Source organism: Pleurodeles waltl, chromosome 1_1 (assembly GCF_031143425.1).
Source record: "Pleurodeles waltl isolate 20211129_DDA chromosome 1_1, aPleWal1.hap1.20221129, whole genome shotgun sequence".
NCBI classification, from domain to species: domain Eukaryota; kingdom Metazoa; phylum Chordata; class Amphibia; order Caudata; family Salamandridae; genus Pleurodeles; species Pleurodeles waltl.
The window spans coordinates 951,616,481-951,904,838 of NC_090436.1; the positions used below are offsets into that span (position 1 = coordinate 951,616,481).

The window sequence follows — 288,358 nt, forward strand, 5'->3', positions numbered from 1 at the left end:
ATGTTAGGCAGGTGTGCTCCTAACTGACTGTGACTTTAAAAAGGCTCCCTTGAGCCACTGGGCTGACGAGCTCTGGAGCATGCCAGTGAAGAGGTATTGAAACCGGATGATTAATGGCAGCATTTCCAGCACCCCGCAAACTTGTTCTCTGCTGAAGAAGGGATTAACCCAGAAACACATGTGTCCAGAGATGCACAGCAAAGGCTGCACCTATTTAGAGGTGAAATATTTAAAAGTAACTGAGTTCGTTTTTTGAGGAAACTACAATTATCATGATGCAATGGGGCAGATTATTTGCTGGGATGTTAGGCAGGTGTGCTCCTAACTGATTGTGACTCATTCCTGAGTTATGTCTTCCTTGACATTTCTATTTTTTGATATTCACCATCATTGGTGAGAGATAGTCAGCAGGATTCTGATCCTTTCCTGGATGATGCACAATTGTATAATATTTTTCTTGCAATCGTAGTCCCAATCGTTCAATGCGAGGAGGCATCTTGGCTTTTGAATTGCCAAAGATGGTCCATAAAGCTTGATGTTCAATAAGCAGGGTAAAAGGCTTTCCATACACGGAAATGTTCACAAGCCCATACCACGGCTAAACTTTCGTTCTCAGGCTGTGAGTAAGCACATTCTGTTTGGTACAATCTTCTACTAGCATAGGCCACAACATGACTTTGAGTATTTGGGTGTCCTCTGTGTTGTACAAGGATACTGCCTAACCCGATTGGGCTAGCATCAACAACAACCTCTGTATGAAGTTTTGGATTGAAGTATGCAACTTCAGAAGCATATTCAATGGTGTGTTTGATTCTCTTGAAACTTTTTTACATTTGTGTGACAAGTGAAATGACACATTTTTCTTTGTCAACTCTAGTAATGGAGCACTAACAGTGGCAAAGTCTTGCATGTACATTGAAAAGTAACTGGCCATGCCAAGAAATGTATGTACCATAGAAACATTTTGTAGGGGATCAGAATTTGACAGAGGGTGTACCTTAGCAGGATCGGGTGTCATAACCCCATCAGAAAAGATAGGGCCAAAGAAATTTAGGGCCAGATGTAGGAAGCAGTTTGCATGGTGCAAACTGCGAAAATCGCAGTTTGCGCCATGCAAACAACCTAACGCGATGTTCATTCACAAATTGCGAGTCGGTACCTACTCGCAATTTGTGAATGCGACTCACAAATAGGAAGGGGTGTTCCCTTCCTATTTGCGACTCGCATCGCAATTCGCAGTTACCACCAGTGTCACACTGGTGGTAACTCATTCGCAAAAGGGAAGGGGTCCCTATGGGACCCCTTCCCCTTTGTGAATATCGGCATAAAGGTGTTTTCAGACCAGGGAGTGGTCTAATGGACCACTGCCTACCCTGAAAAAACGAAACCAAATGGTTTTGGTATTTTTTTCATTTTGCAACTCGTTTTCCTTTAAGGAAAACGGGCTGCAAAATGAAAAAAAAAACTGCTTTATTTAAAAAGCAGTCACAGACATGGAGGTCTGCTGACTTCAGCAGGCCATCATCCCTGTGAGTGCAGGGACTCGCTATGGGGTCACAAAAAGCGACCCACCTCATTAATATTAATGAGGTGGGTCTTTGCGACCCCATAGCGAGTTGTCTCTCTGATTCGCAATTTGCGAGTTGCAATTCATGGATTTCGTACATCTGGCCCTTAGTTTTTTCTTTTTTAACTCACACTTGTCTGCATTCAAAGTCAAACCTGCATCACTGAGTAAATGACATACTTGGGTGAAAACTCTATTGTGCTCCTTCTGTGTAGCTGCAAAAACTAATATGTCATCGATATAATTGAACGCATTCACGACAGGCTGAATGATACGTCGAATTATGTCTTGGAAAAGGTCTGTAGCTGATGACACACCAAAACTCAGGCTCTTGTTATGACTTCCGCCGCCTGCCTGCCAAAGTTCCGCATGGTACCTATAACGAGTTTCCTTCTGGGCTGGCGGGCAGAAACAGTGTTTCTATGCACCTACTCAGCAGGAAACACACGACAACATAGACGCCAGCTCATAATAGAGCAGGTGGCATGTTGCTGTGCGTCGGGTGCAACAGCACCCGTTGCACTTTTTACTGCCCGTAATTTGTGCATGGTCAGTGCAGGGGCCCCCAAGGGGCCCTCCTCACCCCCTTTTGGCCAGCCATTGCATAGCATTGGGACCGCAATGCAAAGGCTAGGGGAAACGCGGGTCGTAATCTGGAGCGCTGCCCTGGCGGATTAAGACCACCAGTACGGCCGAGCCATCGGCTGGCAGCAACCTGGCAGTTCCAGCGTGCAGACCATGATGGCTCCGCCACGGTCATAATATGGCGGTTGGACCGCCCCTGTCGGTGGCGGTCCGAGCGCCACTGGGAGTCTGGCAGTCCATGGATGCCAGACTCATAATAAGGCCTTAAGGGCCAGATGTATGATCACGGGCCATTGCAATTCGGTAATAGCGATTTTTAAGAAATCGCTATTACCGACTCGCAAAGGGCCATGTATCACATTTGCGAATCGGTAATATCGATTTCTTAAAAATCGCAAATGCTATTACCGAATCGCAAATTGCGATACCGGCCCCATAGCTGCAAATTTTTTGCATTTCCAAAATTGCGATTTCTGAACCAGAAATCGCAATTTTGGAAATGCAAAAGGCCAGGGTGCTGGGGGCCTAAGGCCCCCTCTCCTACACCCCAATTTTTTTTTTTGAACATGTAAGGTACACACATGCCAAAAGGGAATGTGTGCTTTACATGTTAAATTTAAAAATGCAGTTTTACTGCATTTTTAAATTTTGCACCAGGTTACCAGCTGGTTGCAGATCATGGTATTTTGCATGTGCAAAATACCATTCTGCGAAAAATCGCAATTTGCAATTTTTTGCAGCATTGCCTTGCGACCTGGATTTTGTGAATCGCAAATTGCGATTCGCAAAATCCAGGTTGCAATGCAAAAAATCGCAATTTTTGCGATTTCTACTTTGTGGTCTGCGAATGCCTTTCATGCATTGCAGACCACTATTTTGCACTCGCAAACGGCCGATTTTACAGTTTGCGAGTGCAAAATATTTTCATACATCTGGCCCTAAGGGGGTTATTACAACTTTGGAGGAGGTTTTAATCCGTCCCAAAAGTGACGGTAAAGTGACGGATATACCACCAGCCGTATTACGAGTTCCATAGGATATAATGGACTCGTAATACCGCTGGTGGTATATCCGTCACTTTACTGTCACTTTTGGGACTGATTAACACCACCTCCAAAGTTGTAATAACCCCCTAAGTCTTTTGTATCGAACAGACCAACATGTGTAGAAAAGTTTGTGTGAGACCTGGTATCCTTGGCCTGGTTCCCCCTGTCTTTTTTCCTCTGCCTCCTGTATTTTTGACTGTGTGCTGGATTTCGTTTTTGCTGGTTTTGGTACTCTGGGGACTTTACCACTGCTGATCAGTGCTAAAGTGCAAGTGCTCCCTGTGATTATGATTGGTTATCCGTGATTGGCTTATTTGATTTACTAGTAAGTCCCTAGTGCAGTGCACAATGTGTACCCAGGGCCTGTAAATCAAATGCTACTAGTGGGCCTGCAGCACTGATTGTGCCACCCGCATGAGTAGCCCTGAAAACAAGTCTCAGACCTGCCATTGCAGTATCTGTGTGTACAGTTTTAAACTGCCATGTCGACCTGGCAAGTGTACCCACTTGCCAGGCCCAAACCTTCCCTTTTAGTATAATGTAGGCACCCTTAAATTAGGCCCACGGTTGCCCCATGGGCATGGCGCAGTGTATTTATAGGGTAGGACATATACTGGTATGTTTTACATGTCCTGATAGTGAAATAGTACCAAATTCAGTATTCATTATTGCAATGCGTATCTCCTCCATAGGCTAACATGGGGATTACCTTGAAATATCTCTGAAGTGTAATTTCTCATTAGGAGCAGATAGAGATATGGAGTTAAGGGTCTCTGAACTCACAGTTTAAAAATACATCTTTTAGTTAAGGTGGCTTTTAAATTGTGTGTTTAAAAATGCCTCTTTTAGAAAGTGGGCATTTTCTTATTTTACCATTCTGTGCCTCTGCCTGGTTGTGAAATACATGTCTGGGTCAGGATGAAAGTTGGGTTGGTTTTGAATCCACTCTGGACAGTCAAATAAAAGGAGCTGAGGAGTGCCCTACATATCCTGGTGGGTTTTCCTAGGCTAAAGTGGTGGGAGGAGCTGACACTTGCACCTGAATAGGACTGTGTCTGTCCTCACACAATGCAGTCTCCAACCCCCTACAGTGTGTCTGGGACCAGTGCAGAAAAGGCAGGGTCTTTCTGCACTACAAAGACTTTCCTTTGAATTCTGTCTACTTTAGAGGCATAACTAAGTATTGGACCCAAAACCTTAGACTTTTAGAACACTTTTGGGTGAAGAGGAGAGTCTGCCAAGGAGATGAGCGGAAGAGCTGTGAGGAGGAGTACTGTGCCTTTCCTGTGTGCTTTGCTGGGTTGGCCTGCAGTTGCTGCTTCTGCTTTGGAGAGGACAAAGACTGGACTTTGCTGTGTGTCCTGCTTGTGAAGTTTCTCCAAGGGCTCCTTTTAAGAAGTCTCATGGACATTAAAGACTTCACCTGCCAGCCTCTGGATTCTCTTGCTGAGGACCCTGACTTGCCAAGAGGTGCCCACTCCAGTTCCTGGGCCCTCGGGAGTGGAGCCTGGCAGAAGAACAAGAAGAACCAGGCACACTGACTCCGCAGGACTCCAGAACTGGTATCGCTGCCCGACTTGGCACCAGTGCCTGAACCTGAAGCCATGGTCCTTGCCGAAGTGCGATGACCGCAAGGATACCACAGGTCCGACACCACCGCAGTGCCTCTAAAGTCCCGCAACATTGCGAGTCCCGAGTCCTTTGTCACTGACGTCCATGACACCCAGCTCTGCTGCGGCGCCTGTGGCTCCGTGGTGTGACCGTGACACTGAGGAGTCGCCTCATTGCGTCTTGATCTGCTGGACTCATTAACCCCACCAGATGAAAAGGAACTGACACCTCGCCGCTGACTCACCTCTGCTGACTCCCTAAGGAACCGACTCCTCACCTCCCCTGCGTAGCAGTACAGGAACCGACACATCACCTCCTGTGTAGCAGTACAGAACTGACGCCGCACCAGCACCAGTGACGCCTCACCTCCCCGACTCTGTACCACATCTTTGACTCTGCCTCGTTTTTAAGATATTGTACCTGGGATCCGTGCAGCAATCCCTCGCAAGTGCCGTTGGACTGTTGGGAACAACTGTGTCACAACGCCGTGATAGGATCAGTTGGAGCTATTGTGCTTCTAAGTTTTTGTTATTGGGATTTAATCTTTGAAAATTCATATCTTTGCTTGTGTATGTTGGATTGTTGTCACTTTGGTCTTGTTTTGCCTAGATAAATATTGGCTATTTTTCTAAACTTGTGTAGTGTTTTCACTATGTTACTGTGCGTGGGTACAAATACTGAACACATTTCCTCTGCCATAAGCCTGAATGCTCGTGCCAAGCTACCAACAGGGTGAGCAGGGGTTATCTTGGGAGTGTAACTCCCTTACCCTGACTAGAGTGAGGGTCCCTACTTGGGCAGGGTGCAAACTGACTGCCAACTAGAGAGCCCATTTCTAACAGGTTGTGATATACCTGCAATTTTCTTCGAGTTCCAACTGGTGATAACCTTTATTTAAATCAAGGCTTGTTTGCCTGACACTTGTTAACGCACATGCGTACATCTCCTTAACTGTTCTTTTTGGCACTACCACTATCGGAGAAACCCATGGCATTGGACCAGTGGAACTCTCAATAATGTCATGCTTAAGTTACGATTTAAGTTCCTTTTCGACAGCTTCTTCTAAATGAAAAGCAATTTGTCTATGCCTCTGAGCAACAGGACCAATATCCCCATTAATGTTCAGATTTAATTTCATAGTCTTGAACTTTCCTAAACTAAGAAACAACAAAGGAAATCAACGTACTATTTTGTGATGAGCATTCCTGTTGTAACTCACAGAAAGCAGTCCTATAACAGCGTCTGTGTTGAAACTGAGTAGACAAGCACTTGAAACTGTACCCTGAGGCACATGGATAGGTGCTTGTATCTTTGTTTTCCTATGTTTCACTGTCACTACAAATGAACCTTGACTTTTCATAGGTGTTGATGCAGCCCACTTATACATTTTGTTTTGCAATGATGTAAGCTGTGGTAATGGAGACAGACCATTGCATTTCTCTTCAGTCATTACATTTATCGATACACCACTGTTGATAAGGGTATCGAACAACATAATATATATTTTCAACATAATAGTTGGACAGTGTTTGTATAATTTTGTTGCTTTGGCATGTCAACTTTTTTTGACTGACATTTTTCTTCATGTGCAGCCAGTCCAGGAATCACACTGTCTCTGAGGAAAACATCAACATGGCACAATCACCTTCTTCACTTTCACTTGATATTGAGGGGGAAGTACTGTTGATGATTTAGATAATTATCGACTTTGTTTAGTGTCAATTTGCCTCAACTGATGTCGCTGCTTGACCTTGTGGCATGCGTTGAGCGTTGCTTCTGGAACCTTCTGGTGCCCATTTTGTCTTTATGCCATGACACGCTTACTTTTTCCTTCACTTTACACAACATCACAAAATGGTTCTCTTTTCCACAGCCTTTACATATCTGTCGAATGGCAGAACACTTACCTTCATGTGAAAATGAAAATCCACATTTAAAACATAACTTTTTGCGTGTAAACATCACTTTGGATCCTTCAGCCTTATGCTTTGGCTTACTTTTCACACTCATTTGCTTTGGGCAACTATGGCCTCCATGTCAGCAGCTTGTCTTTCAGTATGCTCTTCAGCTCTGGCAGCCATTTACACTTGCTCCAAGCTGATACTTTCTCTCAGCATTTGTCCTCTGAATGAATCTGACAAAGTTCCATCAATAACTCTACGATGCATAGCTTCTTCATTAAATTCATTGAAGTTACATTGTTCGACGAGTGCATTGTGTCTCTCCACAAACTCATCAATAGTTTCAACAACTGTTTGGCATTCCTGACTGAAAATGTATCTTTTGTAACTGACATTTGGTACTGGATTGAAGCTGAGATTCAACGCTTCTTTAAACTGGCTTTATGTGACTTCTTCGTCAGTTCTCAGCATTTTCTTTATGACTTGTTTCACATCATCACCTGCACAATTTTTAAGGTACTTGATCATTTTTCTGTTTTTAGTTTCTTCAAGTGCATCAATAAAATCGTCAAATGTCTCTGTCCAAAGAGTCCATCTATCACCACCATTTTGCTTTTTTGGGCAGTATCAAAAGTTGTGGTGTCTTCAGGAAGGCAGCAGCATGGTAATTGGTCATGGGAGTGGCAGACATTGAGGGTGGAGCTCTTTCAGATGCTGTCTGTTGTCCACTAGGACCTGTATCATCACTGAGGTCCTGCGATGGATTGGCCTCGTGGTCATCCTGGATAGTCTTTAGGACTTTGACTGTCTTCTTGTTCTCTCTCAGAGCACTGTCACTTTTTGAGGCCTCTGGAGTTGTTATGAGCCACCACCTGGCAGCTTTGGTGGTATTGGACAGCTCAGTAAGTATAACTCATATACTTCTTCTTGGGTCTCCCCGACAGGTGCTGAGGTTGTAACGCTCCACTTATGAAAACTCTGGTAAGAGTAATGACAGTATGCGTCTCTTCATAGCATTCTTTGGCAAGTTATGAATGTCTTTAACTGAGCTTTGTAAACCTGGTCATACCCGCCGTCAGCAATAATGCTCCGTACAATGTATAATGTTATCTTGCACTTTACCTTTCTGTATGGCCTTTTTATTAATTTCTTGACCAATGATGCATAAACGTCTCAGTAAAGCTTTCCTTATCGTCAAATGATTTACATCAGCTGGAGTTGCACTGTGACTCCACATGCACTGACTGTCAGTCTGGCACTTCATCAAAAGCACACGTGGTACGCATGAGCAGTTTGCTTGGACCATGGTAAACTATCTGGGAGCATGATCGTTCTTCAGGTTACTTGTTCCCTATCTTGTTGCCAGTTGTAGCTTCCTCCCCAGCCTGGGTACCCGCCGATGACTATGCCACAAACAGAGCTGAATATTATACATCTTTATTCTTTTTCGTGTACCTGTGAACTCAACATTCTAAAAGAAGCTTTTGTTACATTTCACTCTAACCATTATGTCACACTGCTACAGAGTCCGTTCAGAGCCAAAAGGGTTCCATCATAAAACTCACAAGACACTTCAGAGAGCACTGTGGCTGATGAGCCACATCAATAGGAGGAAGAGAATGGTGTGCTTGAAAACAAAGTTACCTCTCAATTAACCCAATAGGGATTAAAGAAAGTCACACAGTGACATATTTTGCCAATGTTGGCTTCATTAAGGGAGGGAGAAGGGAATTTAAGCAGGGTCATGTGAATGTTTTTTGCTATGTAATATTTTAAAATCAATAAAAATATCCAGAAATCTAAATACCGTTGTGCAGTTTACAATGTTGCAGAGACGAAAGGTATAGAAAGGTAATCAATCATCTTTCATTGTTCACTTTGCTATCCAATTCCAGTCCCAACGCGCTCTTTCAAACTGAATTTGCACATTGCTATTTAGTATCAAATCCTTCCCAATGTCTTTCTCACCTCTCTTCCTCCATCAGTTAAAGGATGCTTGAAATGCAGCACACGTATACTGCTCTGGTCATACCTATGCTTATTCTGGTTAGTGTGACCACCCATCTGTAATTTTCAAGGACCCTATTTTAGCCCTAATGTCCATTGTCCGTGATCAATGTCTTATGGGACGGCATTTGTCTGTAATTTTAGCCTCACAGCTAAAGGACAAAAGTGAATTCCCTCAATTGAGATTCCCCAGCTGAAGTGCAAGAGAGGGTGTCTTCTGTGCTGCATTCCCGAGGGAGGGGCAGACAGCTAAAACAAAACAAAAAAGCCTTCTCTCAGGGTGTCTGCTTCCTCAAAGAAATGTAAATGTGTGCAATTGGTTAATGGCAAATGTAAAGGCTGCTTAGGAGGTGGTAGATGATGGGGTTACTTAAAGCTTCTTGATGCTGAGTTATTTTCTTTTCGAGAGGTTCTGTCAGGGTGTTCCGAGCTGACTGGTGGAGTGCCTGTTTTTAATGGGCAGTTATAAAACATATCTATACTTTAGAAGCACTTTCATCTTTAACCTAAATTTATATGTGCATTTAGTGGCAGCCTATGTTATACTCTGTATAGTGCATGTTTAAAATAATGACTTAAATATTCAGAGTGCTTTCAGGGACCTCTTAGCACTAAAAAGCACAAGTCACTTATTCCTGCTGCACCAAACATGATTCGATTCTGTGGGCCTCTGGTTGCATACATATACATCTGGGGTTGATGCATTAACCAGTGCAGGTTTCATAACTTAAAATAGTGCATCTCTCATAGATTAATTTAACTTTTTATTTATTTTTCAGCTAAGGTGTGTGTTATTTTATATATAGCTACTTGGCTTTAGAGATCAACAAAATAATTAAATAATATTTTCCTCTTTTTAGCCACGCTTTTGATTCCACCGCTCTGTGCTCACTGACCCCGTCCCTGTGGCAGTATCCATACTTTTTTTTAATGCACTTTAACCGCTGCATTCAATAGCTTTGAGTTGGGAGAGCCAACGAATTAACAAGGAGAGCCGGGCAAAGTATCTGGCTTAGATCTTAGAGCCCATGCACAAGCCAAGCCCTGATATGTTTGCTGTCTAAATCATAAAACAAACATCATGTAAAATATGATAACATTCAAGAAAATTGACGTTAATGCAGCACATTAAAGTCTAGTAAATCAAATACAATAGATTTTGTACAACTAGTATTTGGAACTCATGTATTTGAAAGTGCTTTCCTATGCATTAATGAAGTAAAAAGTGCTTTGGTGAAGTAAAGTATTTGCCTAAGATCACACAATTTAAGCAGAGAAGCCGCAATTTATCCCAGTTTTCTAATTTAACTTTGTACAAATCAGCCAGGAAATGGGTATTTGTCTTTCTTTATGTTCAGGATTTGTTTTGAATTCTTTATGTATTTTTCTGTAAGTGTTATATAGTGACAACTCGACCCAAAGGTGCTGGAGTCCTTTACTTAAACCCCACTTACATTACACAAGGTCACATTCATTATTTATAGCCAAGGGGATATAAAGTGGTTTGCCCAGAATCACAGGATACTGAGCCGATGCCGAGACTCAAACCTGGTTCCCCAATTCCAAAGTCAGCAGCCCTAACTCCAAATCATGGGTTGAGGGAAAGAGGCAGGCAGAAGCCACATGAAAGCTTGGTTTCTTATAGGTTTGCGGTTCCAACAGGGCTTCAAGCTGAGCCAGAGCAACGCTTCAGGCTCAAGCCTGGCTCATGCTTTCAGTGGCTTTCCCATCTCGACAACAGCTATATAATGTCTAAAAATTAAATGATATTAGCATATGATATCCTGCCTCCCTTACCTTCATGGTGGATCTTTTGTTTTTAGCTATTGTGTCTGATTAACCTGTGATCTGTATTTAACACCATATACTATTCATCTTACCAAACTATACAAAAAACACTGTCTTCCTTGAATAAATTAATCTAGTAAGTGGTGTAAATGCTCTGTATGTGACTGGGAAGCCTGGGTTCAAATCCCAGATTTCCTACATGGCTAAATTGTGTGATCTTAGTCAAATCAAATTAGCTCATGTGTCTAGTTTACTTGATAGGGACATTTGAGATACTTTCAAGGAATTTAGTTTAAGATGGACTTTGTGGAAAAGAAATCACTTGTTTTATTAGCCTGGAATGTTCCACCATCCATAAGAATAATATTGGCCATGATGTAAGGGACACCAGATAATTGGTTCACTTTATTCATTCCTGGTGTTGTCAAGAGGGAGGGTTTATGAATGTGTTAAAGTTCATGTTCAGAAACCTTCAATTCAAATAAATGTCAATGCAATGTTGTGATCTAATGCACTAAACTGATACACTCCCATGTTTTTTAAACATTTTACTGTTGTATGCCAAAAGATGTTACATAGCATGACAATAGCCAGGTATGCAGCAGTAGATTCCATCACACAATTGCAGAAGAACAGTGCTGGGCTATTTATGAAGAGATAGCATACAATTTAAAAGAATTCCATGTAACAAACTAATCCATAATAAATTGTCCCTCCCTACCACACGGTCCAGTTGTCGCTGCTTTACCTATCAGCATTGGGAAGCAGGGCAATGAACCCTGTCGTGCTAAGTAGAAAGTGTTCTACAGGGGAAATCATGACAGTTTGTCAAAAATAGGCATCCTTAAATCACTGCCTTGAGAAGTTGCCTAGATGTGACAAGAACAGCTAATACATAGAAGAAGGAAGAAACTCTTTCTAGAGCAGAGTAATACTGCATTTTGCTAGAAGAGCCATGCCAAGGAACTTGGTTGAGGGCCTCTCAAACTTAGGGAAGGGGAATACGCCCAATAGGACCACTTCTGATGTGGGACATGTTGAAGTGTCTGAAGAAGGAATGAGCAGTGAGCAGGTAAAGGTTTGCAAAATATTACAATAACTGCGGTAGCACCACCATCTTCACTAGTGTCACGTGGCCCATTACTGAAAGTGGAAGAGAAGACCAAAAAGCAAACTGGGCTTAGAGGAACAGCGTTGTTCTGTCCAGATTTCCATCCTGCAAATCAGTGGGGGAATTGTAGATATTATCCCCTAGGTCCCGGAAGGTAAATGATTGCCAGTTCAATCTGGGGTCTAATTATATATAGAGGGGAAAATACTACCATATGTTAAAGGAACACTTCTTACATTTTAAAATCGTTATCATGTTCACATCATTTCTATCTTGGGCAATTATGACAGTGTCACCCATGTTCTGTGAGAACCAACATAACTTTTCATCAACATGAAGGCACTGTTCCCATTCTCACTGTTCTCCACCTCCCATTAAACACCTCTTTGATACAAGGCCATGCGCCAATGGTTCCACTTTTCACTATTGTCCGAGACAACCAAAAAGTGAAGAGAGCTTGCCACCCTGAATGGCCCTTTGAACTATGACAAAACACCACCTTTCTGACCACTTGGAAGTTTCACCCAATCTCCTTCATAAATACTCTGGTTGTTTGTGCACTCCTCCACCTGATCATTGCCTGAACTGTCCCCTTGAGCACAAGTCACCATTTCCTTCTTCCATGGAGGGACTAACTTAGTTCCTATCATTTCTAATGGGAACTTACTGGTTACCCTGTGAGCAATTGTGCGAGATGCCTAGATCATTTCCATAACTATCCTACCAACTTCTAGTCCACTGGCAGCTGCAATCTGTATGGTTCCCTTTACTATCCTGTTAACCGTCTCCACTTTACCATTCCTCTGATCTTTACAGATGGAACACCTTCCTCACACATAACCTCCTTCAATAAGGAAACAGTAGCTCTGGTGGTGATCTCTTTCACAAGGGTAACCACAATCCACTAAGTACCATGTCCACCACCACAATAGCACACCTTAATTTCCCTCTCAATTCACTGATTGGACCAATAAAGTCTAAGCACATAGTATGCCATGCTTTTCCTGGATCCTTTATGTGTCCTAAATCTGCATGTCCCCAACCTTACGGCGTTTTTCACCTTGGTTACACACACAATAGTCCTCAACCCACCTTTCCCTTTGTTCATCCATACCTGGCCACCACCACACAGCTGTCAACATTTTTTGTTTTGTTTTGGATGGTCTAAGGTGCCCCTCATGCACTGTCTTTAAGTGCCCCCCCATTCATGATCACCAGTATCCTCACATACCAAAAAAGTATCCAGTATCCCAAGGTAAGGTCTGATAGAGAAGTATCTACCACCACATTCTGGTTAGGGGATCTGAGATCCACACACCTGTATTTGCCATCAGCTTTCTCAGTGATCACAACCAGAGATATCCACCTGGATGTCTCCACCGGTTCAATTACTCCTGTAGAAATCATCTCCTCCAACATTTCTTTCACTGCTACCTGTGCCACTAAAGGAATTTTACGTACTTTATGTTGGACAGGAACTGCATCAGACTTTAATACAGTCTTGTGGACATAACCCCTTAGATAGCCCAACTTCTCTTTGGGGACCTCCTGAGCTTCCTCCAATATGTCAGATAAAGCGATGTCATTAACTACCACCACTTGATTGGGTGCCCTAAGATTTCCAGCAATGTTGAGGTCATACTGGTGCAACCAGCCCAGAATCGGTGGTCCACCCTCTGCTACATAAACTTTGCCTTTATTCTCCCACCAAACTCCACTATTGTGTCTAGGTACTAGACACAATAATGGCACCCTGATATTCCACCGGGTTAATATCCTGCGGCAGGAGATTTATACATATTTTGCGGGAACTATAAATGGATACATTTTTCTGAACATATGAATGGATATTGTATGATACTGTAGAAATCCATATGGGCAGAGGGCCTGTTCATTTATTTCTCTATTTGTAATTTTGGACGATCTTGCAACAACTGGCAGGGGGTGGAGGGCTTTCTTTCTGTTCCTGTGGTAAAGGTTTATTTCCTATTTATGCACTTGGGTGACCTTGGTTGTATCAAATCTTAATATCATTTTCTTCTCATCCGAAACCAGTTTCCTCTTTTTGTTAACCATGTACCTGCATAGCTGTATAAATAACCTAAGTGTTTTGTGTATTTTCATTACCATTTAATGACTACCATGGAGGTATAGACCCTTTCTTCTTTCTAATTCTTGTTCCACTTTCATAATTCAGTGTTTTTTCACAGACATAGAATTTTTGGACCTTGGGTGATGGTCAGACTGGTAGTTTTTTAAAGTTGTTACAAATTTAGGCCCTCATAATGAACATGGCAGCAAACACCCCCGAGCGCCGTGGCAACAGTGAACAGAAGTCCGCCAGTGGCGGTGAACAGCACACCGCCATATAATGATGCCAAAAATTTAAACCTCCAAAAATCCAGCAACCTCCAGCCACCACCAGGGCCCATGATGGCAGAAAGGCTGAACACTCCACCCCGCCACAGCCATGCAGACAAATCCTCCGCCCACCAAATAACGATGCACAAATCACAGCGGCGGATAGTGGATGTCGAACGACCATTGGCGGAACGGACCGCCACGGCCAGCAATGGGACCCAACAACAAGAAATGCACACATTGGCAAGTTTGAAACCCACGCACCTCACACACATCCACAACACTATAAAACACACACATACACACCTAAACAATCCTTTGCCACGCCAATTGCACAAATTAGACTGACAATATAACACGCATTCACTGAACACAAAATAACAAAATTAACATGCACAAATACACAACAGTACGCTCATCAATACACCCATAACACCAGACCCATAACACACACCATGGCACCCCATAAGCACCCACGCTTCACAGAGAGGGAGCTAAGGACCATGGTGGACGAAATACTCACAATAGAGCTACAACTTTTCGGGGAACAGGTGCAGCAGACAACCATCGGCAGGAAGATGGAGTTATGGCAGACAATTGTCAACAAGGTCAACACAGTGGGAAACCATCCATGCACAAGGGACGACATCCACAAGTGATGGAACGACCTGCGCGAGAAGGTGAGGTCAATAGCATCCAGGCACAACATTGCGGTACAGAAGACTCGAGGAGGACACCCACCTACACTCCTGACTATACCGACTGGGAGGAGACGGTACTGGCTATCCTGCACCCATAGGGCCTCACTTGACTTACTGGAGGACTGGACTCAGGTAAGTCAACTACAATTACTACATATCCACTACACCTGTAATGCATCACCCCAACCCTCCCAACACCACCAGGACCACATCCCCACCCAGGCCATAACATCCACATCCAGTCACCCTGCATGCCCACAAACCCACTAACAGGGCCACATCCCTCCCCCTGTGCATAGTCACCTACCCCTGAAATTATTCACAATGGCACTACTGCACCCACAATGCACCTCCACCCCCCACACAAAATGCAAGGATAATTCCACAGAAGGACCCTGCATGTCCCGACAGGGGAATAAAAGCACAAAATAGGGCAGAGCTACACATACATTTCAGAATTAGTACATGTAACATACATTTCCACCCCCCCCCCCAGGCACCACCACCCATGTCACCCGGACGGAAAGGCCAAGGAGTGCCAGCGCCCCACATGGAGACAGATGCCCCACTCAGGAGACTGGAGGGGGATGTATGGACAGTGAAGAATACCCTGGCCCGTCACACAATCCTGGACTGTCTCCCTCCAGCAGCCCTTCCCAGCATACCACTGACAGCCCTACCACCCAGCCCACACCATCAGCTCAGGCCAAACGACCCAACACCAGTGTCTCCAGGTCACAGACTGGCGGACCATATACACAGAGGCCACAGTCCCCACCCTCCAACAGGTAGGAGGAGGATGGCCCCAGTGCAAGTGGAGGGGACACAGGCACAGGGGGCAAGGGCCAGTGGGAGGGGGAGGCCAAAGGATGGATGCTGCAGCCCAGAAGGTGATCTCTGAGGTCCTGGGAGCATACCACCATACCCAGGACAGGATGGGCCAGATCCTGGCCACCCTGGAGCAGAATCAAAGGCTGCAGATAGCACAACACCAAGAGGCCATGGAGCAATGAAAACAACTGATTGCCACCATTGCAGGGGTACTGCAGCACAACTACCCTAGCCAGCCTGAGACCCCCACCCACCTGCAAGCCCCTACCACTAGCCAGGACATTGCGCTGCCATCTATATCTGCAGCAGCTACTGGACTGGTGGCCCTGCCAGAGGACACACAGAAGGCCAGCACCCCTAGCCCTGCAGCCCAGCACCAGTCACTCAAATGTGCCCTCTGACCCAGATATGGCACCGGAACACCTGCCAAGACCTAGGCCCACGCTAAGACGTGACTCTGCCCTGAACTGTCTCCCAAGTGTGCTACTGTGCCACCATGTTGACCCACCAATACTAATACACCATCTACCAAAGGACCAATGGACCAATACCCACTGCCACCAACAGCTGAGCCCATGCACCAGAGTATGGATATGCACCAAGAGCCCACTCCATATCACTGTACAGCGAAATTACAAATTTGTGACACTTAAAAAACCCATCTACACCAAATCGTATGTCCTCTGTCATTCTGAGTATACAATTGTGAGTGTGTATGCTTTGGGCAGTCAATTTAATAATCATAACTTCATTGCAGGAAGGAAATCCCACGCACTGTAGTGTCTGAAGTAAGTTAGAATGTACACCATTTTGATTTCCCTGGCACATGCCACTTCAGTCTTCATTTAACATTGTCAATTACTACAGACACCACATCACCAATCACGAGTCAGACCTACACTATGCAGTGAAGACAACAGCATCAGTGAACAGTACCTCATAGTCACTGGAATTATAGGCAGATCATCTGGTTCCTGCAGTTTAAATCTTCCCCCTCTTCATCCTCACCATTATTCCCATTCCTTCTCAGAGGTTGCATGTCTGGTTGAACAGCACCCTCCCCCTCTAGAAGGGGGATACCTTCCTCACAGCTAAGCTGTGCAGCATGCAGCAGGCCACCACCATTCTACACACCTTCTCAGGGCCAAAGCACATGGATCCCCCAGAGAGATGGAGGCAACGAAATCTAGCTTTCAGGAGACCTACAGTGCACTCAATCACCCTCCTAGTACGTCCATGGGCCTTATTATAATTCCTCTCTGCATCTTTCCTGGGATTCTTCACTGGTGTCAGGAGCCATTGCAAGTTGGGGTAGCCAGAATCACCTGCAAAAGTGGGCAAAAAGGGACTTTACTTGCCTACAGCCTGGCTGTCAGCTATGCACTGATACAGTGTCATACAAAGGAATCATGGACTGATCCTGTAAACCTGGCATTTACATGTGATGTGTACTGGTCAGCAGTACACACCAATTGTATGTTCATGGTGTGGAAGTTGTTTTGGTTCATGTGCACCTGTTCATTCTCTCTTGGGGGGGATGAGCGCTATGTGGGTTCCATCAATGGCACCTATCACATGGGGGATGTTAGCAAAGGCATAAAATCCACACTTGATAGCAGGTAGTTCAGCCCTTTGGGGAAACTGGACATATGTCTGCAGGTGTTGGACGAATGCATTCAGGAATTTCGACAAGATGAGGCTGAACATTGGCTGTGAGAACCCTGCACCCATGCCCACCGTCACCTGAAATGAGCCTGTAGCCAAAAAATGGAGTACAGATAGCACTTGCACTGCAGTAGGGATGACATGCTGATTCTGATTAGACGGTCTAAGTACAGGATCCAGTAAGGCACATAGGTCATGAACTGTAACACGATTCATTCTGTAGGTGACAATGATGAGACAGACGTTCATCCATGGTTTCCAAATCAACAGGAGGTCTGAACACAGATGGGACCCCCCTCGCCACATGGGTCTGTACCTATGGGGGAGGAATGAACACATATGAGGGCCACACATACATGTCTCAAACAGGTTGTAAATGTATTGATGGATGTGCAATACGTAGGTTACACAGACAGACGCTATGGATTATGTACAACATTAGGCACGTGTGCAGGGTCAAGTCTGTTGTAATGGCATCCCAGTGTGGACACATTTCATAAAATGGGTGCATGTGAGTATCAGTCACTCATGTGAGCAAGCGACTAGGGCTGAGATTTGGATGCCCTGAATGGGGCCCCTGGTCAGGATATATGTACATTGTGCTAGCAAGATGGCAGCCTCCTGCCAACCAGGTCTGAGGGAGTGGAAGTGACATCATTCTGCTGGCTGTAGTCGTCATGGTGGAAGGCGGTGTTCACTGCCAAGCACCCATTCATTGGATTACATGGTTGTCAATGGGGAACCTGGCCTATCATGATCGCCGCCGGCGGTGACGGTGCACACCGCTGTGGAACGTACACCATGTCGTCACACCCATGACACTTGACGCCAGTCACAGGGGAACGGGCCCTGGCCTTCACCAAGGAGGAGCACGAGAAGCTGGTGGATGGGGTCCTGCCCCTGTATGCCAAGTTATATGGGCGACCAGAGGAGCAGGTGAGTTGGCGGATGTCTTGCTTGGATGTGTGTGATGGGGCGGATGACTGTATGCATGTGTGTTCGATTTGTAACTGCACAGCCGTAGATTGTGTCGCATGTACTGTTTGTGAGTTGGTTACATGTCTTTTAGAAATGTCCGTTCCATAGAGAACGATATGTCATCTGTATAAGCTGCCCACATCCTGATGTCTGTTTTTCTGCTCTGTGTGTCCCATACAGGTCAGCACCCATCAGAAGAGAGGACTGTGGCAAGCCATCGCCAAGGAGGTACGGACCCTGGGGGTCTACAACCGGCGGAGCACCCACTGCAGGAAGCGGTGGGAGGACCTGATGCCCTGAGCCAGGAAGACCTGCGATGCCCAGCTGGGGAAAGCCTCCCAACGAGGAAGGGGTGCCCATTGGATTCTGACCCCCCTATTGGCCCGCATTCTGGCGGTGGCCTATCCGGATTTGGATGGGCGCTTGAAGACAGCACAGCAGCCACAAGGGGGTGAGTACAACACTGTTTATTACTACTTTGATGGATGTGTTTGGGTGCTGTGGTATGTATGCTGTCTATTGCCAGGCACTCTGACAGGTGTGTTTTGCAGTCCTGTCACCCATAGACACTGAAATGGTGTGGGACAGGTGTGAACGGTCCAAAAAGGCCCATGGGGGTTCACCTTCCTGTACTTTTGGATGCTTTGTGGGCCCATGGACTAGTGGGTGCATTGTCAGGGCATGGTCCCCCATGTGTTTAGTCCACACAGTTTCTCAGGTCCGTTTTTCATGTGGGTAATGGGGTATTCTGGGGTAATGGCCACTAGTCAGGGGCACAGTCATGACTATTGTTGTAGGTGCTTTGTGTAAGTGTGTGAGCTGGATGGGAGTGTGTGGGAACCACAAATGAACATTCATTCGGGTATTTACAGATTCCTCCCATGGTTTGTCTCCCCACCCCTGTGCTCTTGTGTCCTTTGTGTACATCAGCATCATCTGGCGAGGGAGCAGTGGCACCAGCGAGTGGGGATGCAGCGGCCCACATTTCCAAGAAGGCAGAGTCGGCAGAAGCCAAGGGGACCAGTTGGTTGGAGGGTGAGGGGAGTACCACGGGGAGGCAACTACCACTGGCGGTAGTGACCCTGATACCTCCTCTGATGACAGCTCCCTGGTGGTGGCGGACCCTAGTGGGCCCACCCACTCTTTGTCCTCTTCTGCCACCCCCCATGCCATCTGTGTCCTCCCAGTTGCTCCCCACCCAATTGCCCGTTCACCCAGAAGGGTGGGCGACTCCTTCACCCCAGGCACCTTATCCCCTGCCCCAGTCAGCCCTGCTGCCCTCACGGAGGAGGCTATTGACCTCCTGAGAATCATCTCTGTAGGACAGACAACCATTGTGAATGCCATCCTTGGGCTAGCATCCCAGATGCAGCAATGCAATGCTTACCTGGAAGGCATTCATGGTGCCATTTCTGGCCTACGGAGATCTTTTCAGGCTCTGGCCTCCTCTTTGATGGTAGCCAGTGTCCCTGGTCTTTCCGTCCCCCCTCCAACCACCTCTACCCCTTCCAGCACTCCACTCCCTTCACCCATCCGAAGCACACATCCAGACAGCCATGCACACACATCAACACACAAGAAGCACACAGACAAACACAAGCACCACACTTCCCACCACAGGCATACACACACCCAACATACACAGGTACACACAACAACCTCCACTTCCCCCAGTGTGTCAACCTCTCCCGCCTTCCTGTCTATCAGCTCACCATGCACACCCACAAGCACTGCACCCTCAGTCACTGCTGCTGCCCCAGTTCTTGCAGTCACCACAACAGCTGACATCCCAAACACCACACCTGCACTCACCACAACTACATTAACTGACACATGCAGCACACTCATCAGACCTGCAGACACCCAGACAACAAGCATGTACACTGGCAGCCTGTCTTGTCCCACTGTGTCTACCCCCCTCCTCCCAAAACACTCAAACGTTTACAGACAGCCACACAACACACTTCCACCACACATAAGCATTCTGTTCAGGCACCTGAAGCCAAGTCCAGCACACCTACACCTGGTACAAGCACTCCCTCTACCTCCACTCCTACACCTTCCTCCAAATCCACCCCAACTGCCCCTAAGAAACTTTTCCTCTCCTGTGTTGACCTGTTTGAACCCACTGGCCCACCCCGTCTCGTCCCTAAACATGCCCATCTCCTTGCCCAGCCCACTCCTTCCACGCCCAAGTCAGCTCCAGTCTGCCCTTCCCATTCCTGTGTCCCTTCCCCAGGGAGGAAGAAGCCCCGTGTTGACCCAGGTCCCTCTGCCACCCCCAAGTCCAAGCCCACTCCCCCACCTTCCAAGGGCAAGCCCAAAACCTCTCCACCTCCCAAACGTAAGCCCAAGCCCCCCCTTCCAGATGTAAATTCCCACCCGCCACCCCCTGCCTCTGTTCACTGAGGTGCCTGGCTGCCCCATTGATGTACCTTTACAGTGGAGTACCTTGTGCACATGTGGGAGTCAGATCTGGCCTATTTGGGCCCTTCAGGGTATTAGTTTTGGACTGGCTAATAGCCCTATTCGTACATTACATTGTTCTACTTCTAGTAAAGTTTGAGTGCCCAGTGGTGCTTTGGCACACTATGGTGGCATTGTTCATCGTTTCATTGTGGGGGTGTGGTGTGCACATGTGTGTACTTTGGTGCCGGCCTTTGTTGCCTTATGTCGGGTAAGTACATCTTGTTCTGGTGTGTATGGTGTGGGATGGTGTGAGGGATTGGGAGTGCATTGCGGGGTGGGTGTGTAACTGTGCCGATTCTTCCCATGTGTACTAGGTTGCGGTACTTACCATCATCGTCTTCGTCGGTGGTCATGGTCATGAAGGTGTATAGCAAGAAGCAGCACTAGCATTATTTGCAACTCTCTCTCTCTGTCTAGTTCGGCTTGTTGTATGTACCTCCAGTGAGTGTTTCCTTTTATTTCATTTGTTCCAGCCCCGGAACTGACAGCAGGCTTGTGCTTCATTATTTGGTGGGCAGGTAGGACCTTTCTGCCAGCCTGTGGGAAGCCTCCTCATCGCCACTCCAATGCTGGCAGTGTGTGGGTTGACTGGTACTTGGTTCTCATGTGCTTCATTATTTAGCGGTCCGGACCGCCAGCCTGTTGTCAGTAGTTACCGCCACCGCCGGCGGTGCGGTGATTCCCGCCATGTTCATAATGACCACCCTAATTTCTATTTCTTGTACTTGCTGCCTTGAGAAAGCCCCAGGTACATTTATCGTTTAGCGGGCCCTAGCGCGCCCAGTCCTTAGTAAGTAAACTTACAAAGGCACGAGTATAGGTCGATGAACCTTTTGATTCGCATGGAGTATCTAGCTACGTAGTAATTGATGACCATCAATAACCAATACACAAACTGTTGGACTTTTTTGCTTATGCAGGTTCATCCCGAATTTTTTTGCCTCCTGCCTCCTATCTTTTCTGACCTGTTGTTGTTGGCTTTTGAACTCTGGGCACTTTACCACTGCTAACCAGTGCTAAAGTGCATATGCTCTCTGTGTAAATTGTATGGTTGATTGGTTTATCCATGATTGGCATATTTGATTTAATAGTAAATCCCTAGTAAAGTGCACTTGATGTGCCAGGGCCTGTAAATCAAATGCTACTAGTGGGCCTGCAGCACCCACATGAGTAGCTCTGTAATCATGTCTCAGACCTGTCACTGCAGTGTCTGTGTGTGCAGTTTTAACTGTAAATTCGACTTGGCAAGTGCACCCACTTGCCAGGCCCAAACCTTCCCTTTTCTTACATGTAAAGCACCCCTAAGGTAGGCCCTGGGTAGCCCCAAGGGCAGGGGGCAGTGTATGGTTAAGGTAGGACATATAGGGGGTGATTCTAACTTCGGCGGGCGGCGGAGGCCGCCCGCCAAAGTTCCCCCACCAAAATACCGCTCCGCGGTTGAAAGACCGCTGAGGGTATTTTGGGATTTGCCCTGGGCTGGCGGGCGGCCGCCAAAAGGCCGCCCGCCAGCCCAGGGCAAATCAACCTTCCCACGAGGACGCCGGCTCAGAATTGAGCCGGCGTAGTGGGAAGGTGCGACGGGTGCAGTGGCACCCGTCGCGTATTTCAGTGTCTGCATAGCAGACACTGAAATACTTTGTGGGGCCCCCAGGGGCCCCGCGGCACCCCCTACCCGCCAGGAACAGGATGGCGGTAGGGGGTGTCAGAATCACCATGGCGGCGGAGCGCGCTCCGCCGCCATGGAGGATTCTGCAGGGGAGTGGGAAACCGGTGGGAGACCGCCGGTTTCCCGCATCTGACCGCGGCCGAACCGCCGCGGTCAGAATGCCCTGCGGGGCACCGCCGGTCTGTCGGCGGTGCTCCCGCCGACCCTGGCCCCGGCGGTCTCAGACCGCCGGGGTCAGAATGACCCCCATAGTAATGTGTTTTATATGTCCTGACAGTGAAATATTGCTAAATTCGTTTTTCAATGTTGCAAGGCCTGTCCCTCTCATAGGTTAACATGGGGGCTACCTTTAAATCTGATTAAAGTGTAGATTCCCGTTGGGAGCGGATGGACATTTGGAGTTTGGTGTCTCTGAACTCACAATTTAAAAATACATATTTTAGTAAGGTTGATTTTAAGATTGTGTGTTTGAAAATGCCACTTTCAGAAAGTGAGCATTTTCTGGCTTATACAATTTTTGTGACTCTGCCTGTTTGTGGATTCCCTGTCCGGGTCAGTTTGACAGTTGGGCTGGTTGCACCTCACACTAGACAGTGACACAAAGGGAGCTTGGGTGTAGTCCGCATTTCCTGATGAGCCATCTGTGCTAGGAGGGAGGGTAGGAGTGGTCACTTACACCTGAAAGGGCTGTGCCTGTCCTCACACAATGCAGTCTCCGACCCCCTGGTGAGTGTCTGGGGCCTGGCCTGGGCAAGGCAGAATTTCACATTCAAAAGAGACTACTTTGAAGTAGGCCTACTTCAAAGGAGAAATTGGGTACAAGAAGGGCACCCAAAACCACAGACTTTAGATCACTTCTGGACATCAAGAGGAACCTCTGCCTGGAGAAGAGCTGAAGAGCTGAGGAGAAGTGCTGCCCTGCCTGTGACTGTGCTTTGTGGAGCTATCCTTCAGTTGCTGCTTCTTCCAGAGTAATAGGGCAAAGACTGGACTTTGTGTGTCTTCCATCTTGTGAAGACATCTCCAAGGGCTTGATTTAGAGCTTGCCTCCTGTTGTTTGAAGTCTCAGGGACAGCAAAGACTTCTATCTGCCAGCACCCGGAGTCTCTGGAGAGACTCCTGCTCTGACAAGTGGTGCCCTATCCAGTCCCTGGGCCCTTGAAAGGAAAGCTGGTGGAAATCCAAGGAAATCGACTTCGGACTGACCCCGCTGCTGAATCCAGTGACGCCGCCTGCAACCGACTCCGTGATCTTCGCTGGAACGCGATGAACTTCGCAGGCCCGCTACTTACAAGGGCACGAGTATAGGCCGATTAACCTTTTGATTCGCATGGAGTATCTAGCTATGTTGTAATCGATGACCATCAATAACCAATAAGCAAAACATTAGTCAACATTTAATGAATAACCACAACTCAATTATACCTTTTATCAATTTTATTTCCCTATTAGTTACAATACTAAGTCATAAGGTTAATTCAAACTTTATTCAATCCACTCAAGATAAATTTATTAGTGACCACCAATAACATAACCTAATCAGAATTTGAGAAAACATGCGTTCTAATGCCTCAACATAAGCCAATAAAGAAGAATAGATTAACATGAGTAGCAGAGTTCAGCAAATCAGTCCATCAATCATTTGTCACTGTATATGTCAACGTCTCAGAATCAGAACCCTATCTAACACAGATTAGCACTGGCATGTGGGACTCCATGCAAAAACAGTTTAGAACATGAATTTGGAAAAACGTCTAGCTAGGAGAAAAACTATAACACAGCGCAGCTGGTACCTAGAAAGTAAAGGCACAAAAAGTCAATCCGTCACATTGTCATAGCTACCTATCCACGGTATGGATCAGCAACAAAGTCAGTCTTCGTCTTCAGGTCATCAATCGATCAGCAACGCTTCAGTCTCTCAAGACCTTGAGCCCAATGACAGAATCTTGCATCAATTTCAGCAAAAGGTCTCTCCGCCTGATCATCTGTGTCTAACATCTCCTCATCAGTTCTGCAGTTTTCCCCCTTTGTCACATTATATTTAAGTTGCTCAGTCCATCCCCTAATTCCTAATTGGTTAGTTGATCACCAGTTATTCCCTTACCCAATACTTTTTATTTTACAAATCTATGAATTCTAATATTACGCCGTTCTCATGGTGTCGATTGGTTCACTGTACGATGTCCTCATCATCCGGCTCTTCAGGTGTCAAAAATGTTGCATCTTCTCCAGTCAGTGTCTCTGTTGTTCGAGTCCTGGGAAAGTACATCTTGTCTGCTTTACACTGAATTGGAAACATACTCTAGTCTTCATCTCCTGTCCATCGGTTCATGGCAGAAAATTCTAGCTAGGCAGATTTTCTGTTAACACGAGTAGTTCAGGGTCAGTTCAGCACGTTAGCTTCTCTACATTGCATGATTATTCAGCTTCTTCATAAGGCCTGGCAAAACTAGGCCACAACTTTGGCTAAGTTAACTCTACAATATAATGCAAAACATACGTTATATATCTCGATATGACATACCACTACATTATTATTACGTATTTTCAACATTTTCACATATTTTTTGTCATTTTTAGTATAATTTGTTAATCTTGGTAGCCACTCTCCGTGGGCACATTTTCAAACGTGCACACTATTTTTCTTCATTAATTTTCTCTACATTTTATTATTATTATAAATGCATAAACACTCATTAATAATTTTAATTAACATATCTGCTTCAGCAATCCCTCTTCTGATTACTAAATATGGCATCACACTACCTTTCCCATCATCATTTTCACAATTCAATCTCTTCAGTCTTTTGTCTCCTTCTCAAATCTTCTCTATAAATTATTTCGCTTTTTTGTTCTTCCCTCCTCTGATTATTTTTAGACCTTTTCAATGTAATCTTTTGACACAATTTACATGCACCCCATAATCCTAATATGCAAGCAATCACAATTAATATTCCCTGTATAATTTTTAATACCCCATTCCAAATGTTACTAAATCAATTTCCCACTGAAGCAAATCACTTTCCAACCTTTTCCCAAATACCTGGTTCCTTCAAATCCTTCAAATCCTTACTTGAGTAAGTCAGGTTAGTAAGTAAGTCTCTTATCTCCTTACTGTTATCAGGTATATAAGAGCAGCAATGCCTAGAGGCAATCATTTTATAGACTCTGCCGTACTTCGCTAGAAGGATGGTTAAAGCAAGGCGATTCTGAAGCGTCATAGCTCTATCCGCAGCTAATTCTGTATCTATCAGGAGTATTGCCCATGTTAAATTTGTCAGCATGTTATCCACATTAGTAGACAACTTTTGTATCTTGATCAAATTCAGGATGACTCCTAGTGAAGGAATCACTGCACCAAAGATATCTCCCACAACTGTAGAAGAGGTTTCCCTCCTCTGTCGCTTATGATGTAATTCAGTCAATTTCTGAAACTTTTTTAAGTCACCTATCGGATAAATCTTTGGGAAAACTATCTCCAAATAACATGTCCCATACCATCCTCTTGGAAGATGGTAATAAGCATTAAGTCCACAAATATGATAGATACCAGGATTCGCAGGGTCCTGACCATTCAACATAAAGGTCCGCTTCCTCTGAAAAAGAAACACCTGCCTATATTCACTTGTTCCCACAAATAAAGTGTCAGTGCGTGATTTTGGCCTGTATAAACAAAGCTTTGCTACGTGTAATGTTTCTAAAGCTAATTTCCCTTGCGTTTTAATTGCAGGGTGAGCATAATCATTCTTATAAGTTCTTTTCTCTAAGCCTTTTTCTAATTTTTCTTTTAATGCCTTTCTCCTGTCATCAGTATGCCCTATAAACTCTTTTCTAAAGGTGTAAGCAAGCATGTGAGATTCTTATGCGCATAAGCAGTTCCAAATGTTAGTGTAGGCTCAAAGAATCCAAACTAATACTATATCATGATCCTTAGCCACTCTACTTAGATTTCTAATAATAGGAACAAATTAAAACACCATGTCGTAATTGGAGTAAAAATACTGGATATACTCTTGATTATAGAACCTTGTTAGTAGCAAACTTCAGCTTATTCTGTAGGTTAATGGTAAGCTGTGGTACGTAAGCCCTTCCTCTACTGACGAAGGAGTTTGGGTACACATAAGACAATCCCTTGCATCCATCGTCTCAACATACTCAACAAGCGATAGAAAACATTAGAAGAAAGCTTTCCTTGAGCATTAGTATAGTCATGCAAATACTTCTCATCTAACTTAAATCTCTCTAAAGCCGTTAGTGTAGTAGTTTCAGGAACAGAAGCACGATTGGCTCCTTTCGTATCAAGAACAGACATTCACACAATCGCTACTATAAATAAAATCCCACACATAATCACCAATCCAATGCTCATATATTTACAGCGCCTAGCACTCCTAACTTCATCATTTAACTGAGCCATGATCTGTAAAGAATCAGAAAGCAGAAGAAACTCTTATATATATATATATATATATATATATAGTGCAGTAAAATAAAAAATAATGAAAAAATTATTCTCTCACAGTTTAGTTTCACATCCAGGAACCCTTCTTGTCAAAATCAATTAGCAGCTTGTCACATCCGGTTTTATGTCAAATCAGGTTATCAATGTCTCTTTCAGTTTATTTTCAACAGTCTCTTTAGAGTATATCAGATTGGTTCAACAATTCAGCTTCTTGTTCACCTTCAGGTTACATCAAAGTACTTACTCAGAACCTCTCTATCAAAACCATTCATTAGTAGTTGCATACTCCCATTCAGGACCTGCGTAACGCCGACTTGCTATTCTCTTTCTTTTCAACTTTCGATCACCACTTATTTCTCCTTTACTCAATTCTTCTTTTCTCGTACTATCTACCTCTTGCTCTATTGTTTCATTTATGACCAATTCCTTTCTTTTCCCTACTTGTGACTCAGGCCAATTATCTCCTTTTCTCGATCCTTCTGTCAGTATTCTTTTCAGGATTGGACTCTTCTCCTTCTCTTTCTCTATGGTGTTTTCTCTTGATGGACCTGCAACGGGCTCAGGAGGAGTTGGATCACTTTGACCTTGATCCTTCTCAACTCGTTCCCCCTCTTGGTCTGGCACTTGCTCTGTCTGCTTCTCAACACTGTCTGCTTCTGGGAGAACCCCTGCTGAACTAGGCTCTCCTGCTGTATCCGTTGAGATTGATTTTTCCACACCCTCCTGTAATTCTTCTCCTTCATCTCTTACAGGGGTAATAGAACAATCTTCCACAAGCTCTTGTTCAATCTCAGGCTCTCTTGGATCTTTTTCTAGTTCAGGTGCAAACAACCTGTTTCGCTGTTGTTGGTGCTTTCAACAACACTTCTTCATGATCCTGTGGACATGCCACTTTCTTCATATGACTCGCATGAATCCAGTTCGGAAGTCCTGCACACTTCACAGCTGTTGTTATTGTTAGGACCACCTGGTAAGGCCCTCTCCAGTGTGGCTCTAAACACATACTGCAAACATGTTTTCGGACAACGACCTAGTCACCAGCTCTCAGATTGTGCCCTGGATCGTGGATGGGTGGCAGGGTGGTGGCCTGCACCAGCTGAGAGAAAGAGCGAACCACATCAGCCAGACCCTTGCAGTAGTTCAACACCATATCATCTGGAACTGCTGGTAATCTCATTGCTCTGCCCATAAGGATCTCATGAGGCAACAGCCCTGTCTTCCTGTCAGGTGTATTTCACATCAACATCAACACCAAATGTAATACATCTGGCCATTTCAAATTCGTAGCTGCACACATCTTTGCAATTCTTGATTTCAAGATACCATTCATCTGTTCCACTAGGCCTAATGCTTCAGGGCGATAGCTACAATTAAACTTCTGCTTAATGTTTAGGGCTGCACATAAGAGTTTAATCACCTCCTTATTGAAGTGAGTTCCTGTATCTGATTCTAAAGAGATCGAAAACCTGACACGTGCTCAACTCCCTGAGCAACAACTTTGCTACTGTGAGACTGTCATTCCTTCTGGTGGGGTATGCTTCAATCCAGTGACTAAAAATGCACACAATCACGAACACGTACTTCAAACCTCCACACGCAGGCATCTCAATGAAATCCAATTGCATTCTGATGAACGGACCTCCTGCCCTTCCAATGTGGCTCAAATTCACCACTGTCCCTTTTCCCACATTTGGCTGCTGACAAATTATACAGCGATGACATACTGCCTCTGCTGCCTGCCTAAACTTGGGATTAAACCAGTCAATCTTGAACAACCGAACCATGGCTTCCCTCCCAATGTGTGCCTGGCCATGATAATACCTGTCCATTTGCGACTAAAAAACTATCTGGCAGAACCATCTGACCCTCTCCAGAATCCCAGATCTCATCAGGTCTTTGGACACCTTTTAGTTTGGACCAAAGTCGTTTCTCCTCTTTGTCAACATTATTTTGCAGTGTTTTCAACTCTTCCAAAGTCGGGTGTTGTCTTTCAAGTGTTCTGTAATAAATGGCTATGGGGTTCATTGATATGGCTTAGCGTATTGATTAAAAAACATAATTGAATGGGAAAAGTTGAACACTTACATTGGATTTATGGCGGGCCTATCAATCTTTTTTGCAGCTTTAAGGAACTTATCTGAGGAAAGTGGTCCACACCTCATAGATGGAAGTGCTGGACCTTTGGAGCTCAATATCTGTCTTATAACATACTGGTTTATGGTGAGGCATTTAAAGAGTGGTGTATGTATCACTGTACGTGTATGCCCACAGGTACGAGTTGCTTACCCAAAGAAAGATGACGGCCTTACATAGAGCGTACAGCCCCACGTCTTGGCGCAGCAACTTGACAGTGTGCCGAATGGCATTAATTTACTACTGAACAAGGGTATAATGCGCCACCTGAATGCAGCATACCTAGAGGCAATCACATAAAGACCATTGATAATAAATAATGCGATGTACAAACTAGTAAATAAATCCACTGATAAAGAAGTGAGATGTGGCCTCTCTATGGATGTGTGGGTAAAATTTACCTTTTGTCCTGTTGAATGTTGACCCTCTGTCTTGAATATTGTCCCTTTGTCCTGAATTGTTTACTATCCTGTCCAGAATTTGCCTCCGTGTTAGGTGGTTACCATAATTCAGGTGCATTGCGCGCTGAATAAAGCTAAAGGTATTTGGAGCCAGACCTAACCTCCAGAGCCAGCAGTATACCTGCCTGGCTGACATCACTGGCGGGGCGGTCCCGCGCTCTCCTTGGCAGGGAATGCCGTCGTGCAGTGTGCACGGTCGGAGGCTGGCGAGTGGAGGAGAGGGGGGAGTGCCTCGTTCCTCGGACGGTGGGAGGAGCCGGCTCTGCTTGCGGAAGGCGCTGACAGCTCCCGGCAGCGGCGGCGCAGAGCTCGGCAGAGAGGGAACGGCGGCTGGTGCGGGGCTGCGTGAGGTCATGTCGGTGGTGCGGATGCACCGGCGGGCGGGCTCCCGGCCGCAGTGACGAGGCGCTATCCTCTCTCCACGCTGCATGCGGCAAAGGCGCTGCCGGACCCTGCGTGCGGTCGGACGGGCCCCAGAGACGGAAGCGCGGGGGACGCCTCGCCGCCGGACAGTATGCGATGGGGATCTGCTGGACCCAGTGCTGCGGGCTCTTCCGGAAAGAGAGCAACCGCCTCCAGCGAGGAGGAGGAGGGTAAGGAGGGCGGGGATGAGGGAGTTAGAAGTGATGGGGTGGTATAGTAAGTACCCGGCGCTTTGCTGCTCTTATATCCCTGTGTGTCCGGGAGAAGGGCACAGCCATTGTTATCAAGTGCTGTTGCTGCAGGTGGCTCCCCCGCCCTGCCGGCTACCACCACACGTGGCCCCAGTGTGTCGTCTTGTCTGTTCCCGTGAGATCCTTATGTACAGCCTTACCTACAGTGCAGCCTGAGACACTCCACCTGGTTTAGCCTGATGTCGATGAGTGTCGTTCTGCTGTGAGGGAACCGCCGCTGGACGCCTGGCTGTGCGTGCTACTAAACATGACGAGCTGCTGGTGCTGTTTGCCTATAGGTGTTCTGTCGCTAAATATGATGTATTGCCATAGGTGTTGGGTTGGTGCAGCTTAGCCTGTAGGTGGTGTGATATAGGGTGAAAATGCTTGTCCAAGCTGGGTTCCATGGCGTCTGCGGGGATGCTCGCGCCCTCTCCTTCACTGAAGATATGGATTGTCCCCACAGACCGTCAACAGCATCCTTGTTTTACTTCTGGTCTCTTGTGAAATGTGATAACGCGCTCGTTAGATGAGATGCCCGGGCCAGCGGAGCATCCAACGTCTAGCAGTGATATGCAGTGGCATGAGCATGTGCCTTCTGCGCCAATGTGTCAGCATAGCCCAGGCATCATGGGTGGCAAAGCTCAAAGCGATCGAGAAACTGCTTTTTCTGGTATCTTGTACTTTCGAAGTACATTCTGAACAGTGTATTTTGAGTGCAACGCTTATACATATGTTTTTTTCTGGATACTGTATGTTAACCTAATGATGCAATATTGTTCCAGCTAAAAACCTTCTCGGTCACAAATTCTGAGATTTCTGACCACACCTTCTGACTTAATTGTCGTCATTCAGGATTTCTTTCTCCCCTCGAAGCCAACTTTTCTATCTGACACGCGCACTAACTTTAGTTGTATGTATCGAAGCAGGACTTTGGAGACACAAAACACCCTACTCGTCTCCATGTGATAATGTATATAGTACACGCAAAGTGGTTTATCCGTTGATATTAATCAATTCCGTTTACATTGTAATTCTGTGTAACATCTCTGTGTACTCCATGTGGTTATGTACCTCATTGAATCCCCAAACGTAAGTTGAAGTCTATCAAGCGAAACATTCTTTGAATGTTTTTACTCACATGTAATCCTCATTACTCTTATCCCTGCTTTTCCTCGTCATAGTCCTTACTTCGAGGTGAAACTGCTCCCCTGATGAGAACATCCTTGTTGGTCTAGCTTTCTCTGACCTCGGAGTCCGGATAAAATCACCTCCATCTACCCCAGAACTTACTGAACCTTTCAAAGCCTTCTTGGGCTTGAAGCAGGGCGGATGAAGGGCCATCTTTGAAGACCCCGACAGAGCAGAGTATGCTTAACAGTAAAAGCGATCCTAGTAACTGGCGTAAGGACAGCCACCCTGTCCCACTTTTCACAAGCCTGACTTATTATGAATAAATGACAATTGAAACCAATTTTTAGCCTAGGCTGTCGAGAAAAGACCACTTGTACACCTGGAATGCCCACAATTTTATGGAAAATAGACAAATAGAAATGACTTGAAAACTGGATGCGGAATTTCCACACCAACCTGGCCGCTGATTACATTTGCAACCCTAAAAGTACCCACAACTAGTACATCTGAAATTTTAGTCTAGGAATCCTAAGCCCTCTTTATGGACTTTGTGTTAATGTCATCTCATATCAGAACTTCATGAACTGGGTAGGCTAATGCAATAGTAGATGCATTCCTTCTGCTTAAGGATGCTGCTGATGGTTTTTGTACCTGACCTGTCATCCCAAAAGTTACCAGCAGACTATAGGATCTCATGAATGTAGCTGACTAATCTATTTAGTTGGAGCAGACCATCTGACTTCCAAACAATATATCTGTTCTTTAAGATAGAAAGAAACGCCATCACTGTCTTGAATATAAAATAAGGTTCAATTGGCAGCACCAGTACCCCATGGTTAATACTGTAAAGGATTCATTCTAGCTCCATCAATTCTGTGACTGCCTCCAAATAGACTGTTTTCATGATGGGACTCTTGATAATCCACTGTCTCTATAGGTAGAAATAGATGAAACTGCAAGATTGGAAATACCAGTCAATCCAGTGGTGAAATGACCAGGCGCACCAGTGATCTAAGAAAAAATCCTACTTGTTTTGATCGTTGGTGCTGCTCTTTCTGACTTGTTATGTCTTTTTTCGATTGTGAGTGTGCTGTGTGAGGGATAGCACTTCACAACATGTCTTTTTCATCATTAGATTGACTCACCAGTCTCGGTCTGTTTATACCCGAAGCTGCCTTGTCGGTTGAATAATGATGCATGGGCATAGAAAGGAGTAATTCTTTCTCTTATGTGGTAATGGGACTCTCAGTTTGCCATAGAGCAGTGGTTCCCAGCCTGTGGTCCGGGGGCTCCTGGGGGTCCACTAAACCTCCTCAGGGGGTCTGCGACTGCTTAGAAAATTAAATAATATTAACAGGTTAGGTCCACAGCCTTTAGTAATGATTCAGTGGGGGGGCGGTCCCCGGATTCCTATAATGATTCTGTGGGGGTTCCCAGGCTCCTGTAATGATAAAGTGGGGGTCCAGAGAAGTCAAAAGGTTGGGAACCACTGCCATAGAGTATCCATCATCATTCACTACGCTGCCTTGTGAGGGTAGGACCGGAAACCAAAGAAATCAAGACAAAAACTAAGAAGGTACCCAAACTGGCATTTTTGGGTGTGATGGCAGACATGGGAGGTCCTCTAGGGACAGAGCCTTAGTGGGCGTTGCAACCTTTGTAGCTGAAAAGTCTTTGCCCAAGCATGGAATGCTTCAGAGCTGCCGCGGATGGCCCATTTGCATGCTGGGATGAATTGGTGTGCCAGACAAGAAGAACCAATTTATAAAGCCTGTGGAGGCTCTAAGAAATTAACACAAATTTGGAGTAAATGGTGAGAATAGTTTGGATTAGCTGTCTAAATGTCTGATGCATAATGTATGGTGGACTGCAGTGTGGGGGCTGAAGAGTGGGAATAGTGTCTTCGAGACAGATTGTATGAGAAAGGTGGAAACACTGTTACTCCTAAATTTCTCCGATATATATATTACAATGCCTATAATGCACCTTCTGGTGGAAAGTTGATAAAAGTTGTTTATAAAAAAAAAAAAAAGGAAGGTAGCCAGGATCTGATGCCATGCAGCTGGCAATGAGTCCTGCTGCACACCTAGCTATGTACAAAAGGCCTTAGGAGTGCAGACTCGTCCTTCCACACTGAAGGGGTCATGTCTGATTTTTTGAGGATGTGCTTTGTGGGAGATATAGAGACCTTCCGCCTCACTTTATGCACTCATCTCGAAGAAGCTCTGCCTTCCTAGCACATGTTCCACGTAAGGAACATGAAAGTGTGTGCCTCAACGTTTTCCACAAGTTTCATCTTATGATCTAGCGTTGGCTCAATGTATAGAGATGGTGTGCTGGTCATGTGAGCATCTGTGCGCACTGCTGACGTTTCAGGGCCAACCTAATGTGTTTTTTTTTTTTTTTTTGCCTCAGCGATTATGGATGCATTTCCTGAGAGTCCATCTAATACAAGGGGTTCCACAATTTAACTGTCAGTTCATCTAGGCTAAAACTTTCATTGTGTCAAAGCTTTTGTTCTCTATTGCATTGTTCCTACTGTCCAAGTGAACATTACTTCCTCCATCCTCTTGCTTGGTTCCTTACCTAGTGAGGCCTCCCACGCCTCCCCTGACATTCCTTTTCCCACAATAAAAGCTCCCCCCCTTACCTATGGTTTCTTTTCGTCATCTCCAGAGGACGAGTGTGTTGCACCCGCTACAGCGAAATTGAAAGCAGGCTTCCCCTGTTGGTGGAGACTTGATGGGGGTGGGGCTCAGGGGTCTGCTAGATCTGGCAGGCAGATGCAGCAGCACAAACAGAGGTTTCTCATGTGATTTGCTGTGGCAACTGCACTCTGAAGCACTTCCTGACTTGGTGGACGGCGTCTCGCTGGGATGTTGGAGTGCAGAGACACTTCTTGGTTAGGGTGAGTGTTGCCTCTCTATGAAAGGAATGATGCAGCACAGCTGGGGGCAGCGTTGCTCTCCCATGCTAACAAAGTGGTTTTGCAAGTAAGGGGGGGCGACCTTATGGGATTATAACAATGCTGTGGCCCTTTAGGATTGACTTCCTGTTCCCTTTTGTGACTCAATTGGGGGTTTGTATATGTCTTCACTATTGGGCTTTGAGTAATGCCAGGTCTTATTTAAGGCCTGCCTCCTCACAGTTGGTTGTCTTACTATGGAGGAAAAGAGATGTGAGAAGCAGAAGTGTTCTCCTTTTCCTTTGTCGGAGGGTGAGGCAGGAGAGCTGTCTGTGCAGCGTATCAGTCGTAATCCTGAGAACAAGGTGATGGGTAAGCAAGTCCGTGCCATGACTGATGAGGCGTAAGCAAAGGCTTTAGCTGCCAAACCTGGATGACGTTTTTGGAGGTTGAAGGGAGCTGGATACATTTCAGATTCGTTGTTTTTTTTTGCAGAAATCCTATCAATAGGAGTAGGCAAAGCAGTACTGCCTCAGGCCATTAGAGTGGATTCTATTTTATCTCCCTCACTGGACAGGTCTGCTTTGAACCCTGATGACTGTTCGCCATCGGACCCTGTTAATAAGAAGGAGGACACTTGCCTTAAATGCCTTTTTGGGGATACCAATTTCACAAAACGGGCAGCCTCCTCTGCTGCTTTGACTTCACAGTCCTTGGTGGAGGACTTTGATTCTCTGGTGGAACTGATGCAAGAAGGGGAGCGGATTTATGAGAGATTTTGGTGCAAATGAAGCAGCAGTCAAAATTATTGACTGTCATCTCGGCTGATATCATCAAAGCGGCAACTGTTGCTTCTGGTTTGGTGGTGATGGCTCGACAACATGTTTGGCCCCGGTATTAAAGGCTGACTTTTCACAGAAAACATCCCTGATGAAGCTTCCATTTGAGGGCAAGACGCTTTTCGGCAACCAGCCGGATGAAATGATGAAAAAACTTTTACGGACATGAAACATTTGTTATCATGTAAGTCCTCTTCTGGGAGGCCCTTTAAGCCCTGGTCTAGGGTTTCTAAGGATGCTAGTAAGGGAGACTTCACAAAAACCAGCCCAGTAAACCAGGGAAGCCTCGGGAGGGGTCCATCAGAGCTTGCACCTCAATGCAGCAGTCCTGACTATTCCTGTCCTCCGGCCTTGGAGTGGGTGGGAGGAAGGCTCAAGGAATATTTCTGTCAGTGAAAGCATCTCTTTCGGATCATTGGTTTCTGACAATCATTTAGAACAGATACTTTATAGAGTTCAGCTCTCTGCCTCGAGAAATGAGCTATCCCTATTCCTGTCCCCAAAACTTTGGTTCGAAAGAAGACCTTGTTGCACAGGAATTTGGCATTGCTGCGGAAGAAGAACATCCTCCTAGTTCCCAAGGAGGAACGGGGTCAGGGTTTGTAGTCCATTCTGTTTTTGGTGCAAAAATATTTAGGATGTTTTCGTCCTGTCCTCATTGTAAAAAGACTCGACCATTTTAAAGACTGTGCATTTTCGTATGATAACGTTAAAGTCATCATTCCTCTGGTTTCATTGCAGGATTTTCTGGCTACCATCGATTTGCAGGATGCTTACTTGCACATTCCTATTCACCTCTCACATCAGCATTTTCTCTGTTTTAAAGTGGGTGGAAATTCATTTCCAGTTCTGTGTGCTCCCATTTGGGTTGAAATCTGCCCTATGGGTTTTCACAAAGGTTCTGGCTCCGTTAATGTCAGGCAACCGACCACTCCAATCAAGTAGTCCAGGTTCTGACATCTCATAGTTTCCTCATCAACAACCAGAAATCACAGTTGCTTCCAGCACAGGATCATGCCTTCATCGGATCCCGATTTCCCACAGACATTAGTGCGGTCACACTTCCAGACAGCAGGCTGCAGAAAACTCAGTCCCATATTCTGGGCCTTCTGATGTCTCCCTTTTCAAGGACACTGGACTGAATGAGAGTTCAGGGGATCTGATAGCTATTGTTTTTTTAATTCCTTGGTCACGATTCCACCTGAGCATCCCTGTTTGCTATCTTCTTCAATTCTAATATCTCGCAGGTTATGTCTCTCCATCCTCCTGTGTCGGTGGTCCTGAGTCAGGAACTGGCCTCGTGATTGGATCCGTTGAATCTTCTGAAGGGGGAGTCCTTATGTCCTCTCCCCTTTGTGATAATTAGCACAGATGTGAGGACGAAGGGATGGTGGAGCTTGAATGACTTCACATCAGCTGTAGCATGTGTGATCGGTCTCTCAAAGTATCAAGTCGGTAAACTGGAGGTAACTCAAGCCATTCATTTGGGCCTGCTGACCTTCTCCCCGTGAATTCTAAAGAAGGCTGTCCTAATAAGGATGGTCAATAACACAACAAAATCCTACATCAACAGGCAGGGAGGAACAAAGGCCTGTACCCTGTCTCTCACTTCAAATCACTTTATCTGCTGGAGACAGACTCATCTCCTGTCTCTGATGGTGATTTATAATCAGGGTCTTCAAAACTCCTGGACAGGTATTTCGAACAGGGCAATTTCCTCCTCCTCGTGACTTTTTTTTCTGTCCCCGCTTGTTCATTTGGATTTTTCAGAGGTGGGGTTGTTGGGTGGTGGATCTGTTTGCATCTGCTCACAATGCTGTACTTCCCCAATTTCCCTCCAGGATGAGGGAGGTGTCAGCCTTGATGATAGATGTGCTGTCCTATTTTTGGCCTTGGGATCTTCTGTTTGCTTTCCCTCTTTTTTCTTTGATTCATTGGTTTCTGTTCAGGGTGAGGAGTGGAGCTCAGGTAATTCTGATTGCTCCAGCATAGGATGCTCTTCCTGGTTTCCTCTTCTAGGAAGGATGAGGAGGGATAGGGAGTGGTAATTGCCTACGAGCCCTTCTCCTCTGGTCTTTCCTATCCTCCAGGAAGTCCCTGGTTCGTCTAATATTGACGGTTTGCAGGCTGGGTGGTTGAGATTGATGGCTCTAGGTTGTTCTGTTGCTGTTTTCCTCTGCTTTTCTGGCTGCCAGGAGACCCTCTGATAGGGCTTGCTATGCTCAGCACTGGATTTCCTTTGGAAAATGGTGGGGGAAGCAGCAAATTGGGCCAATGTCTGCTTCTCTTCCTCATATCCTTCAGTTTATAAAGGATGGGTTCAATTTGGTCTTTCTTCTCCCACTCTGAAGCTTCAGTGGGCGGTGATCAGGGATTTCCGGGCCCCTTGGGGTAATCTGGTGGATCTTCAGGGTCTGGCCCAGGAATTGTTTAATGGGTTTTCTAAAATTTGCCCTAAACTGTCGCCTGTATGTTCTTTCTGATATTTGCCTATGGTGCTGCAGGCTTTACGTTACCCACCTTTTGAGCCTCTTCTTTCCATTGATCTCCTATCTCTTATATCAAAGGTGCTTTTACTGGTGGCCATTACTTCTGTTTTAGTTTATCTGGAGAAGTTGGAGAGTTTCCATCAGGACTCCTCTTAGTGAATTTTGGACCATCCAGAAAAGGTTGCAAAACTACTGTGCAAACTTTGAGCAGGTGGATTTATTTTTTTGGTTGCCTTGGCTTCTTCTCAGTTTGGCATCCCAGCTTCATTAGGGGTTCAGGGCTGGGCCACTTCGGTGATTGTTAATTTCTCTGACCCTTTGTCAAGGGGCATCCTTGGATGAGATTTGTGGGGCGGCAACTTGGGCAATCCCATCTGCATTTATTAAGCACTACAGAGTCACTCAAGGTCCTGCAGCAGAGGACCTCTTTGGGTTTAAGGTCTTGTCTGAGGTGACAAAACTGTGGCTTTCCTCATTGTAATAAAGATTGTTTTCTGCATTTACTCAGTTGTCCTGGCTTTCTTAGCTTGGGTTTACCTCACTAGGTAAGGATGCCAAGCGGAGAGGGAGGAGGAGGTAAATGCTTTGATTACTTACCGATAATTGCATTACTCTAAGTCATTCTCTTGCTTGGCTTCCTTACACCCTCCTTCCCACCCTCTATGTCCAGGTCAACTGGTTTCGGTGGAGATTGTTGACATTACAGGAGGTAAGGGGTAGGCTTTTTATAATGGGAAAAGGGATGTCAGTGGAGGTGCAGGAGGCATTACTAGGTAAGGAAGCCAATCGAGAGAAGGTCTCTGAGTAATGAAATTACTGGTAAATAATCAGAGCATTCCAATTGATATTCTCATGCAGGAAAAATACTTGATTTTAAAATTTGTTCTTGCAGGCAGTGCAGGTCTGTATAGTAAAACTTGTTACGTTCCTCATTGTCATTTTATGAAGACATGTAGATGCTTAAAGGAGAGTGCTACAACCTCTGTAAATAATATAGCATCAGCGGCTGCTTTATGGACTGCTTCAGGGATCTTGAGGTTACTGATTGATAATGAAAGTATTCAAAGACAAGGTGGAGTTACTTTATTCCAGGACATGGTTGGAAAGACTAAGTTGGTAGCAAAGAATGATTGACATCATTTATCAGAAGGCCTGTCTGTAATCCTGCTGCCGGCACTATATTGGACTGTTTGTAATTCTGGAGAGGGATTTTTTTTTTTTCCTTTTTCACACAATCTTGACCCTAACCTATAGCTGATCTGTTATGTGATGTTATATAACATTTACATTGCACACTTCTGCTAAGGCCTAGCACTGCTTCCCACATGTTAGGTGAGTCGACAGCTGATGGTGATCCCTCCTATTTAGAATAAGCAGTGCTTTAAGTGGGATGAAAAAGGTGAGGGCCTCTAAAAGGGGGGCAGCTGAAGAAGTGTAATGACAGGCGTGGCCTCTGTAACTAAGAGTGCGATCTCATACATGCCTGAACTGGAACCCTTTGACAATTTCATAGATAGCATCTTACTGGCAAAGAGCAACCCGAATCAGCAGAAAGCAAGATATGTATTTAATAGTTTCCGTAGCACCATTATCCCGGGCCATAAATAATAAAACATTTAACAAAGTCAATTCTAAAGCGGAACCATGACTGCTTGATGTGGGTGGCTACCCTTGGGTCATCAAGTGCATACTGACAATGATATTAGGTGAAGAGGACATCGCACCAGATTCCAACTAGGCATCCTTTTATTGGTTGTCAGCTTGAAAAATGGATGGAGAAATGATAGGCATGTCCTCCTCAAATGTCCAGTAAGATACCATTTTATGGTCTGGCATGACATTTATGTGAGTATCACCAGGAGAATGGCGTTTGCTCCGCCCACATGTTGGGAGCCAGGAGTGCATGTTTTGATTGGGCAAAAGTTGTGGGCTTCCACAAAAAAGTATTTGCCCTCCACACAACCGTGATTAGGGGCAGACGCATGACATTGTAATGCTACTAAAGCATGTTAGATAACTAGATAATTTATGTTGTTTTTCTCTGGTAGCATTGCAGAAGGGAGAAGGGCAGTCATTAACCTATATAGATTTTAGGTCTGGCTTGACTGTGCAACTGTCAACTTTTTTTTTTTTTACCTACACCAATATTTTTTTACAGATCTTTGCTCCAAAACAAATAAATATACATTCCCATGTTATCTTCATTTAATGCTGCACATTATCATACAACATTCTTTTAGAGCCAAACATATTGGCATTTTTTGTACAAGAACTTTTGAGGGTTGCATCAGCAGCACGTGCTGATCACACTAGAGTTTAGGCAGCTGAAGATGATGCGCCCACAAGGAAGGGAGTTGGGCCTGTCTCCCACCTCCTCCTCACAGAGGTAGCTGCAGCAGCAGCTGCTGCAAATATCAAGGGGTGAGGCAGGGGGACGACGGGGGAATAAATAAAAAAAATAAAAAAGACGATACCGTTTGCCTCTGCTGCTGTCCTCTCCTGTCACCTTGCTCGTCCTCTTGCCTGTTCTGGTGTCCCAGCTTTTGCTAGCATGAAAGCATCGTCAGGATTGGTTTGAGTGGCTCAGGCTGCCACTCAGACACAACCCTGAGGCGTGTGCAGTTTCTCCAGTCCTGCTGTGTACACGTCCGGGCTAGAGAAACCTAAGTGCGCAAGTGGTTTGGGCAGCCATCTTAGACCGACCAAACATACATGTGCACTTAGTGCACACAATTCCTCATCTCCCCTCCCACCTCCGGTGGCCCAACCCCACCCCTCCCTTCACATGCTGGCTGAACCAGCAGCAGAAAAATAAAATGATATTCAAATATCGTTTTCACAATATTCAAATATCGATTTTCACGATATTCAAATATCGTTTTGTTTTTCTGCTGCTGGCTCAGCCAGTGGGGCGATGCTCCTCTGCCATTGTGGAGGAGCCCGCCCCTGGGTATCTGGTGCAAGGCTTTGTAGGATGCCCTTAAATAAGTGCTTATATATCTTTCCCTCTGAAGAGATGCATGCCGACCCCACCCCCTCCGTTTAATATGTAACAACTTATTAAGCCCCTAGGAAATGTTCTAGGCTCCTCTTTGGACTCCGCCCTCATAGACTTCAGTCCGTGTCCGAATAGCAGGTAGCAGTACATAAATAAAGATGCAGTGGGCTTTTGGACACTCCTGGGACCCTTTTCAACTTCAACACGTGCTTTCTCGTAAGACGAAAGAATGTTGACGGTGTGAACTGCACATTGTGAGTTGATGACGTTTCTTGACTCAGCTCTGCTAAATTCTGCAGTTAACTGTTGTGCACAAAGAAGGCTTTTACTCTCGAATTCTGGAACCTTTGGAAGGGCTTTGTAGTAATCGATGTTTGTTAGAGCTGCTTCTTTTGCAAAGTGAGCAATTATTAAAGTAGCGTTTAGTCAGAAAAAGAACACGGACAAGGAATGCTGCATAAAACCATCAAACAAAAGTAACTTTTCAGTTGGGTTCTCTTTTACATCGATTACAAGAGGTTTTCCACGATCGTCACCCTATAAATTCAGCCCAGTTCTTTATAGTTTACATCTCAATTTACCAAAATTATGAAATATGCACTCGAAACTAATATGCATCTCAAGTTCATAAGAGATAATTATATGTATTAAAAGTAGCTTGGCGAAGCCTAACGTTGTTCATGATGACTTCTCTCAGAAATATCATGTATTAAGTCATAAATATTCTCAAACAGGGAAGATGTTTAAGTAGTGGGAGATAACACACTTTATCCACATTTTCACATTGTGTAGATAGTAATGCATATAGCGTGCATAATCTCAAATATGCACATAATGGGCAGAAATTACTTTGGCCAACAAATTGCCTCTATTCAACTCTGATTCCGTTCTCTAAACAATTTCCTTTGCAGTCAGTTGGAAAATACAAGTCTTCACAATGAAGATCACTTGGGTTAAGAACTGTTTTCAGCCGTCTACTTCTACTAGCTACTAAACTATGCAAAGAAAAATGAAATGTACCAAGGAATCAGTAAACGCATTATCACAAGAACGCGTTTAGCAATTGCTGGGGTATTTTTCAACTTTCCTATCTGTCTTCCCAATAAATGGAAATGTGAGTCCATCAGGGTCCAAATGGCACTAACACCTACTGAGTTGTATGGTTTCGCATGTTTGGTGTAGGCACTTGGTGGTTCTACAACAAATGCGGGTGGTGATCATTGTCCAGTCCATTCGTTTTTTTGCATGCGACCGCACAGTCTGTTCTAGACCACTGAATGGTAGAACTGCACACATTACCTGTCTCATCCCTTACCTCAGCCTCCCCCTGCTCACTTGGTGCCAGAGCATTGGCTCGCATTTTGTGGGTGGCCAAACATTTACTGGACTGCAACTCAATGGGCCTGTGACCTAACCCATAAGCCAACTTGAAAGAGTGAGGAGTAACCCACACTGGAACAGAGACACAAAGCGAGGAAACAGGGAGGGTGACTTACTAAGAGACTGCTTGGTGGAACAGGGTGTTGGAATATTGAACAAAAGAGATCTACTGGTGGATATATCTTCACAAATGAAAGAGGCTGGTTTGCCATGATAGTGAGGATGTTACAGGGAGGCCCAACATGCAGAGAAGAGAGCATAAGGTGTCCGGATTGCAGCTGTGGGCATGGGGTGTCCAGATGCACAGTTATATCTGTGAAGGATGCAGTGTTGTGATGAAGACCTCTTGCTTCTTGTAGGATGTATAAGGGGGTTAACCATAAGCAAGATGCTATACTCTGTAACTAGATGGGCCTAAGCAGTCTGATGCATAAGGAGACTCTTAACATCCTTTGCCTTCTCTGCTAATTAAACCGTTTCACAGTGAGCAAGACCAAAGTAAGGCAAGTGACTAGTGTAAACTACAGAGTAGCAAATTCAGAGACCTTTGTGCACTTCTACCATGTTGTCACACATACATACCTACATGGGAACACGCGTGTGATTAGGAAATGGATAGCTGACTGACTGTGCCTTGCTGTTTGTTTTTGTCTGATGCTCTGACAAAGCTTTCTTTGATACCACACCCTTGTGCAGTGTAGGAGACACTCCGTGAGGATAAGCAGATGAGCAGCGCGTATAGCGGTCATAAGTGCTATACAAATGATATAACACAACACATTACCTGCAGTGTGGCTGAGCTCACCACCATACATGTGCCCCTTCATTCTCTGACCTCGTGTGCCTCTGCTGTCACTACAATTGTTGGCCCAGCTTCCACCACTGCATAATTTGGAATTAAGGGAAAACGTTTTACTATTTTTTTTTTTTCTCAGCATTCCCTGAAGTTTTTACAGAAGAAAAATAACTTTTGGCAGTGTAACAAAAATAGAAATTGCGAGGCATTTCTCACCTCATTTATTTACATCCTGGTTAGCACACAAGTTAATATTTCCAATGCTTTACAGAGGTTCTTTGAAAAGAAGGTCTAGGATGGTGATGGCCTTTGCCTCCAAAGAAAGAGCCGAAGTACTAATGTTTAACATCTATCGTAACAGCTATCATTACAACTTCCAGTAGACAAGATGCAATGTATGTCCATGAATACTACATGATTGTTCAATATCGCCCATTATCCCTCAAGAATGAAATCGCGAATGAGTGACTGGCCGTTCCATCAACATGCTCAAGTCTGGAAGAGTCTGTAATTGTATTAAGTTGTGTGTCATTGACCTATCGATGTAGAAACTTATACCCCTCATATTTCCACTTCGATTTTAATACATTTTTTAAGTTACTTTGACTTTCTCAGTAAAGATTGATTAATTTGGATTCTTGCAAAGGGCGCAAAGACCCCAAATCATAAGCTACATCCGTGTTAATTGTTATTGAAACTACTCTTGTTATTTGTACTCCAGTCTGCGATCTAACTTAAGCTGTGAGCCACACTGCAAGGAATGCATTATGTTACCTATGGTTGGGATGTTAACTTGTCATATTGTATGTTGTACACTTTTTTGACTGACTCTCAGGGATATGTGCAGTGCTAAGTCTAACTTCAGACAATGTAACGCTTTGGCATAAATACTTTTAAGTGATTTTCAGTTTCTGTGCTCTTGTGGCGTAGATGCATCTTAGGTGGCATGCACCCATATGTTTCCCTTACTTAATCTATTTAAGGATGGTTCCTATCTTCTCATCTCACACCCGGTTAACACTGGGCATGCGGTCTCTTCCAAAGGCTGCACATTTATTGTACTTCCTAGAATATCTTCAGGGAATTAAGAGTATGGACAGGATAATGGCTATACGGCTTGGTTGACTTTTTCATTTTGCTTGACTTGGACTTAGTCTCAATCTTCTGTTTTTTCATTCGACTATGAAACGTAAAGTAAGTATCAAACTTGTGAAGTTCTGCCAAACACTACGATAGCGGCACTGTTTGTAGCAGAAGAAGATGGGCCCTCAAGCAGCCCATTCTAGCCTGGGCAATTTTAAAAATTGTGCTTCATGAATAATAAGCACATATAGGCATTCAGGTTTCTTTCTTTCATGTTTGGGTACTCATTAAAAGTGTATAGAATCTGGTGTGGTTATGCTTAAAATGTTAGATGAATTCATGTAAATGCTTCTTGAATTTGTGAATTAAAACTCAACTTGTTCTTCAGTGAAGCAAGTTACTGACTGTACACGTTTTTAGAGGCAAGTCACTGTTTTTGTGATGTCCTCTTGCTTGGTTGTACTTCTTAATCAATGGTTGTTGGAACTTCATTGTATTGATCAAGTTATGTGCATCATACATTATTTGTATTCATACTTCTGTTGTAGGAGATACCAGAAAGTGTCCATGTCACCTTGTTGAAATGTTTTCATTATGGTCCAATGTTTGTACTTCAATATCTATTTCCACCTTGGTCTAAGCTGATATTTTCCTTGGAACCCGTAGGCCTAATTGCTGAGAGCAACTGGAGGCCTTCCTGCTGGGTGCAGAAGAAATATTACCCAGCAAGATTCATGTGTTCATTTTCTATCTTCAAAGTTAGTTGCCCCTCAAACGAAAGGTCAAATCGGTCCCTTTGAATGCCTAACTGACCAACGCTGTTGTCATATTAAACACGTTAAGTACATTCCTCCTTTTTTACTCTCCAAGGAGATTCTTTTCTTTTAAACGTGTCCTAATGCAAATCCCTGCCTCCCAATTTGTGTAGTAGCAACATTTATTTACATTTATATTTCAGTGGTAGTTTCTTAAGTGATGCACCGCTTCCAGCACAGTTTTAAAATATGATAATTAAAAACAAATGCCAACAATATCACAGAACTGATTATTATCAGGTATTCTGGTTTTAGTGATTGAGGTATAAGCACTGTATGCCAGAGCAGTGGGTTGGCCAGGGGAGTGCTTGTTAAGAAAGGAAATCAAGGATAGAAAGATTAGTGCAAGGGGTATATATGGCAAATACCTACCTGCCACCCATGCTCCCCACACCTCATATCGGCTGAATTGAAGTATGAAGGGTTCTGTTTCCTGGATTCTGCTGTTCTTGGAGAAGTTACTTCCAAGAAAGACCGGTGGCATTAAGGTGTGATGTGGCAGGACCTAATCACTTTTCAGCTGTCACTGGCAGTAGTCCTAGATCTCCTTCTGCAGGTAAGAGGTGGACAATCGACAGATGTCCTTAAACCTTGATCAGGATTTCATTTTTTATTTGCGCTGTTTAGATGCCTAAAAAGTCCCAGAAACATTGATATCACTGATGCTTCTGCTGCGATCTCACAGTGTACCTGACGCTTCATTGCTCCGCTACTGCTGCCATCTTGCTTGTCCTTTTATGTGCTCTTGATAGCGGGTATTGAAGTACTGTGAATGAAGGGGCACTAGCCAGTGTATTTAAAACTATGATCAATTGATGACTGCACTGAATGTCTTATGTGATCAGAGGCCCACACGTTCTTTAACCCCTTCGCTGCCAGGCCTTTTCCCCCTCATGTGCCAAGCCTTTTTTTGGCTATTTGGGGAAGTTTGCGCTTAGGCCCTCATAACTTTTTGTCCACATAAGCTACCCACGCCAAATTTGCGTCCTTTTTTTCCAACATTCTAGGGATTCTAGAGGTACCCAGACTTTGTGGGTTCGCCAGAAGGAGGCCAAGAAATTAGCCAAAATACAGTGAAAATTTCGTTTTTGTTTAAAAAAATGGGAAAAAGGGGCTGCAGAAGAAGGCTTGTGGTTTTTTCCCTGAAAAAGGCATCAACAAAGGGTTTGCAGTGCTAAAATCACCAGCTTCCCAGCTTTCAGGAACAGGCTGACTTGAATCAGAAAACCCAATTTTCCAACACAATTTTGGCATTTTACTGGGACATACCCCATTTTTACGATTTTCTGTGCTTTTAGCCTCCTTCCAGTCAGTGACAGAAATGGGTGTGAAACCAATGCTGGATCCCAGAAACCGAAACATTTCTGAAAAGTAGACAAAATTCTGAATTCAGCAAGGGGTAATTTGTGTAGATCCTACAAGGGTTTCCTACAGAAAAGAACAACTGAAAAAAAAAAATTGAAATTGAGGTGAAAAAATCTGCAATTGTTCTCTACGTTTTACTCTAACTTTTTCCTGCAATGTCAGATTTTTTAAAGCAATATACCGTTACGTCTGCTGGACTCTTCTGGTTGCAGGGATATATAGGGCTTGTAGGTTCATCAAGAACTCTAGGTACCCAGAGCCAATAAATTACATGCACCCTGCAGTGGGTTTTCATTCTATACCGGGTATACAGCAATTCATTTGCTGAAATATAAAGAGTAAAAAATAGCTATCAAGAAAACCTTTGTAATTCCAAAATGGGCACAAGATAAGGTGTTGAGGAGAAGTGGTTATTTGCACATCTCTGAATTCCGGGGTGCCCATACTAGCATGTGAATTACAGGGCATTTCTCAAATAGACGTCTTTTTTACACACTCTCTTATAATTGGAAGAAAAAAATGTAGAGAAAGACAGGGGGCAATAACACCTGTTTTGCTATTCTCTGTTTCCCCCAAGTCTCCCGATAAAAATGATACCTCACTTGTGTGGGTAGGCCTAGCGCCCGCGACAGGAAATGCCCCAAAACACAACGTGGACACATCCCATTTTTTGACAGAAAACAGAGGTGTTTTTTGCAAAGTGCCTACCTGTAGATTTTGGCCTCTAGCTCAGCCGGCACCTACGGAAACCTACCAAACCTGTGCATTTTTGAAAACTAGAGACCTAGGGGAATCCAAGATGCGGTGACTTGTGGGGCTCTGACCAGGTTCTGTTACCCAGAATCCTTTGCAAACCTCAAAATTTGGCTAAAAAACAAATTTTCCTCACTTTTCGGTGACAGAAAGTTCTGGAATCTGAGAGGAGCCACGAATTTCCTTCCACCCAGCGTTCCCCCAAGTCTCCCGATAGAAATGGTACCTCACTTGTGTGGATAGGCCTAGCGCCCACGAAAGGAAATGGCCCAAAACACAACATGGACACATCACATTTTTTCACAGAAAACAGTGCCTACCTGTGGATTTTGGCCTCTAGCTCAGCCGGTACCTGGGGAAACGTAGCAAACCATCACATTTATGAAAACTAGACACCTAGGGGAATCTAAGATGGGGTGACTTGTGGGGCTCTGACCAGGTTCTGTTACCCAGAATCCTTTGCAAACCTCAAAATTTGGCCAAAAAAACACTTTTTCCTCTAATTTCGGTGACAGAAAGTTCTGGAATCTGAGAGGAGCCACAAATGTCCTTCCACCCAGCATTCCCCCAAGTCTCCCGATAAAAATGGTACCTCACTTGTGTGGGTGGGCCTAGCGCCCACGAAAGGAAATTGCCCATAACACAACGTAGACACATCACATTTTTTCACAGAAAACAGAGGTGTTTTTTGCCAAGTGCCTACCTGTTGATTTTGGCCTCTAGCTCAGCCGGCCCCGGGGGGGGGGGGGGGGGGGTAGCAATGGCCTAAAATAAACTTGCCCCCCCACCCTTCCCCCGGGGAGCAACCGTTGCCTACGGGTTCGCTCCCCTTGCGTGACGGCGCAAAAAAAAAAGATCCCCGGTGCCTAGTGGTTTCTGCCCCCCTTGGGGGCAGATTCACCTAAAATCGGCCGATTTGCCCCCAGGGGGGGCAGAAATGGTCTAAATACAATCTGCCCCTCCAGGGGAGCGACCCTTGTCTAAGGGGTCTCTCCCCATCTCTTAAAAAAAAAAAAAAAATTCTCCCTGGCGCCTAGAGGTTTCTGCCCCCAGGGGGGACAGAAATGGCCTAAAATATGTCACCCCCACTCCCCCTCCCCCTGGGGAGCAAACCTTGCCTACGGGGTCGCTTCCCTTGCGTGACGGTGCAAAAAAAAAGATCCCTGGTGCCTAGTGGTTTCTGCCCCCCTTGGGGCAGATTGACCTAAAATCGGCCGATCTGACCCCAAAGCGGGCAGAAATGGCCTAAATACAATTTGCCCCTCAAGGGGAGCGACCCTTGCCTAAGGGGACGCTCCCCATCTGTAAAACAACAACAACAAAAACCTGGTGCCTAGTGGCTTCTGCCCCCCCCCTTGGGGGCAGATCGGCCTAATTAAAATAGGCTGATATGCCCCCCCTGGGGGGCAGAAATGGCCTAAAATAAATTTGCCCCCCCATGGGAACGACCCTTGCTTAAGGGGTCGCTCCCCTTACGTGAAATTCACGAAAAAAAAAAAAAAAACCTTGGTGTCTAGTGGTTTCTGTCCCCCTTGGGGGCAGATTGGCCTCATACAAATAGGCCAATCTGCCCCCAAGAGGGGCAGAAATGGCCTAAATATAATTTGCCCCCTATGGGAGCGACCCTTGTAAAGGGGTCGCTCCCCACCTCTAAAACAAAAAACTAAACAAACAATTTTTTTTTTTTTATCTCTGGTGCCTAGAGGTTTCTGCACCCCCTGGGGGCAGAAAAGGCCTTAAAAAAAAAAATGCCCCCCCTGGGAGCGACCCTTGCCCAAGGGGTCGCTCCCTTATGTCAATTTCATTTTTTAAATAAAATCCCTGGTGTCTAGTGGGCGTTTTGACAGCCGGATTGCTTTCAATCCGGCTGCCAAAACGCAGAGAGAGACTTCAAAGGGAAGGAAATAACTTTCTTTCCCTTTGAAGCCTCTCTTGGCCTCCCCCACGTGATCGGAAGAGAAATGCAAAGCATTTCTCTTCCGATCGCGCTGGAAGCTAAGCTTCCAGCGCGATGGGAGGAGGCCCTGTGACAAACAGCGTGCGATCACGCGCTGACGTCACATGGGGGGGTGGGGGGCGGTCGAGGGTGGAAGGGATTCCCCTTTCAGCCCTGGCCTGGGGGGTGAGGGGGCAGCCCTCAGGGAGAGCGCAAGCGCTTCCCCCGAGGGCCGGTCCCAGGACGTAATGGTTACGTCCATGGTCCATACGGGCGCAGCCATGGACGTAACCATTACGTCCGTAGCGACGAAGGGGTTAAAAGCCCGGCTGTTCAGTCGTTATCTCCATGTAGTAAACAAACCTTGTCCGTTTATAGAACACTCTTACCTCTATGTATTCTTCATAATACTGTTCGGGATGTGTACATGATTCACCTAGGACCAAGAAGAGAGTGTAAAACTAATGACATGCCCCAAGAGAGTGTTTAAGTACAAACTGGTCAACTACCACTTGAACTATTGGCTCATAAACTCTGCTAAACTGTATTTTTACTTCAAATAATAAAATAAATATTTCATAAGTAGCACCAAAAATCTTTTAAATTGAAACAGCACAGTATTATGTCCTTTGTGATGTGTCTGCTGCTCTGCGCATCAAATAATTATTCACGGTTCTAAGCATGTAACTGCAGAGGGCAATGTGGTCAATATAGCTGTTGGCACTGTGGGAAGGCAAGAAAGGTGTCATCAGTAGATCTCACGCCACTCACTGTCAAATGAAGCAGGCTACACCCTTCTTTGCAATATGTACCTTCGTGGGTACTGTCTTATTACACCAACGCGAGTCAAGGGCCTTGCGCTTTAGTGAGCTATGCACTACTAGTGATAGGTGCCCCCTTTCTGCTTTCTCTTGCTAGTTTCCTAAGTCATCTTTGCAGTTTGCATCTACCCATTTTGTTTAATGAGATGTCCCAAGGTCTGCTCTCTTCCATTTAAGCCCTGCCATTTTACCACAATTATCCTTAAAGGTTACACATATCTATATTATCCATAGTTCTTGTTCATCTCTCCTCTCTCACATTACCTACTGACTCCTATTATTAATTTCTTAGTGTCTTCCTCTCCATTCGTCTGTGGAGTTAACTTTACTCTCGTCTTGTTCTTGTCAGTTAATTCTCATATTTAGTTTAACTCTTCCAGTGCCTCTGCGTTCTTTTGCTTTTTTTCTTTAATTTCTTTTGTTCTTCTATCTCCTCCTTTTTCTCCAGCCCTTTTTCTTCTCCCGTAAGTGAGTACATCACCTTGAGCTCATGTTTCACACGAGCAACAGTGATGCCTGTGCCACATCTTATCTGTCAGCACTGCAGCCTGTGCTAGACATGGGGTGAGTGGGTGTCACAGGTGCCCTCACTACTTGATGCTGTAGTTAATGTGCCTGTGCACTTCGCATCCTTATAACACTCCTGAACGGTCTCTAACCTTGGAGTTACTCCCAGATCTACTCTCCTAAATGTCAAGGACAAAGCTCTCAGGCACCAGAGCTCCTCCGCTGCCACCTCAGGTCACTTGTCCAGATTCATCAGGAGTTTCTGTCATTTCCGTCTAATCCCTCAGAGGGCACTTTGCTTTCACCTCACAGCTTTCCCTTCACTTTCTGACTGAGACGTTCAGGGACCCCTCTCAGCGGAAACATTGGGATGAACTTCCAGTGAATAGCTGCTGCTTGTTCGCTTTCTTAGACATGTCTCCTTAACTATTAATATTTTTTTTCACTTGAAGTTATGATACAATTTTATAAATCAGTAGAAACTTGGGAAAACAGCAAATCCAATTATTCCTTTTTGCGACATGGCATTTAATGTTTTTATCCACAAACTTTTCTTTTGAGACAGCAGTTGAATTCTGTCTAAACCTTGTTGGGTAGGGCCTTGGAATGAAACCACAATTTGTAGTGTCAATGGTGGTATAGTCTAGCCATTTTCTGGAAAATGCTTTGCTACTGATGGAGTCTTATTATTTGTCCTTCGATTTGAATAGTGTTTGTTAAAAAAAGCTTGTTAGGTGCTGTTTTTCTTATCTAATAGCACAGTAGCTGATAACTTAACTATGTATTTACAATCACACAAAGTGTTTATTTTAAATTATTTTTCGGAATAGGAATGTGTTTCACATTTTGTAGTGCGCCCGCAGTTAAAGCAGTAAAGCCAAGGAGATTTTGTATAATCCAATTTAATCAGCCTTTGTTGTTGCACCTGTTGCAGAATTTTCTGTTTTGATCAGTAAAGGTTTCAAGGTATTGCCTTTTTTATACAGCAAGATTGATTCTGCCTTCAATAATCCCATTAAAGCTATGTCCAGTATGAGTTTTCCCATTTATTGTGTTATTAGTCGCAATAATCCTATTTTGAAACCCTAATCTTTCATTTAATATTGAGTCAGGGCACTGTGTATATATACAATGAGTTGTTGAAAATTAACACTTCCTCACTAAATGTTCAGTCAGACAAGCCAGTTCAGCCCAATTGAAGTTAATGCTGGACCAGCATTTTATCATTAAAGAACTCCCATAACTTTGGCAGATTGACAATGAAATCCCTCATCAATCCTTGTGCAGGAAATAAAGCACTGTGAGTTGAAACTCTGGCCTCGCTAATGCAGTACCAAAACATTTCCCTATTCTGAAGCCAAAACTATTGCCTTTGTCAATAATTTTGTAGTTTCGAGAGTGCTTCAGTCAGATTTTAATGAATACACCACACACTTACTCCCTTGGGGTGGAGCTCTGCTACACATTAGGCTGCTTCACTTCTGATGACCAGTCAAGTTTGTTCTATTTGTGTTCTATTTTTTCATCCATTTGTTTGGGAGGTGTTGTGGATCGGATTTCTAAACTAAGGGTGAGAAATGGGCCAGGATCTTTATGTGAGCTGTTGCTTAACTTCCATTATGCTCAAGCAGTCTGACTTCCAGAGATTAGCTGGTTTGTGGGTTCTGGTTTCATAGGTTACCATTGCTGGATTGGCACAAAGAGGAAGGCCCCAATAGTGGTGATGGTTACCCTTGAAACAATACCATACCCAAGTATTCAAGTGTGAAGCTGTCTTCCCAATGCTCAGTCATAAAAGCAGTATTATTCCGTAAAGTAAGGATAGAAAACATTTTAAATTCATCTACATTTTTGAATTTTTGCATGGTCTGACACAATATCACCTACATAGATATCTATGATAATGTGGAGATCCTTTGTTATTTACTGACCAAGGAGAACATTCACAAAGGTATTTTTGAAGTATGTATTTTGGTTCATGTTTTGCATTCTTACGTACTCTTGCAACCCTTTGTGAGTTCGCTCCAAAACACGTAGAAAGGGAACTTTCATGGACAAATTGAAAGAACTCTGTCCTTTTTTCCCTTTTACTAACAGGGAGGTGCACGTTTCAGGGCGGAATCATAAGGGCATGCAAGAGTACATAGGAGTACTCCTACAGTAATACTTCAGGTACACAAGCCTCTGTGAATCGGCTCCCATGAGTCGAAATGTGTCTTGTTGACCCCATGAGAGGGTGAATACTAATGGTGATGTGCAGTGTGGTAGAAGGGAACGATGTTTGGTTTTCTTGGTAATGGTTCACTGCAGTGTGTGCTAATACGTAGATAACTGATAAGTATGTGATCAGTAGATGTTGACCTGCTCTTTTGACTCAAGAATGAGGAATTTGTTGTGCCATTGGCTTTAGCATTAGTATGTGATGTCTGTGTGAATGTTTTGGTGGTCCTGAAATATGCTGTGTTAAATTTCATGTGTCTACTGGAACTCTGTTTGGGACAGCTGTGCAATGAGGAAACCTCTCTCTATGGGAGATCTAAGTTTCATCTGAAGGCCCAGTGAGGATTATGCCTGCAGTGAAGGCCAAGTTGAATGTGTCCGCAGTGTAGTACAAGTTAGTGTTATCCAATTGGATATAATGGGATTTAGATTTAGGTGGACGAGGTATCCGTCACTGTTGTGACAGAGTGACCCCTCAGCCAAACTCTAAATAAGGTCCTATGTTAACAGTGAAAGCTAACGTAAGGTTGTGTCTCTAGTGATAGTCTGCATTATGCTTGTAATGGAAGCCCTGATGGACTTACACCTGCAGTAGCGAGCCAATTTGGGTCATGTCAGAAGTGGAGCCACAGATAGGGTTGTGTCAACTTTGTAAAACCAGGTTGTAGTGGAGATCCTGATCTTTTATTCCATTTGTGTAGTAGTCATACAGCACAGTTTTCACCAGTTTGTTTGCCTCTTGCCCTGTTGGCAGTCATTCCATGGAATTTGTCCTGCATGCCATGGGTTTTCACATAATGGAGGCTGGATCTTGTGATACTTTACTAAAACATGTGTGAGTGCCATCAGTGGGGTTGCATTTTCGATATGGTGTGCATATCATTCTCACTGTGAGACTCCTTTATTTTTTATTTGTGTCGGTGTATTCCATACCTCAAAACAAATCTCTTCCAGAACTACTGTTGGAGTGTATCACATTCATTTTGTTTACCTTGCTTTGTGCTTGTGCCCCGGTAGCATTGTGGACCTGTAGTAGAGTTTAATTTCCCTGTCACAGATCCATACATGCAGCTGCTACATTTATTATTTGTCCTTGTGTCCTCCTGTCCCTAACCTAGCGTTTTTGTCTTCCTAGGACTCTGCCTCCATAGGCTACTTGGACAGGGACTCTCTACTCCGCCTCTCTTTCCCCCTTCTAACTCAGTACAGTTGCCTGTAGAGTCCAGAGTTGGGTAGGATTAGAGAAGGGGAGATCTGGGGTATGGCAGTTGCAAATTCCTGTTAACTTAAGTGATCAATGCTTGTGGGGTGACTGAGAATGAAGGACAGACCAACCTTTGAACCTCAACTGCAGGGCACCTGACCTAGTCTCAAGGCACAATATTCTTGGCCGTACCAGGCTGCTTGGGTTTCTGTTTTAGTGAGGCCCAAAAATGCCTATGCCAAGGGCTAGGGCCACACAACTGACACCTCACCAGGTGACTCAGTAAGCTGTGTCTAGGTCTGCCCATCGTGTGGAGAGAGAAAACCTCCTATTGTAGAGCCTCTTCATAGAGAGGAAGAACGAGTCTGTGAGAAATGGAGATGGTTACTGAGAAGGAGAAAGCGATATGAATAAGAACAATGAAACCAAATGCACGGGGCTCTTTAATCTGAATAAAATTGTGTAGGGCAAAGGAGTGTCGATAACAACAGCTCATGCTTTGGTGTGTCATGGTTGATAAGTGTCTGTTTATGGGGTGTGTAAGGTAACTATGTTATGTTTTTATATATTGCAGTGTTTATCATTTTAATCTCTCCATTATATTCCACTCACCTGTTATGTCATCAAGTGTTTAAAAGACTGATAATCGTTTGGCCCAGCAGTAGCGATTAGATTGTGCGATCCTCAGGCCTTACCCCAGGTGTTGTACCTATAGAATGGTGCCTGAATCCTGCAGTTATTTTGTCCCTTATAGTCAAGTGCTTTATCTTTGTGTCTTCTTAGGTGGATCTATACCCTCACTTTAGTTCGCCATGTGTTCCTTGCCCTAATTTACTAACTTCATTGTGGGCTATCACCATAGGTGTCTCCATGGTGGGGACTTACAACCAATCTGTTCTTGTATACAGGATGATATATCTATGTTGTGCCATAGGTTTTACTCTTCAAATGTGATGAGCGTGCTGCTGTCCTAAGATCCTTGTATTATGTTGTGTCTGCAGTTGACCCCCACCCCCAGTTAGTCACCACATCTATTTTTTCTCTTTTCTTAACTGTGATAATATGGAGGTGTTTGTCTGTTTTCTAGACTCTATTTATTAAAGTCTTTTACAGACTAGATCTCTCTAGGTGCACAGACACTGTGAAATCCCAATGAGAATTTATGAGAATGTAACAAAGCTGTAAGAGTCAGAGTTGACTGCTTCCCCAGTGACCACACTCTGCCCTTCTCCAGACAACAGTCCTATTTTCATCCATCTCCATGAAATTAGTCCAACTGAAAATGTAGTGTTCTTGCAATTTTGTCTGTGATACTAAATTAAATCTGGGGGCAAATATACCTGCTGATTCTCATTCTGTAAATTATTGTGTGTCATTTGTTGCCACAGGTGTTGTTTTTTGTGCATTGAAATACGGGGGGGGGGGTGATTTAGCTCCTTTTACTTTTTTCCCCTCTTTCTAGCCAGCATCCTTTTCTGTTTAAACACAGACAGTTTGTGTAACCTAAATACAGTTTCGGAATATGTAGATAAGGCTACCATGGTAGGTTTTTCAACTTTAGGCCTGCAAAGGGTTCCCAATCAGTTTGTATAGTGCCCTTTATGAAATAAGAGTGAAATCGGTAGCCATTAAATGAATTTAGTTCGGTCCTAAATTCAAGGCTATATTGGTTTTAGATTAACACTTATTGCATTTAATTCAAAATGTCTATAAAATTTGTAGCAAGACAGCTTCCAAAATATGTTATTTCTTGCCCTGATGCACAGAGAGCCTAGGTCCTCGCACAATAATGTCATTAAGTGAAACACCCATGTCCGTAGTGTTAATCAATAAGTCATCAGCATACAAGCTAACTAACCTTCAGTGCCTTGGATGGAGTGGAGTTGTACTAGCTCATTGGTACTCACAAAAAATTTTTCAGGGCCGCAAAGTTTAGTCTGTGATGCGACGAGGGCCGCATTGATGCCAGCAAAGTGGCAGACTTGGAGGGAGGGGAGGCGGTAAGGTGGGTGTTGTTCATGTGTAATAGGAACCCAGGCCACCCTATGAGTGCAAATAACAACTGACCTGCCTCTTAGTTCACTATTGGCAATGTTGTCAGTGTGTGGAGGAGACTTCAATGAACCTTTAAAGAAATACTTGCCTGTTTATTTTTTCTTTATGTAAGTGCCGAATCGAGTGTACAGCTGCCGTGTGCTGCTGTTGATCAGGGGGCCTCATATAAAGGTCAAGAGGGCCGCATGCGGCCCCCGGGCCGTACTTTGAGTTTCACTGTACTAGCTGCTGCCTGGAGTTTATTAGCAGGAAGCTCAATATAGATGGCAAACCCGGCAACGGAGGAGGGGCAACCCTTCCTCGGGCCACTGGTGATAGGAAAAAGGGGTCCAATTTGTTGAATAGTGCAAGTTCTATCCATTAGATTGGAGTAATGTGACTGAAGAGACTGCAAGAAAAGACCAGTGACCAAAATACATAGATACATGCCTAGCTGGTATGATCAAAAGGTTTCTCTGCATCAACACAAATGATGCCCGGAGGTAAGGTGTTAATGGCACAGAGAACATTAAAGAGATTATTTACAAGCTTTTTTTTATCCTTTCTCTGGGGCCTAAGTCCTCTTTGATTCAAATAAATAATGGACGATAAGATTGTATTCAAATTGCTTTGAGAGTACAAAGATTTTTAACGCTGAAATTATTGAAGGAAATTAGTCAAAAATAGAGGATTTTTATTAATCTTAGGGAACATCACTGCTGATTCTTTCTAAGTGAAGGAGCTGGTCTGTAAGAGATTGTAAGTTTGTAAAGACCCCCGCAAACTGATGAAAATTCTTTCTACCACTCCACTGGAGTATGCCTTCTGTCCATTAGGAAGTCACTCAATAATTGATAGCACTTACTGCTCAGAAATAGGAACATTTAATTTGTTTGCTGCGAAAGCATAGGGAGGTGAATTCCAGATCTTACGGTTTTTAGGTCTTCACTGAATAGTTTAGAGAAACATTTTTTAAACACCTTCGTAGTCAAGTTCTGATTACACACTTTGTTATTGCTTGACGGATCATTAATTGTATTAATCAGGGCCATTTCTGCTGGGGTAGGAGCTGGCCAAATCTTTTCCCTGAACCTGTGCGTTTGTGCTCGAACCAGAATCCTTGTAATGGTCAATTAAGGGTCTTTTACCAGAAATTAACAGACAACTGGAACACAACACATTCCTCAATCAGAACGAAATTAGGTTTGCAAAGCACATTAATGCTGGAGATATACCTGCATTGCATATTGGATTAAGACACTTTGCAAAAGAGTGCTTTGTACAGTCTATTGTGGATATAAGATGTTAGGGAAACAAAAGTAGGCGTATTGGAATGCTTGAAATACTGATGTCTGACTTGTCACTGCCCCTTGTTAATATGCACTGTAAACCAGCAGAAAGTATTTTGTGTAAAATGATGCACTTTGTTAGACCTGGCAGCTCTTGCTGTGCTTTCCCTATACTTTTTGCTTCTGACCTCCTGTTTTTGGACCCTCTGCTGTAATTCGTTTTTGCTGGTTTTGATAGTCTGAGCACTTTACCGATACTAACCAGTGCTAAAGTGCAAGTGCTCTCTGTCTAAAAGATATTGGCAATTGGTTTTCCATGATTGGCACATATGATTTACTGGTAAGTCCCTAGGAAAGTGCTCTATGGGTGCCCAGGGCCTGTAAGTCAAATGCTACTAGTGGGCCTGCAACACTGATTGTGCCACCTACATGAGTAGCCATGTAAACATGCCTCAGACCTGCCACTGCAGTGTCTGTGTGTGGAGTTTTGCACTGCGAATTCGACCTTGCAAGTCTACCCCTTCCAGGCCCAAACCTTCCCTTTTACTATATGTAAGTCACCCCTAGGGAAGGCCCTAGATAGCCCAATGGGCAGGGTGCAGTGTAGTTAAAAGGTAGGACATGTACTGGTGTGTTTTGCATGTCCTGATAGTGAAATACTGCCAAGTTCAGTTTTCACTATTGCAAGGCCTATCCCTCCCATAGGTTAACATGGGAACTGCCTTTAAATGTCTTTATAGTGCAGTTTCCTATTGGGAGCAGATAGAGATGTAGAGTTTGGGGACTCTGAACTCACAGTTTAAAAATACATCTTTTGGTGGGGTTGGTGTTTAGATTGTCTGTTTGAAAATGCCACTCTGCCTGTTGCTTTGCTGTGCTGATCTTCTGCTGCTGCTGCCGCCTTAAGAGGGAAAGGACTGGACTTTGCTTTCTGAAACCCTGCTTGTGAAGTTTCTCCAAGGGCTTGGACTGGGCTTACCTGCTATTATGAAGTCTCAGGGACATCAAAGACTTCACCTGCCAGCACCTGGGTATTCCTGCTGAGGACCCTGACTTACCAAGTGGTGGCAAGCCAGTTCATGGGCCGTTGGAAGTGAGTTCTGGTGAGAAACAAGCAGATCCAGGCACACCAACTCCAGATGACTCCAGAATCGGTGCCACTGCACGATCCACGCTGCTGCCTGCAATACGAAGCCATGGTCCCCACCGGAGTGTGACGACCCTGACGATGCCGCAGCCTTGCTGAAGTTCCGCGACTCCGTGTGTCCTGAGTGCCATGTCACCGACGTCCGTGACACCATACTCAGCCACGGCGCATGTAGCCCCTTGGCGTGACAGACCCCCGTAAGGTCGCCCAACACATCTTGACCCACCAGATTCATCGACCCCACCAGATCGTCAGTGTAGGAAGTTGGCTCTGTATGCACTATTTCAAAGTAAGGAATAGTATGCACAGAGTCCAAGGGTTCCCCTTGGAGGTAAGATAGTGGCAAAAAGAGATAATACTAATGCTCTATTTTGTGGTAGTGTGGTCGAGCAGTAGGCTTATCCAAGGAGTAGTGTTAAGCATTTGTTGTACATACACACAGGCAATAAATGAGGAACACACACTCAGAGACCAATCCAACCAATAGGTTTTGTTATAGAAAAATATATTTTCTTAGTTTATTTTAAGAACCACAGGTTCAAATTTTACATGTGATATCTCATTTGAAAGGTATTGCAGGTAAGTACTTTAGGAACTTTGAATCATTTCATTAGCATGTATACTTTTCACATAAAACACAATAAGCTGTTTTAAAAGTGGACACAGTGCAATTTTCACAGTTCTGGGGGAGGTAAAGTAATGTTAGTTTTCACAGGTAAGTAAGTCACTTTCAGGTTTCAGTTTTTGGTCCAAGGTAGCCCACCGTTGGGGGTTCAGAGCAACCCCAAAGTTACCACACCAGCAGCTCAGGGCTGGTCAGGTGCAGAGGTCAAAGAGGTGCCCAAAACGCATAGGCTTCAATGGAGAGAAGGGGGTGCCCCGGTTCCAGTCTGCCAGCAGGTAAGTACCCGCGTCTTCGGAGGGCAGACTAGGGGGGTTTTGTAGGGCACCGGGGGGGACACCGGTCAGCACAAAAAGTACACCCTCAGCAGCTCGGGGGCGGCCGGGTGCAGTGTGCAAACACGCGTCGGGTTTGTAATGGTTTTCAATGAGAGATCAAGGGATCTCTTCAGCGTTGCAGGCAGGCAAGGGGGGGGCTCCTCGGGGTAGCCACCACCTGGGCAAGGGAGAGGGCCTCCTGGGGGTCACTCCTGCACAGGAGTTCCGTTTCTTTAGGTGCTGGGGGCTGCGGGTGCAGGGTCTTTTCCAGCCGTCGGGAAATGGAGTTCAGGCAGTCGCGGTCAGGGGGAGCCTTGGGATTCCCTCTGCAGGCGTCGCTGTTGGGGCTCAGGGGGGACAACTTTGGTTACTCACAGTCGTAGAGTCGCCGGAGGGTCCTCCCTGAAGCGTTGTTTCTCCACCAGTCGAGTCGGGGTCGCCGGGTGCAGTGTTGCAAGTCTCACGCTTCTTGCGGGGAGTTGCAGGGGTCTTTAAATCTGCTACTTGAAACAAAGTTGCAGTTCTTTTGGAGCAGGGCCGCTGTCCTCGGGAGTCTCTTGTCTTTCTCGAAGCAGGGCAGTCCTCGGAGGATTCAGAGGTCGCTGGTCCCTTGGAAAGCGTCGCTGGAGCAGGTTTCTTTGGAAGGCAGGAGACAGGCCGGTAAGTCTGGAGCCAAAGCAGTTGGTGTCTTCTGTTCTTCCTCTGCAGGGGTTTTTCAGCTCAGCAGTCCTCTTCTTCTTGTAGTTTCAGGAATCTAAATTCTTAGGTTCAGGGGAGCCCTTAAATACTAAATTTAAGGGCGTGTTTAGGTCTGGGGGGTTAGTAGCCAATGGCTACTAGCCCTGAGGGTGGGTACACCCTCTTTGTGCCTCCTCCCAAGGGGAGGGGGTCACATCCCTAATCCTATTGGGGGAATCCTCCATCTGCAAGATGGAGGATTTCTAAAAGTTAGAGTCACCTCAGCTCAGGACACCTTGGGGGCTGTCCTGACTGGCAAGTGACTCCTCCTTGTTGTTTTCTTTGTTTCCTCCAGCCTTGCTGCCAAAAGTGGGGGCCGTGGCCAGAGGGGGCGGGCAACTCCACTAAGCTGGAGTGCCCTGCGGTGCTGTGACAAAGGGGTGAGCCTTTGAGGCTCACCGCCAGGTGTTACAGCTCCTGCCTGGGGAGGTGTTCGCATCTCCACCCAGTGCAGGCTTTGTTACTGGCCTCAGAGTGACAAAGGCACTCTCCCCATGGGGCCAGCAACATGTCTCTAGTGTGGCAGGCTGCTGGAACCAGTCAGCCTACACAGATAGTCGGTTAAGGTTTCAGGGGGCACCTCTAAGGTGCCCTCTGGGGTGTAGTTTACAATAAAATGTACACTGGCATCAGTGTGCATTTATTGTGCTGAGAAGTTTGATACCAAACTTCCCAGTTTTCAGTGTAGCCATTATGGTGCTGTGGAGTTCGTGTAAAACAGACTCCCAGACCATATACTCTTATGGCTACCCTGCACTTACAATGTCTAAGGTATTGCTTAGACACTGTAGGGGCACAGTGCTCATGCACTGGTGCCCTCACCTATGGTATAGTGCACCCTGCCTTAGGGCTGTAAGGCCTACTAGAGGGGTGACTTATCTATACCTGCATAGGCAGTGAGAGGCTGGCATGGCACCCTGAGGGGAGTGCCATGTCGACTTACTCGTTTTGTTCTCACCAGCACACACAAGCTGGCAAGCAGTGTGTCTGTGCTGAGTGAGGGGTCTCCAGGGTGGCATAAGACATGCTGCAGCCCTTAGAGACCTTCCTTGGCATCAGGGCCCTTGGTACCAGGGGTACCACTTACAAGGGACTTATCTGGATGCCAGGGTGTGCCAATTGTGGAATCAAAAGTACAGGTTAGGGAAAGAACACTGGTGCTGGGGCCTGGTTAGCAGGCCTCAGCACACTTTCAATTCAAAACATAGCATCAGCAAAGGCAAAAAGTTAGGGGGTAACCATGCCAAGGAGGCATTTCCTTACACAACCCCCCCCCCCCCCCCCCCAAACGAAAGAGGATGAGACTAACCTTTCCCAAGAGAGTCTTCATTTTCTAAGTGGAAGAACCTGGAAAGGCCATCTGCATTGGCATGGGCAGTCCCAGGTCTGTGTTCCACTATAAAGTCCATTCCCTGTAGGGAGATGGACCACCTCAACAGTTTTTGATTTTCACCTTTCATTTGCATCAGCCATCTGAGAGGTCTGTGGTCAGTTTGAACTAGGAAGTGAGTACCAAAGAGGTATGGTCTCAACTTCTTCAGGGACCAAACTACAGCAAAGGCCTCCCTCTCAATGGCACTCCAACGCTGCTCTCTGGGGAGTAACCTCCTGCTAATGAAAGCAACAGGCTGGTCAAGGCCATCATCATTTGTTTGGGACAAAACTGCCCCTATCCCATGTTCAGAGGCATCTGTTTGCACAATTAATTGCTTGGAGTAATCTGGAGCTTTTAGAACTGGTGCTGTGCACATAGCTTGCTTCAGGGTGTCAAAGGCCTGTTGGCATTCTACAGTCCAGTTTACTTTCTTGGGCATTTTCTTGGAGGTGAGTTCTGTGAGGGCTGTCACAATGGATCCATATCCCTTCACAAACCTCCTATAGTACCCAGTCAAGCCAAGGAATGCCCTGACTTGAGTCTGGGTTTTTGGAGCTGCCCAGTCCAGAATAGTCTGGATCTTAGGCTGGAGTGGCTGAACTTGGCCTCCACCTACAAGGTGTCCCAAGTAAACCACAGTTCCCTGCCCTATCTGGCATTTGGATGCCTTGATAGAGAGGCCTGCAGATTGCAGGGCCTTCAAAACCTTCTGCAGGTGGACCAGGTGATCCTGCCAGGTGGAGCTGAAGACAGCAATATCGTCAAGATAAGCTGCACTAAAGGATTCCAACCCAGCAAGGACTTGATTCACCAACCTTTGGAAGGTGGCAGGGGCATTCTTTAAACCAAAGGGCATAACAGTGAACTGATAATGCCCATCAGGTGTGGAGAATGCTGTCTTTTCTTTTGCTCCTGGGGCCATTCTGATTTGCCAGTACCCTGCTGTTAAGTCAAAGGTACTTAAGAATTTGGCAGCCCCTAATTTGTCTATTAGCTCATCAGCTCTAGGAATGGGATGAGCATCTGTCTTGGTGACAGAGTTGAGACCTCTGTAGTCCACACAAAACCTCATCTCTCTCTTTCCTTCTTTGGTGTGAGGTTTGGGGACTAAGACCACTGGGCTAGCCCAGGGGCTGTCAGAGTACTCAATTACTCCCAATTCCAGCATCTTGTGGACTTCCACCTTGATGCTTTCCTTAACTTGGTCATACTGTCTAAATATTTTGTTTTTGACAGGCATGCTGTCTCCTGTGTCCACATCATGGGTACACAGGTGGGTCTGACCAGGGGTTAGGGAAAAGAGTTCAGCAAACTGCTGCAGGACCTTCCTACAGTCAGACTGCTGTTGGCTAGAGAGGGTGTCTGAGTAGATCACTCCACCCACTGAGCCATCTTTAGGGTCTGATGAGAGGAGATCAGGGAGAGGTTCACTCTCAGCTTCCTGGTCCTCATCTGTTACCATCAACAGATTTACATCAGCCCTGTCATGGAAGAGCTTAAAGCGGTTCACATGGATCACCCTCTTGGGGCTCCTGCTTGTGCCCAGGTCCACCAGGTAGGTGACCTGACTCTTCCTTTCTAGTACTGGGTAAGGGCCACTCCATTTGTCCTGGAGTGCCCTGGGAGCCACAGGCTCTAGAACCCAGACTTTCTGCCCTGGTTGAAATTCAACCAGTGCAGCCTTTTGGTCATACCACAACTTCTGGAGTTGTTGGCTGGCCTCAAGGTTTTTACTTGCCTTTTCCATGTACTCTGCCATCCTTGAGCGAAGGCCAAGTACATAGTCCACTATATCTTGTTTAGGCTCATGAAGAGGTCTCTCCCAGCCTTCTTTAACAAGAGCAAGTGGTCCCCTTACAGGGTGGCCAAACAGAAGTTCAAAGGGTGAGAATCCTACTCCCTTTTGAGGCACCTCTCTGTAAGCGAAAAGCAGACATGGCAGGAGGACATCCCATCTCCTTTTGAGTTTTTCTGGGAGCCCCATGATCATGCCCTTTAATGTCTTGTTGAATCTCTCAACAAGGCCATTAGTTTGTGGATGATATGGTGTAGTGAATTTATAAGTCACCCCACACTCATTCCACATGTGTTTTAGGTATGCTGACATGAAGTTGGTACCTCTGTCAGACACCACCTCCTTAGGGAAGTCCACTCTGGTAAAGATACCAATGAGGGCCTTGGCTACTGCAGGGGCAGTAGTCGACCTAAGGGGAATAGCTTCAGGATACCTAGTAGCATGATCCACTACTACTAGGATGTACATATTTCCTGAGGCTGTGGGAGGTTCTAGTGGACCAACTATGTCCACACCCACTCTTTCAAAGGGGACCCCCACCACTGGAAGTGGAATGAGGGGGGCCTTTGGATGCCCACCTGTCTTACCACTGGCTTGACAGGTGGGGCAGGAGAGGCAAAACTCCTTAACCTTCTGGGACATATTGGGCCAGTAGAAGTGGTTGACTAACCTCTCCCACGTCTTGGTTTGTCCCAAATGCCCAGCAAGGGGAATATCATGGGCTAAGGTCAGAATGAACTCTCTGAAACCGTGAGGCACTACCACTCTCCTAGTGGCACCAGGTTTGGGATCTCTTGCCTCAGTGTACAGGAGTCCATCTTCCCAATAGACCCTATGTGTTCCATTTTTCTTGCCTTTGGACTCTTCAGCAGCTTGCTGCCTAAGGCCTTCAAGAGAGGGACAGGTTTCTTGTCCCTTACACAGCTCTTCCCTTGAGGGTCCCCCTGGGCCTAAGAGCTCAACCTGATAAGGTTCCAGCTCCATAGGCTCAGTTCCCTCAGAGGGCAGAACTTCTTCCTGAGAAGAGAGGTTCTCTTTTTCTTGCTGTGTTGCAGCTGGTTTCCCAGCTGACTTCCCTTTCCTCTTGGTAGGCTGGGCCTTTCTTCCAGACTCCAGCTCTACTTTTTCACCCTGAGCCTTGCACTGTGCCCTTGTCTTGACACACACCAGTTCAGGGATACCCAGCATGGCTGCATGGGTTTTCAGTTCTACCTCAGCCCATACTGAGGACTCCAGGTCATTTCCAAGCAAACAGTCTACTGGGATATTTGAGGAGACCACCACCTGTTTCAGGCCCTTGACCCCTCCCCACTCTAAAGTTACCATAGCCATGGGATGTACTTTAGTCTGATTGTCAGCGTTGGTGACTGGATAAGTTTGTCCAGCCAGGTATTGGCCAGGGGAAACCAGTTTCTCTGTCACCATAGTGACACTGGCACCTGTATCCCTCAGGCCCTCTACACTTGTCCCATTAATTAAGAGCTGCTGCCTGTATTTTTGCATGTTAGGGGGCCAGGCAGCCAGTGTGGCTAAATCCACCCCACCCTCAGAGACTAATGTAGCTTCAGTGTGACACCTGATTTGCTCTGGGCACACTGTTGATCCCACTTGGAGACTGGCCATTCCAGTTTTAGCTGGATGGGAGTTAGAAGTGGTATCTTTCTTGGGACAGGCCTTGTCTCCAGTTTGGTGTCCAGACTGACTACAGCTACGACACCAGGCCTTTTTGGGATCAAAGTTTTTACCCTTTTACCCAGAATTGTTTTGTGAAGAGGCTCTGGGCCCACCCTCCTGTGCAGGTTTTTGGGGGCCTGTAGAAGACTCTTTACTATTTTAGTTTTTGGCTGTCTCACCACCTTTCCCCTGGGGAGGTTTTGTGACCCCTTTCTTTTGGTCACCCCCTGTGGAAGTTTTGGACACCCTAGTCTTGACCCAATGGTCCGCCTTCTTTCCAAATTCTTGGGGAGAAATTGGTCCTAGGTCTACAGGGGTGTGGAATTTATTAAAATATCTACTTGTCCAGGGGACAGGTTGCTTCTCAAATCTACTTGTCCTGTAAAAAGATCTACTTGTCCCTTTGGTGCCATGTAGTGTGGCGACAAATTATGGCAGAAATCTCATTATGTAAGAGCTCTGATAATAGCCTCTCTGATTATGCCAGGGCTACTACCATAGTAGGGCTTGCAGTTTCAATCCCTACTGTAGCAATTTCCTTATCTTGCCACCTTTCTGCAGATCTGCATACTGGGGCTGGAGGAAGCAGTAAGCAATAGTTCCAGGGCTGGAATGCCTTTGAGTCTGCAAACCTACTAACCTGCATGTTTTAAAGATTTTCACCAGCTTCTCTCTAATATTTTCCCATAATAAGAAATGTTGGACATTTACTCCTGACAATGGTAGAATTAGAACTTCTTCCAGGGTTGGGAAGAAAGTGGCTGGAGGGAAAATGAACTTGCAAATGCTCAATAGATTTTCACATGAGCAAATCTACACATCGTATTTACCCATGCTAAAATACAGTTCACAAATATTTTATAGGGGTACGACATATACCATGGGTGCACTTTTGTGACTTTCTTTAAGAATTTGGGGCCACATGTAGGTAGGTTCAGATTTGCGACCCGCAAATTGCGAGTCAGAGCGACTCGCAATATGTGAGTCGCAAATCCGAATGTAGGATGGTGTCCCTGACACCATCTGTGATTCGCAAGGGCTTCGCAAATGCCCACCTTATGAATAATCATGAGGTGGGTCGCAATTTGCGACCCCCTTGCGAATGGCGGCCCTCACAGGGATGGTGGCCTGCTGGAGACAGCAGACCACCATGTCTGTGACTGCTTTTCAATAAAGCATTTTTTGTTTGTTTTTGTAATGCAGCCCGTTTTCCTTAAAGGAAAACGAGATGCATTACAAAAACGAAAAATGAAACGTTTTCGTTTCATTTTTTCAGAGCAGGCAGTGGTCCGCACCTGCTCTGAAAAAATGTTTACAGTGACATTCACAATGGTTTTGCGAAAGTGTTAGCACCCATTTGAAATGGGTGCAAACTGCGATTGGTTTGCGCCCGCGTTCACGGTCACAAAACAATCCTACATTGCACTGCGAGTCGCAATTCGGAAGTGAACACCCCTTCCTAATTGCGAGTCGCAAACCCGTTTTGCGATTCAGTAACCAGGTCACCGAATCGCAAAACTGGGTTTGTGCATCGCAATGTGCTTTTTGCACGTCGCAAACAGCTAAAGTCGCAGTTTGCGACTTGCAAAAAGCTACCTACATGTGGGTCTTGGTCCCTAATTAGATCTAGTGTTAACAAAGACATTTTGTTTTTTATTAAACTTCTATTTCTCTCTCTTTCGGCTGGCTTTACTGTGAGTGATCGCATTCTGCTCTTCCACACGGAGCATATTGGCACACAAAGTAGTTTTGTTCAGTGTCAGGAACTACAGTGGCAATCAGTGACGTAATGAAACTGGAGGGTGCCCCTTTGCAAAGAACATGGAGGAGCCCCCTCTCCAGACTCACTCAGGGCAGGTGCTGTGCTGAAGGGGCCCCCTGGAGGGCGGCTGCGGGGCCTTTGTTATGCCACTGGTGGCAACGTGTGCTTTTAGAGTTCAAAAACTTTTTGGTTTTTTTTTGCCAGTGTTTGTTACAATGTTGAGGGCCTGGTAGCTCCCACAACAATAAAGTGTTACAAAAGCCATGTCAAAATAAGACATGCATTGATGAAACTAAAAGACTTATAAAAATATGTCAGATCAGTTGGCTTTGTCAGTGTTTGTTTATTTTCATGCTTCCCATAATCGTGTTGAAAATGGTTACACTGATTTTCCATTAGAAATATTTTTGGGAAATACTAGCATGCATCAACACATTTTACTAAATGACACTTCATTTGCATCTAATCAGAGAGCATTCTGGGAGCATTATACTTAGCCTCATAGCCTAAACTTTTCAAAAATGTGTATACACGTTTGTTTTTTTTGTACTGGAACCAACGTCCGTAGTGAAGTGTGACCTTAAAACATTTATTTACAGCACTTACCCTAATAATGAAGGCTTTCAAATAATGAACCATAAATACAAGTTCGAACAGCATTGTCTTTTGGAAACACATTACCTCAACTGCAGAGAGTTTCACTCTCTGTAAAAAGGCAGCCAAAGGGTTTGTGCTGCAGAGGGTTGGGCCTACTTGTCCCAAGGACAAAGTAAACATAAAAACTTGTTGCCCTTGACCCCAAACAGGATGTCCCGGGCGTCGGGCGATAGGAATTCCACATCCCTGGTCTACCAGATGCTGATGCAGTTTATCATTGAAACAATTACTTAATAGGTGTTCTTTCACAAATAAATTGTACAGCCCATCATAATTACTTACAGCACTGCCTTGAATCCAACCATCTAGTGTTTTTACTGAGTAGTCTACAAAGTCAACCCAGGTCTGGCTCGAGGATTTTTGAGCCCCCCTGAATCTAATCCTATACTCCTCAGTGGAGAATCCAAAGCCCTTAATCAGGGTACCCTTCATGAGGTCATAAGATTCTGCATCTTTTCCAGAGAGTGTGAGGAGTCTATCCCTACACTTTCCTGTGAACATTTCCCAAAGGAGAGCACCCCAGTGAGATTTGTTCACTTTTCTGGTTACACAAGCCCTCTCAAAAGCTGTGAACCATTTGGTGATGTCATCACCATCTTCATATTTAGTTACAATCCCTTTAGGGATTTTCAACATGTCAGGAGAATCTCTGACCCTATTTATGTTGCTGCCACCATTGATGGGTCCTAGGCCCATCCCTTGTCTTTCCCTTTCTATGGCTAGGATCTGTCTTTCCAAAGCCAATCTTTTGGCCATCCTGGCTAACTGGATGTCCTCTTCACTGGAGTTATCCTCAGTGATTTCAGAGAGGTTGGTCCCTCCTGTGAGGGAGCCAGCATCTCTGACTATTATGCTTGGAGTCAGGGCTTGAGAGGCCCTGTCCTCCCTAGATAGGACTGGTAGGGGGGAATCACCCTCCAAGTCACTATCATCATCCTCTGAGTTGCCATCCTCAGAGGGGTTGGCCTTTTCAAACTCTGCCAACAGCTCCTGGAGCTGTAGTTTGGAAGGTCTGGGGCCCATTACTATTTTCTTTATTTTACAGAGTGACCTTAGCTCCCTCATCTTAAGATGGAGGTAAGGTGTGGTGTCGAGTTCCACCACATTCATCTCTGCACTAGACATTATGCTTCTAAAAGTTGGAATACTTTTTAAGAATCTAAAACTAGTTCTAGGTTCTAATTCAAACTTTTATCAAACTTTTAAACTCTAAAAGAAATGCTAACAGGGACTAACACAAGGCCCTAGCAGGACTTTAAAGAATTTAGAAAAATTTCAAATTGCAAAAATGAATTTCTAATGACAATTTTTGGAATTTGTCGTGTGATCAGGTATTGGCTGAGTAGTCCAGCAAATGCAAAGTCTTGTACCCCACCGCTGATCCACCAATGTAGGAAGTTGGCTCTGTATGCACTATTTCAAAGTAAGGAATAGTATGCACAGAGTCCAAGGGTTCCCCTTAGAGGTAAGATAGTGGCAAAAAGAGATAATACTAATGCTCTATTTTGTGGTAGTGTGGTCGAGCAGTAGGCTTATCCAAGGAGTAGTGTTAAGCATTTGTTGTACATACACACAGGCAATAAATGAGGAACACACACTCAGAGACAAATCCAGCCAATAGGTTTTGTTATAGAAAAATATCTTTTCTTAGTTTATTTTAAGAACCACAGGTTCAAATTTTACATGTAATATCTCATTTGAAAGGTATTGCAGGTAAGTACTTTAGGAACTTTGAATCATTTCATTAGCATGTATACTTTTCAAATAAAACACAATAAGCTGTTTTAAAAGTGGACACAGTGCAATTTTCACAGTTCCTGGGGGAGGTAAAGTAATGTTAGTTTTCACTGGTAAGTAAGTCACTTACAGGTTTCAGTTTTTGGTCCAAGGTAGCCCACCGTTGGGGGTTCAGAGCAACCCCAAAGTTACCACACCAGCAGCTCAGGGCCGGTCAGGTGCAGAGGTCAAAGAGGTGCCCAAAACGCATAGGCTTCAATGGAGAGAAGGGGGTGCCCCGGTTCCAGTCTGCCAGCAGGTAAGTACCCGCGTCTTCGGAGGGCAGACCAGGGGGGTTTTGTAGGGCACCGGGGGGGACACCGGTCAGCACAAAAAGTACACCCTCAGCAGCGCGGGGGCGGCCGGGTGCAGTGTGCAAACACGCGTCGGGTTTGTAATGGTTTTCAATGAGAGATCAAGGGATCTCTTCAGCGTTGCAGGCAGGCAAGGGGGGGGCTCCTCGGGGTAGCCACCACCTGGGCAAGGGAGAGGGCCTCCTGGGGGTCACTCCTGCACAGGAGTTCTGTTTCTTTAGGTGCTGGGGGCTGCGGGTGCAGGGTCTTTTCCAGCCGTCGGGAAATGGAGTTCAGGCAGTCGCGGTCAGGGGGAGCCTCGGGATTCCCTCTGCAGGCGTCGCTGTGGGGGCTCAGGGGGGACAACTTTGGTTACTCACAGTCGTAGAGTCGCCGGAGGGTCCTCCCTGAAGCGTTGTTTCTCCACCAGTCGAGTCGGGGTCGCCGGGTGCAGTGTTGCAAGTCTCACGCTTCTTGCGGGGAATTGCAGGGGTCTTTAAATCTGCTACTTGAAACAAAGTTGCAGTTCTTTTGGAGCAGGGCCGCTGTCCTCGGGAGTCTCTTGTCTTTCTCGAAGCAGGGCAGTCCTCGGAGGATTCAGAGGTCGCTGGTCCCTTGGAAAGCGTCGCTGGAGCAGGTTTCTTTGGAAGGCAGGAGACAGGCTGGTAAGTCTGGAGCCAAAGCAGTTGGTGTCTTCTGTTCTTCCTCTGCAGGGGTTTTTCAGCTCAGCAGTCCTCTTCTTCTTGTAGTTTCAGGAATCTAAATTCTTAGGTTCAGGGGAGCCCTTAAATACTAAATTTAAGGGCGTGTTTAGGTCTGGGGGGTTAGTAGCCAATGGCTACTAGCCCTGAGGGTGGGTACACCCTCTTTGTGCCTCCTCCCAAGGGGAGGGGGTCACATCCCTAATCCTATTGGGGGAATCCTCCATCTGCAAGATGGAGGATTTCTAAAAGTTAGAGTCACCTCAGCTCAGGACACCTTGGGGGCTGTCCTGACTGGCAAGTGACTCCTCCTTGTTGTTTTCTTTGTTTCCTCCAGCCTTGCTGCCAAAAGTGGGGGCCGTGGCAGGAGGGGGCGGGCAACTCCACTAAGCTGGAGTGCCCTGCGGTGCTGTGACAAAGGGGTGGGCCTTTGAGGCTCACCGCCAGGTGTTACAGCTCCTGCCTGGGGGAGGTGTTAGCATCTCCACCCAGTGCAGGCTTTGTTACTGGCCTCAGAGTGACAAAGGCACTCTCCCCATGGGGCCAGCAACATGTCTCTAGTGTGGCAGGCTGCTGGAACCAGTCAGCCTACACAGATAGTCGGTTAAGGTTTCAGGGGGCACCTCTAAGGTGCCCTCTGGGGTGTAGTTTACAATAAAATGTACACTGGCATCAGTGTGCATTTATTGTGCTGAGAAGTTTGATACCAAACTTCCCAGTTTTCAGTGTAGCCATTATGGTGCTGTGGAGTTCGTGTAAAACAGACTCCCAGACCATATACTCTTATGGCTACCCTGCACTTACAATGTCTAAGGTATTGCTTAGACACTGTAGGGGCACAGTGCTCATGCACTGGTGCCCTCACCTATGGTATAGTGCACCCTGCCTTAGGGCTGTAAGGCCTACTAGAGGGGTGACTTATCTATACCTGCATAGGCAGTGAGAGGCTGGCATGGCACCCTGAGGGGAGTGCCATGTCGACTTACTCGTTTTGTTCTCACCAGCACACACAAGCTGGCAAGCAGTGTGTCTGTGCTGAGTGAGGGGTCTCCAGGGTGGCATAAGACATGCTGCAGCCCTTAGAGACCTTCCTTGGCATCAGGGCCCTTGGTACCAGGGGTACCACTTACAAGGGACTTATCTGGATGCCAGGGTGTGCCAATTGTGGAATCAAAAGTACAGGTTAGGGAAAGAACACTGGTGCTGGGGCCTGGTTAGCAGGCCTCAGCACACTTTCAATTCAAAACATAGCATCAGCAAAGGCAAAAAGTTAGGGGGTAACCATGCCAAGGAGGCATTTCCTTACACAACCCCCCCCCCCCCCCCCCCCCCCAAACGAAAGAGGATGAGACTAACCTTTCCCAAGAGAGTCTTCATTTTCTAAGTGGAAGAACCTGGAAAGGCCATCTGCATTGGCATGGGCAGTCCCAGGTCTGTGTTCCACTATAAAGTCCATTCCCTGTAGGGAGATGGACCACCTCAACAGTTTTTGATTTTCACCTTTCATTTGCATCAGCCATCTGAGAGGTCTGTGGTCAGTTTGAACTAGGAAGTGAGTACCAAAGAGGTATGGTCTCAACTTCTTCAGGGACCAAACTACAGCAAAGGCCTCCCTCTCAATGGCACTCCAACGCTGCTCTCTGGGGAGTAACCTCCTGCTAATGAAAGCAACAGGCTGGTCAAGGCCATCATCATTTGTTTGGGACAAAACTGCCCCTATCCCATGTTCAGAGGCATCTGTTTGCACAATGAATTGCTTGGAGTAATCTGGAGCTTTTAGAACTGGTGCTGTGCACATAGCTTGCTTCAGGGTGTCAAAGGCCTGTTGGCATTCTACAGTCCAGTTTACTTTCTTGGGCATTTTCTTGGAGGTGAGTTCTGTGAGGGCTGTCACAATGGATCCATATCCCTTCACAAACCTCCTATAGTACCCAGTCAAGCCAAGGAATGCCCTGACTTGAGTCTGGGTTTTTGGAGCTGCCCAGTCCAGAATAGTCTGGATCTTAGGCTGGAGTGGCTGAACTTGGCCTCCACCTACAAGGTGTCCCAAGTAAACCACAGTTCCCTGCCCTATCTGGCATTTGGATGCCTTGATAGAGAGGCCTGCAGATTGCAGGGCCTTCAAAACCTTCTGCAGGTGGACCAGGTGATCCTGCCAGGTGGAGCTGAAGACAGCAATATCGTCAAGATAAGCTGCACTAAAGGATTCCAACCCAGCAAGGACTTGATTCACCAACCTTTGGAAGGTGGCAGGGGCATTCTTTAAACCAAAGGGCATAACAGTGAACTGATAATGCCCATCAGGTGTGGAGAATGCTGTCTTTTCTTTTGCTCCTGGGGCCATTCTGATTTGCCAGTACCCTGCTGTTAAGTCAAAGGTACTTAAGAATTTGGCAGCCCCTAATTTGTCTATTAGCTCATCAGCTCTAGGAATGGGATGAGCATCTGTCTTGGTGACAGAGTTGAGACCTCTGTAGTCCACACAAAACCTCATCTCTCTCTTTCCTTCTTTGGTGTGAGGTTTGGGGACTAAGACCACTGGGCTAGCCCAGGGGCTGTCAGAGTACTCAATTACTCCCAATTCCAGCATCTTGTGGACTTCCACCTTGATGCTTTCCTTAACTTGGTCATACTGTCTAAATATTTTGTTTTTGACAGGCATGCTGTCTCCTGTGTCCACATCATGGGTACACAGGTGGGTCTGACCAGGGGTTAGGGAAAAGAGTTCAGCAAACTGCTGCAGGACCTTCCTACAGTCAGACTGCTGTTGGCTAGAGAGGGTGTCTGAGTAGATCACTCCACCCACTGAGCCATCTTTAGGGTCTGATGAGAGGAGATCAGGGAGAGGTTCACTCTCAGCTTCCTGGTCCTCATCTGTTACCATCAACAGATTTACATCAGCCCTGTCATGGAAGAGCTTAAAGCGGTTCACATGGATCACCCTCTTGGGGCTCCTGCTTGTGCCCAGGTCCACCAGGTAGGTGACCTGACTCTTCCTTTCTAGTACTGGGTAAGGGCCACTCCATTTGTCCTGGAGTGCCCTGGGAGCCACAGGATCTAGAACCCAGACTTTCTGCCCTGGTTGAAATTCAACCAGTGCAGCCTTTTGGTCATACCACAACTTCTGGAGTTGTTGGCTGGCCTCAAGGTTTTTACTTGCCTTTTCCATGTACTCTGCCATCCTTGAGCGAAGGCCAAGTACATAGTCCACTATATCTTGTTTAGGCTCATGAAGAGGTCTCTCCCAGCCTTCTTTAACAAGAGCAAGTGGTCCCCTTACAGGGTGGCCAAACAGAAGTTCAAAGGGTGAGAATCCTACTCCCTTTTGAGGCACCTCTCTGTAAGCGAAAAGCAGACATGGCAGGAGGACATCCCATCTCCTTTTGAGTTTTTCTGGGAGCCCCATGATCATGCCCTTTAATGTCTTGTTGAATCTCTCAACAAGGCCATTAGTTTGTGGATGATATGGTGTAGTGAATTTATAAGTCACCCCACACTCATTCCACATGTGTTTTAGGTATGCTGACATGAAGTTGGTACCTCTGTCAGACACCACCTCCTTAGGGAAGTCCACTCTGGTAAAGATACCAATGAGGGCCTTGGCTACTGCAGGGGCAGTAGTCGACCTAAGGGGAATAGCTTCAGGATACCTAGTAGCATGATCCACTACTACTAGGATGTACATATTTCCTGAGGCTGTGGGAGGTTCTAGTGGACCAACTATGTCCACACCCACTCTTTCAAAGGGGACCCCCACCACTGGAAGTGGAATGAGGGGGGCCTTTGGATGCCCACCTGTCTTACCACTGGCTTGACAGGTGGGGCAGGAGAGGCAAAACTCCTTAACCTTCTGGGACATATTGGGCCAGTAGAAGTGGTTGACTAACCTCTCCCACGTCTTGGTTTGTCCCAAATGCCCAGCAAGGGGAATATCATGGGCTAAGGTCAGAATGAACTCTCTGAAACCGTGAGGCACTACCACTCTCCTAGTGGCACCAGGTTTGGGATCTCTTGCCTCAGTGTACAGGAGTCCATCTTCCCAATAGACCCTATGTGTTCCATTTTTCTTGCCTTTGGACTCTTCAGCAGCTTGCTGCCTAAGGCCTTCAAGAGAGGGACAGGTTTCTTGTCCCTTACACAGCTCTTCCCTTGAGGGTCCCCCTGGGCCTAAGAGCTCAACCTGATAAGGTTCCAGCTCCATAGGCTCAGTTCCCTCAGAGGGCAGAACTTCTTCCTGAGAAGAGAGGTTCTCTTTTTCTTGCTGTGTTGCAGCTGGTTTCCCAGCTGACTTCCCTTTCCTCTTGGTAGGCTGGGCCTTTCTTCCAGACTCCAGCTCTACTTTTTCACCCTGAGCCTTGCACTGTGCCCTTGTCTTGACACACACCAGTTCAGGGATACCCAGCATGGCTGCATGGGTTTTCAGTTCTACCTCAGCCCATACTGAGGACTCCAGGTCATTTCCAAGCAAACAGTCTACTGGGATATTTGAGGAGACCACCACCTGTTTCAGGCCCTTGACCCCTCCCCACTCTAAAGTTACCATAGCCATGGGATGTACTTTAGTCTGATTGTCAGCGTTGGTGACTGGATAAGTTTGTCCAGCCAGGTATTGGCCAGGGGAAACCAGTTTCTCTGTCACCATAGTGACACTGGCACCTGTATCCCTCAGGCCCTCTACACTTGTCCCATTAATTAAGAGCTGCTGCCTGTATTTTTGCATGTTAGGGGGCCAGGCAGCCAGTGTGGCTAAATCCACCCCACCCTCAGAGACTAATGTAGCTTCAGTGTGACACCTGATTTGCTCTGGGCACACTGTTGATCCCACTTGGAGACTGGCCATTCCAGTTTTAGCTGGATGGGAGTTAGAAGTGGTATCTTTCTTGGGACAGGCCTTGTCTCCAGTTTGGTGTCCAGACTGACTACAGCTAGGACACCAGGCCTTTTTGGGATCAAAGTTTTTACCCTTGTACCCAGAATTGTTTTGTGAAGAGGCTCTGGGCCCACCCTCCTGTGCAGGTTTTTGGGGGCCTGTAGAAGACTCTTTACTATTTTAGTTTTTGGCTGTCTCACCACCTTTCCCCTGGGGAGGTTTTGTGACCCCTTTCTTTTGGTCACCCCCTGTGGAAGTTTTGGACACCCTAGTCTTGACCCAATGGTCCGCCTTCTTTCCAAATTCTTGGGGAGAAATTGGTCCTAGGTCTACCAGATGCTGATGCAGTTTATCATTGAAACAATTACTTAATAGGTGTTCTTTCACAAATAAATTGTACAGCCCATCATAATTACTTACAGCACTGCCTTGAATCCAACCATCTAGTGTTTTTACTGAGTAGTCTACAAAGTCAACCCAGGTCTGGCTCGAGGATTTTTGAGCCCCCCTGAATCTAATCCTATACTCCTCAGTGGAGAATCCAAAGCCCTCAATCAGGGTACCCTTCATGAGGTCATAAGATTCTGCATCTTTTCCAGAGAGTGTGAGGAGTCTATCCCTACACTTTCCTGTGAACATTTCCCAAAGGAGAGCACCCCAGTGAGATTTGTTCACTTTTCTGGTTACACAAGCCCTCTCAAAAGCTGTGAACCATTTGGTGATGTCATCACCATCTTCATATTTAGTTACAATCCCTTTAGGGATTTTCAACATGTCAGGAGAATCTCTGACCCTATTTATGTTGCTGCCACCATTGATGGGTCCTAGGCCCATCCCTTGTCTTTCCCTTTCTATGGCTAGGATCTGTCTTTCCAAAGCCAATCTTTTGGCCATCCTGGCTAACTGGATGTCCTCTTCACTGGAGTTATCCTCAGTGATTTCAGAGAGGTTGGTCCCTCCTGTGAGGGAGCCAGCATCTCTGACTATTATGCTTGGAGTCAGGGCTTGAGAGGCCCTGTCCTCCCTAGATAGGACTGGTAGGGGGGAATCACCCTCCAAGTCACTATCATCATCCTCTGAGTTGCCATCCTCAGAGGGGTTGGCCTTTTCAAACTCTGCCAACAGCTCCTGGAGCTGTAGTTTGGAAGGTCTGGGGCCCATTACTATTTTCTTTATTTTACAGAGTGACCTTAGCTCCCTCATCTTAAGATGGAGGTAAGGTGTGGTGTCGAGTTCCACCACATTCATCTCTGCACTAGACATTATGCTTCTAAAAGTTGGAATACTTTTTAAGAATCTAAAACTAGTTCTAGGTTCTAATTCAAACTTTTATCAAACTTTTAAACTCTAAAAGAAATGCTAACAGGGACTAACACAAGGCCCTAGCAGGACTTTAAAGAATTTAGAAAAATTTCAAATTGCAAAAATGAATTTCTAATGACAATTTTTGGAATTTGTCGTGTGATCAGGTATTGGCTGAGTAGTCCAGCAAATGCAAAGTCTTGTACCCCACCGCTGATCCACCAATGTAGGAAGTTGGCTCTGTATGCACTATTTCAAAGTAAGGAATCGTATGCACAGAGTCCAAGGGTTCCCCTTAGAGGTAAGATAGTGGCAAAAAGAGATAATACTAATGCTCTATTTTGTGGTAGTGTGGTCGAGCAGTAGGCTTATCCAAGGAGTAGTGTTAAGCATTTGTTGTACATACACACAGGCAATAAATGAGGAACACACACTCAGAGACAAATCCAGCCAATAGGTTTTGTTATAGAAAAATATCTTTTCTTAGTTTATTTTAAGAACCACAGGTTCAAATTTTACATGTAATATCTCATTTGAAAGGTATTGCAGGTAAGTACTTTAGGAACTTTGAATCATTTCATTAGCATGTATACTTTTCAAATAAAACACAATAAGCTGTTTTAAAAGTGGACACAGTGCAATTTTCACAGTTCCTGGGGGAGGTAAAGTAATGTTAGTTTTCACTGGTAAGTAAGTCACTTACAGGTTTCAGTTTTTGGTCCAAGGTAGCCCACCGTTGGGGGTTCAGAGCAACCCCAAAGTTACCACACCAGCAGCTCAGGGCCGGTCAGGTGCAGAGGTCAAAGAGGTGCCCAAAACGCATAGGCTTCAATGGAGAGAAGGGGGTGCCCCGGTTCCAGTCTGCCAGCAGGTAAGTACCCGCGTCTTCGGAGGGCAGACCAGGGGGGTTTTGTAGGGCACCGGGGGGGACACCGGTCAGCACAAAAAGTACACCCTCAGCAGCGCGGGGGCGGCCGGGTGCAGTGTGCAAACACGCGTCGGGTTTGTAATGGTTTTCAATGAGAGATCAAGGGATCTCTTCAGCGTTGCAGGCAGGCAAGGGGGGGGCTCCTCGGGGTAGCCACCACCTGGGCAAGGGAGAGGGCCTCCTGGGGGTCACTCCTGCACAGGAGTTCTGTTTCTTTAGGTGCTGGGGGCTGCGGGTGCAGGGTCTTTTCCAGCCGTCGGGAAATGGAGTTCAGGCAGTCGCGGTCAGGGGGAGCCTCGGGATTCCCTCTGCAGGCGTCGCTGTGGGGGCTCAGGGGGGACAACTTTGGTTACTCACAGTCGTAGAGTCGCCGGAGGGTCCTCCCTGAAGCGTTGTTTCTCCACCAGTCGAGTCGGGGTCGCCGGGTGCAGTGTTGCAAGTCTCACGCTTCTTGTGGGGAATTGCAGGGGTCTTTAAATCTGCTACTTGAAACAAAGTTGCAGTTCTTTTGGAGCAGGGCCGCTGTCCTCGGGAGTCTCTTGTCTTTCTCGAAGCAGGGCAGTCCTCGGAGGATTCAGAGGTCGCTGGTCCCTTGGAAAGCGTCGCTGGAGCAGGTTTCTTTGGAAGGCAGGAGACAGGCTGGTAAGTCTGGAGCCAAAGCAGTTGGTGTCTTCTGTTCTTCCTCTGCAGGGGTTTTTCAGCTCAGCAGTCCTCTTCTTCTTGTAGTTTCAGGAATCTAAATTCTTAGGTTCAGGGGAGCCCTTAAATACTAAATTTAAGGGCGTGTTTAGGTCTGGGGGGTTAGTAGCCAATGGCTACTAGCCCTGAGGGTGGGTACACCCTCTTTGTGCCTCCTCCCAAGGGGAGGGGGTCACATCCCTAATCCTATTGGGGGAATCCTCCATCTGCAAGATGGAGGATTTCTAAAAGTTAGAGTCACCTCAGCTCAGGACACCTTAGGGGCTGTCCTGACTGGCAAGTGACTCCTCCTTGTTGTTTTCTTTGTTTCCTCCAGCCTTGCTGCCAAAAGTGGGGGCCGTGGCAGGAGGGGGCGGGCAACTCCACTAAGCTGGAGTGCCCTGCGGTGCTGTGACAAAGGGGTGGGCCTTTGAGGCTCACCGCCAGGTGTTACAGCTCCTGCCTGGGGGAGGTGTTAGCATCTCCACCCAGTGCAGGCTTTGTTACTGGCCTCAGAGTGACAAAGGCACTCTCCCCATGGGGCCAGCAACATGTCTCTAGTGTGGCAGGCTGCTGGAACCAGTCAGCCTACACAGATAGTCGGTTAAGGTTTCAGGGGGCACCTCTAAGGTGCCCTCTGGGGTGTAGTTTACAATAAAATGTACACTGGCATCAGTGTGCATTTATTGTGCTGAGAAGTTTGATACCAAACTTCCCAGTTTTCAGTGTAGCCATTATGGTGCTGTGGAGTTCGTGTAAAACAGACTCCCAGACCATATACTCTTATGGCTACCCTGCACTTACAATGTCTAAGGTATTGCTTAGACACTGTAGGGGCACAGTGCTCATGCACTGGTGCCCTCACCTATGGTATAGTGCACCCTGCCTTAGGGCTGTAAGGCCTACTAGAGGGGTGACTTATCTATACCTGCATAGGCAGTGAGAGGCTGGCATGGCACCCTGAGGGGAGTGCCATGTCGACTTACTCGTTTTGTTCTCACCAGCACACACAAGCTGGCAAGCAGTGTGTCTGTGCTGAGTGAGGGGTCTCCAGGGTGGCATAAGACATGCTGCAGCCCTTAGAGACCTTCCTTGGCATCAAGGCCCTTGGTACCAGGGGTACCACTTACAAGGGACTTATCTGGATGCCAGGGTGTGCCAATTGTGGAATCAAAAGTACAGGTTAGGGAAAGAACACTGGTGCTGGGGCCTGGTTAGCAGGCCTCAGCACACTTTCAATTCAAAACATAGCATCAGCAAAGGCAAAAAGTCAGGGGGTAACCATGCCAAGGAGGCATTTCCTTACAGTCAGGAACTGACCCCTCACACTGATGCCACTTGACCCACCTTGCTTTGCAGTGAGGAACCGACTCTGCACTGGATCCAGTGACGCCTCACTTTCCCGACTCTGTATACCAGCTTATTTTTCTCATTACCAGAGCTACTGTACCTGGGGGTCCACGCGACTCCGTGACCGGTGCTGCCCTCTTCGCGCTCGGTGTTGGATTGTTGGGAACGACCCCGTCAACAATGCAGTGATAAACTCAGTTGGAGCTATTGTGTTTCTAACGCTATATTGAAGTTTAATCTGTCAACATTCGTATCTTTGCTTGTGTTTGTTGGATTTTTGTTGCTCTGTTCTTGTTTTACTCAGATAAACATTGGCTATTTTCTAACCTGTTGTTGAGTGATCATGTGGTGTTTTCACTGTTACTGTGTGTGTTTGTACAAATACGTTGCCTCTGAGATAAGCCTGACTAGTTGTGTCAAACTACCAAGGGGGTGAGCAGGGGTTATCCTAGGTGTGTATCTCCCATACCCTGGCTAGAGTGAAGGTCCCTGCTTGGACAGAGTGCAAACTGACTGCCAACCAGAGACCCCATTTCTAACATGCCTAATGATTTTTAAAGAGGAAGTGAGACGCAAATAACACAAAATATGCGCCTTTAGTGAGCATAATAAAAATGCATCTTGAAAAAGGCCAGGTCTGGATATGTAAAGCTCTTGTATAAGATATGACGTATAGCGTTCTTTAAAAATATATTTCAGTGAAATCAAGACAGGGGAAAGCAAGAGTGTGTCTAGCTTCTGTTCTCAAAATTAATACTATTTGTCTTCCTAATACTCAGAATTTGTTGAAGAATCAGTATGCGTGTACCTCTTTTGTTTTCCATTCTCTATTAATATCAGCATGGATTTTACGGATCAATTCTCTATTATTATTATTATTATTATTTAAGACCTCTGTAGATAGCCAAGAGCATACACAGCTGAGCGCCTACAACCTAGGCGGCTGTCAGCATGTAGTAAATACAGTTAACGAGTAACACAGCTATACGCCTATAACCCTGAGGCCGGCTACGATGCAGAGGTAAAAGAACAAAGCAGAACTAAAACTGTAAAATCCAACTCCCCCCCCCCTTTGCTGGTGAAACTGCAGCGAGGTCCATGGCTATGACCCGTGATTTTGGGATCCTACCCGGAGACCCACTTTAGTGAGTATACCGATACAAGTGACATTACACTGAAAGTGTGGTGTTCTGAGTCAGCAATCACAGTAGTTTTTAATAGGCAGTGTAGGAAAATGCCACTGTTGGCATGGTTACCCGCTAACTTTTTGCCTTTTGTTGATGCTAGTTGTGATTAGAAGTGTGCTGGGACCCTACTAACCAGGCCCCAGCACCAGTGTTCTTTCCCTAAAATTGTACCTTTGTCTCCACAATTGGCAAAGCCCTGGCACACAGATAAGTCCCTTGTAAATGGTACCCCTGGTACCAAGGGCCCTGTGGTCAGGGAAGGGCTCTAAGGGCTGCAGCATGTATTATGCCACCCTGGGGACCCCTCACTCAGCACATGCACACTGCCTCACAGCTTGTGTGTGCTGGTGGGTATAAAAAGACTAAGTCGACATGGCACTCCCCTCAGGGTGCCATGCCCACAACCCACTGCATGTGGCATAGTAAGTCACCCCTCTAGCTGCCCTTACAGCCCTATGGCAGGGTGCACTATACCACAGGTGAGGGCATAGCTGCATGAGCACTGTGCTCCCACAGTGTCTAAGCCAATTCTTAGACATTGTAAGTGCAGGGTAGCCATAAAGAGTATATGGTCTGGGAGTTTGTCAAACACGAACTCCACAGTTCCATAAAGGCTACACTGAATACTGGGAAGTTTGGTATCAAGCTTTTCAGCACAATAAATCCACATTTTTTCAGAAATGCACTCAGAGGGCATCTTGGAGATGCCCCTTGCATGCCAGCCCAACTACTAGTGCTAGGCTGACCAGTTTCTGCCAACCTGCCACATCCAGACGGGTTTCTGGCCACATGGGGCGAGTGCCTTTGTGCACTCTGTGACCAGGAACAAAGCCTGTCCTCGGTGGAGGTTCCTCACACCTCCCCCTGCAGGAACTGTAACACCTGGCGGTGAACCTCAAAGGCTCAAGCCTGGTGTTACAATGCCACAGGGCATTCCAGCTAGTGGAGACCCCCTCTCCCCCAACACAGCCCCCACTTTTGGCGGCAAGTCTGGAGGAAATAATGAGAAAAACAAGGAGGAGTCACCCTCCAGCCAGGACAGCCCCTAAGGTGTCCTGAGCTGAGGTTACCCCTTCCTTAGAAAATCCTCCATCTTGCTTTGGAGGATTTCTCCCAATAGGATTAGGGATGTGCCCCCCTCCCCAAAGGGGGGAGGCACAAGGAAGGTGTAGCCACCCTCAGGGACAGTAGCCATTGGCTACTGCCCTCCAGCCCTAAACACACCCCTAAATTTAGTATGTAGGGGCTACCCTGAACCCAAGAAAACAGATTTCCTGACAACCTAAACGAGGAGGAGGACTGCTGACCTAAAAGCCCCGCAGAGAAGACAGAGATGACAACTGACTTGGCCCTAGCCGTACCAACCCGTCTCAAGACTCAAAGAACCTGCAACAGCGACACATCCAGCTGGACCAGCGACCTCTGCCGACTCAGAGGACTGCCCTTCAACCCAAAGGACCAAAAACTCCCATGGACAGCGGCTCTGTCCAAACGTCCAAGAAGAAGCCATCTTTTTAAAGGGACTCCCGCCTCACTCCTGAAGCGTGAGTCCCCAACACTCTGCACCTGATACCCCCGGCTTGTGTCCAGAAAAACCAACACTGCAGCGGGGACCCCCAGGCGACTCCCACAACGTGGACACCTTGAGACAACGTACCTCCACCCCCCTGGCGACACCTGCAGAGAGAATCCAGAGGATCCCCCTGACTGTGACTGCCTGGTAACAAAGAACCTGACACCTGGAAGAAGCACCGGACCCGCAGCCCCCAGGCCCGAGAGGAACCAACTACCAGTGCAGGCGTGACCAGCAGGCACCCCTCATCTTTGCCCAGTCGGCAGCTGGCCCGAGAAGCCTCCCTGTGCCTTGCCTGCATCGCCAGAGTGACCCTCGGGTCCCTCCATTGAAACCAACGCAAAGCCCGACATCTACTTTGCACACTGCACCCGGCCGCCCCTGTATCGCTGAGGGTGTATTTTGTGTGCCTGTTTGGGACCCCCCAGTGCTCTACAAACCCCCCTTGCTCCACTCCTACAGGATGCAGGTACTTACCTGCTAGCAGACTGGAACCGGAGCACCCTTAGTTTCCATAGGCGCCTATGTTATTTGGGCCCTTCTTTGACCTCTGCACCTGACCGGCCCTGTGTTGCTGGTGCTGGGTGTTTGGGGTTAACTTGAACCCCCAATGGTGGGCTGCGTAGGCCCCAGAGACTGAACTTGTAAGTGCTTTACTTACCTGCTAAACTAACTTGTACTTACCTCCCCCAGGAACTGTTGAATTTTGCACTGTCCACTTTTAAAACAGCTATTTGCCATTTTTGACAAAACTGTGTACATTACTGTTTTCATTCAAAGTTCTATATTTACCTAGGCAAGTACCTTACAATTTGATGTATTTACTTGAAATCTGAATCTTGTGGTTCTAAAATAAATTAAGTATTTGAGTGTGTGTTCCCATTTATTGCCTGTGTGTGTACAACAAATGCTTAACACTACCCTCTGATAAGCCTAGTGCTCGACCACACTACCACAAATAGAGCATTAGTGTTATCTATTATTGCCACTATCAACTTCTAAGGGGAACCCTTGGACTCCGCGCACGCTATCTCTCACTTTGAGATAGTATTACAGAGCCACCTTCCTACAGGCAGGGTAAGTAACCTGATTGAATTCTGAGGACAATATGTTGATGATTGGTGCCCAAGTGGTGGCATAAGCATCCCCCTTTTGGTCAGCCGCCAAGGAGAACTTCTCCATCCCCAAGAGGAACCATAGTTTGCATAGCTAAGCCATGTAGTCTGGCGTGCTCTCTGTACCCCATAGGGAGAGGATTACCTGATGCGCTGTGCCTAATGCAAAGGCCATCTGTTGTCCTCTGGACGATCGAAGTGGGAAAGTTAAGGGATTTGGGAAGCCCAGAATAGTATAAGCTGGAAATCGGGGGGGATAGTTGTATTGAAAGTGCAGTCAATATCATCTAGGATGTGCTCCCAAAACTGTTCTAATTTTGGGAAATGCCAGAGAAGGTGAAGCAGGGTGCCAGTACCTCTGCCGCCCCTTCAGCATTCATTAGTCCTAGCGGGGTTCCATGCGTGGAGCCTTGCAGGGGTGAGATACCAGTACGAGGTGATTTTGTAGGAGGATTATATGCTGCCATGCTGTGTGATGAGCCCTGTAGGGTACGTCATCCCACTCTTTATCCGTGAGCTCCCTATCTAGCCCTGCTTCCCACTGGGCTTGACCTGCTGATCTGGGAGTCCATGCTTGCCGAAATGAGGCATTGGTTGTCTTTAAGAAACACCCACTTCTCAAATGCTGTAAGGGGTTTCTTCGTATGGTTTAAGTTCTGGCTGTGTGACCCAGTGCCATATCTGCAGGTATTGGGGAGTCTCATCTTCCGTCAACCCATAGTCAGCTTTTAGTTGCTCAAACAAGATGATGCCTTGGGGTTCAAAGAGATAGCCCACCATTTTACACCCACCTTATCGCCATCGCTTGAACTGTTCTGGGTGTAATCCCGGGAGGAAGTCCAAGTTGGTGAAAATTGGAGTCATGGGGGAGGGAAAAGAAATCAAGCCAGCTTTGGTCACCACTCAATCCCAAACTCTGAAAACCGTGCTCGTAATTGGGGAGGAGTAGAGTCCCCAGACTCGATGTTTGTGTGGGAGCCATGGTTCTTTCCAGATATGGGATTCTGCTATACCTTGGTCCATAAAGCAGAAGTGTGTGAGGCTTGAAAGTATCGGAATAGGCAAAATACTGCCAGTCCCCCTCTCTGATCGGGCGGTGTAGTAGATTTTTAGAGCACCAGGACAGCTTGCCCTCCCAGATGAATTTAGTGAGGGTGTTTTGGAGGGTCTGGAGGGCTTTTTTTCTGTGGAGTCAGAGGGAGCATCTGCAAGAGGTATAGGATGCGGGGTAGAGTAGTCATTTTGATTGCCGTGTTGCAACCTAACCAGGACAGGTGGAGAGGATGCCACGCTTCCAATTCAGCCAGTGTTTGGGAAATTAAAGGTGTGTAGTTCTGGGTGATGGTGCGTAAAACAGAGCGTGCCATCTTAATCCCCAAGTAAGTGATATGGTCTTATGCCCAATTTAAAGAGAACTGAGAGCGTAGGCTGGCCTCATGGGAAGGGGTCACTGATATGTTTAAGATTTTAGATTTCCATATATTTACTTTGAGGCCTGAGATTGCCCCGAAGTTATGGAGTTTGGTGACCAGGGCAAGGAGAGTGAGGTCAGTGGGTCAGTAACGACTAAGATTATGTCAGTATAGAGACTGATGAGGTGGTGATTACCCCCCTCCCCAAACAATTTTGACACCAGAGATTGCTGGATTGTCTCGATCCTCTAGGCTAGAGGCTCCAAGTATAGAGGAAAGAGGAGAGGGAAGAGTGGGCACCCCTGTCTTGTCCCCCGCTGTATAGGGAAGGATGGTGAGGAAACCCCATTCACTCTCACTGAGGCACAGGGAGTGCTATAAATGCTTTGTATCCAAAGCCTTAGTGTGTCAGTGTAGCGAAGAGATAGGGCCATTGGACTCTGTCAAATGCCTTTTCGGCATCAATTGACAGAAACAAAGCCTCCATCCCAGACCTATGCATCTTGCCCAAGAGGTGCAAAAGATGCTTAGTGTTGTCTCCGCACAGTCGGATGGGAATTAACCCTGCCTGGTCTGAGTCCACCAAGCCAGGCATACAAGGGTTTAGGGGGTGAGCTAAGATACTGGTAAAAACCTTGGCATCTATGTTAAGTAGAGAGATAGGCCTGTCAGAGCTGTAGTTTGTTGGATCCCTGCCCCGTTTCGGATTGACTGTGATGGCTGTCTCTAGCATGTATTTAGTGAGTGTGCCTGAATCAACAAAGGAGTTGTAAAGTTGTGTCAGGAGTGGGGCTAACTCGGGTCAGAACGTTTTATAGAAATGTGAGAAGCCATCAGGGCCCGGAGACTTCTGCCAGCTTCAGCTAGGCAGTGGCCTAGATGACCTCTTCAAAGCGTATTATCCAGCGCATCAGCATTGGCAGGCAGTAGGGGGGTGAGGGTACTTTGTGTAAACAGTGTAGGTGCGGGTACAATTGGCATACAGAGCCCCATAATAACTTTAGAAGGCGGCTGCAATAGCTTGGTCAGTGCGTGATTCTTCAGTCAGAGAGGACTGTATGACCTGGATGGAGGGCACATGGGTGCAAGCGTGCAGCCTATGGGCCTGCATGGGGTCACAGCATTTGCTGCCAAGGTAGAATTTATGTTTCAATCTAGCAATGGCATACTCAGCTCTATCTAGTTCCAGCCGCATAATCTGGGATCACGCCTTCTTCAGCTCCCTATATTCCCTGGGGGCACATGTTCATTTGTGAGTGATTTCCAGTTCTAGAACTGTTTGTTGCAGCTGGTGCCGCTTCTCCCTACAGGACTTGTTCTCAGCTGCTGGGAGCACGATGAATTACCCTCTAACAACTAACTTCAGCACCTCCCAGAGGGAGGAAGGTGATGTTCCGCCATGGTTGTCATTGGTAATATAGTCTTTAATCGTGTGGCCAATAGAGTCTATAGTATAGTAGACTGAGACTGGAGTAAACTGTCCCGCAGTCACCAGCGTAAGGGCTTATGTGGTGCGATGTCAGTGTGCAGCAAGTGTTATTGGAGCATGGTCAGAGAGCGCTCTGGGGGCAATGAAAGGGTCACGGATTAGTGTTCGGAAGGTAGAGATGGCAAGGAAGGAGTCTAAGCAAGTGTAGGTTTTCTGGGCTGCTGAGTAGAAAGTGTAGTCTTGTGTGTGGTGATGTGACTTGTGCCAAATGTCAATTAGATCACAGTCCGTTAATCACTGCAGCCCTGGAGCAGAAAAGGCACCTGTCTGATCGGATCGTTGACCAGATCTCTCCATCACCATGTTCAGATTGCCCCCAGTAAGGATTGCTGTGCCTTGTGCGTGAAGGGCCTGGCCCAGGGCTTCTGTAATAAATTGTTCTTGCTGTTCCTTGGGAGTATAGATGTTCTCCAAGGTGTAGTGAAAGATTCCTATTCGAAGTATGTAAGTTAGCAGTCGGCCTTTGATTTTGGCTACTTCAGATATGGTCTCTCCTTTAAATTTGCTTGAGCGTAGAATGGTCACCCTACCCCGTTTCACTTGGTTGTAGGACCAGAGCTGTTGGGGAAACCATTTTGAAGGCATCCTGGGGGTATCTCTAGGGAGAAGGTGGGTCTCCTTTAGGAGGCAGATGTCACTTCTGGAGCTCTCTAGTAGGGATAGGACAGTGGCACGCTTGGTTGGATTATTGAGGCCTCAAACACTGAGGCTCGTAATTCTAAGATCCAGGAGAATTGCAGGAGGTATGGATGAATAGCAGCGTGGAGTTGGTGCTATGATGCGACATGGCACTAAGAAGGGTCTTGGACAGTTGCGTTCCCAGTGGTCGGCTGTTTGGCCTCAATGAAGGACCAGGCATCGCGAAGGAGGAGTGGTTAAAACAAACACCCAACATGTAACAAATCAAAAACAAAAGGAGAACAAAGTCCTAATCCTAGATTGGCGTGCTGTGGGGTTGTGGGCCGTCCGTCTGGAATGAGCCAGTAGGGAGAAGACTTGTAAGAGACACCTGCTGCCACAGGCCCTACTAGTCAGGAGGAGGCCCATAGTGCCAAGGTGTAGTCCTCTGGCAGGTGCCAGGACGGTGTTCACTTGACTGATTTATTTGTGCCCGTCGCCATGCTGTCCAAAACTGCCTGACACCCCCCCGTGTATCTTCTGATGTCGGACCGCTTGACGCCCACTGGTACCCCCCTGAGGCGGATATTGTTCCCTTGCAACCTTCTCCTGGGCCTTGAGGTCCTCTTGTTGCTTGTGTAGATACATGATTTCCTGGTGTAGACGTTTTACATCTTCGTCCCGGGAGGTCTGGTTTTCCTCTAGGGTGAAAACTTGCTCGCCCATCAAGCTCAGGTCGGTCTGGAGGTCTCATAGTTATTGGGTGAGGTCTCTTCTCAAGTCCTGGATATCGGACTTCAGGGAGTTAATAAGGGGTGTTTGGAAGCTTTTTGTGACAGGGGTCAATCACTGTCTGTGGGCTCCTCTTGTCTCTCCCAGGTGAGGAATGGAGCTGACGGCCCCACCTCCCTGGCTTTGCCCAGTGTGTAGCAGGTCAACATCTCACGGATCTACTGGTCTCTTTTGCTGTTCGTGGTAGCCATGGTCCAAGGAGCTGAGGGTGTGACATCGGCCACTGAATTCAGTGGAGCGGTAGCCCCCTACCCTGTACTTTCTCTGGTATCTGTAGGGCAAGCAACCAGCTGCCTGGAAGGTCTGATAGACCGGCGTGGAGGGCCCTAGTCCGAGAGTTCGTTGGTCAGGTCCTGGTCGAGTCACAGGTGCTACAGAGGAACCCAAGATTGAAAAGAGAGAAGCTGTCACTGCCCGTCTAAGTGTGAGCCTGCTCAATAGTAGTTATCCATCTCCTGGTGTGATGTCTTGATGCGGTAGCCTCCCACTGGGCCGCCTTAGGTTGTACTCCAGGCCGCCAGTGAGTGAAGAGGTGGTGGTTCCAGGATCAGTGCCCTAGGTCACTCACCTCGGAAAGGGCAAAAGACGACCACATAAGGCCAGGCTCACTGGAGGCTGTGTTGGCCCTAGACTGTGCAGATCTGCAGAAGGCTCAGGGGCAGCTGGAAGATACCTCCCCCGGCAGATGACACCCCTGCTCCCCACGCGGGTGCCAGAGCAAGAATAAGCAAGCAACGTGAAGTGAATGGCACCAGGGAGCTGCAGCGTTCAGCTGCGAAGTCGTGCAAGAGCCGGCTGGCGCGGTCAAGGTCACCTGGGGCCACTGGCAGTTATTAGTGGGACCCAGTTCAGTCACTGCTGTCAGGCCTCTCCTCTTCCAGCTGGCATGGGGCCAGCACGGCCCTCATGGTCAGCTCTCCCCCCAAAGCCGTAGCAAATGACAGTGTCTGGGCCTCCCAGGTCGGTGGTGTGCACAGTAGCGTGGGCTGACTAACTTGGTTTTGCAGGCGATCCTGGTCAGGGGAAAGCTTGCCTGACAGCCGAGGAGGATTCTCTGCCGCGGCCTGTCACAAGAGCTTAGACTCTCGTGCCGCACCTGGGGCCGACACAGCTCCTCTGAGTGGGCATCTTTGAAGCTGTGTGAAGCCCGAGTTCGCCAAGGGTGTAGTCGCCAACTCCAATCGCAGCTCCTGGGTGCACTATTATCTGAGGAAGCGGGCCCCAGGTGTCTGCAGGGGACCCACCGCATCCCAGATTGATGGAGGCTGCTGAACATTCCAGGCCACTCCGCAGGCCGCTGCCACAGCTCGCAGCTCAGCCCACGGTCTCCTGGGGGTCCGCCAGGATTGCGCCTCACTGGGCCGTCATGCTGATGGGCGAAAACCTCCAAGAACTGCAGCTTTTACGGGCTTGGGCGGTGGAGGATTGAATCAAGCGACTTGCCACGCCCGCTCAGAATGGATTTTATAAGATTACATCTTTACAGGGCAATTGATTAGGCTTTTCAATTTGCTCTTAATTTTTAACACAGCTAACGTGTGAAAAACTTTTTGTTTTTCTAACCAATGTTTGGTCGGGAAGACGGAGTAAGTGAGCTAATGTATAACTTTGGGGTGCAGTGGATAGAGAGCATTGCGTGTTAGATACGGGAGGGACTAGTAAAACCAGAAAAGATGCAGTATATTTTGTATGTTTGTAAGCTGCCTTGGGTCTACCTAAAATGTGAATCATGCACAAGGCAGGGCAGTCGTTATTCAGATTGCACTGGTTCTGGTTTGTCCCATTGACTTCCTCTTTGCATTGCTGTATATAACACCAATCATATCTCATGTAGATATTGGAGGGGGGGTACAATGAAATGAAGCTGGAGGTTCCAAAGTGAGACCGTGTACAAAATGGAAGGAGTTCCAGAGTTATGTGGTTGCAGAGAATAAAGCCTTTGCAATCATTTGTAAAAAAAATATATATAATATTCCACGTTCTTTATCTTAAGAACGAAGTGCATTACTCCAATGACGATACTGTTTAAAATACTCAATTCAGTCCAGTAAAAGCACAGGTAATCAATCATTAAAGAAAGATGAGATGGGGAAAAATACACACACAGTTTGAATTCTTTGAATCCTGGTATACTGCATATCTCTAAGAAGTGGTGACATGCACTTCTCTTTACCTACACCACAAAGAGGTGCAACAACTTCAATAATTGCATTGCAGATTTTAAGATCCCTGATTTAAATAGTTTTGCTCATCCTGAAGTGCACAATTTGACATTATATATAGACCAAAACTTTAAAGAAAGTGAATGCAGATCTTTTGCTCAGGTAGTATTTGTGCATAATGGGTAAAACATTTCTGCATACCGAGCTGTGAAAGCCACAAAACAGACCTCCATGAACTACTTTTTGTTGAAGGTAGACTGGCATGTGGAGATAAAAAGGGATATTAGGTGGTAAAGGAAGAGTGGTATTTTGATGAGGAAGGAGTTTGAGTTATTTAGCCATCAATAAACTGGAAACCCAACATAAACTTCCTAAACGATTCAACTTCAAGGATTTGTTGTGAAGATCTGCTCTTGAATGAATGCCAGTGTTCTTGAACATCAAGATAATTGTACTGTTTATAGCCTGTCCTTTCTCCTAGCCAGGGCATTACAAAAGCGGTATCTACTAGTTAAGTAATAGAAAATGTGCCTGCCACATCTGAATTTCCAAGGTGGGATTGTGTCCTTGGCGAATGGATGCAACCAGACAGCTGGGACGGGAAGGTATCTTTTCCACATGAACACTGCATTATAACACAATCGCAGTCGACCAGTCAAATTTGATAACCTTGATGCATATCTGTATCTCCTGTGCCTATTAGCGGGCACAGATTTGTACTGAGCTGAGTATTAATTGTCTAGTTATATGGTTGTCACACTGCAGCTGATTCTGAACTCTACATCTGGGAATTTGGAAGGCGAAGTGCGGTTTGTTTGACATTGTGCACTTCATATGTGTGCTACTGAAGGTTGCTGTTGTGTTATTTAGTCATTTTGGGTGAAAGTGTTTTTCTAACCCGTGCTGAAGATTAGTTATTTTCTGGTAAATAGTTTGTGCAAACTTCATTTAGTTGATTTTGTCTGATGGTTATGTCAGCATGAATTTTAAGTATCTTCATTTGTTTAATGTTTTTTTGCAAAGTCTTAATTTTTTTAATTGTGAACAACTAATATCATCCTTCCCTACACATACCTTTCCTTTAACGAAATCCCTTGCTCCTCCCACTTTACTCTTTCGTGTATTTCCCTCTAAAAAAAACACTCTCCTCGCACACATCATGTCTATCGAAACATCTCACCCCTACAGATATCTTTACCTCCCCCCACCATTTTGTAACCGGCATTGGCAAAGCCAATAGGTTTTGCCTTTAGAATTTGACCACCCACATAATCGCTTTTCCAGTGCATGTTTGCATTGGCACAGAGCATGCATGTTTTTCTTGTTTACTACATATTGTGGACCATGGCCATGTCGGAATTGTAAATTTTTCAAAAAAATCAATAGAAAGGGCAAAATGACCACAGCGCATGGTGATGCATGTGTAAACATGCGTAGCAGGGCATGTGTGTGTGTGAACTCAGTGGCCATCTTGACTATCATTCTAAGATTGCCTGTGCACGTTTGCACTCACATTGCGATGCATGCACAGTAATACATCACTGCAAGTATTATCCATTTTGTCCTTTTTGCTCTCCTGTATCAACATGCCTCACAGCCATGTCAGTAAGGCAAACTAAAATAAAGACATAAGTGATCCGGTAGCACTTGTCAGCTAGCTGCCTGGTCCTCTGGAATTGAAAACAGAAACATAGAGCTTGATGAGGCCAGACAGAGGAGCTGTCTGCTGCTCTGTATAGAAAGAGCTTGAGGCGCCTCCAAATTAAAAAAACAAAAAGTAACAGCATGTATGTGTGTGTGTGTGGGGTCCACATCTGGGAAATGCCATGGGCTGATATTAATGTCAGACAACCCTGTTAGCCAATGATTAATATCAGGTGACCCATAAAGCAGCCAGAGACTGAAACTGGCTGTCCAAAGGCATCTTTTAGTAACTATGCATGCATATGTTGTGTGTGCTGTCAAATGACATGAGGTCTTGCGACACAGCTAGAGTTGTCTATATGCGAGACCTAAATACTCTGAAGGCCACTGATTTCCTCTTGTGTGTAGAAGCTATAATTATTGCGCAGTTTTATGTAGCGCAGACATTACCTGAAGAAGTTATAGCGCGTCACTTACAAAGTGGAAAGTTCCATGGGAATAGAAAGTTACAAAAGCTTTACATAATAACTGGCAAGATATAAAATAAGTTAGTTGAAGACTAATGATGCAACGAATTAGTTGATGCAGACAATGATCCCACAAGTGTCGAAGAATATCAGGCAGGACTGAGCACAGTTCATTGTGATAGCTGCAGACTAGGCTTTTTTGTTGGCCCTTTAAACCTTTCTTTGTTTGCCTGTTCAGCCACCGTTTTTAAAATCATTGGTTGTGATGTGTTTTTTTTACTTAGCTTTCACATATGTTTTCCCTTGCTTGGGTCATTCATTATGTAGCAGTGTTTGATCTTGAATTTTTTTTAGGTGCTCCCCTTGAGCCGCTTTGCTGCTGTACTTTGTGGTTCTTCACCTTTAAAACTGTGTTTATTACTTTATTTCTGTTTGTTGCACAAGTGAAATGAAAGCCTTCTAAGGCCAGCTTATATATACTATTTTTTATTTGGGAAACTTGACCTCGCAATCCTTTTTTTCAAAAGTGGTGTCATCTTTCCATATGGGGCAGTCCATCACTCTCTCTGCTTTCTTTTCACCATGAATCCATCCGAAACGGTGTACCAATTGGGCCCACATTATGCCCTTAAATTATATATTGATTGGATTAAGATGTACTGTTTTTGGAGTTTGTTGGTACAATTAAAGGAAAAACAGTCCAAAATGGACCTTATGATGGTAGATTGTCTTCTACATTAAACAGTCTTGTGTCTTGGCGAAAAGGGATCCACCTACAGCCCTTGGGTCTCATTCTACCATGGTGAAAGCAGTCCCTACAGCCCTGGCTTAGGGTGTTCCAGTCTTTTACATCTTCTGGGCTACCACAGGGGCATCTGCTTGCAATTTTGCCAAGCACCACTGCATTATTTCTTAAGTCTGTAGGGGGAGTTATTTTGTCCAGAGGGACCTACAGGACATCCTAGTGTAAGACCCCTCTTCAGGCCTACCTCCTTTAGGAGGAACGGGGTGCATTGCCGCAGTACTGACTCACAAGGTAGGATAGCAGTTAGAAGTATAAGAGGAATAAGGTATTTACCTTTTGATGACACTCTTTCTGGTGGCTACTCGGTCCACATATTCCTCACTGCCTGCATGCCTGCTTCTCCATTCTTTGGAGCGCACTGTTGGAAATAATAATTATAATATGGTCTTGAGTTTGTTTTTACACTCTGCCAGTTCAAATGTATTCTTTTTAGCCATTCATTGGCATGGAAAAGAGTAGAAGATAATTGATGTCAGCGCACAGTCTTATTTGCACTTGTGTCGCCCTATCCAGATGCAGATTGCAGTCGTGAGGAAGTTTAGTGATGCCACATATTGGCATGAATGAGCTATTGCAAGAATTTCCAGATCTAGTTTGCCATCTGAGGAAATTCTTTAGTGTCTAATGAATACGTTGCTTAAATTCAGTAACACTCTTTCTGGTTTTCTACTGATCTATAGGCAGACTAATGAATATGAAAAGAAGCCTATCAAATCTTCTTAGCCATGCATTAGTTGTCTCTGCCTCCTTTAAGAGAAAAAACAAAAGGGAGGACACCATCCCTGCGGTCCCAGTTTGAGGCGATGCTTCTAGTTTTTTAGCGCAAGCTCTTTGACCTGTTGTAAGTGTTGTGGACTTTTAACCACGCCCACCACACGCCCTTCACTTTCACTTGTTCGTGGGCTTACTTTTCAAAAATTCTTTGTAATCATTGGTGAATGCTTTACATTTGTCCCTCCGTGGGGCGGTTCTGTTACCGCCTTGTAAACTACCCCTGTTACATGGATAATTGCACGATTGCCGATACGTTTCACTGCAAGTGAATTTCTTTTTATTTTTGTGTCTCCTTCGCGCTCATGCTCATGGTGGCCATGGTGCTTTGAATTGGCTCACTTATCTCAACTGTTTTGCTTTAATTTTCAATTTAAGTGGCAAGAAGTCCAGTTAGAAATTTACAACGCTAATAGCTCTAACTCGAGTAAACGCGAGACCAATTGCATTGCAAATGCTTGCTTTTTTTTTCTTTTCTTTTTTTTACATTAGATGAACACAAGACTTTCCTGCTGATCCACTTTTACGCAAAATTACGCAAGATTAAATACAGACTTATAAGTCAGGCTAAAACCAGTTTTAGATTTGATACATTTTTATCTCCAAAGTTTAGATTGCATATTTAAGAAAATATTTGCCTACTTGTTATGATTATAGCAGAACTACGAATTAACTTTGTTGGCCACATCTGCTGCCCTAAAGGGTAAAGGTAAAACAAGTAACTGTAAACTACCCTTTCTAGGGTTGCCACCTGGCTGGCTTTATACCAGCATGACTTATATTTTAATGTCCCTACGTTAAAACAATGTGAACAAATCACCTGAAGCCGGTATTTTTTCCCCTTATCAGTATTTACTTTCAAGAGTAAATGTTAGAGGAAAACACTTTAAAATGTGCTGTAGAGCAGCCTTAATGGCCCCTGGCAGATAGTTAAAGTAAACAGAGTGCAGACGTTTTCATACAGAATTCTACTTAGGAATCACATCTGGTTTTTTGCAGAATCTTAGAACATGAGGAGATGCCTGGCATTTGTTACTGGGGCAAAGTGACAACCCTAATTGCAATATACTTGCTCCTCAAACCACTACAGCTCCAATTTGGAAAAGGTAATTTTTTTTTTTTGTGAGAGGTGTTTTTCCCTCCTCTAACGAGCATTGGCAAAGCCAGTAGGTCTTGCCTAAGCAAGAGCTGTTGGCTTTGCCAATGTGTTTTAGCGATGTCCTACACCAGCGGGGCTTCTGTTCAGCATGACTGAACGAGAGTGGTGTGGAGAAGAGTGTCATTGAGTGGAGTGACATAGTGTTGTGGAGAGGCATAAAGTGGAATGGAGGGATGTGGAGGGGTGTAGAGTGGAGAACCGTTGCGCAGTGGAATAGAGTAGAATGGAGTGTTGTAGAGTGGAGTGTAATAGAGCGTTGTGGTGTAGGATTGAGTGGCGTGCAGTAGAGGGGCGTAGAGTGGAGTAGTGTGTCGTGGAGTGGCATAGAGTGGTGCAGAGTTTTGTAGAATGGAGTGGAGGGTCATAGAATGTCATGGTGTGGAGTGACATAAAGTTAATTTAGAGTAGGGTGACGAGTCGCATAGAGTGGAGTAGTCTCGTAGAGTGTTGTGGAGTATTGTCACCTAAAGTGGACGATCGTAAAGTGGAGGGCCTTAGAGTGTTGAAGTGTCGTGGAGTGTTGTGGCGAAGAGTGTTGTGACGGATTGTGGAGTGTTGTGTTCTATAGTGGAGTGTCGAGTGGTGGTCGTAGAGTGCCACTGAGTGTCGGGTCTTAGAGTTGAGTGTCATAGAGTGATGTGAAGGGGTGTAAAGTGGAGGGGCATATTGTGGAGTAGAGTGTCTGGTGTGTAGAGTTGAATAAACTGTCATAAAGTGGAGGGGCATAGAGTGGAGTATAGTGTCATAGAGTAGAGTGGCAAAGAGTGGAGTAGAATTGAGAGTGGCCTAGAGTTAAGTGGCATAGAGGGGTATAGATTGGAGTGTAGTAGAGTGGAGTGGCATTGAGTGGAGTAAAGTGTCTTGGAGTGGAGTGGAGTGGTGTAGCATAGCGTGGAGTGTAGTAGAGTGATGTGACAGAGTGGAGTAGTGTTGTAGAGTGGAGTACTATCAGTGTCATGGCGTAGAGTGTTGTGGCTTATAGTGGAGAGTTGAGTGTCGTGTAGTAGAGTGACATAGAGTGGAGGGTTGTGGAGTGTCGTAAATTGTGATGTGAAGGTGTAGAGTGGGGGGCATCTTGTGGAGAAGAGTGTATGGTGTGTAGAGTGGAATAAAGTGTCATAAAGTGGAGGGGCGTAAAGTGGAGTAAAGGGTCATTGAGTGGAGTGGTATAGAGTGGTGTAGAGCGGAGTAGAGTTTTAGAATGGCCTAGAGTTAAGTAACGTAGAGGGAAGTAGAGTGTAGTGTAGTATAGTGGAGTGGCATAGCGTGGAGTAAAGTGTAGTAGAGTGGAGTGGCATAGAGAAGAGTGGCCTAGAGTGAAGTTGGGTAGATTGGAGTGGAATAGAGTGGAGTGTCATAAAGCAGAGTGGCATAGAGTGAAGTGGCGTGTAATATGCATTATTACATTTGTACAGACATACAGTTGCGCTGCTAAACTAAACAGTGCACAGATGACAACGTGTGTAAATTGCATCACTTAGTGTATTGATTTGTTTTGATCAAGTATGCAGGGATGTGGAATTCCTATAGCCCGACGCCCGGGTCAAGGGCAACAAGTTTTTATGTTTACTTTGTCCTTGGGACAAGTAGGCCCAACCCCCTGCAGCACAAACCCTTTGGTTGCTTGTTTACAGAGAGTGGAATTCTCTGCAGTTGAGGTAATGTGTTTCCAAAAGATAATGCTGTTCGAACTTGTATATATGGTTCATTATTTGAAAGCCTTCATTATTAGGGTGAGTGCTGTAAATAAATGTTTTAAGGTCACACTTCACTACTGACGTTGGTTCCAGTACAAAAAAAAATAAAACGTGTACACACATGTTTGAAAAGTTTAGGCTAAGAGGCTAAGTATAATGCTCCCAGAATGCTCTCTGATTATATGCAAATGAAGTGTCATTTAGTAAAATGTGTTGATGCATGCTAGTATTTCCCAAAAATATTTCTAATGGAAAATCAGTGTAAACATTTTCAACACGATTATGGGAAGCATGAAAATAAACAAACACTGACAAAGCCAACTGATCTGACATATTTTTATAAGTATTTTAGTTTCATCAATGCGTGTCTTGTTTTGACATGGCTTTTGTAACACTTTATTCTTGTGGGAGCTACCAGGCCCTCAACATTGTAACAAACATTGGCAAAACCCCCCCAAAAAGTTTTTGAACTCTTAAAGCACACGTTGCCACCAGCGGCATAACAAAGGCCCCGCAGCCGCCCTCCAGGGGGCCCCTCCAGCACAGCACCTGCCCTAAGTGAGTCTGGAGAGGGGGCTCCTCCATGTTCTTTGCAAAGGGGCACCCTCCAGTTTTGTTACGTCACTGATTGCCACTGTAGTTCCTGACACTGAACAAAACTACTTTGTGTGGCAATATGCTCCTTGTGGAAGAGCAGAATGCGATCGCTCACAGTTAAGCCAGCCGAAAGAGAGAGAAATAGAAGTTTAATAAAAACAAAATGTCTTTGTTAACACCAGACCTAATTAGGGACCAAGACCCACATGTAGGTAGCTTTTTGCATGTCGCAAACAGCGACTTTCGCTGTTTGCGACATGCAAAAAGCACATTGCGATACACAAACCCAGTTTTGCGATTCAGTAACCTGGTTACCGAATCACAAAACGGGTTTGCGACTCGCAATTGGTAAGGGGTATTCCCTTCCTAATTGCAACTCGCAGTGCAATGTAGGATTGTTTTGTGACCGCGAACGCGGGCGCAAACCAATCGCAGTTTGCACCCATTTCAAATGGGTGCTAACACTTTCGCAAAAGGGAAGGGATCCCCATGGGACCCCTTCCCCATTGTGAATGTCACTGTAAACATTTTTTCAGAGCAGGCAGTGGTCCTGCGGACCACTGCCTGCTCTGAAAAAATGAAACGAAAACGTTTCATTTTTCGTTTTTGTTATGCATCTCGTTTTCCTTTAAGGAAAACGGGCTGCATTACAAAAACAAACAAAAAAAACTGCTTTATTGAAAAGCAGTCACAGACATGGTGGTCTGCTGTCTCCAGCAGGCCACCATTCGCGAGGGGGTCGCAAATTGCGACCCACCTCATGATTATTCATGAGGTGGGCATTTGTGAAGCCCTTGCGAATCACAGATGGTGTCAAGGACACCATCCTACATTCGGAGTTGCGACTCGCAATTTGCAGGTCACAAATCTGAACCTACCTACATGTGGCCCCAAATTCTTAAAGAAAGTCACAAAAGTGCACCCATGGTATATGTCGTACCCCTATAAAATATTTGTGAACTGTATTTTAGCATGGGTAAATACGATGTGTAGATTTGCTCATGTGAACATCTATTGAGCATTTGCAAGTTCATTTTCCCTCCAGCCACTTTCTTCCCAACCCTGGAAGAAGTTCTAATTCTGCCATTGTCAGGAGTAAATGTCCAACCTTTCTTATTATGGGAAAATATTAGAGAGAAGCTGGTAAAAATCTTTAAAACATGCAGGTTAGTAGGTTTGCAGACTCAAAGGCATTCCAGCCCTGAAACTATTGCTTACTGCTTCCTCCAGCCCCAGTATGCAGATCTGCAGAAAGGTGGCAAAATAAGGAAATTGCTACAGTAGCGATTGAAACTCCAAGTATTCAAGCCCTACTATGGTAGTAGCCCTGGCATAATCAGAGAGGCTATTAATTGCTGCCATAATTTGTCGCCACACTACATGGCACCAAAGGGACAAGTAGATCTTTTTACAGGACAAGTAGATTTGAGAAGCAACCTGTCCCCTGGACAAGTAGATATTTTAATAAATTCCACACCCCTGAGTATGGCAGACTTCAGAATTAGAAAAAAGTGCTTCATTTGTGCTTTCCTAATTCTGATATTCTGTTAATTTACAGACATTTAAATGTGATTGTATGCTAGGAAAAAAAGTTAGTAAGTTGCTTCAATAAATTTAGAGAGAACAGTACCCAAATGTGTCATGGCTCTAACAAAACCCAGAAGCTGCGACAGAGGTAGGGAGCGCAAATTAAAAAAATGAGAAAACCCTACACAGAATCAATGGGGAAAAAGCCACTCCTTTCACATCCCAAGATTGTCAAATAAAGCCTCTCACTTTGAAGTCAGAGAAAGAAAGTAAACACCAAGCTTCCTCTGAAGACCGATCCTGACATTTGACCTCTGTCTTTGAATGTACAGCAAATGTGACGAGAAGAACAAAATCTAAAGGCCTATTTACAGAAAACGAGCACTTGTGGAATAATTCCTTCGAGGGTGTTGAGAGGCTCATAAAAGACGTACAATTTGCAGGCTCCTCATTTGGTCAGGTATAAAATGTCCCAGACCTAAAGGAAACGAGGCGTGAAACAGGCAATGCTGAGCAAGGCTCAGCATTGAATATTACCAGTGCTCCTGCCCTGGAAACATTTTATATAGCTGATTGCTTTTCAAATGAAGTACCTTCTGTGCCGCGCTTTCTCCAACTCTTCAAGTGGAATTACTAATGAACCTTTTTAGGAGACGCACTTGCAAAGACTCAAAGCGAAGGATGGTGACTGAGCAGCGCTTTTACACGCTGTAGAGTCAGGGATGCAGAAGTAGATTTTAATCGTCGCTATTTTTGTGGTATTTTTAGATTCTTTTAAATGCAGCATAACGCATGCAGATAGGAAATGTCGCTTTCTTCCTTTTTTGTTCCCTTTAGACTCTTGAAACTATTTACGACCCTAACTGGTAAAATGCTAGTTTAGGACTTTTCAGTAAGGTATTTACAATCTGATTTATTGTTAAGCCAAACGTATTCCATTGTTTTTGGAATCACGTTCAGTATTCTTCTTTCAGGTTTAGCTCGATTGAAAGACTGCGGTTGCGAGTAATTGTATAATAAGTCATTTGTAGACTAACTTTCACATTAAGTAAACAGTTATGGTAGAAAGAAATGCAGAAAGACTAGAGTTGTGATTCAAGCAGGATTCCCGGTGTTGGGTATGTTATGTCACTGGCATTTATATATCTCTTTTTACCATTATGACAGGGTAGCGATTACTTAATGGAGAGACCCTTATTGCGAATCCGGGAGTGCCATTGTGAGATTTGTGTCTGTTGATGTTTAGTTGGCCGATGATATAAGAGCATTTTTTTCCTTTGTTTAGAATCGATTTGTGAAAGTTGACTAGAAAGTAAAATTACTTTGATCTAGACAAAGTTCTTTGTAGTGTCTTATGTATTTGAATGGGTGTGGCGAATTGCTTTTTAGCTTAGTTTTTTTATTATTTCAGATCGAAGTACTTCAGAACCTGCACGACTGGAGAACACTACACGATAGAGGTAAGTGTCCTCTGATTTCTTGTGTTGATCAATTTCCAAAGGTCCTATGTGCTTTTCTGGAATCGTCCTGACTCAGCAGCCTCAGCAGGGTCACTGGAGAATAAAATGCAGTGCAGGTCATGAAGACAAAAGCTCTACCTCAGTCACTGGGCAAGCACTGCCTGCCTCCTCCTGGCGGGTAGTCCCTACTTCATTTTACCACCATCTGAAATTGGAAATTTCGCTTGCTCTTATCAACCAAGTAATGTTTTCTTTATGGTGTGAACCTGTTTGCCAGTTTTTAGGTTTGCCTGCACAGTGCTTGCGCTGTGCTTGTGAAATTTATGGCATTAAATACATTTTAACCCTTCGCTGCCAGGCCTTTCCCCCCCTCAGGTACCAGGCCATTTTTTGGCTATATGGAGCAGTTCGCGCTTAGGCCCTCATAACTTTTTTGTCCACATAAGCTACCCATGCCAAATTTGCGTCCTTTTCCCCCAACATCCTAGGGATTCTAGAGGTACCCAGAGTTTGTGGGTTTCCCTGAAGGAGACCAATAAATTAGCCAAAATACAGCGAAAATATGTGTTTTTTTTTTTTTTTTCTTCAAATGGGGAAAAAAGGGCTGCAGAAGAAGGCTTGTGGTTCTTCACCTGAATATGGCATCAACAAAGGGTTTGCGGTGCTAAACTCACCAGCTTCCCAGCTTTCAGGAACAGGCAGACTTGAATCAGAAAACCACATTTTTTCAACGCAATTTTGGCATTTTACTGGACATACCCCATTTTTACTATGTTTTGTGCTTTTAGCCTCCTTCCGGTTAGTGATAGAAATGGTTGTGAAAACAATGCTGAATTACGGAAAGCAAAACATTTCTAAAAAGTAGACAAAATTCTGAAATCAGCATGGGATCATTTGTGTAGATCCTACAAGGTTTTCCTACAGAAAATAACAGCTGAAATAAAAAAATATATATATTAAGGTGAAAAAAACCCAGCCATTTGTCTCCACGTTTTACTCTGAAACTTTTTCCTGCAATGTCAGATCTTTTAAAGCAATATACCATTATGTCTGCTGGACTCTTCTGGTTGCGGGGATATGTTGGGCTTGTAGGTTCATCAAGAACCCTAGGTACCCAGAACCAATAAATGAGCTGCACCTTACAATGGGTTTTCATTTTATACCAGGTATACAGCAATTCATTTGCTGAAATATAAAGAGTAAAAAAATACGTATCAAGAAAACCTTTGTATTTCCAAAATGGGCATAAGATAAGGTGTTGAGAAGCAGTGGTTATTTACACATCTCTGAATTCTGGGGTGCCCATACTAGCATGTGAATTACAGGGCATTACTCAAATAGACGTCTTTTTTAAACACTGTTTTACATTTGGAAGGAAAAAATGTTGGGAGAAAGACAAAGGGCAATAACACTTGTTCTGTTATTCTGTGTTCCCCCAAGTCTCCAGATAAAAATGGTACCCCACTTGTGTGGGTAGGCCGAATACTTGCGACAGGAAACGCAACATGGACACATCACATTTTTACATTGAAATCTGACTTGTTTTTTGCAAAGTGCCTAGCTGTAGATTTTGTCTTCTAGCTCAGCCGGCACCTAGGGAAACCTACCATACCTGTGCATTTTTTAATACTAGACATCTAGGGCAATCCAGGATAGGGTGACTTCTGGGGCTTTCACCAGGTTTGCAAACCTCAAAATTTGGCCCCTAAAAAAAAACATTTCCCTCACATTTTGGTGACAGAAAGTTCTGGAATCTGAAAGGAGCCACAAATTTCTTCCTACCCATCGTTCCCCCTGGTCTCCCGATAAAAATAGTACCTCGCTTGTGTGGGTAGGCCTAGTGCCCGCAACAGGAAATGCCCCAAAACACAACGTGGACCCATCACATTTTCCCGAAGAAAACAGAGCTGTTTTTTGCAAGGTGCCAAGCTGTAGATTTTGTCCTCTAGCCCAGCCGGCACCTAGGGAAACCTACCAAACCTGTGCATTTGTGAAAACTAGACACCTACGGGAATCTAGGATGGGGTGAATTGGGGGGCTCTCACTAGGTTCTGTTACCCAGAATCCTTTGTAAACCTCAAAATTTGGCCAAAAAACACTTTTCTCTCACATTTCGGTGACCGAAAGTTCTGGAATCGGAGAGGAGCCACAAATTTCCTTCCACCCAGCATTCCCCCAAGCCTCCCGATAAAAAATGGTACTTCACTTGTGTGGGTAGGCCTAGTGCCCACGAAAGGAAATACCCCAAAACACTATCTGGACACATCAAAATTATCAAATACAAAACTACCTGGGTTTTTGGTCCTGGGCTCAGCAGCCATACAGGGAAACCTACTAAACCCAGACATTTAGACACCCGAGGAAGTCCAGGGAGGTGTGACTTGTGTGGATCCCCCAGTGTTTTCTTACCCAGAATCCTCAGCAAAGCTCAAATTTAGCTAAAAAAATCACTTTTTTCCCACATTTCTGTGTGGGATCACCGCACCGGGACAAATTTCCTACCACCCAACGTTCCCCTCAGTCTCCCAGAAAAAATGATACCTCACTTTTGTAGGTGGGCCAAGTGCCTGTGACAGGGAAGAGCCAAAAACATGTAGAAACTGAGCGGGAACCAAAGCGGGTCCAAAAGGGCAGTTGGGAGAAAAATATTTTTAGGCAGAATTGTTATCGGTATAGATGAGACAATGCTGAGTGGTAGGAATTTTGTGGATTCCTGCAGATTCTGGAAGGTTCCGTCACAAAAATGGGAAAAAAAATGTGTGATTTCCAGCAAAGTTGGAGGTGTGCAGGGCTTTGTGGTTAAGAAAATGGTGTGGGGTGCATGTGAAGCACACCACCCTGGACTCACCCATATGTTTAGTTTTCAGATGTGTCTAGGTCTTGTTGATTTTTCTACATGGCAGCATCCCAAAGTCCAAAAAGAGCAACCCTCACCATTCCAAGTGGTACGATTTTGAGAGTTAGCCAAGCTCTCATGGCCCAAATGTAAAACCAAAACCCAAAATAATCAAATCAGATGTCCTCTTGCTTGCAGTGGGATAAGATGTTTTAGTATGTAGGGGGAGAACTGAAAGATTGTTATCCCCTTCATTTGGGGTGGGGGCATAACCAGGCCCAGACTTTCTGCCCCCCCTCCCAACTTTGGCCCCATTTATTTGGTGTGTGGGTATGGCCCTACCCCCACCGTCTTATTTTGGAAAACAAAATCTTCCCTTGTCTCTGCTGGGCTTTCTCCCCCCCCCCCCCCGGGGGCAGATGGGCCATCCAAAAATAGGCCGATCTGCCCCCCATGGGGGGCAGATATGGCCAACAGTAATGTGCCCCCATGGGGAGTGACCCTTGCCCAAGGGGCTTCCCCCCCAAACAAAACACACACATACACACACATCAGTCTCTGGTGCCTAATAGAAATAGGCCCATCTACTGGCCGGGAAGGGAAGCTTATAGTTTCAAAAGCAGTGTATTTGAAAATTCTAGCTGCTGGGCATTGTTGCATTGCGTGGAAGCTTGTCTACGTGAGCAGGTGTATTTGGTGACTTGTGCTGCTGTTCTTTATTTTTTTATTTTTTTTTTTTTTGAAGGTATCTATTGCTTTGGAGTACTTTTAAATTTAAAAACGTGTTTTCTTTGGTTTGAGTTACACCAAGAGTTTAGCTTAATAAGCAGGTTGGTGGTAAGACTGGTTTATTTTTGAACTGCCCTTTACTCTGCTGATTGTATTGTCCCAGCACCAAAAACATGTTATATTGTTTGCTGTATTTTCCGTTGGCCATATGAATAAGCAACGTGGGAATTGAGCAATAGTCTGTAAACTGAAGCAGGAGTTATTTGTTAACAGTGAGACTTTTACTGTGTACCTTTCCATAAATTTAAGATTCATTCATATTTATTTGCATACTTTTAACTTGTGGTATTTTAGCTTAATAATTGCTAAAAAGGATTTGATTTCTTAAAGTGCCTCCTGTATTTTCATGGTTATATAATGTAAATAACATCAACTGCAACTATGTGTGTACCTGCCCACCGCTCCTTAATCCGCACCAGATCCATTTTCATTGCCTTCAACAGTCCTATGCCTGACAAAGAAACTAAATAATTCTCCCCAAGGGTGAATAACTAACAAGTCTGGGCAAATCCCTCTTTCCATCCTTCTCGAAAGAACCAACAACAGCTCACCCCATCTCATGTCGCTCTTACCTACCCAATTAATCCTAATTCTCGCTCCATCTAAACCCAGTTGCGTTCCAAAATGCCTGGAAACCGCTTGCTTCTCCGCCCACTGCACGAAAGAGTGCCCAACTATCCATACGGAACAGCCTCCATCGGGTTCCCCGACACAACCTACGAGAGAACAGGAGAAAAAGACGCATGGAAAAACACTCAGTTACCCAAATTAAAAAAAGAAGCAAAAGAAAAACAATAGGCAGTAAAGAAATTAGGAACAGAAGGCAACAAGAATTACCAAAAACACAGCAGCGTACTAACAACCCATTTAGGAACTAACCACCCCAATAAAACCTACCTTCATTAAGACTAACGAACGTAGCGCTTAAAACATTGTGATTTCCACCTCCCCAAACCCATAATAAAACCATCAGATTTACCCAAAGCTTTGGCTTCTGTGGCAGCTCCAATCCGAAATGAATGCATACCATAGCACCGCGGATCCAAACCCATCAAAACCATGGACCTTCTCAAAACAACCAGCAATTGATTAGCCGTTAAACTTGAACCATCCTCATGAATGAATACCAACCTTGATGACTTTGGCAAAAAACCTACAAAAGACCACCACAACCTAACTGGACAGATGGAAGACCCATTACCCCACAAAACTACTTCCTGTCCCCTCCCCAATTGATCAGTCTTAGATGTGTGCAGCCAAACAACAACAGCCCCTTGTCTTACCTGCACATCGGACTGTAAAATACCTTCATGTCCTTTAAGTCCCAAAAGTTCCGACACCCGTAACGCTCCGTGAAAAAGCCAAGACATACAGAGCGATAACAATTTAACCTCCCAATGAGAAAAACAAACCTCACCCGAAACCCCCAGCAAACCCTGCATAATATGCGATGTAATAGGCCGCCTACGATCCCTCCTCGTCCCCCCCTTCCCTGGCCCAACCCGAAATCAATCTTCTACAAAGCTCACCCTCAACAGGATCATAACCCCAAAAATACTGCCCATAAAAAGAAATACCAGACAACTTACCTGATATAGTGACCGCCGACAAGCCCAACTCTATATGCTGCATTATAAACTGGATCGCATCCTCCCTCCATCTCTCACAAGCCTCAATGCCCCCCTCCCGTTTTACCGCACCTGACTTTAAAAACTCCAACCAGGCCTGCTCATAACTCCTCCGAGTGGATGGAGCTATGGACTGCTGAACCAGCTCCAGCATCCTCACTCTCCTAATTCCCATAACTCCCTGGGAACCGCCGTCTTCAGCACATCCGCTCCCGGTGCCAGCCCACGGAATCTCTGCCACTGGAAACAAGACAACGCATCAGCCAAATCATTATTAACACCCGGAACATATTTTGCCTTGAACATCACATTAAATTGCAAACATTTTAGCAAAAAGACTCTCAGAAGCCTAAGAACCTTCTCATCCCTTGCCCTCTGTGAATTGACTAAATTAACCACTGACTGATTGTCCACATTGAACACCACATTCCTGTTCGCAAAGGTAGCTCCCCACACAGATAAAGCAACAACTAAAGGAAAAAAATCCAAAAAGGCAATGCTATGCTTAGCCTTCTTCCAGCTCAAAGGCCAACTCTCTGCAGCCCAATGACCGTCCCAAAATAGCCCGAAACCATGGGCTCCAGATGCATCGGAAAAAACTTGAATCTGCCAAATCCAGTCAAAATCACCAACCAACATGGTGACACCGTTAAACTGCTGCAAAAAACCAATCCACATCCTCAAATCCTCTCTGACACTCGCCCGAAGCCGGATATAATGGTGAGGCAGTACTGCCCCTCTCATCGCAAATACTAAACGCCTACAAAAAGCTCTGCCAACCCGAATAAATTTACAAGTAAAATTCAAATGACCCAGGATACTCTGAGCCTGACGTAACTCCAATTTCGGCTTCCTTACCGCTTCCTCCAACAAAGATAACAACAGCTGAACTTTCTCTCGTGGCAACCTCACTTCCATCTTAACTGAGTCAAATTTGATTCCCAGAAAACTCAGGCAAGTTGAAGGCCCTTCAGTTTTTTCTTGAGCCAAAGGAACACCAAACAGAGCCATAGCCCTCTTAAAAACTGCCAGCACCTTGCCACATTCACCAGACTGAGGTCTGCCCACAAATAAGAAATCATCCAGGTAATGAGTAACAAACTTCACCTTGCACTGTCCTTGCATAAACCATTGCAAAAATGTGCTAAACATTTAAAAAAGAAAACAAAATACCAAACAACCCATTGGTAACATCCTGTCAACATAAATGGCATCCTCAAACTGCATACCCAACAATGAAAAATCCTCCGGGTGCACAGGCAACAGTCGAAAAGCTGACTGAATATCTGATTTAGCCATTTCAGCACCATGCCCACATTTTCTCACCAAAGAAATTGCATAATCCACTGATGCATAGTGAACCACCGCATCTTCTGGAGCGATAAAATCATTTACTGACTCTCCAGCAGGCCAAGACAAATGATGAATGAGGTGAAATTCCCCTTTCTGCTGCTTAGGTACCACGCCAAGAGGTGAAATCGTTAGATTAGGTAATGGCCAACTGTGAAAGGGGCCTACAATCCTACCTAAACCCAATTCCTTCTGGAGTTTCGCCCTCACCACATCCGGGAACTGCTTTGCTGACTTCAAATTATTAGCCCATCTCCTCACTCTCGGACCTTGATAACTTAGTTTAAAGCCTTCCTGAAAACCTCTAAACAAAGTCTTTGCCTCCTCCACCTGCGGATAAAATTGCAACCAATAGCCTACCACCTCTAAATTAATAGGAGTAGGGCCCTTTACCTGACAACTGTTGACCGTGAGCCCTGCCTCCATCCGTCCCTCTGCCCTGCACACCTTGTCCTGCCCAAATAAATCCGCCGAAACATTGGTATGCCGGGTGCCTGCCTCCACAACTGGCACAATCATGTCTAAATTTGCACTGTTGCCTAGTACACAATCCACTGTTAAATGGCCAGCATGCCCCATTATGGGGGAACTGGCCTCTTTGTCCAAAACCCACATTGCCAAATTGGGTGGGACGGTACTGAAAGGCCTTATATTGAACCGGTAGGCCACTAGCCGTATGTGTGGTAGGTGCATTCCTGGCAGTTCTTAACCACTGCATCCATAATTCGTTGTCAATCTCCCCCCAAACCTTCTCCTGATAAATAGCTTTACGGGCGTGAAACTCCTCATCATAACGAAACCAGCCAAAACCCCCATAATCCATATGAGCCCTTCTCACTACATCAGTATACTTGAACAGGGCCACACAATTATCCGGAAAACGTTCACACAAAACACTTGCATAAATCAAAAAGGCAGAAGTCCAATTTTCTATAGTCGTTCGCACCTTCGGTTTACGTGCCAAATCCCACTCTTCTTCCTTAGATCCTTCTTTTGCCTGTACTTCCCTATGTAGTAATTTAAAAACATCAATGAATTCACCTTTCCAAATTTTGTCTTTTAAACTTTGAGTGAGATGCGCCCCCAAAGGCATCGACACTCCCATATATGGTATGGTAGCTCCTTTCCTTTAGAACCACCCTGTCCAACCGCACCAGACTTCCCCGTACTCACCTGACCCTCTACTGACTTACCTGTAACCACTTGAGTAGAACTAAGCGAACCTTCCGGCTTACTCTCCGTTACCCCATCCCCTGTTTCCACTTGAATAGCCACATCCGCATTCTTTGAATTGAGCCCCACCATTATTGAATCCCCCCCACTTGCCCCCAAACTTGTCTCCTTTGAGACTCACCTCTACGTAAATTGCCAGACAATTCTCGACGACATGACAAACGATCGCCCTGGACCGCCCGCCCACTCGTTGTTGCCTTCTGGGCCGCTGCAGCCTGCACACCCAAAACTGGAACTTCGTCCTCATAATCCAACTCCTCTTCCTCCGTGACCAGACCTGAAATAGCGCTCCGGCTAGCAGTAATCATCTGAGTGATGCGCAAAATAGGATCCGAAGATCACCTTTCTTGAGATTGTGTCTCCCTCGAAGTCGGGCGAACCGCTCCGGATTGCACCCTCTTTTCCAACTGGTGTACCGGAGGTGCCCTGACCTCCACCGGTACCCGAAAACCGGCTGGCCGCCCGAATGGTATGTCCTTAAATCTTGCTGCCAAAAATCTAACTGCACCTGCGCAGAACCTGCCCTACCATCCTCTCTGGTCACCCCTCAGTGGTACCCCGCAGCACAGAACCCTGTTCATCCACAAACTCAATCTGCTCCCCTGCTCTAAAAACTGACTGATTGGCCACCTCCCACTCCTGCACTCTACGCACCATGGGACTAACCACCCGGGGCACCCACTGTAAAGATCTACTACCACTTGCACTAGAGCCTGCCTCAGACCACTAAATAATACCCTTCCCCCCCACCCTCAACCTCCTCAATCTCCCCCTCCTCCTCTGAATCCAAAATGATAATTTCCTGATCCAAAAAATGCTCCCACCCCCTTGCCCGACAGCAACATTAGCACCATTTGCCCCTACGGAGCCCGAAACTATGTCTCCTGAGGGCGCGCCCATCTTGGCCCCCCCTCCTAAGGTGCTTTCCTCTTGAAAAATATCCCCGTGCTCGCCACTGTTTTCTAAAGAGAGTGGGGCTTGTCGAAATGCTTCTCTGGGCGTGTGCGTTTAAACGTGCGCTCGCTATTCCCACACGCCCCCATCTGGCACCCAAAGCTCACCGCAGGCATGTCGATGAGCGCGCGTCCCCGAACCCCACTCGCCACCTTACGGCGACCCGATCGCGCCGCAAGTTCATCGGAGGATCCTCTACCGGCTGCAGCCACACGCTGCCTTAGGGATGACCCAGACCTCCTCAACAAACGCACGCCACCTCCGCGAACACCGCTCGCACCAGGTAATTGTGCTGGTATTTTTTCAATTAAATCCAAACGCTCCGGCGAAACCGAAACGTTCCTACCTGCCACACTCTTTGTTTTAAACTTTCTGAAATTTCTGGGGCTTGTATCGGGTGACGTGCATGCCAACCCGGCTGCAGACACACGCTCTGCCGACGACCTCTTCGGTCGCTTCAGCCCCACCCACGCTTGCTCCAGCACGCCCTCTTTTATCAAGTCCTCCCTTCCAGCCTCCTGTAACACATGCAAAGCCTGAACTACACTATTTGACTCCTTGACAACAGCCCAAACAACCGAACTCCTCTAATTAGATTAAATTAACTCCTGACCGAAAAAACGCCCCAAAAAACAGTACCGCCTCCTGGGTGTGAACAACGGCCAAAGAGGCCACCCACACCCAGCCCACCCACTATATACCCACCCCAAAGACCCACCCCATCCTGTCAAATTGCCCAATGGCTATCCCGATCCCCTTGTGGCCCGTTCCAATCGCCCGATAAGCCTGGGGGGAGACCGGGTTAAACCTCAGCTCCCCCCAAACCCCCATTGCGCTCATAAATTAGCATATTTTATCTTGCTCTTACTTTATTAATCTCTGGAAGAGGTTTTCTGTTTTTCACTGTTTTTGTAATTTTTTTCAAGGGGTTGTGGAATTAACTGCACTGGTGGTTCTTTGGCTAGTAAACTGTTGTGGATGGCGGTGTTTTGATGTAAGCGTATACGCTATATTATTTTTTCTTAGTTGAATTTCCTTACTGTAAAGTCTGCCATTTTAAAGTTGAAACTCCCTTTTCAGTCTCAGGGTGAGCTTAACATATGGTGGGTGATTTTAGACAATTTGTATTGTTTACAGGACAGTTAAGTATCGGTGTCACCCTAACATATAGTGATCTTAGGCAATACACACTGTCTGAGCCCCATTCGCTGTTGAGACTTCGGAGGACTGTTAAACTATAAAATACGATCTCTTCCCATGGGAAAGGCAGACAGCTGCAAACAGCATGTGGGAATGCTTGCTTTTTAGGGCCGAGCGAGTGCATGCATGTGAGACGCTGTTGTGTTCAGTAAAGGACTTGGGGCCAGCCTGTTGCTCACCATTTATTGGTTTTGGTGGCACTCTTCTTTACTGCCTCATAATTCGTCAAGGCCTGTCTAGCATCATTTTTGTTCCTCTGTGTGGATGCCATGCCATGCCATGCCATGTTTAAACACAAGATAAGTATTTATTCTTTTGAGTCTGTTCCTAATTTGTTTTGGGTGGCCAACAACTGAATTGTATAAGCTATGGTAGGCAGAGATTGGAATACACATTTCATTGGCACTTCTGTGACTGGGTCAGTGTGCCTTCCATATTATTATGCACTATAAATAATTCTTGATGTGCTTTCAGATTTACCACCATTTGTATTCCGCTGTGAGAGCAAGGTTACAGCACACAGAGGTACAGTCCAGGAGTGACTTAAGGTGTCACACATGGCATGCGACCACCTGTCAGAAGTGGTTTAAATCTACTCTATCCAATTTCTCAAAAGGAAAAAAACATACTCTGCTTGATTGGATCAAATCATATGCATTTTGTTTTTAATAAAACAAAACACTTTCACTGTGTTTCTTACACTTATATTGTACAGCTAGTCAGATGCTTATTACAAACAATAAGTTATTCTTCATTTGTTTATAGTTAGACCTGACAGCCTCAGGGTGGTCATCTCCCAACTTTTTTCCTTCCTGCCTCCACTTTTCTGACACGGTTTTTGCTGGATTTAGGACTCTGCACACTTTACCTCTGCTAACCAGTGCTAAAGTGCATATGCTCTTTCCCTTAAAGATCGTAAAATTGGTTCATCCCCAGTTTGCATATTTGATTTACTTATAAGTCCCTTGCAAAGTGCACTACATGTGCCCTAGGGCCTGTAAGTTAAATGCTACTAGAGGGCCTGCAGCACTGATTGTGCCACCCGCATGAGTAGCCCCTTAACCATGTCTAAGGCCTGCCATTGCAAGGCCTGTGTGTGTAGTTTCACTGCCACTTCGACTTGACATTTAAAAGTACTTGCCAAGCCTTAAACTCCCCCTTTTCTGCATAAGGCACCCCTAAAGTAGCCCCAGATAGCCCATATGGCAGGGCTATGTAGGTAAAAGGCAGGACGTGTACAAATGTGTTTTATATGTCCTGGTAGTAAAAAACTCCTAAATTTGTTTTCCACTACTGTGAGACCTGCTCCTTTCATAGACTAGCATTGAGTCTGCCCTTATATGCTTTTTGAATGGTAGAATCTGATCTGAAAGGGGTAACCAGGTCATATTTAGTATGGCCAGCATGGTAATAGAAAATCCTGCTTATTGGTGAGGTTGGATTTTATATTACTATTTTATAAATGCCACTTTTAGAAAGTGAACATTTCCCTGCACTTAAAACGATCTGTGCCTTACAGCCTGTCTCCTGTCAACATCTGGTCTGCACCTTTGTGCATTTCTCCCAGACAACCACAAACACAGGACTCTTTCACATCTGCATTCATCTGCATACTGAATGGGTCTTTCTGGGTTGGAAGGGTGAAGGGCCTGACACTTATATTTCAAAGGCCAGTGGCCTGCCCTCACACAAAGGACTGATAACCCCCTACTGGGACCCTGGCAGACAGGACTGGGCCAAAAGGGGAACTTGTGCACTTCAAAACCAGCCTTTGAAGTTTCCCCCACTTCAATGGCATTCTTGGGTATATAAACTGGGTCTCTGACCCCACCAACTCAGGCACTTCTGGATCTACACCGTCACCCTGTCAGAGGAGCTGCCTGGCTGCCCAAAGGAATCATCTGAACTGCTTTGCTGGAATAAACTGCTGCCCTGCTGGCCTCTGACTTGGCTGGAAGGACTCTGCCTTCCCCAAAAGTGCTCTCCAAGGGCTTGAATTGATCTTGCCTCCGGATTCTGAAGTCCTAGGACCAACAAAAACTTCATCCCCTCAAAACACTCCTTGTACGTAAAAAATCAACGCAATGCCTGCGTAAATTAACGTAAAGCCTGCATCGTGGCTGAAAAATTGCTGCATAGCGGACCGAATGACGCAGCACCGACTTCCCGACCGAAAATTTGACACAGCCTCTGCCTTGCGATGGAACATTCAATGCAGCGCCTGGTCCTTCTTCCAGCGTGTCAAGGATTTTCAATGCATCATCCCTGGGTGTCAAAATATCCCCGCATCACAGTGAGGAACCAAGACTGCATGCTGAAAAACGACGTAAACCCGAAACACATTGTCTGTGCCACATCGGAAAATCTCACGCAACACCATATTTTTCCATGCATCTCCTCCTCTGCGGTCTCCATGCGTTATTTTTTACACATCTCAGGTACTGTGTGTAATCAGGAAACAACTATTTATTTTTAAGGATTGAGACTCTTAAAGTGAAATTTCAACTTGTTCTTTTTTGATTTTTGTCGGTTTGACCTTGATCTGATTCAGATAAATATTGTCTATTTTTGAAAACCTGTGTGGTGTATTTTTGTGGTGTTTTCACTGTTACTGTATTATTTATTGCACAAAAACTTTACACATTGCCTTCTAAGTTAACCCTGACCTCTCAGTGCCAAGCTACAAGAGGGTGGACACAGGATAATTTGGGCTGTGTTGTGACTTACCCTGACTAGGATTGTGGTCCCTGCTTGGGCAAGGGTGTATACCTCTGCCAACTTGAGACCCCATTTCTAACATTTATATTATCACTATCCAATAACCCAAGAACACCTTTTCAACCGCTTTTGTTATAATCATTTTAAAGGTTTTGCGTACACAGCGCTTACATTGTGCTTGATTTGTTTTTCATCCGTCCTTTACCAATCTGCCCATGGCTGCTCCCAGTTCAACCCAACCTATCAGGTCAGGTAAATTTTATTTCACTTTGACCTCCCCCCTTTACTTAATATCCCTGCTTTATAATACCGTCAGTAACAGCACAATGTATTGCCTTTCTCAATAAACAACTCATAACACTTTAACTAGGTTTCAGTAACTTCTATTGCGCAACTACTCACAATCTACAAATTACCAAAAAAAACTGAATGATTAATCACATAGGCGAAAACAAATGCATTTACAAATGCTTGTTTTTCCAAGCAGTTTTTGTTTCTTGTTTTTTTAGGTGTTAGAGTCCATGTGCTCATTGCTGTCTACCCTGGTGATTTTTCAACTTTGCTTTCTCAAAGATTAACTAAAACTCTTCATAGACTAGGTGTACAAAAGTGGATTATTAATAGGTGGGTGTATTTATCTTCAGCTTGTAATAACACCACAGTCGCTATTAGATCCAGTCAAGTCTTTATAAATTAATCCTTGCTCAACTTTTGGTAGTTTAGCAAACAAGAAAACAGACTTAATTTAGGAAACGGGATTGTCCCAAAGCATTTAATACCACCAAAACAGTAAATAAGTAAAAGACAAAACTCAAAATTCCAACCCCCACAATAATTTAAAAAAATAGAGAATATTTTTATCTTTAAAATTACACCAAAACAACAAAAATGCCAATGGAGGGCACCGGTGATATGAATTTTTAAAGATTAAATAAAAAATGGTACATTCTAGTTCCAAAAAGCATAAATCGCCACACATGGCCACCTGTTTGTGCTGGACCGGGACAAAGTCAAAGTTTTAGACCAACTATGATGGAGCGTGTGTTGGATAGGTTGCGTGCTAAGTCGTGGTCAAAAGTTTATCTTTGGACTTAGTCTTTGTCTTGGAGCTTTTATCTCCATGTCAAGTCCCCAGGTTCCTTGGATCCCGAGTTTGATTTGACAACCACAGCCTGCTGCTCCGCGATGCCTCGGGGGGCCTCTGGAAATCTTTGTCCTTCATGTCAAAGGTGAGGAGCTCAGGGGCTTTCAGAGGGACAAACCAGCGCTGTAAGGCAGTTTCACGAGTTGGAGTTGACAATGGGGGTCTGGGGGTTGACTCTCAACGTCGAGTCGGTTCCCTCCTTGAGCTTTTTCAGCACAGCTCTATAGAAAAGTTCCAGACTTTTAGATCTTGTTCCTTTGATGAGATCAGTGTCCAGTAGCACCAGCCACGAGTTTAGAGTCTCTGGATAGCCTCTTGGTGACTAGGTCTCAATCTCACACAATGCACCTATGCAAGGGCAGTCCTTCTTCTTCTGATGTTCCAGGCAGTGTTCTGAGGAGTGCCTGCTGCTCTCCCATATTTATATTTCATTCCAGGCTGGCAGGAAGGGGGGACATCCCAATCAATAGGGGTTAAGCTACCATTCCGGCAAAGTGTGGTGTATTTTTGACCCAGAATGCATTGCTCTCCTGAAAATCAAAATGGAGAAACTCTCTTGTTGGTGTGCGTGTCTGTGTAACCCAGCCCAAAGAAGTGGCTAACATTTGACTACACTCCTCTACCAGCCTCTCGCCTACTCTGAGTGGGGGCTCTCCCATCTGGCTGGGGATCAAGGAAGTGGCGACTGACTTGAGTCCTATGACATCTGTTCTCGTGCCTTTGAAGTTCAGCTTATCTCCACAGTCTCCTTCTTCTCTTTGACTTGTCCAGAAGGCAAATTTCCCACTAAATGGCTGTATTGTTTCAGCCTCAGGCTTCTTCACGCCTACTCAGGTAGCAGCTTGGTTCAGGCTGTAAAAGCTGACCAATCAGAAGAGGCTGCTACAGGGCTGCTTTAGGTAACCTCAGGATAGTAAGTTCTAAAACTGCTTTCTTGAAATATTTCTAATAAATACGACCTTGGCAAGTTGTTGGATTTATTGTTACCATTATTTTGATAATTTGAATGGTGCTTCTAGCTAGCTCCAATCGAACTTTAGACCTTATTAAGTTTAATAAAGCCTTCCTATATTAGCCTGTGGGGCTAACAGCACTGCAATAGGGAAAAATAACTTAGGGTGTTTTTCCCTACCCGGGGATATAAAACATTCTTTTTTTATTGTTCCTGCTTTTTATAACAATACAACAACCCTTGAGACACCTAGGGCAGACTTTAGGAGTGACGTATAAGCTATAAAATGGTAGCTTTGGATTTTGGAACTATGTTTAATTCCAAAGTCAAATTTGGACATAGTTCTATTTTAAAACCAGCCTGTAAGGTAGGCCTGACTTTAAAATGACACCGCACACCACAGTAGTCAACACTTACTTGCATTAAGTCCAATGGGGTCTTTAAACCGAAGTGCCCTACCATAAACTATGGACTTAAGGTTAGGCTGTCTTTGCCAATTGGAACTAAACCAACTACCATATATCTTTAGAGGATTAAGCACTGGGTCTTGGGTTAGCAGAGCCCAGGGCACTTTCAAAGTCAGTAACCACCTACAGCAATAAAAAAGGGGTAATCTGCAAAAAAGGTGACTTTCCTACACTGAAGTTTCTAAAATCTATGGACTGAGGGGAGGAAATAGATGACCAAATTGAGTTTACCATTTGGCTTGTCCTGGTCCATGGATTATAAGTCACATGCAAATTAGAAATGTTGAAACTGAAGATAAAGGGCACCACTGCCCGCCAAAGTGGAGTGCTGAAAGGAAAAAGGGAAATGTCAATAAAGTTTCTGGTTACCTACTTCCATAACCTAGGCCTTACATGGAATTGCAGTGAAAGCTTAAAGAACTAATTTGCTGTTGGCATTGCATTGATTTGTCTGCATAGAATTTGTTATTCTTGGCACAGGATATTACACCAAATGCACTTGAGTGTATTAAAGGAATGTAAACCGAGGGGGACTCATAACATTGCCTGGCCATTTCCTGACCCCGTTTTTAGTAAATGTGAGGTGGATTCCTGCAGTCCCTTTGTCTCCACAGCAGTTATTTTTTGGAGGACATTTTTGGGTTGAATGTGGATGGCATTCAAGGCCTCCAACATGTCACACGTGATGAGGATGATGGTGAGGAGGCAGGAAATGTATTCCCTACCCTCATTAAACAGATGCTGGCCTTACCTTGGGTTGCAAAATGCCAGTGGCTTGGTCTCCCTGAGATTCACCTCTTGTGCCTCCAGTGAAAGGAACTGTTTCCTCCAATGTGATGGCCACACAGAGCATGGAAGTCTGAACTTAAGCCTCCCCAATAACCACACAGAAGATCTATAATCTGGCCATCTACATCAGAAACCTTGTCTTTGAATCATTCCCTGGACAACTCAAACTTGGCAGCTTGGTCAAAAACATTTTCAGCTTTGGCTGTGAGTTATCCCTTCGTGAGGTGTCACAGGCTAGCTCTAGAGGATACAAAATGTTTGATACAACACACACTGCTTCAGACAGCTTTGTAGTACAGGCCTTTACAAGTATCATGAAATCAAATAATTTTACTTCTGCTCCTCCAGAGAGGGAAGCAAAACAAATCAACACTGTGGGGAAAGAAGTATTTTATTTTTCCAGTTATTGTTACACTCACAGAAAGCAGTTTGACATCTGGCCTGTTACACTCATACCCTCTTGGATGTAGCATGCAAGGAGTTACTGGCCTGGCCTGAGGACATGCACAGATACATAACTTATTCACTGGCCTGAGAGAGTAACCATGTTTCCCAATGTGTCTGCATCAATTTTGATAGTGATTGTAGGACATTTACACCTCAGTTCATTCAAACTGAGAGTGAGATGAAATGGGAAAGTGAGAATAAGATGAAAATAGCAATGCTAGCAAAAGCAGTTCTAATTCCAAAAATCGAGAAACTTCAGATAGATTTGGTACAAGACAATATCTGGTTTGTTCTCTTCTCATGATCACAAACTTAATAGAGGTGATAGAGAAGGGGCACTTCTATCATATAATTGCATGATAAAGACTCAGCAAGCACCTCAGAAACTGGGTTGAGTTAGGTGTTGGAGAGAAGCATCAAAACATTTAGTTTTTTTAAAACCTTTGACATATTCAGAAGCAACATGCATGGTCCTGTGCCTTACGGCAGCAGAAAACAAGGATACAAAGGCAATTGATCAATTAAAAAAGTTTTATATTTGGGAGCACCTCTTCTGCTGATAAATACTGGCAAACTTTGTACTACGTAGTTAAGAGAATGATGATAATAGTGTCTTGTTCTAGAGGATGGTACAATGGAATCTATACAAGACGGATCTCCAGAAATCAGTTAAAAAGTCTAGATCATTCATGTCCAGATACTTCATGGCAAAGATAACACTGTTGCTTCTCCAGATTATGAAATTCCCCCAATTTGTGAAACAACATGCTAATGATAACCCAGATTGAGAAATTGGATCCCTCCAAAACACCAGCCCAGCACATATGGCACTGATGTCAAATCCACAGTGGTGTAGGAGCAGTTTGATTACAATTTTTAGTGCAGTTACAAGAATGTCTATCTAACTAGCTGAATACAAAAGAGTAATAACAGTATCAATCTACCAAAAACAAACTAGATAAGAGACAGCTAATTAACAACTTGCAACTAGGTTAAGGCCTGTAGGCAAGACATTTGATACAGGAGTGTTTAGGTATGTAGTGTAACATGCACAAGTCACATAGGATTCCTAAATTAAAACCATGAACAGCCTATTGGCACTGGTGCTTGTAGATATTAAGGGGGTCATTCCGACCCCAGCGGGCGGCAGGCGCCGCCCGCCGGGCGGAAACCGCCAAAAGACCGCACCGCGGTCAAATGACCACGGGGGTCATTACAACTTTCCCGCTGGGCCGGCGGGCGATCTCCAAAAGATCGCCCGCCGGCCCAGCGGGAAAGCCCCTGCAAAGAGGAAGCCGGCTCCGAATTGAGCCGGCAGATTTGCAGGGGTTCGACGGGTGCAGTGGCACCCGTCACGATTTTCAGTGTCTGCAAAGCAGACACTGAAAATCTTCATGGGGCCCTGTTAGGGGGCCCCTGCACTGCCCATGCCAGTGGCATGGGCAGTGCAGGGGCCCCCAGGGGCCCCACGACACCCGTTCCCGCCAGCCTCTTCCTGTCGGTGTAAACCGCCAGGAACAGGCTGGCGGGAAGGGGGTCGGAATCCCCATGGCGGCGCTGCAAGCAGCGCCGCCATGGAGGATTCCCTGGGCCAGGGGAAAACCGGCGGGAAACCGCTGGTTCCCCTTTTCTGACTGCGGCTTTACCGCCGCGGTCAGAATGGCCCGGGAAGCACCGCCAGCCTGTTGGCGGTGCTTCCTCTGCCCTCCACCCTGGCGGTTTGAAACCGCTAGGGTCGGAATGAGGGCCTAAGTCCTCCCAGAAGGAAGCTCAGACACTACATAATGTTTTGGTGAATTTGATGATGGGCTTTTGTAAGGGAGAAAGAGGTTGGCTTGGGCGAAAGCTCCTGACAAAGGATATCCTTAATGAGTTACTTAGCTTGATTGTGGTTTATGCAGTGATACTTTGGTGACTGTTAGTAGAACATAGGGAGATGGAACCTAATTATGCCTGTATGTAGTTATATCTCAACCACTCATTAGTATCTGTTTACTTGTTTGTTTTGTGAACGTTTTAGGTGACACTTAAGTCTGCATTAAATGCAAAATACTTGCCATGAAATAATTTAAAAAATGTACTTGCCTGCTGTGCAATTAAACATAAATTAAGATATTAAGAGATAGCTTTAAGATGCTATGCAATGCAATCCACATTTAACAGTCGTCCTTTGCATTCCTGAACTCATTTAGTTAATTTCAGAGTGACATATGAATGCCAATTCAGTTACTAGCAATACATTAAAAAGCTTGAAATAGTGCAGGACTTTTGAGATCATGTTATATTTTTATATGCTCTCTGACTTGGTCTAGTCCATGTAGAAGCGCTGTAGAAAACAAGAAAATATGATCACCCATAGAAAGGTGAAAACAGTGGCGGCTGGTATCATCACAAAGTGGTGGGGCCCAAAAGTTGGGGGCAAGCTGCTCATCACACACCATGATACGCTAATAAAGTGGCCAGTGCCTATTTCACCATTGCCCCCACGTGGCCCAATAGAAATGCTGCCCCACTTGTGTGTGTGGCTGGGCCTAGTGCAGCGGCAGAAAGGGATCAAACCAAGGACAATGGAAGCCCTTGCATGGAGACTCCTATTGACCGCGGTTGAATTTGTTCCTGTGCTGGCACTAGGCACACCCACACAAGTGGAGCAGAGTTTTTATCTGTATAGATAGGGGGATGCTATGCATTTTGTGGATTCCTGAAGATCACAGAAATGTAGGGAAAATGCGTGACTTCAGGCAAAGTTGGGGGTTTGCAGTGCATTGTGAATAAGAAAATAGTGGGTGGTGCATGTGAAGCACACTACCCTGGACTACCCCAGATGTAGTTTTCAGACGTGTCTGGGTCCGGTAGGTTTTTCCAGACAGCAGCCTACCCAAGCCCAAAAAGTGCAGGCGTTCACCACTGTAAGTGGGTTGATATTGGGAGTTAGCCAAGCTGTCCTGGCCCATATGTAAAATCAACACCAAACGAGTCAAATGTCCTCTTGCTTGCCATTGGGATTAGATGCTTTAGTCCGCGGGGAGCAGAAAGACTGTTCCCCCCCTTCAGTTGGCGTGGGGGCATAACCATCCTCATAGTGATGGCCAGCCCTAAACCCTTTTTCTTTTGAAAAAACTATTCCCTTGTATCTAGTGGGCTTTTTTCCCCCCCAGGGGGCAGATCAGGGGTAATTACGGTACCCATTTTTTGGGAGTGGGGGCATTGCCATGCACATTTTGGGCAGCCCCCACCCCTAGACTTTTCTAAAAAAATATATATATATATAATCCCTGGTGGCTAGTGGGATTTCTGCCCCCCCCCTTCCCCCCCTCCCCCCCAGTGCAGTGGGGGCAGAATGGGGGTAATAACACCCATCTGTCCCCCAAGGGAGACAGAAAGACTGTGCCCATTATAAGGGGCTGGAGGCATTGGCATGCCCATTTTGGGCAGCCCCCTCCCCCCCCAAAACGAAGGGAGATTAGGGGCTTTTGACTGACGTTGCCAATTAAAATTAAGGGGAGAGCATAAGCCCTTGCCCAAGGGGCCGCTGGATTCTTGCTTTGGGATTGCCCTACTGTGGTGATCCCCAAGCAGGAATCCTCTAGGGAGGGGTGCCATTGGAAAGGGGAGATTCTCCCCTTTCCCGTCTGAATCAGTGCTCCAAGGGTTGAGATAGCCCCACGAGCATCGATGCAGAAAAAGTGAAATGAGCCAATGGGCTTATTTCACTTTCGTTTGCAGTGAAATTACGTCATCACACCGTGCGCACTGATTATCATTCGCCTGAAGAAAAAAAAAACTGCTTCTGGAACTGGGGAATCTATTCCCCAACTCCCAACGTAGTTTTTGGCAGAAGGAAATGATTTCCAGTGCTGTGTGCGTTGACAGTCAGGAGCTATCCAAAGCACTCAAGCACAGTGGTGTTGGATGGCTCCCAGCTGTCCAATGTATAGAAGAGGTTTAAAAGATAAATGTTTAATATGGGGGCAAGAGATACAGGGGGGCAACGTTCCAGTGCCTTTTTAGAGGGCCCACCCCTGTGTGAAAAAACAGATGGTAATTGTAAGGTATATTAAAAACCTGGTGATTGTACTAAGTAAACATAATCAGCACACTCAGTTTTTTGTTTTAATTTTTTAACAGATGATGGTTTAGAGTTAATGTTTCTTTTCGTGCCAGTTTGCATTGGAGTCAACACACAGAAGAGACTAAACTAGTTGTAGACAATATCACCTTATTAATTGATTTAAGGGTGAATAGCCTATCTTTAAGTAAAACCTACAAATACAACCCTGAGGGACCATTATCCAAGGTTAGGAGGTTGCCTGTCAGGGAGGGTGAAGAAACGCCCTACACTTAAAGGCATACTTTAAGTGTATGACTGCCAATAACGCAGATATCACGGTGACACCATGACTTGGTTCACAGTGAAGGAAACATTGCAGCTTTGTTCCTCAAGCTTGGGTTAAGGAAGAATGTGTCCCTCATCTGTTGTAGAAGGATACCATCCATTTGAGTTTTCCCCTCGCATGTGGGCTGGCCAAAGCTAATAATTTCTCTTGCACACTTGATGCATTTCTGAACCAATCACACAGTGAGCCACCATAGGGCTCATCAAATTGCTATTGACTTTGCATATCTTGTCTCACAGTCAATCTGGCTTTAACTACCTAGGCATTTTTATCCAGTCAGCATCCTCTTCCTGGTTCGGTGAGGGAGTTTATTCTGTCAGACCAGTTAAACCATTTTTGTTCTATTCAAGAGCTTGATGGCTCCATCCTGACAACTTAAAAATAGGATCCTTAGGTGTGCTAAGTGCCACTGTTGTGCCCCAATAATTTATCTCTCACTTCTGCTAATCACAGTTCTCTCAAAAGCTAGATTAAGCCCCTTACCCCATCGCCTCAGCTGTGCAACGCATCTTCGCGGATACATGGAACGTTATGCAAACCACAATTGCATCTACTTTTGTTCAGCTGGCCTAACTGGGTCCCTGTAGCTGGCCGGTGCTCCATCATGGTCGGTCTGAACTTGGACTTTGTCCCGGTCCAGCACAACCAGATAGCCGCAGTTGGCGCTTTATGCATTTTTGTGCTATTTTCTTTCAAAACATTCAAATTCAATATCTCTGGTTCTACTAATTACATTTATGTTGTTTTTGTCTTGTTTTATTTATTTAAAAAAAATGTATTTTTCTAACTCTTTTGAGGCATCCTTTTGTGGTGTGATTTCACTGTTTTACTGTTTGAAGCATTTCACGTACACTTTGCACATTTCATGAAAGTTAAGCCTGACTGCTCTGTGCCAAGCTACCAGGGGGTTGAGCACAGGTTAATTGGGGGTTTTGCTAGTGCCTTATCCTGACAAGTTTGTGGTTGCTGCTTGACCAGGGCTTACAGCCCAGTCAACCAACAACCCAGTTTCTTATGGAGCGTATTTATGAGTGTTTTTAGCAAGCACGCATTTTCGCGATTTGGGAGTTGCTCTTGCTTTATGTCTCTATTCCCTGCATCAGTTTTTGCCGCAGGATGAAAAGGTCCACATTAAAGGTTAGAAAAAGTACTTTCGTGTACTAGGTACTGCTCATAAATTATGTACCAAGGACGTTCCAATATTAGTGTTAAATAATTTTGCAGCAATGGTTTTATAGAACTCCATTAAAGCTATTGATTTTTCTTAGCATTCAGGCTGCAGGAGAGAACATCTTGTTATCTGGTGTGTTCATGTTGAAATGCAAAAAAGCAAAGGTCATTTTCAGAATGCTGTACCTCATTTTCAAAACACGTATTACAGTGATGCTCGGAGTCTGTGTACAAGTGTTTTTTTTCCGTTAGGTTTATCATCATTCGTTTCTTTTCGTCTAGGGTAGGTAGATTCAGCATTTCTGCAGTGGTAACTTCGGTCTTTGGTTATCTTAATGGAGAGTACACTTGAACTAATGTAGAAAAACCATTGATGTTTAGCCCTTTGTGTAATATCAGGACTAGCCTTAGAGACATTTTGAGGCATGGGCAAAGTGGGAAATTGCTCAAGGTCCCCAACTTCCAAAGGGCCCCTGAGAAAGTGAACTTCCTCGATATCTCATTTCTGTTTCTCCATCTCAGCCGGTATCCTACTATACAATATTGTTTGGCATAGTGTCACTTGGATTAGCAGAAAATGAGTAACAAAATAACATATAAAGTATGACAAAATATAATCCTGTTTTGGAAAGGGGCCCCTAAAGTATGTTTTACCCGGGGCCCACAGAATCCTTAAGATGAATGACACTGCTAGACTTTGTAGACCTTGCAGTCTGCGTTGCAACAGCTACACTCCATACTGCCTGCTACAACCATTAAAGATTTTGATCCCACCTTAGAAATAAATTGTTGTTATTCCACCCAGTCTCACCTTAAAATCAACTTCCCACGTTGTCCACAAAAGATCCCATTTTGGGACCTTACAGTTTTCTTCCTTGCCCTCTTCTGCACTTGAGGCCACATTATTTGGGCCTTGTGCTAGAGAACAATTATTCCATCGTCGACAAGCTCAAAGTACACAGGTTTTTCAAGACTTCCCTTCATTCACCACAGCAGGTAAACTTACTTTTTATAGATGTTACCCTTATTTGTTTTCACTTTCACTTACTTTCATGGCATCTTACTTACTTTGTTGGTTTGCTACCTCCTTATACAAACCCTTCGATAAGTTAATATTAAGAGTATTTTCCAAATAACCATTTTGTAAAGTAATGGATTATTTTTTCGGAAGAACACCCGCATGTTACCTGTGACAGCAGTTTCTATAGAAGCACGCCCCTCTCTCCGCTACTGCGCTCCCTGGGACAAAGAGTCAAACATCCACAATGTATTTTCACAAGCAGTGATTTTCCACAATAATCATTATTAATGAGAAATCAGTGACTTAATTTTCCAAAATCCCAGCTATAGTTTTATTTTGGTGCATGGAAGAGACCCATTCTAAAATGTTTTATGGGCTGGAGCCCACCCCTCATCTTGTAGCAAATAAATCTATTGGCTTCTTCATGCTGGTAGACTTTCTTGTCCTTCCTCTGACCTTGAACAGGTAGGTCTCAAGTTGTGTTTGATAGGTTAGTAGAAGATTTACTGCTCTTAAAAAGACCTTCAAAGTTTGAGTGCAGCAAACTGAATAAAACCTTAATTTTTTAAAGTTATGGTGAATACAAGTCTAGAGCACAAAAGTAACTAAACCAAGAATGAATCAATTCCATGTTAACACAAAAACGTTTTGGTATGTAACACATCATATATTTCTTAAATATAAAAATACATAAATAAATATAAATGACAACATGACATAGATCAATAGAATATAATGTCCATCTTCATATGTCCAAAATACAGGCTTAGGCCCTCATTATGAACACTGTGGGGTTTCCCGCCGTGTTCAGGCTGGCGGTCTAAACACAGACCACCAGCCGGTTGAGGACCCCGCCGGCCGAATAAACAACATTCCGCTGGGCCTGGACATTGCCGATTGCTCCACATGGAGCCGTCGTCAATGTAGCAGTGCGGCGGGTGCAGCAGCACCCATCGCGCACATGACATGCGCAATGGGACTGTGTATGGGGGCCCTGGGGCCCCTATTCTGCCAGCCTTTTCCTGGTGGGGGAAACTACCACGGAAAGGCTGGTGGACACAGGTTCTTTATCCGGCGGGCAGCGCTGCCCTGTCGGATAAGGAACTCCGCCATCGTCAGGCTGCCTTGCGGCGTTAGCCTGGCAGTGGCAGAGTTCCGGCTGTGGCGGTCCCGCCATGAACATAATATGGCGGTCTGGACTGCCATGCCACCATGTTCATAATGACCGTTGTTATAAGCATAAGATTAGTCAAGAAAAAGGAAAACAATATACCATGAAAAATTACCAGCACAATGGTTCCACTAAATGACTTGTAAATAGTGTATTATGTTTATGTTGTAATAAGTATTGGAATAAATTAGTTGTTATCTTTGTATTATGATCGATGTAATGGTATGCTCCAGCCTACCTTAGAATGTTGACATTGGGCCGGCTTGGAGTTAGCCTTAGAATGTTGGTAGCTGGTGAGGCATTGTTCTGTGAGGAGTCTTCTAATAAACAGGCTTTTCCACTTCCTCTGTGAGCCTTTGCAGATTCACTTACTACAGAAATCTTTGGCGATGAGGATGGGATACATTCAGTAGGCTGTGCAGGGGTAGCTGGACTCCTCACCCCTGGGCTTGTGTGAACTATTGCTGTCTACGCTGGCCAGTCAACTTGATTGCAGTGCTTGTGCAATGATCGCTCCTGTAAAGACGACAAGCATTCCTGGCTTTGCGGTCGGCACAACGTGCTGAATAGATGTGCCGTTCTTTCACTAATCCATCGTCGGTGTGGCACGTAGTGCCAATCACTCTCACCGATTCCTGCTGGAGCGGCGCAGTGTGTTACCTGCGCTCTGTATTCCAGGGAGCTTAGCTGCTGGAAGCGGTGCGGCGGAGATCGCAGGAGTTTCCTGACGGCGGGTCCTTCAACCCTTGGATTCCTGTGCGGCGACGACGGCAGGGTGAGGCGTGAGGGAGGAGCGGTCCCTGGCAGAGTTCCCCTGGAACGGCAGCTCATTAACAGCCTGCTTCCTGGTGGGTTCAGCAGCGGTGACGCCGTAAATAGGAGGCGGTTCCTGGGCGGAGTTGGAGTGCTAACGCGCCCCAGGGATTGTAGGCGGGCCTTCCGTTCCTATTAGGACGAAGGCAGAAGTGACGCCGTGTGGAGGAGGCGGTCCCTGGGTGGATTGAAGTGGCAACTCGCCCCCAGGGATTTCAGGCATCAAGGGAGCGTGTTTCCTTTTAATATCGGTGGTCGGTGCTCTGTGAGCCTTCGCAGATTCATTTACTACAACCGCCTTAGTCTCCATGCATTCAGAATGAAATACAAGCAGTCTTGGAGATTATCAGTTATAGTTGTAGTCTGGATTTTAATGCATGCCAAATTGACGTTGGGAACCAACAGCCAACATGTGTTTCATCTTTAAACTAAAGACTTCTTCAGGCTTGTGAAGGCACATCAAGTAACATACATCAAATAAAAACCCACAAGGGGACAGTCAAAAATGCCCCATGTAATGTTTTCAATTAAAAACCGCATACCACAAAAAGACCTGCAGTACTGGGTATAGAAACCAATAGCCAAAAGTCACCCAAAAAAAGAAGGGTGTTATACAAGATAAAGAAAAATATGAGTGAGGCAGAAAGCACATCCCAAACACAAATGAGAGCATGACACAAACATTAGAACCAGAGACCAAGACAAATCCAACATAGTCCATAACCAAATGTGAAATAATGAATCATAACCAAACTAAATAGTAAAGTAGCCCACAAATTCACTAAAAAAGTAAAATGAAATAACTTAAACAACATACCACGGTAAACCAATCAAATCTTTGTCAGTTAGGACTGATTCAACAAAGAAGAATAGAAACCAACGTCAGTTTACTAAAAAAAAAAAAGCCAAAGAAGCACAAAAAGATAAATGATATATTCATCCACCATAAATTTGAAGTAAAAACTTCGACGTACTGAAATATTAATCACTCACTTGTATTATAAGTAGAGCCATGCCCCAATATTTAAAAATTGGGAGTTGTTCAATAGGACAGTCAGTATAACAACAAGATAATCGAAACTAAGGTAAGCAGATAACCTCCTGGTACAGGTTTATGGACCAGAAAATCAAAAGAGGGGGAGGGACCGGGAGATTAAAGGTCCAGTGTACGATCTCACATATACGTCATAACCACATAAAGAGTACACTGTTCCTAAAAAAGTTCTGGACAGCCACGATGTTCTAGAGCAAAGCCCTCATGCATCACATTGGATGACAGGCATCATCATCGGGAATTGCTCAACGTCAGGCCGGCACTGCAATGCCTGACGTGCTCCCAAGAATGGAGCTGTCAGCCGTGATTGTTAGTGTAAAGACTGATGGAAGAAACTAACCACAAGACCAAAAACAGGAGAGCAAAAAGGAAAAATGGGTTAAAATTGGTTAATCACTTCCAACCTCCATCATAATTTTAATCAAAAAACAGAAGTGACACCCAAGATTAAATATTACACAAAAGGAAAACAGAAGTTGAGTATTATGCACAATAGCTTTCAAAATAGACTTAAAGGATCACAAACAGTGTGGTGCCTCAACCAAAAGGTCGACATGTTTCGCATCTGTTGGTCCAGATGGATCCGATGACGCTTCTTCAGGACCAGAGCAATGCTTCTCCAATTCGCATTTAGAAAAGAAATCACTTGCATTTAATCATTTGTCAAGTGACATCTACAAAGGGTGCCCTAGAAACTAAACAGAGATACCAGAAATAAGAGCCAAAATGTGCATGTTAATTCAATTGGGTGATCATCATGACTGAAAAAAGTGTGAAAAAATGCTTACCGTCCCCAATTAGGGGGGATAGGTCCATAGGAAGCGCGAACCCAAGGACTGCACAAATACTATAAAAATGAAAGAAGGAAAGATAAGATAATCTCCAAATTACAGGAGCCAAAAATCAGCAATAAATAAGGTAAGTGCCTACATTTCAGGTTACCATACACAAAAAATAGTGAACAATAATAGAACTCCTCAAAAACCAAGGGAAGAACGATATACTAACATACAGTAAGGAGAAACCAAATGTATATATAACAAAAAATATACAACAAGAAGTCTAGAAAAGTACGCTTGAAAGTGATTGTTCACATATCAGTGGTTCTAAAAGCCATAAGTCATTGTAACCAAATAGCCAAGATTACAACCAGTCCTAGAGTACTAGGACGCCTTAAAAAGGATTGGGCAGGTGATATCTGTAAAGGGCAACAGGTACCAGTGTCCTATAAAGGACGCAGATAGAAACCGGTGCCAAAAATTACTAAGCTGTAACTACCAAAAATAGTAATGTCAGGTACACGAAAAGCAGAGGAAACCTAACGCGATCATCAAAAGGTAAGGAGCGTGGTAGGCAGAAACTGTCACAGGCACAATATAAGGGCGAATTCTTACTTCTCTGGGCGTGGTCCTCAGCCGGGAACCTACCCTCCGGAGTGCTTCCCCGTCGAATGACAGGGAGTGCAACCGGAGTCAAACGTTATAAACTTGTTGAGAGCTCGGAAGTAAACTACTTCAGGTATTTGCGTCGACAACAAAAACCAAGGACACAAAGAGAAGACCAATGTTTTGTCCAGAAGAAAAGCTCTAAAGATAGAAAAAGGACTCGATATTCCACAATGGAAAGAAGGGTCAAGGCCATAGAAAAAGGACCACAATTTGGTGTAAGGGAAGTAATAAAAATAAAGAAAGGACTCGGGACTCGACTAGAGGGGAATCCAGATTGCAAAAACAAATATAAAGGCAAATATAAAAAGAACCCTATAGAAATTACAGGTGGAGGTTCAAATAAATAAAAAATGGGAATACAAGGCAGGTTAGAAGTAAACCACCCTGAGAAAAAGGGGGGGGGGACAAAATGGGCAAACATCCTTATGAGTTAAACTGTCGTTAAAACACCAGTACCACTCTACAAGATACATAGGCCAGTAAATATACCCCCGTTAACAGACCGGCCCATTGACAGAAGTCCAGAATGCAAAATCAACCAGTTAAAATGATACGAAAAAGAGGATAAATGCTAATTCTCAAAAAGTCTCAATCAATATGCCACCAATAACGACATGAAATGGGCAGACCAAATAACTGTTAAGGGGTAACAAAAAATCTAAATCATATTGCGCCTTCCCCGGTTGTCCAGTTCCACAAACTGGAGGCCAGAGTACACCACGATGCCGGATTAGAGAAGCTGTCTCTGAAATGTCCCCTGCCTAAAGATACAAAGGTAGACACTGAAAATGGACCAATGAGTCTTTCACATGTGCGGCTTGAAAGCTTCTAAAAGTGGCCCCCATCTTAAAAGTGAATCAGGAAATTTGGAAGGATATCTGAAGCTGATGGAAATAGACTTATCCACAAAGGAGCTGCCAAATATTCAACAATTTGATGATACAAGTGTCCCCAATTTATGAAAAGGACACACCACATCTCTGTATATGCAGTGTACCTGTTAAAATGGTCCGTATCCCTTAAGTTGCCTTCAAAATAGAGGTTACAAAACCTGTATTGACAACCTTCAAAAATAATGATGGATACCAAACCTAAAATAGCTGCCAACTTAGAATATGAATGACAACTGACAAAAAAAACACGAATAAGGAGTAAAGTCTAAATTGCTACCATGGAACAGCAGCAGGTTAATCTCATAATGAAAGAAAAACACAAGCATCAAAAAGAAAAAAGACATACTGAAAGTAATAACCTTAGTGCATGATCCCAATAAGATGAAAAGACACCCCCCAAAAAAAAGTATCACTAGGATACAATATTAAAAGAAAGATTTTTTATTTTATTTTTTAAACAAACAAAAAAGGAAGCCATAAACAAACATTAAGATCAGAAACATCAATGCAATAAAGCTAAAATATTGGTCACAAAGACATAAATTATGTCCCCACTTTTCTATCAACTTTGCAGGATTACATACAGTCACCAGTATACTGGCAAATCCCTTTTCCACCTGAAGTGCACCCGGAATAAACACTGAAAATGACCAATTTGGAAAATGGAAACACTATAAGAACCTTATGGCATAATTCAATGTTGATCCAACACATTGTACAGTTCTGTCAACATTCAATCCATGTTCCACTGACCTCAGTTTAATCAACCATTTAGCCTCCTGCTTGCATAACAAAACAATCCTATCACACCCACGATGTAAAGGGTGCACCGTTTCCAGTGCATGACATTTTATCTTGATCTCATCATCATTACCACGTGTCAAATTATAGAGTACAGCCAGTGAGTATCTCTCACCCCGATTTTTAATGGCACATAGAAGTTGCTGCATTCTCTCCTTGAAGCATCTGACAGTGCTTCCCACATAGATATGTGAACATTAGCAAATAATGACATGTACTGTAAATTTGGGGCCACAATTAAAATCACTGATTTGAAAACATGCGCTGTTATACTGGAAACAGACAATTTTGTCAATAGTGAAAGGACAGATATTCCATCTCCAACATTTGTAAAAACATAGCTGCCAAGGTTTCAGATTGCTGTTTGTGAGATTTTTAAAATATTTGAGTGTAATTATGAGTGACATCTTAACGACCATGAGTGACACTTTCTTGCAAGCAAAACCAAGCAGTGAAGATGAGGGCCCCATATAAATATCATAATATATCGAGAATCCTATACCTCTTGTTGTACAGCAGTGCCTTCTTTTGTGGCCTTTGATAAACACTACTCTGTGCTTCCCAAGCAAAGTGAGAAACTGGGACTAAGTTTTACCGCATTTCAGGACTTGCGTGACGATCTCAGGCATTGCGGTAATGCGTAAAAATGACCGGAAATGCGTTATTCTAACACGAGATGCTTGACACTTGGCAGGCCTGTAAAAACCCTGAGGTTTAGGAGGAAACCACGTGATGGAATTCAAAGCGTGTAAGGAGGACAAGAAAACAGGCAACTAAATGATCATGCAAATTCTTATCTTTTTGTAAGACAATACTGAGTTTAGCAGAGACAATACTTCCAAATATGACTATCCACAGTTAAGATGTGCCAGTGCATGCGTACGACATTGTATATATCACTACTGTTTCTATTGGATGCAATTGTGAGAGACTGAGATCTTTTCTGTCTATTTTTAACCTGAGTCCCAAGTAAGGAAGTCTTTGTTGATGCGATTAATTGCTCATTGAATCACATTATACCAATAGCTCCTATTCTGTCACCTCTGTTCATCTTTGTGAATTTCTGTCTGGAAGTTCACTTCTTCACTACAGTTATGTCGAATGCGAACCAAGTTTTTTTTGCATTTTCCACAAATATACCTCTTTGCAGCCGGGTTACTGTCTGTTGTAGCATAAAGCAGATTTTACTTTACCACTTAGAGGAGGAGGGTTTCAGTGCATGTGATAGGACTCCATTGCTGCATTTTGTAATAGTTAATTTCTTGAAGGTACTTCACCTTCACTTTTTTTATTGTGGTCAATTTGTAACCACTTTTATGTTTTTGTTTATAAAACATTGACGGCTCTGCACGCCAGGAGATAAAAAAATAAACAGGGTTTTTTCATTTTCGTTTGGGAATGATTTCCAAATTGTGTTTATTTTCAATTAATTTACCCAGGCGTTGCCTTGTTTTATTCCATTTGTCATAAACTCCTGAAATCTTTGTATAGTATAATTTTGAAAAATGTTTTTGTTCAGATCCTAAGTAAATGCAGCTGTGTGTGAAAACCCCCTTCATCACAGGACGCATGAACGGGCATGTTTTTCATCTCTGGGTGAATTTGTACCTTGAATATGAAAGCAAGATGCATCTACAGTGGTTATTTAAATTCGAAAATGAATTGATTTTCTTAATTCTTCTACCAGACAATATAAAATGTTAAATATTTGTTTTCATATTTTGGAAAGTTTGTAAATCTCAGAACTAAATACGGCACTTGTAATGCATAAACTGAAATAACAAAATTAATCTACTCTGTAGAAAGCGTTATTATCTGTTCCTTGAATGTGAAAATACACGCATCTACAAATTTTAAAAAGGCTGATTTTAGATGTGGTACTAAGAAATGGTTTTCCACTTAAAACAAACAAAAGAGTTGTCTTGTTCTAGTTGTGTTGTTTCTCTCAACATTGTGCTTCACGGCGAGGTAGCAGGTTCATTTACCACTGAACGAATAACTGCTTAATATTAGTATTGAGCACCTTGATGAAAACCTGCAAATAACTTTGTGTTTTTTGGATGTAGTAAATGGCCTCTGCACCAGTTGAAGTCTTTCACCCAATTTAAGGGGTTTTTCGACGAGCAGAACTTTCAGCAGAAGGGCTATAATGGCATTTAAACATTATACTCGCCCAGGGATGAATGGTTTAAATTCAACTTGGGAGATTGAAGTAGAAACATTACAATGTTGGAGCAAAGGGCCCGTGTCATCCATTATTTGCCCTCAGTCATGGCATCGTCTTCAGTGGAGTGCCTTTCATTACAGTGTTGAAGTTAAGCCTTCGTGCCTGCTGCTCAGAGCCTGAACTGAAATTAAATCTACTTTGAGAGTGTGTTAACTTGTTAATTTCCCTACCTTAATTTATAGACTGGAGCTCAATGCCACTGTCTCTTTTTGTATTGCTTGCCCTATTGCCCTCCTCAAACCAGACCCAGTGCCCACCCCTCAACATACCGAAGGAACTAATACCTCCCAATGTCTACTCAGCTAAGTTGTTCATCTCTTGCTAGGCGCACAGGGTAACAGTTCATGCTATGGCGAAACTAGTAATTGAAAATAAAACAAAATTGCCCTTTTAAATATATTTCAGAATCTGCTGAGAAAATGCTAACCTTTATCACAAAGGTGGATACAATGATGCCTTTGAAGCTTGAGGCTAATATCTCCCTGTTCTCAAAGCCATATAAAAACTCTTCTTGACACTGATGCAAATCTGTATACAAAGATCATTGCAACTAGATTAGAGCTCATTGTTTCTGACATAATGCACGCAACAAGTTATGCTTTGAGGTCGACAAACACATGATGGTATCTGCTGCACAGTCCACCTGGTTGAGAAATCCAGAAAGAAAGCAATACCTGCAGCATTAATCTCATTAGACACAGAAAAGGCATTTGACTGGTTATATTGGTGGTGTCTTGCCAACAGGCTTCAAACAAAAGGGCTTGCAGCCACATTTGTAGCCATGGTGCTGACTGTCTGTCATATAACCACCTCAGAAGTTATCTTAAATAGCATGCTGTCATGCCCCTTGTCACAAGGCAAGGGCACCAATCAGGAATGCCCCATTACTTTTTACCCTCACCATTGACCCATGATTGCAGCCCAGGTCAGGGCAGATGAGTATAACACAGGCATTCAGCTTGACAGATATACAAACAAAATACCTTTATTCTCAAGCAATGTATTGCTGGCCATAAACGTACTTGATAGCTCGGTCTCATGATTTCAATCCAAGTTACTAAATTTTGAGAACGTCACAAGCTTTTACATAAACCTTGCTAAATAAGAGATTTTGAACCTGACAGAGAAGGTAGCAGTATTATATTGCCAGTCTTTCTTCCCTTGGGGCCCTTCATCTGATAAGTACTCTGGAGAACACATCACCCCAAACGCATCAGACTTGTATAAAGCTAAATACTCACAAATTGTCACAACCCTACATGAATCCTTTCGGAGATTTTTGTCCCTCTTTTTTCATGGATAAGTAGAATAAATATCAAGATGAATGTACTTCCAAGGATTCAACATCTTTGTCAAGCTCTCACCGTCCCCTTGCACAAATAATTCTTCACAGTGCTTAAACAAATGATTCTCAAATGTATCTGGCAGGGAACCGGGCAAGGCTGGCCTAAAGAGTTCTGTGTCAACCTAATCTTTCTTTGGGCAGGGGTCTATACTTTCCAGACTTATTGTAGAACTGTGCAGCTATCAGTCCTCAAGGAATGGTCCCTTAGAGGAAGACTTACTGAGGCTGCATATGGATCAAGCACTGTTGGGTAGGAGTATTTAGGGCTTGGTGTGAAAACCGAAGTGAGGTAGACCTCTGAATACCTACTTTAACATTCTCATGATTACCACTCCGACAGTCTGTGATGCCCTAGTAACACATTTGAACTTAACCATATTTCCCTCACAGCACACCCCCATTCACGGCCACCATACTTTATATCAAACACAAAAAAAGGTAATGGAAGGAATGCTTGCAAATAGTCTAAACACAGGCATTCACTTGGGTAGCACTATAACCCAGTGTTTCTCAACCACTGTGCCACTATAAATAGTGGCCTGCCTTATGCAAATCACTACTCACCCTGCTCCTTATGGAAACAGTCCATCCTAAGCTGCCATACAGAAACACAAGCAACCCTAAACTGGTTTCAACCTTATCTTCATCATCACTCAGGTATTGCTTGGGTCGTGTGGTGCAGCCAGCAGAGGTCCCATGACTGGGCATACCCTTGACAAATTAGAGTGTTAAATCAGACACACAAAAGGTGATGGGAGGAATACTTGCAAATAGTCTAAACAACAGTTACTGGCAGTTGCTCAAGGGGGCATTAAAACCAATGTTTTTTTTTTTAACCCTCAGATATTTTTCATGGAAATCACCCCCTGACCTTTGAAACGCGCAAGCAAGTCTAACGACTCAATTAAACTGAAAGGTTTCACTACATCAAAATACCTTTCTGCGTGATGAATCCAGTAATAATGGAGGTGTCTACCTGTGACATGAATTTGTGAAATCAGCCGGTGGCTTGGAAGGGACAATCTCTACTCTGTATAACATAATTATAGAGGCTTCCACCACCCAACACTTATAAAGTGAAATAGAATAAGGTTCTGCTTAAGGAGGTGGGGAAGACCTAGTGGTCATTACTATGGTGTGACATAATGCTAACCTCACTTGGCAACCTGGCTAAGGAGGTTCCCTATAAAATATTATTCAATTGGTATTTCTCCCTGGCAAACCTATTTATATTTTATCCCCAAACAAGTATTTTCTGAGAGGATGTGATTTGCTAGGGGACTTAAGGCATATTTGGTGAGACTGCCCCCACATTAAGCCATTCTGGATGGAGATTTTGGCAGCATGTAAACGATTCTGGGATATCCTGCCATCACAGGCATGGCTGTGACGCTGTTGGGCCTCCGTTCACCTCTCTTGGAACATCAAACAAAGGCAGGTCGCCTCTTAGTGTGGAATTGATTTAGGGTATTTAACATTACATTGTCTTCGCATAGCTAAAAGAAAGTTCCTCCACCTATCTCACACTGCCAACTGAGACTGTGGAATGTCATGGCAGCTTAGGGAATCCTTAGATTAATGTCCGATCAGTACAAAGTCCTCGAAAAGCCGTTGGGCCTGCCACCAAATGTCTTATCCCAGGGACGCTTGAATCCTTCATGTCATCCTACACTGCAGTTCTTAACTTGTTCAACTTGTTCACCTTCAAAGTACAGGCTCATGAGATTCCCTCACAAGACTTGGGGCCTGATTTAAAGTTTGGTGGAGGGTTAGTCCATCACAAATGTGACGGATAGCCTGTCTGCCATATTACAAATGCATTACATGCAGTGGCTCTCACAGTACAGCGGACGGGACATACGTCACGTTTGTAATGGAGTAATCCATCTGCCCATCTCTGAATAAGGCCCTTAGTCCACTCCCTTGATAGGGGATGTGTACTGCGAATAGTACTATTACTCACATGTTTGTTGACTTCTACCTAAAGGGGAGAAATGTTATGATTTCTCATTCTGTTTGACCTACTTAGTGGAATTTGAGAGGGGACAGAAAGAAAGGGGATAGATGGCAAAGAAGGGCAAAGATGGTCGGTAAGTGATATTACCAGTTGCTATCCGCCAGGGAATATGTGTGGTGCATTATAGCGACTGCATTAATTTGATAGAAAGGAATACACGTATATATAAGCTTGCCAGGTTGTTGGCCCAGTTTTAAACTTTTATCCTGTGATTCAATGCATATGCACATGTTCATTTTTTTAATCTAAAATGTAGCTGAATTTTTGTTTATAAGGTATATATTTATATACAGGTCTACTAATAATATCTAACTACTTTGCAATGTAAAGACAACCTAATGAAAGCAACATTATTTAATTAGTATTGTTCTGAGTTGTTTGCTAGTTGTAAATCATTCAATTGTTTATTTAATTTTTCTTCACAGTTTGAAAACCTTGTGGAAAGTGATGAGGTGAGTAACACAAAGTGTTTTTGTAACGAACTTTCTAATTTCTCAAGCTCAAAAATAATTTTTTATCTACCTTAATTTTAAAATAATTCATCAGCGGTATGTTTCGATGTCTGTACATTCATATATTGACTCCAATTCATGCATTTGCTACCCTACATGTAATACTTAAAAGGTAATGTGTTGTTTGCACGTTTAATTCGTGTCTAGGATTGCTACAAATGTAAAATTCTATAGAATAATTACCCTTTTGAGGTAATACTGTGGCGATTGAAAAATACATACTGTACGTCCACATATCTTGTTAAATTCACTACTTGGATTCAAACTATGTAGGTTAGTTTCTGACTACTGCTGATCATTTCTTCCCCTAATGGATTCTTGAGCTTTCTGTAGCCCTTTAGAATGAGGTACATGTACCATTTTCTAGTGCCTTGATTGTGTGTTTAGTAGCCTCCGTTATTTGAGGACCTTTGTGATCCTTGGACAGACATCGCTGTATTCACACAGTGTGCCCACTTCATAGGATTGGGTAAAGGGTGGTGGTGATGCCCTTTTCCTAGAGGAAAAAACATTTTCCCTGGGACAATAATTCTTGCAAAGGAATGATTGCAAAACAAGTGACAATTGCTAGACTTTGGTGACAATATCATTAATAACATCTTAGCACTGAGTATCATTTCAGGCAGTGGCTTCAGTTGTGCTTATTGTCTCAGTTGTTTTTAAATAACTTAAATATCCTTGCATATATATTGTAAAGATAGGATCTAATGAGTGGGGTAGGCATTTTACTTTGTAGAGCTTTCATATTCAATAACTGCCTGAACCACTATTTTGTATTTCCATTGGGTTGATGTAGAGAGGTAGCAATCTTAATGATATTGGACAGTAGTTGTACTTGGAGTAGTGCAGCAAAGCTGATGTTCAGAAGGCGGGGTGGGGGGGGGGGGGCAAGGCGTTCCAGAGGGGAGAGATGACGAGCACTGCCAGGGAATCTAAGTGAAGTCACACTTGAAACAACCTTCACAAATGTAAGAATCCTGAAAGGGGAGCTTAGTTGGACAAAGAAGTAAAGACGACAACACAAAAAATCTACAGTGAGTAATTCATGTTCTGCATACAATGTGTTTTATAAAGGTAAACTGTGTGCCTCTTCTGTGAGTCTGTAGCTGTAAGATTGAGTTTATATTTATAATTGTTATCTTAAGCTGGGATATTGTTCACCTGGCCTCTGCAGAAAGAGATGCAGATTCAAAGTACTTCATAGATAAATGTGCTGCACTAAAGGCAGTCTAATCAGAAAATGTTGCTGGATGAGTAGAAAACCGAGTCAGCCTGGTAACTGCGCACATACAGTTCTGTCACAGATAAGACCCAGAAAAATCTGTTCATGGCCTGTGTAGGCCTTATAATTTAATTGAACATCCAACAGAAATGCCCGCTTTCTTTTCTAAACAGGTGCAAGTCTGTATAGGTTTACATTTTGGGTGAAAAGCTGTTAAAACACAAATTGGCTAAACACGGAAAGCCATTGTTGTAGGCTTTTGTATGTTGCCGTGGGTCCTGAATGCAAAGAAAATATTTATTTACCCATATATTGGTTCCTTGATGCAGTTTGTACTATTTTGCCGAGCCTAAACTGATGGGTCAAGTTAATTACTCTGTGGCCAGCTGGCAATTCTAAGTCTTTAGCTAGTCAGTAGGCCATTTTGGAGAGAATAGCCTTCTGGCAGAGGAAGAGGAAGAGTTTAGGGAGGAATCTACATGGATAGATTAGCTGGCCCACTGACAAGCCTGTGAATGCCTTTCTCGGAGACAAAGGGTAACAGGCAGAACACTGGCACTGATTACACCCTTGTAATGGGCACTGGTAATGAACAGGCAGCAAAACGTGAAGATTGTCCAAGAAAGTAGATTTATTCCTGAATGAATGACAGACAGCCAGGACTGCTAAACTCCAACTGCCTCAATCCCAAAACAGAATTCCAGAACCCCATGACAGCGTACAACATGCCACAGTTCTAAATGACACAGCTACCCATATAACACCCCTGTATTCCCTTTGAAGTCTTGCAGGGAACAAAACAGTGTTTCAGTGTAAGTTAAAGGTGAAGTCAGTCTGTGGGAATAGGCCTTGCAGACCACCACTTTATTTTGTCAGCTCGAAAAATACTAAAATACTGTGTAGAGGGCAGACCAGCCTGAGGCCTCCTCCCAGGAAATGCCAGGGGTGGAACAATGATGTGCTATTTCTGTATTGGGGAGGGATGCCCTTTTTCTAGAACTCCTGCAATGTGGCTGAGAAAAAAGATATTCTCGCTCACCCAAAAACCCCTGAAAGGAGTGGAGGTACCTGATCAGGACTTGTACTTCTGGAAATACTAGTGGATTCTTTCTCCAGGTTCAATGGTACTGGCTTCCCTTCTCCCTCTGTTGGAAAGTGGAGGGTGGACATTATGGAAACACAGAAAGCTAGGGTCCCTGGTCCTGAGGTGGGTACCCATGGAGTTGCACTGAGGTCTTCTGGACACTGAGATGGCCTGCAGGTAACCAGGAGGCCGTGGGCCTAGGCAGCACAGGCAGAGTGTAGATTGGCTTGAGCGCCATGAGTGGCGACTGCAGTTAGGCCCCAGACCAGAAGACTATCAGAAGGTAGGACGAAGGGCACTTCCTGAGTTCTTCCCAATATACAGGCTGTAGAAGAGAGAAGCAGCAGTGCTAAGGGCTGGCAAAATCACTGGAGAAAACTTTAAGATTTTAGATGTCGGGAGGCACAAATGTAACTCTCCTTGTGGCTGGAGTGCACCACAATGAGCCTGAAACAAAAATACAGCTCAAACTGGCCTATCCGGGCCTGAGTAATTTTTAAATATCTGAACCACTCTAGTGCAGCCTTTTAAGGGGCAGTCGGGCCCAAGAAACCTTTACTGGGTCCCCGGAAGGCTGTGTTTTCAGTCTTCCCAAGTACCACAGAGAGTAGTTGGTTCACCTCAGTCAAGTGGAGGGTGACATAGTCCTACAGATTACCAGTGGAGCCCCCACACCTCTGAGAAATGGCCCTGTGAAGGGGAGGTCCACAGACCCAAAGTGTGCCACAGTGCTCACACCCCTCCACCTCCCAGGTCCTGTTTCCACAGAGGAACTGGAGAGAGTAGATCATGAGCTTCCCCTGCTCATGCTAACTCGGGGAGCTGGGAGAGGGAAAAGGCAGAAGCTGGTTCACCTGCATGCTGGGCAGGCGGGTGGTGCGGCCTGACACGATTGCATTAACTTGAGCTCCTCCGTGGTCCTAGTCTGATGCCAGTGCATGAGTGGCCCATACGAGAGTCAAGAACAACAGGAGGTAAAGGAAAACATTATAGTCGCTGCCAAGGACCATTTAAAAGAGTTGCCGTGGGCAGGAGAAGAGGGCTTTGTAAAACCTTGCTTCCTTAAAAAATGTGCACGTTCTCTATGTGGTGTCACAGATAGGCAGATACTCCTTGGGATGAGCATTATTGCTTGGAGGGGGCCCACAGAGGGACATCGGTTATTCCCAAGACGTCCTCAAGGAGCCTTAAATGATTTCTTGTTCGGGTACTTCCCATTTCCTGAGGTCCAGACAGAATGACCAGGGGAGAATTTTCCCTAATATTTAAATACACTTGGAACTTTTGCCATGAGGCTATAGTGTGTAGGGATATGTGTTGTTAGCTTCTCTGTGGCTGCTAGGCAGCCTTGTTGAATGTATTGAAAACTGAATGAAGTGTTTCCTGTTTTGATGTTTATCATTGCAGGGGTGTTATGATGAATACAAGATAAATTAAGTGCAAATTTCCGTTACCATCCGAAATGTTGTTCCGTGGTTGAAGTGCACAAGTTTGAAGTGCTTATATCCTGCTTTTGGAATGTATGGGGACCTTGGCGAGTAGCTCTGACTCTTTATTAGTGCACCTCTCGTGTATCCGATAGACAAATGGAGGGATGATTTGTTGGGGTGGGGTTTCTTTAGGGCTTCGAGCTTACTTATGTGCAAACCAGTAAAGATGCCTCCAGCTCAGACTGTACTTGCAAATGGTATTTAGGTACATTCGAAGCTCAGCCACATTTGCTGCTCACGGTGTGCTATTAAGAGGGGATTTATCTAAATATTCAGTAATCAAGACAGTAGTTTCTTCTTTCTGATTACATTGTACCTGATGTAAACATATTCACTTGAATTGTTGCATGTTGTAGTACTAAAGCACACCAGGGCCATTTTTCACCAGTATTGTGAGGGATAAATGTCTGGATTGGTGTTTTAATCTTGCTTTTAAGTTGTTACAAGATCACACGAATGACGGTAGCACATTAGAAATGTCAGAGTACCACACAGTGAAATTTCCGAATGGAATGTGGGAATTGATGAGAGTTATCAACCCCCAGAGCAAGATAATGCAAAACAAGAAAGAACTGTGTGTATTGTATTTTAAATTATTTGAATACGCCGGTTGCTTGCAATCAGCTGAAATATTATTTTATCCTCAGGCCAAACTGTATTTTATATTTGCCTGGTATAATAATTCAAATGAAGCTGGGCTAATCTTATAGCCTATATAACATTTTTATAATCTGATTTTCAGAACGGATATCTTAGTCGCATATGTTGTCTTTTTGTTTCTTCAACAGCTCATCTTTGATTTACAATTAGCAGTGAAAAATATTGAGGGACAGCTTGCATGTACTTTGTATTTAACTGCTTATTGTATTTTTGTTCTTTTTGAATAGGGCGAGAGTCCAGGAAGCAGTCAAAGGTAGGAATTCATTCTTATAAAAATATGTCTAAATTGAGATTTTAGATTTAATGTTTTAGATGGGTGAATCATATGACATGTAATTTAAGTACAAGTAACTCCTCAAATACCATATCCTCTTTCTGCTTTTGTTTGTTGTTCATAGAAATAAAAAGTGCAGCTCCTGGTGTATCAGAATCCCCATCATGCTTCAAATGACACTTGAGATTTTTCAACATTGTGGTTACTGCTGTCCCCTTGCAGGATCCTTTTGATGCCGTTGTCTGTTTTACAGAAATATGCTCAATCTAGGCCCTGTTTACTGAGATGTAAAAGGGTCAGCATAGTGCTGCAACAGGAGCTGTAGAGTCGAATATCTTGTGTGCATTGTTCATGTGAAAATCTGCTAATGATATTTATGCTCCAGCAGACTCCTGGTACACGAGGCTCTTGTCACATATCTGCTCGCTAGAGTTCTGCAAGAATATGCTATTCTGCTCACTAAGAGAATAGTAGTCTGTGTTGGGTTTAGGGGACTGGGTGACTACCGTTCCCAGACTGTGACTCTGTTAATGGTTGGTGCTAGCTGATTCTAATAGTGGAGCACAGGCTCTTTGTACTTCATTCTCACTGGGGGCATTGTCTACTTGCTCTCATTGATAAATCCATGAAGCATGTCATAACTGGACCCCAGGACTCGCTATGACTATGGGGTATGCATATGCATGTGAGGGAGATATGCAGTTTGGGGTGTCCCCTGTACTTATGAGGCCACTAATGTTAGTGGTAGTCAGGAGTAGCATCTCCCCTTTCCCACATGTCCTGCTGCACTGTTCATTTTAAATTCCCCCTCATTCTGGAATTAATTTTAAATCGAATTCCCCTTCGGGCATTCAAGCCACATTCCCAGAAAGGATTGCTTTTGTCCTCTGGTTCAAGCTGTGATCCAGTTCCAGCAGGTCCAGGCGTGGCCTGAGAGAGAGAAACGCTCAACAGGTTTTGGTCTGGTGTCCTCGTCAAAAAGCCTACCTGAAACAGAAAGGACCGAACGGTTCCTGAAAGCACCCAAACTCCAACCCGGCCTCCCCCAGCCTGTGTTCTGTGCTACAGGCAGAGGTGGTCTTCCTGTAAAAAATTTAAAATGACAATCTTATCACCAGATGGCCATCTGAAAAGAGAACAGCACTCTGCAAGAGTTCATTACCACCAAATGTATGCATCATACTTTGATTTGATTGGACACTTGAAAACGACAACTGCCCCCAAGATAATCGAGCTCCCCTTAGAAGTGCATGGTTCCTATTTTGATTCACTGAAGCTCTGTGCATCTGTCCAGATAAAATAACTTTATTAAAAATAATGGAGCGGAGCGATGTATTTGGTTGCATGTTTCCCACCCTGTCCAAGTAGTATTGATCAATTAACCAAGAAAAAACAGACCGGACAAACCTGTTCTTTGTATGTCCACAGAGAAAGGCTTCTTGTACCTTATTCCTGGTACTGAAAACACTTTGTGTCTAGGACACGAAAGGATAACCAATAAAAGGGATTAGGTACCCTAAGTGGTGTGGTTCACCACAGGGCCCGCTCCTCACGATGTGTGCTGCATACAGGGATGTGGAGACGCAATGTCAAGTGATGGCGAAAATTCTGGTCACAGGATCGGGGCCACACTAGGGCCATGTTTAACAGGGTATTAATTAACGAGAATCATTAAATAATGTTATTCACATCCAACGACTGTGTACACTCACTTTATTTTCTGGTTTTCTCCCCCACTAAATTGATCATATCGAGCTAAGTTTGGTAATGAAGGCACCAGCTCAGATGAATTTTACTCATAGCTTTGAAGCTGCACAGGAGCCATATTCGAAAATAACCCTCCAAAAGTAAAACCCTAGAAAGGTTGCTCTTGGCATTTTTGTGAATTCATAGTACTCTCTCTTTCTGGATGGGCAGGAACAGCAGCAGTACTTGCTACAAGAGGTTACCTATCTGTTCTTGTTAGGTCAAAGGTACTTCTTAAGCACAGGATTATCTAAGCTTCTTTGCACTAAACAAACACAACCTAATACGAAAAAAATAAAATAGAAGAGACAGTTTTAGGTTACCTTTTTAAAGCAGTTTTGAAGAGCAAGGTTTTTAATTTGTTTCTGAACCTAATGAAAGAGGTTTTGGTACGTAGGTCTACCCGTAACAGAGTCCACTCCATGGCTGCCGCACAGGAAAACGTGTGGCATCCATGGAACAAGTGTACGTTTAGTGGGACATCCAAAAGAAATTTGTCCCCTGATCCAAGTCTTCGAAATGGGACGAATGTTTAATTTATTTGACACAAAATGCAGGGCATTGTCGTGCACAACCTTATGTAGAAAGACCAAAATATTAAAGTGTGTTATTTGGAGCACTGGGAGCCAGTATTACTGGAAAAGCACTGAGGTAATGTGACACTTAACCCCACTTTTTACAATACTGCAGGCTTCTGCGTTTTGAATTAGTTTAGGTAATCTATCAGTTTCTTGGGGAGAGTTAGCTGACAAGAGTTAGCTTAATCCAGCCTTAAATTTGATAAACATGGTAACTATTTGCTTCTGATGGCATGTAGGAATAAAATGCAGAATCTGCATCAGAAGGTTGAGATGACAAATGCAGATGCTAGTGAATGTGAGTATTTGAGACTTGAGGGAAAGTTTGGTTTCAAGGGCAACACCTAAATGTTTTACAGTATTTACAGGAACAGATGGAGGACCCATGAGGTCTGTCCAGAGCATGTGGTCTCCTTTCTTGATACAGTTCTTAATGATGAGCAGTTCTGTCCTGGCAGGTTCAGTTTTAATCAATTTCTGGACATCTTGTGATGAAGAAAACAAGATTTTGTGGACCTTAATAATGGGAAAAGAGGATTTCTTCAATTAAGCCTAAACAAAATGTGCGTGTCGTCAGCTTAAATTTAAGAGCAACATCAATGTTTTGTGACTCGTTAGCAAGAGGAGTCATATAGAAGTGAAATAGGAGGGTAGATATTATAGAACACTGAGGTACTCCCCATTTAAAAATGTTTGCCTAAGGAATCAGTAGTAGATTGAGTAGATTGAAAGATAACTGTTTGCTGATGACCAGTCAAGAAAAGTTCTAACCGCTTAATTGCACGGTTTCCGCAGCACAAATAATTTGATGATGACAAGAAGTATATGGTGATTAATGGTGTCTAAAGCTGCAGGTATGTCTAATAAAACCAAAAAGGTAGGTCCAGAGAACTGGCCTGACACAAGCACAGAATAACAGTTCTTATGCCCCAGTCCTTTAATTAAAATCCTTTCTTTTTCATATGTTTCCTAGAAGTGGTGTGTTAAAATGATCCTGAAGGTTTCAGTGTTTTGTTGTAAAGGGAAGGACGGCAAACTGGCAAAACCAGAGACAAAATACCAGTCTTAATGTTGTTTTAGAAAATAACATATTTTTCTTCGCAGCAGAAAGGAGGCAACACAAATTCCCACAGTAAGGCAGCAAGTGCCGTGAAGGGCCTTGTACCTGAACCACCCAGTTTGTTGCATGATACAGCTACCACCCAGTCAACCAAGAGCTGAAATCCTATTGGAAGATGGACTGGGTGAATTCCCAGTTATTTAAAGGAGTAGTATCATAGTGGAGATGGTTTTTAAATGGGTCTCAAATGTAAGTATTAAAAAAAAGGAACCAATAAAGTGCCTCTTGACAGGGAGAACATGGGACAAGTTTTTGGAGCTTCTTGTGACTCCTGCCAGAAGAGGTTTATTGCGAAAAATAAGGGACTAAAAAATGTAGAAGACTTGTTGGTAAAAATAGTGGAAGTCCCGATTAATTTCCAAAACTGACAGTTTCTATTGGTGCTGTGCATTGAAGATCATGGTGTCTATAAACGCCCAAACCCCTTTTTTAAGCTTCAGTTTTGTATTTTGGCTCCCTTACGGCTTTACTTTGTGAGTGCAATCTTCCTTCTCTGAATTTTGTCCCCATCATGCACTCCTTTTTCGTTTTTCACCTATGAGCTCACATGCTATATAATTGCATGTTGTAACACCTAAGGTTATCTTGTGGAAATTGTTCACTAAGTAGTTAGGACTTAGGGCCATGTGTACGAACACATTTTCCCATAGACACAGAATGGGTAAAACCCTTTGCTACATCTGGCCCTTAGTGTCTTGTAGTTCCTTGTATTGATTTTCTTCAGTAGAGGCAGCAGTTTTCTCCTACGTATTTCATTATATCAAGCACAACAATATATTATGTAAATTACTGATGTTTTTTTATCGCTCCAAATTGGAATATTTTTTTTTTTTATTATTTCGAACATTTGTGGCAGACAAGTTAATCCAAGCTAAGCTAAAAACCTCGTGCATTTTGTTTTTTAGAGGTGTAGTTGTTGTGCTTAAAAGTAGATCTCGTCCCTCTCATCGTGTCTTAAGGCTTTGGCATCCACCATTTCATAGTTTATGGCAATTCGTTGTTACTTGTGCTTTTAATCTTTGATGTTCATTGTTTTAGATTTTGAGTCTTATAAAAGTGCTAAGATGGTAGTTATCATCAGGTTTCTCGCCTTTTCAGGATGTCAGACGGCAATTCTTCCATTTTGCTCTAAAATAAAGGCCTCATCCTATCATCATCTTTTTTGCCTGTGGATATAGTTTTTCTTGCATATCACCTTCAATTTGTTTTAGCATGACCTTCACTTAAAATTGGGTCATTGTCTGCTTCTGGCACTATTGAAGGTGTTTTTAAGGGACGTAGTAATAGACTTTTCCAGAAATTTCTCTTGACTTTTGATGCTAAATTGGTTTCTGTGCAGTCTGCTGCAAATTGTAGAGAACTTGCTATTTTGTCCTGAAATATCCTGTGTGCCATCTTGCTGATACTTGTTTTAATTGTTTGGAAAAGCAAACCATTGCTTGAGCGGCTATTTCCGCTGTTCCTATGGTGACTGAAGCAATTGAAACTGCGCAGCCTTTCTAGGGTACTTATGTATTTTATTTGTGTTTGAATCCGGTGGCTTTTCTTGTGTTTGCTAGCTAGTCGCCGTGCTTTGGACTCTGGTTTTAGAAAGTTGATTGTGCGGACTTGAACTCTTTGACCGCAGTACCTTACTCGGAAAGTTTGGTTAAAGAACAATAATCTTAACATCTTTACCTGATTAAATACTGGAATGAGCTAGTACTAACGAATAGGCAATTAAAGAAGTCACGCTTCGATTTGTTATATGGTAGTATTTACGACTATAAAATTCAGTGTCATACGTTTCTACAATGCTGGTGAAGAACCCAGAACCATTCTTGGGGAGTTGGGGGGCGGCGGTTGAGGGGACGACCCTTCAGGTTGCCTCCATTCAGACCAAGTTCAATGAATAACTGTGAGATATGGGAGACTGATTGCAATTCATCACATTCTGCAGGGGGAATTCGCCACTGTTTTTCTATCACAATGGGTTAATTTCCTCATCTTCACCTATGCAGTTGTAAACAGGTAATTTTGATAGTGCTACAATATTACGTACAGAAACGTTCTTTTAAGATTTAACTATTTCTCTTTGAAGTGTTTGTTGTTTCTCTGTGAAGTGTCTGTGTTATTCATAAGCCGCGAATAAATATGAGTGAACTGGTTGTCTCCATTAAGTTTGTTGACAAGATTGGATTTTGAAGGCTGTGTCAGAGCACACGCTATCAGTCGTATGAGGGCAGCAACTAATCATCCAACATGGAATTCATTCATGGCTACAAGATAAAACATTTCCATTTCAAACTGCGATGTGCAACTAAAATGAACATTAACGCTTTAAAACTACAAAATGGCAGCTGCAGTAAGCTGCAGTTTGTATCCTGTTAAACTGCACCGTGTTCACTTTTATTGATCTTTTTTGCTTCTTTGTTTTAGGTGATTTTATAAGTTTACTTGTACATTTTGAAAAGAAAACGTACACATTGAAAACATCTTTCGCTCCTCCCTCTTCAAGGCTTTTCTATTTAACGGTTGGGTCATCTGGTAAAATATCCTGTTTAGGCCAGCAAACACCCCCTGCAAACTGCAAACCGCCAACTTGCCTTCCCAGAACCCATCGCCCAAGGGTACCAAGTAAGGTGTTACTTGTAACTTTCTGTGCTCCCTCTACCTTTCTTGCAGGAAACCGGTGTTAAAGGGAAATACAAGAGCGGTCAGTGCTGAAACATGAGATATTCAGCCTATAAGAGTAGTGCTCTTGGTGGGCTAAGAGGCTGGCAAGCTGTTTGCATCCCACCTAGAACAGCAGAAATACGTGTAGGGTATTACACAGCACAAGGTTCTGAAATATGGAAGCGTACGGCCCATTTGGTCCTGAAATTTAATTTTTAATTAAAAATAAACTAAAGTATCCATTCCGGAATGCAACTCAGAAGAATACTAGCACTTGTCATATAGTGGTGGCTAGGGCTTCTTGTGGGATCATTTGGGCCAAAGGTTGCTGGAGGTTTTGTTTCGTGGGTCTTGTGTTAAAGTTGATAAATGTGTCTCAGCCAAGGATTCCAAAATTAGAATCGGGGGAGCCTACCAGAGATCTGGTGTGATAATAGTTTGGCAGATGTGTCCTATCAGGAAATCAGTAGCCAGGTAAGTCACCCGTTGGCAATGTCAATAGATCTGGCGTTTTTGTTAGGGAAAGTGCTTTGTAATAGAAGGAGAGCTCTGTGTGCTTTGTAATAGAAGGGCAGCTTTGTATGTGCTGCCCTCGGCTGCACAAAGAGGAAAATCCATAATGAAGCAGCTGCTTGCACTACAACAATACAGACTCTGTAAGTAGTGATCCTTGCTGAACTGAATGCGCTAGCAGAGTTACGCTGTGGGGAGCATAGTTTGGCCGAGGAAGATGTGGGATGCATAAGGCTGTTGCTCTGCTCCGACCCTTCAATAATCCAGTCCCATCCTCCTGGGAGCTGCCTACAGAGATCATGACCCCAAGGGACCATAAGCATGCACGGTGCACATAGTGTTGTGCTGCAGTGGCTCTCGGCAGCTCTGAGAAGGACATAAAGGAGACATCAGGCCGGAGACGCCATGGCTGCCCCTGACTGGGGTGCACGACAAGGCCAGAGACCGCAGCAGCACCTCGTAGGTCATTGGGGTCTTGTTTAGTAACAGCAGGGCCCCCTGCAACCCTGGATCGCACGTGGGAGCCGTCCATCGCCGTCCATAATTGGACTCCTGCAGGAGACTGCAGGATGCCATGCCTGCACACACAGAGGGGGGGTTGAGGACCCCCTCAGAATCTGGCCTTCTGGAGCTTGGCTAAGACAGCAGACCACCCCCATGACTGGAGATCGCATGGAGAGGGCCGGGGCAGAGTACTAATGCAGTTACATACTCCCCTCTGAAGCGGTACTGTGAACCCTGCTAGGTGCGGCCTGGGACCGACGGTGAGACAAGTGGCCTCGGCAAGGAAGCCTGATCTACAGCTGTGGCCTGGAGGGCCCCTAGATGGGGGGTGGGAGGTGCCTCAATGCTCAGCGCGGTTCAGAGGTGGTGGTCACTGCGTCTTGATGCTCCAGAAGAGGAAGGGGGACTTGAGGGCTGGCGGTAGGCTGCTTGCACTACTGGAGGCTACGGTGAGGCCTAGCAGTGAAGGGGGGCCGAAGTTGGCGCTTCTGGTGTCCACCTACTGTCCCGTCTTCCAGGAGGGTTTTCCACTGTGGTACATCTACACTAAGTGGCAGGGAGGGCTGCCCATGTGACAGAACCTTGCCTTAGTCCGCCAGAGATATACAGAACATGTGGCCCTGTGGTCTATCTCTGGCAGAGAGACTGGTATTGATGATCTGTGAGTATGGCCCTGGAGAGAACATTGACCCCATGGTCCGAGTTGATTTGTGACTTGATCAGAGGTTGTTCGGGTGTGGGTTGACTCCTGCCGCTGGCTGTGGTAAAGGTGGTAGTTTGAAGCTGGAGGCATGTGACTGAACACACCCGGATGGCCTCATCTCCCAAGCGGGGGCACTGCTTTCCCTCTCTAGCAGGTGGGAGAGCATTCGCTGCTGGGCACACTGTCGGTTGGTGGCCTGGTGGATTTCCTGGTGGCACTAGCACAATGGGCATACCCAGGCAATGGGATGGAGGCCCATCTGCAGGCAAACAGGGGGCGACCCAGGTGGAGTGGCCCCACTCAGGGCATGGTTCTGAGCCCCTGACGCCTGTGCTCCACCTCACACTGGATAAGATACTGGCTGCTTTTGCGGACTCCAGGGAAACACTGCAGCAGCAGATTGGGTTAGTGACAACGGAACTGGGCCTTCTTAGGACGGACATCACAAAGTGTCCGATAAGGTTGATGCAACTGATATGATTGTAGAGGAGCTCTGACTGGCACATCTCACATTACAACAACAAATGCATGATCTAACTGAGCTGGTGCAGATCTTGGAGCACAGGGGAGAGGATGTGGAATGGCGCAATCAGCTCAACAATGTCTGGAATGTGGGGGTGCCTGAAGGGGCGGAGGGCAGTGACGTGGTCGCCTACTTCAAGCACCAGATGAAGACCAGTGTGGTGCCTGCCCAACTTTCTCCCTTTTTTTGCACTTAAAAAAAGGTGCACTGGGTCCCAGTAAAGACCCCGATGCAAGAAGGCCACCACGGTCAATGGTGGCCAAGTTGCTCCATTATTGGGACTGTGACATTTTGCTTCAGAGGGTACATATGGTGGGCCTCTTCCATGTTGAGACTGCAGCAGTTACCGTGTTCCCTGACCTCACTACTGCTGTACAGGTTAAGACGACCTCCTTTACAGAAGTCAAAAGGGGACTCTGTGAAGTGGGGCTACAGTACTCCCTTTTGTTCCTGGCAAAGCTGTAGATGCTTCTCGATGGGGAGGTGCACATCCCTCCAACATCTTCCAGTGCGTTGGAGTGGTTGGAGAGGTACCAGGCCAAAGGCACAGGTGACAAGATGGCAAAGGATGGACTCAGGCTGTGGCGACAAGTGCGCAGAGCTCCTCAAGAACACTCAAGTGCAACACAAGTTAGGAAACCAGAGAAGGAGCAGGCAGGTGAGGACGGGGCTGAAGCTTTGCTGGCTGCAACTGGGCTCACTGAAGGTGGCCTTGTGGACTCAGACAACAGTGCCCGGTTCGATGCTAAATCCACTAGCAGAGAGAGCCTGCTCTCTGTGACACCACAGACGTCAGAGGACTTGATTAGACACTACAGACCCTGATGGGTGATCTAGTTACTTTGTGATGATGTGCAGTGGGCTGTGTTCTACATTGTTGAACCCCCTGTGGAGGTGTTCAGGGACCGCTTGTGGGAGGTGGGCCATGTTGCCTGGCTATTGGAGGCAAATTATCATGTACTGGTCTAACATGAGGTGCTTGACTCTCTGCAGGGGTATGTGTAACTGGTGTATTCTTTGCACTGATTCTATTCCCCATGTTATTGAGGTGATTGTAGGCGGCTGGCTGGGGTGGGTTGAGTCTGAGGCTGGATGCCTCGGTGGCCTGACTGTGGTTGTTCACCCTATACCCTTGTTCACGTGCACTTGGATAGCGGCAGTTTCAGTTTTATAGAATTAATGTTCAGCATGTCTGTTTTTGGGTGGTTGGGCGTTGTTGGGCGGCTCTGGTGTCGGTGATTTGAGCTCGGTTTGTTTATTTGCTAGGCTCTAGGTTTTGGGTTGAGATATGCTGCACAGAGGGAGGGGGGCATGGGTAGCCTGCCAGGACGCGGGGTGGAGATTGCTGGAATGATGGCATCACATGAAGGGTTTAGATTGCTGATATGGAACATCAGGGGGCATGGGATCTGCTACAAAGCGCACCAAAGGTCCAAATGTTCTTAAAGCACAGGGCTATTCACATTGCCTCACTTCACGAAATGGACCTCACTAGGGTCGAGGCGCAACAGGTGTATGGTACAGAATACTCAGTCTTTGCTAGGGTCGCTTTGGTATGGTTCAAGGTTGGCGTCCCCTTTGAGACACTACAGATTAGAACGGATAAGGATGGGGCATGTTTTGGTGGAGAGAAGACTAGATGGTCAACCACTGACTATTAGCTCCATATATGTCCCAAATTGGGACCAACTGGCCTTCTGCTCAGTTTTGTCTGAACAACTGAGTATGAGTACTGATGGAGTCATACTTCTTTGAGGAGACTTTAGCAGTGTGAGCGACACAGACTTGCACCCTTCTACTTTGCTTTTTCTAGGGGGCCTCTACATATAGGATGGTAAGGGATCCCAGGCCTGAATGGGGAGCTGGAGGCTAGATGGTGTGTAGAGAGCACAGCAACAGTTTGAAAGGAATAGTATTGCTCCAGCCTGTATGCACTACATGTCCGCCTGGATACATTTCTTTGCTCGGGGAGACTGTGTCAATTTGTTAAACACACTGAATATTTCAGTTGCACCATCTCAGATTATAGCCACTGCTGATGCGCCTCCATCTGGGGGAGAACCGCTCTGTGGTCCCCCTGATGGCGCCTTTGTCCAGTGCACTGGAGAACTCCACTTTCCGGGAAGGCCTCTAGGAGGATATTTTGCATTGCTTCGAGCACAGCCAGGGCTCAGATTCAGACTGCCTTGTGGAATGGGAGGCATTCAAGGTGGTAGTACAACAAGGACACTGCTTGGGAGCGTTAGTGGGAATCAGGAGAGACCTGATCAAACTGGAGAGTGACATTGGATGCCTAGACAACCAATTGGGCCTGGATGACGAGGCTGTGTTGTCCTGGAGAAGCTCTGGTGTCTTAATTATCTGGATTGTATTGCCAGGGCACACAAGTGTGAGGGCAGGGTGGGGCGCCTATTGGCGTGGCTGACACATCCGGAGAGTAGGGGAGCTCCGATAACCCAAGTGCAAGTAATGCGGGGTGAGGGGGCTAGGTGCATTCACAAATGGACATTAACGTCGCCTTCCGGGATTATTTTGATTCTCTATGACAGGCAGGCTGAGGACTCCAGTGAAGCTGCAAAGTCATTTCTTGACCCTTTGTGATTACGTAGAGTTGACGTGGGGACTGCAGAGGTGCTGGGGGGGGGGGGTCACACAGCATTCTGACTAGTGCGGATTTATCCCATAGTGCAACACCTCGCTCAGTCTGCACCGTCTATATATGCTTCTGCACTCACCATCGTTGCTGGGGGAGGGTCAGGTGAGGATTGTGTCACTTGACGTGGAAAATGTGTTTGAAACAGTTAGTTGGTCATTCCTGAAGAGAATTATGCTTGCAAGGGGACTGAGTGTCACCAGGGTGCAGGGGGTGCCATACTGTATACTGGTGTATAAAGTGCGGATGGGGCACAAAGACTTCCAGTTTGTTTGATGTTCATTGGGGAACAAGGCATTTTACAATAGATTACAGTCTTGTTAATAAAACCTGTTGAAAACTTTACTGCATCTCCTTCGTTGACTGTGTGTGAATGAGACTTGTTGCTCATGTGAGAAAAGAGTTAATCTCCATTTAACTACGACTCCCCTGAGATGTTGCACTCTTGAGTCCATACTATTTTTGTTTTCCGATGAAGGACTGCTTGTGAGCCAGGAGGGTTGGGCCGACAGTTATCACTTGTTGTAGGATGGGCCCAGTCACCTACAAACAAAAGTGCTGTCATCCCTAAACCAGCAGTCTTGCATTGAGCAAGAGTCCAATTACGACACTCATTCTTTCTGCTCCTGTTTGCACTTGGCATTGAGCTGCTGGCCGAGCTGTGCAGGGACAGAGGGCCCTATGGAGACGGACATTCCCTACATGATCCAGTGGCTCTGGAAATTTGATATGGTTTCGGTGGTGCAGGTTAACTTATCAAAGTCCTGCATTTTCCCTCTGCTGCCAGGGTTGAATAGACCTCGTGTTTTGTTACCAGAAATCCCATTGGACCCTCGCTCCTTCTGTTATCTGCCCTCCTTGCAGGGATGTGTGGCCTTTTGGCAAAGGCTGCAGCTCCCTCTTATGGCGCTGATAGCGCTCACTAAGATGATCATGTTGCTTTGTTTCATCATCAGTCTCCCAGTGTGGATCCCTGCCCTGTAGTTCAGACAGCTGGACTCACTCACTTCTTCAGGAGCTTATCTGGGATGGGGTCACCAGCGAGTGGTTCTGGATACCCTAAAGCAGCTTATCCTGGAAGCAGGTCTGGGGGTGTTGGACTTCGAGGCCTATTTCCTGGCGGCCCATCTGTAGTGGATCACCAGGTGGCTAGACAGGATGTACCTGGCGGAGCAGGGGCGGTTGTGTACTGCACCTAACTAGGGGTCGTTGCTGATGTATCTTCTGCAACAGGTACCTAGAAGCAAGGGGGGTGGCCTGCAACTTTCCACAGCCCTCAGTTGTTGAGGATGGTGTGCCATACGCAGCATTGTCCGTTGTATGCTCCGGCCCTTCCATTGACATGATTGCCCCCGTGGTGATCCCATAACCTTTTTCATAGCAACACAAATGGAAACCTGGACGGAGGTGGGACTAACCACTGTGTGTGACTGCTATGAGGCTTCAACCGTGATACCTCTGGCCCCTTTGATGAACTCCCATACACTACCCTCAGGACAGTTCCTTCAGTATAAGGGCCCTTGTTAGGACATTTACAGCTTTTTGGGATTAAGGGCCCCTTGCCATTTTCTTTTTGTTATTGTCCATAGGTGCAGGGAGGAACCTATTGAAGTCGTTTTATTCGGCTCTTCAAGGGATGATTAGGAAACCCCTATTGCCATCGAGAGCAAAAAGGGGGATGGGTTGCCCTAGATAGAAACATACCAGACCGGGAATGAACAAATGTGTTAGCATACCCACAGAAGGTCTCATGCAACACACAACTTAAATACATTCAATTACCTGACACTGAAGAAACTCACTGCAATCTATGGGGGGAGGCCAAGCGCTGATTCCGTTGTGCATTAGCGGAAGCAGATTTCTGGCACATGATGTGGTCTTGTGTGTACTTTCATGAGTTCTGGGGAACTGTGGTTCAGAGTTTAAATAGGAAGCTCCACACCAAAAAGCCTTGTACCCTGGTGGTGTGTCTGCTGGGGTCCTTCCCAACGCCGAAATAGAAGAAAGTGGGGAATCGGTTTGTCGACTTGGCTCTAATATTGGCAAAAAGACAGATTGCTATGACATGGAAATCTTTGGGGAGCCCTGTAGCATCCAGATGGGAGGCTTCTGTTAGGGAATGGGCTAGGGCAGAGGAATTGGACATCTGGAAAGAGGAGGCCGAGTGGAGGGGGGCAAGGAGGCAGCCCACAGTGTTGCTGGACATCTTTGAGAATCAGGAGGACTGTACGGGATCCTCACCCAGAGAATCAGAGTCCGAGGGAGGGGGTCGACACTCTAGTTTAGTACTCAACATACTATTATCGGCTTCCAGGTTGCGCTGTGGGGGCCTCTGTGAGGGACAGAAGGATGAGCCTTAGGGTGGCAGGGGTTTGGCATGGTTTAGCACTGATGGTTCTCACTAGTACTGCCTACCTGTTTGTAGGGGGCTGGCTATTCGACCCTACCTCCAAGACATTTGCATGGCAAAATGGCCTACATGGTCCTATCGCTAGACCAAATTGCTTGAATTGTATTGTTATTGTTAATATTTTCAGGTCTATTATGTACCTCACCAGCAATGTCCAATGGACACAAATGTATTGGCCCACACATGGTGAAATAGGCTTTTTGATTTGTTAATGCGACGTGTGTATAATTGATTGTATGTAAAAACTCATAAACATATTGGTTTAAAAAAAAAAAGTAGGTTAAACTGTAACCTCTAGGAAGTGTTATGAAAAAGGAGTCTGAATATTGATCTGCATTGTAAAAGGCGAAATTAACAGGCACACAGAATGATTTACATAACAGATACATTTGACAAAGATGCAGTATTTTCTTTGCATCCTGGAGAAAGCCTGTATGTGAATGTCTTTACTTTGTGAACAAAAAAGCCTTAAATCCAAAAAATGTTATGATGACGAAGTGAAATCATTCGATTGCGCCTTGATGATTGGTGAATAGCATTTTGTGTTTACGAAAAAGTACATCATCCACATATTCATTTTCAAACAAACAAAAATTTACAACTAAAATATTGGTATGTCATAAAAAAAAGCATCAAAGATCACTCACTGTCCTAGTTAAAAGTTACATGTCACATCCGTAGTCTAACAAAAGGACTTTTTGATGCGACGTCACCAGAAACTGATGGTAAGACAATTGGGACAAAGTAACCATCCTCCAAATATCATGTACTTGATAGACAGCCTACCCACACAATGACAAACCATGAAAAACGCATGCAAGCCAATGGCTGAGAGGGACTAACCAAAAGCCAGCTTTTAACCTAATTCTTCAATCATTCAAGAATTTATAAAGCGAAAAACAGTTACTTATCAGAGTGTCTCAGTGCTAAATAAACTGCAACTGTTCACCCCATCCACAAAGTAAAGCCCTCAAAGGCCCGATTGAATAGCCACGCTTTCCTAAAGAGATAATACCTGCTGATCTTGTGGCAATGGAGAAGGAGTTGATTCCATGCTTGAGTTGCAAGAAAGGAGAATGGCGCCACTCCCCATTTCTCTTTTCTGATTCTTGGCACCAAGAGTAAGTTGGCATCAGACCATCAGTGGGCTCTTGATTATTTATTTATCTGGAGAGCAATTGACAGACGCCTAGGCACTTTTAAAAGTAGTCTAACTTCTGTGTTTTGAATAATCTGCAATTCTTTGAGCAGATAGGCAGACCCAGGTACTGGATATTAGCCTACTCAATGCGTGACAAAATTATAGCCTGGATTACTGACCTCTGTGCCAGTAAAGGAAGCAGTTTCAGAAACTATTTTAACAATCTTTAAAAGGCAAAACCCAACCCAACTACAGTACAGACCTTTGAGCGCATGTAGACGTTAGAATCCAATTTATCCCCTAGATTCCATGCCAGAGTGGTAGGAAGATGTGTGTGTGTGTGTGTGTGTGTGGTGGTGGGGGGGTACAGCCCACTCTGGCCAGCATTCCTGGTACCAAGTTGGGGAGACCCAAATAGCATGATTTCTATTTGTTCAGTGTTATGCTGAAAATTGCTGACCCCATCCACTTGAAAACGGCCACCAAACAGTTCTTAAAGGATTTGCAGGACTCCGGGATATCCTTGTCCATTGAAAGAAGGTGCTGATAATTATCTGTGTAAGATATAATATGAACCCCAAAAGGATCCCTCAAATGAGGCCAGGCCAGTTCTTATTGTATGTTTTTGAAGAATTAATTAAAAGGGAATTCCAGAAAGCTAATGCTGCTTGTAGTCCGTTTTACAACGTACACTGCACCAGATTAGCTGAGACCACAAAGTATATCTCACTTACCAATAAATCTGGAAACAATATTGATATCCCAATGAATGCAAAAGCATTTTATGCAACTCTCTCGGGTGAAGTTTGTAACATAAGCCTCCATACGAGATAATACCTAAACCTTACTGAAATAAACAAACCCCTTGATTTAACAACCAGTCCTCGCCAGAAAAGGAGAGGAAACATCTAATTTAGTATAACCCCTACATTTGTTTTGTAATCACATCTCAGGTCCTCTCCTGACTGGTTCGAATACAACTCTTTTCCCCAATATTTTCAGTATTCCTTTCTGCATAAAAGAGGCACTCATTCCCCAGAACCACCTGAATCAGACCTTCATGTGGGGGCGCTATTGATGACAATGGTGCTGAAATATTTCCTTCTTCGGAGGAAACCTGTAGAGATGATGGTTAGAGGGTGGCTTCTCCTGGATTTTAAGGAAATGAGCAGGTGAACACAAAGAAGAATATGCAATGGTGAAAGATGGGTGGCATGAGTGCCATTGGTAGGCAGATGTATTTGGATAGTACGGACAGTAAACACCTGAAGAATTGGGGTATGAATGTATTCTAGCCTAAGGCAGTTCAAAGGAAAGTAGCGGTCTGAAATAGTGCTATATGAGCAGTCTACCAAACTTGTAGAAGGATCCCTTTGTTAGCGATAGATAGTTACAGACCCTCCATACAGAACATGATGGTAAATTTGTCTGCCAGATGTGTATTCCTGGATGTTATGTTAATGAAAATGTAACAAAGTGCACTAACTCCCAAAGGGTCTCTTGGTGCTAAGCTTGGTTACCAAAAGGAAAGAAAGCAAAGTTTATACCAGATTGTTAGACATGGGGTCTTTGGTTGACAGTCAGGTTACCCCCTGTCCACGCAAGGACCCTCACTCTAGTCAGGTAAGTCACACACAGTCCAAATTATTCTGTACCCACCCTCTAGTAGCTTGGCACTGAGCAGTTAGGCTTAACTTAGAAGGCAATGTGTAAAGTATTTGTGCAAAAATCATGCAATAACACACTAGAACACCACAAAAAAACACCAAACAGTGTTAAGAAAAATATATAATATTTATCAGATAAGATGCAGGTCAAAACGATCAAGATTTAATAAGTATACTTTGAGATATCACTGTAAAAATTATATAAAGTGTCTTCAGTCTTTAAAAAGCAAGAAGTGTCTCTTGCAAGCACAAAGTACCTGGTTTGCGTTCAAATTCTCCGCAAGGGACCGCAGAGGAGGAGTTGCATGGAAAATGGGGAGGTGCGTCGATTTTTTTTTCCGGCGCACACAGATGATGCGTCGTTGAATTTTCACGCAGGGCAGGCTTTGCATCAATTTCCGGCACGGAGACTGGGATCCGCTTTGGGCTGCAGGGTTTTCGGACGCCCCGAGGTCAATGCTTTGAAATCCTGGCCGCGAAGGACAAAGTCACATGGGCTGCGTCGATCTGGTAGGCGTTGCGTGGAACTTTCTGCTGCACGGAAGGCGCTGCGTCAATTCCTCTCAGGAAGTCTGGCTGCATCGTTCCGGCTTTGCGTCGATCCAGTGGGCTGTACGTCGAATTTCCGGTCGCAATGCTGGCGCAGCGTCGTTTTCCTCTGTGGGAAGTCAGGCTGCGTCGATCCGGTTCGGCGTGCAGTGATTTTCTCACCGCGAGGCAGGCTGTGCGTCGTTTCTTGCAGGCTGTGTGTCTGTTTGCGCCGCACAAGGAGTTCTTTTGCAGAGATGAAGTCCTTTTGGTCCTAAGACTTCATGGAACAGGAGGCAAGCTCTATCCAAGTCCTTGGAGAGCACTTCTCAGCACAGCCAGAGAGCAGCAAGGCAGCAGGGCAACAGCAGGGAAGCAGCCCTTTGCAGAAAGGCAGACATATGAGTCCTTTAGGCAGCCAGGAAGTTCCTCTTGGCAGGTTACAGGTTCTGGTCCAGGGATTCTTCACCAGTGGTATCTTGTCCAGAAGTGTCTGAGGTGATAGGGTCAGAGTCCCTGTTTAAATACCCAAATGTGCCTTTGAAGTGGGGTGAGACTTGAAAGAGTGGCTTAGAAGTGCACAAGGTCCCCTTTCAGTTCCGTCCTGTCTGCCAGGGTCCCAGTAGGGGGTGTGGCAGTCCTTTGTGTGAGGGCAGGCTACTGTCCTTTGACATGTAAGTGTCGGACCCCCCCAGCCCAGGAAGACCCATTCAATATGCAGATGTATGAAGTGTGACTGAGCATCCTGTATTTGGGGTTGTCTGAGTGAATGCACAAGGGAGCTGTCAACTAAACCTAGCCAGATGTGGATTGAAAGGCACAGAAGGATTTAAGTGCAGAGAAATGCTCACTTTCTAAAAGTGGCATTTCTAAAATAGTAATATTAAATACAACTTCACCAGTCAGCAGGATTTTGTATTACTATTCTGGCAATACTAAATATGACTTTGTTACTCCTTTCAGATCAGGCATTAATGTTAGCATAATAAAGGAGCAGGCCTCACAGCAGCGTAAAAGGAATGTAGGAGTTTTACCCTGCCAGGACATATAAACTACACAGGTACATGTCCTGCCTTTTACCTACATAGTGCCCTGCCCTATGGGTTACCTAGGGCCCACCTTAGGGGTACCCTATGTAGAAAAAGGGGAGTTTAAGGCTTGGCAAGTACTTTTAAATGCCAAGTCGAAGTGGCAGTAAAACTGCACACACAGGCCTTGCAATGGCAGACCTGAGGCATGGTTAAGAGGCTACTTATGTGGGTGGCACAATCAGTGCTGCAGGCCCACGAGTAGCATTTAATCTCTAGGCCCTGGGCACATGTAGTGCACTTTACTGGGGTCTTACAAGTATAAATAAGCCAATTGGGTATGAACCAATGTCACCATGTTTTAAGGGAGAGAGCATGTGCACTTTAGCACTGGTTAGCAGTGTTAAAGTGCGCAGAGTTCTAAAACCAGAAACAACGGTGTCCAAAAAGTTAGGGGTGACCACCCTAAGGCTGTCAGGTCTAACACAGATCAATGGTGGCTCCTCTGCTATAGCGTGTATTTTTTAAATTCCATTAATCCTCCCTCCCCACACGCACTGCGCCGCCCTGACCCTCCAAAGCCCTGCGAGCTGCTTCTGTACCAAATGTTGGGACAACATCAAAGTTGTTAAAGCTTTTCCAAAATGCAGACACAATGAGATCAGCCTTAAAGCAGGATGTAGTATGTTCGAGAAGGAAGGGGCCAGTATAGCAGCAGCCTGCCTACCAAAACCTCACCACCCCCATCCCCCCGTTCTTGCAGGATAGTATCCAATCTGACGGTTGAAAATAAACCTTGGTATTTTTCCATAGTGCGGTCTGTGCTCAAAACATAAAACTTAAAAAGTGATGAGTGTCTAGATGCAGGTATGTGGTGTGTCATGATTGACCTTAGATACTCCCATTACCATCTGAGATACTTAGTTTTGAATCATCCGGAAGAAGCCTCTTAATGCCGAAGTATAGCTGATACAGTAATCAAGATGTGAGCCTGTAAGGACCATCATTGTGATACATCTGCTTTACATAGAAAGGAGAGTATGGAGCAAGTGTCCTTATTTAGAAGGTTCACGAGGATGCTACCCCTGATACTTAGCCTTCCATTTACAGTATTGAATACAATTTTAATGTGTGGCAAAGGGAACGTTTTCCCTTAGATTGTTCCATATGAAAGTATAGAAAGCAAAAAATGTTTTACAAGAACATAGCCTCCCCACATAAAAAAAAATATAAACTTCCGAATATTCTGCCCTAATTAATTATCGCCCTACAAAAAAACTCGACCTGCATTTAATTTCTAAGTGCGCCCACACCCACTTACCAAATGTGGTAGACCTTGATTAATTTGCAGTTCCTACTCCAGTGCTGCTCTATTTAGGGAGCTTAGTAATAAGGTTATTTGGAGGTCAGTATCTTTTTTTTGTTTGGAGATATTTGTAGTGTCTGTTTTGGAGTCTTTCCCTTTTTCAAAATATAGTTGTGCAGTCTTTTTTTCATGTGCTTTTGCATCTTTTGTATAATGATACCCAAAACTGAACAAGCATGTTTCGGTTCACTGCATTGTTTTGCATATCTGCACGTCAATTCATGAATCTTGATCTGTAGCATGGTTTAAATAAGGATGTTCATAATGCGAGGAGTGCAGATTTATGGTGGTCGTTAGTGGCACATATGGGTAGGAATGTGGGATTCCACACCGAGTAGTAAATATAAATAGGGAGAGCATCCACAGATACATACAGTCTTAGGTGCTCGTCAGATATTTGCGTCTTCCTCAAATTTACCTGCACTTCCCAAAAATAAATCCAAGTGGACCCGTGTAGTGTGGTTGGAAAGTGCATTTAATATCTCTGTTTTTGCAGGAAGAAGGGGGAGCGAAAGTCGTGTCATTGGTAAATGGCTGTGAAATTATGTATTATCTCTGTCAGTGTGCCCACAGATTTTCATCAATGAGGGCAATCGTCAGACATGTACATTTTCTAAAGTCGGAAATCTCTGAACATTTCAGGCGTGCATATGCCTTCAGGTATTGGCACCAATTTTACGCCATTATTATTATGGGTCTTGTAAGGTAGCCTCCCTGCGAGATTAAGTTGTTGCCTATATTGTGTCCACAGATCTTTTGTCACCCTTCTGTGGCCTTTTTTCCCTTCTGGTATTGTGGGTGTCCTGTGCTTTTTTTGTGGTCTGTGAGCCTCACCAATTGCTTAGTAGATGAACTCTTCGTATATTCCGCGAGAATCCGCGGCCAGGAACAATACCCGTATGCCATTACCTACATTTAAAATGCGACCTACTTTTCGTGCAGCACAAATAAAAACATTGCCTTTCCCATCCATCTCTAAATAATGTATAGACCAGTTCAGGGAGTGGGACAAGTGTATTCTATTAAAGGCTACCTCGTAAAGCCGGTCTATAAACCAAATACACATCGTGTTAATTTACAGAAATGATCCCAGTATGTTTTTGGATATTACAATCCAGGCATTACATTCATGCTATTAAATTTCACCACGGATGGCATCAGAAAACAGAATATTGCCGAGCAATATAACATATACAGGCAGATTTCTATATTTGATTTACTTGTTTGTTTTTTAATATTTGAGTGACCGGTCAGAGCTTGTGTGATCGATGTGCCTTCTTAGTTTTCAACCACCTAAAAAAGATACGTTAGAAAATCGTAAACTCCCAAAACATAGGCGCCCTAATGACAGTGTGAACAGTGTCACATCCACGCATTATCTGAACAGTCTGTTAAGACTACTGTGCTCATGGTTGTAGAGAGGAAGGAACCATGTATTAACTGGCCTGGGTTACCTAAAGTGCACTGTTTTCTTTTTTTTTGGTTGGAGATTGCTCAGTAATTTAGCTTTCTTTCCCCTGTCCATTGCAGGCCTCTGAGTGACGAAGAAATCGCAGATCTGAGACAAGGAAACTATGACTCCATTGCGGAAAAACAGAAAACATTTGATGTAAAATTCCAAGCAGAGGTACTGCTCTCTTACAGGGACGTTTTGTGTGTGTGTTTTTTTTTTTTTTTACAGATATATTGTGCTTTTTTTTAAGGGGGGGGGGTAGATAAAACTTTAATACAAATATGAATGTAAAATTTAATGTACTCAAAAATCCTGACCAGGATTTGAATTGAACAAATGCATTTGATGACTCGAATTGGATCTCTTTTGAAACCAGCAGATAGCATGCAGCAGCGAACAGGAACGTTATCAGCGAGTTCCTTGCGCAAAGGAACTGAACACTGCAATAACTTGGTATCACTGAAGAGATTAGCTGTATGCTGTTATCTCAATGTCAAGTGCATTCATGTTTAGAATTTAGTGCTCTGAGGCTAAGAATGTCTTACTTCAACAGTTCTCCATGTTCACTGCTCTGATAATGCTGATGTAAATGATCAGATAATTGCCTGTTTTGTTATAGCATTTTATTATCATTTCAATATACTTGAGGCTGAGAATTGACTATAAATTACACTTTTCATGTAGTTAACGTAAGCTAAGATTTTCTGGTGTTTCGTTTGTCCTGCTGGACGTAAACTCCTCGTACAGCAGCATTCATTGGTCTTTTCTATCAGACTGAGGCACTCCGAGCAGTGAGCGGGCCGAGAGGGGACAACACTTTCAAAACAAAGAAGCTGCTATTTATGAGCTCACAGCAGGCAGTTCGTAAACTAGCCAGTGTTGTTTTAATGAAACTGTTCCAGAACCATCTTGTATCAATTTATGGCACAAAATAACGCTGTAGGATTAGTTTAGTTGTTGAATACCCCATCCTGTTGGAAAGATATTATTTGTAAATCAGCTTTTCAAGTTTTACTTCATCATCATTTGGCGCAAAGGTACATTTGCTTACATCAACACAAACATATTTTAAAAAGCAATAACATTAAATGTGATCATTGAAAAGCATCTGGGGGTTCATATGACAAATACACTGAGACCAACATATCTGATGTGGAGAGGAGATAATGCTCAGTGTTACTGCTGTTTTACATGCATGTTTAATAGGGTTCATTAAAAGACTGGTAGTTTTTTGACAAAACATTTTGTGTTGGGTAGATGCAAGACAAAGGGTATTGCAGTCCAATTTTCAGATCAGAACTTACAGAAGAAGCACTGCACCAGGCTTTTCTTAAAGGGTCCATCCAGTGAAACGTATAAAGCTTACCTAACCTCTTACACAAACTTAAATAGTCAACAATAACCAAAGGTAAGGATTCCAGAATGTCTCTTTGTTAATTACATCAGGTTGGGGTGCAGTAATATGACAGTGTTCACCAGAGGGGACCGTCAATAAAGAGAAACTGTGGGAGGCTCTATTTTTCTAAGCCAGGTACGATGGAAAGCTTATTTTCAGACCGGTTCTTGGTCTGCACCCTAGGAAGCATTCTAAGGTCATGTGCTTTAAGTATTGTGGGATGATCTTCCAGTTCACAATGGCTGCCGTCTCCCCCCATCTACATTCTGTTCACGCTGGTCACATGGTGACACCAAGTCAGCAAAGCACTGAAAACATTTGTGTCTTTTATTTATGTTGATTTGAGATGGACGTTACATTTTGTGTTTGTTTGATGCTTATTATTTACTTATAATTTATGCTATATTACTTTATCAATTTGTGTTTTGTCCTTTATGTATAGGTCAGTTAGACAGGTTCTGATTTGGTTAACCATTATTGTTTTGTTCATATACAGTTAGCCTTACAAGAGGAGAAGTTGAGACTAGAAGAGGAGGCTTTATATGCTGCACAGCGCGAGGCCGCCAGGGCAGCCAAGCAGAAAAGGCTCTTGGAGGTGAGGGGATGCAGACCCCGAAGGGCATTAGTGCTTCTCTCTTAATGTGTTTAATGCTGTGTATGAATGCTTTGCGTGTTGCTCATGTTGTTAATGCAATGTTTTAATGGCAACCAAACCTGCAGAAGGGCCTTGAAAGGAACTGGTGACCACGGCTCGAGTGTTAACCATACAGCCAAAGAGCTGTAGTTTTGCACAAGGCAAATACCACATATATACGTACATACAATGAGTGCACTGTTAAGTGTCTTCCTGATCCAGTAGCATGCAGTGATATAACAGAACACTGTTGTTTATGGACACAAAGGCCATCCCTAGATTGGTTCTATTTTTGCTGTTGGCTTTGAGGCTGAGCCACTTAAATTAATTTAAAAATAAATACAATCTTTGATGTTTGTTGCCTCCGTGAGAACACCACTGTCTGTTTCCCACTGGTGTATTTGCCATTGTTTCCTTTCAAAACAATTCTGTAACAAGTTTTACTCAGTCAATCAGGGCACAAAGTATATTGTCTGAAGAGTTAGGGTCCATTGAAATTCCCTTAATGGTGGGGTTGGTGGATCCACTGCAAGGTGACCATTGAACAGCAAATTGAATGTCAGGAAAAGTGTTGTAATTTGTGAGAGGAAGGAAGGAATCTCATTGCCTACACAAGAGACGTTAGGTAGAAATTCCTCTTTTAGTCTTCTTTCCCTTCTCAAATTATTACAAACCTACACTATCTGAAATAGAGCCATGCCTCCACATCAGTCTGCACTTTAGCCGTATCTTCAGCCTAGCTTTGTGTTTCCCTCAAGTTAGGAAATCCAATAGTGACATTCTCCTCCTTTTATGATAAACCGCTGTGCCTCCCTAGAAATTTCAAATTAAAACTGTTACACTAAAGTATATTTAATTTGTTGCGCTGCACACTGCCTCATGCCCTTTTTAGGCCTAGTTTGACTGTGCAGTGGTCTGCTGACCTATTGATCATAATATGAAGTGTAGGCTTTGTGTCACGACCCTTCAACCATTGGCTTATTTGAGTTAGCCTTTTCAGCCACTGCTGTGAGATGGTGTTAATTGCATCCTGTATCCGCGCTGAGGAGTACACATCTCACCTCATGCTATTGGCTTTTTTGTGTAACTTTCCATCTCCTAGAAAGTGGTTCTTCTGCAATGCATCAGGGACTATTTTACCCCTAAAATCTGCACTCACTTATTAAACTTTTTGTCACTTTTCTTTTATTGTTTTATTAACTGCAAACCACATTCATACATTTTACAGAAAAACAAGTAGTAGAAACACAAGAGGGTTCTATTGGTGAAAACCCTTTTGGAGTACTTAACAATCACATTGTTCTTTCAGCGTCTAGTGACTATATCAAAGCTAGTTAGTTAATGGGGCTGGTTTGTAATGAAATGCAAGCCAGATCTATGAAATTCTCCAATGCTAAGTTAAGATCAGGGTTATGCCTTTTATGGATGGCAAGTTTCTGCCAAACTGCACCTTCCATAGTCTATTTCCTTAGATGAGTGAGATAACTGACTCTCGTAAGTGCTGTTGACAAACCTATTGAGTCATCTTCAGATACACCGGGTATGGTCTGAAGCAGACATTACGTTATATACGCAGCCATTTTGAACTGAAAACAATTACATTATCTCGTAGCTCCTTTTGCATGAGAAGACTAGCCAGAATTGGATGCACAACCCCACAGCTTTGTTCCACCTTGACAGAGTGGAACAGGCTCTCATGCATGTAGCAGGATATAGTGCTGTTTTGCAAATGGACCATTACTAACAACATTCCCGTTGCAGCCTACCCAGAGGGAAAAGGTGATGTGGAATTTGATGAGACCACTTGACTGTGGTTTCTCATGCTCGTGGGAACAGCAAGTAAAAATGGGTTAATCAGCACTTGTACGCAAGGGGGAGAAGGGCCCATCTTGCCAACTGACCTTCAACTAGAGCAGGTGGTTCTATGTTTTTGTCTTTTTTCAGAGATCCAGAGGACTTTGAAAACTATCATGGACAACAGCAGTGCTCCGGTTATCGTAGCACAGCCATTCAGGTTACCACTGGTTCTGACATCAATTGAGATGGGAAAACATCTTGTATCTTCCTCGGGATACAAATCTAGCGCAACAGAGTAGATTCATTCTTCACTCTTCCCATTTAGACCCTCATTATGACTCGCTTTTCATTTCTGATGTTGACGGTAACAAAGTTACATGCACCTTCGGAATTATGAGACCTGCAGGAGCACAACAGATCTGTTTAATTTCACCGGGTGCTGAAATGTAAAAAAATCTCAGGATTACAGTACAGGGAGAAATGAGAGTTTACCTAGGGATTCTTAAATGTATTAATGAATCTGCTTGTAATTCCTCATTTTGTAGGTAAACCTAAGGGTCCCAGTCGTAAACTCTGCTGCACCATCTTTCCAGAGCCACCAGTACCCTATTATCGATAAATCTGGGAGATGGAGTTAACAAGTGGATTAAATTAGCACACATTAGGGGGCCCCTAATGCTCGCTTTGAACGATGGTTTAGGATCTAGATTACATTTGCACATGCTTTTATGCTTGTAACTGGTTGTAATTTGGCCACATAAATTTCAGTTTCAACAGACAATGACCTAAAAACGCTATAATGCACATATAAACAGTATAGAAGTGTTTGAACTGCTGCCAGTGGGCCTTGAGTACGAAAGTAAATCTTCCAGACTCCTCCTTTAGTCTGAAATGTATTATATGACTTGTGTAGTAGGGTTTATAAAGCCATACCTGTCTGCTGTTGCGTCTGAACCTAGTACACCTCATTATATTTCCCAGCCCACCTCCCTCCCCCGCAACTAAACATGGTTTGGACATGCCTCAGACAAGATGGAGACAGTCGGTAGATAGGAGATTTTGTCCCTTGGTTGAGTTGGAATTACGAAGCAAGCTCAGCGAAAAGACTGGAACAATATGACACAACTTCCCTCACTGTCTCTTTATGGAGTACAAGTTTCCCTTTGACAAAGAGTTTTACATTAGCAATATCTTCTCACATACAATAGGGCTATCTCTGGTTAGATGTATGTAAAACTACTCAAAATGTCCTAAAAAATGTTAGAAAGTGTATAGTGAAATGTCAGATGTATGATGGTACCCAGTCCACATGAATCCCCCTATTTTCTGAGAATACCCTCAGACTGTCCTCAGCGTCTCTTTCCGAGTGTTCGTCTTACAGAGACAAAAAATAGAGAAGATAGAAACTTCTTTGGAAAAGTGGCTGGTGGAAGGCTATATGCAGGGGCAAAGGATAGGGTGGATAAGCTTAATGGGTTCTGAACAAGTTGCAAAAAAGGAAATGCCAGGTCTTCTTATCTACCTCCATGAAAGAACCTGAAGTTTGCAGACCTGGACACTTATGATATCAATGCTAATGATCCACACCATTTTCTTTCCACACAGACTTTTCAATCCTAATAAAGGTACCTCAGTTGTTGAGACATCAACTCAACCTCTGAAAGGATGGCTGGATTTATGCTCTGGTGGCTTTTCATTGGCTTAACCCACCAACAGCTTCACACCATAAAGCTGTTTGCTCGCTTTGCAGTTCTGGGTCCTCAAACAGGTGGAGGAATCCTAGTTCCAGACTAACATGCTGGAAAAAAATTTCAGGGCTCCGGACAACAATCATGTTTTGTTACTTGGATTCCTCCAGCTCAGCCAGTGGTGAACATGTATTCCAAATCACTTGAGAACTAGGAAGAAACATCCAATTTATCCAGCTAACTCCATGCTTATGCCAATTAAAACACAGTGGAATACTGTGTAAACTATTGGTAAAAATGTGAGTCTATGCTTTCTTAATATGTCCATGAGGAGTGTCGCCAACCTCCGAGAAGAAGTGGCTGAGCAGCAGCTGATGAAAAGTCTAAAATTTAGCAGTCAGACTGTTCTGTAATCTGAAAAAGCTAACCCATATCAAATTTTCATTGAAATTCATTTATTCTTCCCGTCTCAAATTGTGTAAGGGTGCAGGATAGCTGTGAAAGTTCCCCTCTCATCCCACTGCTCCCTTGCCAGAATCCACTATGCACATAATTTGCTGACAGAAATACAGCCAAAAAAGACATAGGTCACAGTTGTGGGACTGCACAGCACCAGGCTTTAGAACACCGTGCCATTGAGAGCATAATTCAGCCACCTCTGTGTTTTTTGGGACACCGCAGTAAACTTTTCAAGGAATCACTTGCCTGAATTGAGTCATTGCTATGCAGTGAATATGCAGCACTCAAGTGGCTTTGTTGTTATTGCCAAAATCTTCTGTCTCAATCCCCTACCTCCTTCCTCGTTTAACCCTTCTTCTCATTTAACTAAGGTGGAAGTACGTAACTTGTACTCCTCACACAGGTGGGATAGCTACCACATTAGTTTATTTATCTTAAAAATTAAGTGACCAAAGCTGACTTACTGTTGATAAAGAATACATAAATAAAAAACTTGGGCTCCGTCAGTGTGTTAAGTCTCCTAGTATACGTGTACTGGTGACTGGCATTAATCCTCAGCACTGGAAGAGGTACAGCACATAGCAGCGCTTTTAGCCCACTCTCTCAGTACACCACTTACAACAAGGTAACCAACAAGACTGCTAAGGCTGCCAAAGATCACAGCAAAGACCTCAAACGAACAAGTTTACCGGAAGATGCTGTTGCACCCTACCTTCGCCGGACCTACCCAGGCAAATGTGGCTCTTTAGAGTGCTCTGAGCCATAGAAGAGAGGCACATGAGTCAATCACCTGCCTCCGTGACAGGCCATCACCTCCGGTAGGTGGGTACAGGACATCGAACACTATAGTTATTCTGGACATATAGATCTGCAGGCAAGCGGTGTCTTCTAAGCGAGGAGTAAAGATAGTCCTTCTGGCATAGACCATGCAGAGACCGGACTAATGTGCAGTGTGGAATTGTAAACCCTCTGAGGCTGCATGTCATCCAGTATACCTTGTCACTTTGCAGTGCCCCCTTCAAAGTAAACATAGGCAAGAGGAGCCTGACGCCCAGTGACCATAGGTCTCGGACTCCAATTTCCTAGCATTCTGCATGGAATCAAAACCTTTTCTTGACCTTTCAGCACCTACTAGGCGCCACCAATGAGCGAAGATCTCTGAGCAGGGACAAAACAGCTGGCCACCAGTGGGAATCGAATTATAACCGATAAACCCCAATTTTTGGCTGTTGGAATGCTCCAGAATAGCATTTTTTTATACCACTTCAGTCCAAATTATTACTATTTCCCAGAAGGTAGTGTCATTCCAGGATTTAGGAGGAAGCAGTATTAAGACCATGACAGGGAATAGTTTTCTACAGAATTGCTACATTGCCGTAACTCTCCACTTGCTCCATAAGACGAAAAGAGAGTGCTGCATGAACATCGTGGTGGCCGAGACACATCCGCCCAGCTCTCATTTGCAGACCGCCAGAAACTGCCAGTCAACATGCTTATCAGCTTGATTCCCTGCTTCTTTGCCAGGGATAGTGCGCAAGTAATAATGCAATCGTGGCCAGCCTTCCTCGAGCCGGCAGGCTTGCTGCTGTGGACCTTGTGTTCGATTTTCTAAGCATCCCCGACAACTGAATGCACATCTTGAGCGCAGCCAGTATAGACTGATATGCTGTAAATCGTACATGTTTGCAGCGGGTCACGCTCGCCAGTTTCAGTTCTTTATCCATCAAGATTCATGAAATGCTTCCATATCTCCGGCATCTCGATGAATCAGGCACGCAGTGCTGTTCGCAAGACTCCATCCATAATGATTTCTTGCTACAGATGACAACCCAATCTGCAGTGCATTCTTTCACATAAAGTAATCATTGAATTCACCAAACGCCTGCGCAGGCCGTTTCCACTGCTCGCTGGACCCGCACTGCATGGGAGAGCAATATTGTCCTAGCTGGGCTTATAAAACCTCCATTCAAACAGATTCACCAAATGATTGTGAAATATTTGTTGTGGAAACCGCCCTCTTACTAGCAAGAAGATCAGCGTGAAGGGTCGGCAAGTTATAAACCTTGGCCATCAAAGAACCAAAGGTGAAGCTTGATGAGGACAGTTAGCCTAAAAATAAATGCACATGTTACACCAAGGTACCCAAAGACTCACTTGAGTCCGCAAATTATCTTCCCCACCCTTTCTTGCATCCTACCTTTACACACTCACGGCCTTAAGAGCAAGTTTGTCGTAGTTGCATCATCACTTACGAGGTCCAGTGATCGCCATCAACATTTCCAACAGTTGTAACACCAACGCTGGCATTGCACAGCGTTTGGTAGCGGTGCATTCAGAACCTTTTTTTTTTTTTTTTTTTTATAGATTGACACCTCTGTACCCTTCTAGAGCTTGTCTACTTAGGCTGTGGCTGGGTTGCACCTGCTCCAGAGACCTAGGTGTCCTAGGTGTCACGCATGCCTTACCTTACTTGTTCTGAAATTGATGAAAACAGGTACTAGTCTGTCCTACTCGATCTGTTCTATGGTGGATGGAAGCCGACTGCCTTCTGTGAGAGGGAAGCTTGCTTTGTTTCCGTCATGCTCTACCTGTTATGTAAAGATGCAAAGCTTGCACTACTACTATCTAATTTGTATGTGTCTAATGATGGGGAACGCTTGCTCTGCTCTTGCCCTAGCTGTACCTGCCCTCTGGAGGGGGCAAACCTATTTTTGAAGAAGGGACATTTCTGCTCCTGTCGCCGCAGCTTATAAAATAAGAAAGTATATATTGAATACACATGAATAACATCCTATGATCAGAAACTATTTCACAGTATTTGATGTGAGATACATATTGTCACGAGGAAGTCTCATGACCTTGTATAGCGCTATTTGAGCACTGAAACGTGTCCATGGAAAAGAGAAGCTGGCCCGTGGCTAGATCCTGTTGTTGTTAATCTTCTCATATGGAGACCAAGTAAAAACATTTTAGCTCCACTATACACACTTTTAATATACCTCCTACAGTTTAACAGAGAACATAAATGTCGATATAAGGGACATAACTTCACACAAAGTAGGGTAATCCATAAATATGAAACGTGGAACCCACTGATGTAGCATACCACACAGGGTAGGCGAGGGTTTGTCATATTAGTACATGCACATACAATAATTTTATGAGGGTTTGGCTGTCTCTCCCAGTCATTTTGTACTACTTGTATTTTTGTTTACAGAACCTAGAACTGTCCTTGAATTCTTCTCACCCCCTCTTTAATGTGTTACCTACCTGTTTTATAACTGCCCTGTATGTGTGCGTGAAACATTTGATATTCTTTCTGAAGCTGCAACCTGCCCTCGTTTTATTGTTTGTGTTAGAGAGGTTGTGCTGCTGCTGCTGCAATTGTAATTTAATGCTTGACGTGAATGAAATAATGAACCCTCAAAAATATGTGAGCGTAGTTTACATCTGGTTTAGGGTGTGAAGCAAAGAGGTTTTGAAATGGATTAAACAACTGTAAAATTTTGAAAAATAGCTGACAAGACAAGTTGCCTCCACGTCTTTTATAGCGCCTTGGACTAATTAAGACTTTTTAAACAACAGCATTTTTGCGTGCTCGGGTTTGTAGCCCATGATAATGTTAAAATCAAAAGTGCAATCCCCATAACGCAACATGATTTTGGCAGATTGGCAAGAATGACTGCAATTATTATGTGTCATAGTGCCACTTAGCAGACTTCTAAAATGAAAAATATTTCCTGACTTTCTAGTTATTTACCCAAACAATATCATCTCCACCAGATTGATTTGTCTGAAAAGACACTGAAAAATAAAAACTTTGTTCTGGAGCCCATCCCCTTCCTAGAGATTGGTGCGATTCTGGCAGATCATTTGATACACCGCTGTGACACTCGCCACCTCGAACAGGTGCAGCACGTGCTGTAGGCTCTGCTAAGGCCACCAGTGATCACACCCAATAAATAATGATACCTTGGCGTTTGTTAAAAAAATAACTGCAATACTAGTTTTCGCCTAGAAACGGGGCATACCATTCAGATGATGGGGCCTTCAGCACTAAATTCCTCAGGTCCAGTTATTTGCTGGGGCTTTTTGACCCACTAAATTTTGGCACAACAAATCTAAAACTGCGACACCTCTGCAAACAGGGATTTGCACAGGTGTAGAAATTTTACGAGCCTTTCATAATTAGGTTTTTTTAAGATCTGGTTGAACAGGACTAAAGTTATTCATGAATCAGATGAAATATAGTTTTTGGAACTCAGACCACAGGACAATTTGCAGAAAAGCAAGGTTTTGATCATTGATTTGCAGCCTACCTCGTATCCTCTGTTACTCTGAAGCCTGGCGACGTGTTCATGATGCAGTCTACCGAAGACATGGCTGTCACAGCAGCCTTCTTTTTGCGGTAGTCCAGCCTACATGTATCTGTGCAGTATGGAGATCCCATCATACTTACACACGGCAATACAGTCTGTATTCTAAGCTATCTGAGGCAGTAGATTAGCAAGTGGTGCTGTGGAACTGTAGTCACAGGTAAGGAAGACTTTCATAATGTGCACCTCGTGGTTTTGAGTCTACTTTGAATGTTATTCTGATCTAAGAAACTAGGTAGCACATTTTCCGTTCACAGAAATTGGAGCTAGCCACTACCGTTTATTCTAAAAGTAACTAGCTGATGTTGGGCTCCAATCCAGGTGGCAGTGCTGTTTTGGCCAATTTGAAATCTTGAAATTTTAGGTTTTTTCAAACCACTCGCTTCTAAAAATGCTTCCTGTTCTCTTGTCAAACTATGTATTCCACCAACTGTCACTATAATGTAATACATCGAGTAAAAACAAACCAATTAGTCATGGTGAACCTGGGATTTAATCCCAGGGTCACCACTTCACCAACATTATGTAATTTTGTGCAAATTGTTTTATTTACAGTTTGATTCACTTTTAAATAAAATAAACATATTTTGTTTTATTTAAATCGTAACCATGAAGCGTGATGCCCAGCACTGCCCGAATTAAATGCTTCTACCCTTCTTCACTGTCTCATCCTTGAATTCTCTCTCAACTAGACCCCACGCGGTTCCATGTGAAAACATAGAGTCCAAAGTATAGACGGAAATTAGCCACCATAATAAATATCTCCGTACAAAAATTTTGACTTGCAATGAATTCCTAAATCCAACCAACCTCACACCACAACTTTTAGGGTTGAGGTAATTTACTATTTTAACTCCATTCCTCACATGTCTGAGTGCAAGTGCAGAATAGTAGGATTAGGTGCATATCGACTTTTTATTGAAGGTAATTATGTAAGGTTAAGATTTTGGTAATCTAATTTTCAGAGTCTGCATTTGTAAAATATGGTTTTGTGGTCTGGTTTTGTGTGCGGACCCCCATCGCCATCCCTGCCCCCTACTCCCAACCTCACCCATAAACATCTCTGCCACACACATATTCTACACCTCATGCCCACTATACTCCTTCTCGTACTTGAAGCTTGTCAAATTCTAGTAACCTGCATTTGCAAAGCTAATAGGTCTGCCTTTGGCTGGTTTTTTGTTTTTAGTCCTTGATTTTTTTAGTCATGGTTTTTGCTTTCTTTTTGTAAAACGTTATTGTTGAGGTTACTGTCAACCATTGCCAAAATTGAAAAAATGGGCTACACGCAGAAATGTTTTTTGGTCTCACAAAGCACACATTTGTGTAGTTGTCCCATGTACTGAAGGGAGCTACTTTTTGTGTGAATGTGCACCTAATGAAAGAGCGGACATCCGTCACTCATGAAGAAGTTAACTAATAGCTGAAGTGGGCTGACCCTTTTGGGGTGGGGGGGGGTGGTGTGTGTGTGTGTGTGTGTGTATGTATATATATATATATATATATATATATATCAATCATTGTAAAGTTTCCCTCCATGCGTTCTGATACAGGCAGTACAAATGTGAACTATCACTCGTGGTTGAAAGTCTTTCAAAAGCTGAAATGCTTGACAGTTCACTTAGAGGCTTTTGATCTTCCCTCTCTCTTCACCCCCCCCCCCCCACCCCTTTACAGCTGCTTAGGTAATTTATTGGTTACAGTGAGGGAAGGGTGTGGCCTCCCGAGTTTGCAGTAGCCTCCTACCTTTTCTAACTAACCTTAATTTAACATATTTTGTAGCAACATAGGATCCAATGGCTCAAGCAAAGGATGCAGTCTGGTGGCACTGGTGATAACCAAAAAAGGTGAGCGGTGAACATTTTTATTTTAGATCATTATATTACTTAACAGATTCAGTTACTGCTACCGGCACTCCACATCTTAGCAAAAATATGTGAATCCTCAATGTTTTGAAAGCAAGCAATAGAAAGAAGGAAAGCATTTGTCCCACTGACACACCTTTTACTTTATGTTAAAGGGGCCTAATCACAAACTGCATTTTGTTGAACTTTAGTAGTACTACATTAGTACTACTAACATACTGCAAAATGCTATTCACAAGCCTACATGCTGAGGTTGTGCTTCTGCCTCTCCTTTTTTTGTGCACGGAGATCCCCACCCCTACTGCGGAGTCTCTGCACGCTTCAGTGTACATTTTAGTACTAAGCGTGGAACAGAAAGGGAGCGGCAGGAAAATGGACAACACTTACTACTAAAGGGGAGGGGTTAAGAGAGGAGGAAAGAGGGGTTTAGGGATGGGTTTGGTTGGGGCATGCATCCAACCACAAAAGAGTAAGCACATTTATATTCATAAACTGGATTTCTAAAGTTAATACAGCCTAAAAGGGCCCAAAACATTTGTAAATGTACTCCAGAACCACACATGACCAAACGATAGTACTGCAACACACTCCATAGAAAATGATGGAGCTAGGGACTTAAAATAACAGGTAAAAGGAAATAACATTAAGTTAAAATATTTAAACTGGTTTAAACTGGCCTGTTATTTCTTTGGCCTGGATGATCATCCTTTGCTAAAAGGTACTGTGCTACCAGTTTTTGAATATTACCCTCTACGATGTCCACATTCTCCGTTCTGACCCTTTTTTGGCAGCTTTCAGTGATATTGCGTGTCTCATAATGACCGTTTTATAAGCCTCCCACAGTGTCATATAGGGCTTTACAGTATTCACACTTTTAGTAAAGTACTGGTCTGACGACTCTCTCAGCTTCAGCATTAGGTCTCTGTTCCTCCATACCCAGGTGTCGAGTCTTCACCCACTGTATGATCTCAATTTCTATCCTGTGAGATCTACTCACAGTAATGAGTGATCTGATATCCCTCTGAGCGGGAATCTAGCATTGTTAAATCTTCCTGTAGTGTCTTAATGGGCCCCTGAGTAAAAGGAGGAAATTGTATGTCACCAGGGTACTGGGCTTGCAAGACATCCACCAAATCAAAGGCCTCCACAAACCAGCCCAGCTTTGATTCTGCTCCCCTGAACCATTAATGCAGTCTGTCTAAATGTGCTGATAGTGTCATTGTCTTGGGTCTGGGTGGGAAAGTACATACAGAACAAATTAGGTGTATTCCATTCCAGGATGAGGTCAACGCTGCATACCTCCCCTAGGGGCAGTGCTTAATTTGTAAAAATAAATAAATAAGGGGCAGAGCCCCTCATCAGGATGCTACCACAGCTTACACTACACATTGCCCCTGCCAGCGCTGCCAATGACCGTACCAATACAACTACTAACCTTGCACACATACAAGTGACAGTTCAGATTATTCCATGCCACCCAAAGCTATCAGAATGGCTTGGGTAGCGGTATTAGTCATTTTAATGTATATTAAATTATTGAACAACTGTGTTGTGTACATTTCAAAATTAGACAAACAGTGCCACCATGTGGTGGACTGGTAGAAGTCCCGGTGTTTTAAGCAACACAAAAGGTTGATGGGACAGATTTCTGAAACTTTTTAAACACTCACGGCTATTCACAGATCTGAGTTGAATCCATTATTCTTTTGCTCACTATGCCACTCCAGTTTGGACACAGCCATATGTAAATCAGCCTTGATCCTGTTCCCCAGGGGAACAGTCCAGCCCGAACAGCCAGGTCTTCCAAGGACCAGAGACAAGCATCCTGGGATCAGTTTCAGAGTATCGCCCCTCAGCAGCTAGCCAAGCTTGCATCCAGTGGCACAGTGAGCAAGGGACCTACGTCTGTGCATACCCTGGCCACTTACGGTGACTTTAGTAACATAAAAGGTTGATGGATGGAGTGCTGAAACTTTTCAAACACAGTTCGGGCTGGACTGTTTCCATGTGGGAGCAGGGTCAAGACTTATTTGCATATGGCTAGGTCCAAACTGGGGTAGCATGGTGAGCAAAAGAACAGTAGATTTAACCTGAGATCTGTGATTGGGGGTGAGTGTTTGAAAAGTTTCAGCACTCCGTCCATCATCCTTTTGTGTTGATGAAGTCACCGAAAGTTGGCCAGGGTATGCCCACATGTGGATCCCTTGCTTACTGTGCCACTGGATCCAAGCTAGCTTGGGTGATGAAAGGTGATACCCTGAAACCAGTCCTAGGATGCTTGTTTCCAGTCCAGGAAAGACCTGCCCTGGCAGTTCGGGCTGGACTGTTCCCATGGGGAGCAGGGTCAAGACTGATTTGCATATGGCTAGGTCCAAACTTGGGTGGCATGGTGAGCAAAAGAACGATGGATTTAACCCAGATCTGTGACGGGGGTGAGTGTTTGAAACATTTCAGCACTCAGTCCATCATCCTTTTGTGTTGATTAAGCCTGGTGTTTGACATTAAGTGCTGTTGCTGAGCACCAGAAACCACTGGCTCAAAATATACACTGCCTGTAGGTGTCCCATTTTTTTACCCTCCCTAAAGGGATTCATTTTTTAATCATTTATTTATGCAATTTTATATAGCCCGGACATTACCCATAGCTGTCACAGCGCTTCACAATAGAACAGAGAGCATTACTCAAGAGTAACAGGATAGTAGGAGACAAAATCATAATGTCTCCATCCCTAGAGTCAGTCATAAAGCCCCAGATGGCTACTACCCTGTATCCCTTCCTGTCTGTCTTCGTACATGTGTTTCCTTTCAGATGTGTTTCTTGAAACAAAATTGTCTGGGTTGTGGCAGTGGAATTGTTTGTGCACCATTACTCATTTTAATTGTACTGCCCAGCCAGTTTACATTTCAAGATAGGATGCTTAAATTAATATGCTGTAAATGTTTCCCCTCAAAGTACCATGTGCCTAATGTATTTCCTGCCTATTGACTTGGTACCCTGCTGTAACCAATTATCATATGGACCGCTATGTCTCTATGCTCAAATACTAAGAATGCTTCAAAACTGTAACTCTTAAACCCTTTCCCCAAAACCAGTCCTTTCCAGTTTTGATCTTCCTCTCTGCCAAGATCACAGGGACGCAATCATCCCTCTTTTGCCATGTCATTGTGTGAGTGGGGCCAAGAATAAAACATGAATAGAAACTAAACAAGGAATATAGCTTCTTCCCCTTCCCTGTAAACCCACCCACTTTCCCATGATTAGTGCGTTCCATTATGTCCACTGTACCTGGCCGTGTGGTGAAATGTCTCTACAGGTACTATTCAGTCATTGGTACTGACTTTCACCAATACCTCCATGCAGTTGAGCTGCCTTCCACCTCCAGTTTTCCAGTCTCCTCTGCATCTTTTGTTGTCTTGGATGTGAGATCTTGAGTTTATAGATGGCTGAATTTCTCCAAGAACCATTGTTTACCAATGCCTCTGCTCCGTTTGTTGTTGACTGCTCATCGTTCAGGCCCCCTTTTCATTAAAGAGCCATCTGGCGTGCCTTGCCAGACGCCTTTTCCTGCTGGTGTTTGGTCAGTGGGGTTGTCTTCTCTCCTGATCTGTCGAGGTCTGGCTTGTGTGTTGCTCTACTACATGGAGACTAAACACCAGCCCTCCATCCAGTCCTGTGCTTCCTCTGCAACATGAAGTTCCATGTGTTTTCAGCTATAATGCGCAGTTTTGCAGGAAACATCATCACATATTTAATCCCTCTTCCAGTGAGTTATCTTTTACCAGCATCAAAGCTGTGACTCTGTTGTTGCACTAGCAAGGTAAAATCAGGGAATCTCATGTTGCGTTCTCAAAGTGCAGTTGTTCTTGTGGCCTAGCTGCGTGTACTAAGGCATCTCTATCTCGATGATTGAAGATGCAGGTTGTGATTGTTCTTGGGAGGGCCAAAGAGAAGACATTGGTGCCCTGTGTGCTCTCTTCACTGAGGTAAAAGTTGGATAACCTTTGTGCTTTAGTACTTTCAGGTTCCAGTTCTCTATGAATATGTCCATACTAGAGCCTTCTGCCCATTTTGGCACTCCTATTATTCATTTGGGAATGGAAGTAGGAGACAAGATTGGTGAGGAAGTGGTGGAAGAGCCGTGAGAGAAGACGCTGAGCAGGAAATGCCCACAGCACACATTTGCAAGAAACTACAGAACAGAGCAGGTACTTGCTACTGTGGGAACAAGGAGCAAGATATCACAGAGGAGACAGTAGTAGACGCCATCGTATCCTCAGACACCCCCAGCGTCTATGCTTTCAGGCCCAGCTGTCAGACACAGCAGGCTGGGCTGTCCCTTGTAGCTGTGGTCCTCATGCCTCACTGTCATAGAAGGCCAGGTAGCAACACTCACAGATGACAAACACCTCTTCTGTCCAGAGAAGACGAACTAAAGCAGACTATACTCACTACATTCTCAGACTGGCTATCCCGATATTTCATCACCCTTATGTGTCCGCCCATGTCTTCACCATGATGGATGTTGGGTGGCCCAGTCAGTAAAAAAAAAACACGTCCATGTTTGCTGTCGATTTTCTGATTCTGAAGGGAAAGGAGAGAGAGAGAGAGAAAGGGCATAGCCAATGGAATTATGAGAGGAAATACCTCAACTGGGCAAGGAAACATCCTTCAAAACCAGTCTCCTGCTGGCCGACCAAAAATGTGGTATGGAAAACATTATTTCCCTCTCTGTGCAAGAAGCATACAGTTGTTTTTTTGCAAAAGTTTAGTGGATTCTCTTTGCAATGTCTCTCTTGAGCTCTAAAAGAAGGGTGCATGCCACTGCTTAAAAGCACTGAGATCTGTTATCTGAGGAGATCTCTTTTACAGTTAGAGGACTACATTGTGAAAATGCTATTTACACGAGCAGGCAGAAGAGCATTCTTGATGAACTTGCATCACAGTACAGGTACTTAACTAGTACAGTAAGTGTGTGTCCCCTATCAATTTAAGTGCATAAATATATACTTGCAGGACATGGCTAGACAGGCTGAAGAGTGAACCCTGTGCTCCTGAGGTGTGTGTGCCACAACAGTTTTAGTGGATGCGCTGTAGCTCGCTTGGCCACTGCCAGCCCCAAAAGTAGCAAAGTGTCATGCCCTTCCGGACAAACAACTGACCACATAATTACCCCTAAATGAAAAGAAAAGGAAAGTGAAGCCCACTTCCCGTATGCAGCATTGTATTCTAGAAAGTAGTTGTATAGAAGGTGATGTGCAGGATTATAGCCCCCTAGGCTGGGGAAGTAGTTGGACCATTTGTTCATGCCAGCAATGAAATTCAGGTTGCCGGAGGAGAATAGAAATGGTATCCATGACTGCAAGAGCAGTAGTGAGTAGTGAGGACTGGACATAGGAGCAGCATGGGAGTGAGCCAGGATTCCCCCGTCAGGATGCGGAGGTGGAGCCCTCCTTCCTGGATTAGGAGGGAGTCTAACGGAGGAATTACCACTAGGTGTAGATGAGGGAGAATTGCTATAGACGTCTCCTACCTCAGCCAGGGGAACAGGGCAGCATGAATTTATGGAAAGAGGATTCCTATCTTTGGATCTGGGGAAGTACAGAAGTGGGAGGCAAATAACCCATGGAATAAGCAGGTGCTCCACATTCCTCACTTCTTTTAAAATGTTTTAAAAGAGCCAAGTATAGCAAAGACATTCTGTGGAGAGGTAAAGACGAGGAGAACGAAAGCAAATGATCTTGGGCTGTTGCACAGATTCTTAAAAATCCCAAAGAGCAACAACTTTGGAGGTCTGCCATGGTCAAAAGTGAGACAAGCAGGCTTTTCTAAAGGTAACAAAGTGGTGTTGTCATCTCTACACTAAAACATGGATAACTTGGAGAACGGGCGGTAGGCTTTTAATGGTAGAAATCTTTATCACTAGAGCAGAGAATCCTCATTCATGTTGCAAGGTAAAGGATGCCTCAGCAGCTAAGCAAGTTAAAGCAGTGCCAAAGTAGAAGTAGCAAAAAGAAACAGTTCCAACAAGGACCCTCATGTTTGATAATAAAGTAAGAGAGTATTGTCATGTAAGGTACAAAGATCGGTTTCCTTCTTCATCCCAGTTCATATAACATGACAAGGAGTAGGAAATTGATGAATGTATAGATTTTCTGGATGTGGGTGTACAAGCTTATGTGATCCTTCCTTACAGACTGACAAAGCACAAACTAAAGTAGTTTATGACAGTTTTATTCTGCAAATGCTTTGAGGGGGGAAAAACTAAAAAGAAGAGTCGACACAGTCTGGCTGTGTGATGTTTTTTCAAAGGAACAAGTTTACTTCTAAGCACCGTGCACCCTTGCATAATCGTGTATTTAAGGTTTGTTGTTTAAAGGGGGGATTTAGATGTGTTGCAAGAGCAAATCAAAAGCTTAATTCCCTCACTACCCTTTGCTCCCATGGGGTAAAAGATGTAGACAGTAATTAGGTGTCTAAAAATGGTAGTAAAAGTGATGTTTCATTTCCTAAAATAGATATGTACATGAGGTATGTAATATGGTTGCATATTGTTTACTAAAAAGATTGAAATAAAGTGTTCTTACTTTCTACAGTTCTGCAACAGAGGAAGATTTTGAATCCTATTTGCGAAATGTGAGGTCACAATATGAAGCGTTAAGAAGTAGCCGTAAGTAAAAGGTTTTATTTGGTTAGACTGCTGTGCACTGTGTATTCTCAATCATAGGCTCTTTTCTATGTGGTCTTCTAGATAGAGCTGTGATTTTAAAATACTGTTTCCTTTACACTATCAAAATAAAAAATAAGTGGGGTGGCCCTCTCGAGGGCAAGTGTGAGGTTGTCACACTGGAAATTACTGTCACCCATTTGTTCTGCCTACTAAATAGGACCTAAGAAATGTAAGTGCTATCTGGTATGGTTTTCTTTTTGGATGGTTCAGGCTTAAAGTACACTTTTGGTCGGGTGTACTGGAGGACTGGAAGGTATTCCTTCTAATTCACTTTCTTGCAAAAGTCACCAGCAGAGATTTTTTCGCAAGTTTTCATTGCTGTTTCTCCCTCCTTTGATGTCTTCATACTTTCTCCCAATTTTGCTACTGAAACACAGGATTACAAAGTCCAGCCTTGCACCCAGTAGCTTGTTCTGCCGATTTATACCAAACTGTGCAGGTTTTCTCAACTCTCTGAAGTCCCAAAGTCTTTGTAGACATTTTGTAGCATAATCACAGAAATGGATTTTCTGATGCTCAGAAATTCCCTCATCTTGAGAATTAACGGTGCGCCTCTGCTACATCTCTTTCCTGAAACATGTTTCCCTGTACTAGTCATTACCCAAATATTACCAGTTACAGTGTGAAATATCCATAGTATTCATGTCTCCCCAAGGTTTTGATACACTGTTGGATTGTGGACCTGTAAAACTTCATTGATGGCCCTTGCTAGAGACAGCTGGTCTAAAGGAAGCATTGTGCTGGATATTTTCCATTATCAAAGGGCTGCCTGGCCCTCTGTAGACCAGTTTTGCTTCATGGTCTAAAATGCTTAAAAGAGACTTCACTGGGAGGCAGCATTAATCGTTTGATTGGGAGGGGTGTAATAAGGGTTAAAGCTGTGCTACTGTTTGCTACACATCCCTCTGTTCAGTTTGTTTGATCGTTTCTCTCATTAGGGAGTAAAACAACATTAGTTGTGATTGTATAGAAGGAATTTACTGGGTCAATGTGCCTTCTGGAAGAGAGGTCTTAGACTTTCTCAAATCCCCATTGGCGTCTCTACAAAATGGATAAAATCCCTGATTCCCAAAATCCTGCATTGCTCATGTGAAAAAGAAGAAAGCCAAACTATTATTCTGTAGAGAAACTTTTGCAAAATTGTTTGTTCTTTATCTTTTTCGGTTGGTATTCAGGTTGGTAACTCCAAGAGGTCCTTGGCTGTCATTTAGGCCAACAGAAGAACTCCAGAGAAGTATTTTTCTAAGTTGTATGATCTAGAAAGTCCACAGATTTGCTGTATGTTGTGCTTGCTTCTCTTTGTGGGTGAACCTGATTCACAGTGGAATTTAATTATTACTTTTGGTGTATTAGCAGCACAATCATTCCAACCTGTGTGGAGAATAACAAAGACCCCAAACCACTTTTTTGACCGAAATTGCTTATTCACTGCCCTTCAAGCTCTCTTCGTTGCTGTCTCCTGCAGTCTTCCGTGTGGTCAAAGTGGTGTTCATAACTCAGTTCTCTGATTAAAATGGTTGCATTACCCCCTTTGCAGGGCAGCATCCCATTAACACACTACCATGTGTTCTTCAACATTTGTAGTAATGTTACATTGAGTTTAATGAGCACTCTTCAGTGGCATGGTAAGTTATTCAACTTCTGTATTCTTCATCAAAAAAGGATTAACTTCATCCTCGGATACATGGCGCTGAAATATCCCATGCTGATTTGATGATGTATACATATTGTTGAATAATCTCGATTTAATGATCCCAATGCATTTCAGGCAGGGCCCTTCTTTAGGGGATGTGTTATCCTGAAAACAATTAATAAACAAGCAGAAAGTGCATAACAGAAATACTCCCTGAAGTCTCATCCACTTGCGCGAGGTTGGCTGCTAAACTGTCACCACAGGTGATGGAAACCAGATACAGTTAAATGAATGGATGAGCAAGCTTCTAAGGAAAGGTGAATTATTCACCTGACATGCCTCCAAGTGCAGTCACCACTGCTGTGTCTTCTGTGAGAACCTAATAACATGCAAGGGTGTATTTCTGATTATCCAGAGTGACTAAATTATTTTTAGAGTTTGGCATTCACATGTGATAAAGTTGATGCTAGCTGTATGATGTGAATCTGTTTCAATAGAGAGCTATGTTGACGGTATTCAAAACATCGTGTTAGCACATAGGGCAGTGAATGTTAGTCCAGGTAGATCTGCCCAAATCCATTACTACTTTGCTTCTGGAAAAAGCTAAAGTCTCTCCTCATCAAACTGCCATTTGTTACAATGTAAGCATGCTTTTCTTCCTCCTTCTTGGAAAGCTATCCTCTGTACCGCTTCACGCTCTCAATGTTAGCAATACACATACATAATTAAATCAAGGAAATGGAGGATAATGAGGGCCGCCTTCAACAAGAGACAGTCGACTGATCTGTCTTCCACCACTACCACTCAGCTCTCCAAGGCCCAACATTCTGTTGAGCAATATCAGGATGAGTACCTCCTCAATTACCCTCCCCTGAATGGAGACGAAAGGTAGGCCTCCGTGAAGAGGGCATTACTTGAGATGAGTTCAGGCAGCAATTAGCAGTCTCTCTTCCTGCAAACCCTGGGCCCAGAAGGGTACACAGCCACATTCTATAAAGCCTATGCCTCCCTACTAATAGAATCTTTGTTGAAGGTGTTTAACTCTTTCTTGTCATCAGGTGTGGTTACCGACACAATGCTAGAATCCCATCCTGCTCCCCTCTTGAAACCTGGCAAATCCCCCACATATTGTTATTCACACAAGCCTATTTCATTATTAAACTGCGGCATGAAACTCTGTGTCGATACTCGTAGTGTGGCTTACTGCATGTCGCCTACCCTTATAGCCCGCCAACAATCTTGTTTTATCCATAATAGACAGGCAAATTACAGCAGGCGGCTAACAGTTGCACTTGTATAGCTGGCAGAATGGTGGAATCAGCCAATGGCCCTCCTTTCTCTCCACATCGAGAAGATGTTCGACCTGGTGGACTGGGCATACATATCGAAGATACTAGATAAAGTTCACGTAGGGTCCAAGATAAAAACCTTCTTTCAAGTTAATTTCAAGAAACCATCCTCCAAACTCAAAATCAGCGCCTCTTTTTTCCCAACCATTATATTCACTAGGGGCATGCAGCAGGGGTGCCCTCTTGGTTTCACCATCGCAATGGAACCCTTAGTGGCCTGGATCCAAAACAACCCTGTAATCCATGGCATGACAATATATGGCAGGAAACACAAGTTGGCCACTGTAAAGAAATGGCTCCCTGTTGCAGTTACCCCCCACTTTTTGCCTGATACTGATGCTGACTTGACTGAGAAGTGTGCTGGGACCCTGCTAACCAGGCCCCAGCACCAGTGTTCTTTCACCTAAAATGTACCATTGTTTCCACAATTGGCACAACCCTGGCACCTAGGTAAGTCCCTTGTAACTGGTACCCCTGGTACCAAGGGCCCTGATGCCAGGGAAGGTCTCTAAGGGCTGCAGCATGTCTTATGCCACCCTAGGGACCTCTCACTCAGCACAGACACACTGCTTGCCAGCTTGTGTGTGTTGGTGGGGAGAAAATGACTAAGTCGACATGGCACTCCCCTCAGGGTGCCATGCCAACCTCACACTGCCTGTGGCATAGGTAAGTCACCCCTCTAGCAGGCCTTACAGCCCTAAGGCAGGGTGCACTATACCACAGGTGAGGGCATATGTGCATGAGCACTATGCCCCTACAGTGTCTAAGCAAAACCTTAGACATTGTAAGTGCAGGGTAGCCATAAGAGTATATGGGCTGGGAGTCTGTCAAAAACGAACTCCACAGCTCCATAATGGCTACACTGAAAACTGGGAAGTTTGGTATCAAACTTCTCAGAATAATAAACCCACACTGATTCCAGTGTTGGATTTATTAAAAAATGCACACAGAGGGCATCTTAGAGATACCCCCTGTATTTTACCCAATTGTTCAGTGCAGTACTGACTGGTCTGTCCAGCCTGCTGCTGAGAGACGAGTTTCTGACCTCATGCGGTGAGAGCCTTTGTGCTCTCTGAGGACAGAAACAAAGCCTGCTCTGGGTGGAGGTGCTTCACACCTCCCCCCTGCAGGAACTGTAACACCTAGCAGTGAGCTTCAAAGGCTCAAGCTTCGTGTTACAATGCCCCAGGGCACTCCAGCTAGTGGAGATGCCCGCCCCCTGGACACAGCCCCCACTTTTGGCGGCAAGTCCAGGAGAGATAATGAGAAAAACAAGGAGGAGTCACTGGCCAGTCAGGACAGCCCCTAAGGTGTCCTGAGCTGAGGTGACTCTGACTTTTAGAAATCCTCCATCTTGTAGAAGGAGGATTCCCCCAATAGGGATAGGAATGTGACCCCCTCCTCTTGGGAGGAGGCACAAAGAGGGTGTACCCACCCTCTGGGCTAGTAGCCATTGGCTACTAACCCCCCAGACCTAAACACGCCCTTAAATTTAGTATTTAAGGGCTCCCCTGAACCTAAGAATTTAGATTCCTGCAACTACAAGAAGAGGACTGCTGAGCTGAAAGACCCCTGCAGAAGAAGAAAAGAAGACACCAACTGCTTTGGCCCCAGACCTACCGGCCTGTCTCCTGCCTTCTAAAGAACCCTGCTCCAGCGACGCTTTCCCCAGGACCAGCGACCTCTGAATCCTCAGAGGACTGCCCTGCTTCAAGAAAGACAAGAAACTCCCGAGGACAGCGGCACTGCTCCAAAAAGACTGCAACTTTGTTACAGAGGAGCAGATTTAAAGACCCCTGCAAATCCCCGCAAGAAGCGTGAGACTTGCAACACTGCACGCGGCGACCCCGACTCGACTGGTGGAGAACCAACACCTCAGGGAGGACCCTCCGGCGACTCCGAGACCGTGAGTAACCAAAGTTGTCCCCCCTGAGCCCCCACAGCGACGCCTGCAGAGGGAATCCCGAGGCTCCCCCTGACCGCGACTGCCTGATCCTAAAGTCCCGACGGCTGGAAAAGACCCTGCACCCGCAGCCCCCAGCACCTGAAGGAACAGAACTTCAGTGCAGGAGTGACCCCCAGGAGGCCCTCTCCCTTGCCTAGGTGGCGGCTACCCCGAGGAGCCCCCCCCCCCCCCCCTTGCCTGCCTGCACCGCTGAAGAGACCCCTTGGTCTCCCATTGAAATCTACAGAGAATCCGACGCTTGTTTGCACACTGCACCCGGCCACCCCCGCGCTGCTGAGGGTGTACTTTCTGTGTGGACTTGTCCCCCCCGGTGCCCTACAAAACCCCCCTGGTCTGCCCTCCGAAGACGCGGGTACTTACCTGCTGGCAGACTGGAACCGGGGCACCCCCTTCTCTCCATTGAAGCCTATGTGTTTTGGGCACCTCTTTGACCTCTGCACCTGACCGGCCCTGAGCTGCTGGTGTGGTAACTTTGGGGTTGCTCTGAACCCCCAACGGTGGGCTACCTTGGACCCAAAACTGAACCCTGTAGGTAATTTACTTACCTGCTAAAACTAACAATACTTTTCCTCCCCCAGGAACTGTGAAAATTGCACTGTGTCCACTTTTAAAACAGCTATTTGTGTTTTATGTGAAAAGTATATATGCTACTGTAATTATTCAAAGTTCCTAAAGTACTTACCTGCAATACCTTTCAAGTGAGATATTACATGTAGAATTTGAACCTGTGGTTCTTAAAATAAACTAAGAAAATATATTTTTCTATAACAAAACCTATTGGCTGGATTTGTCTCTGAGTGTGTGTTCCTCATTTATTGCCTGTGTGTATGTACAACAAATGCTTAACACTACTCCTTTGATAAGCCTACTGCTCGACCACACTACCACAAAATAGAGCATTAGTATTATCTCTTTTTGCCACTATCTTACCTCTAAGGGGAACCCTTGGACTCTGTGCATACTATTCCTTACTTTGAAATAGTGCATACAGAGCCAACTTCCTACATTGGTGGATCAGCGGTGGGGTACAAGACTTTGCATTTGCTGGACTACTCAGCCAATACCTGATCACACGACAAATTCCAAAAATTGTCATTAGAAATTGATTTTTGCAATTTGAACTATTTTTCTAAATTCTTAAAAGTCCTGCTAGGGCCTTGTGTTAGTCCCTGTTTAGCATTTTTTTTAGAGTTTAAAAGTTTGTGAAAGTTTGAATTAGAACCTAGAACTAGTTTTAGATTCTTAAAAAGTATTCCAACTTTTAGAAGCATAATGTCTAGTACAGATGTGAATGTGGTGGAACTCGACACCACCCCTTACCTCCATCTTAAGATGAGGGAGCTAAGGTCACTCTGTAAATTAAAGAAAATAACAATGGGCCCCAGACCTTCCAAACTACAGCTCCAGGAGCTTTTGGCAGAGTTTGAAAGAGCCAACCCCTCTGAGGATGGCAACACAGAGGATGAAGATAGTGACTTGGAGGAAAATTCCCCCCTACCAGTCCTATTTAGGGAGAACAGGGCCTCTCAAGCCCTGTCTCCAAACATAATAGTCAGAGATGCTGTTTCCCTCACAGGAGGGACCAACAACTCTGAAATCACTGAGGATAACTCCAGTGAAGAGGACATCCAGTTAGCCAGGATGGCCAAAAGATTGGCTTTGGAAAGACAGATCCTAGCCATAGAAAGGGAAATAAAAGAGATGGGCCTAGGACCCATCAATGGTGGCAGCAACATAACTAGGGTCAGAGATTCTCCTGACATGTTAAAAATCCCTAAAGGGATTGTGACTAAATATGAAGATGGTGATGACATCACCAAATGGTTCACAGCTTTCGAGAGGGCTTGTGTAACCAGAAAAGTGAACAAATCTCACTGGGGTGCTCTCCTTTGGGAAATGTTCACTGGAAAGTGTAGGGATAGACTCCTCACACTCTCTGGAAAAGATGCAGAATCTTATGACCTCATGAAGGGAACCCTGATTGAGGGCTTTGGATTCTCCACTGAGGAGTACATGATTAGGTTCAGGGGGGCTCAAAAATCCTCGAGCCAGCCCTGGGTTGATTTTGTTGACTACTCAGTGAAAACACTGGATGGTTGGGTAACTGGAAATGAAGTGCATGACTATGTTGGGCTTTATAATTTGTTTATGAAAGAACACATTTTAAGTAACTGCTTCAATGAAAAGTTGCATCAGTATCTGGTAGACCTAGGACCAATTTCTCCCCAAGAATTGGGAAAGAAGGCGGACCATTGGGTCAAGACTAGGGTAACCAAAACTTCCACTGGGGTTGACCAAAAGAAAGGGGTTACAAAGCCTCCCCAGGATAAAGTGAGTGACACTAGAAACAAAGAAAAAGAGTCCTCTGTAGGCCCCCAAAAACCAGAACAGGTGGGTGGGCCCCAAGACACAACCCAAAACCAAGGTGGGTACCAGGGTAAGAACTGGGATGCCACTAAGGCATGGTGCCAAAACTGTAGACAGACAGGGCACCACACCAAGGACACTTCTTGTCCCAAAAACAAAACCCCTAGCAAAATCCCAGGGGTGACCAGTGTAGCCATTGGGGATGACTCCTCAGATGAGGAGGTCTTCATAGCCTTCAACTGGAAAAAGGACCCAACAGGTGAGTTGGAGATTCCAGAGGGAAGTAGACACTTCCACCACCTACTGGTGAATGGAATCCCAGCCACTGCCCTGAGAGACACTTGTGCCAGTCACACTATTGTGCATGACAGGCTGGTGTTCTCAAACCAGTACATCCCAGGTGAGACTGCCAGAGTAAGAGTTAGCCCAGACAGGGTCACTGATAGGCCAGTGGCTTTTGTGCCCATAGAAGTGGGTGGGACTTTTAGCTGGAGAAGGGTGGTAGTCAGTACAGACCTCCCGCTTGATTGTCTCCTTGGAAATGACTACCCAGAGGTTAGTCAGAGCTCAAGAGAGGAACTGGTCCAGTGCCAGTCCTCTCCCAAGGATTCTGGAGGTCCTGCCTCTGCAGTAACTGCAAGCAGGCCCCAGAAGAAAAAGAAAAGAAAACAGTGTAGGAAGGGTGGACAACCTTTAGCCAAGGTTCCAGCAAGCCAAGGAGATTATGCTCCAGTAGGGGAGAACTCCAAAAGTGGCACTGATAAAGTCCAACCTGACCCACAAGAAGTCCTGGCTAGTCAGGCAACTGTTAAGCCTGTGTGGGTGGCTCCTCAGCTAACAGAAGAAAGAGTGGAAGAAGGGTGTTTACTACAAGATGTGGTAACCCCCCACTCTAATACAGCAGACAGGCACCCTGAACCCAAAGAAGCCTGCAACTTAGCCCCTTCCCTTGTAGGTGGTGAGCTAAAGGTGTGGTTCTGGGCACTGACAGCTGTCAGTGGCCTCTGCTGGGTGTTAGCCTTTATGGCTGCACTATCCTTGGCATGGTGGTCTGACCCCATGCCAAATAGCAAGTTAGGCCCCCTGACCCTGTTGGTCATGGTGGGGTTACTCCAGCTCTGGGTAACCTCTTTGGGTAAGCTAGGGGTGACCCTGGCTAAGATAAGATTAGCAGAGGTGGATACCTCTAACCCCAAAATAGAGAGAATGGGTGGAGACATAAAAAGTACAGACAAGAGGCAATTCAGACTAGGTCCTATCACTGTGGAAGTGGGTCAGTTCCCCAGAGGGAATGACCTGAACAGGAGGATGTAAGGCAGAATAGGCCCTGCAACAAACCAGCCTATTTCCTCTACTCTTCCTCGCCTGACAGACTAGGAAGACTCTCCCAGCTTTGGCTGAGTCTCCTGGCCTGTGGGCTGGGGGTGGCTTGTGTAAAGAAATGGCTCCCTGTTGCAGTTACCCCCCACTTTTTGCCTGATACTGATGCTGACTTGACTGAGAAGTGTGCTGGGACCCTGCTAACCAGGCCCCAGCACCAGTGTTCTTTCACCTAAAATGTACCATTGTTTCCACAATTGGCACAACCCTGGCACCTAGGTAAGTCCCTTGTAACTGGTACCCCTGGTACCAAGGGCCCTGATGCCAGGGAAGGTCTCTAAGGGCTGCAGCATGTCTTATGCCACCCTAGGAACCTCTCACTCAGCACAGACACACTGCTTGCCAGCTTGTGTGTGCTGGTGGGGAGAAAATGACTAAGTCGACATGGCACTCCCCTCAGGGTGCCATGCCAACCTCACACTGCCTGTGGCATAGGTAAGTCACCCCTCTAGCAGGCCTTACAGCCCTAAGGCAGGGTGCACTATACCACAGGTGAGGGCATAGGTGCATGAGCACTATGCCCCTACAGTGTCTAAGCAAAACCTTAGACATTGTAAGTGCAGGGTAGCCATAAGAGTATATGGGCTGGGAGTCTGTCAAAAACGAACTCCACAGCTCCATAATGGCTACACTGAAAACTGGGAAGTTTGGTATCAAACTTCTCAGAATAATAAACCCACACTGATTCCAGTGTTGGATTTATTAAAAAATGCACACAGAGGGCATCTTAGAGATACCCCCTGTATTTTACCCAATTGTTCAGTGCAGGACTGACTGGTCTGTGCCAGCCTGCTGCTGAGAGACGAGTTTCTGACCTCATGCGGTGAGAGCCTTTGTGCTCTCTGAGGACAGAAACAAAGCCTGCTCTGGGTGGAGGTGCTTCACACCTCCCCCCTGCAGGAACTGTAACACCTAGCAGTGAGCTTCAAAGGCTCAAGCTTCGTATTACAATGCCCCAGGGCACTCCAGCTAGTGGAGATGCCCGCCCCCTGGACACAGCCCCCACTTTTGGCGGCAAGTCCAGGAGAGATAATGAGAAAAACAAGGAGGAGTCACTGGCCAGTCAGGACAGCCCCTAAGGTGTCCTGAGCTGAGATGACTCTGACTTTTAGAAATCCTCCATCTTGTAGAAGGAGGATTCCCCCAATAGGGATAGGAATGTGACCCCCTCCCCTTGGGAGGAGGCACAAAGAGGGTGTACCCACCCTCAGGGCTAGTAGCCATTGGCTACTAACCCCCCAGACCTAAACACGCCCTTAAATTTAGTATTTAAGGGCTCCCCTGAACCTAAGAATTTAGATTCCTGCAACTACAAGAAGAAGAGGACTGCTGAGCTGAAAGACCCCTGCAGAAGAAGAAAAGAAGACACCAACTGCTTTGGCCCCAGACCTACCGGCCTGTCTCCTGCCTTCTAAAGAACCCTGCTCCAGCGACGCTTTCCCCAGGACCAGCGACCTCTGAATCCTCAGAGGACTGCCCTGCTTCAAGAAAGACAAGAAACTCCCGAGGACAGCGGCACTGCTCCAAAAAGACTGCAACTTTGTTACAGAGGAACAGATTTAAAGACCCCTGCAAATCCCCGCAAGAAGCGTGAGACTTGCAACACTGCACCCGGCGACCCCGACTCGACTGGTGGAGAACCAACACCTCAGGGAGGACCCTCCGGCGACTCCGAGACCGTGAGTAACCAAAGTTGTCCCCCCTGAGCCCCCACAGGGACGCCTGCAGAGGGAATCCCGAGGCTCCCCCTGACCGCGACTGCCTGATCCTAAAGTCCCGACGGCTGGAAAAGACCCTGCACCCGCAGCCCCCAGCACCTGAAGGAACGGAACTTCAGTGCAGGAGTGACCTCCAGGAGACCCTCTCCCTTGCCTAGGTGGCGGCTACCCCGAGGAGCCCCCCCCTTGCCTGCCTGCACCGCTGAAGAGACCCCTTGGTCTCCCATTGAAATCTACAGAGAACCCGACGCTTGTTTGCACACTGCACCCGGCCGCCCCCGCTCTGCTGAGGGTGTACTTTCTGTGTGGACTTGTGTCCCCCCCGGTGCCCTACAAAACCCCCCTGGTCTGCCCTCCGAAGACGCGGGTACTTACCTGCTGGCAGACTGGAACCGGGGCACCCCCTTCTCTCCATTGAAGCCTATGTGTTTTGGGCACCTCTTTGACCTCTGCACCTGACCGGCCCTGAGCTGCTGGTGTGGTAACTTTGGGGTTGCTCTGAACCCCCAATGGTGGGCTACCTTGGACCCAAAACTGAACCCTGTAGGTAATTTACTTACCTGCTAAAACTAACAATACTTTACCTCCCCAGGAACTGTGAAAATTGCACTGTGTCCACTTTTAAAACAGCTATTTGTGTTTTATGTGAAAAGTATATATGCTACTGTAATTATTCAAAGTTCCTAAAGTACTTACCTGCAATACCTTTCAGATGAGATATTACATGTAGAATTTGAACCTTAAAATAAACTAAGAAAATATATTTTTCTATAACAAAACCTATTGGCTGGATTTGTCTCTGAGTGTGTGTTCCTCATTTATTGCCTGTGTGTATGTACAACAAATGCTTAACACTACTCCTTTGATAAGCCTACTGCTCGACCACACTACCACAAAATAGAGCATTAGTATTATCTCTTTTTGCCACTATCTTACCTCTAAGGGGAACCCTTGGACTCTGTGCATACTATTCCTTACTTTGAAATAGTGCATACAGAGCCAACTTCCTACAGCCATCTTCACCAATGACATACTCTGCTTTGTTACTGACCCGTACCCCACCATTTAAGTGTTGATGAGGGAGTTAGACCATTTCTTCCACCCTTCAGGCTTTGAAATATATTTTTGTAACTCATGGGGGTAGGGGATTTGCAGATTAGCTTCAGGTATCCCATCCAAAGAGGTGGCTTCCAATGAGAAACGCCAGCTATAACTTATCTGGGGTTCAGCTGTTCACAATAGCAATATCCCGCCTCTCCTCACTTTCCTTTTCAAGGACCTATATAGATGGGGCAAGTTAGAGATTTCCTGGTTGGGCTGGGTTAATTGCCTTAAAATGAACTTCATGCCCGACTAATATGTGTCCTTCAAACCATTTCCTAACCATCCCTCTTTGGATACAAACACAGATCCGTAAAAAGTTGCCTGGATTTATGTGTGTGTGTGTGTGGGGGGACTAAATTCCCGAGGGTGGGCAAGGTGTCCCTCTTTAAACCTATGATCGAGGGTGGCTTGTGCTTCCCGGATGATGTTACATACATATTAGCGGCACAACTTTGTCCCTCACTTGATTGGCCCCACGACCCTGATGACAAAGCCTGTGTCTGGGCTCCTATGGCTCCTAACAGTGGCTGGCCCCTCCTCCCCACCACGACTGACAGGTACACTACTGACTCATTGGCGAGAGGTGTGAGGGAGGCAGAACTTACCGCCATGCCCCTTCCCACTCACCCCCTTGAAACATAAGCCAGACTTCCCACCGGGCGCAACTAATTCTGGTTCTATTAGCTGGAGCCTAGATGCGCTCTCCCCTTTTGAGAGACTTCTATCTCGGTGGGGGATCTTGGGACATGAGAAGTCCTGTTGAGATTATATAGGCTTAGTCTGGCACTACAGTGGGCTGGTAGACCTCCAGCAGGTCTAGCTATTTAATGGGAGAAAATTCCCATAGAAACCCTGCATCGTAACAACACCTGTCATAGAGGTATACATAGCATGGCTGTTTCAACATATCCTGAACCTTACCCCCAAAAAAACATGTTATGCAATACAATGGGAGAGTGAAATGGCCTCTGATGTCTCAGACAACACTTGGGGTGGTATCTGGTGAAGGGCCTCCAATCTTCTGTCTTCAATAGAAAGAGCATGCATATAAAATATTAACATAGTATCTCAGACCCGTACGTCTCACCAAGATGTTTGGGGGTTCAGCTCTGTGCTGGAAGTTTCCACACACACCTGGTGCTCATGCCAGTTAATTCAATAATTCTGGGATGAGGTCCTCAACACGATACACACCATCACTATTGTTTCACTATCACATAATCCCCTTACTATCGGGGAAGGATAGACTTTTTCCCACAACGACTCTCAGGGTCAACTATTCTCCCATCTCCTGTTAGCAACTAGATTGAGCGTAGCCTCAATGTGGAAGCAGCTACAGGCACCGTAACTGAACATGTGGTGGGGGAAGGTCTGGTCACTTTGTGCCATGCAAATTCTAAAGCCGATTATCAGGAATAGTGTGGCCAAGTTCAATACAAATTGGCACCCATTCACCACTTACATACGATGACAGTAGTGGATGGAAGGGCTGCATCTGACAATGTCCAGAACACTGCTAGCATGAGTGTTCATGATGCTTCAGCCAAAACAGTACTGTGTGTCATGTTCTTTTGTTCAAAATGCAAAATAAAATTGTTACAAAAAATTTTGACATTACAGTAAACATCACGCTACTTGTCAAAGCCCTGTCCCTTCTTTGGTATCCCCTTTCCAACCAGGTAAGCTTCACACCGCCCCTCCTCTGCCTTTTACAGACCCCCTTGTAGCCCACAACTGTGATCTCACCCCCTACGGCCCCTTTTACTCCCATATCCTGCTTGCCTTCTAATCCTTGTATTATCTGTCCCCTTGTATAGCTCACAGTTTCTATATACCTAGGTTTGTGCTTTATTAAATGTATACTTAAATGCATATACATGGGAAAATTGTTATAATGGCATGGAATAGCCAAAGACCACCACACAAAAGATTTGGGCCAGAAATGTAAAACAGCTGCCCCCATTATATCACTACAATGAAATGCATTAGTATTGGGGCCAATTCTCAAAAACATTTATGAGTACGTGAAGTATTATATTAAAATAGGAGTAATCTTTTTATGTTCTTCAACGTGCCTTTCAAAATTCATCCCATATCATCCAACTCCCTGTTAGAAAAGTTATTTCTGTTTTTCAATAGATGCATATGATAATGACCTGAATATTCTCTTTTTATGCCAATTTTATATGTTTTGGGGCCAGTTCACAAAGACATGTAAGAGTACATTAAAGAATAAATCCAAATGGGTTTACGTCAAGTACATGTGGAGCCCAGTGGTAGAAAACTGGACTCTGGGAAATTGGGAGGATGCTCTAATGTACAGAGTTTTGTCAGACCTGTTTTACTGATGACATATATGTTATATTTTGAGTTGTAATGTTTATTCTCCTGGTTTAAAATTTCTATCATAATTAAAACATTCAAAGAAAAGAAATGTGCTGTTCTCCAAGAAATTAGAGGTTATGATACAGGATTAGGCAATCCTTCTTCTTGAATAAAAATGGTATATAGTTTAACAATTAAACCAATTAGTTGCAAGTGATATATGTGTACATTAAAAAAAAGTATGTTTTTTTGCTTGGTCTAGGACTGTCATCGGAAACCAATGCACTGACACCAAACACCGAAAGCAGCTGTGACCTAACTACCAAAACCAAATCTACAAGCGGGAATGATGACAGCACTTCTCTGGATCTAGAGTGGGAAGATGAAGAGGGTATACTTACTGTCCATCTTTTCATGTAGCCTCGCTGTGTTAATATACAACTAGCTAGTGCTGGCTCGCTGGTCTGTTTTGCTGCCATACAGCCTCAAACAAGCTGCAGAAGCATCTTCGAGATTTAGGCAAATCTCTCTAGAAGATAAGTATTTACAGGGAAATTAGGATTTCTGTAGAAAAAAACAAAACAAATTCAAGAGCTATTGTAAGACAGAAATGCCACAAGTTGCTAAGTAGTTGAGCCTGCTCTGGTGCCTAAGATTTGTAGATTCCAGTTCAACGTTTGTATTTTTATCCTAAATTTTGGTGGAAAGGCAAATTCTCTTTTGCCATGGTCAATTACTTCATGTGAAGCTTCGCACCAGGAACTCCTACTTTTTCCATAAAAAGGTCATATTTTCATCACACAATTTCAGCCCTACATCTACAGGCCTTTTGATATTGACAACTCTGTATATTGTGGCAGGTGGTTTGCAGATGACAAAAGTTACATGCAGCTTCACAGGGTGAATAGGAAGGACCACACAATTCTGTGCTCTTGTCGTGGGCCTGCCCTTGTCCATAACCATTGTATTTGCATACGCTGCTGGAGGCACTCTAAAAAGCTGGCTCCTCCTCTTCTCACTGGGCCTGCACCAAAGGATCCTGAGCAGCTGCTTTCTTGCTTTGAAATACTTCCCAGGCACCAAACTGGATGTGGATGTTTTCATAGCCATCCTCCCGTTTGCAGCCAGATGGGGCCATGGGGCTCTAGGCTGACTTTGTTCCAACCTGGAAATGATGGAGTGGAGCCACATATAAGCACCATCCCTGCTGTACCTACATCTGCTGCTTTCTGTCTGTGCCTTTGAATACGCATCTGTAGCTCCCCTCACTTTTATTGTCGGTTACACATGTTTTTCAAACAAAAATTCAGTGTGCAAGGTAAGCAGATGTCAGTGATGGACCCGCACAAGATGTGTCTCTGATGTTTGTGCTAAGAGCACATCTTCAAATCCTAAAAGGAATGTGCCTTCATGCACCCAATGGCGATCAGAGACTGTGAAGTGAAGCTGTACGTCACCGAACATCTAAAGAAGCCTCACAAGTCCCACGCCTGCTCCAAGTTCAGAGCATCAAACAGTTACCGATCTTGAGGTTGATCCTACAACAGGTCCTCTTTGCAGTTGTGTTCATCCGGTAAGACTAAGTCCAAATCCTAATGGAAACACTGGAAGGCAAAGCAGGACTCGGCCCCACCTGACACTCTTTAGCTAAAGTCATTTCTTTCCGACTTATCACAGATTCTGCCCACATCAAAGCTGCTTTAAGAGGAGCACCTGTCCATCTTACTTTAAGAGGTGGAAGTTCTACTGTACAAAGATGCCATTAAGAGGGTGACGGCCTTGGATGTAGGCATGGGGTGCTACTACCATTATTTCCTTGTGCCGAAGAAGGAAATAGGCCTTTGTCCTATTTGGGTCTTCACCCTCTGAAAGCCTTCCTGTGGAAGGACAAATTCAGAATGTTCACACTGGACCAGGTTATGTCTGTCGTGGCTCTAGGTAGCTGATCGGTAAACTTGGACCTGCAGGACACATACTTTCACGTGCCCATCCTGTAGTCCCACTGACGTTCCATACGGATCAATGTTAGCCAGGCACATTTTCAGTTTGCTGTGCTCCTCTTTGGTCTTAAGAGCACTCCCCGGGCATCCATGAAAGTGATGCCAGTGGTCACCGCATATCTTTTGAGGTTGTGTAGGAGGAAACAGTTTTCCCCTACCTAAGCAACTGACTGTTGAAGACAGGCTCTCCACAGGCAATTGTAGATCAACTCCAGACAACAACATCCTTCTTGATATCGTTGAGGTTCTTTATCAACAAGCTAAAGTTGCATCTGACTCTTTTTCAGAGGCTTCTTTTTCTAGGCGCTGTCTTGAACAAGGTGCAGTTTATGGCCTGTCCTCTGCTGTAACGGTTCCATGACTTGGTTTCGGATCTCAACATGGGCATCTCGGAGGCTTGTTGGCCTCAGCTATCCTGCAGGTGGCATATGTGGGCTCTGCAGTAGAATATGAAGTCTCTGTGAGCTCAGCCCAGCACCAAGGAAGCCTGTTGGATGTCATCCAGGTTTTGGTGGAGACATGCATGATCTGCATTGGTGGCTGCATAACTGCCACCTGACCAGCGACAGATCCCTCTGCCTTCCCCATTCAGAGCTGATGCAGGTGACTGATACATCATTGCTGAGTTGGGGAGGTCATCTGGGACTGATGGAGGTCAGAGGAGACCGGTCTTCAGCGGCAGCCTGGCTCCACATCAGTCTGATGGAGTTGCGGGCCATTTACCTGGTGCTGTAGCATGTCCTTTTATCCATCAAGATAAGGCTGCTGCAGGTTCTCACAGACACCACCACCACCAAGAGTGATGTTTGGGTTGGAATTTCCAAGAACCCTCTCTCTATGAGACATTCATGCTAGAGGGAAACACAGCACTCCTATATACCTTTCCGATTCTGCCTCTCCAGTCTTGAGCTCTGTAGATGATCAGGAACAACCAGACCCAGGGCATCCTGGTCCCTCCATATTGGGCCAGGAGAGAGTGGTATCTGGAATTACTGGGTATGAGCCTCTTGAGGTTACCACTTCGGGAAGATCGTGAAGCAGCTGAGCAGAGGTCTGCCCTTCAACTTGCCCGATCTATTCCTCCATGTGTAAAGATTGAGCAGCAGCAGTTGCCTGTATTTGATCTCCTAACTGAGGCTGTAGATGTCAACCTTGCTGCCAAGGCATCCATTTGAGAAGTCCATTTATGCCAGGCGATGCAACTTATTTGTGGCCTGATGTGAAATTCACAAAGCAGACTTGCAATTTCGCAGAGCAACCGTACTTAAAAGTTACCTATTGTTATGCAGTTTACTAAAGCTTTGACGCACATGTTCCTTCCTGTACCTTTTTTTTGTTTTGGTTTATTAAGTCATATAAAACAATAAAAACATCAAGCAGGGGTTAACATCATGGATTCCACTTCGTACTAAATCAGGAACAACCAGTCCCATGTTATCCTAGACACTCCGTTTTGGGCCAGCAGTGTGTGGAATCCGAAGTTCTGGGTATGAGCATCTGTCCTCTGATAAGGCTACTAGTTCAGAGGAGATATTCTGGTGCAACAGCAGGGCATTTGACACACTGTTCCCTCCCAGACATTTTTTTTTTTTGGGTAAGTTACATAAAACAACAAAATCAACGTGCAGGAGTTGACATGGGTTTCACTTTTTACAAAAGTGAGTCATCTTAGTGACCCCTTCAGGGGAAGTGAAGGTGTGATATTGTCCCTGATGCATGCACATCAGAGGTCATTATAAGAAAACTACATATATTAGATATCTAACCTGATACGTTAGTCAGTTCTAGCATATTTATTTATTGTTAGTAGTGTCTGCTTTTGAAGCAAGATAGAGCCTAAACCGTTTCCAGATATCTTGTGAGCAGGCTTACTGGTGTTGTAGCTCTCCGTAGTCCTCCACTTGGTCCCTTGAATGGAACAAGTCCTTCAACCAGTCAGCAATTTGGGGTGGAGGGCCGCTCATCCAGTGGCAGGCTAGCTGTTTCTTAGCCAACAGAAGCAATACCCCACCAGACATCTAGTCGATTTCAGTATATTTTGTGTATCCCATTAGGGCCAGCTGTGGGCTGCATTCTGAAGTGGTGTCTGTTATCTCACTTATAGTTTTAAATATGTCTTCCCAGTATTGACGGATCGGCGGGCATTCTCACGTGAGGTGGAAAAGGCCTGCATGTTCTCGGGGGCACTGCGCTGTTCTTTCTAGGTCTATTCTACGTAAGTTTTGTGGCATCCAATACTATCTGCTACGGAACGTAAAGTGGAGTAGCTTGTGCCTGCAATTGATCTGTATGAGTTAAATTTTGGCGCAGCAGTATCTCTATACATCAGCACCTATATCTTGCTCGACATCTGCGTTCCACTTCTCTAAAGCTCTGTTATTGGTGCTTGTGCATCTGTCCAAGTATAATGCGTATAAGGAAGAAACTATAAACATTCGGTCTGGGTTTTGGATAAGATAGGTAAGTGGATGGAGGACAAGCAGTTCGGTGGGGAAAGTGGGCTACACAGTCTTGGCCTTGGCTGCATGTCTTAAGCACAGATAGTCAGACATCTAACAGTGTGATGTTTCTACACAGATTTGATACAGGGTCAGGAATGTGCAATCTCTAAAATGTTGTCCTACCAAAACTATGTCCGTCCCTCTCAGTTGATGTGTAAATCCATTATCTAGCATTAGGGGAAAGAATGGCTTGTTAATAAGAGGCATATGTAATGAATATATATTTTCAAACCCAGCCCTAGCCGCTATGTGTCATATCGGTGCGTTCAAATGACTGTATGTTCCGAGTTGCTGTCAAATCTTTGGTGACAATGCAGGTGTGGAGCTCACACCTTGATATCTGATCTTTCTTTATAGGGACATAGGGCGGCAGTACCAGTCTGGCGGTACCGGAATATCACATAGCGTGATTTGCAACGTGATAGTGTCTAAGTCAGGCACTGCAAACCCTCCCTGGTTATACTGTAATGCAAGTGTCTCTAATCGCAGCCATGGTTGGTGTCCTGCCTAGACCAATCTAGTCAGTGCTGCTTTTAGAAGGACGAGGAAGGTTTGTTGCAGTGGTCTCCCAGTCCGTTTGTGGCGAGTTATGGGATCTTGAATTGGTGACTTTCCTCACGTGCATCCCCTTCAAGCCAGTGCATAGCTGCCCATTGCATCTTATGACTCTCAAAACTGTCCTCCTCATTGCAATCACGTCAGCTTGTCACATGAGTGAACTCTATCCTGTCTCAGTGCAACAGCCCTACACTACCTTTTACCCCAGAAAAACTGGTGCTGGCAATCCATCACTCTCCCAACATTCTTTGCTCCACCTCGCTCCTCGAAAGAGGAGAGACTCCATCAGTTGAAGCTTTACACTGATCACACCAAACACATGTAGGTAGATGTTTGGCCTTTTTTGGGGTTCTCGAGGTCAAACAAAGGTAAGGCGGAGCAGAAAAGGACTTTATCAATGTAGACCGTCCTCTGCCTTAAAATCTGCTCTGTACTGGGCAAGAAGGAGACTCATGAAGGACTAAGGGCTGATTCAATCGAGGCCGAGGCTTATTCATGCCACTGCTTTCCCACGCAGAGTGACTGTTCTTGACATCTGCCAGGCCGCAACTTGGGCGTCAGCACACGTTCATGAAGCACTATTGCCTTGACAGCTAGCTCTGGTGGGAAAGACATTTCTCCCATTCAGTCTTGCAGGACTTTTTAGTCCGATTCCACACCACAGCCTGCACTTTTGGAGGGTACTGCTCTCATATCTGTTCTAAAGGTGAAGAATCTGTGGATAGAGGTGTTTATCAGAAAAGCAAATTATGGTACCTTCGGTAATGCTCTGTTCCATGGCATGGCTGGCTGTATGTACTCTAAGGAATTGCAGATTCTTCCCACCCTCCTACCTGCCATCTCTGTAGTGTCTCTTTTTTACCATCTAAGATCTGCACACTGGTATTCGTTTGTACCCGCAAGTGTTGTGCTAATAATGTGACTATGCTCCGTCACATCTGGGGGGAAGTAAATCTATGCAAAACCGCACGGTGCCTCCTCGCAGCAGCAGGAGCACTGCTATGAAAACTTCCAGATCCCGTCTGGCATCTGGGGATAGCGTAAAAAGTGAGTCATCTGTGGTTAGAGTACCTACCAGAAAGTGTGTATTAAAGGTAACTTGTTCTCTGATTGCAATGCCGAGTCTTGTGTGACTACACTTAGCCTGCCGGAGGGTGAGAAAGGGAAGTGCGCTCCCAAGTAATGGGCAAGTCTGAGTCCTGGGCTCTTCCTCCACCTAGCTCCTCCCCAGAAAAAAAAAATCTCCAAGGATCCAGCACAGGAGCCCTCACTCATCTCTTTGGTCACGTTAGAGGATGTTGACAGAGAGTGACAACTAAGGGATTGCGAAATATAAGTAATTTGCTTTTGCGTGATTACACGTAATATCGGGGAAATTATGTAAAATTATGTGTAATTGCGTGAAATGGAAAACTCATTTAGGGCTATATGTTAGTACAAACGCATACTGCCATTCGTTTTGCTGCAAGAATGTATTTAGCTCTAACATAATAGTGTAAAAAAAAAATACAGTTGTCCCAAAGAGCCGCTCGTGTTCTGGTTGCACATGCGCTATACTTTTGCTGCAAAGGGCAGCATAATTAGGTGACGTGGCGTAATGGTATCATTTAGCATTTTTCATAACAAGCATAACGCAAAATTGTGGAAATGGCATGAATTACGGCTGGACCTTTTAACAACACTACATCCATGACACCTCACGAGCGCCCACATGAGTTGTTGAAGAGTATGACTTGAACCCAGTGAACTGTTACATTTGGCTGAACACTGCAGTTTCCATGTTCTGAACAACACAAAAAAACAATGGTATTACGTAGATCCTCTTTTTTACGTTCTGGCTCAGAGATGGCAGTAATTCTCTCGCCTGCCAGATCTGTCTGAATAATTAATAAAAGGGGATTTTGGATTAGCTATCTTCAGCTACTTCCGGTTTAATAGTAATTTCCATTTTACTTCCGCCTACCACTCCGTTCATCATGGGGACGTGGGGCAGCGCTCTTCAGGCATTGGGTCTCTTGCACTGTGAGTGTCTGCATTTTGTTGGATTGTATGAGCAGGTCTGCCTACAAAGTAGTGCCTGGCGTGCCAGTCTCTTCTTTTATTTCTTTTTTAATGTCTACTATTTATTTTCTTTACTATTAACTTACATCGCATGCCCTAACAAAAAGTAAATAAAGAAAAGTGCAGGCAGGGTTTCAGTGGGGAGTTTTGTCTTAAACTCGGCGTGCTGTCGAGATGGCAAGATGCCGAATTCACAGCGGCCTGTGCATGGTGCCATTTACAATCTCGGAAATGTAGAAAGTGTCGACCGTCTATTAGCAGTGAATGTGGGGCGGAGCAATGGTCCATGATTTCTAGGTTCAAAATATGAAAACGATTAAAAGATCGGTTGCCCCTTTTCTGTTTGCTTTTTACTATAGACGTGCTTGCATATATACATTTTTTAATGGCAGTTTTGAAAGGTTCACAATACAAAAGAGATAAGAATGTAAAACTAAGCAAATACTGCCACCTTGTGTGCGAATTGCGTGTTTCCATACTCATCTTATGTTTCGGTGTTCTTCGATCTGTCGATGCTAACGGATGTATGTTTTTAGAGCATTAGAACCTGCTTTTTAGGTCGCAGCCTACGAGACCGCCGTGTGCAAAAAACACCCATGTCAGTTTCATAAAGTTGGCCTAGGAACGCATTTCGCCCATTGCTTGCCATTAGCTCTGTCGTTTGTACCTCACATTTTTTGGTTTTCAGTTTTCTGTCTAGGCACTCCAGGTTCATTTCGTCCCTCCCAGTGGTGTCCACTGTATATTTCCGCGAATACGTTTTCTGGAAACAGGCCTTTAGATCTTGTTCTTATCTTGTCACATTTCCTGTGCAGTCAAAGACAGTGGTCAAACCTCAAGCTTTTCTTCGAGGGAGCCTGGTGTGTATTTTTGCCTTTGGCTGACTTGAAAGTGTGGCACGTAGAGATAAGTGACTTGCCCAGAATCACAGGATGTTGCAGCGGCGACCGACGCCATCGTAGCATGTATGTTACAGCAACTGCTAGCTGCATTGATTTTGCAGAAAAATTGTGAAGTTTTCATGCAAATTGGAGGTTGTTATATTCTGAAATACGGAAAAATGTGCCCAGTTTTCACTGCAAAATGCATTTTCCATTGTTGCACTATGCAACATGTGATGGTAACAGGATGGAATAAATGCACACTTAATGTTCAGGCAGTAGCCTCTAAGTGTACACCATCAATAAATAATGTGTTCATTGTTAACACTCACTGCAGTAAAGCGTTGTGCTTCCCTCTCCAAACCTCCTTACAGTGCCATGACGGTCAGCTTTGTGGTGATGTGCTAATCTGACTACAAATAGCCCTGTGGGCTCATTTAATCCGACAGAGACCTCACTGAAAGCAACAATAGACACTACACGTCTGTCACATTGTGAGTATCCCAGTGCTTTGCGCTTTCTCATGATGAACTGCCCTGCAGCACCAATCAATCAGTTTTTGTAAAGCGCTGCTACTCACCTGTGAGGGTCTCAAGGCGCTGGAGGGGGAGGATAGGGGTCTCATCCGAAGAGCCATGTCTTGAGGTCCTTCCTGAAGATGGTGAGCGATGGCCTTTGTCTGAGGTGCAGGGGGAGGTTGTTCCAGCTTTTTGCTGCGATGTAGGTAAAGGATCATCCTCTGGTGGTGGTTTTACGAATGCAAGGGATGGTGGCCAGGGCCATCTGGGCAGAGCGGCGGGATCTGGGATGTGGAAGGAGACGCGGTGGTTCAGGTAGCCTGGTCCTGTATTGTGTATGGCCTTGTATGTGTGGGTGAGTAGCTTGAATGTGATTTGTTTCTCGACCAGGAGCCAAGGTTCTTCATTGGAACACCTAGTCTTTGCAGCACTTAAAAAGGACAAAAAAACGGTGGCATTGGGAACAGCGTACAATCACTCTATTATTCTGATAAACAGCTAGTCAAATGTGTACAAAATTACTGATGGCCAGATAAATAGTAGGCCTGGGAGGAGTTTGCGACGTTCCATAGGAGGCGGAGTGTGTTAGGTCACACCGTTCGTGCTGATTTTTAGCACTGGGTGTTTGTCCTGCATTGAAAAATCAGCGGGAACCGCACCATGTGCAGCGCAAGAGAGCGCTGCTGATTTTCTACTCAAGCAGCAACTTCCTCAATGGAAACAGAAGCTTTCTCAACACAGGCAGTAGCAACCATCCGCTACCACCCACATTTAGAAATCTCTCTGGGAGGTGATGATTTTCCTCAGTTGCCAACTTAGCATTGGTGACCGCGAACAAGGAAAAAACTATGCTTAGTTTTTCGGAACAACGTACTCTGTGCGGACTGGGAACAATTCTGCAAACTCCGAGAGCGGAGTTCACCACCCACCCCTAATAAATAGCATCATGCTCTTCAGTAAAACAGCCACGCCGACCCTTTATTTACCAAGCAGCATTAATATTCCTTTCCTTAAGGAACTGGACCATTGGCCCTCACGCACAGCAAAAAAGGCAACAGATTTTCTAGTTGCCAAAGAGCACAACCACGTCATGTGCTTTCTCTCGTGAAAGAGCAGCTAAGAATCACATTTTACTTAAATTAGAATGTTGTTTACTTTTAGGTGGGGGTGTTCCGAACCGTGATTTGAATTGAATTCAGGCAATTCCTAGCTTGAATCCTAGTGTTAGTATGGAAATGGTATAACTGTCTTGGGGCCTCACGCGCAACACCTTCAACCAGTCATAGCTTTTTAGCCAACAGGATTTTGCCAGCTGGAATTATTTACCTGCCCAGTCTGTGGCACCATGACATAGCTGCCGAGTGGCCCCACATTATAACACGTTAGGCCAATTTGGGCTTCAGACCAGCAGCACACTCCAATCAGAGGCTCATAGTTTAACACTTCCCATTATGAGGAACGGGACTACAAATCCCAGAAAGCAACCTAATTTTGGGCACAAAGCCAGGACATGTTGATGATATCATGTCTAACAAGGGTTACTTTTCGCTTGGTTTGGTCAATTAGAACATAAAACTCAGTTTATTTGGTTTTTCTTTGTGTACTACACAGGAATAGATGCTGCACTGCACAATTATATAACCCTGTCCTCTCTAAGTAAAGAAAAGGAGGTTGTCAGAACCACATGTGTCTTTAACAGAAGGGTTGCTAGGTGAAAATCGCTGTGGCTACACAGGACTCTATCAAATGCAGTATAGTATTTCCTCCCTTGATTGACATGGTAGGGCGCTGCCCTTGTTTGTCTTGTCCTTATGGTCATTGTCCATAAAGCTAGCCACCACCTCCTGCCATAGGTCTTCACTTTATTTTCCGCGCAGACCTCTGAATTCTTCAGCCAGTAGTGCATCTCCTTTGATGTTCTTCCTCTGTCCGCCATCTGCTGCGAGGGGGGCCATGGAGGTGATTTCAAGTGAGGTGCTGTCTCTATGGGCAATCCCCTGGGCTAGGTCTAGGAATTTGTTGCCTGCTGTTTTCCTCTGGCTGCCTTCTGTAGAAACCAAGCAGGTATATCTTCGCTATTCAGAGCTGGTGTCGACCTATGGTACGTTCCAAGTCCGTCCCCACCTGCGCCCAGAAATGCTCCATTACTGGGCAGATCCACACCATGTGTAAAACCCTCACATCAACCAGAACACACTGAGAGTAGGTCATGTCAGTGATATGAAGCATAAATAACATTCGGTCTGTGTGGTGCGAGATGCGTACAATGTAAGTAGTTAAATTGAGTACATTTGAACCTTGTGTTAATGAGTGAATTTATAAGAGTGCACTAGGGTTTCGTTCTACTCCTTCCCCATGAAACCCTACCCACCAGGTTCTCCCATTTGTCCCACAAGGCTGGCAAGTCATCAACTGCCATGGAGATTGCCATTTTATAGATTTTTATAGAGCCAGGGCATAAGGCAGTTTCCTCTGCTAAAGGTCAGCAAGGTCTTCAGTAGTTCATAGACAGGTGGTTCTGGGTCGACCGTAGGTCGAAATTTGGGCACCTAGAAGGCCACTGCCAGTCTCCACCTCCTCCAGTGTCCTAAAGGAGCTGTCAGAGTTCTCCAAGGGTCTCCACACCTACCTCCATCCACACTTCCAGCCGCCGGATGGTAAAGTATGTATCCCCGACCCTCGGAAGCCCCACCAGCAGTATTGCCGGGCCATAGAGTGGAGCGACCCCTTGCACCGACAGGTCCCTCACCAGCACCTGAGCGCTATGCACAGAAGCAGAGGCCGGAACACTGAGCCAGTTTGACCCCCAGCAGCATAGCCGCGATGGCTGCTCTTCAAGGACTGTTTCGAAGTATTGCAGCTCAGACATATGGAACCAGCCACCGAGCTACACATTGCAGCTGTGCCGCAAAGTAATAAAACTCAGCCTGCGACCCCACGTCCCCCCCTCCCCTCTAGTATTCGGTCCGATTAGAATTATGTTTGACACAGGTTTCAAATAATCATATTTTCATTCTTAACACTTGAAATGAATGTAAACCTGTAACAAGGTAAATGTCCATGTGTAGCAGTGTCTGCACTGATTCAGCTCACCTTAGCTTTACAGGTTTAAAATCGCTTACGCCCTTGAACATTGTTTAGATTTGATGTGCGTTTACTGTAGATGTAAGCTGTCTCTCATGGTTTGTTTATTAGGGCCGTAATAGTACATTTGTCTTAACTGAATGAAGATTTTTTTGTATAAATATCTAAAAGCTAAAAGTTTTGTAAAATGTGTATTGATATTTGACAAGCCGGTAGGCAGCTATAAATAGGGCTTCAGTCTTTCTCCCTGGTTCCCCTAGAACATCCAGGTAGAAAATTAATGAAAGTATGGATTTAACACTTTTCCATAAGTGACATAGGTCAATAAAATATTTAATTTCCTGTTCCTAAAGGGTTACTAGGTGCTATATGTTTTTATCAGTTAGTGAGTGAGGACTATTTGGGGCAGTCTCTAGTTATAATAAGGCTTGTGACAGCAGGGTTATGTTGGAAGGAGTACATTAATTGTTTTACACATCTCAACTCGTTAAATATTTGATGGTTAAACTATTTCTTGGATGAGTGTGAATTTGTGTAATATTATTTCACTTTGTTACCGAAACTAAAGCCAAGTTGATTAACTAGAAGTGCACATTTTAAAACTTATGAACACATTAACACAGTCAAAATATTTTATTTGCAAATTCCTAAGCTTTTGCGAGGCTACATTGTTGTATTCCAGCACACATTTTGTCCAACAGTTACAGTCACTTGAAGAAATAGTAAATCGTCTTTAAATAGTTACATTTGCCATCTCTTGCCAGGTGACTTGGAATATTTCTGTATTACGTTTTATAACAGGGTGAACATTTATAAACAACTATCTGGGTGTGTGGATTCCGTGTGCTAATTTCACTCATGTTTGATAGAAGAACTTCTTACTCAAATGTATTCTTCTTCATGGACGTGTAACTTTAGACCAATTAATAAGGGTCTAGCTACGTAACATGAAGAATTTTATGTATGCCAGCACCTATATTCCTGAGAGATACATAATGAGGGGATGATTCCCAACAGAACTAGTATAAAGGGCTGCATTTGAGACGCTAAATGATATCATTCTGGCGACGGCGCCCTTCCGTTCAATACATTTACTATTTGAGGAACTGAGGACGCAGTCTGAACTTCTTGTGACACATTAGATTATATTTTGTAGTGAGGTCTCCCGTACCACCCCGCTTATCTTAGGCACTCCACTGTAGGTCGCACCCCATGGCCCAAGATATTTCTACAAAGGCGGTCATAAACTTCTATGTGCAATTGGTACGGATTGATATTGGAACATTCAAGTATCTCCTACAACATTGTTCTGTTCTTTGCTGTTTGGAGACAGCACTGCAAAACCACATGAATTATATCGTGCACTGCTTCAATTACTAAAGTCTCAGAATCTTCATCTTTTTTAGTGACTTGTGTTCTCGCCGCTTGTCTGACATTTTTGTGGTGGAAGATTTGCCATCATCTCTGTTCACTTCATGAATCTATAGACATACGGATGGGTAGCTGTCAATAAGAGCCTTCTTTTCCACTGAGGTGATCCAAGGAACATATAATAGCCAATGAGAGCGGAGAAGAGAAAGGGGTCGCTCTGACAGCAGCGCTCCGGAAGTCGCTCATTCGCGTGGGCTGGTATTCCCTTTCAGCGTGGGGTCTAGGCAGATCTGTGCTGTTGGGAGGCAACAGTTGCCATTCTTCTCCCACTCTTGGGTCTGAAGCGAGTGGAGAGAGGCTGACGGGGTGGCTCTCGACCACTGTTCCATCGCCTCTCTCGGTTGTCTGTGGACTAAGACAGGTGGGTGGGACACCAGGGACGTTAGTGCTTTCTGTGGTGACTCAACAGTAGCTGAAAAGCAACTTTTGTTATTCCACTGCTGTTACACCATGCATAATTAAGATGAAAGAGGTCTCCAGAGACTTGTTAATTACGTGCTTTCATCATTTAAAAAAAATGAAGTTCAGAATGCTTCATTGACAAGCCCTCGCAGGTTTGGCTGCCATTTGAATAAAACCTAGTAAAATAAGAATTTTAAGAACTACCTTTCTTAAAGAAACGAATGCGAATACATGTGGCTATACCACCATATCGTGGAGTAGAATAAAAGCATATTGAAACAGGTGGCTTGACTGGTTGAATTTTAGGTAAAATATCTGAGACTTCTGAACATGGCTTCCCAGACGTATATGCGCTAATAACACCAAGGTATGACGGCCTAGGATGACTTGAATACTCTGTCTCCACATTATGCGAGTCCCTTATTCTGTCTGTTACACAGAAGGCAGAACTCTCAATTTTAAAGTGTGGCCACTTTACCATGGGTTTCTACTGTCGGGCACTAGGAAGAATCCTATGTATGATTTTGACAGCCCTGTAGTCACAGTGATTTCTTTCCTGTGGATCGTAATCGGTGTACCAAGGGTATTGTTGGGCTCTTCTCTGGAAGAGATAGTGCCAAATGGTTAGCCTCCTTCTCGCACGTGTACCACCGGAAGACTGATCTAAAATTTGGAGCAAGGATAGCCTTAAGTAACTTCATTGGTTCCTCCCTGACACAAGAATTAACAAGCATTTGCACTGCAGTGGGTCTCGTGTTTGCTCAAGTTAGAGCTATTGGTGTTGTAAATTCCTAACTGGACTTTTCTTACCACATAAAGCTGATTCTAAGCGCCATGCCCACCATGAGCGCGAAGGCGAGACACAAAAAGAAAAATAAGTTTGCTCGCAGTCAAACGTATCAGCAATCATGCCGTTTTCCATGTAACAGGGTGGATGGTCAAGGCGGTAACAAAACTGCCCCATCAAGGAACAAATATAAAGCATTTACCAATGATAACAAAGGATTTTTGAAATGCAAGCCCTTGAATGGGTGATAGTGATGGGCGTGGTTAAAAGCCCACAGATAGATTACAACAGGCCAGAGTGCTTGCATACTCGACCTAAAAATCAGGTTCTGAACATGTTTCTGTGCTCTCTTATGCCATATGTGGATCAGGCACATTAGTTGGGACTAGATTTAAAAGGCCAGGGTGTCCCTGTTTCTAAACAATATCAAAGGATAAGGGGAGAGTTTAGTTGGTTTTCAACTGTTTACTTCTAGTACTCATAATTCTAGAGCAGTGCCAACATACACAGGTAAAAATAAACCATTGGTGAGGAAAGGAGACTGCATTGTGGTTTCTTTATCATGATCCACTGCTATTTGTGGTCCTCTTCTTTCAGTTTGCCTGCTCACTTCATCATGGAGGGCACAAGAGAGAGCACTTAAGCTCCTGTTGGTGTGTTGTCAGTGCCCCAGCTGTCGCAAAGGGAGTTCAGGGAGCTCCAGGAGGCAAAATGTGTGAGGGCAACCAACATCCGAGTGAGGTGACATCGATAGATTCATATAGGCTAACTATACAACAGGGCCTATGTGTCCCAGCAAGGGGATTGACAATAAAACCGAAAGAGGAAAGCTGCGCCCATGCCACTATTAAAACGCAAGAAATAAGTCGTCACTCATACCTGGAGAGCTGTTTCATGCCAGAGCTTAGGCGCTATGCGCTTCTTAACTTCCATCTTCCTCCACTTCAACACACGCTCTCTCTTCCTAACTCACTCAGTCACTTGCTTCTGGGGAGAGCAGTTTCCAAATTGTGCAGTTTGCTGCAACATTTAAATACTTGTGTGCCTGACTCACACATAATGTTCACAGAGCGTCAATCAGATAGAAACAAATCTCCATTTCTAGTTACCAGTACTCCTTGGTTAATTAGTGTGCACCTAATTACACAAAAAGATATGTGCTTTGTCATCATAACCTGGTCTCATGTAGACTGACCAATAAAAATGTGCAGTTAAAAATAACATTAAATCATTGGCGTCTCTTTGATATTCAAGTCGTGGCATAGCTCTAAAAACAGTTAAAAAAAAAAACACTAGTGTAGCTCTCGCTGCAAATGTATAGGATCTTAGAACACATTTTTTTACATATGCACAATTCCAATTTGAAATTAATTTAATGCAGAGAGTGGACATATAAACGGCAGTATTTTTCTTCATTTTTTTTTTTTTCTTAAACTACCTAATTAAAATAAGATCAGTCAAACAAATTATACTAGACTAAAAACTTCAAAGAATAAGTCCAGCCATCTCAAACAAAAATAAAGACAGAACTGTGGCGAACCTACATAACTGCAATGGTAAAAATCTGACCATGCTCCTGTAACATTTTCAGAAACTGTGCTCGACTTTTCCCTTTCGTGCCGTAACTGACAGCGTGTATCAAATGCATTAAGAATATTTCAGCTGAGCGCTCCCTAAGGCTCCATTATAATTTAGTGTAGTTCAGGCTGGAATGTTCCCAAGGGGAGCAGGTTGCAGACTGATTTGCATATGACTGGGTCCAAACTGTAGTGATAAAAAAAAAAATGATGGATTAAACACAGATCTGTGACTAGGGGGCTGGGGGGTAATGTTTGCATTGTTTAGCATTATGTCCATCATCTGTTATTTTTGCTTTTGTCGCCGTAATTGGGAAGGGTATGTCCAGACATGGGTCCCCTGCTCAGTGTGCCACTGGATTCAAGCTAGCCAGGCTGATGAGGAATGATATCCCAAACCAGTCCTAGGATGCTTGTTTCCGGTCCAGGGAGAACCATGCATGGTAGTTCGGGCTGGACTGTTCCCATTAGGAGCAGGGTCAAGACTAATTTGCATATGGCTTGGTCCAAACTGGGTGGTGTGGTGAGCAAAAAAACAATGGCTTAAACCCAGATTTGTGACTGGGGGGTGAATGTTTGCATTATTCAGTATTCCGTCCATCATCTGGTCTTTTTGCTCTTATAATTTAGTGTATGCAATGTTTTGACAGCATGTAGAAGTTTCTCCTTCATATGGGTGATAACAAAGATCATCAGTGAAATACAATATTCAACATTCTCATTTTGAGACAAGCGTTTCAAGGCTGCCTGTAGTGACATCATCTTGCTAAAACAGTTCGCAGCTCGGAATGGGAACCCTGCCTTTATGAGAACTGTAAATCTCACTTTGAAATAAACTACCCATTGTTTCATGATAAGGAAAAGAATAGATAAATGCATTCGGTAAAGGTCAGGCTAAGTGATTTCTGTTCAAGATTAAAAGTCTATGTGCTTCAAATACTTTTGCTCTAATATCAACTGATTTCATTAAAACTAATGTAATGAGTTTAAATACCACCATTATTCTTTCAAAAGATAATTTGCACTACATGTTGAACTGGGGAATTCCTGAATAATTCCTTCATTATTAAGATCACTTGTAATGTTGATCTATCCGATCTGTAATGCATATTTTTTTTATTTGCTTTCCTTTGGTTCATCACTTACCACTGCAGATTGTGTCCCAAGGTGACCCCCATGGTCGGCAGCTGCTTATTTTCTTTATAGTGATAACATTTGGCTTTCTGAATTGCTGAATCGTGCAACACTTCTACTGTTAGTAAAATGTCACTGATCTTAACAGTAGTATATAGTAACAAATATTCTTGCAGGAATATTAAACAAAGTAACAGTTATTGTAGAATAATATAGGAATGTGTGATATGACAGTAAGAACAGACTGAAACACTTTACTAATCACTAAGGAAGTACTTTAAGACAGTGCTTAATTTGTAAATAAAAACGTATGGATGCCCAAAGCCCTACCCTTAAACACGCGGCTGCTGTAATTAAATATGCAAACACAGAATACTGAGGCAGCGTAATCCTGAAGCCATCTCGGGCCTCTTCAATCTATTTAAAGTCACTCCCTGCCCCTTCAGCTTTCTGCTTTCTCCCTTTGTAGCACTTTTACGTTTTTCTCTTCCTCCGTCTGCCCCACATGTCTTTTGTTCGCAGTAAATGCTTGAGGCAGAAAAATAAGTGCTGGCCCGCTAGAATAAGTGCCGGTGCTCCGCACCGGAAACAACAAGCACAAATTAAGCACTGCTTTAAGGTAAAAAAAAAACTGTTTGATTTTTGCCAATGCTGGTTTCTTTTTGTTTAAGTATTCTACAAGGGGCATGTGTTTTCTAGCTGTCTCCCTTGTTTGCTACTTCCCCCCTGCCATGCTTGCTCTTGTTGCCTGTGTTTCTAGCCTGCCCTCCTCTGTGACACCTTGGTTTGTTTATCTCCCCTCTCCGCATTGGTTTTCTGCATGTGTGCCTCTAACCCCAGCTCCACGTTGTTCTTTCATATGTTTGCTTTACTCCTGTGTTCTTCTGATTGATGCCCTACTATACCCTTAGTGTTCTTTTCCCTAACCTCTGTGTTGCTTCCCCCATCCTTGCCCCGTGCTGCTCTGTGCCTCTGCTCTCTTGTTGCTTCCCTAGCCCTCTGTGATTCTGCCCAACCCATGTATTGCTTTTTCAACCCATGCGATGTGTTTTTCCTATTGTTTTTAGGTCAAACTCGATTCAACCAAAAGATAAAAAAGCGCTTCAGTTGTTTTGTAGATGTACACGTTTGATATCACGTCATAGGCTTTTTTCTGTTTTTTTTTAAAGCCATGCTGCACAGCATCAGGGATGCTGAAGACCATGGCTAGAGCCATTGGCAAAGCCAACAGGCCCCTAATGCTCGACCGATTGGCTTTGCAAATGCTTGTTCTTTGTAACAAATGGTAATATGTGTTTTGATGGCATGCAGCTCTCGTCATGCGGATATTGCATTACTGTAACACTGAGGAAATTGTGGAAAAGATGTGCATTGTGGGGCTTTGTGAACACATCAGGTATGTACACTGCTGCAGCATTGTATAAGGTAATGAATACGTACTTTACTACGGTATTGTGGAACCTTGGCAAATGTGTGATTGTGCGCGTGTGCCATTACACACATTGGGAAGCAATTAGCTCATCTGCTTATATTGTGTTAGGGTTAGTGTACATATTATGGTTTAAACTCCAGGCACAATATTCACTAAAAGCGTCCTGAAAAGTGCCTGTTAGAATTTAGGGTCTTGTGATAATGTGCTAAAAGATTCTTATTCCCATGGGAGCCATTAGCAGACTTGTGCAGTGGTGTGCTTTTGTGAAAAGCTGTGATGCCCATACGGAATGTGGCACCGACTGTTGGTTTCTTTCATCGGGGAGGTGGCACAGACTGGCAGAGATTATGTTTCTCTTTAGCAGAGATTATAGACCCGCTGTGGGAAGAAGATGCTGATGCGTATGTATTACCAAGATCATTTGACTGAGATCTCTTTCAGACTTGCCTTGATACCTCATCCTGTTGTCATAAATGCTTTTGTGCAAATTAGCTTCTAAATTAGCCATTTGCCTTCAATTTTCTCCCGAATCTCCCAAGCCCCATGTACTTCCTATTTAAATCCTATCCGGCTTTGATATCTTGCTCTCCGAGAGCACTTCAAAATGCATCATGTACCACTTACTTTATTAAACTGTACTTGTGGGAGGCACCTTGAATCCTTGGTCAAATTATTTGCAAACCCCTTTCCGTTGTAACCAATGGTAGTTGTTCATTCTACTTTAAATAAAGTTCACCAATTTCCATAAATATGTCTAAAAGCCCTTATAAAACTTTTTCAAATCGGACCCAAGTTTTCACTGACTGAGCGTAGGGCTTTGAATCACACAGTTGAAAACACGTTCCAAATAGTCCCTCCATAATGAGGTCTGTAAATCATTTCATGTTATTGGGTCAGATTGCTCAATGTAAGCATCCTATTACATTTTGAGCATTATTAATGCCCTAATGTGATGTCTAATGCATACTGTTGCCACTCATTTTACCAAAAATGCGCATATATATATATATATATATATATATATATATATATATACACACATTCATTCATTCATTCACATAGAGAGCAAGCAGGATGCGTGAGATATTTATAGGGATTCAATTGCAAAACCTAATCTCTGATGACTCACCTCCCACCAGTGAGGTATGTGGCACCAGTCTGTATGTAATACTCCGCGAGAAGCAAGTACATATATGAAGCTGTTCCTCGACCGAACAGTCGGTCAAGCAGTTTACACATTGCCCTGCCTGCTGGCGCGATCGTCAGCTTCCCCAGTGTGCTCCACGCGGTTTTAAAGTTGATAGTTAATTGTGCTGCAACGCAGACGTTTACTTGTTTTTGAATGATACACTACAGTTTTCGCGGTGGCGACAGCTGTGCAGAAATAATGTTCCAGCACATCTGTCCTTTGATTTATTAATAAATACAGGAATAGAACACTCTCCCGTGATAATTATTGCCAAAAACACTGATAGCCCTCCCCGGTTTCTGCTCCGCTCCTGCCCCGTCTTTTTGTGCTTAAATTGGATTAGCAGTGCTGGCTCTTAAATCGCTCCGCGTTCCCCCATTGCTGCTTTGTCGAGCTCTGCCCCCTTCTTGCACCTCTGTGGTCACCATGGGATTTAAATGGCTAGTATAATGTTATAGACACAGGGATAGGAGATGCGGCCTAAGGATGACCAGAGCCACCCACTTTCGAAGTGGGACTCGCGGTTCCGGGGATGAGTGACAGACGGCCTGTAAACACCTGCACTCTTCGGAGTGCTGCAGCTGGCATTTAAAACAAGCATGACATAGCATGACCGTGTCAAGCACAGCATGGGAAATCACAACAAGACAAAACGTCAAAAGTAAAGCACACCATGACACATCAGAACAGCAGAATGTAACGTGGCACAGCATTTGACAGCTTGACAAAGCAGATAATATATAGCAAATAGCAGACTGTCATAGCATAACATAGCCAACCTGTCATAGCATGCCCTAGCCACATAAGGTAGTACAGCGTAGAAGAAGAATGGGCGGCATTATAACATAACAAACCTTTTAAATCAAAACACAGCAAATTGTATTTTACCAACACAAAATAAACGTAAGAAACATACTATGGCTGAATTCATAGCATAACCTAAAACGATAACAAAAAACGCCAGTGACGATCTGTCGAAAGAAATGTATACAACTACATATCAGGGTTGAAAAGATACATTGGCACCATTGTTCCGCTGGGGGAGAGGGACGTTCTTACCAAATGTGAAACTCAATCTGTGCAATTTATATATAGCGCACTTAGCCACCTTATTACTCAGTAGGCATTTGAAACAGAAATCATAATTTACAACGTTTTCCAGCCACCATTAAAATAATAATTGCTGCTGACTGATTTTTTGAGTTAAAACTTCCTTCGGATTGTGGAGGTGCTCACGTCTCAAAACTGCAGAAAGTGTCCTCACCTCACAAGTGCGGGGTATATTAGCATCCATCAAAAGCATGGTCTACTCACTAGTGCTTGAGCTGTGAGCATCCAACAAAAGTGCAGCCTCGCTACTTACTAGTGCACGGCGGTGACCAGCCAACTAAACAAACAGTCCTTCAACTCACTAATGCAGCATAACAGACACACACCACCACACTAACCACTACCAACCTAACCACCACAGTAATTCCTTCATTACCATAACTACTACCACCACCTTACCTTTACTACCACCTTCACCAACATCCTATCACCACACGCAGAACCCTACTAACACCACCCTAAATTACCCAAACTATCACCCCACTACTCAAACCACCATCACCAACCACCAAAACCACCACAATATCACCCTCACCACTACCATAAATACCACACTATCCAGCCTAAGCCGCCCTACTACCACCGCAAACCTTCCACCACCCTACCACAATATCACCCAACTGCTGCCACTAACCTAACATCCACCACCTCCACCATAACCACCACGGTACTCACCATCTCTCTAAAAACCACCACCAGCCTTTCCATCAACCCCACGCTCAACACCACCTTCACCACCACCCTAACCACTACAACCCTAACTACCACCACTTCCGCTACTCTCCCCACCCTCACACCAATGCCCTTATCACCACCCTAAACAAACCACCACTGTAGTGAATCCTAGTTCGTTTTAATGGGATAACAGGAGTTAGCTTAGCCTCTGGCTTGCAGACTCGTGCCCCTGTCATCTAGTGACTTTTAACCTACTTAGCTTGCTATGTCCTAGCCCATTTAATTATTAATTGTTCTAAGATGGCTGCCTTGTTTATAGTTAGGCCACTTGTTATGCTTTGCATTATCAGTGTCACCGCACTAAGGCGTCAAGATCAAGCAACAAAGACAAACAAACAGTAGGTGTTCACACATAGGGATTTTCCCTCTCTATACTTTCGAGGGATTGTTAATATTAATTGCCGTCCCAAGCATGTCTGTTATCTATTGTTTGAGAACACACCTACGTCAGGGGTCCTTGTAGATCTGTATAAATACATCGCACTTTAGACATATAATCAGAGGGATTCCGACCAGAGGACATCGGCACCATCGCTGATATCGATGCTGCACGTCGTCTTGACGCTGACCCAGTCTTCGTGTTCCTACGGAGTCTGAGATAGAGACCTCATTCCAAGGTAACAAGGGTTGGGGGCTCCTCTCATGGACATGGCATTGGCAGATTAGGTTTAGCAAACCCAGCTCTCCTTTAGGTAGGAGGTTAGGCCTCTCACATTAGGGTATATAGGCATATTACATCTCATATGTCTTTCATATGCATTGCAAGATGTTGGGGGTCTTTGTAATAATGACTCTCGTCTTCACAATTCTGTTTCTCACATTATTAATTATCCTAATCATTTCAGCCCATGCAACTTATCGTAAATTGCAGTTATGTTAAATAAAAACTGTTTAAACTTTACTGCATCCTTGCCATTGCCTGTGTTTGTATGAGACATTATATATCTGTGAGAAAGAGGTAATCTCTGTTTAACCACAACACTCCCTGAGATGTCTTATTCTCAAGTCCATACGTAAAGGCTGCCACAAATCACCTTTTACTATTGTGTTTCTGGTGAGGTGCTGCTAGTGAGCCGGTAAGGTTGGGACAACAGTTGCGATTTGTTGTAGGATAGGCATAGTCGCCTACAGACAAAAGTACTGTCATCCTTAAACCAGCAGTCTTGCCCAGAGCAAGAGTCCAAACTACGACACCACCACCCTTTCACTCAACATGGCTCTCATGTCCTGTCGGAGCTCTTCATTTTTAATAACAATTTCAACTCATTACTTGATTGTTGTTTTCTTGGAAAGTTTTGGTCTTAGCGTGCATCCAGTTTGCATCCAGTTCACTGTAGGAAACCATAACAAGTGCATGCAACACATCTTGCTCCTCCATGCTTTAAAGGCCTTGAGCAATGATGGGGAAACTACTCTCCATCTCTAACTGCCCAGCTCTGTTATTCCATTTTTAGTTTGTGTGCGCCCCTTCAGCCTCACAAGCGCCACACAGATGTTGTCAAAAGTGATAATGGTGGTTGCTGCCAATCTACGTAGGTTGGGGTACCAGTTTTCCACTACTTTGACAACAAATGCCTGTTGAAGGTGGGCTGGTTACAGAAAGCTAGAAAGCTGAGGACCACTTAAAACGGTGAACCTCTTGACATTGTTGTGGTTCTCAGTCAGTATCCTAGAGTAGCACCTTTCTCCATCACTTGAAAGGAAATTAAATGAAATGTAGATTCATATAGTGCAGCTTATCACCCATGAGGGTTTCAAGGCGCTGGCCATGGGCACAGGAAGTTTAAGTGATTTGCCCTGAATCACAGGACATTTGCGCCGACACTAAGGCTCAAACCTGGGTCTCCAGCTCCTGAGGCGGTACATCCGACCGCTGTGCTTACATCCTCTCCCTTCATAGAGGCTGTCTTAGACATTGTGCAATTCGCAATCTTCCCTCTCTCGAAACAAGAACAGGACATTCAGGCTATGATCTTAATGTGTCAGCCTCGGTCCTGGATTGCAGTGAGAGCAGTTTTGAAGCTTTTTGATCTGAGAGCCTCCCTCATCCTGCTTGTCAGCAGTGCCAGGTGACGTGGCTCTGCAGTTGAACCTGAAGTCCCAGTGGGCCCAGTGCCAAAGGAACCTTTTTGGTGCCATCAAGATTTAGGAGACTGCACAAGATATGCAGTCATGACTGCTGAACCACATTTGGACTGCCGACAGACCCCTCTCAGAGCTGACGGTGTTGAGGGATGTGTCACTACTGGGTTGGGGAGGTCATCTAGGGGAGGTGAAGATCTGGCACAGACCCTGCTCTACAGTAGTCTCTTGGTGTTGCAGGCCACTCGCCTGGGGCTGAAGGCCTTCCTGCCCTCCATCAATCGGAGTCCAGTGTAGATTCTCACGGACAGCACTACCACCATGTGTTACTGCAACAATCAGGGCATAGTGAAGCCTTAGGCCCTGTACCAGAAGGATCTGCACCTCTGTAGTTGGCTGGAGTATCAAGGCATTTCCCTGATCGTGAACTACCTTCCAGGATCTTTAAACACCAGAGCAGACTAGCTCAGCCACGCTGGGCCTAGCAGATTATGAATGGTGGTTGCACCCTGAGGTGGCATAGGACATCGCCGACTTTGGGGAGAGCCTGGCTTGATCATTTTGCCACCAATGAGAATGCACAGTGTCAAAACAATAGACCGTTGGAGTCCCCACGAAAGTTTTCTCTAGGAGATGCAACAGAGTTACTGTAGAGCACAGACCTCATGTACACATTTTCAACTCTGCCTCTCTTGCCTTGAGTTCAGAAGAAGATCGTAAACAACCAAACCCAATTCATCCTAATGGCTCAGGATTAGGCCAGGTGGTACCTGGAACTTCTGGGCATGACCATCCGTCCTCCCATCCGCCTGCTGCATTTGGAGGATCTTCTGTCTCAGCAGCAGGGCAGGGTTCTGCACCCAAACCTGTGCAGTCTACACCTTCATGCATGGACATTGAGCAACGGCAGCTGCCTACTACTTGGGATTGTTGATGTCATCCTTGCTACCAGGTGTCCCTCAATGAAGTATGTTTATGATGGACACAGGGACAAATTTGGGGTCTTGGGTGGCGTGCCTAAGACAGACCCTTTGCAAGCCAAACTGTGATTTTGTTCTTATGTCTTTGCTCCAGAAGGAGCTTGCAGTGGGCACTATTAAAAGTTATTTGTCGGCTCTTTCGGACTTTTTTTGCCAGACTAACCACCTTTGTTTACATCGCCTGTCTTCTTTTTACATTGGGCAATCCATCACTCATCCAGCTTTCTTTGACCAGCCTCATCCCTCTAAAGAGGAGAGATTCCATCACCTATACCTCAAAAGGATCTTAAGCTTTTGCAGCAGTAGTAATCTCAGACAAATGGTTTGATTGTTTATTTTCTTGATCCGCTTGCTCATAAAGAATACCATAAAACAGTTGCTGCAAGGTATTTTGTAAGGGAGTCTTGCAAACCTGTTCTAGACATGATACAATAAAGAATCTTTCTGAAAAGAGACGCTGTGCTCCATTTTTCAGACTCTGTTTAGGCTACAGTGTTCAACTTTATTTGAGACATTCCGGTGATTGGTGGGTCTGTTTGCAACTTGTCTTCCTCTAAGCCTACAAATATTCTGAGACATGTGGTATGTATAACACAAGTGGTCTCAAAATGGCACTCAAAACGTTAGGTAGACCACCACTTTATATCTCACCTTGACTGTTCGTGGCAGCCATCTCATTACCATACATTACTAATGCCTTTTATAAAACTGCATTATTGCTGTATTTCACATTACAATTGAGACAGGCCTGCATTTGAAATGGCTAAAATGCCGTTTACTTCAACAAAGAAATGACATGAACTCCTACCTGGTCCACAAAATACTTTTGGTATGTGCCATTCAAGAGTGCTTAAACTATTTAAACCTTCTATCTTGCAGTGCACTGAACAAACCAAGCAAGGGCATATTCACCCTTTGGGTGTGCCAAAATGTCTGTTCTGCTGCAGTAAAAGTCTAGGAAAGATATGGATTTACTTACTGCCACAGGACTGGGCAAAAGGCTATTGGCCTGATTTAGAGTTTGTCAAAAAGGTTATTCTGTCACAAATATGACTGATATTCCATCATAATATAAGTGGATTAGGATATAAAGCACTTGTAGTAAGGCAGAAAGAATATATGCTGGGTTTGTGACAAGCATACCCATCAGTCAAACCCTAAATCAGGAGTATCTCATGTATGCATCCCTTTCACTTCTCATACTATGGGGTCCCTTAGAAAAATTCGTTTTGCAAGATTAGTGTTTCCTGTAGCTATAGCTTGACATAAGCCAGTGCCATATTTTACTTGAGTTCAGGTATCCTTTCACACTTCCTGAGAAGGATCTTTTATGCTTTGTTGGCCTCTCTGAAAGTCTGTGTCAGAATTTAAACTGAACCAGTGAAATGCTCTTAAGTATCAGGGTCCAGGTTCTGTTCTGGAAGCAAGGTCCATTAGTAAAAAATAAAAAATAATTTTTCTCGTTTCGGTTCAGCGAAATAACTCGTTCTACTCACATAGATCCAGGGATATTTCAAATACTATCTCTTATATCCACTGGAGCCCATTGGTATTTTTCATTTTATAGATTTATTTGGTATGAACTTAAAACAGAGCCGTTGGAGAGCTTTACCTAGAATAAAAAGAAAATATAATCTCCAATAAGTAATTCTAAAAGTGGGGATATAATCCGGGAAGATTTGAGACATTAACAGGAAAGTTTTAATTAGACACTTTATTAAAGATCTTTGTGCTGGATACAAATAAATTGGGGTCAGTCTCAGTCAGTCTGGTACTCGGCAGCTTGTGGTTTTATTTGCGCTCTGGATTTTCTTGTGACATGCACATGTTTCTGTGGTGATCTTTAATTGCTGTTGGTGTATGACATTTGAAGTAGTGGAGTGCTTATGTACAATACAAGTCTTAAATTGATTCTTGTGTCTTTGGTAAGTGTGCCTTAATTCACCAAAGCCTACTACTGTATTTTTTTAGGTTTACTCTTACCTTTGCTGCAGCCAAATAATCTTTATTTTGTCTGCTCTTTTTATTGTATAGTTATTCATTTAGGTAAATGATTTTGTGGCTAAACTCTACAACAATGTAGTTGAACTCTACTTCTACGTCCATGGGCAGCGTGTGTGATGTGTACATACACACATATGGCTTCAGTGTCTGCATGACTATTCATTAAAGGAGGTCTTTGAAACTAAGACATAGTTTGATGTTTTGTGTTCATTCTGTATCTCAAAATTGGTGTTTGGATAACCAGTACAAGGTGTTTTGCCAGTCTGCATAGAACATCTAATATTGTTGTCTTTTGTATCAACAGGAATGAACAGAATGGTTCCAATGAGAGAACGCTCCAAAACAGAAGAGGACATCTTGCGCGCTGCCCTAAAGCACAGCACCAAGAAGACAGGCAGCCATCCAACCTCAACCTCCGATGACTCCAATGGATTGGAGTGGGAAAATGATTTTGTTAGTGCCGAAATGGATGACAATGGAAACTCTGAGTATGCTGGATTTGTGAACCCTGTTTTGGAACTGTCAGACACAAAGACATCTGAAGTTGACCAGCAGGATAGGTAGATGTAGCTGGTGAATGAAAAACGTGGAACCCTTTCAGTGACCAACGCAGTCGAATGGAATGTACAAATGTTTATTCTGAGCCTTTTTTAATAAGAAAATAAAATAAACCATGCTGTAAAAAGCTCATTAGTAAGGAATGGCAATGACATAATGTATCTGAATTAATTCAGAATTAAGTGCAATTTCATCATTTACATCCTAACTTTTTAAAGATCTTTGGGTACTGTAGTTCTATCACGTATATTTCTAGATTACTTGGGTTTGATATTAAATTATCTGCACTAATACAAACACAATCATGCATTGTGCTTTTTTTTTTAACTGTTAAGTTTTCATTTCTAGTAGCAAGATGTGTACTTCATCAGCTTTTCACTTAAAAAAAAAAAAAAAGAGCACAGTGAAGCAAAGTTTCCATGTTGACTCGATATTGAGTTGAATAATTAGGACAATATTGTTAAATGGAGGATTTAATTGCTCACTCTCTACCCACTGGATCTGATCCTCTTGGCAGTTAGAAAATTTTGTCCTTTAGTAAGCGCAGCTAGAACCAATCTAAATGTGTTTTTCTTAGATTGATCATGGTCTGTCTGCCAAGTGAGTTCTTCCCTATGGTCAGGAATGAACATATGTCAGATAGGTCTCCACTGAAAGATGTTGAAGTTTGTCTAAGCCAGTAGCCTGAATTCAACCTGCCATACAAGAGATCATACTCTTGCTTATTTTTGACAACTTAACAGAGAAGCTGAGTATTCATATATTTAAATCAAATCAGCCTCAACCCTCAGTGGAGGACTATACATCTGGTTACGAAAGCTCCTAAGGCACAGACAGCAATAAATACCACTCTAACTCTGCCCACCTCCTATATCCCGCTGCCTAAAAATCACTCTTTTTTGCGGCTAGACTGGGGTTGTATTGGACTGTGATGAAAGTGCTGCCTCTTTTAAGATCCCTTCATTCTGGCCACCACATTTAATTGGCAGACTGATTGTGGTGGTCTTGAGGTAACGCTCTGCCTGGGAGAAGGGCTTCTTTTCAGACAGGGAGCATTAAGCTAAACGTTAATGCTGTTTGGGGTCATCCACCTCTCTGTGGCCTATGTTACCACAGGTATTACTAGTGGTGGAAGTGCATAAAAAGTACGGGAACTGTGATCATATGTGCAGTGGAGACACGGAGAGAGACTTGGTTTAAAATAATAAAATATTCTATAACTATGTTGTTGGCCATTCACCTTCAGGTAATTGCATATAGACTAATGCACACACCTTAAATGAAAAATAAATTCAAGGTAATTTTCTTGATGGAAAATGCACTCTTTCTTATGTAAGCAAAAGTGATTAATGCACTCACGGTAGATCTCTCTGACTGTAACTAGATAGTTACATATTTGAATCCTGGTTAGTGCACTGGGGAATGGCATTAAGTTATGGTGCAGCAAGATCCTAGTCTGTGCCAGAAAGCACAGTGAATATGCAAGTGCTTATTTGAAAGTTGTATTACACACAGTATAAGGTAGGCTGGCTCAAAATGTGCAAAAATATTTAGTGTTCAAGATAAAACAAGCACTTTCAAAATATACATTTTTAATAATACGCTTTCAGACAATACCTAGTGTCCTTTAAAAGCATGCAATCCAAGCTCAATCAGTAGCATCTTTACCATAACTCCCTACAAGAATATTTTTTGTCCACATGAAGCTCCAAATGGCTCCATCAATTAAAGTCCATACTGGCTTACCAGCCTTTAGATTTTCTGATCAGCGATGCATACATTTCTATTTATTTTTAGATAGCAAGCACCCTGATGAGAAGGCTTTTTTTGGTTGCTCAGCCATCTTACCACCCCCCCCCCCACGCCTCCCTTCACAGTAAAGGAGGCCTTTTTTTCCCCTTTCAGCCAGACACCCTTCAAGGTCGTCATTAACTGTTAAACAAGCTTGGTACATCAATCCTAATAGCTTTCACCCACTGTGTCCCCAGTGTATTTCCTCCCCCCCTCCCCCCCATCCCCACTGCAGAAAACTACAACCAGTCTTGTAAGTTATGAGGTGGTGGGTTAGACTCCCTGTCACTGCACATAATTTTTTTCTGCTCATCTCTGAATTGGTGTAGGGGCTAACCAATGCCTCATTGCAACAGGTTTCAGTCCTCTGCCCGATTTTAATTGTCTTTCCATGCTCCCCCTTGCCCTGACCCTCAAACTATGCTTGGCATGAAGATGCAAAGTGTAGAAAAAGTGAATACGTTTTATGTTAATTGTACAGACTGTTTATTAGACTCTTGAAAGCAACGACTTCCAACGATGATACTGTTTTCTAGTACCTAATATGCACAATGCAATCAGTTTTTTGTGCTCTACAAAAAGGAAAATGCCTTGACCTCTTATCCCGTAACACTTGTGCAAGGAGGAGAAATCTATAAACCATGCTATAGAGATGGTTGTTAAAATGAAATATCTATCCCTCTTCAAGATGTATAAAAGAAGTATTTCAGCTATGAAAGCCTATTGGGATTTTGCGATTGCAGTGCTTTATATCGGCCATCTACACTCTTCCAACTCCTCAGCATTAAATCACTCCTGTTCTTCTCCATGTACCATACATTTAAAGGTCAATTCACAAGCTAAATTACTTATTGGTTTAGAAAATTAATAAGATTCAATTGGAGCAGTCTGTGATTGACACATGCTGTATACTGCTCAAATTCAATTCTGTTTTTCAGGGGCGTGGCCACATGCACTGCGGCTGAGTTTTCCTTTAAATGTATTTCTGTTGACAACACTACCAAATATATTTTAAATTGTTAGTCCTTGTATTATCTTCATATGTATGCCCATACCTGAAGGTTCCTGGCGAACCAAGACTGAGAACTAAAAAAAAAAAAGAAAAACTCATGAGATCTTTCGAGAAGGTATAATTCCAGAACTTTATATTATTCCATCTCGTTATCTTCTTCCAACCATTCTTTTAAACAAATTCCAAAATGTTGGCATCTACCTTGTCCAACTGCTCATGTCTAGTCTACACATTAACTTTACAGCTTGTAGACGTCGAGATTTTTGTCAACAAAATAAAATAGTATATGGTTTTATCTTGAGACAAGGTAACATCGGCAATTAAAACCTAAAAAATGACGAGTGCATTCTACCATAATCTCTTGCCTGGGGATAGAAGAAATAGACATTCTCAGTAATCCAATAATCTTCAAGACAAATATCACAGATACACCTCACCTGCATTAGGATCTTTGCACTTTGAGCATTGACCATCTCCATCTTATTTCACTATGGAGAGCCTTTTGGGTGTCCAGTATTGTGAAAAATTGAGAGAATTTTTTTTTCCTGATTGTGGCCGATTTGACAATGAAGTATAGAACATGTATTGATACTTGTCAGATATCTTTATACTCCAGTACTAGCAGCACCTGGATCCCAATTCCACTGAATACATCTTGGCCTCTGTGGCATTACATTGTATCACCTTGTGACTTCTTTCCTTACCAGAGGTGTTCCATGAAATTGTATCTCAGATGCCACAGGAAAAGCTGCTAGGGGCCGAGGATGCAACTAAGGCATTCAATAAACTATCTGCATAAATTCCAACCTGGAAAGACCACCCTCAGTGGCAATGCCAAAGGAATCCTATGATGTGAGTACAATCCCATCCATGCAAATCCATACAGATAAATAAAATCCTATATCATGGCATCCATGCCACTTTCTTCATATTTTAGCTACCAACGCTAAGATCATTAACTAGACCTTTTTAAAGTATTTTGGAGATGACAATTTATGCAAGATATCATTTTTACAATAACGTAACATGGCTTTTAATAGTAAACCAGCCTCTCATTCGTCAGGTTGAGCCTTCACTACTCTGGATAGCCCAATAATAAAAGTGGTTCTAAAGCAGAGCTACCTTCTTGAGAGATCGTCACAACTTCGTCTATAATAATCTCTCTCCTCCAGATGACCAATCAGAACTACTAAGTTTCTCTTATATCTTCACAACGCTTTGTTGCCAGCACCAAAGGGATTGGCATCAAGCAATATGATTTAGGAGGATTGACATTGGGAACAGATTAAATCACCAGACATTATAGGGAGGATCTACCATGTACTCATCAACCTATCCATCTACCCATTCATTTTATTCAACTAATGGGCCATCAACGTCTATGAGTTATGAGTAGAAATGACACCTACATATCTTGCATCATGTATCTCAAACAAATCTTACTTCGTATTCCCCACCATTGTCTACGACTTGGTATTATTTACTATATATCCTGAAAGGTACCCAAAAACTCATACAAGATTGTGTACCTGAGGTATTCTCTTATGTGGATCAGAAGTGTAGGCTATACAATCTTGTATAAAAGGCCACCTAATTGCTGTACCGTTTATAAAGAAAAGGGATAACTCAATTGTCCATCCTGAGGGACTGTGCCAGTGATTCAGTGGATAAAAAAAAAAAAAAAAAGGAAATAGAAGGCAACCTTGCCTGATGTATGTTTCTACACCAAATCCAGGGGCAAGCTTCCAATTTACCAGAACTCTAGCTCTGGAAGACTTCTATAAGGATTGTGCTTATGCCAGACAATGTCCTCAAAATGTATCATTTTGTATTCATTTCCAAAAGAAAATTCAGTTAACCCTAGTCCGGGGTCTTGGCAGCAGCAAGCAGATACATTTTCCATTAAGGCATCAAAAGCTACTGCAAAACAATCATCTCAATCAATGTACGTGCGTGTGTTGAAGCTAATTCAAATGCCAACAAGAAATACACTGTTTTCTGGTCATCATGTATATTATCGCCTATCACAGTGGATCCCTACCTTTTGACTTCAATAGACCCCCACCTTATCATTACTGGAACCCGGGGACCACCACTGAATCATTATTGGAATCCGTTAGTTTATTTGGGTGACACAGTACCAAAAATATCTTAGAGGCAATACTCATTCTGGAGGTAAGTATTATACACAATATATACACTAGACACTAAAATAAGGCAAGTAATTAGGCATAGGATAGTGCAACAATAGGACATGCTATAGAATGCAATGGGAGAAAATAGGTCTAGGGGCAACACAAACCATATGCTAAAAAAGTGGAATGCGAATCACGAATTCCTCCCCTAGACAAGTGTAGTGTGTGCAGAATTGCTTGGAGAGTAAGAACACAGTAAAGATAAGTAAATTACCCCACCCCAGAGCCCAGAAAAGCAGGAGTAAAGTACTGCAAGTTTCCTTAGGAAACACTACACCTTGTGTTATGGACTATTGCAGTAACCAACCAAGTCTGCAAACAACTGCTGGATTCCTGGACCTGAAGACCTGCAAAAGAAGGGGACCAAGTCCAGAAGTCGAAAGAAGTTCCAGAAAGGACAGGAGCCCCTGCCAACCCAGAAGAGGGTGCAAAAGAGTAGTTCCCGGCTGGACGAAGACTGTAGGAATGAACCGTAGGAAGATGCCAGCGGGTTCCTGCATGATGCAAAAGATGTCCCACGACGTGAAGATGGATGCAGGCGTGATTTTGTGTTGGAAGTCACCAACAAGCCTTGGTTACGACAAATGTGTGTGTTGCGTCAAAATGGCGCTGGCTGAACCAAGGAGGGACCTGGGGGCCTCAACTCTGTGTGAGGAGGAAGAGGGGGTTCTCAGCACTTTAGAGAGCCCTCAGGATGCCAGACAGCACCCACCGGAGTCCCAAGACATGGGGACAAAGGAGGTGCAAAACGCGGTTGGTGCAGCACTACAAAGAAGGGTCCCATGCCACCGGAGGTCAACTCAGCGAGTTGAGCATCGCAGGATAGCGTGCTGGGGACCTGGGCCGGGCTGTGCACGAAGGAATTTTGCGAATAGTGCACAGAGGCATCCGGAGGTGAAGAAGATGTGGCTCACAGGGGTACTGTCGCTCTCAGGGAAGGCAAGGTCTTACCTCATCCAATTTGCGTCAGCAGGACCTCAGGACAGTCTGTGTGGAAGGGGTCCACCCTCTGTGTTTCTAAGAGCACACTCATTTCTGTAAGAGTAGTCCAGTAGTCGGTCGTCAACTTGGAAGGTGCCTGCATGAGCACGGGAGTGTCACCCCACCGGAGATTTCTTCGGTCCTTCTCGTGCAGGATGAAGACAGGGAGTCCTCAGAGCATGCACACCGTGGAACCTGTTGCTGTTGCTGGCTGGAGCTGGAGTTGCAGAAGAAAAGTATCCCTTGTGGATACTTTGTTGCTGTTACAGTGGTTTTTGGAGCAGGCTGCGGTTGATCCGAGGTCAGATGATGAAGTAGTGGTTGCAGAGGATTCCTGCTGAGAACTTGCAAGTAGAGTCTGAAGAGAACCCACAGGAGAAACCCTAAATAGCCCTGAGAGGGGGATTGGCTACCTTATTAGGTAAGGCCCTATTAGGAGGGGTCTCTGATGTCACCTGCTGGCACTGGTCACTCAGAGCTCTCCAGAGTGCCCCCACACCTTGCAAAGCAAGATGGCTGAAGTCTGGGCACCACCCCTAGGGTGGTGATGGACAGGGGAGTGGTCACTCCCCTTTCTTTTGTCCAGATTCGCACCAGAGCAGGGGAAAAGGGGTCCCTGAACCGGTGTAGACTGGCCTATGCAAGGAGGGCACCATATGTGCCCTTCAAACCATTTCCAGAGGCTGGGGACGGCTACCCCTCCCCAGCCTGTAACACCTATTTCCAAAGGGAGAGCTTATAACACCCTACTCCCAAAGGAAATGCTTTGTTCTGCCTTCCTGGGACTGAGCTGCTCAGACCCCAGGAGGGTAGAACACTGCCTGTGAGGTGGCAGCAGCTGTAGCTGCAGTGCAAGCCTCAGAGAGCTGGTTTGGCAGTACTGGGGGTCCATAGTGGAGCCCCCAGGATGCAGGGAATTGGCTCCCCAATACCAGATTTGGAATGGGGGGGTACAATTCCATGATCTTAGACACCTTACATGGCCATATTCGGAGTTACCATTGTGAAGCTACATATAGGTATTGTATGTAGTGCACGCATATAATGGCAACCCCGCACTCACAATTCCTGGGAAATGGCCCTGAACTATGTGGGGGCACCTTTGCTAATGCAAAGGTGCGCCCACACTGAGTAACTTTGCCCTTAACCTTCAGCAAGTGAAGGTTAGACATATAGGTGACTTGTAAGTTACTTAAGTGCAGTGAAAATGGCTGTGAAATAACGTGTGCGTTATTTCACGCAGGCTGCAGTGGCAGTCCTGTGAAAAGGTTTGTCTGAGCTCCTTATGGGTGGCAAAAGAAATGCTGAAGCCCATAAGGATCTCCTGGAACAAACATGCCCTGGGTACCTAGGTACCAATATACTAGGGACTTAAAAGGGGGGTTCAGTGTGCCAACAGAAATTGATAAATGAAGTCACTAGCCTACAGTGACACATTTAAAAGCAGAGAGATCATATGCACTGAGGTTCTGATTAGCAGAGCCTCCGTGACACAGTTAAGCACTATACAGACACACACATTAGGCCATAAACTATGAGCTCTGGGGGCCTGACCAGCAGGATCCCAGTGAGACAGGCAAAAACATACTGACATACCGGTAAAAGTGGGGGGGTAACATGCCAAGAAAGATGGTACTTTCCTACACATAGTGAAACACTTTATGCAGATCCTACCAGTAGTTCAACCTCTGTATATACTGAGTCCTGTAGATGTGAAGTACACGTCACTGCCCAAAGTGCCAGAACGTGTTCGTCTTAGATGCAGTATTTGAGTATCTATATTATCAGGCCATTCAGTTTTAGCCATGTCTGAATGTTTGACGAATCAGTTCTCCATCTGTGAATCAGGTGATTGTCAGTTTAAGTTCAGGCCATCGTCAGTTTAAAATCAGCCCTCTTAAACACTGAACGACACTCAGGGCCCCTTCACATGCCGAAACTGCTGCTGCACTTTCTCCCACCACTGCACTCCAGCACCTCCCACCGCTTGACTGAAAAACACTGAACCCAACCGCCTCAGCTGTATCCTGCTCAAAACCGGCCCCCTGCACAAAAACGCTGTAGAAATCTGGGACTTACTCAACACTGTCTCTCCTGACATTGCCTTTCTCACAGAATCATGGATAAATTCCCCAGCTTAGCACCGGACATCACCACCATCATCCCAGATGGCTAAAAGATCACTTGCACCCACCGTCTGGGGGGAGGCACCAACACCGTGCACAAAAGCACCCTCCGCGTGACCCCCCCACTTGGACAACCAAACGACTAACATGGAACACCTCCACTTCCAGGTACAGACCACCGTCCGTGGCACGCTCATCTACAGACCTCCTGGCCCTTGCACACCTTTTGGCGATAACTTCATCGACTTCATTGCACCCCATGCTCGCCTCCACCAACTACATCCTACTCAGTGACCTCAGTTTTCACCTGGATAAACCCCAGCGACCAAAACACTGCAACCCTGCTAAAGAACCTCGTCACTACCGGACTCAAACTCACTCAGCAGGACACATGATCAACCCCATCTTCTCTGCCAGCGATAACATCACCTTCAGCCACACATACGAGCTTCTCTGGACAGACCACCACTGTGTCCACTTCTCCTTGACCAAACCCACCGTACACCACCACGCCCATTGCCTCCCCCCGTAGAGGCTGAAACAAGGTCACCGAAAAACAGCTCACCACCTCCCTCAGTAAGACCCCACCCCGACATCCACAGACACCGACTCAGCACGCAACCTCCGCCAATGGATCTCCGACTGCACCAACACATTGGCTCCCCTCAAGAAGGCCCCGGCAAGCAACATCCCAAGAAAGCAAGCTGGTTAAGAATCTTGGCGCACCTGCAAACAGCTCGAGAAGAGATGGAGAAACGGCAAGACCCCGGAAGCCCACGCAGCCTTCAAAACCGCTGTCACCACACACCACATCCTCATCAAAACAACAAAGAAAGAGGCCCATCAAGAAAGGGCGCCACAAACACAACAGCAAAGAACTCTTCACCTTGGCCAAAGAATTTCCCAAACCCTACAAAGAAACAAGAGATATCCCACCCTCCCAAGACCTCTGCAACAAGTTGAAGACCTTCTTTCACTGCAAGATCAAGCAGATCTATGACAGCTTTAACACCCAAGACCCCTCCTCCCCACCCAGCACCACCACACCCAAGGACGGCGGACCCCACCAAATCCTGCTCAATGGACCCCCCTCACCACCGACGACACCCTCAAGATCATGAATAGCATTCACTCCAGATCCCCCTCGGACACCTGCCCACATTACATCTGCCACAGAGCTGCCACCACCATCACCTCAGAGTTCCTCCACAACATCAACTGCTCCATCAAGACTGCTGCATTCCCTGAAGACTGGAAACACGCCAAGATTAACCTCCTGCTGAAGGCCTCTCCCAACCCAATGGACTTCAAGAACTTCAGACCTATCTCCCTGCTCCGCTACCCAGCCAAAGTAATCGAGAAAACCATCATCGCCCAGCTCTCCAATTTCATTAAAGCCAACCACACCCTGGACCTCTGCCAATCCTGCTTCCGAAGCAACCACAGCACCGAGACCGCACTCCTCGTCGCTACATTAGACATCCACTCCCTCCTTGACCGAGGCAAAACAACTGCCGTCATTCTCTCGGATCTCTTGGCTGCCTTCAACCCAGTCTTCCATCGTACCCTATATTCAAGATTCCACGATGCAGGTATCTGCGCCAAAGCCCTGGAATGTATCTGCTCCTTCCTCACCGGTCACACGCAGAAAGTCAGACTACCACTGTTCCTTTCAGATCCCACAGAGATCAGCTGCGGAGGGCCACAGGGTTCCTCCCTGAGCCCCACTGTCTTCAACATCTACGTGGTCCCACTCGCAGCCATTGTCTGGAACCACAGGCTCAACATTGTCTCCTACACTGATGACACCCAGCTGATCCTCTTCTTCACCAACAAACCCACAGTCGCAAGGAGCAACTTCCACAGCCGGATGAGGGACAGCTGCCTCAAGGTCAGCTTAGACAAGACCGAAGTCCTCATCCTGGACTCCACCCCATCTACTTGGGACAACTCCTGGTGGCCCACCGTGCTGGGTACCCCACCCCCCAACATGCACGGACCGCGCACAAAACCTCAGCATCTTACTGGATTCCTTGCTCATCATGAATCACCAGATCAGTGCCGTCTCATCATCCTGCTTCCACGCGCTGTGTCTGCTCTGAAAAATCTTCAGGTGGATCTCCACAGAATCCAGAAAGACGGTCATCCATGCATTCATCAGCAGCAGACTCGATTACTGCAATGCACTGTACACCAGCGTCACCCAGAAACTCCTCAAGAAACTTCAGAACATCCAAAATGCCGCTGCCAGACTGGTCCTAAATGTTCCCCTCCGCAGCCACATCACTGAGCACCTGAAAGAACTCCACTAGCCGTCACACATGCCTACAAAGCCCTCCACAACGTAGGACCTGCGTACCTCAACCACCGCCTCTCATTCCACACACTCACCGACACATCCTCTCTGCCCAGCTAGCCCTGGCTACCATCCCACAGATCTGTAAGACCAGGACCAGAGGAAAATATTTTTCCTAACTCGCCGCAAAGACCTGGAACACTCTGCCTCTCCACCTTAGGCAATCTCCATCGCTGCCCCAATTCAGGAAGGACCTCAAGACCTGGCACTTCTAATGAACCATAGCTCCCGTTCAGATCAGCAGCCCCCCGTCCATTGCCTTGTGACCCTCACGGGGAGAAGTTCTCCACACAAATCCCTGCTATGCCATCTTTCTATTGCTAAAAACCTACAGTTCATTGTGCCAGGCCAGAAACATCAGCAACATCACTTTTCACCTTTGTTGGAAGGTTTTACCCCTAAAGGAAGTGGTCTCACTCTTTTAGGCATGTCAAAAAACACTGCATTTTGGTCAGCAATAGTGATATTTCATGGTCTTTTACATTTATTATTTCCTTATAGCAGATTAGTGATGAAAGGAATTTTCTTGCGGTGTCAGCATGTATATCCAGAGGCAAATAAACTGTTTCACAAGTCTTATTTCACCTTTGTCTTTGGTTAGTGCCATCAGAACTTCATCCCCACTGGAGTCTAAGCATTTTCCGGAAGAAACAACAGCATTTCCTTATTGGCTCACACACTTTAGATAGAGTAATGCAATCAGGTGGATAATCTGCACCTTGTTAAGGTGAAGACTATCCTTGTGGCACTGGGAATTCTGAAAACCTAGGATTACAACTGTGTCCATATAGTGGCAGCTAGCCATGGAGATTTGGAAGTGGATCCTCGACCATACTATTGCCTTATCAAAGTCCATGTTGAGAATAAAGTTTCAAAGGCTGAACGGAAAGCATTTACCTCATTAATGGGAGCTCAGTTCTGTCTTTCAGGATAAATGGAACCGCAGACCTACCCAGAAAATATATTCCATAAGGAGAAATTCAAAATGCCAGCTGTTTTCCAAAATAGGTCTAAGTCATGGCTTCTTATGAGGCATATATTTGTAAATTTAATACAATTGTTTTCATATTACCAATCTCCTTCCATTACTCCTCAACCAGAGCCCTCCTGACGCATAGGGTCTTAGAATTTGCCAATTAAGCATGTAGCTGAATCCTAATTAATTTCAGTCCAGTACCACGGATAGAGAAACCAAAAGGATTGACACTTCTGGACAGCATATGCTTTTTGTTTTGCCAGCACGGCACTCAGGTCCATAAACTTATCCTGCCTATTGCCCAGCTGTACAAATGCCCTTTGGGGCATGGTTAGCGAGATTGTGCCATTGGTCCCATAGGACCTCTATAGCTCAGATGATACATGACTGCCAAATACATTATCCACGAAGGCATAGATACTACAGACTGCATTGACAAGTGGATTAGTACAAATGTTGTCTTTTGTAGACATGCCTGGATGAGATCAATCACATTTGCTGGCCATATCCAGGCATCACTAATTGATATGCTTTTTAATTGGACCTAAGAAGACCAAGAGCACTGAAGAGCTGAAAAAGTAGAAGAGGAGAAAAAGAAGCAGCTGACCTGGTATTAACCCAGCGGCCTGTCTGCATCCCTCAAGATAGGACTCTGAAGCCACCACTGCACCCATAGCCTTTGAGCCGTGGAAAAGAGGACCAAAGGTGCCTACCTGTGCCCAAGAATCGGGAGGCCTGAGGCAAAAGGGCTGGTTCAGCCCTTTTGCTTCCTGACCAGAACCTGCAGCCTCTTTTCACAGTGACCGATTTCCATTGAAATGCATTGGACACCCAATGCTGTTTTGCACCCTGCACCCAGCCACCAGCCACCTCCATGCAGCTGGCGCTGTACTGCTGGTGATATCTATGACCTTGCCCACTATTCACCTTAACTCCTGGAGACTGCTCTTGTAAGTCACTGTACTCTCCCTGTTTGCAGAACTTGTTTTCCTCTCAAAGGATAGCATTGCAGAACTCAGAAATTGCACTGTGTCCACTTTGTAAAGTGAAAAGAATTTATATTTAAAAACGTACTTACCTGAACAATGTTTCTCTGAAACCTAAACATATAGAAAGATACTTAGAATTTTTATAAATTGGTGTGGATCTCGATTCGTACATTTCATTTATTGAGTATTGTGTGTATTTGTGGATGTCTTGCACTCCTCTTTGTTAAGCCTAAGGCTGCTCGACCACACTACCTCCAGATAGAGCACTTTGGGGATTGCATAGCAAGCCCCTGTCCACTCATTGGGGAACCTCTGGACTCTTTACATAGTATATCTATTTTACATATCACATAAAGAGCCAGCATACGACAGGGTGCAGCAGCACTTTAGCACTGAAATCAAGCAATGGAATGATTTTAAAACAGTTCTGAGTTTAAGAAAATATTTTCCTTTCAACACACGGTCTCCACTCAAATACAGCTGCAGACGCTTTCATTTTGAAAGTCTAGTGAAAGCAAATGTCTGCATTTTCGGAGCTTATTTTTTCTTAAAATCTTTTTTATTGGTTTTATCCATTTAATATAGCTCCAGTTTATACCATACAGATTTGGTTGGCACGGACGTTCGTTAGATACAGTTAGCATTTTCACAATTTACACATTCAAACTCCTTGAGGGAGAAGCAATGAAATGCGTTTAGTACAATACAATAGTAGTGGTGAAAACACAGCCGTATTGAAATGACAAAGAACTAGGGGCCAGATGTATCAAAGGGTTTTACCCATTCCACGTCTATGGGAAAATGTGTTGGTATATATGGCCCTAGGAGTATACTGGAAAACAGCATTGTGCAAGAGGTAGCTACATATATTCTATGAACCACTCCCAGAGAACCCAGCGTCCGCACAACTCTGGCATAAACGAGGTCCTTTGTTCAGGAAGCTATCAATGAATTTGTAGAGTCAACACTGATAAGAAAAAGAATTATATAAAACAAGAGAAACTGACAACAAAACCTAAAGCCCATTCACTACTTCACCCATCCCCGCTGCTCAGGGGCCTCTCAATGTGGCAGCATCCTTGTGACGCCACTCGTGCTCGAGATACCGTAGAACATTAGACTAAAAGCAATCGAGCTGAAGCGCTAGGAGCCCATGTGTAGGAAAATGGTTCCCTGTTGTAGTTACCCCCACCTTTTTGCCTGATATTGATGCTGACTTGACTGAGAGGTGTGCTGGGACCCTGCTAACCAGGCCCCAGCACCAGTGTTCTTTCACTAAAAATGTACCATTGTTTCCACAATTGGCACACCCCTGGCACACAGATAAGTCCCTTGTAAAAGGTACCAGTGGTACCAAGGGCCCTGTGACCAGGGAAGGTCCCTCAGGGCTGCAGCATGTGTTGTGCCACACTAAGGGACCCCTCACCTAACACAGGCACACTGCCATTGCAGATTGTGTGTGTTGGTGGGGAGAAAAAGGCAAAGTCGACATGGCATCACCTTCAGGATGCCATGCACACAAAATACTGCCTGTGGCATAGATAAATCACCCCTCTAGAAGGCCTTAGAGCCCTAAGGCAGGGTGGACTATATCACAGGTGAGGGCATAGCTGCATGAGAAATATGCCGCTACAGCGTCGAAGTCCATCCTTAGACATTGTAAGTACAGTGTGGCCATATTAAGTATATAGTCTGGGAGTTTGTCAAAAACAAACTCCACAGCTCCATACACTACACTGAATACTGGGAAGTTTGGTATCAGACTTCTCAGAACAATAAACCCACACTGATGCCAGTGTTGGATGTATTACAAAATGCACACAGAGGGCATCTTAGAAGATGCCCCCTGTAATTTACCCAATCCTTCAGTGCAGGACTGACTGGTCAGTGCCAGCCTGCCACTGAGACGAGTTTCTGCCCCCCTGGGGTGAGAGCCTTTGTGCTCTCTGAGGACAGAAACAAAGCCTGCACTGGGTGGAGGTACTTCTCACCGTCCCCATGCAGGAACTGTAACACCTGGCGGTGAGTCTCAAAGGCTCATGCCTTTTGTTATAGCACCCCAGGGCATCCCAGCTAGTGGAGATGCCTGCCCCTCTGGACACAGCCCCCACTTTTGGCGGCAAGTCCAGAGGAGATAATGAGAAAAACAAGTAGGAGTCACCCACCAGTCAGGACAGCCCCTAAGGTGCCTTGAGCTGAGGTGACCCCTGCCTTTAGAAATCCTCCAACTTGGTTTTGGAGGATTCCCCCAATAGGATTAGGGATGTGCCCCCTCCCCTCAGGGAGGAGGCACAAAGAGGGTTTAGCCACCCTCCAGGACAGCAGCCATTGGCTACTGCCCTCCTGACCTAAACACACCCCTAAATTCAGTATTTAGGGGTGACCCAGAACCCAGGAAATCAGATTCCTGCTGACCTGAAAGCCCTGCAGAGACGACGGAGATGACAACTGCTTTGGTCCTCAGAGGACTGCCCTGAACCAAAGGACCAAGAAACTCCAGTGAACAGCGGCTCTGTTCAAATCCAACAACAACGTTGCAACTTCACTCTTCATTCTTCCCACCGGAAGAGGGAGACTTCACCCTCTGCACCTAACGCCCCCGGCTCGAGCTCCGGAGAACCAACACTACAGGGAGGACTCCCATGTGACTGCGATCTCATGGGTAGCCCGAGACGACCCCCCTGGACTCCTTCAGTGACGCATGCAAGAGAATCCAGAGGCTCCCCCTGACCGCGACTGCCTGTAACAAGGAACCCGACGCCTGGACCAAGCACTGCACCCGCAGCCCCCAGGACCAGAAGGAACCGAACCTCAGTGCAGGAGTGACCATCAGGCGACCCTCTGCCTAGCCCAGTTGGCGGCTGGCCCGAGAATCCCCCTGTGCCCTGTCTGCACCGCTAGAGTGACCCCCGGGTCTCTCCTTTGATTCCTATTCAAAACCCGATGCCTGCTTTGCACACTGCAACCGGCCACCTCTGTACCGCTGAGGGTGTGTTTCGTGTGCCTACTTGTGTCCTCCCCCCAGTGCTCTACAAAACCCCCCTGGTCTGCCCTCCGAGGACGCGGGTACTTACCTGCTGGCAGACTGGAACCAGAGCCCCCGTTCTTTATAGGCGCCTAGGTGTTTTGGGCTCCTCTTTGACCTCTGCACCCGACCGGCCCTGTGCGGTTGGTGTGGTAACTTTGGGGTTGCCTTCAACCCCCAACGGTGGGCTGCCTATGCCCAGGAACTTAGACTTGTAAGTGTCTTACTTATCTGACAAACTAACCATTACTTACCTCCCCCAGGAACTGTTGATTTGTGCACTGTGTCCACTTTTAAAATAGCTTATTGCCATTTTAACAAAAAATGCTATTGCTCTAATTCAAAGTTCCAAACTTACCTGTGTGGAGTACCTTGCATTTTAAATAAATTAAGAAAAGTTATTTTTCTATATAAAAACCATTGGCCTGGAGTTAAGTCTTTGAGTATGTGTTCCTCATTTATTGCCTGTGTGTGTACAACAAATGCTTAACACTACCCTCTGATAAGCCGACTGCTCAACCACATTACCATAAAATAGAGCGTTAGAATTATCTAATTTTGCCACTATCCTACCTCTAAGGGGAACCCTTAGACTCTGTGCACACTATCTCTTACTTTGAGATAGTATATACAGAGTATATACAGAGCCAACTTCCTACACCATGTGAGAAAGTATACCAATAAGTGATCAGGTAGTAGACGTAGCATATAACTTGATTAAGCTAGCACTAGCTTGGTGCTGTGTGGTACTGCATCGTCAGCATCTACTTTATGTTCTGCTCTACGCAAATGAGTCAACATCTCGTCCCAGCCAGCGGATAGGGGATATCTGCTCATGCCTATAGCATCCTCGTGTCACAGTGCAACCCCCTCCGCTTCTGGCCAAATCAAAAAAGGAGCGCCTCCAGGCCAGTACCAATGGGGGTTCAATGGCTCTCCACCTTTTAGTAATGAGTCGCTTGGCTGTCAGAAGTCCTAAGTCCAGGAATCTTGTGGACAGGGGCCACAATCTAACGGCGATGGACGTGACGTGTATTTTGATAGGGATGATGTAACTCCATGCCAATAAATGCTTAAGGAAGGACAAGACCAGAGCATGTGAACGAAGTCCGTCCCAATTAAACTGCAGCGAGGGCAAGAAGCATCCATAAGATTAAAGTATTTGTTAATGCGGCTTGGCGTAAGATGAGCTTTGTGAAATATGTAAAATTGAATAAGGCGGAATCTGGCATTGTGGGGGGCATTAGTATGGCTGGATAGCGCCCTTGACCAAGTGGCGTTGGTGAAAGGTCCCGCTAGATCTCCCTCCCAATTGGCTCGTAAAGCAGTAAGTGCTCTAAGCGCATCAGTGAACCACCGAATCAGGTGTCTACCTTTCCCCATAACTTGTAAGTATTGCACCAGCAGGTGTGTGGGGGGTTCAGAAGTAATATCTCCCCATCCGCGTGATAGCGCCATCAGCAATGAATTATACAAAAGACACTGCCCTGAGGGCAGCCCCATCTCTGCCGAGAGCTCACCAAACTGAATCAGACTACCCTTGCTATATAGATCACCCAGAGTGTGTAGGTCAACTGCGTTCCAAGGACCCAGTTCAGCAGCAGTTGTGAGATGTGTTGCGCACTGCATACCCAGCAAGGTTGCCAAGAGACATCTGTTCCGGAGATTCGCAGCCCCGGGTCTGGCAATCCAGGATCAAAAGGGAAAAGGCATGATTTCGCCCAATTAACACGCAGACCGGAGAGTGTGGCGAAACTGTGCAGGATGACTGCAGTATCGGGAGGGACGTTGCCAACAACTCGGAGATACAGAAGAAGATCATCTGCATATTGATTTATGATGTGTAGGCCGTCACCCAATGGGCTGCCCCAAGTCCGCCCGGCCTTACGGAACTCCACAGCCAGAGGTTCCATTGCCACGGAAAACAGCAATGGAGAGAGGGGGCAGCCTTGTCTAGTACCTCTGCCCACCTCTAACAGGTCAGATATGAGTGTGCCAACCTTAACCCTAGACCGAGGCTGGCTATACAACAGCTGGATCATGCGTAGGAAATGTGGGCCAATCCCAAATCGGCGCAGCGACTCGAACAGGTCAAAGGGCTTCTCTAGGTCGAGCACTAGACATCCTGCTCGAGGCCAATGCTGCATTGAGTATTGCATGACTCTGAATAGGCGCCTGATATTGTGCGAGGTGTCCTGTGCTGGTACAAAACCATTTTGGTCTGAGTGCACCAGTTGCAGGACCAAAGGTGCCAAACGAACTGCCAGGACCTTGGCCAGGATTTTGTAGTCAGTATTGAGCATCGCTAGCGGCCTGTTGGAGCCCAGCTCAGATGGGTCTTTGCTCGGCTCAGGGAACGACACCAGCAGCGCCTTCCACTGCTAGGCTGGTATACCTTCATCTTCATACACTTCAGCCAATGTAAGGGGCGCCTCCAGCCCAGCTTGTGGGTCATTTGACAATCTGGGTAAGGTAAGTGCTGAAAAAAAGTCAGCTCTTTCCTCTAGGTCTGCTGTCACCGTGGAACAGTAAAGTGACTGATAATGCTCAGTAAATTCAGAGTGAATCTCTTGAGGAGTGTGGAGAATGTTCCCCTGTTGCCGAACGGATTACCATAATAGGACTTCCATCTTGGTCTTGGCGAATAAGCCAGGCCAGCAATTTGCCTCAGCGGTCGGCCATGGCATGTGTGCGAGCCAAGTGAGCTGCATAAGTTAAACAGTGCAATCTCTCTAGTAAGGAAATGTGTTCTGCCCTGGCCTTTGCTAGCTGTTGCGAGTTCAGTGCGAGGTGGGAATGTCTACTTTCATATCCCATCAGGGACCTCTCTACTTTGGTCAAGTCGCTCTCAAGAGACCTCCGCAAGTTCCAGTGGCAATGGTGGGTAGGAGCGGGCTAGTGAGGGGTTTAGGACGCAATTAAAGTCGCCCCCTAATAACCAGGGGAGAGCGCTCCATCGAGACAGAAGGTTGGAAAGCATGTGTAGGAAAGAGGCTTGATCTTTATTCGGGGTGTAAATAGACCCCAGCATCACAGCTTGGCCAGCAAGGCATCGGCGCACCAGCATTTAACGCTGCTGCACATCTACAATATGATCTTCAGCTACAAAGGGGGTGCCTGGCTTAATCCAAATAAGTGCTCCCTGGCATAAGAGGAGAAACCTGTTGCATAAAGCTGTCCTCGCCAGCTCCGCTGCACTCTAGCCATCTCAGGTTGTGCAAGGTGGGTCTCCTGTAGGAATGATATGTGTATTAAATGCCTTTTAAGATGTGAATATATGGAATATCTGCATGCTGGTGTGTGTATGCCTCACACATTCCATGTAAGGAGATTGAAAGGGTTCATGGTGGATCAGTTGGTGAACAGTGTTCCGGCGGCCCAACCCCAATGATAGGGAACTTCACCGGATCAGTAGCTGGGCCCCAAGGGGGGGACGGGCACAGCGCACGTAGGCTCCATACAAACAGGAACAGAAACAACTGAGGACCAATAACAGGCTCAATAGTAACGTAAGTGAATTCCTTTAGAGCAGAGGGGCAACTGGGTTCTGACCAAACTAAATAGTACACCCATGCAGCGCAAACAGTTCTAGGAAAAGGGCCCCTCTAGTGGGAGTGTGGGGTAGGCAAAGTACAAGAGATCTAGTAATAGCTGGGTCGCAACCCCTAGTTGACCGCAGTAGAGTGCAGCATGTAGAGCAGGGGACATGTGGAGGCACAGCGCCCAGTGGCCCGCAGCCTGCCATGCGTAACAGCAGGATCGGCAGCGTCAAGTCACACACAGTCACAAGCAAAATTAAGATATGTGGTGTATCAGCGACAATTATTCGAATAGTACATTTAACATTTAACTTTACCACTAATTGCTTAACAGTAAATTGCGTGACTATCGGGTGAAGTCAGATTAATTTTTCAACTGTCTGAGGCATCATCGTCGGGCGGTGGGATGACCCAAGTGCAGAGGGCTTCTTGAGAGAGGAGCCCTCATCTCCGATAGAATTAGTGAGGTCCGCTTCTCCATCCGAAGCGACTGAAAGGGCACTAACAGCTGCCGCGGTTTGCAATGCACATTGGCGTTCCTGTATAATTTGTTCTAGGTCGGGAGCGTATCGCACCTCTCCCAAGGCCACACGCCTTTTACGATGCCTCCGTTTACGGGGTTGTAGTTCCCGGGTCGCTGACTCAGTTATGTCGGGGTCTCGCCGATTGACCAGCTTCTAAGAGTCCAGCCAGTCCCAAGTCGCCCCTGGCGTGCTGAAGAAATGTGTTTTATCATCAGCTACTCTACACGCAGTTTGGCTGGGAAGAGAATGGAATATGACAGAATGAGGGATCGGAGTTTGCACTTGACTGGCAAGAAGGATGCACGCTCTCTTTGTACAGCAGTGGTGTAGTCTGGGAATATCATAACCGGATAATTGTGCACTCGGATTGCAGGTAGTGTTCTCACTGCCCAAAGTATAATATCCCTGCCTGCATAATGTAAAAGCCGGAGAAGGAACGGTCGTGGTCCAGCGCCCGGTGGGTGGGCCCTGGTAGGAACTCTGTGGGCTTCTTCAACCAAGAAAAAGGGCGTCAATGAGCCTTCCGGCATCCGCTCCCAAAGCCAGGACTCAGCGAAGGCAAATACGTCTGGGGGTAGGCCTATGATTCTGAGATTATTCTGTCTGGGGCGGTCCTCTGCATCTTCTACGCGGTGCTCCAGTATCCCTATCTGTCCAACGTCTTTTGCAATGAAGCCTCCAGTTTTTCCGTCTTACGTGTTAAGTCCTGAGCTGGCCCTCTATTGTGTGGGTTTTATCCGCTAGTTTGCGGTGGTCCGCATGTAGGCGGGTGAGATCACTGGCCAACTGGCCACCTTATCAATTTTGCCCTCCAATGAGGTCCGAGCTTGCTCCAAAGAGGTACCTTTGCATTCCACAGCTTCCAGCACCGCATTCAGCATATTGCCATCCAGGGATAGAGTCTCCGATCGTGGCGTCTGCAGCTTGGCTCTGGCTCCAGTCTGGAGACGGCCCGCTCCCACCATGCTGTCATTTGGGGGTGCTTTGTGCTGTAACACAGGTCACAGGGGTAGGAACCCATGTGTTATCGTCTATGCAGGAGGCCCGCTTGCATGCGCAGCGCTACAGTCCAGTCCAGTACGAGCAGCCTCCCTCTTCGTGGTGTCCAGCTGCACAGGGGTCTCACCAGCCCAATATTACCAGGCGTCGGCTGCAAGAATGTCCGGTAGTTCTGGCTGGTTAGATAAAAGCTCGCAGGTTGGGGAGGTCGGTCGGACGGGGCAGTGTCCATCTGCCCGCAGGTCCTCGCGCCCCAGCGCACAGCTCTGGGTCCCACGGCAGGTACTGTCTCAGCCGCTCCCCCCCTCTGTCGCTGGGGTGTGGTAAAATAAACCTCTGCAGGCCCTCACCATTTAAAGGGGCCCAAGGCCCCCACCACACACTGCCCTCTGTTCTGCTGCAGTCCACTGGCGCCGGCTTCAGACCCCCGGGCGCTTGTCTCACGCAGGCCCCACGCGCCCAGCCACTGCAGGGCCCAAGCAATATCCGGCCGAACTCTCGCAGCCGAACGGGACAGCCGCTCACCTCCAGCCAGGCAACCCCAGCTCCTCTGCACTCAGCCCAACCCAGCTGCCAGTACCGCGCCGGGCACTATCCTCGCCTCTTCCGGCTCCACCATCTCCCCTAGGTCTGGAGAATCCGCTGCACAGGGCCAGTCTCCTCCGGTCCGGGCCACGTGGTGTCTCCGGGGCAGGCCGCACCCCTTGTCCCCTCATGTGGGCTGGTCGCTCCGATGGCGGCCCAGGTGTGTCCGCAGCACACCCGAACAGTTTCCCCAGCTCCAGGGGGGTCCTGTATTCGGATGGGCGCTGGTGTAGAGCTTATAGCGAATGTTCAGTATCCTCACTTCTGATGCCCCAGTAGTCCCCAAGGCTTTAGGGGCTGTTCCTTCCATAAATGACTGCATATTGAAGTGAAAAGACCGACTTTACCCTCTTTCTAGTCTGTGCACTAGCCAAAAGTCCAGTTGCAACTGGATTTGCTGGGTCATCTTGAAAATGTCCCCTGAGTTCTGCCAAGAAGATGCTTCAGTAACTTTGAGAATAACCAAGAATGGAAGCTTTTTTTAAGTAGAATTCAGTCCTTTCTTAGGTAAGATAACATGAGTGTGCTGTCACCAGTCTCCTCGTCTTCCAGTTGCAGTCTGCCTATGGAGGGATAAGAGTCTAGTGAATGGTTAAGGCATTAAATCCATCAAAGTAGAATTCCAGCACATCCTGTATTATCTTAAGTACTTCTTTTGTATTAAATCTGAATCCATTAGGCAAAGCACCCTGTCTTTGTTCTCTAAAATAGATAATGACAAGCTTAGTCAGAAATTCCTCCTTGGGCTCTCTGGTGCTACCATTAAGTTCAACTATGCTTATCTTGACTAGCCCTCTCCTGATCCAAAAGAAATACACCCTCCGAGTAATCCCTCCTGTGGAGTGTGGTACCTGAATGTTTCTCGGTGTGCCTTCTTAAGAGGCATTACTTGATGTTCTTTCTCATGTGTCTGCTTTCAGGAAAGGAAGGGCACTTCATTGTGTGTCTCACATGTCTTAAATATCTTACGTATTTTGCCAGGTAATTTTAAACATAAGGCAGAGGTGATCTTTCAGCCCCTTTATGTCCAAACTTTCTCAGTTGAGCAAGAAACCAGGGCCCTGATTCCTCAACCAAAACTATGGGTTTCGCCAAGAATCTTCGTAGTCCGTATCTTTTATCATGATGACCAAAACAGTTACCAGTAGCAAGGCTAACTGCAATACGAAAATACTACAGTAAGTATTTGGGGGGATTTCACCCTGCTGCTGCCAATACAAAGACACAGTTTTGATGCAGTTAAGAGAGAACTTAGGGAAAAGGTTTTAAATATGTGATTATGTTCTCCTTGAAGCTGCACATTAGAGCAAAGAACAAAACGTGTAACTTTACGATGCTCAAAGAAGCATGGGACTGGATAGAAGGTTGGTGCCCAGCTTCTGGGTAGCAAGGCGACAAAAGAAATGGATCCAGACAAGCTGGAATAGAAAGCCCCACCAATAAAGTTGTTGGAACCAGACAGGGAGCAGGCAACGAGCATACGGTTTTCCCACCTGGACAGGGAGTAATCTAGGAGTGATGCAACAGACTCTGGAGAAACAGAGTCAGTTGTAACTTGAGAGCCAAATATGTGCACAGAAGCAAAAGAAACCAAGACTAAGACAAACTACAGACTAAGGAATGATAGGTTCCTTGCGATTTGGGGAGTTAGATGGTTGAAAGCTATCAGTGCAGTTTGGCAGGGAGGGAGAATGTTGGGAGTGTGGGAAGTTGTAGTTTTATATTGCTTTTGTTAGCTTTATGAAATGAGCACAGGAACGTAGGCGAATGCATGCCAGTTGGGTATTGATGGGTACTACCCTAGATAAAGAGAATGTACTTGACCTATGACAATGTCTCTGGCAAAGGGACCACACCACATGAGTCTTAGCATCTTATCCTGGAACGTAAATGGGGTGAGCAACACAATTAAGTGAGCTGTCCACAGATACCTCCATAGACACAACCCAGATGAAATCTTATTTCAAGCAAACACACTTGAAGGGAGGCACTTATAAGGTGCTTGACAGAGGTGAATACTGAGTAGTGGCACGCTCAGGCTTTACTTTAGAGAGGGTCATCAATCATGATTAAGAAAGCAATACCTTTTGTTTGGGGCTGGATAGAACCCCACAGGAAACATGCAGCTGTTTCTGGAACAGGAAACATCTCAGTTTGATTTCAGTATACCTCTGGCCCAGTTTCCAACCCGCTACTTCTGAGAGCATAGGATTAGTACTGGTGCAGATGCAAAGAGTTCTCTTAGTGATGGGTGGAGACCTGAACCTAACACAGATATGCAAGCTAGATAGGCTGCATCAGAGAAGCACGGGAAATGGCATGCAGCTCAGTTGATTTATAGAGGCCTTTGACCTTATAGACATCTGGCGGGCGCCGCATCCCAGGGACAAAAATTACTACTTTCATTAAGGTTATCTTAGTAACTTCTCACCAATTGATTACTTCACCACAGAACTACATACCATTGGCAGATTCAATAATGCAGGCTTCCTGGCTAGAGGGATATCTGATCACTTGCCATTATGGGTGGATCTAAAGGGATGGGAACTTTGATCGTACCAGGCTGTTAAAAGATTGAGATATGACAGAGTTGTAAGAGAGATCAGTGCTTCATGAAAATCATCAACAATGTAGCATCCTATGTAACACTAAGGGGTGGGAGACTACAAGGTGGTTATTAAAGAACAAGCAATGTCAATGACTGCTGCTAAAGAACATAAAGGAAGATATTGACTGTATAGAGGAGGATATTCTTAAAATATAAAAAAAATATAAATGAATAATAAACATTTAGGGTACTTATTAAAACTGAAACAGCTAAAATACCAAGCCACAATGACAAATGAGGCATTATATTACTTTACACCTACCCAAAAGAAGCTCTACGAAGTAGGAGATAAGGTGGGAAGGTTGTTAGCACGGCTAATATGACTAAAGCAACAACTGAGTTCATGAACTAATACATATAGAGAGCAGGAAAATTCAAGGGAACACTCATGCAGCTGAGGGTTTTTGCAGAATATTAAAAATCATTTTACAGGAGGCACTATAATAGACAGTATGACGAGCTCAAAGCTTTTGTACGTGGACATCTACCTACCAAAGCTATCCAGGGATGATAGCAGTGCTTTGGAGGCCGAAATAACAGACGACAATATTGCACAAGGAAACAAGGGCCTACAAAGGCCGCAGGACCCAATGGTCTCCCAATTGAGTTATGCAAGGGGATGACAAGCAAATTATCCATCCTTCTGCTTAAGAAGAGTAATTGAAAATTTAGTGCACCTGGACCAATCTAGATTTTGTCTGAACAAAAGCACCCCAATCAATCTTATACGTCTTTTCAGGTGATTGGGACATACAGAAGATGTGCAGGAGCCAACAGCAATTGTGTCACCTGATGCCACCAAGGGATTTGACACTTTGGAGTGACAGTATTTGTTTGGAGTACTGACCCAAATGGGAATTTGGATCCAAGTTCATGGCATGGCTGAGGCTGCTATACTTGAAGCTGTTGACCTGAGTAAAGATTACTGGGACAAGGTCAGACCCATTTAGGCTAGAAAGTTTAATGCAACAGGTGTGTCCTCTGTCCCCCATGGGTTTTTGGTTGGGCACTTGAACTCCTGGTATGTAGGATGCAAAGAGATGCACGAGCAATAGTTTTGAGATGGGGGAATGCATGAGATGAGGGGATATTGCTATATTCTGATAATATTCTTCTTTATGTTGTTGAGCCTGAAATAACAGTAAATTGGTTACGCTAGATATTTGCAATATTTGGTAGTTATTTCAGGCTACCAGATAAATTAGTGGAAGTCACTGCTACAGCCCATGTCAATGTGTTTGCTACAAATATTGCCTCATTGCCTATTAACACTATGCATGTGAAAAAGCGTAGATTGGCTGTGCCACTACGTCTCTAAAACAAGAACGTGAAAGAGTGGTTATTTTCTGGTGGTCACATTTTGTATAACATTTAATACGATTTTATATCATTTCTGCACTGAGCATGTCAGTGGGGTGCACCTTTTGGATATAACATTAATCTATGTTTCATGAATATCTATTTGAGACTAACATTTTAAAAGTATTATTTTGCATACTAATTTTGTATATTCTCACATGTAGTGTTTAGAATTAATTTAATCTGGAAGTATATTCATTTTTTATTAACTTGGCTGGAGTGAAGGCCTGCACATATAATTTTATTTTTACAATTAACTTTCAATGTGGAGTTGTTTTTCTTAAATGTTTCTTTTGAGATGCAGTTGTTAGGAGTGGAAACAGAGTAAACAAGAAGCTTATTGTGCGTGAGAGAGAAGAAAGCCTGAGGAGCTATGCACGGACGACGAGGTGTATTCTGGAAACTTGGCAGTTGGAACGCTTTTGAAATTGCTGAGACCGAAGAGTATCAGGACTGGATGTACCAGGGGTTTGAAAAGTGTAACTTTCAATTACATATAATCAGCATTTTAATCGAGAAGCTTCCACTGTGATGTCATCGTCTTGGGAAATTGTGATTCAAAGAAGTTTTAGTTAGAAAGAGATTCAGATTATTCTCCTACCCTTAGAGCTGAACTGACCCTTCTCAGGTATAGACCTCATATTTTCTATGTGACTTCACGCCACAGCGCCTATCTTGACAGAATATTCTACTGAATTTCTGTTTGCAGACATTTCTCAAATACTTTTTTTTTTAAATTAGAACAGTCAGGTTTTAGTTTAAATGATTAGGCAGGTGAACTTTGTTTCGGTGACCAAGAATCACATGCTTTTTCTGATTTTCTGCATTGTGGCAATTGAAGTTTTAGTCTTGTACATGCTAACTAAGTTTAACATTGTTCAACGCTTTAATTCTCCTTTGGTAATTTTATATATTTACACTATGGTCTTGAGATTCATTTATGTAATGTTGATTTTGAGTCTGTAACAAAGCTCTTATAAACCTATGATTTGACTCTGAATGTTATTACGTGACATTTGGGTTACAGAGAAATTTTTCAAGAAATTTGATACCAGTTACTCGTCACCCCTCGAAACTGAGAAGCAAAGATTCATCATACCCCATAATTAGAGAAAGGGTCCCAGGCTTTATCACATGGAATGCTGCCAAAACTTAGGTTTATACAGTATTTGAACACGAGCTGAATAGTCACAACCTACTCAATGTATTAAATACATTTAAGGAGAATGTGAGGTTCAGGTAAACATTTCATTTGTTCTTGTCAGCTAGGAGTCTATGTTCAAGATGATTGTATTGAACATTACTCATAAAATTGGTAGAGGGGATCCACACTTGCCCACCCGTACATTCGGAAATATTACTGGACCTCCCAACTGGTAATGGTAAATGAAAGGTACTTCACCTCTTTGGATAAGTCCTCCTCCCTCAGAATCAACAGACGTGTGATGAAGCCTAGGAGATACCCCTCAGCATTAAGGAAGAGGCATAGACTGGATATGCCTCCACATGCACAATCAGTTTTGAGAGCATGGGATAAAACTATCTAGTGCCTGGCATGGGAAGAGGTTTTGACAAAATAGACAACACTGTTAAATAGTGACCTTCTGTGAGAGATCGGTAGCCTTACGGTTCGGTAAGGCACAGTTGGGATAAGCAAACTAGGTGCTGTCTGGGGAAAGGATGGATCTAACCCCATAGAAACAGTTAATAATGATTACTAATTGACAGTCACTGAAACATGTTACTTATAAATCAGTCATATGTTTGTAGCCCATTTCCCAGAGGGAATGAAAATAGAAAACTCCTCCCCACTGGAGAACCAAATTATTTCAGTTCCCAGTCCCCTGAAAGCAACATCTGTAATATATGAGAAGCTAATAAATAACTTGCCAGATTCACCGAGAGAGGTGACAATCCAGGAAGGATTTAGATTGGTACACTTGGAAATCCTGCACAGATCACACCTCACCAAGGACCATCTTGCTAGGATAGGCGGGGCCCGAACACAAAAGTACACCAGAATCTGTAGACAACCAGGTAATTTCATAGATACGATATGCAGTACCCTCAACTAGCAACTTATTGGAAGGCTAAGAGGGGTTGATTTGCGCAAATAGCCAGGTTTACCACAAAGCCCCATGCAAAACTATTCCTACTGGATGTATAGAACGAAGCAGCCCAACAGAAATATCAGGAGATATTTTATAGCATAGGGGTTATGGTGCCAAGACAAAATATGTCTAGGAAGGTCGCTTCCGAACTAGAGGCATGGTCAAATGATATTGACTGGTGTGTGGTTGTGGAAAAGTTTGTCTATGAGGGAGAGGCTGTCAGAAAAACATTTCATTGAGGTATTAAATGAACTTCATAGGTAAAAATGTGGTCTATGTTGATATGCTGTATGGAGGGTGATCTATGCAAAAAGACTCTAGAAACAGTGCTTTTATAAAGTTAATCGTTCACGTTCCTGCTATATTGATGCAGGTACATCGAAACTGCAAAATATGGTTATCTTTTCCATGCTTATTCAATACAAAATGTTACAAATGCACAGCAGGAAGCCCCTCTGCAGTGGCCAGACTGATTTTAATACAGATATAGATAGGCAGCAAGCTAGGAACATCTCTAAATAAATCCTCCTTCTAGCATTTATATTAAAAATCGAAGTTTACCAAAGATGTATAGTTTCGTTCTCTATTACCATGTCGCAAGAAGGGCTTTTCTAGTTGAGTCCCTCTGGCTTTCTGGACTGAGCAGTTTCACACAGTGGTTGCTGACTGTTTCACTGAAAACTTCACAACTTCCGCTCATGTTTCCTCCTAAACCACGGAAGACGTACCTTTTACATGTTTTAAGTTTAAGCATTATGCAGTCTGGCCCTAGAACTTTTATAAGCAACGTAATGGTAATGTTATGATTTAAACGCAAAAAAACATTATGTCACCAACACTGAGACCCAGGTTAAAGTATGGCATAACTGAGTTTCCTCCTCTTTCCTATGTTTTGGTGGAACTTTCGGTGGGTGAGTTTCTCGTTCCCGCCTACATGAGAAGTTTGCCTTTTAAGCCACTTGTGTAGTTTCTGGCCTTGCTTGAAAGACAGATATGCCAATTAGTGTTGTCTAAGGGGTTACCAGGTTAATGAAAGAAACATGCAAAGTTAGAGCTTCTTTGAAGTCTCTCGTTGTTCAAAGGTCCAACATTCCAGCAATGGAAGTCCGTACAAATGAAAAACATTTGGACAGAACTTCCAACAACAGCAATCTCTGACAGTATGTGGATGTGCTGAGGTGTGTGCAGATTTTGAAAATGGGTCTGGTTTGAAATGAATCTTTCCAAACCCCCGATTTGGTCCACCTGGATCAGTCGGGTTTTATGCCCACACGCGCTACGCGTCATAACATTAGGCTTGTCTGTAATGCCTTGGTACTTTCAAATCGCCTGGAGATACCCGCCGCCATGCTCCGAGTAGATATGAACGGCACTTTTGATTCCGTCAGCTGGGAATACTTATTTTCTGTACTCCGGACGCTAAATTTCGGCACTAGATTTAATTCCTGCATCCAGTTTTTATATGCTGATTTATCAGCTACGGTAAGAGTGCCTGGGGCTCTGTCGGATCCCTTTCCAATTTGTAGGGGACCAGACACGGTGTGTTCTTTATCCTTGCTCTCTTTTTGCATTCTTCATGGAGCCTCTGGCTGTTTGAGCTAGAATGGATGCCGAGTTGTGTGGTTTCGAGTGGAGCACAGGGATCTTCAACAGAATCGCCCTCTATGCGGACAACGTCCTATTTTTTTCTTACTGACCCGGAGACTTTGTCCCATGCATTTTACAGATCTTGCGTATATTCAGAGAAACTTCTGTCCTGTACATGAACACCATGAAATCCAAGGCCTTTCCTATGAACAGCTGCATTGGGTCCATACAGGCCTCACAGTGGCAGAGGGCGGCTTTAAGTAGTTATGAGTATTCGTGTCCTGGACCCGGAACATGGCATCAGCATTAGCCTGAGTGAGGAGGTGTGGATCTGGTTGCTTCTGCTGCTGTCCTTGACTGGCAGATCAGCAATCTTCAAGATGGTCTCCCTGCCCTGCTTATTATATCAACTACAGAACAGAATTATCCTCATGTCATTCGCCAGTCGTGGTCTCTGCAGGTTGATTCAGTCCTAGGAGGGTTCCTTTTGGGAGGAAGAACCGCTAGGATAGCTCTCAGAGCCTGCTTTCAGTCCACTTATTGTGGGGGTATTGCCACAGCGGATGATCTCTCCTACTACTCAGCATCCCACCTTCTGATTGTCAATGACTGGTGGTACGACCCACCGGGAGATCCTGCGTTTGAGGCTGAGAAGTGGGCAATGGGATCCTCTCCTCTACTCCACTACTTATACGATGGGAGAGGTATGACATCTCTTCCACAAGCAACCCAGGTGTTCCTCCAGATATGGAAACGCTCCCTGGGATGGTGGGGGAGGCTGACGGAGCAGACACAATTATGGTGGGGCAGGGTACTATATCAGGTGACACAACTGGAGGGATTTTGGGTGTGGTACACCATCGGGATCTCCATTCTGGGCGACGTATCATATTCATTCCAGGAGATACAAATGGCGTACATGTTACATCAAACTCAATTCCATCACTATCCTCAGCTGCGACATGCTCTCACCCCGTACATTAGAAACCTTACAGAGCTCTCAGAAGTTAGCCCCCTGGAAGGCAAAATCCTTATTGGGGAGCTGGGCACCCACAAAATAATAAAACTCTACCCGTCGCTCATCACTAACAGCTCTACTATGCAGCCCGGTCTTCGAGCGGCATGGGAGGCAGACCTAGGATCACTTGATATTGATGATTGGGCGGAGGCCTTGGGCGTTCCTCGTGAGGCAGCCATTTTGGCCTGGCTCTGTTTGACACTACTTAAATATTTACACAGGGCATACTGCACGAGACACCGATTGTGGTGTATGGGTGCTATCGCCTCACCAAAATGCTTCAGTTGCGAGGAGGGTGCCTTCATAAAACTATTTTGGGCTGCACGCCAATAGATCGGTTCTGGTGGGTTGTGATTTCCTGTCTGAGTGAAGTCCTTTTGTTAACGATCCCAATGGACCCAAAACTAGTCCTCATCCGCTGTGTGGAGGATATGGGGGGAAATTAGATATAAAAGATTGCTCCTCTTTCTGGGTCTAACAATTGCTGAAAGAGGCATTGCCAGGGCATGGAAAGATGAGACACCCACTTCCTCAGCGGAAGCGGGGCATTGACCACTGCATTGGGATGGAAGTAAAGGTATATCTAGCCAGAAGTTGTCCCTGAAAACATGCAAAAAATTGGCAAAGGTGGGCTGACTAAAAGGGGGTCGTGCTGGAACCCGTCTGCCCCTCCACCCATAGTCTGGATGAAGAAATCAGGGGATATAGAGCCGAAAAGTAGGGAAAGGGCACATTGTATGGATGACAAATGTATTATGAGTAATAGGGATTGCGGCATGGGTCCAGGGTGGGATGGGTATGATAGACTGTGCAAGTTACCTGTTTATGTTACTAGATATACTTCTTTCAATATCCGACGTTTGATTCTTGGCCAACATGTCCTTGTTTATTTGCTAAATCCAATAAAATGTGTTAAGAAATGAATCTTTCCAAATCGGTATTAATAAACATACCCACATCTAAATAGAACTTCAATATCTCTTCACTACCTTACAGGGAGCAGCCACCGCTACCTACATGAATGATCTTCAAAACACATTGCTGCACTCTAAGTGGGGTGGAAAGGAGGCCATATTACTCACCCAAACAGTACAAGGGGGATAGGAATACCTAAAATGAAGAACTAAAATGTGGCATCTCACACTTGGGTGCTTTTTGAATGGCCCAGACCTCCTCTCCAAGAAGTAAGGGAAGTGCTTATTTTATGCAGGATGTAGGCATTTGTTTGAGGCCTAGCTTATTTTTTATCATTATACTTTGACCCACAGAGAAAGAGATAGAAGATGAAGAAGAGGAAGGCAGTAAAACACGGACAAAGGGACAAAAAGGTATGAAGAAAAACCTTCAAAATTGAGATAATGAGAGATAAAATGTAGGCTATAGAAGAAAAAGCAGTGAGATGGAATCAAAACTATGCAGCTTTACTATTCGACAAGGATAGCGTTCCACAGCACCGGCTTCAGGCTTCCCATAAAATAACTGCCGGCCTCTCCACTTAAATTTATTACTATTTTTTTTTTTACAAATGAGCACTGGCAGTGAATGTTTGTAGGAATCAAGCAACGGTAGGCAGATATCTGTGGGAACTGATTTGGCTATTGAAAATAGACTGACCCAAAATAACCTCCAGATATGATCACTAACAAAGACCATGATGGATGTGTTTGAATGGAGTAGCAAATAAATGTCCCCGTTTCCTCTTCGTGCCCTCACACACCGAAGCATATGAATTCGAGTTCCTGCATGGTAGGGTGGTTCACTTCAGGCCTGGAAAAAGACAGGGTGCAGAATAATTCTGGAAAATGTATATTTTAAAAAAAGTATACAATTTCTCACAGCGGAACAACATTGGAATCAGAGTAGTCCTAAGTAGGGGCTAAAGGGAGATCTGTTCCATGCAGCCCATCATCCCCCAGGTGCTCCGCCACTCAAGCTTGACCATACACTTCATGTGAGCGTGCAACAGAGGTGTCGAGAGGCACTCCCAGACATCTTTACTAGAGTGCACGTTTAGGAACACGAGAAAATGGTCATGATGTGCATCATATTGCACGATGCTGTCTAATTGGGAGCCACACAATTCAGCCTTTTTAGAACCCTTCACCTAGCGCTCTGCAGAAGCACAGAGACCTTAGCCCAGTAAAAGTCAGCCACCAGAAACAGCAACTCCACATCAACAGAGGCAGGCTTTTCAGCTCCAATTTCCATGACAAGGGCAAAAAGAGTATTGAGCTCACTGCAGAAGGGGAAGGCGATGCTGGAGCAGAAATATGAGCTTGTTGACCTATCTGTCAGCAAGAGCCCCCCTCAGGGGAAGGAACATCCACCCAGTTAGGCAAATAGCCAGACACAGCAATAGGCCATGGCTTTCTCGGATTCCCACATGGCAGCAGCTAAGGAGTGCAGCAACTGAGGAGGATTGGAGAGGCAAGAGAAGAAACACAGGAGACTGAAGAGAGACAGGGGTGTCAGCAAAGGACTAATGAAAGGACATCAACTCTGGAGTAGCGGGGAGGCCGACTGTTCCTCTGAGGTTTTCTTTGGGAAGAGGAGGTTTGTTAGTGGCTGCATAAGGGAGAAATAGGAGCAAAAAATCACTAACGAAATGGATGTTCATCCTTCTAAATTGTACCAAAGGTACACTGCCTGGCGGCCCACATCTTTCATCTCCAAGGCACCCTAATCTCCTGAAGTATGGGAGGGTTGGTTTATCCAAATTAGGCTTACATTTAGTCATAACATGTGGTTTTGAGTTGGGGGTCAGGCTCAACAAGTGGTGGCGGGGACAAATTGGGTAGTGCAAGTCTTTTGGGAGTAGGAGGGCAGGCAAGGTGGTTTACTATCACAGCAAAGAACATGCACGTACATCTAGGAAACATATGTTCAATCGTTTTATATAAAAAGTCATAAGTGCCCAAGCAAAAACAGCAGGTGCAGAGCTATATATGGAAAAGAGGCTTATATGTTGTCTTCTCCAGTTGACCAACCTTCTGAAAAGGGACCAATTCTGAAAGGGCTACAAGCTTTAGCTTCATAGGTTTTGGGCCTCAGCAGATACCAAGACAGGAGGAGTGACAATCCTTTCTAAAGAGCTTGTATGCATGAGAAGCCCAGATTTTAGAAGAGTCGGGGAGGGATGCTATGTTATGGTCCCCCTATGTGTTACGTTTTTCTTTATCTGCAAACACTGTCCGGCTCCATTTGAGGGCATCAGGGGTCAAGCAGGGGCTACTGAACATCAGCTGTGGGAGATGGGATTGTTTTCCTCTGATGTCCCGGGGATCAATCCTACTATCGCTTTGCAAAGCTGAGCCAAGTACAACCACTTCAGCACTTTACCCTCTGTGGTAGCAATGACAAATAGTCGCAGGCTTAGAATTCAACAGTCATACAGAATATCTGATTATCTAACTTATGATTTGCTTTGGAAAAGAAAAGAAAAGTACTTTAAAACACATGCAAAAATTAATACTTCACAGAAGAGGCAAACAGTACAATGACTTTATTGGTGCTTAGGCACCTTTACCTTGGGCCTTTGTGCCCCTCTCCCAGGTGTCTCGCCTTGGTTTAAATAGGCATGCCTCCCGTTCTATGTTTGAAATGTTTAAGATAGGTATCAAAGCTCAGGCGCAGATTACCCCTTTGAATAGGTTGTGCAGTTATCCTTAGCAATCCCCATGTTACAGTTCTCAAAACAGTGGAGACTTTTCAATCCTCTTTGGGCACTCAATCCTCTTTTGGATCTGCAGCATGCATCCTGCTTGATCCCTTTTCAGGAAGGAGATGAGCTAGCTACTAGTCTTTCTGTGTTCGGGCAGAAAGAGAAGCAGAGAGCAGCATAGGCTGCAGTTGGTAGCAGCACAGGCCACCTGCCGCAGTCTTTGCAGGCTTGTGGCTCTCTGTAGTTGATGCAGGCTTCCAACTATTAACAAAGCCATTCATAGACTCAGATGAGACACTGGGATTGGGCCTCAGGACTTAGAGGTCACAATGGGCCTTGGGCACTGTCTCTGATGAGATGCAAACTGCATCTGATCCAAATTTACATTTTTGGAGGCACAGTCCCCTCAGGCACAGATTCTTGTCACAGTTCCCACATGAAACCATTTGTATGGAGAATCTGCTTCCAAGTTCCTTGGGCCACCAGATCACTCTCCTCAGTCTTCCTCTTGTGACAGACCAAACACCACTGGGGATCAAACTGCTTTTCTCTTCCCCGGGACAGTCACACCTCCTGCACGGTTAGCTGGCTCCTTTGCTCACTCAGCAGGCATGTTGACTTCTAGGCCTTTGAATTTAGAGCAATAGTTTCTTACTTCCAGACCTGACTTAAGGAGATGTCCCCTCAGGCTCACACTAGCTCTGGTGGTGCCACAGTCCTCTGAGTACTCTGCAGAGTACTCACTTACTTGGTCAAAGAGAACTTGGATCTGGAACAACAAGTGTATCAGTGACTCCTTTATGTAGAGTGATGCTCCTCACAACAAGGGTAGTCTCCTGCCTGGAAAACTCACCACAGGGGCACAAAGTCAAAAGCTTTCTTGTTGCAAGCCACTCACCTGAATCTCCAGGTGGTTCATATGGGGCAACAATTGTCCCCAACTCTCTTTGAGGTCTAATCAGAGATAGCAGAGGGGGTGGAATTGCTCCCACAAAATACCTCAAAGGGAATGGGGGTTGGGAGGGAGAAAGAGAGATGAATACCAAAATCTTCTAGGTGCTGGCCTGCGTTCCTGGGCACTGGATGGTAACATATGTAACAAAACACTGCCAAGGACTGGATCAGTTATTCTCTACTGTTGCAATACCAGTAAGCACTGCTCCCTTACATTCGTTGTATATACATAGCAAGGTCTGTCAAAGATAAACAAAATCTATGTTATTGCTGATTTAAAATGGAAAGCGTGTTATCTGCAGAGGATACATTAACAGTCTTTACAGAAGTATAAACAAATATAGGTAAGGTTAACTCCTACCCTGGGGCTTTAAAATATATATTTTGTATTGCCCTTCTCAAACTGTCAACTTCAACAGTGTTCCTTGCAACTTGTACCACTGGTTTTCAGTAACCACGAAAACACTGTGTCCATAAACCAAAAAGGCACTGAGTTATCACAGACTATGCATGCAGAGCCCAATGTTCGTTCTGCACCAGAATTGCTCAAATGTTTCCTTGGCAACATAATTAGCCTTTTAAAAAAGCAAAGTTCACAGTACGATCACTTAAAACCACAAGAAATGTTCATCAAAACGCTGAATGTTTTTGTCAAGCGCGTCATCTTACCAGTTCACAAATGCCTCTCAAAGATTTTACAGTTCAAAATGCCTTTGAATTAATTTACCAATACAAAAAGATAAAATGTTGTTACATTTTGAAGGGAGCTGTTCTGCCATTCGTAACAGTCTAATAACTTAAATACTTTCTCTCTTTCTTTTTTTCAGGAAATGCAAGAATCTAGGATGTCCGGGAACAGGATCGGAGGAACCAGCCTGAGGCCACAGGAGCTGGAAGGCAAAGCATTCACTGTGACACCAGCACTGGCTCCCCAGCAATCCTGGGACTGCTTTCATGGTAGGCCTAGCATGAAAGCAGCATCAGTATTGCTCTGACTGGCTTGGATTGAAGCTCAGACCCAACCTTGGGGTCTGTGCAGTTTCACCAGCCCGGCTGTTCAACAAGCTGGGCTGGAGAAACCTAAGTGTGCAAGTGTGTTTGGCCAGGCTGAGGTGGCCGGCCAAACACACAAGTGCGCTTAGGTGCACTCTGTCCTCATTGCCCCATCCCTCCTCCCATGACCCAGCCCCGCCCTTCCCTGAACATGCTGCTGGCAGAGCCAGCAGCTGAAAGTTAGAATGATAATTAAATATTGTTTAATCTTTCAGCTCCTGGTTTAGGCCATTGCGAAGGAGACATCCTTGCTGTCTCCTGTATCCCCCTTTCAGTGTCTAGATCTCCTTCTTTTCTCTCCAGAAATGTCATCAATACACGTCTACTGTCTGAGAAAACAACCTTAACTATGTCTTTTACACAGGAACAGGCCATAGCTTCCAAAATGGAAGCAATGGACCTCCATTCATCTGGCTTCCTCATATACACAATGCATGTACCATGCAGACCACATAAATACACATGCATAATATACACTTAGGATGTTAGAGCTAGGTCCTGGGTTAGCACATAGAAGTGGAACTTTACATGAGTACGACAGTAGGCCTCCAACCCTTAGACGTAGGTAAAAAGATCTGTACAAAACTAAAGATTCACAAAACGCAACACGCTGGAACCACTGCTTTACATGTAAACCTTGATAGGTAAAGTAATCCACTGTCAGTTAATGGATGCATTTTTGGTGCATGCCCTCTATGTCTAGGACCTCACTCATAACAAAGACCAGGCCTAGGCCTCTGGTCACACTATAGATTAGGGTGAAGGTAGGGCCAAAAATCATAACCTAGTATACCAAATACTCGCAGTTGGGCACACAGGGCAAGGGAACTCGATTATACACTATGCATGGCACATTCCTGTACCAACAGATGCCCCTCTCTGATCAGTCTACCTAGCTCCTACTCCACCATTGGACAAGTCTGGTTGTCGGATTAGCAAAAATTGTGAGAAAGTCCATCTTTGCTCCCCTGGTTCATTCCAGCTTTATGCTTCACTTGAAATCGAGATCTTGCAGTGAGGAAGACCATCTCTGAATCTTGGGATTTTCACCCTTCATTGCCTTCAACCACTTGAGTGGTTTGTGATCTGGCTGCCAGATCACAAACTTAGGCCCATATTTATACTTTTTGACGCTAAACTGCGCTAACGCAGTTTAGCGCCAAAAAGTTTTGCGACGGCTAACGCCATTCTGAAGCGCCATGCGGGCGCCGTATTTATTGAATGGCGTTAGCCGGCGCAAGCAGACCGGCGCTGCCTGGTGTGCGCGAGAAAAACCACGTACACCAGGCAGCGCCGGCGTAGGGGGAAAATGGCGCATGGGCGTCTTAAAATGGGGCAAGTCAGGTTACGTCGAAAAAATCATCGTAACCCGACTTGCGCCATTTATTTTCGACGCCCATCCCCCATCAACATGACTCCTATCATTGTAAAGATAGGAGTCATGCCCCCTTGCCCAATGGCCATGCCCAGGGGACTTCTGTCCCCTGGGCATGGTCATTGGGCATAGTGGCATGTAGGGGGGCACAAATCAGGCCCCCCTATGCCACAAAAAAAAAAAAAAAAAATACTTACCTGAACTTACCTTAATGTCCATGGGATGGGTCCCTCCGTCCTTGGGTGTCCTCCTGGGGTGGGCAAGGGTGGCAGGGGGGGTCCCTGAGGGCAGGGGAGGGCACTCTGGGCTCATTTTGAGCCCACTTGTCCCTTAACGCCATCCCTGACCCAGGCGTTAAAAAGCGGCGCAAAAGCGCCGTTTTTGGCCACGCCCACTCCCGGGCGTCATTTTTGCCCGGGAGTATAAATACCACGTAAAGGCCTGGGAGTCATTTTTTAAGACGGGAACGCCTCCCTTGCATATCATTAACGCAAGGAAGGGGTTCACGCTAAAAAATGACGCACACTCCGGGCACTTTGGCGCCCGAAGCGTCTAACGCCAGAGTATAAATATGGCGTTAGTTGGCGTTAGTTTAGCGTCGAATTTGCGTCGAAAAAAACGACGCAAATTCGGCGCAACCAGAGTATAAATACGGCCCTTAGTGCCAGACAGATAACGCCGTCACAAACCCCACACCATAGCAAAGTGGTATTTTTCAATGGCCACCCAGTCCTTAATGATCTACAACTAGTAAAGGCCACTCTGTCCTTGTCACCGACTTCAGTCAGCACTATTCCAAATCCCTTGTATGCATCATTTGTTAGTCCTATGAAGGGTTGACTGTAGTCAGGGGCTTTCAGTGCAAGTGCATTTCACACTGTTCTCTTCATGTCCCACAAAGCTTTTTGACATTCATCAGCAAAAAACACCTTTTTGGGCTGCTTTTGGGATGTCAGCGATGTCAAAGTTCGCTCTATCGCCCCATAGTTAGCTACAAACTTCTTGTAATAACCAATCAGTCCTAGAAATGCTTCAATTTTGCCTAGGAAGTGGGCACCTCCCACTCCAACACTGACAGAATCTTGGGTCTCAACTTGATGCCCAAGGTAGACTACAGTGGACTGCCACGCCTGGCACTTTGTTGCAATGATAGTCAGTTTTGGCCCCTGTCTCCTTACCAACACATGGTACATTGTTGACAAGCATTAGGTTACAGCAGTTTGCTCTCACATCTCTCTTATATAAAAGGAAATTATATTATTCCCCCCACTCAGAAATCACAGTCTTTGAGAATCCAGCCCTAGAAAAGATAGCTAAGAGAGCCTTAGCTACGACTTTTGCAATTGTGCTCCTCAGAGGTACCACCTAATGGCATACTCCACCACAACCAAGGTATACTTGGTAAATATCCTGCATTATTCCCTTCATCTACCTCCTTGCCCACATTGTTTTTCTCCCATCAGTGCCCTAACTCCAGGGACCCCAAATAGTGACCCTCGTGCACAACGCTGGGTGCGGAACGGGGCCTACGGCGCTGGGCCATGCCGAGCCTTGGAGTTGCTGCCTGGCTGTGCTGACTGCTTCTGACGCTGCTGATATGATCCTGGTAAAGACACTGCAAGTGCACCCCCGGCCGTGACACCTGCCTGGTTGGAAGCCCTGAGCTGCTCTGTCGGGACTGTGATCCCTGAGAGGAGCGGTGCTTGAGGGTATTATGCAGAGCATTTATCGTTCTGACTATGTAACATGCTGCTAACCGCGGTGCTATGGCCGGGCGTGGTGAGAGCCTTTACCTGGTGCATACCGCTAATATGCTGGTCGGAGCTGTCCCCCGCGGCACACGCAGTTAGTAATCAGGCGCACTGTGTCATCTATTATATAGCCCCGGGTATTTGAGCTGCTGGGCATCGTTGAATTGTTGAACTGCAGAGTGGGCCTCATTGCGCTCAGATGAAGGAGTCAACATACGCAACCTTCCCTCTCTGCATCACACATTATTGCTCCATGACAGAGCTACAGAGGTACATCACCTGCAATGTAGACTATTTATATGCAGACCTGCTGTCTCCCTTCTACATAGTTTCTCTCCTGCAACTGATAGAGTGCCAGCTCAATATCCCGCAATTGTTGTAATTCTGTGCCTGGAATGCGAGAGATACACAAACATGATGTTTGGGTTTTGGCTTTTCATAGAGAGTGTTGAGAATTTCTGGGAGCTGCTATAAGCAAAGGCCGCCCCTGAAAGGGGCTTAACGGGCTGGCGTCATAACAGACCGCCTTGGCCCCGGAAGGGACCAGTAAAACCGGTTTGTGCAGAAATGTCGCACCCGCACAAGTGTGACCCCCTCCCCCCCAAAACACAGAGTGGGGGAGAAGGCGCGAAAAGCATGAAGACCAATGGGGGGATGGGGTGTTTAAATCATTCAAACCCCCCAATGAGGAAATTGGGAGTTCCCTGCAATGGGCTTGGGGAGGACATTTAAAGAAGCGCGTTGTCCTTGAAGGGACAAACAGATGACCCAAGACAGCGTGCCAGGCATCCAACTTCATCACCGGTGTACAACGGGACACCACTCCTCCCGCACCAGGGTGAAATTGTTCCTGCGAGCGTGGACAAATTTTCGCCGAGCTGCACCAGCTTCGGGACAAACTCCGAGCGTGGGACCACGCTTACAGGAGTGCCGTTTGCAGCTTCGGCTCTGCCGACCAAGACCAGCAGCACTGAGAGTTGAGCTGCTAGCAAATGGCACTGTGGGCATTATTTGTAAGGCAGTCGGGAGCAAACGACAAACAGAGAAGGGACAGCAAGAGGCATACACACAGCCACGTCACCTACATCGCGCGTTCAAGGATCTTCACTCTCGAGGGGAAAAGGAATCGCCAGCCAAGAGCTTGGGACCGCCCACTGGGGCGACACGACTACACTTACTGAACTATGATATAAACATTATTCTCTGAGGAGGACCGCCTGCCTGGCGATGGAACTCCAAGGGGCCGGACTTTTATTTTCCAATTTGTGAGCGGCGATTGAAGCATCTCGCACAGAGTGGAGGACAGCCTTTTACAGGCAACGCGACTCCACGAGTTTGCTTTTCGTTTCACTTCCCGGTTAGCTCTTCACAAAGTACGTACAGAGGCAAGAGGCGGGTTTTTGCTACATCCCAGCAATTCCAGGAAGATATATACACGCATGAGAAAGCAACAAATGGGACTGATTAAATTTCAGAACTACATACTCTTTTTCTCAGAATGGAAGAAGTGGAAGTAGCTGATCATCAAGACGATCTGGAGAAGATGCTGGCACCTATGAGGACCGAGGCCCTGAAGCAAGGCAAGGACTGGCTACGCGCAAAGATGGAGGAGAGAGTCGCTGATGGGGATGTCTCACAGGTCTTGGATCCAAATCTTACCATGAGGGAAGACACCAATGGCCCAGGGTCCGAGGGGCACCCCACACATAAAGCAAACAAGCGACAGAGAATGGAAGGGAAACCAACTAAGAAGGTGGCTAAAAGACCAAAGGCCGCAAACCCGCCTACCCAGGCACCAGCAGCCGTAGAAGCACCCGAAAGCAGCGGCTTGTGGAAACCATCGGAGGGTGAGCATATAAGCGCAATAATTAAAGGGAGTTTTCAGTCTTTTGCACAATTGTTATTAAAAAGCAGCGGCGCAGAGCATAGTCTAGGACACGCAGGAAAAGGGGGGAGCCAGGAAACTCTCAATAAGAGAGAAGGCACAGGAGCACAAGTGGTTAGGAGTGATCAGTCAGCCACAGGGGACCAAACACTAGCCTGGGGTAAAAGGGGCAAAGAGCAAGAAACCGCTAGGTCTGTGGGGCAATCACCCGAGGCGTACCTCAAACCCTCATTAGGTCCCCCGGCAATGACAACAAGGTCTGCAGGTCTGGCAAACGCAATTCCACTAACAGTAAAAGAAAGAATATGGCTAAAGGAATTCATAGACATTTTTTCCCTACTTGAAATTCAGTTAGAAGGTTTGGATCTCACAGTGTGTGATAAGAAGGACAAGGATATGCGGGAAAGAAAGAAGGTCAGGAAAGAAAGGAACTTTGAGAATTGGTTGGATGCTTTCAGGATCATGGCTTGCAAAATAGTAGAAAAATTCCCACGCTGCGCAGCAGACCTGTGGTTATATGAGTCAAAAATACATGAAGCGCACCGCCAATTCCCTGGGGATGCATGGCTAGAATACGATAAAAGTTTCAGGTTAAAAATGCAGGCCAACCCGGAGATGGAATGGAATGAGGAGGACGTGTCTAGCTACATACACACGATGATGGTGGCCAGAGAGGTCAGGTCCTGGTCGAGGAGGAAGGATCACCCCTTTTGCAACATGTACCACAAAGGGAAGCACAAAAAGACTAGGTCATTTCATAGATTCAAGCCCTGGCACAGCGGCAAGGGTTAAGGCGATAAGGGAGGGCAAGCAATTTGCTGGAAATCCTAAACAGATGAGTGCACTTGGGGACAGAGCTTCAAATTCAAGCACAGCTGTTCATCCTGGTGGGGGGGAGCACCTAGCATTAGCATGCAGGAAAAGCAAACAATTACCAGACAAGAAGGAAAAAAAAAGAAACATTAATGATAGTTTTTCAATACGGGCGCAGCCGGGGAACTGGAAAAAATTTAAATTAGCCAGGTCCCCCATTAACACACAATTTCTGAGAAAGCTAGCCAATGAATACTACAACAAAAAAGAAGCAGAGATATTGGTTAAGGGATTTGAAGAAGGTTTCCGTATCCCAGTAATAGGTCCAATAGTGGGGGAGGTGGCAAAAACCTAAAATCAGCCACGGAACACCCAGACGTGGTTCAACAAAAAATTGAGAAGGAATTGATGCAGGGTCGCATAGAAAGCTCTTTGCCCTCACCACCACCCAAAGACTTAATAATTTCACCATTAGGTGTGGTACCCAAGAAGGAAGCAGGACAATACAGGCTCATACACCATTTATGGCGCATCGGTAAATGACTGTATCCCCCCTGAAGCTTGTTCTGTAGGTTATGCCACCGTAGAGGACGCCATTGTAAAATCAGCAGGCAGAGGGGTGCTATTAGTGAAGGCAGACAATGTGTCAGCTTTCCACTTATTACCTGTACATCCAGACAGTTTTTATTTATTAGGATTTCAACACAACAGGGAAGTTTATGTTGATAAAGCCATGCCCATGGGCTGCTCCATCTTGTGTGCTTACTTCGAACAGTTTAGTATGTTTTTGGAATGGGCACTGCATAAAGAGCATCCAGCCGGGGGAAAGATGCATTACTTGGACGATTTCTTATTCATGGGAAAAGCGAGCACAGGTGAATGCGCAAGCCTACTGAGGTCTTTTTAAAAACTGGCTAATGAAATAGGTGTCCCCCTAGCAGCAGATAAAACTGTAGGTCCTGCAACAGCCCTAGTTTTCTTAGACATTGAGTTAGACTCAATCACGGGAACAGCAAGGATCCCGGCGCATAAGGTGGCGGAGCTAAGGGAAGAAATCAAGTCCATGCGAGGGAAACAGAAAGCTACCTGGGGAGGAGTTACATCGAATGGTTGGAAAACTTAATTTCCTGAGCAGGGTTATCCCAGCGGGATGAGTTTTTGCGAGGCGTTTGTGTAGACTGACTGCAGGTTTGCGCGAAAAACACCACCATGTCAGTCTGGGATCAGGAGTAAAGAGCGATTTGGCCATGTGGGATTCCTTCCTGGATCAATTTAACGGTTTGCTCATTTGGAGAGAGGGCTGGATAACAGCCGACAAGTTAGCGCTGTTCCCAGACGCCGCAGGCGGCTGTGGTTTCGGGGTGCTGTTGGGAAAGGAGTGGTGAACAGGCAAATGGCCAAGCTGGTGGCACGAGCTCTGGATCACCAGCAACATTACATTTCTAGAACTGTTTCCCATAGTGGTAGCCATGACAGTCTGGAAAGATAAGCTGCAGAACAAAAAGCTAACAATTTGGTCAGACAGCCTAGGTGAGGTACTGGCCATAAACAAATGGTCGGCATCTTGCCCTGACACGCTGAGACTATTGAGGCGATTGGTCAGCATTCAATTCAAGGGGAACCTGGATATCAGGGCTAGACATGTGCAGGGTATAAAAAAATTCACAAGCAGCTGCTCTCTCTCATTTACAGATGGACAAATTCAGGAAGCTAGCTCCGGAGGCGAACAAGCGATGACACTATTCCCGAAAGGTCTGTGGGAGCTGGCGGAGCGGATTTTTTAATATTAGTTCACAATGTGCTCAAGCCGGAGTCACCCAGGAGGTACTCCAAATATGCCAGGTCACTAATGGAAATAGGGGGACTTAAATCGCTTAGGGATCCAGTGGCGACCAGACCGGCAGTGGAACACTTCATCAAATGGGCCTACCAGCAGGGAAAAACTAAGTCTTGGGCACTGGCCCACCTGGCAGCGGTGGCTCATCTTTAAACATTCAGGCGGGGGTGGATCCGACAGCCTCACAGTATATTGGAACAGCTAGGAAGGGCTGAAAATGGCTTGAGGGACCAGGACAGGACTACAGGCACCCCATAGATTTCAACAAGCTGACGATGCTGATAGACGCACTGGAGACAGTGGCAGACAGCATGTACGAGCTAGGTTTATTCAGAGCAGTTTTTACCTCATCTTTCTTCAGGGCTTTTTGCGTAAGCGAGATAGTGGCCACAGCTAAGAGAATAGGCGGCGGCAGTTGCATCGAGGCTGAGGATTGCAGAGCAGAATCAGACAGGGTACGCTTTCTATTAAGCAGGTCAAAAACAGACCAGCGAGGCAAAGGCACTTGGATCCAGCCCAACTGCGTAAAGCAAACAAAGTATTGCTCAGTCTGCAATTTAGAAAATTATCTGACAACACGCCCTGGATCGCTGGGTCCCTTATTTTTGCACAACAATGGGGACTGGTTGAGCAAATACCAATTTTCAGCAGTCATGCGCAAGGCATTAAGGCAAGGAGGCCTGGCACCAGCAGTTTTTGGTTCCCATTCTTTCCGCATAGGGGCGGCCACAACAGCAGCAGAGTTTGGGTTGGAAGAAAACGCCATCAAAGCTGTGGGTAGGTGGCGTTCCAAAGCATACAAAAGTTACATTCGGCCACATTTACTATAATTAGAACTTGTCTCTGATTCCTTTGACAGGCGCGCCACCCAGGACAGTATGGGTGGTCGGGCACTCCTTCATTGCTAGATTACAGACATGGTGGAATCAGAACGTCAATAACATGAGAAGAGACCTAACAACAAGGAAAATCAAATGGTGGGGATTCCCTGGCATGAAGTGGGCACAGCTCCCACAGACAGTATGAGGGTTATTAGACACAGGTCAGAGACATCCGGATGTTTTAATCATACACCTGGGGAGTAACGACTTGGCCACGGTGGGGAGAAAGTTCCTTCTAAGTGAGATCAGACAAGATCTGACGGAAATAACAAAGTTGTGCGGCAACACCATAATCATATGGTCAGAAATAATCCCCAGGATCAAGTGGAGAAGGGCTGTGTCAAGCAAGGCAGTGGACAACTCCAGAAGGAAACTGAACATTGCAGTCTGCAAATACTGCAAAGCAATTGGGCTTGAGAGCATACGTCACGGCTTGATCCACCCCAGAAGACCATAGTTATACGCACCAGAAGGCGTACACCTATCAGAAATGGAGATCTTCTGGGCAAACCTGGCTGCAGGCATGGCACAGTCAGGCTGAACATAAAAAATGAAATAAATAAATAAATAAAGGGATTGGGAGAGCTTCCTGGAGCAACCTTGAGACGTAAGCCTCTCAGGCAGCGTGGCAGAAATTAAAGGACATTTTTACCAAAAGAATCCGTAGGCACACTTAGTAAGGCAGTGTGCAGATGGAAGGCCACACACCTGGGGATGCCTTAAAGCAGGGTGAAAAGAGGCCAGCTAAGGGGAGTAAGCGGAACACGGCACTCGCAGTCCAGACCCGCCAGGACGGATGGCAGGGCACAGGCACATGCCAGGTAGCGAGTTGGGCCTAATCCAAAAATTAGAAGCTACCTCCTAGGAGAAACATGGTAAAACAAACACTATGGACTGAGCCCCCTCAGAAAAGAAATATGACATTGCCTACAGACAAAATGGGTCAACGAAACACGACACACATAGGCCAGGACTCAAAGGTCGATCAGTCACTGCAGTTTCTGATTTGGTATTTTGAATTTATTTGAAATTCATTGTACTTGATGTATGAGACCAACAACAACGTTTGATTGTTGTATTAACATAATTGTGATTTAATTAGCAGTGATATTAAGGCCTTGACACATCAACTGATTTTAATACTTATGGGCAATTGAACATGTGTCTATGTTAATAAAAGCGGCCAAGTTATATCCACTAATAAGTGTGCACAGTGCTTGGTTGTCTTTTGAATGCCACCGGCGGGGCAAAATTGGGAAATATAAAATACTGGAGTGAGACAAGTGCAGAAGTTATACTCCTTACATGCCTTGGCACACTTCCTGGGACCATCTTAGTCATTCAGGAATCCCCAAGCGGGCACTTGCGATGTACTGCGCTCTCACTGGTGATCTTCTTCGCTATTGCAGTCTGCACTCTGGTATACCAGGAACATTTAAGTAACATAATGGCACTACTGCTGCTATCACACGGGGATCGTTAGCACCGTATTGCCAACAGTAGAGCTGTGTAACTGGATACATAACCTCTTCATAAAATATTAGGCTGCAATCCCCCTCAGGCATCGGAGACTCTTTAGCAGGCCCTGCTATTGACCGCCTTACACTGAACTGCCCCTCATTCATGACAGATACAGTGCAAGGAGGAAAACTACTAATTTGACTCTGGCTTGACTAATTGACAAAGGATGCCACGTGGGGCGGTTAGTCACATGCTATGATCGAAATTGCCTGACCAGTTACAGCATTAGCAAGCCTGGCTATAATGATGGGAAAGCCCAAACTTACCAAATCACAGCACTGGAGAAGCAACGGCAGCTTCTTCACCTGAGACTAGGACCCTCAACAGCCTACAACAACTGGAAGCCACCCTCCAAACTCATTCCAAGCAGTTTGATAAAGTGCTTCAAGCCATACTAGAAACCAAGACATCCCTGGAAACTCGTATGGATATTGTTTCCCTAGAAGTGAACCTGTTTGCTCCTGGCGCAATAACTTTCTCCTGGCAGGCTTTCCAAAACGCTCTGAGGGTCTTAATATGGAACTTTTCCTGGAGGACCGGCTTGTGAGCACGATACTTAGCAATAAGGTACCGAAGTACTTCCCAGTTGAGCAAGGGCATCTAAAACCGGACAGGCCCCCTATTCCAGGCTCCCCACCACACCCAATCATAGCTTGCCTCCTCTTCTATCGGGTCCTGACCTGATACTCTGACAATTTCGCACCAAAGGCACATGGCACTATGACAATTGAGTGATCACCGCATATTCCGATTACACAAAGGAAATGCAACATCGTTGGAAATCCCACTCTAAGGTCAAGCAACAATTATGTGAACTCAACCTTAAATATGCATTACTCTTTCCCGCAAAACTCCGGGTTATCGATGGCCAAACTTCACACATTTTTCACTCACCAGAAGACGTGTGAATTTGGTTCCACGCCAAAGGGCTGTTGGAAGCATCAACAGAGGACCAGGGGCCTGATGATTGGCTAACATCTAAATCTCAACGATAGAGGCTCAAGTCCAGCCGAGCAAAACCGACCAAGGATCAGGCAGCAGCAGAGCGTGCCCAAGCGGTCTCTGAGGCCTCACTGCACAGTACAGGTTCCCTTGCTTTCATGCATTCTGAGCACCCATCAGGGTCAGTATCTGACTTGGGTGGCTCATCTTTATCCACTGATTGGGTCCAGCTCGGACCAAAGATTTCTCCATGATCCACAGATGAGTTGTAAAACAGCTACTGTGTACTGCACAAGCGATGATGTGGTAAGAGCAGCTGGTCACTGATACTTGTCCTCATAGGAGGTAAGTGGCATTGCTCATTGATGGCTGGATGTTGAATCCATTTGAGTGGGCCCATAACACGGACACAGTGTCCATTGACATTTCCACTCCTCAAGACTTTCAGACTGAACTTGTTTGCCTGACTTGTTTATTGCTGTTATTCTGATTTTCACGAAAAGGCGTTTGACCGGGGGCTTTTTGTCATCTGATGTGGGGGCATTGGGCTTGTTATGTTTGTTTTCCTTTGAACTGTTATTTGTTTGTTCAAAGCTAGAACTTGCATGTGCATGGATATGGGGGTGGTGGCGTGGGTGATTGAAGTGATGACCACACAGCCTCTATCTGAGACGAGCAGGTTACACATGTCTTCACTGCGGGGAAAAGCGGGAGGGAAGGTACTTACATGCATCCAACATGAGTGTGCACACCGATAATCTAACCTCACAATACCAGGTGGTGACATGGAACGTGCGTGGCATGGTGAACCCAACCAGGCGCTATTGTGCCCATGCCTTCCTTAGGCGTAGATGCACGCACATAGCTATCCTACAGGAGACACACCTACCAACTTCAGAACTACAGAAGGTACACACTAAATAGAGAGGACAAGTCTATGGCATGTCCTTTTCTGCATAGTCACGAGTGGTGCTCATTTGGATTGCCTCAGAGGTACCTTATGTAGTGGAACGCCAGAGGGCCGACACAGAGGGACAATATGAGAGGCAAGAGGGGTGCTTAGATGGGACACAATTGACACTAGTGAGTATATATGCACCCAACTCCGACCAATCACGGTTCTTCGACACTCTCACACCTGCCCTCTTCCTGGAACCTGCGGCCCCTGTATTGTAGGGCAGAGACTTTAAGGCCCTAACTTATACTTTTTTTGCGCTGCATTACCGTCATTTTTTGGCGCAAAAGCGGCGCAATCTTACAAAATACAATTGTATTTTGTAAGTTTGCGCCGCTTTTGCATCAATAAATTAAGGTAATGCGGCTCAAAAAAAGTTAAAATCAGGGCCTAACTGTGTACCAGACATCTTGCTTGATCGCTCCGCTCCCCTACTCCGGGGTGCTGCTGGGATTCGACAGCGCAACACTTTTGTAACTGGTTATCACAACGCTGCCTGCATAATATATTGGGACACCCACAGAGCATGAATATTCTTTCTACTCGTCGGCCCATGACTTACACACCAGATGTGACTTACTCCTCTGCACTGATCAACTAGGGCCGCTGGTCTCCAGATTGGAGTATCTGCCTCGCACACTTTCGGACCACTGTCCATTACAGTTTTGCTTGCAATGGGTTAGACTGCGCAGATGTGCCCCCACCTGGTGATCACAAACAGAAGTGCTACTGGACGCTCCCTTTGTGGAGGATCTTTCTAAATGTAGCACTCAATTCTTTAATTTGACTAAGGGCTCTACCCAGCTCGGAGCAACGGAATGGGATGCACATAAGGTTGTGGTGCGGGGACACTGTATGTCTGCTACATGGGGGGTCTGTCAAACAGTGCACAATGAATTAGTGAGAACAGAAGTGGAACTACTACCACTTGAAACTGCAAGGGCTGAACACCTTCAAAGCTTGCGAACACGCCAAAAGGAGGCTGAGTAGACATGATTATAAATATTGCATCACTAGACAACACGCAGAGGGCGACCACTCTGGCAGATTGCTGCCATGGCTGGTCAGGGATGTTCTGCAACACGTATTAATTGGTGCTGTGCGCAGGGTGGATGACTCTGGCAGTAACACAGGAGGGCATTAATGACACGTTTCTTCATTATTATCGCACACTTTAAGGCCCCTGCTGACCCTGCTCTTCTACAGGGCTTCCTATCTGAACTCCAGCTGCCCAGCATGTCCTCGTACCGTAAGGCAGCTTTAGATGACCTGATCCAACTAGAAGAGGTCAAGACGGCTATTGCCCAGATAGCCAGAAACAAGACCCTGGGGAACGAAGGTTTGCCCATTGAATACTATGTCACATTTCAACACATGTTGCACAGCCTCTTCTAGAAGTACTTGCGGAGGACCGTACTCGAGGCAGCCTGTCGGACTCACAACGGGAAGCATTGACAATTGCCTCACTTCAAACCGGGTTGTGATCCTCTGGATGTCTGCACCTAAAGCCCATTGTCCCTCTTAAATCTGGACTGTAAGGTACTTGGCAAGGTACTAGCTAACAGGTTGCTCCCAGTGATTCACTCACTAGTTCCCGAGGATCAATCTGGTTTCATACTGGGCTGTGGTACTTTTCTCAATATCTGCCCTTTTTAAAGAAATATTCAGAACACTCCCCCAGAGAAATATGATAGAGTCTCGGTCTTGTTTGATATCAAGAAGGCTTTTGATACCTTGTGCCCGGACCACTTGTTGGCAACATTACGACATATAGGCTTTGGGGAGGGATTCATAGGATGGGCACGTACCCTATGTACGAAACCGGTGGCCAGAGTGCGCAGAGGACATTTCATATCAGATAGCTTCCCTATTCTCAGGGGCATGAGACAGGGTTGTCCACTGTCCCCTTTACTGTTCACAATTGCAATGGAGCAACTGGCCTATCGCTTGAGACACAGGGAACTTACCTGGGGTATATTGGACCTTGAAATCCATCATATTATTTCACTCTTTGCCGATGACACACTTGTTTATCTTTCGCAACACCAGAACCTCATTGCCAGACCTTATGTGATTGCTAGAGGATTTTGAGGATGTGTCCGGCCTCCGGGTTAACTGACCTAAATCCTGATTGTTTCCACGGGCCCCTACCCTGGAGCCATACAGAGACGTGACCCAGTTGCAATGTCTTCAGTGGTGCTATGTCACATTTAAATATCTTGGTGTCCAGATTTATCATGCTGACCAAGGGTTGGAGGATGGCAATGTGGGAAGAGCTGTGAGCTCGTTGCGAGACTCCCTTGGTTTTGGTGTACTTTCCTCTTGTCCCCAATGTAGCGATCACTAAGATGTTAGTCCTTCCCCGCTTGTCTTATTGTTTTGCTGCCTTACCAATAGTACTCCCCAAAAGATTCTTCAAGGAGATACATGGTCTCCTTTCACAATTGATCTGGGGCACAGGACGCTAGCGAGTGGCACTGCCGATGGCGCAGCATCCGCTCTCCAAGGGGGGAATGGGCGCTCCTGACTTCGAACTCTACTTTGCTGCGGCTCAACTGCAGTGGCTCTGTCTTTGGCTAGGTACACACCCCACTGCTGAACGTAGTGCAGTTCGATCTAGACTGGATGGAATGAGTGTATTATCTTGGCTCTCTGACCCCGATTGCCCACCCCGCAGGGGTTCGAATCTGATGATGGCAGTCAGAGCATGTTGAAGATGCTTTGTCCATGGCCAACGGCACGGAATGCCCTATTTGCCACTGACTGCACTGTGTAACTTACCCAGTATGAGGGAACTAGCAGAGACACATGATCTGACATCATAGAGGACTGCGGGGATTGAGACTGTGGGTGACCTTTATCGTGATGGTGTTTTACTGCCCTTTGCTGATGTCATGGAGGAATACAATATACCAGCAGGACATTTCCTTACACATCAAGCTATCACTCACATTATTAGAAAAGTATGGACCTTGAGGCCACTGAACCGCCACACTCAATGCTTCTCCAGACTCTACTTAATCAAGGGGGGACAACACACACTATTTCTCGATTACATTAACCCCTATTATCCACTAACCTGACATACGTCAGTAAGGCTAAGACTAAATGGAGTAACGTGCTTCCTAATCCCTTATCTGACAAGGCCTGGGTGCAGGTGTTAGAGAGTGTAAGGGAGGTCTTACGGAACCCTCAGTTCCACTTCATGCTGTTAAATTATATACATCAGGCATACCGCTCTCCCCACTGCCTTAAATGGTTGTATCCCATGACCTGGCCAGAATGCTCGAGATGTCAACTAGAGGAGGCTAGTTTGTTTCACATGGTTTGGGATTGTCCCCCTTTAACAGGGCATGGGCCGAGATCACAAACACAACTTCTGAACTGTCAGGTCATGCGCTGATACGTACATCTGAATCCTGCATTCTTGGTCTTTGTCCCAAAAACAAGGGTGACAAACACCTGCATTGTTTTATTGACCTTGCTTTTGTTCTTTTCAAGTGTCAAAAAGCGATGCAATGGAAGGCACTCGCAACCCCAGACATGGGTAGATGGCTTACCACTCTACTGTTATGGGCCCGAGCTGAGTCAACTATACTATGTTCGTTGCGCAACAGAGGACTGGCAAGAGTGGGGGCGGGAACTGGGATGTGTATATCACCAATAATGAAGATAAGAATGACATGCGTCCAACTTGAAGGGAGCCTGATGGGGCTCTGGAATACTGATAACATTAGATCATACTTTCTCACATGTAAAACACACTGTTATCCCACGCACGCTGCTATGCTTCATTATGAAAAATGCTGGTTTTGTTAATATCTGATTAATTACCGTGAGTTCATCATAAGATATCCATTATTACTGGATCTGGCACCGCACTACTCTTTTTTTCTGGCCCCCATGCATGTGCACTGAGGCAGGAATGTTCTACCCTTGCTATTTCTTCTTTTGTTACAATATAATGACTTATAAACCATACCAGTGTCTTGTGCTCTTTACTAAACATGGTGACAATATTTACATGTACTCCAAGATGTAAACTGGCTTCAGTTCGTTGTCTCAATAAAACAATAACAAAATGTTTTTTTTTTAAAGCGATTAGGAACCAGATGTATCAAAGGTTTTTACCCATTGTATGTCTATGGGAAAAAGTGTTCATACATATGGCCCTAGATGTCAAATATCCTAGGTCCATGGTTAAAACATACTGGTTGGACCATGTCTTGTCGCAGTTGGTACTTATTGGATAGTATGCACGTTAGATACTGATATTTACCACTGGTGTTACAAAATTTTGAACTATTTAATTCTATTTGGTTACCACATTTTCTAAACTTGTTACTAAAGATGTGCATTAGTGAGCAGTCAAGGCTTACTCCAGGATATGGTAAAGGAATTAGAACTCAAATATACTATGAAGTATAATCACACTCATAAACACAATTTCCAACAGAGTTAACGTTTAACATGGTCTTCTTTAGAGTGGTGGGTTTCGAATGACACCCCAAAAATCTGTTATGTGCCTCCACAAAAAATTGTCCTGTGAATGGAAAAATGGCCACTGTACTTGCCCCTTGCAGCGGTGACTGGGGATCATGACTGGAAGGTCTGGGAAAGGTCAGGCGTTGCCGCGCCAGACCTGAATTTGAGGCTCAGGGCAGTGGGACCACATGCATGGGCCTTGCAGCACTGGACCATAGCTGTGAGGCCAGGGGATGTCGCCACTCCACCCTGTGCCTCACAGGTTTGTATCTTAATAGGGTGGTCTCGGGGATGTGACAAACCCCACTAGGCTTGCAGCACTACACTATTGTTGCGATGCCCATGGTAGAGGGCTCCCTTATTCTGGGCCATCTCCCCTGGGTCTTAATTGAACGGCATAGGGGTGTGGGGGGCCCTATTCTATGCCTCATAGCCGTGATGTAGCATTGCAAGGCCTTGGGGATGGCCTCTCTCCACTGGGCCCTGCTTATGTGCTGTGAGGCCCATGGGTTAGTGGGCTCCCTCCCCTAATCCTCTCAGTGTTACACCATGTCAGCAAGGACCAGGAGGGGATGTGCCTAGTGTGGGCCCCTCCCCTGAGCCCAATTGAAACTGTCCAACAGCTCTGTACCATGGCTCTGTGCATGGGTACATGTCAGGGGCATAGCCATCAATAGAGCAGCAGGTGCATTAGCACTGGGACCAGGGGTATTAAACACCCATTGTTCCATATTATTGCTTTATTTTACTGTGCAGTCAGTGGATAAGGTTGAGGGGACACTTTTACATTCCACAGGGGCTCAAGGCACCACTGCTGTGCTACTTGCCTCTCCTCCATGGTCTTTTCCAGAGCTATGAGACTTGGGAGAGGCACTCTCTAACCTGGGCCTCTCTGCCATTTGTGGTTGGACACTCAGAGGAGGTGGCACCAGCCCACAAGCTTAGCAGGGCAGGAATATGGCTGTGGGGCTCATGGTGGGCCTCATTCAGTGGTGTAGCTATCAGTAGTGCAGCAGGTGCAGTGGAACCAGGGCTCATGAATGTTATGGACCCAGTGCACCCAGATTATGGCTGCGTTTTACCATACGGCACCATTATCCTGCATCGGTGTATATGGCTACATTACTGTGCCATTGGTCCCTTTCCTGATGCACTGCACATCCATGATCTAGATATGCAAAGCCCACGAAAGGGCCATCCTCCCTTAGGCCCACCAGCCACTTTTGTGCAGATACATGAACTAGGCATAAAAGCTTGTTGGCCCCAGATTTTCTGTCTGAAGTGCATGCTTTAACTGTGGGAAATTCCAAATGATTATGTTTGAGCTTAATATTGGGAGAGGATGTGGTCTAACGGCCTGAGCTGCTGACCTCAAAACTAACCTTGGATCTAAGGGAACCAGGTTCGAGTCTCGGCGTCGGCAGCTCAAAATTTTGTGATTCTGGACAAATCACTGGCCCGTATTTATACATTTTTAGCGCCGCATTTGCGCCGCTTTTTGGCGCAAAACGGCGCAAACCTACAAAATACAATGGGGCATATTTATACTCCGTTTGCGGCGAATTAGCGTCGTTTTTTTTACGCAAATTCGGCGCATAACTAACGCCATATTTATACTTTGGCGTTAGACGCGTCTAGTGCCAAAGTATGGGCAAATAGCGTCATTTTTTAGCGTGAACGCCTTCCTTGCGTTAATGAGATGCAAGGAAGGCGTTCCCGTCTAAAAACAGACGCACATAGCGGTGCGTGGTATTTATGCTCCAGGGCAAAAATCACTCCCGCGCGGCAGGCGGCGCAAAAAAATGGCGCAAAGCACGAATAGCGTGAAATTTTAACGCCTGGGTCAGGGCAGGCGTTAAAATGGGGCAAACACACCTGTACTTAATCAGAACACACAGAACAAACAACAGAGCAGCAGAGCAGCAACAGGGAGACATGGAGGTGCTTTTTCTTCAACGTGCACGTAGACGCAGAGCCCTGCAGCAACAACAGCAGCCACAACAACAACAGCAGGGACCCCAAAGACAGCGCAGAAGGCAGGAGAGGATATTCCGCCCACGAACAACCCTGCATGGCCTCAGGGAACGAGACATCATCCAGAGGTACCGGTTGAACTGGCAGGCCATTCAGCAGCTGCTGACAAATATTGAACAGCAATTGGCCCCCACTTTAGTGACTCCACGCACTATCCCAACCGAAACAAAGCTGCTTGCCGTACTTCACCTGCTGGCAAGTGGCTCGTTTCAGACAACTGGTGCCCTGGTTGGTGGAATCTCACAACCATCTTTCTCCGCATTCCTGCCTAAAGTACTGGATGCCATCATTGGACTGACACCCCGCCACATCTGCTTCCCTAACACAGTGCAGAAGCAGCAGGAAACAAAACAGGGGTTCTACGCCATCAGTGGCTTTCCGCACGTCCTTGGTGCAATCGACTGCACACACGTACGCCTTGTGCCACCTGCTGCGAGTGAACACCTCTACCGCAACAGGAAGCACACACATTCCATCAACGTGCAGGCCATAGTCGATCACCAAGGACTGATCAGCAACATTGTGGCTAAATATCCTGGGAGTGTACATGACGCATTCATCTTCCGTCACTGCACCATCAACCAACACTTCCAGGATGGACGGTATGGCAATGGACTACTTGTTGGTAAGGACAAAAATCTACTTATATACTCACTGCACAGAAACCCTCTAGGATAAACAACCCATACACCACAATAGCAACACCTAGACAGGAACACACTGAGGTACTCACATCACTAGCCATGTGTCACAAGTCACCATTGAACCTCTCACACATTTGAATTTACTCCACAGCTTAGTGTGAAGACATTCATGACTGTGGTTGCCTAAATCTCACCTTGCAAATTGGAAGTCTCACAATAACCTGTACACTAATACAATGCATAACTTTTAAGGGATGGGATGGCCTGGCTATGTTCATATGAACGTTTCTAATACCCTTTCATGTTTCAACTCTGCATGGAACTATCATCACACCCCCAGTGAGGACACACGGACACCTGTGTCACAAGTCACAATGCAAGGGAGGGCACACTGTACTTGAGAAACCAATACATCCTGCTGACAAACAGTTAGACAACAAACACTTGCTCAGCCAAGGAAAAAAAACAATGCCAAAGTTTCCACCAACAACCATAGGTTGTCACATTAGTACACAAAATAGTCACAGACAACACAACACAACTACTGCCATCAAAGATACGTACAACAGTGCCTCCTACATCTAATTGATACCATTCTGTGTTTCTCTTTCAGCTGATCAGGGGTATGGCATCCAGCCTTGGCTAATGACACCATATGGGAACCCAAATACTGCTGCTGAGCGGGCATACAATGACGCCCACAAGAGGACCCGCAGCATTGTGGAGAGGACCTTTGGGATCCTAAAGTCAAGGTTCCGCTGCCTTGACATCACTGGCGGAAGCCTACTATACTCCCCAGAGATGGTATGCAAAATCATACTCACTTGTGCCATATTACACAATATTTGTGTACAAAGGAACATTCCCCTCCTTGAACCGGACCCTGACATGCCTGAGGATGATGATGAGGAGGATGCTGGCCTGCAACAGGAGGGGGAACAACCTAACACCGCAGCAGGAGTGCGTAGGCGCCAACAGCTTGTGAACAATTTTTTTACTTAAATTATTATAATCACTTGTATTCCACACTTGTAAATAAACACAGATCACAAACACCACATCATGCTTTGGCCTATTCATTTCTGACCACCTTTAGCTTGAAATAGCTGAAGATGAATGTCGTCTCATTGATCAAGAATGCCATTAAAATTCATCACACCAAAAATAAACATCACAACTGTATGCACAGAGGGTAGGATGTGACATGTTACATTACCATACACAGAGCCCAACAAGAGTACAAATGTGACAATTACACATGCCGGATCCAAACAACTGAAACAGTCTCTCATCCAGCCCAAAATTGGAGATCATTTGAAAGTCACATCACACGTGTTCAGAGACAGGGTGGGACCATCCATGTGTACGTGAACATGTCATCAATGGCTTCTCTCAAGTGTATGATGTGAGCAATACACAATTGCAACAACATCAGCTGCCACTAACTCAGGAGGAGACCTTGAAGTTACAGTGACAACATACACACAGACAGGTCATACTGGATCCACATTCCCACACACATGTACACATATGTCATACAACCAACCTAATATTTGAAAGTAGACCATCACAGTTGTGTCCCAGTTTGAACCTAGCAGGAAGATTGTAACATGACACTAAACCAGTTTATGCAGAAAGGGACACAGACAAGCAAAACAATCTTCGCATTATCACATCGTGAACGCTGAGAGTCTTGCAAACTTAGGGGGTCATTCTGACCCTGGCGGTAATTACCACCATGGCGGAGGTCGGCGGTAGCACCGCCAACAGGCTGGCGGTGCACCGATGGGCATTCTGACCGCGGCGGTTCAGCCGCGGCCAGAAACGGGAAGTCGGCGGTGTACCGCCGACTTCCCGCTGCCCTTGAGAATCCGCCATGGCGGCGGAGCGCGCTCCGCCGCCATGGGGATTCTGACACCCCCTACCGCCATCCTGTTCCTGGCGGGAGAGGATGGCGGTAGGGGGTGCCGCGGGGCCCCTGGGGGCCCCTGCAGTGCCCATGCCAATGGCATGGGCACTGCAGGGGCCCCCGTAAGAGGGCCCCACAAAGAATTTCAGTGTCTGCTTTGCAGACACTGAAATTCGCGACGGGTGCAACTGCACCCGTCGCACCTTCCCACTCCGCCGGCTCCATTCTGAGCCGGCGTCCTCGTGGGAAGGGTGTTTCCCGCTGGGCTGGCGGGCGGACTTTTGGCGGTCGCCCGCCAGCCCAGTGGGAAAGCCAGAATGACCGCCGCGGTCTTTCGGCGGGAACCGCTTGGCGGGCGGCGACCGCCGCGGTCAGAATGACCCCCTTAGTCATATGAAAATGGTATGCAACTTAGCTCCAAATCATCATTACTGCAAACGTCAAATGGGCTAATGAGATGAATGAATGGTCAACAGTCATTCATACCATATGGCCTTACATTCGCCCGCTGCTGCAGGTTTGCCAGGATATGATAAAAATACTCCATGGATACAGTAGCTATTCTGGATGGTCAAATCCTAGGGTGCTGGGGGCCTAACTCCACCTCTACCACCCCCAAAACATACAAGAATCATGTACTTGTGAACTAAACACATGCATAAGGCACATGTGTGGCCTCCATGTCACAAGTCCTACACAAATATGAAACACAAAATCATAATGGGACATGGTCAGCCCCATAAAAACTGAAAGTGACTCTCCCACTCCCTGTTAGGACTACAGATAAAAGCATCCCCATCATAAAGGTGGGGACATTTTGGAGACGGAATACATAATGGTATCAAAAACATCATTTCAAAATAGCCATCAGCAATTACACCAAATATGTTGTCAAATATGGTCAATACATTAGTTAACGTATCCCAAACATCACAGTGTGAAGGCCGTCTATACATAAAAGTACGGACATTTGTCATATACAAACACAAATGTGTCTCACATCGCACCGTTTTACCATGACAAATCACCTTTCCAAAGCTAAACACATGAAGACATTTGGATAAATTTGCTCCATATTCTACGCATACAGCATGGCCGTCATAATTAGTTCATGTACATGAGTGCACACAATGCAGAGTCAGATACAAATGTATCCAAAAGTGTCTTGATATTTCACCTTCAAATTATTATTTACATCCACAATATTTTTGACTCTGCATCATGTGCCCTACTGTACGTGTAAAAAAAACCACGCCCATGATGTATGCGTCGTGAAATTGACGCTACATGCACAATATATTGGTCATTTCATGTACAGTATTAATTATTAATATTCATATCATATTTTTTCACTCTGCATCATGTGCACCACTGTACGTGTAAAAAAAATTACGCCCATGATGTATGCGTGGTAAAAATGACGCTACATGGACAATATGTTGGTCATTTCATGTACAGTATTAATTATTAATATTCATATCATATTTTTTCACTCCACATCATGTGCACCACTGTACGTGTAAAAAAACGACGCCCATGATGTATGCGTGGTGAAATTGACGCTACATGCACAATATGTTGGTCATTTCATGTACAGTATTAATTATTAATATTCATATCATATTTTTTCACTCCGCATCATGTGCACCACTGTACGTGTAAAAAAAACGACGCCCATGATGTATGCGTGGTGAAATTGACGCTACATGCACAATATATTGGTCATCTCATGTACAATTTGAAATATTCATATCATTTTTTTTCACTCCGCATCATGTGCACTACTGTACGTGTAAAAAAAATGACGCCCATGATGTATGCGTGGTAAAAATGACGCTACATGGACAATATGTTGGTCATCTCATGTACAGTATTAATTATTAATATTCATATCATATTTTTTCACTCCGCATCATGTGCACCACTGTACGTGTAAAAAAAACGACGCCCATGATGTATGCGTGGTGAAATTGACGCTACATGCACAATATATTGGTCATCTCATGTACAATTTGAAATATTAATATTCATATCATTTTTTTTCACTCCGCATCATGTGCACTACTGTACGTGTAAAAAAAATGACGCCCATGATGTATGCGTGGTAAAAATGACGCTACATGGACAATATGTTGGTCATCTCATGTACAGTATTAATTATTAATATTCATATCATATTTTTTCACTCCGCATCATGTGCACCACTGTACGTGTAAAAAAAACGACGCCCATGATGTATGCATGGTGAAATTGACGCTACATGCACAATATATTGGTCATCTCATGTACAATTTGAAATATTAATATTCATATCATTTTTTTTCACTCCGCATCATGTGCACTACTGTACGTGTAAAAAAAATGACGCCCATGAAGTATGCGTGGTGAAATTGACGCTACATGCACAATATATTGGTCATCTCATGTACAATTTGAAATATTAATATTCATATCATATTTTTACACTCCGCATCATGTGCACTGTAATGCGTCAAAAAAATATGACGCACATCTGTGTATGCGTGAAAATATGACGCATTACGCGAAAATAAAAACGGCGGCCATTTTATGCAGGAAGTGATGTAATAGGATATCCTGTTTACCAAATCTGTACTGGGAGTTGACTTTCACTTTCACTTTGCAGTCTCAGAGTTATCTAGACTGTGTGGTTGTGTGAAAGGTGTTGTCCTGTGTTTTACTGCTTTAGTGTCCTGTGTGCCTTCTATTTTGTCTTTGTGTCAATCTTTTATTGTTGTCTAACATTGTCTCAGTCTGTTTAGTGTTATTTTGTCTATACCTGTGATAGTTTGTATTGTCTGTGGGAGTCTGTTGTGGGTAGCATAGTTTGGGGGGTTAGTTGGGCTATTTTTCTCCTTCTTCTTTTTCTTTCACACCTCTGCCTTTCCCCATTTCCCACTTTTTCTTTCATTTTTCTTTTGTACTTTTTTACACCTCTCATCATGTCAGGTAGGCCTCGCCTGTCCAGAATGGGTGAGGATGAATTGGGGGGCTTCATATGGCTCGTAAGCCATTTCCTCCCACTGATGCTGGAGGCTGGGGGCCGTGTGATACAGGGGTATCACACGGAGGCGAGGAAAATCCGTTGGGAGAAGGTGCGCCATCACCTGGTCCGGGTCTACGGGAGTCTGAGGAATATACATCAACTCAAGCACCGCTGGGCAGATCTGATCAGCAGGGAACAGGACCTGCTGGACCACCTGGGACTCCGGATTGGTGGCTATGTTGGTGAGTACTAATCAATTACATGGGAATAATAGGAATGTGTGCGTGAACATGTGATGATTGGTAGCCAATCTGCAAAATAAGTAGCTGACTGCGTGTTATGCTAGGGAAACCTAGGCCCATGGGTATACACATAAATCCCCATTTTTGCTACACATGTACACCCAATTACAGCAGTAAAATGCAACATCTATTTGTATTTTGCTAAGTAGCCCCCTCTCTGCGTCACAAAATGATGCAAATGCTGCGCTACAAAGGTATACATATGTGTCCAAATGTGTATTTGTTGCAGGATGTGTATGAAGACCTATGCTACCAGGCCGATGCCTCATTTTTGCAACACATACCAGATGGCTGTAGCTGCATGGAATGTGCTGTTGCATTTGTGTCTGAAAAGCAACACGTGAACTGCTCTATTTGTACTCTACTGGTCATAATGGCCAGTGAGTACGTCATGTAGAAACAACATACCTACATATGTAGACGCCATAGCTAGACCGAAAATTGCAAACACATGATGATGCTACACATGTGTGTTGCCTTCACGTCACATGAAGTTAGTCATGTTGTCCACACATATGTCACATGTGTGTCTGGTTGCTGTGTGTTGAACCTGTCCACATAGCCTGTTTGATTGTGAGTGGTCATGCAGTCCTCATGGAACCAGTTGTGGAATGTTTCTCTCTGGGATGCACATGCTGAGATGTATGGATCACATGATTGTTGGGGCCTACTAATGGTGGATTAACTTGGACGACACATGACTGTCCTGGCCACTGCATGAGTGTAGTAGGGTGTGTCACTGGAGCAGGAGACTCATCCAATGATAATCTAGAATACAAAGTCAGCCAGGCAGGATGAGCATGTGTGAAAGTGTATCATTACCATGTAATATTCACACACTGTCATTGTAACAGAAATTATTTGTCTGTTCACCCAGTCTGAGTATAATCTTCCTTTCATGCTTTACAGGTGGACCAGCCCCGTACACCGTTGGTGAGGTGGCCCATTTTGACGACCCCGATACCTACAGTGAGTGTTGCCTAAGTGCTATTTACATTGTTTGGAAATGAAGCATGATGGATTACTGTGTGTTCAGGATAATTCATGATTTGATGTGCTGGCCGTTCATTGGCTTTGTTGTTTTGGTGTGATATCAAATTGGAATAATGTTTCTGTAAAGCAATACCTAGTCATCTCTCAGATTGAGGGGCAGTAGGTCATTCAATTAGTGCGACAATTGGGAATGGCATGACTCATTTTGAATACACTGGTCAATGTTAGACTTGGTCAGGAACTTGCCATTAACTGAGTCAGCATATCAGACTGACAGTCTCCCAGATAGCTTAGGCACATGGCTTCGATGACAAGTGCTTCTTCCTAGTTGAGGATGGACTGTGTACACTGTAGGTCGGATCTTCCGGGGGCATGTACTTCCACAAGGTGACCTCGAAGTGTGTGTGACTTGAGTGCAATGGCCTAGGTGTTCTGTTGAATCATGTGAATGGGTGCTCTACCTCCTCTGTGTGTGTTGTAAAACATGCCTCACTAATAGTATGTTATGTTGGGCTAAGTCATATCATTTTGACATGTGTGGACCTGGGATGTGACAAGGTTGGGCTGACTCCAACGTGTTGCTAGCCCTTCATAGGTGTTGTGTGTGAAGGCACATGCTTGTTGAACTTTCTGTACACTCCTGGTTGTGCATTGATCATGGGATTGTTGTTTGTTCTTCCCACACCACCCACAAAGACTGGGATGTTACTGTGAAACAGGGTACCTAGGACTGTAGCAACCAGTATGTTACTTATGTTACACGTACTTCACACCTTTTGTGACTTGAGTTTGTACCTAGGTCCAGATGTAGCAAAATGTCTACACATTGCAAATAGCATAATTTGATGTTAGTGAGTTGCAAACGTCTGTTTCCTAATCCGAAATGTTTTTGGTGGTCATGTACATATTCGCAAAATGCTTTTCTAAATGAAAAAAATAAAGGAGTTTACCAGCCCTACTTGCAAATCACAGTGGTAGGCAATCCCATTTGCTAACGAGTACGTGGTTGCAAAGTGAGTAGCTGTTATCATCCACTTGAAGTGGATGCTAACCAACTTGCTGACTGGAAGGGGTCCTCATTGTGAACCTTCACCTTTGTGAGTGGACCAAAATACTCCTGCACAAAACAGCCAGTGGTCTAGGGGAGCAATAATTATTGTGTAAATTACGAAAAATCAATTGTTGTGAATTTAAACAAATCGCAGCTCATTTTCCTTTCAGATAAAGGGCCTACACTTGGTGAAAAATAACTTGCTTCATTTAAAAGCAGTCACGTCTATGGAGTTCTGCTGTTCCCAGCAGGCCTCCATCCCCGTGAGTGCCCATAGTTGCTAAGGTTGTGCAAGTTGGAACCCACATCATTGATGTTCATGAGGTGGGATTTAGGGACCCCATAATGACTCGCAGACGGTGTCAGAGACACCGTTCAGCTTTGCAATTTGCTAGTTGATTTCCCATCAATTCCTACATCTGGCCCATAGTGTCGACATATGATTCATGGCCAGGGGTTCAATCTTAGCACACAACTATTTCGAAATGCCATTGAGTGAGGAGTGTGATTCTTATCACATAGAATGACATATGTAGTGAAGTCAGTATGCGGACGAGCTGGTGCCATAATGTATAATGCCTTAGGTATGAATTGTATGAGTAGTTTAGGGTGATGTCATCCATCATGTAGAGACTTCGATATGCTATATGTGATATGCCCTTCAGTATGCATGATTCACATGTACTTCCTCTGAGCCTTCCCGTGAACTATGTTGTAACAATTGCTGCAACCAATACATTGCTAGTAATGGACAAATTACCCATTGTGGTATTCAACCCACTGTAAATTCTATGCTCAATATTTGCCTTTTCTCTTCACAGCTGCAAACCTGAGTGCCGCAGCTCGCAACCAGTTTGAGCGCCGGGCAATGAGGTACAGCCACATCCTGCAGGTGCAGTGTGGGTATCGGAGGATGGCCCGCAGATACAATTCGGAACGGGCCTCCGGGGTGTGGTATGCCACACCACAGGCTCCCCCAACGGTGCCCCCAACAACCCCCGCCACTACATCCACCAGGTCTGGCCAAGTGGACCCAGCAACGGACCAGGCATCCTCATCCAGACCTGGACCCAGCCGTGTGGTGGGAGCAGGGCAGTCCCGTGCCCACGCCACTCCACCAACACAATCCACCTCCACCGGCACCCAGACCTGCACTGACCCTCCGATCAACCCAGCGGACTTCCACGCATTGTCAAGGAAATTGGACAGGTTGATTGGAAAAGTTGACACCCTGACGGAGGACATGGCTGAGGTGAAGAAGAAGGTGCGCTCCATCCGGCGAACACTACGGAGGCCAAATCAGTAGACATTTTGCCCTCCAGAACTTTTACCCCTCCCCTCTCACCTCTTTCATACTGTTAGTTGGGTTTGGGGGGTTAGTTATAGGATAAGTGTAGGAAATGAGCTTAGTTAGTGTTAGGTAAGAGGGTGGGGGGTCCTTCTTCTTTATATCTTATCTTTTTGTGTGGGTGGGTGGGTGGGTGGGGGGCAATGTTGGGATTCCTGTTTAAAAAAAAAAAAAAATAATCTATAAAAATATGTTTGTTTAGGATAGTGTAGTATGTGTGTAGGTTAGTAAGTGTTGTCCTGCATGTGTCTTGTCTCATAATGGTGGGTGGGGGGTTGATGTTGAGATCGTTTCGTTACATGTGTAGAGTAAGTTTAGCTTAGGTTAGTTAGGGACAGTTGTGGGTTAGTAGTAGTCAGGTTAGATTAGTGTAGGTTTATCTTTCCCTTAGTTGCCTCTTTTATTACTTATTGGAAATAAAGATTTTGTTAACCCTTTACCTGATGCGTTAGGTGCTACTTTTTCATGGCCTTGACATCAGTGTAGCAGAAAGTTTTAGTATGACATTTGTGTCCTATGCTCGCTATCCCCAGGCTATTGAGGTTTAACATGCCAGCTACCCGTGTGCTAACTTGGTAAGTATCCACCATGTGGGAGAGCCACCATTGGTAGTGTGCATAGATCATCAAGATTTGGGGTTGGTATGTATCCTACTTCACAAAGAGTGCTTCCAGAGTTGATTTTGTAGGTAAATAGATAGGTCGGACAGCATTGTGAAGTTCAGGGAGAGCTTTGTAGAAGAGTATTTGTTCACACTCTTGTCTTGTTGCTGTCATTGCTGACCTACATCATGTGTGTACTGCTTGAGCATGACTTTCCTTCATGGTAGTATACGCTGTAAGGGTGATTGATGCAGTGTAATTTGGTTATCATTCCTTTCATTTTACAGCATAATTTCTTGTTTTAGTATTGCAAGGTGCCTACATTTCTCAGCCACCATTAGTTGTCTAGAATAGCTATGGATGGGGCCTCATTCTGTCCAACACAGCATGATTGTGTGTGCTTAGGGCCTTATTTATACTTTTTGGTGCAAAACTGCACTAAGGCAGTTTTGCCCCAAAAAGTTTTGCACCGGCTTGCACCATTTTTTAGCACCAGCTGGGCACCATATTTATGGAATGGTGCAAGCCGGTGCAAAGGGTAGGCTAGCTTAAAAAAAAATGAGGTTAGGCAGTTTTGAGTCAAAATAAATGATTCTGACCAGATTAGCATCATTTTTTTACGCTAAGGGGCATATTTATACTCTGTTTGCACTGAATTAGCGTCATTTTTTTTTACTCTACTTCAGAGCAAAACTAACTCCAGATTTATACTTTGGTGCTAGACCCGTCTAGCACCAAATTTATGGAGTTAAAGTCATTTTTTGGAAGTGGAAACCTACCTTGCCTTAATGAGATGCAAGGTAGGCGTTCCTGTGCAAAAAAATGACTCTATGGCCTTAACACCATATTTATACTCCCATGTAAAAATGGTGCAAGGGAGGGAGGAGGGGTCAAAAAATGGGGCAAAGCTTGCTTTGCCCCATTTTTTAAGACCTGGGTCAGGGCAGGTCTTAGGGGACCTGTGGCCCTATTTCCATGGTGGAACACCATGGAATAAGCCCAGAGGTGCCCTCCCTAGGCCCTAGGGGCACCCCCACCCACACTAGAGGGACTGCGAGGATGGGGGACCCCATCCTAGGTAAGTACAGGTAAGTGCATTTTATTTTTGAAAGTGCCATAGGGGGCCCTGAATTGGGCCCCCATACATGGCACAGGGTGCAATGGCCATGCCCAGGGGACCCCTGTCCTCTGTGCTGGCCACTGGGGTGGTGGGCATGACTCCTGCCTTTACTAAGGCAGGAGTCATGTGGCATGGTAGGTTTAGCACCATAAAATGACGCTAATCTGGTTAGAGTAATTTTTTTTTACTCTAACCTGCCTAAAGCCATTTTTTAGTGCTAAACCCTCTTCTTCTATACTGCCAGCCCCACCCGACTAAAGTCATTTTTAAAAACTCTAGCCTACCCTTTGCACCGGCTTGCACCATTCCATAAATATGGTGCCCGGCTGGTGCACAGAAATGGTGCAAGCCGGTGCTAAACTTTTTGGTGCAAAACTGAGTTAGTGCAGTTTTGCAGCAAAAAGTATAAATAAGGGCCAATATTTTGTACGTTTGCGCCACTTTTGCATCATAAAATGACGTTAATGTGGTGCAAAAAAAGTTTAAATTAGGGCCTTGGTGCTAGATGGATCTAGCACCAAAGTATAAATATGGAGTTAGTTTTGCACTGAATTAGAGTAAAAAAAAATGACACTAATTCGGTGCAAACAGAGTATAAATATGCCGCAGAGTATAAATATGCCCCTAAATATGGCGTTAAGGCCATAGAGTCATTTTTTGCACGGGAACGCCTACCTTGCATCTCATTAAGGCAAAGTAGGTCTCCACTTTCAAAAAATGACTTTAACTCCATAAATTTGGTGCTAGAGGGGTCTAGCACCAAAGTATAAATATGGAGTTAGTTTTGCACCGAATTAGAGTTAAAAAAAATGACACTACTTCGGTGCAAACAGAGTATAAATATGCCCCTTAGTCCCTACATCAGTTATTTTCCTCAGTCTAGTAAAGCTATGATGCAATCCTGGCCACTGCACAGATGTTTCAGTATACATGAAATCTGGACAGTAGTATAGAGAATCGACATGGTTGCCACACAGCCACTTTGGAGTTATGTACTGCACAGTTGAAGTGTGAAATGACACAGAGACACAATAGGTGTGCAAGTGATATTTATTTTTAGGTGGAGTAGTGCAAAAAGTCCATTAACAATGTTAGGTGAGTCCGTTCTGGTGCATTCTTAAATGGTGATCCTATTTACAGGGAGTGGATGATGCTCCTGACATGCTGGGGTGATGTCACAGACGGTGCAGAGGAACAGGAATTGCCAAATGGTAGGAGAGAAACATTTACAGCCAATGTGGACAAGTTAAACAGTGGATTGCCGAACAGTCATTGAGGGTAGTTGGAGTGAGGCTGGCATGTGTCAAAACGTAGGACCTTGGTCAGAGTAGGGCATGGTGCAGGGACTAGGGCTTCCGGGTACTCTTGCGAGTGAATGTTATCTGTTCCATGTCTTCTTCTTCTGATGTGTGTGTTGCCTGGTGTGTCCTTGTTGTTGTTGGTTGTGAAGGGGCAACACACACCTCAGTGTCAGAAGACATGGAGGCAGACATCCCAGGGGCTGATCCCTGTCCAGTTATGAAGGGCAGTACTGCAGCAAGGAGGGCGTGCTGGTTTTTCAGAATGGCAGCCACATCCCGATGGTAGGCAGCCAGGTCGGCCCTGAGGGGTTCGATGTTGCATTCGTGCACACGCTGACTGGCTTGCTGTTGGAGTTGTTTGGTCAACTGGATGACAGCTGTGCAGATTGCCTTCTGTGTTACTAAAAGTTCCTCCAACAGCGATGTTCTGGCTTGCATTGCAGCTGCCTGATCAGCAGTTGACAGCATGCACAAACGCACCCCCTCAAGGCTGGCTGCCATAGTTTGCATCCCCACCCGCACCTCCTTGGCCAGCTCCCGCTGGACCCCAACGACTGTTCTTTCAAAGCTGGTGCCAGTGTCGTCAGAGTCCTCAGCTGTGTTGGAGCTGGCAGGTCTTACAATTGGGGTGGCGGGTGGTTCTACTGTGGTGGCTGCTTCTTCTTGGCTCCTCCTTGTTACTGAAGGGGGGGTTTGGAGGCTTTCGAGGACCATGTCAATGGTCTCTTGTGTGAGGTTGATGGTCTCGTCATCCATGTCATCAGGGTACTCATGGACAGGCATATCGGCAGGAGATCCGTGTTCCTCTGCAAAGAAACAGGGTACAATTAGTGTGTCTGTGTTGAGATCATTTTGCACTAAGATACAAGCCTTTGGATGCCTTAACTTTGTACTCTGATTTTGTCTTGGTATCTGCTGTCCGTCATAGGGCATTGTTGTAGGCCTATGGCCCACCTGTGTGTCACATGTATGATATGGAGCTATCAGACATGCCTGCCAGGTCATCTCTAGGTGTTGATTTGTAATTATTTCGGAATAAGCATTTTTTTGTCCTACTCCTCCCTCGGTGTTTCACTATTGTTATGGAGGGACATTTGTTTGGGTGGGCTCTCATTATCCTACATGTGATTCTTGGCTTTCTAGGCAGCAGGATAGCTAATGGTGTGGGGGACTAAGTTTGACCCACTTGTAAATAACTCTGTCACCCAGATATTCTATTTAGCTCAGACAGACTAGCAGTGCCTCTGGTCTCCCACAACAGAGGAATGTTTAGAAGTCCAAGCCCATGACATCTTTGGGACTTCTCAGGGAAGTGGTGGTCACTCAGGTCCTACACATTTCTATCTTTTCCGGTATGTTCCCATACACAAATGACACAGACAGTATTTGTTTGATATGAAGTTTCATTGTACAACTGACTTGTAGGAATTTAGGTGTGAGCCCCAATAACCAAAACAATACACACAGTTAGAACTGAAATAGTCCGCAGGAGAGTAATACATTGGTACACAGCTATCATGGTGCCTAACAGTTTCTACTCTCCCTCTGCTTGTTCTATATATAGCACAGCATTTTAAGTTTGGAGCTTGGCTGTCTGAATCACAGGGGAGACATCATCCCTCATATCAGAGGAATGGGCTGGGATCTGGTTGTGCATCAGCAGCAAGGCAGGCAGCATCTAGATGTGATTTTCTGTTTGTAAACTCCCCCATGCGTGTCTTGGGACGAGGAAGTGAATTTAAAAGACATATGTCATTGTGATGACAAAGTTTCCCTACGCAGGAATGGCAAACCTTAACCCCTACCACATCTATCATCAACGAACCAGACGGTATCCTTGACTGGGGCACAGAGTGAATATGTTCTGGCAAACTCCAGTGCAGAAGTAGGCAAAACAGGGTGATTTGACTAATTGCCAACACCTTAGGACTGACTATTTGCTACATTAACTGATAGGAAGGGCAATGAGATTCATTTAGTGCAAAGTGCTCTGAGGCACTTAGATGTGAGCAAATGAGTATAAGTACATTCAGGGTAAGATGCACAAAGGCCTCCAGCCTGAGGCTATTGCGCAAAGTATACGTTTCACTTGCCACGCTACACTTTGACTGACTGTGGGTGTTGTGACTGCCCTGCCAGCACACTTGCCTCACAGGCCCTGCACCATACACTTTTTATTCACATTGCATGATCTGTACATGTTAGGTGGCATGACCTATGTATGTCAATGTTAGGATGTGGTATGGATGTAAACATTGTTGATGTTTGTATCTGATGGGTTCTCATGTGTGTCTTACTGGATTGGCCTGTTTATCGTATGAATGTCCTATTTTTTGGTTAGACTGTGCAGATGTGTTTCATTGACCAGTTGCCTGTGTCCCCTCGTCAATGTTGTTGTCTGAGCAGTATGACATTTGTGATGTAGCATTGTTAGGCAGGCACGTGAGGGACCCTGACGTATGCAGCATGTGTGTGTCGTTAGTGCTGTGTGGCTCCTATTGCTGTTTACTTAGGCTTATGTATGTGTCAGTTATGGACATTCGGCATTTAAGTGTACTGGTACCTTTGTCTTATTTCTAGGAGTAGTTGCAGATGTCATCCTCACCCCCTAATTTAGGTATGTATGTTC

The 288,358-nt window shown here is 45.0% G+C and overlaps 1 protein-coding gene across 2 annotated transcripts; it reads left to right on the forward strand.

Annotated features, from left to right (window-relative positions):
* Nucleotides 1–29,559: 29,559 nt before the first annotated feature.
* On the forward strand, nt 29,560–219,829 carry AP1AR (adaptor related protein complex 1 associated regulatory protein). 2 transcript variants are annotated; one of them, XM_069230200.1, is made up of 10 exons: nt 29,560–29,936; nt 98,976–99,024; nt 134,314–134,340; nt 139,084–139,109; nt 159,796–159,892; nt 161,611–161,709; nt 171,851–171,915; nt 178,528–178,601; nt 192,766–192,894; nt 219,274–219,829. In XM_069230200.1, the coding sequence occupies exons 1-10, from the start codon at nt 29,863–29,865 to the stop codon at nt 219,531–219,533; spliced, it is 900 nt and encodes a 299-aa protein (XP_069086301.1). In that variant the 5' UTR covers nt 29,560–29,862; the 3' UTR covers nt 219,534–219,829. The 2 variants fall into 2 exon arrangements, with proteins under 2 accessions (XP_069086301.1, XP_069086302.1); XM_069230201.1 differs by lacking the exon at nt 161,611–161,709 and having other exon boundaries at nt 29,643–29,936.
* The last annotated feature ends 68,529 nt before the right edge of the window (nt 219,830–288,358 follow it).

Coding starts and splice junctions, on each gene's coding strand:
- AP1AR (XM_069230200.1), top strand. CDS start 29,863: ATGGGGATCTGCTGGACCCAGTGCTGCGGGCTCTTCCGGAAAGAGAGC. Junction 134,341..139,083: donor ACCTTGTGGAAAGTGATGAG/GTGAGTAACACA, acceptor CTTTTTGAATAG/GGCGAGAGTCCAGGAAGCAG. Junction 161,710..171,850: donor AGCAGAAAAGGCTCTTGGAG/GTGAGGGGATGC, acceptor CATATTTTGTAG/CAACATAGGATCCAATGGCT.